Source organism: Chenopodium quinoa, unplaced genomic scaffold (genome assembly GCF_001683475.1).
Source record: "Chenopodium quinoa cultivar QQ74 unplaced genomic scaffold, ASM168347v1, whole genome shotgun sequence".
Lineage (NCBI taxonomy): Eukaryota > Viridiplantae > Streptophyta > Magnoliopsida > Caryophyllales > Amaranthaceae > Chenopodium > Chenopodium quinoa.
In genome coordinates, this window is record NW_018742556.1 from 776,963 (window position 1) to 1,062,624 (window position 285,662).

Consider the following 285,662-nt stretch of genomic DNA (forward strand, 5'->3'; position numbering starts at 1 on the left):
AATTAATGAAATTGGTGCAAGTTGTAAATAAGTAAATTGATCGTTTAAGGGCAAGTTAGATGGTTTCACGCAACCAATTGGACACATATAGGGTATTAGGAACCATGGTAAACATTTCGGAAAATTTTATTACCGTGCAAAAAGAAGTCAAAAAATTACAAAATTGAAGGCTAATATCCACACTTTTTGGAGGTTTCAGGGCCCGGTGACGAAAAGTCTTGAAATTCAAGGTGATACATCTCGGGGTCATATAATGCCGTTTGGAACTATATATGATCATTATTTGTTGTCATAAATGTTCGTGGTAGGCTTGAAAAAATGAAATCGGTGCAAGTTGTAAATCGAAAAATATTGGTCGTTTAACGTTAAATTGGATGGTTCCACTCACCCAATTGGACTCCCGACGGGTATTAGGAACCATGGTAAAAATTTCGGCAATTTTTATTTACAGGCGAAAAAAAGTAATAAAAAATCCAAAATTAAAGGCTTATCCATGCTTTTTGAGAAATTTTGAATGTTTTCGGGACACGGTGTCGAAAAGACTTAAGATTTTAGGGGATACATCTCGGAGTCATATAATGCCGTTTGGAAACATAAATGATCATTATATGTTGTCATAAATGTTTGTGGTAGGCTTGAGTTGATGAAATCGTTGTAAGTTATAAATCCCTAAATTGGTCGTTTAAAGGCAAATTGGATGGTTCCACCCACCCAATTGGACTCTCGGAGGGTATTAGGGACCATGTCAAACATTTTGGCAAATTTTATTTCCGGGAAAAAAAAAGTCAAAAATTACAAAATTGAAGGCCGATGTCAAAAAGTCTTGAAATTCTAGGTGATACATCTCGGGGTCATATAATGCCGTTTGGAACCATATATGATCATTATTCGTTGTCATAAATGTTCGTGGTAGGATTGAAAAAATGAAACCGGTGCAAGTTGTAAATCGGTATATAGGCCGTTTAAAGTCAAATTAGAAGGTTCCACCCACCCAATTGGATTCTCAGAGGGTATTAGGGACCATGGTAAAAATTTCGGCAATTTTTATTTTCGGGTGAAAAAAAGTAAAAAGAATCCAAAATTGAAAGTTAATATCCACGCTTTTTGAGAAATTTTGGAGGTTTCGGGACACGGTGTCGAAAAGACTTAAGATTTTAGAGGATACATCTCGGAGTCATATAATGCCGTTTGGAACCATATATGATCATTGTATTTTGTCATAAATGTTCGTGGTAGACTTGAATTAATGAAATTGGCCCGGTGCAAGTTGTAAATCAATAAATTGGTCGTTTAATGGCAAGTTAGATGGTTCCACCACACCAATTGGACTCCTAGAGGGTATTAGGGACCATGGTAAACATTTTGGCAATTTTATTTTCGGGCAAAAAAAGTCAAAAAATTACAAAATTGGATGCTAATATCCACACTTTTTGAGAAATTTTGGAGGTTTCGGGGCCCGACGACAAAAAGTCTTGAAATTCTAGGTGATACATCTCGGGGTCATATAATGCCGTTTGGAACCATATATGTTCATTATTTGTTGTCATAAATGTTCGTGGTAAGCTTGACAAAATGAAATCGGTGCAAGTTGTAAATTGGTATATTGGTTGTTTAAAGGCAAATTGGATGGTTCCACCCACCCAATTGGACTCCCAGAGGGTATTAGGGACCATGGTAAAAATTTCGGCAATTTTTATTTTCGGGCAAAAAAAAATCCAAAATTAAAGACTAATATCCACGCTTTTTGAGAAATTTTGGAGGTTTCGGGACACGGTGTCGAAAAGACTTAAGATTTTAGAGGATACATCTCGGAGTCATATAATGCCATTTGGAACCATATATGATCATTATATATTGTCATAAATGTTCGTGGTAGATTTGAATTAATGAAATTGGTGCAAGTTGTAAATCAGTAAATTGGCCGTTTAAAGGCAAGTTAGATGGTTCCACCCAACCAGTTGGACTCCCAGAGGGTATTAGGGACCATGGTAAACATCTCGGCAAATTTTATTTTCAGGCAAAAAATAGTCAAAAAATTACAAAATTGAAGGCTAATATCCACACTTTTTGAGAAATTTTGAAGGTTTTGGGGCCCGGTGACGAAAAGTCTTGAAATTATAGGTGATACATCTCGGAGTCATATAATGCTGTTTGGAAACATAAATGATCATTATATGTTGTCATAAATGTTTCTGGTAGGCTTGAGTTAACGAAATCATTGTAAGTTGTAAATGCGTAAATCGACCGTTTAAAGGCAAATTGGATGGTCCCACCCACCCAATTGGACTCTCAGAGGGTATTAGGGACCATGGTAAACATTTCGGAAAATTTTATTTTCGGGAAAAAAAAGTCAAAAAATTACATTCGGGTCGTGTTAGGAAAGGGTCGGGTTGAATTCAGGTCAGATTAGTAACAAGTCGGGTTAAATTCGGGTTTTGACGGGTTAAAACTGGTTTGGGTCAATTTCGATTCAAGTCGGGTTTGGTTGAGGTCAATAATTTACGGGTTACATTCGGGTCGGGACATCTTCAGGTTAGTTCATGTTCGGGTTTGGGTCTCACATACTCAGGTCAACTAGGGTCTATGGTTGGTTTCAGGTCGGGTCAAGTCGGGTTTGGGTCACCATTTTTTCAGGTTCAGATGGGTCGGTTAATAATCGGGTTTGAGTCGGTATTTCGGGTCGGCTCAACTTTTGACAGCTCTACTCGTATTGTATAGATAACTTTCATTGAATGTTTAAAAATTATTACATGAAATTTTACGATAGATTATGATTGTAGGAGTTTATAGGTACGAATTGCGAAAAACATGAATCATATTCATATAGCACCTAATCCCAAGATCATGCATAACACATAAACAATTAGAATTAATACCTTTGTAGCGTGATTCCATGTATGATCGAGCAAGAACAATAAGGAGAATAAGAACCCCACGTGTGATTCCTCTACTGAGTCCACGAGCACGGATCAAACCCCATTAATGCTAGTTGGTTATGATCGAAAACTTCAATCAATCTTTGACGGAGATGTGAGTCATGAGCACACCACGAACCTCCCAAACAACCACCACACACGCCACCCAAGAGGGGCGGGTGTACGGACAAGGAGGAGAGAGAGGGCCGAGTGGAGAGAGAGAGAATTAGGGTTTTGGGATTTTGTTGCTTGGTTCACAATTAACTGTTAATTGTTATATCATACAACCCTAGACATGAATTATATTTATAGATCACATCTCTAAATAAATCCATGTCAATCCCAAAACATTCTAAGCTCATCAAACTATCCTAGCCCAACAATCAATGTGGCATGCCATAAACTCATGAGGCCCAATAATGGGCCTCTAACTTGTTTGACCCAGTACTCTTGTGTGTGACCTTATAGAATCCATTCTATAAGGCCATGAACTATTTAACTAGCCCAAAGATCAATTGTCATATCTAGCACCAAATATTGACGTCCCTATAAAATGAACTAATTATCTCCATAATTATGATCCTTGATATATCTAGTAATTGCACTTATCGAAGATATAACACCTTCAATTATATGTATCCAATTGAAGTATTTATTTACATAACCTTATTTGAAAACACATTTACTTGTCAATAGTAATATTTGAAGTAGCTAATTAATGATGCAAGTCTTCTGAAAAACATGGTGTTGTAAATATAAAGTGATTTTTTTGGTACTAGGTTTTAGCATAATTTGATTGCTACCTCTTAAAGTCACCCATCTCTTTTAAATTTTGTTTGATTCGTCTCATTTTTTATAAATTATATTTTTAGTTATTTAGTTAACCTATGAATTTGTATGAACATAATTTGTTTGAACTTATTTGAAATTGTAATTGAAACTTTTGAAAAAAAAAAAAAAAAACTTATTTTGTCTAAACTTAATTACTCTTGTATAATATTTTGAATATATTCTTGTTTAACTTATTTTGACTGAGATAAGTTAAATAAACAAACAGGATCTGAATCAAAGTCGTTCACTCTACTATTAGCCATCAGTCTATTATGACATTTAAGTATACACTAATAATGTGACAATTAACCTTTAACATAAAACTACTACAAATGCACAATAACTAAATGCAATAATAACAACTACTTTTAGTACGCTTGCGTTTTAAAATTGATAAAAACAAATGTGGCTATTATATAATCGTCGTGTTTCTTTAAATGTCTTTTTTTAAAATAAAGTCCTGAAATATTATGCAAATACTAATTTGTCTTGTAATTATAATCCTCATCCTCACTATGAAATTGTAGCAACTCTAACAATTCAAGTGAATTAAATGAACCAAACAAATTAATTAACGTATTAAGTTAAAAATTCACCATATATATAAGTATATATAACATTGAGGTCATAAAGTTGAATTTTTACAAAATACAACATACGAGTGCTTATATGAGCTTACGTGTATCTGTAACCCTCATATAAAAGTGTTTTTTTTTTCTTTGACAAAAGAGCTATAAAAAAAAAAAAACTAAAACAACAAAACACAACTGTCAACTAAGACTAAAACTGAAAATACAATAATTGACGTCGCCGAACACAACCGTCCAACCAGTGAGCTATATGAAATTTACAGTGTAATTAAACAAGCTTTTGATAACTTGTGTAGCTTGCTAACATAGTACGTACCATGACGAGTTGGCAATGTGATTGTAAATACAACCACGTGGTGAGTGTGGTGTATTATAACATTAGCCACAAAAATCTTAATTTGCGATTAAGAAACATAATCATTGAGTTAAGGTGTAAAATGACGTTAGTTTGTAACTATTACCAAACTGATTGCATGAAATTAATAAACTCATAATGTTGTGCCTAGTGGATTTCTCCATCACCAATTAGTAAAGCTTCTATGTTACTCAATTAAAACTAGCAAACTCACCAATCTCTATCAACAATACACTTTAGTTTTCTACTAATCATACAATTCACTTTTTATAGTGAGAGTTAAAGAGCTAATTTTTTTGTTAAAAAATATCTTAATAATTTCCCACTTACTATAAAGTATAAACCCCACAATAGTTTCATTTTATCATAAATAGATGCAATGTAACATCAAAGTAAAGTAATTATGTAGTGATTTGATTAAGGATGATCTTCTCAAAAACTAGAAAAATTGACTTGAAGAAGTAGAAAAATATATTGTTAAAACGATATAAATTTTAGACCGGGTATTAAGGGTCTGTCACATTTACTGAACTGAACTAAACTAAACTGATTGGAGCTGAACCAAACTGAAGTGATTAGAGTTGAAATGAGCTGAAATGAATATTTTATGAGAGAGGAAAATTAGGAGCTGAACTAAACTGAACTAAACTAATTAGAGCTGAACTGAATTTAAATTAAGTAAATGTGAACAGGCCCTAAAAATAAAAAACTAAGTTGGTTTTTAAGCTATTTTTATCTATTTTGAACCATATTAGGTAATAATATAATTTTAAAAATTGGATGAATTATATTTATCATTTTAATGTCTAGCTCGGACCGTTAGCTATAATAATATGGCAATAGGAAATTACACTTAGGAACAAAATATAAAACCATTATATGCTTGTTACATATTTGTGTATTACTTCTCTTTCAATTCTCTTAAATCTTCAATAATCTCTTCACAAGCTAACTTTGCATGATTAGACAACTCCTGAATTTCCAGAAAAATTGCAAGTTCATCAAGTTTCTGTTCTTCATTAATCATCCCCAATATTCTGCACAAACCAAAAAAAAATAACTCTATGACAAACAATCTCATGTAATATTGAGTCACCAAACTTATCAAGAAGCATTATTACAACTTACACCAATAATAAAAAAAAAAAAGTCACCCCTTAAAATATACAGAGTACAAGTACTTTTGTAATTTCGTATTATAAAAGTCACTCCACTCTTACAACAAATTAGTTATTGTATGTCATCCTCATAACCAGCATAAGAGTTGGCTCAAGCGGTAAACCCACAACTTGATGTCGCTTAAGGGAGGTCTCGAGTTCGAGTCTCACCGAATGCCCAATACTCTTGTTGGTTGTTGGGAGACTCGTCCACCATAAACCAGGTGTGCAACTCGGGTCAGATCCGAATGTAGTTGGAGCTAATCTCTGTTGAATCGGATGTGGCAAACTCAAAAAAAGTATGTCATCCTCATACAACAAATGCATGCATGCTTTAGTTACTTAAAAGTTTAAAGGCATCAAAGCTGTAAAGATTGGATCCACAATGACATTATTACCTAAACAATAAAATGGGCTTTATATGTTTGGGCAAAGACATAAATTTGCTTTTATCATAATCCAAGGCCCTAAAATGTAATTAGATTATTAGGCCCACTATACCAAAAGATTTTGATTTTATAAAAGTAGGAAAATTATTAGAGTGTATTGATTAAGCTAATGACCAGGGGCCTGTATGGTTGAACATGGACATGACGAAGGTACATCCTGGTACATCATCGAATAATTTCTGAAATAAATCCAATTCAATCAATAATCATACAGAAATTTATTCATGTAGATTAGATTTGTGTCATTTAATAAATCTTGTAACTGCACTTTGTTAATTTATCCGTACTTAATAGTACTACTTGTATTAGAGTTCATAATTTATTGCAACTATGAAACCTATAATTTCTAGTTTTAAAAAAATATAAAATAATAAAACAAGTGATTTTAGACAACACCATCAATGATAAATGTAGAATATTACGGAGTATAAATCAATCAAAAAAGTAATTAAGTGAAATGTATTTTAATCTAATACTTAAAAAAAAAATTGATCATGTAATCAACAAATAACTTTTTTAAGAACAAGTATACTTTTGAAATTGTAAATAGCCCATAGTAGTCCTGAAATGTGTTTTTTTTTCCTTCACTCTTTTTATTATTTTAGTCGTCTTCTGATGTGATTTTTAGTCCGAAAACTAAGCCTCACAAAGATATGAATCTAACCTAATTCTATACAGAAAATTCACCAAGAATTAAGCAAGAAACTTAGATTAATTAATCAAGAATCCACCTAATTAATCAACCTAGGTGATTGTTTTAACTAAAACAAACAAAACAGCAAATTGGAATCCACCAATCAAGAATTTAAGTAATCCAACTTAAACAAAAGCAATAAGAAATATTATTATGAATGTATGATTAAACTTGTATATTATTCGAAGATTACAACCCTATATTTATAAACTCAATCAATTATCCTAATCCCACTTGAATTAGAATTCTAATCCCCTAACAAAAACCCACGGATTGCATAACTTAATCAAGTTTAGATAACTTTGATTTAGTTATTTAATCCTACTTAAACTCTAACTACTCTTAAGATAAAACTTGCCTATTTTATCCTAACTCAAGCTTGCACTCCAAGCTATTATTGACGCCTACTAGACTAAAACAATTCCTAATGCAATTAGAAATCCTAAGTGCTTAAAACAAGAAAAACCCTTTCAAGTGAAAGGTAAAAACTTGTAAGCAAAAACCTAAGAAAGCTTTTAAAGAAACCTTAAAGAACTATCAAGAAGCTTCAAGAACTCCCAAGAACGCCACCATACAAAGCGTGGCTTTGTCTTGATGCCCCCGATAGTAAGTTTGACCTATTGAAGAAGCTTCCAAGTATAGATTCATGCTTTCTTGACTTTCTTGGAATAATTCTTCAACATGCTCATCGTTCACATTGATGCACGCATCATCCTCCCCTTCTTCAAAAGAATTTGCCCTCAAATCTTCAATAGCACCATCTGGCAAATACTTCACCAAATCCCCAATATTAAATGTTGCGCTTACACCATATTCTCCCGGCAATTCAAGCTTATATGCATTCTCATTGATCTTCTCAATAATCTTGAACGGCCCCTCACTTCTTGGCATCAATTTATTCTTTCGTTTGTTAGGAAATCTCTCTTTTCTCAAGTGTAGCCACACCAAGTCGCCAACTTCAAAACTTTGTGGCTTTTTGTTCTTGTTAGCTCGTGCTTTGTAGAGTTCATTGACACGTTCAATCCTAGCTCTAACTTGTGCGTGTAGCTTTATCATGTACTTGATTTTAGTCTCGGCATCCTTATGAATCACTTCCCCTTTTGGAATTTCAATTAAATCAATGGGCATTTTTGGATTGACACCATAAACAACTTCGAATGGTGTGTGTTTTGTGGCATAAGTAGGTGATCTATTGTAAGCAAACTCGGCATGAGCAAGCTTAATATCCCAATCTTTTTGTGTTTTGCTCACTAGTCCACGTAAAAGCACACCAAGAGTTCGATTTGTTACCTCCGTTTGTCCGTCCGTTTGCGGGTGATATGATGTACTAAATAACAGCTTCGTTCCCACCAACTTCCATAGTGATTTCCAAAAGAAACTCATGAACTTTGTATCACGATCACTCACAATACTGTTCGGCAACCCATGTAGTCTCACCACTTCCTTGAAATACAATTCCGCCACTTTCATAGCATCGTCCACTTTGTGACAAGGTATGAAATGAGCCATCTTGGAAAATCGATCCACTACAACCATGATTGAGTCCTTTCCTCTTTGAGTCCTTGGCAAACCAACTACAAAATCCATAGACACGTCTTCCCAAGGTGAATCTGGCACGGGCAAGGGCGTATATAAGCCTTGATGAAACGTAGCCTTGGCTTTTTGACATGTTGCACACCTAGAAACTATTGATTGTACATCCGCTAGCATTCTAGGCCAATAAAAATGCTCTTGCAGCATAGTTAATGTTTTCGTTATGCCAAAATGTCCCGCTATCCCTCCTCCATGCACTTCTCTTACTATTAATTCTCTAATAGAACACTTAGGCACGCACAAACGATTCCCCTTGAAAAGAAAACCGTCTTGTAAAACATAGGAACCTACGGCCCCCTTGGAACACTCCTCTAGGATTGTAGAGAAATCCACGTCCCCCTTATAGTACTCCTTGATTAACGCGAAACCAAGTAGTTTACAATTCAACACTCCAAGCAACGTGTGTCTTCTAGATAGTGCATCGGCCACTACATTTGCTTTCCCCTCCTTATACTTTGAAGAAAAATTGAAAGCTTGTAGAAACTCTACCCATTTAGCATGTCTAGGGTTCAATTTTTGTTGACCATGAATGTACTTCAAAGCTTCGTGATCACTATGCAACACAAAGTGATTTGGGCGCAAATAGTGACTCCAATGGTCCAATGCTCGCACAATAGCATAGAACTCCTTGTCATAGGTAGAATAGTTCAATCTAGCACCGTTTAATTTCTCACTAAAATAGGCAATAGGGCGCTTCTTTTGAACCAAAACGGCACCAATCCCTACACCACTAGCGTCGGTCTCTACCTCAAATGGTTGTGAAAAATCCGGCAATGCAAGTACGGGTGCTTCACATAGCTTCCTTTTGACCAAATCAAATGCACGTTGGGCTTCCTTGGTCCACTCGAATTTTCCCTTGTCTTTCTTCAAGCATTCAGTCATAGGTGCAACTATCGTGGAAAAATTCTTCACAAATCTTCTATAAAACGACGCTAGACCATGAAACGATCTAACTTCACTCACATTGGTAGGTACGGGCCAAGTCTTGATAGCTTCAACCTTGGATTGATCCACGGACACACCATCTTTGGATACTACATACCCTAGAAACGTCACGCTAGGAACAAGAAAATAACATTTTTCCAATTTTGCGTACAACTTCTTCTCCCTAAGAACCTCCAAAACGCTTCTCAAATGCATTAGATGATCATTGAAATTTTCAGAATAAATTAATATGTCATCCAAGTAAACAACTACGAACCTTCCAAGAAATGGTTTCAACACCTCGTTCATCAATCTCATAAATGTACTGGGCGCATTGGTTAGACCAAAAGGCATGACCAACCACTCATACAACCCCACTTTAGTCTTGAAAGCCGTCTTCCATTCATCTCCTTCCCTCATGCGTATTTGATGATAGCCACTCATAAGATCAATCTTGGAAAATAGCTTTGAACCATGCAATTCGTCTAACAAATCATCAAGTCTAGGTATAGGAAATCTATACTTGATGGTTATGTTGTTCACACTCCTACTATCAATGCACATGCGCCAACTCCCATCTTTTTTTGGAACTAACAATGTAGGCACGGCACATGGGCTCATACTCTCTTTCACGTAGCCTCTTTGCATCAATTCCTCTATTTGACGTTGCATTTCCTTTGTTTCTTCCGGATTACTTCTATATGCTGCCTTGTTAGGTAGTGGAGCTCCCGGAATAAGATCAATTTGATGTTCAATACCACGAATTGGTGGTAATCCCGGTGGTAATTCACTAGGAAAAACATCACAATACTCTTGCAATACTACTTCTAATTCCACGGGCCTCTTTTCTTGTTTACTTTCATTCACTTGCACATTGTTAGCCACCATAATATATACTATATTGTTGTTGTTGATCTCTTTCTCCAACTCCTTTTCCCCAATTAAATATGCACCTTTTGAACTAGGGTTAATTCTATGATCAACAAGTGGTTTCAATGCATATGATTTTTCCCCCTTTCCTTTTCGAATTATATACACATTTGTCCTACCATTAAACTTGACAAATCTATCATATTGCCATGGTCTACCCAATAAGATATGACAAGCATCCATAGGGCATACATCACATAAAACTTTATCATGATATTTGCCAATTGAAAAGGTGATTAGGGCTCGTTTCGTTACCTTCACGTCACTAGCATCATTGAGCCAATGTAGCTTGTAAGGTTTTGGGTGATCGGTTGTAGGCCACTCTAATTTGTTGATCAAAGTTGTAGACACCACATTTGTGCAACTTCCCGAGTCTATTATTACGTCACACAATCGATCTTCCACCTTGCACCTTGTTAAAAAGATTTTCTCTCTTTGATTCTCTTCAACGGGCATAGGTTTAGAGTGAAGAGCTCTCCTTAGAACCAAGCTCTTTCCTTGCGTTTCACCATCAACCTCTTCGGCACTACCCTCCTCTTCTTCAAAATCACGTTCTTTCTCGACCACAACCTCCATGTCACTATTTCCCTCGCACCTAGCTTTCTCTTCTTCCCATTCTTGAGCCGTCATAGTGCGTTTTGAGTAGCAATTGCTTGCTATGTGGCCAACACTCCCACATTTGAAACATTTTCTATCTTCGGTCACCTTCTTGCTAGCTTCGTTTCTGGGTTTGTTATCTTTAGCATACGGATTAGAAGAAGTCCTATCAAAGGTAGGCTTGTCACTAGCCTTTGTGAACGTGCGTGTGAACGGTTTCACACTTGAGGTCTTCTTGGCCTTGAATTGTCTTTCAACCTTAATGGCCGCCTTGCATACTTCTTCAAACGAATAGTATTCGTGCAATTCAATCTTCTCTTGAACATTTTCGTTCAAACCTGCAATAAAACGTGCTATTTTGTGCCCTAGAATTTCTTCTAAATCACACAATAAACATAGTTTCTCAAACTCACACAAATAAGCCTCCACGGATTGATTTCCTTGCTTAAAAGTCTGCATCTTGAGATACACTTCTTGCACGTACTCATGGGGCACAAATTGACGCTTCATATATTTCTGCAATTGTGTCCAAGTAGTGATCTTGGATCGTCCCTCCTTGCGTCTCTTTTTCTTGAGATTATCATACCATAAACTCGCATAACCTGTGAGTTTTAATTCAGCAAGTTTGCACCTCTTTCGTTCATCATACTCCTTGTAATCAAAGAGTGTTTCGGCTCTTCTAACCCACTCAAAATATTTTTCGGGGTCTAGCATACTACCATTGAATTCCGGAAAATCTAACCTTATATTTCGGTCATCATCTTTGGCCTTGTTCTTCCGTCTATGCCTTCTAGGTTCATCACTCGAAGATGAATCTTTATGGCGTGATCTACTTGCTTTTCTCCTTTCATATTCGTCTTCACTTGAACTAGAAATTGCAACTGATTTGTTCTTCCTTGAAGATGAAGTTTTGTCACGTTCGTCAAGCCTAGCCAATACTTCTTGCAATTGTTGTGACAATCGCTCTATTTGACGATCCCTCCGCAAGTTATGCGCTTGATCAAGGTTCAAACCCCTTGGAATCCCTGGGATTTCTTCGTCACTCATTGCTCCTACACAAACCAGGTTTAGTTTATGCAAAATCTTGATTAAAAGATTGAATCTTGATTGATTCTTGAAGCAAATAAGAACCGTTCTCCAGATCGCAACTTTGTGTAACACTCTCAAAAGTTTGAGGTTGCACAGACTTCGTTACGCGTCCAATTGACACGAAATTTTGACACAATGTTGATCTACGTTTTCTGAATCTTGCCACAAAATTTCAGCCAAAAATTCCAAGCCTAACGTCACCAGTTTAAATTCTACCGAAACTGTGCTCTGATACCAAGATGATGTGATTTTTAGTCCGAAAACTAAGCCTCACAAAGATATGAATCTAACCTAATTCTATACAGAAAATTCACCAAGAATTAAGCAAGAAACTTAGATTAATTAATCAAGAATCCACCTAATTAATCAACCTAGGTGATTGTTTTAACTAAAACAAACAAAACAGCAAATTGGAATCCACCAATCAAGAATTTAAGTAATCCAACTTAAACAAAAGCAATAAGAAATATTATTATGAATGTATGATTAAACTTGTATATTATTCGAAGATTACAACCCTATATTTATAAACTCAATCAATTATCCTAATCCCACTTGAATTAGAATTCTAATCCCCTAACAAAAACCCACGGATTGCATAACTTAATCAAGTTTAGATAACTTTGATTTAGTTATTTAATCCTACTTAAACTCTAACTACTCTTAAGATAAAACTTGCCTATTTTATCCTAACTCAAGCTTGCACTCCAAGCTATTATTGACGCCTACTAGACTAAAACAATTCCTAATGCAATTAGAAATCCTAAGTGCTTAAAACAAGAAAAACCCTTTCAAGTGAAAGGTAAAAACTTGTAAGCAAAAACCTAAGAAAGCTTTTAAAGAAACCTTAAAGAACTATCAAGAAGCTTCAAGAACTCCCAAGAACGCCACCATACAAAGCGTGGCTTTGTCTTGATGCCCCCGATAGTAAGTTTGACCTATTGAAGAAGCTTCCAAGTATAGATTCATGCTTTCTTGACTTTCTTGGAATAATTCTTCAACATGCTCATCGTTCACATTGATGCACGCATCATCTTCAATTCAACCCATATTTATAAAATACTCACATTGACTATGTATTTTACGAAAGTATTTTTCCTAGGACTTTTAACATTCAAATGGATGCCTTGTGCCCTCTACATAATTATTCTAAATGTCTAAACACACAAGGGATAGAAAAAAAAAAAAAAAACTTTGTAATTATAAACATGAACATGAAATATTATACTCCTGTAAACTACCATCATGCTAGCATGAAATCGTTGACTTTTTATTGCCTGTCCTAATCAACATTAGCAAAGAATCAAAGATTAAACTTATATCTTAATCAACATTAGCAAAGATTAAAGTGTATAACTATAATTAAGAAAAATGAATGCTTATAAAGTTAAATTACCCATTAAGTTTGCAAGCTATATTTGACTCCACAAATTGCACTGTGCTTCTTAAGCCCAAACTTCCACAAAGTTTATAATATTTCTGCAAATAATATTTCTGGTATTGATTTTCTGCCAAAAAAAATTCACAATTTTCCCTTGACAAAATCTTTGTGACAATTTTCTTATTAAGCCTCATTTGCTTCCTAATCTTTGATTTTTGTGCTTCTTTTCTCTCTTCTTCTGTTGAGTAAAAAATTACTGATCTTTCATGGGTGCTTAACCCAAAATTCTGCATTTTTCCGATACAAATCGTTACTCCATGTACAACAGACTTAGTCACGTTAAATCACAATGTTACGTAAAAATAAAATAGAAAAAGAATAGAAGTTAATTAAATTTACAAGATAGTCCTTGTTAGTGGGATCATGAATATCCCAGAAAAGACCACAAAGTGATGAGAATGAAATGATACTGCTATCATATTCTACTTTGACAGCTTCTGTATGACCAGTTCCCCCTTCACTTACCTGTTAAATCCAAAATTAACTAAATTAAATTAAATCATGCTTTATTAAATAATCCTGATTAAAATTAGAAATTAATCAAAAAATAATTACTAATTACTTCTTCATATGATGGTTTTCTAAGGCTTCCTCCAAAATAACCAGTGGAAGTTTTGTTAACTCCATTGATGCTCCCAAATGCCGATTCGAGTACCCGAAAACTTCCTGAATTAACCCTTAATTAGAATTTAATCAATCATTCAGGATCAAAAACAGAGCAAAAAACAGAGAAGAGGATAGTATTATTGTACCTCCAGCAAAGATTGCTGTTTTCAGAAATTGAGGTGGTACTTGTTGAGATTGTAATGATGCATTTTGGAATTCTGGGTAATCACTGATTTGAGGGAGTAATTCATACATTATTATATAATTATAGTTATAGAATTATTAATTATGAGAATTTGAGCTTATATATGATAATTTAGGTATTATGAAGTAATAAAGCTAGAAGATGTGGGAAATGAGTGTGGATTTTTTGTGCATTAGCGTGTTAGATCAGTGTAGATTTAGATGTTTTTGAGTATAAATAGGGTTAGTTTGACCAAAATTTATGAAATTATGGTAATTAAATTAAGTGGAAGTGAAGCTTCCTTTGATACTCTTTAGCACACAACTTGCAGACCATTGATTCACACCTTTGAGATAGCTAATTACAAGTACATAGAATGAAATATTAAATGATATTACTTCCATATTATATTAGTTTAGTTTCTCAACCCACTAAAAAAAACATGGTTTGTATAATTTTAATGTCAAAGTGTGTTAATTTTGACTAATAAATATATTGGATTATCAACAAAGTTAATACTCGAAGTATGTAACAACCATGGCTATACAAATTGTACCACGATATCAACCCTTGGTAAAACCTTGTTTGTTTGAATTGAATTATTGACAAAAGCTAAGTAAGTAAGTAACCACTACTAATATACCAATTGCATCACAACAATCCATAGCAAAACCTTGTTTGTGTACATGAATGAAAAGATTGCACGTCTTGATGTTAGTCACAACTCACAAGAGTGGGTGGATAGAGCTTGCTTGATTTGGCCATGGGAGAATATGGAGGGAGAGTACGGAAGAGGATTATGATTTGAGAGGAAAGAAACCTATACTCGGGATATCATGTGAGAATATTTATTGTCTTTCTTATCCATTAAACAAATATACACACAAAAGTATTCTAGGTTAAACTAAGAAATACAAACTAAATTATACGGAGTATAAAAAGTACAAAAAAATTATTTACCTAAATAGATTATTTGCATTATCCATCAAATTTGGACATTAAAATTGCAATTTGTCCAGAAAGATTTAACTAGATGTTAAATTAATAATTTCCAAACTGTGAAAACTAACACTAAACAAAGAGAGTTGATTTAGACAAGATAATTAGACGATAATGGTCCAATAATCCAATAATTAGTGCTAAAATGGGGTATTTCTTAATTTTTATGGTAAACTTAAACATTTGAAGTATACATTTCCTACATCATGATAACGATAAGGCAACCTCCACCCTATAAATTTTACACTTTTTAACATTTCAAAGTTTTTTGGTCCCATAAAAAGGCCAATAATGCAGGCAAAGTTGCATGGTCGTTGGTCAAACCTCCAAGCTCCAAGGCCAATACCACATCTGCTTTTCTTGAGTTGCTACACACCTTTGAGTTTGAGTTCTCCCTAAATTCCTGATTTTTATAGGATTGAACATGTTCTAAAAGATAGAATATATATATATATATATATATAAATTAGAACATTTGATTTAATTTAGAACATACGAGTAAAAATTTAGAACATAAAGAGTGTTCTCATATAAGAAAAATTCTCATATTATGTAAATTCATCTCTTAAACTTGAGTTTTAAGAGGAAAAAAAAGTGAGTATTAATTTATTTAATACATTTTTATTTACCTCATAAATTAAACAATGCATGTTATATAGTGTTCATGTGTTCTTTCTTTTCACTTTTTTTGTTCTTCTTCTTTTTACATTTATTTGTCAAAAGCTTTTGTTTATTGTTAGTAAAAAGAAGAAACAAAAATTATCTTCCAAAAATCACTTTATATAGAACTAAAACAGCCTCAAAATAATCATCTTACAAAAGTTAAATGCAACAGGACAAAATTATTATCTGGAGATGATGATTATTGATTATAGAGAGCCCCTACTATGCATGTTACTTGCTATCTTTTTTTTATTATTATTATTATTATTATTATTATTATTATTATTATTTTTTTATTTCTTCTTCTTTTCTTTTTTTTTAAAAAATTTATTTTTTCTTTTTTTAAAATCATGCTAATTTTATTTTTTAAAAAAATACTGTAGATATCAGAGAGATATTAATTAAAGCCCATAATATGCAGACTGAAAGCCCACAACAGTACACCAAAATGTTACCACATGAAATGAGTCATGCATCAACTTCAATTCAACACTAGAGCTCTTTTGTTCATAAGTGGATCTGTGGAAAAATGATTTTCTTTGTACATATGTGATCATTTAATAAGGGACTTCATCATTAGTTAATGTATGGTGAAGATTGTGATGAATGATGATAAACATAATAATATTTTAAAGAAAATGGAGAGTGAAAATGAGGTGGTTTTAATTCCAAATATGGATAGATAAGTCCTTAACTTTGTCTAAAAACATTTTGCTAGATATTAAGAATAAGAAAGTCTCACTTCAATCATGTATATAGTATTGTTATCCAATCAAAATCACTAGGAGTTATGCAAATGTATTCTAAATAGTCGTGTTATTTTCACCTTAAAAACCTCAACCTTAATTTTTCCCCCTTATAATGGAAATAGGCATGCTAGACCATCCACACAAACATGCATAGTCTCATCCTCTTTCCCTTACCCCATCTTTCTTAGGCCTATGAGCCTATCACTAACTTCACTACCAACAAGACAACTATAAATAGCCAAGCATCATCAACAACTCCTTAATCAAATTTCGTTACAATCTGAAAACGGTTGTTAGCCTTTATCTAAAACATTATCATATAGATGCGTAATCAACTATTGATATTATCAACCATCTACAATCTTCGATTATATCAACTGAATGGCAACTAAGAACTAACGCATCAAATCAGTAAATTCAATGAAGTCAAACCAAACAACTAATAATTGATTGTCAAATAAGACCAAATCATATAATTAAAAAGAAATAAAGACGGAATAACGAATTTAAAATAGGGTAGAACGGTGAGATGGAAGAGGAATTTGATGTATTATTAAAGTTTAATGGTTTGCTACAAATATGGTGAAATTTGTTTTCACTAGCAAAGAGCCAAAGACTAAGAATTGAATTGACCAAAATGAGAAAATATCCTTAAACTGTTAGATTATATAGTAAAGTGATACAAACATCCACAAAATTTCAGACAAATCAATAAATCATCCAGTAATATTTTCACTAATCATCTCTTTTTATTAAAATAAAATAAAAACCTTAATATTCCTCTCCACCCAATAATCAAATAAAATAAAATCAATCATATCATATCAATCAAAAACACTGAATTTATTTTTGTCCCTCTGATTGAGTAAAAAAGGAACCCAAACTTTCTTTACCACATCTGTTGTAGAAAAAAAAATTACCATAAATTTAATAATTTACAGAAACCCCTCTTTTTGCAATTGGAATTCTGTAGTCCATCATTAATACAAGTATATTAGTACTCTGTTTCTTTCTAAATTATAATCAATCTTCTTTCTTTCTGATTAAATTCAATCAAAATCATACCTCCTCACCTCACCTTACCTTACATCCCCCATTGTCGCCGTCATCACAATTCACAAATACCCTCTCTCTCTCTTTCTCTCTCCTCTCAAAAGCTGACTTCCCTCCTTCAACGTTCAAAAAACCCCACATCGTTAAAGATTCCCCACCCCCACTTTTCCAGGGTTTTGATTGAACTCTAAAGGGTCATCTTTATACAAACTTTAATTTTTTCTGGGTTATCGATTTTGTGTTTAAATTTTTATTTTTTGGGTCTTCAATTTTCAGCTCAATTTTTAGTTGGGTCATCGATTTTGAGCTGAAAGTTCTGGGTAGTCGGTGAATTTATCTGGGTCATCGTATTTTAGCTCTAATTTTTCTGGGGTATCGATTTTGAGCTGGAATTTTGTATAGGTAGTCGATAATTTTTTCTGGGTCTTCATCTATTAGCTCAATTTTATCTGGGTTATCGATTTTGAGCTGGAATTTTTTTGGGTCGTCAAATTTTGAGCTTGAAATTTTTCGGAATTTTGGAGAAGAAGAGATGTCTTAGGGAAGAGGTTTATGAAACAGGAATATCTGATGAGAGAGAAGAAAAATGGGGGGAGTGACGTCATCAATTGCTGCTAAATTTGCCTTTTTTCCGCCAGCTCCTCCGTCATACACGGTGATCTCCGACGAGAATTCCGGCGATGAGAAATTGTCAATACCGGAAGTTCCGAGAAGAGATGGTGTTGATGTTTTGAAGCTCCGCAGTCGGAGAGGAAACGACGTCGTTGCTGTTTATGTAAAGCACCCTAAAGCCTCTTCTACTTTGCTTTATTCTCATGGCAATGCTGCTGATTTAGGTCAAATGTTTGAGCTTTTTGTGGAGCTTAGCAGTCGCCTTCGTGTTAATCTTATGGGGTAATTTTCTAATCTTTGATCTATTTTAGTTTCAAGGGTTATTTAGCTGTAATTTGTTTGCACCAGAAAGTATGAAGTTAATAATCTTGTATTGTACTTATTTTAGATAATAATTGACAGTTGCTATTCAAAAAAAAATAAAATTGACAGTTTCCAATTTTCTATGAATAGATATTAAACAGTGCTTAGGGTTTTGATTAGTTTGGTATATATTAGACTATTAGAGGCTCGGATAACAGATTTTTGGAAAGTCATGAAATTTACAAATATTGGTTTTTATAATACTATGTAGTGTATCTTGAATTTGGTCCTTGAAAAGAAAGTTTTTGATTGTGTTGTATAAACACAAGCTGACATGCTACAAACAGAAGTTGAAATTATCATTTAAAATGGGATGGATGAGGAGAATTGAGATGGAGCAAAATGAGGAGTAATTGAAGCTTGTTCATCTTATTAAGTCTTTATAAGGAAATAGGTTGACTGCAATTATTAGGTCTATTGTGCTTGATTTGGAGCCTTATATGTTATGTGTCAGAACAAAGATGTTTATGTGTGAGGAGCTGAGGATACAATGACGAAGTTTAGGATTTGGAGGGTGCTTAAATATTGTAAGGGGTCAAGATTTTGTTCTGATGGGTGCTATTTTTGTTAAAAATACATTCTAACTCTTTCTATTTGCAAGTTGATAGTAGGATTCGAGTTATTGGCTGTGTTAATCACTTTCTTGTTATTATGAGTGGTGTCTGTAATATCATACCTTATACAAGATGTTCTTTGATTAAATGGCTAAATAAGATGAATTATAATCATGTATATTCCAGTCATATTAGTGGCACTAACCATAATAAAGGAATATAGATCCCTTATTCCAGTGAGTCTCACTGTCTCATATAGTGCCCTCTTTTCATATTTGTAAACTTATCTTGCTGAAGTTTATCTTTTAAATTATCTTGTCAATAGAAGCTACGGATGCAAGATGAAACATGTAGTCAAATTGTGGATCTCAACAACGTGTTTGTTATGTAGTTTTTGAATTAGTCTACTTAATCTTATGTATATTATAGCTTATCAATTGACCATATGTGTGCTGGTACATGGAGCTACAAATGTGGCATCATTGCTTTTGAAACCTAGGCTACTTCATTTTATGTATGCTGACCAATTGACCATATGTGTGTTGGTCATGGACCTACAAATCTGGCGTCATTGCGGTGCTGAGTTTGTCAACATTTTAATACCATAATAAATATCCAAGAAGCTTGCTTTTCTGATCACAATATCTTTATGGGTTTTTATAGGTATGACTACTCCGGATATGGACAGTCAACGGGAAAGGTAATGACTCATCTTTGCTGCTTGCTTTGCTAGCAATACGTTGTGTGGTGTTGTACTAGTCAGCAGGATCATGTGTCTTTTTATTCTAGAATTTTCTTTAATGCATATTTTCATGTCCAATGTTTCTAACTTCCAAATTCTAAGCGGCAATTACGGAGGACTTTAGTAATTTGCATGAACCTACACCCCCTCATCCAGGGTCCAAAAAATACCCTTCTCCATGCTTGGTATTTGCTCAAATGGGCTCTGTACCTCTCTGTTTAATCTTCATTTTTTACAGGGTATAGCCCAACCTGCTCCCATACATATAATTAAAATCAAATAGCATCTGAAGACCTAGGCTGCTTGGAAGTTGATTTTCTCTGATAATATAGCCATTCGTGTGTACATATAGTATATATATTAGGTACATGTATTTCATTATTTTGTAAAATACTGTGTATTATGATGCTTGCTGTTTGTCTTTATTCAAGTCTCGAAGAAGATGCAGATTCTTGAATATGCATCATAATTAGCATCAGTGTGCTAGCTCTAATGAACTATATATGGAGGCTATGGGATGCCCTTTAGTTGCTATTAGCTCTATGAAAAATCTAAACAAAACAGATGTACTTTGTTTATGTTTTGTCTTCTGTGTTTATATCTATCACATTTGTCTATTATTTAAAAACTCGAGTGTTCATGTGGTTTTGTTCATCATGTTTTACAGATGTTTGTTGTCAACTTCATATAGTGGGTAAAGGCCTTGTTGCTTTGGTTCTTATCTTGCAAAGAAAGGGTTTATTCATTATATGATGTTTCTCATGACATACATTCGTTGTTTTTCCTTGGAACAGCCTACTGAATCTAATACATACGCCGACATTGATGCAGCATATAAATGCCTGAAGGAGAAGTATGGGGTGAAAGATGAGCAATTAATATTGTATGGTCAGTCTGTTGGCAGTGGTCCTACAGTTGATCTAGCTGCACGTACTCCTAACCTCAGAGGGGTGGTTCTGCATAGCCCAATCCTTTCTGGAGTGAGGGTTCTCTATCCTGTCAAAAGGACTTATTGGTTTGATATTTACAAGGTAACAACTTTTTTTTAGATAAATGCATGAAATGTTTTCACTTATTGGGCTTACATTTCTTCTTCAATTTGTTTCAGAACGTTGACAAAATGGCCCAGGTGAATTGTCCTGTCTTAGTGATCCATGTAAGATCAACTCTTTTCTCATTTATGTTGACTTCTGTAGGTCTAGATTTGTTAAGTTTTGTTTATTGAGTTATGATGGCCTTTGCAAACTCATTCAACACACCTTAATTGTTATATGAAATTTAGGGCAGTGGCGGAGCCAGGATTTGTAATCCGGGGGGACAATTTTTAGATGTTTAATAATCGACAATAATTAAGAAAAAAGAAATTGATCACATAAATTGTTTAATATATATTTGAAATCGCTTATGAGATATGACAATTATTCTTATATGGTGAAAGAGGAGTTGTTAAAAAATTAATTGCATATTAAGAAATTTATTAACCATTTTTTTTTTTTTATGCTGGTAAACCCCAATTTTAAGGTATGTAATCCTTAATAATCGATAAATATGATTTATCAAATGATAAGCATTTACACAAATTGATAGTAGATGTAAAGGGATTTGGGTTACATTTTAAAAAAAAAAATAATAATAAATAAATAAACTTTCTTTGACTAAAAATAAAATTGGAAACTTAGTTCCAAACAAGCTATAAAAAAAATAGAATTTAGGCACACATAATTAGAGAGATAAAAAAATACGGAGACATGTGTTCATTACAAATAGTTTAATAACACATTAGTAATCACTATCAACAAGGCGATACTTGATTAAACAGTTAAATGAGAGTAGTTAGAGGTTTGAAGACTTATAATACTTTGTATATATAAATTACATACTATATAATGAAATTTAAAAACCAGTAAAAAAAAAAATGGCAAAATCCAAAAACAAGAAAAAGAAGTTAAATAGGAGCACTTTGTATAAACTATAAAATGAAATAAAAATAAAGTCCAAAAATAGCAAAAAGAAACAAAAAAAATGATCGGGTAAAGAATCGAACCTAGGATCAAAGAGAAATACAAGCTTTACTCAAGCCCATCAACCACCAGACCAAATGTTGTCTTTGTTATATAAGGTATACATGTAAGGTATTTATTCTTATTTACAGCATTTATTTAAGCTAACATAAATTAAATTTTTTTTTGGAAAAATGGGGGGACAACCGTCCCCCCTTGTTCCTACATGGCTCCGCCCCTGATTTAGGGTGAAACTTTGTGACATCTTTTCGGAAAAATATAAAAAAGAAAGGAAAAAAAATAAAAATAAAAAAATTCTTGAGAACACTTGTGTCTTTGCAGTTTCTACTTTGTGGCTCTGTCATTAGTCAACTTTAAACTGCGTGTATACAAAAACCTTCTTTAAAAATTTGCTTTGTGGTCCAACTCTGAACCTCTTGATATCATTAAAGCTAAATAAATATTGATGAAATCTTTTCAATTCAATTTGATTGAAGAAAATTTCTTTGCTACATGGCTACATGCTCCTTCTGAATGCTCTGCTATAAGTTTGTTTCTTGTAATTTATGTGGTAGCTCCTTCTGTAGTGCTAGTCTACCATTATTGCTTCTGTTGCTGACAAAATTTGTATCCGCTGTCAATGTTGTTCTATTTAACCCATAGATTAGTTGCTAAACATTACCCCCCCCCCAACCGGGTCCTGAGATTTATTATTATGATGACTCTGATCTCCCCATTTTCAAAATGTTTACACATCATCTCATACATATACCCAAATACTTCTCATGATCCTCCCGTGAGCACTGTTGTATGTGAAAGAAGGGTGTCTCTTGTCTGAGGGCTCTAATTTTTGCGAAACAGTGATTGGAAAGGCATAGATTGACCAGCCACAGAAAAGTAAGTAAAGGGTTAGGTTTGTGAGCATTTAGTCTGTATGATCCAAAGCTCTAAGTTTAAACAATGGCCATTAGGGAGTTGGGGACTCTTAAAGTCGCTATTTATGTGTCCTGGTTTTGTGATTCTTGATGCTAGTTTTACCGTTTCACCCTCATGCATGTAGACCGATAAGTAGTCTTACCTACTAAGACTAGTGTGTAGTGTCCCTCCACACCCCCTCCCCCCCCCCCTCCCACAAAAAAATAAAAATAAAATAATAATAATAATAATAAAAAATAAATAATGATAATAACGTATACATGTTGTGCCTGGGTGTGTCCGCCGGGGGGGGGGGTGATGACAGACGACCATTTTCCGTATTACATCTACTTGATTTTTTGGGGTGACTTCCTTTATATCAGTGTTTTTTTTTTTTTTATGATGAATTGAGATTACAATGTGGCCTTTGCTTCCTTTGTTTAGTTGAATAGTGTGCACCTATAAAAATTGAAAATGGTACTAGCTGAACATTGTGATACATGGACTTTCTACCAGGGAACAGCCGATGAAGTTGTTGATTGTTCCCATGGAAAACAACTTTATGAGCTCTGCAAGGAAAAGTATGAACCCTTGTGGCTCAGTGGGGGTGGACATTGCAACCTTGAACTCTACCCTGAATACATCAGACACTTGAAGAAGTTTGTATCATATCTTAACAAATTCAAAGCAGGCTCAAACGGGACTAAAGATCCTGCCGTAGAGTCTGCATCTAATGGGTCTTCCAAAGAGTCAACAACGGTAGAATCAGACACTCAAAGCAAGGCTTCAGACAATCAAAGCAAGTCTTCAGACAATCAGGTCAAGGTTCCCACAACAACGAATCAAGACACATTTGAGTTGAATCCTGACCTCCCAGAAGTCTCTAGAAACAGCTTAGATAGCCGGCTTGAAAAATCTAAGAAGACTAGCAAGCCTGAAAAATCACGAATGAGCACTGACCAAGTTGACAGATTTAGAAGAAAAAAGGGCTTATTATGGTGATGAAGAATATGAGAATCTATACTAAGTGATACTCTTAGCTTTGCTAGAAGGCAATTTTAATTCTTACACGTGCTTCTGTAACAATATGTATTAACTCCAAAAAAAGTATAGATTATTGAGTGTGTTAATTCTTGAGTTGTTTTTTAGTCCATACCTCTTGTACTTCATGCGTGTATAATTCGGAGTTTTTATCAAGTGATTTCTTGTACTTTCAGTTGAATAGAAAGTACTTCTCGTATGCGTGTATTATTTCTTGGTGGCAGGTTGCACCAAAGTTGCATTGTATTATTTTCCAGAAAGTAAACAAGTATTAAAGCTTACAGCTCGTCTTGTGTGCGGCTGGCCACACCGTGTGACCACTTAAAGTAACTCCTATAACATTGATTCAGTAACCCCTGTAGTACCAATCAAGTAACCCCTATAACACTGACCGAGTAACTCTATAAAAATGATGAAGTAACCCCAGCCACATATAAGACTTTGTGTAAAGCTTATTTTAAAAAATATTCCTCAATGTGCATAATCAAGCACGTAAACGCCAATTGGTGATTCAGGCTCTGGTAATATTGGAAACATTATTTTGACATTCCAGATGTAGCAGTATATGGATGTTGCCATGTTGGTGACTTCAAAAACTAAAAGCAAATGTTATTTGGTTAATTAGATTATAACATGTGTATATAGAGAGCATGTACAATTATAACACAAACTTTCATTTTCTGATCATTACCTAGATCAAAGAAGAATAGTATTCCCCAGCTGTACAATAGTGTTAACTTTGTTCAGACTCTTAACAACATTGCATCACAGAAGAATAATCTATCATAAGATATTCATGTGTAACTTCGTGTGTTTTGAACAGAACTCCACAATGTAGATTAGGAATGCTTCGTCAGCTAAATTTATGCAGCAGGCACTTCATTATCTATGGAGTAATCCATGTTTGAGGCATTTTCCGAGAGCACAAGCGCTGGAGCTTTAACTCTTCAAAATCCTACACTTGATACCTCTACCTTTAATGCCTCAACTTGACCCAAGTTTCTTGATGGCTGGCGGTACAAAATTCTTCCTTTCAACCTTCAATGAAGATATAATTTCTGTGCACATACAGGTTTCAGAGTCCGATCATTTTTTGTTGTGCCTCTTCTCTAAATCAGCCTGCAATGGTTTAATTAAGTTTGTGGGCATGAGATAGAAGTAGAATAAGATTTGAAATTAAAAAATCAAGGCAAACTTACCAGTTTGAGCTTCAAATCTGCAATTTCGTATTCCCTTTGATGAGCAAAAAATTTAAGGGACTGATGAATAAGAAAACAAAACATATAAATCATTCATTCTATATACTTCACACCAAAATCAAACGAAAATGCAAGTTGATTAGGGGATTTTGCTCCCACCAATCGGAATGCGCCACGTGGGCCAATCAGGTCCTGCCAAGTGTCCCCCAGTTGGACCTCTCAGGGCTTGCCACGTGGCACACGCTTATTCGTCCACCCTGGACTTATTATGTCATGACATGTGGCATACTCCATGCCTAATGGAGAAGCCGGTCACCTAGGCCCAACTTCCGAGGGAAGCCCAATCAGCCCAAGGTTAACCTAAACCTAGATTGGAACGTTTCCCGAGGTTATAAATACCTCCCTTAATCCTCATTAAGGGAAAAAACGCAGATTACACACATTAAACACTCTCACCTAGAGAGACCCAATCACTTTAATTTCCGCATTAATTACTCCTTAATCAAGTACTAACTTGACCGTCGGAGGCGGATCTCCAATCATCCGGAGCATCCGTTTGTTTTGCAGGTACAGGCGTCCGGTTCCAGTCTCGGAATTGTAACTCTCCCGCAGGACATCAGAAAACCCCGAAACACAAGTTTTAAGTGATATACTCACTCCTAGTCTTTGAAGTTCTAGGGATCTTTTCAATGCTTTCTTTTTATCTAGGAGATTTCCACCAAAATCAATGGGACGCTTGTAGTTTTTCCCACGGTAAATAATAATGGCATGGCCTTTCTTTAGCTTTTTGATGCATACTAGTATCCCGCCACTCTCTCTTTCCAGCGTTCTAGCAGTAGAAAGGACCTGCGAGAATGTTTTCTGCATTGATATAACTTTCACAAGTTCCCGGTGCTTCCAATGCTGGTGCAGTCCTTCTATCACTCCATCAAAGACCCCTCACCTCCCTGATATTACAAGAAGATTATTAAACAAATCCTAACTAAACATTCTGCACGCCATGAGTTAAATAAATGACAAAAATTTCAAACATATAAAATTATTAGACAGAGAATTGGGCACCAATGAAATGTCATTCCTTACCCAATACTAGAAATCTGTCCATCTTCAAACCTATGTTCCTGAAACACTCTCTCTCTTCTTCAGTCATCATTTCTTGATCAAGCTCTTCTTCAGAAGGCATCCAGGCAGAATTTATCCTCCTTAGATCCTTTTCTGCTTTCTCGATTTTGATTTTGAGCTGCAGGATCAGTAAAAAATATATTCAGCTAAATGAAACCTAAGGAGAAGATAAGGAACCAAATTAAAATGGGCTCTCACAATGGCAAATTTGTGCTCTTGCTTTCTCAATTCCTTCTCTAATCTTTTTTTCTCAGCTTCAAACTCAATTTTGGCCTCTCTGTTGATGTGATGTACATTCCTGGAAATCGTTTGTATATGTTGAAATTCTGAAAAGGTACCACTGATACTTTTATCTGTTGTAGTTTCATCACTATAATTAATAACGCTAGCTGCTTTAAGTCGTGCATCTTCTTCATGGAGTTGCCACTGCTGGAGCTCAATCTCTCTCTCAATTACCGCATTTGCAACATTGCTTGGTAAGAAATCCTTGCCTCTGTAGAGAACGATGAAGAACTTGTTACGTAGTAGGAGAACTCCACCGGTAAGATGCTGCAGATAATATATATTATAATCTTTCTCACTTATATCAGAAGTATGACTCAGAATTTTATCCTTAAGGGATCGTTCTACTCTAAAGTCTGATTGGCATTATGTTCATCATATATGAAGCCTTATAATATCATTCTTAGATATTAGTTGGTCAAAGAAGCTATTTGGACTGGTTAATGAGTAAATACATACAAGGTATAACATAACTGTATCATTATGCACACTTGCACTTGTATCCGGAAAGCCATTCGAATTCACAAGGAAATAATATCTTCTCACCAATCATGTCGCAAAAGACAGCCTTTGATTTTTGTATGCTATCTTAATTTTCATGATCTAACTATCAATGTAATGAGCATTTAACAAACAAAAGACCCAATCAACAGCTTATGCATCTGAAATCATAACCGACAGTCTGACATACAAACTACAGTATCATACTTTTATGGGACATGACTTGCCTTGAGTTCAGAGGCCATGAGTTCGTTGTTGGTATTTGGAATACCCCACTTCACAGCAATTTTGGCAAATAAACTTTTCTCCAACAATTTTAAGATGGCAGCAGCTAGACCTTGAAGTTTAGAATTTCTTCCTAAAGAATTACAAAGACAATGAAAAAGTTACTTATACAATGATTAGCACACCGAACACAAATACAATAATATGCAGGGCTGGTTACAACTGCAGCACCCAGACAGGGACTTCAGCGGAAGCAGTTGCAGAGGTATAGTAAGCAGCGAAATTTTAGCAGTGAGCAAATATAGTTAACCGTATTTTCAAGTATCTCAACACTTATGAACTGCAGATTTTGTTCTACAGACATAAAGTGGAAATAATTTCAGAAAATCAAATAGTACAAGAAAACATAAATTTAAAGAGCAAAATGGAGTGGCTACTTGTTGTACCTAGCATACTTCAACAGTATTCATCAACTTATTACTCAGGTTTCTCAACAAATTAAGACACTATGATAAGCAAAGGAAAACTCCTAATTCTTTGGAAGAAAAGAGCATTGAAATCTAAGCTTAATTAAGATTGCATGATTCTATTTTCATTGGTAAAATCTATCAGAATTTTAATAGGCCATAAAAAAGCTTAGCTAATACTCCCTATAAAACACTAACATATTACTAAAATAAAACGCCCCAATAAATTTGCTAGTAATATAAATTAACATTCAAGAAGTTGAGATAAGAGTAGAGTTATCTAATCACATAAAGTCCATCAAGTGACATAACTAAGATACTAAAACGAAACATTAGCCACAGAATCACCAAGAAAATACCGAGGACAAAGTGTATTGGTAAAGGGCGAGCAAGTTTCCTCAGGTATGTCAGTTCAGCATCCGTCACTTGGGGCCAAACACGAGGTGGACAAAGCCTAAATGGAGGCTTATATCCAGGAACTACTTCTGGAAGAAGATCCCCATCAACCGGTAAAGGCTTCGGGTACCACCAGTCAACAAATCGAGGTCCCAATCCATCCAATAATCTATCACCTTCCCTCTCATACAGTGACTTATCACCTGGCTTAATCCCCAAATTCCTGTCCATCAATAACCCAGCTGATAGAGAATCCTTTTCTCCGTCCATAATCATATTGATATCCAACTTCGGTCGAACATAAGCCTTTGGAGACAATTTCCTTGAAAAGTAATTGCATCCTCTATAAGCAACAAGACTATCTTTCTTACTCCACACAACTAATCCTCCCGTTTTAATCTGAATACATAAAAGTAATTACTACATCAAATTCAGCCTACATTACATGAATTACTAAGTTTATTGTCACCGGAAACAGCACTATTGATTATGATTATTCAATAGGAGTAACCAAATATAATCAAGTTCAAATAGGTAAGATATGCTTGCAACTACAAGTCACTTGCAAGTATGGAAAAACAGCAACACCATATCATATTATCATGATCAAGTTTAATACGAACATAACTAAATATACATTATCAATCTTTTACTTAACCAATCACATATTCATACAAGATAATATTCCATGGCATAAAATTTGGCAACAAAATTCATTATATGCACCTTAATATAGTATATTAAGGAAACAAATGAAAACTATTATACTAAATTAGCAGCAAACCTCAACAATTTCCCGCACTCTATCCATATTTCTACACAAAGGCAAATCAAATTGAAGCATAACAAGCTCATTGTTAGCCCAAATTGAATGAATTTCATCAACTATAGCTTGAGTAACACCAATTTTCTTCACCTTAATCCACTTTCGCATCTTTGAAGCTTCTCCTCTCAATCTCTTCAACAATGTCTCATCCAAACTCAGTTCGGCCGCAGTCACCACTTTCTCTCTCTTCATCCTCCTAAAAACCAGCTTCTCTTCCTTATCCCATGGCATTTTACGCCTCAATTTTGACTCCCCACTATCACCCAACAATAACCCACCTCCAAAATCACCCCAATTTTTCTGGGTATCATCCCAATTTTTCTGGGTATCATTTTGCTGGGTATCATCCCAAATTCTCAGGGATTTATCCAAATTTTTCTGGGTATCAACCAAATCATTGCCAGGTTGAAGCCTCTCAATCTTGTAAACAATTTTCTTAACCACCTTCTTACCCTTTCTTCCACTAATTTTCTCAGTAAGTGACTTATCAGCTTTCTGGGCTTCATCAATGGAGGTTTTCTTCTTCTGCTTGGGTTTTGAGAGGTCAAGAACTTCATCAGATGGAAGAAAAAGAGGAGTTTTCATCCATGGAGCAGTGGGCATTTTAACCTTATTACCACCTGAACTTGTAGCTTCATAATCATTATAAGTATCATCATCATAATTTTCTTCACTAAATTCATCATTTTCAGTGGTATAATCTCTGTAGTTTTTGGTGCTAAAGGACCGAATTTGAAGGAAGGAAGACGAAGCATTAAAAGAGGGAGAAATTAGGGGTTTAGGGATTTTCAGGAAAAGGGGTTTAGTGGAGAAGGAAAAGGGTGAAGAAGAGAAAGAATCAAGAAATGGGGTTGAAATTAACTGGATGTTTGAAGAAGGAGATAGAAAGAATGTTGCAGTCATTGAGGTTGATGCTACTGAGAAAAATTCGGTGGCAAAAACCTGATCCACGAAAATTTGCTATCCTTCATCTTTGACTTAACCATATTCATATAGCGCTCGATCCATTTGTAGTTAAGAATTTAAGATAGAATCCGATTGAATTGATCATTGATCCAAATATCCGATCCCGTTTTTCTAGTATGGATTATTTTAGATTCCATTGCGCTTTTGTCAATTTTGAAAATTTGTACGTGTATACTAAATATAGATTTTAGTAGTTGAAGTGTGATGGTTAAAATATTTTTAATAGCAAAGATTGAAAATTAGTAAAAAATAAAAGAAAAAACAATTTAATTGGTATAGAATCCTATAGATAGAGCCACAATGTGTGTAAATGATGCAGTCCGAAAAGAGTTTTTACTCCTACCATCATCAAGATATTGTTGGTTTTTATTGTTTACAATTGTTCATAGTGAAACCTTTCTTTGTGAGAAAAGTATAATTATCCCATGGCTAACAAGAATAATCACTATTGATGCATAATCAGATCATTACTTGAGACCTGTTTTGTTCATCTTAATTTCATTTTATTTTAGTTCAGTTCCGTTCCTAATTTCCTTCTCTCATAAACAATTCATTTCAGTTCTATTCAATTCAGTTAGGTTGTTTTCAGTAAATAACATCATCCATTTTTCCTATTTTTCCTATGATAAACTTATTATGTCATCGGCACTAACAAATTGTATATTTATATTTAGCTCAAACAAGACTCAAAGAACAATCTGCATCAAAATCATTCGATAAAGCATGCAAAAACTTCATGATGATCGCAACTCATTATGCTGGTATTTTGGCTAGATACATTGTGATATAAACCTAGTAAATGATTATTACATATGAGTATACAAGTATTATAATACGGCCACTAATAAATAGTGGCAATGATCATTCATAGTCTATTAAAAATAAAATACTACTCATAGATATATGTTAGTATGACACTCATTATGAGTTAAACTGAAAGTGATTTATGGTAGAATGTAGGAGTGACAGTGTCATCATTCTTAAACAACTCGAGAGTTCGCACTTAATAAGTACTCAACCAGCTTGCATGCTTAGTTTGTGGCAGTGCAGTGGGTGATAATTATGGATGCTATTCATGCCACCATTACCAATCTTTTCCTTCGTTTTTACAATGATGAATAGATGTCTACGATACACGGTTAAGATGATCTTGACCAATAAGTCCTTAACAACACTGGTCTATTCTTATACGATTATTTTCAGTTCAGTTCAGCTCTTAATTTTCAAGGAGACAATTATTTGAATAATGCAAGATGAAAAGGATTGGAATATCTGTTTGTAACAAGTAGCCCAACAAAATTGTGATTGTATCAAGTATTAGAGGTCCAAAGAGAGCCCAACAAGAAACATGTAATCTAATTAATCTGAAGGAGGATGTTAGGATAAGAGTCCACATGTGCTAATCGAAGAAATAGAATACTATATAAGATTTTTTATTTTGACATCGAAACTAGTACGAGTACTATATAAATCTATACAAAGTTTCAAATATAGAAAATCAAATTCCTTGCATAAAACAAATTATAATTTATAAAGTTTCTCACAAGGTTATGAATAGAATTTCAAAATAAAAAAATAAAAATAAAAAAATAAAAAAAAAACTATAATCTAAACCTAATATTTCAATTTCCTAATAATTAACCCTTCCTATAGTAAATGTATAATCCTTTCAATTTCCTAATAATTAACCCTTTCTATAGTAATGTATAATCCTCAAATAAAAACATTTATCACCAACCAAAAATAATTTACACTGTTTCAACGAGGAGATGAACAAAAGTCAAGTTCCACTAAAACAAATTAAATGTATGAATACAATTTTAATATGACTACACATTAGCAAACCTTCTTTGGTATAATGGCCATAATTATGTCGATAAGTAGTGTGGTGAATAGTATGATAACCCCCATAACCGGCCATACTTTTCCATGAATACAATCATGAATATTTGTTGTCCATAAACCTTCAATAAAAATAAGGGCTATGTGAGTCGTAAGATGAACCGGAACAACAAATAGAGCACAAAAATGAGGCACGGCTTGTAAATTGCCGTCAAGGGGATGAAATGCAAGACCTACAAATAAAAAATAATACAAAGTATAAGAATAGTTCAAAAATAACATTTAAATTTTTACATCTAACTGTTGAAATTAACTTACCAGCAAAAGGAGAAAGAGTATTTTGCTTGTTGTATATGTGATGGGTTCAGTAGCGGACCTGCCTTTGTGCCTGGTGGGTCAAATGACTCACCAGGGCCCAAAAAAAAAATCTTAGTTTTTTAAAAAAAAAAAAAAACAAAAAAATCCTGGGTGCTAGATCATCATCTACCTCCAAATTGTTACTACTACAGCGAATTGTACCCTGAAATTATGCTAAAATTAAGTTAATCATATAATTTGGAGTAAAATTGAATGAAAATGTGAGAAATTGGGAATCATACAGGAAGTAGTAGAAATGGCGGGAGAAGAGAGAGAAGGGAGTGTTGAAAGGAGGGAGAGTGACACCATTATTGAAGAGGAGAGAGAAAGTGAAAGAGATAATTTTGGAGCCAAAAAAATAGTGAAAAACCAAAGAATGAAGGAGTATTATGAGGTGGGATGTGTTTTGCTGGGGTTTTTTTAATTGGATATCAATATATCATCTCTTATCCTAATCAGTCTATTCATCTGATTTCAGAAACTCTGTAGTTAGAGTTCGGCATGGTCCTATTGTGCCAAAAAAAATCTAAGTTTTTTGTTCATTTTCCATTGCACTGAAACTGGTTGATGATTTGCTTTAGAGAAAGAGGATACAAGAACAGAGGATATATGATTTCTGGGTTTTTGGATGTATTTTTTAGTACTATTATTTGGTTGTTTGATAAAAAAATTTATTTACATATTTAGTTATCAATTGTGACTCACCAGTCGAAAATTCCTGGGTCCGCCACTGGATGGGTTGCATAGAGATACTTGTAAAGCGGTTTTATATCATGTAATTCTCTATGCACCTAGTAAATCCCAAATTCCACGATTAAAAGATAAATCAGTAAATATCGGCTGACAAACCGATGTCACTGATTCGAGGAAAACATCTTGTCCACCCTTGTTCAATAATATATTCAGAAATCTTCGGAAGAAGGGTATACCAAGGCATGGCCTACATTGCCACTCCAATTTGTAATAACATAGCTCTTTTTGATGGTATGCAATCTAAAATATTAACAAATAATAAAATGGGTGATTAGTGACTTGTAATTTGATAACATAAGACTTGTAATTTGATAAGATTGATTTTTAATCCCAAAAAGTAATTCATCACCCACCAACCTGTTAAGCATACAAAAAGGCATAATAATAATAAAATTAGTGATCATGATATAAGCTAAGTGGCCAACTTTACTACAAGGCATATGGCTTTCTAAAGATCCATCTAGTGCTTTATAAAGGTAGCATTTAGACATATTATGAAGATGCCAAAGTATACCCAAAAAAATATTGGTAGTTTATAGAAATGAAGACCAAAACTATTGTCTATTGTAGTTTGTTGTTCTCAAGAAGCTTCCAACAAAAGCCTCTTTTACTCAGATAGTCCACCTCTTAGGGACTTGTACCTCACATGACACATCCCATTGTCCTTAATATCTCACATGACACATCCCACATCCCATTGTCCTTAATATCTCCGTAGTACGAAGTATGTCACATTTCTATTAGATCGTAAAAAAATTAAGATTACGTCCGATCTAGTAGTAATCTAATCAAAATGCAAGCAAACTACGCTTGTGAATTGCGACTATATTAGATACTTACCTTCAAGATAAGTATCTCACATCTATTACGAGTATAATAAGCCCCCGTTCCGTGGATTTATTAAATTAAACCACAAAAAAGAACAATGGTCTTCCCCTATTGACTTCTTCAAGACCTTAAAGATTCCGACAGTAAACAAACAGCAAACCTCTAATATTATATAGTTATATGAAGGAATCTTCGATAATCCACATAAATTAATGATGCAATTAGCAAAACATATATACCCTCGAAATGGCCAAACTCTATAACACATTCTAAAACATTTTAAAAATAAATGATTCACGTTTTCATCTACTTATCTACTATGATTAATTATAAATACAAGTATGACATACGGTGTACAGTATGTCATAAGATTGACCCTACTCTATTTTCACTCTATCATGTCTTATGGTCTACTTATGGGGTAGATTAACAGATTTAACCCATTGATTGTCGGCTAAAGATAGGATCGACTACATGAAACAAGATTTTAATCTTTTATCATATTAATTTTTAATTAACCAGAATACCGAAATACCCTTAAATTGACCATAACATTCGCTTAGCCTGAAAAACCAAAATACTAGTAAATAAAGTCCACACGAATAACGCTCGTATCAAATGAGATCAACACCTTTCACTCCTTAACTAACCACCTCTGCACCCCACCCGGGGCCCACACACGCCCACAGACCACCGCCACCAACTAAATTAATTAAGCGAATACCAACAAGTGCTCAAATCAACTAGTAAAAGAGTGTTATCCCTTGACTAAAAGGTCTCGGGTTTCTAGAATATAGCAGCGCCACCCAACTGGAGCCTGACTGGGCTTAAAACCGAATTAGTCCAAGTTTAGTAGATTATAAAATTAGCCAAATTATAAAAACAAACACATAATGTCAATAACAGCAAAACCATTGATAATGTTGGACATCACTCTCTAACTCCGTACAAATTCGAATGTCAAAAATGTCAATTCTTACTATTGACTAATATTATTGATAGTGACGATTCTATATCTATCAAACCCAATTTGGCCAATAAACCTCGTTTAAAAAAACCAAACCTCAACCACATACATACAACTCACGCCGTGAAAAATTATCTAACTAATTAGAATTATTCAACACAAAATTAACAACCAAATTTCCGACTAATCGCATTAATTTCACACTATAATTAACCAAAAAAACGTAATTTTGAAGGGCGAAAAAAATAAATAAAAGAAGTTACCTTTAGGAATAAAGAGGTTGCGCTTCCAATAATAAATAACAAAGCACCAGAGAAAACTAGAACCCAAATACAAAAAAACACCACCAATGTAGTTTCTGAGCCAAGTTTGTAAAAAATGTGGAAGAAAATCCCACATCATCGACGGCAAAGCAAATCCCAATACAATGCGGTTATAAAAGCTTGTTTCTTCCACAAACAAAGCTTTATATTCTTCTTAAATTCCCCCCATCTTTTTCAATTTCAATTCAATTTAGATAGATCGGAAAATTAAATAAAAAACAGGGAACAAGAAAAAAGTGTGTACTGTACTTTTCTGGGTTTGAATTGGGAGAGGCAGAGAGAGCAAGTGAAGGAAGTTAGGAGTTGAGAGGAGAGAGAAAAAGTTTTTATGGGTTTTTTTTTGTTGTTGTTGGGAGTGTTGAGAAAGAGGGGGGTTGAGTATTTATATAAAAGAGAAATTAATTTAATTAATTCTAAAGATTAAATCAATATTGGATTAATTTTTATCTTTTTCTCTGTATTTTTTTAATTATTGTTTTTCTTTTTTTGGATTTTTAGAAGATTTTGATTTTGTTGAAAGTTCTAATTCCGGCGAAGTTATATTTAGGTGGCGGCTTCCAGAAAGGAAAATTATAATTTTTTTTTTGAGAAAAATTATCAATTTTTATTGTGAATTATGGAGATATGATTCTTGTAGCATCACTAGTATGTGATTAGGTTGCGTATGATAAATAGTTTAAATACAGTGTTATTGCCCCCTAAAAAAAATTACAGTGTTATTCAATAACTAGATGAAACTCGTACGATGCACGATTTATTTGAATTTTTAAAAATAATTTTTTTTATACATATATTTATGTGCTAAAATTTGTTACAAAAACTTTTATATACACCCGGTTTACACTAATTTTATTGTACATCGAGCAGTATAAGGGTAACTTTTACCTAATTTTAGGGTAACTTTTTGCTTTTTTGGGGGTAACTTTTAACATAATACAATTTTTATATAAATAGTCAATAAGAAAAGTTATATAATGGTAATTTAATTACATTTAATCACAAATAATTGATTTTTAGTCATTTAAAATGTGATTCTTTACTAATAATTTTTATTTGTATTGGATTACTTTTATGCATATTAGGGTAACTTTTATTTATTTTAGGGGTAACTTTTGATCAATCTAGTCTATCTTTATAGTGGATGTACAATAATTATTGTACACCCGATTTTTTTAAAAGTTTGTAAATTTGTTATATGTTTAGAGAAAATTCCTAATATCAAAAGATAATATTTTATATTTAATTAATTTAAATTGGAAAATTTTATTCGCCAATTTTGCTTACGTGGTATTTGAATTATTTAATTATAAAATATTTTAATAATCTCCTATTTAATTAGTTACTACTAAAATTTATAATCCTACATGGCACACTAAGAAAATTAGATCTATGTGACTCTCTAAAAACTCGGGAAAAAACTCATATATATATTAGATTAAAAATCATGCGATATATATCTATAAAATGTCTATCTTGGTATCTAAACTTTCACTTCAAAAAATATAATAATTTCAGTTTAGTACTCGTAATATTTAATTTTTTGTCTAACAAAATTAATTTCAATTAAACAAATAAAACAAGGTAGAGTCAACGGGGCTTTATCTTATGTAATACTACCTCCGTTTTTATTTAGTTGACACGTTTTGACTTTAGCACTATTCACACACCTCCCTTTGACTGTGTTTTGTGCTTTATATGTAATGAAATTCGTCACGCTATATACTTTCAAAATATAAACTTTTCATATTTTTTGCTTATCGATAATTAATGATATTAATGATTGAATAAGTGCATTGGCAAACGTGACTAAAGAAACGTGTCAACTAAAAAGAAACAGAGGAAGTATTGTAATCTAGTTAAACAATATACTTCATAAGTGTTAAGTAGGGGTGAGCAAAGACCCAGGGTACCCGGTACCGGACCCGGAACCGGTTAGGACCCGCCGGGTCCGGACCCGGAACTGGTCCCACCGGTTCCGGGACCGGGTCCAAAATGTCGGACCCGGTTGTAACCGGTTCCGGGACCGGGTCCTAAAATTTCGGACCCGGTACCCACTGGGTACCCGGTTTAAACCAATTCCAGTTCCGGGTACCCGGTCCCGGATCCAGACAATCCGGGTACCCGGAACCGGTACTGATTTAGTTATAAAAAATTATTTTTTTTTAAAAAACCCAACAATCCACAGTCCAATACAACATTAGGCCCATTTCATCCAATTCATTTCTGCTAGGGTTTCTGTCAGCCACTAAACAAATGAAATATTGGGCCTTTTTTGTTATTACCAGCCCACTTACTCACAACCCATTCATCTTATAAGGAGTACTTATTATTAAAACCCTAAAACTACTCTTCACCGCCCACCAAATGCACTATCTTCACAAATTTCACCAGCCAATATCACCTTATAATTCATCAACCACCCTTTTCCATATTCTTAGATCTATATCAAATTCTTATTTTTTTTATTTTTTGTTTTTTTTTTTTGACGAAAAACATATTATGAACCTGTTCTCTCTTACAAATTCTCATTCATGGCATATGAAGAAGTCGGAACCACCACCACATCAACGAAGAACACGTCAATGTTAAGAGAATGAGAGAAGAGGTGATAGTTAAGGGCGGTGACCCGAAGAAGAAGCTCGATTATATATTAAATTATAATTTATATAGATTATTTGACTCATACTAATTTGGTAGTGTATAATTCATGTATTGGTTAGATTTTAGATCTTAATTTGTTCATCTCAATATTCTGGAAATTTTCTATGGTTTCAAGTTTTTTAATGGCTGGTCAACTATAACACCGGGTACCCGGTTCTAGAACCGGTACCCACCGTTTCCGGTTCCGGGTCTAAAATTTTGGGACCCGGTTGATACCGGTTCCGGGACCAGTTGCAAAATCTTAGACCCGGTACTAACCGGTTCCGGGACTGGGTCCTTAGTTTTTGACCGGGTACCCGGTTTTGCTCACCCCTAGTGTTAAGTGTGTTACCAAGTGTTAGGGCCTATCTTCCCCTAAAAAAAAGTGTTAGGGCCTATCTTTTTATTAAATTTAACTGAATTATTTATGAGAAATGAAAAATAGGAACTAAATTGAATTGTTTGTGAGAGAAGAAAATTAGGAACTGAACCTGAATAGATTAAAGTTGAAGAGAACATGCCCACAGTGTATTACCTAATACCAATTATGGTATACTTAAACAATATATTCTTAAAAAATAAAAAAAATTTAAAAATTTTTTTAAAAAAAAACAATATACTTCATAACTTGGTGTAATCCTCATTTGCATAAATTTTTTTTAAAAAAGTTATAAAATACTTTTTTCAAATTTTGTTCATATCCTATGAAACTCCGATTATAGAAATATATCCTAATAGCTTCTTATCTAATCTGATTTGATGTGATATGAACTTATTTGATCTGATTGAGTTTGATTTGATGGTCTGATTTGACTAAATTTTAACCTTAAATATACAATGATCTATAAGGAAAAAATGTATCAAATAAGATCCGGTTAGAATAGTGATAATGTGATTTTTATCAATATGTAAATTTTTTAAAAAAATTCATTATGAATTTAAAGATATTTAGCTATTAAAAACTGCACATAAAATGATGATCTGATCCAAATTTTTTTTTTTATCGAATCTAAACTTAAAAATAAGTTGAACTAAATAATAACAATTTAAATTAATTAATTAAAATATTTTATAGATGATAAAACCTAAATAGGGATTCTAATTGTTTATTGGGTGGTCTTGCCGTCTAATCACATGGCTATATAAGGGGAGTTCAAAATATCATATTACTAGATGAAGCCCGTGTGATGTACGGTTTGTTAGTATTTTTATAAAAAAAATATTTTTCATATTTATGTGATTAAAATTGTTATTATATTAGTTTTAAAATATTAGATAAAATTCCTAATTTCAAAAGATAATATTTTGTAATTAATTAATTTAAACTTTAAAATCTCATTCGTCAATATTGCTTACATGGTATTTGAATTATTTAATTGTAAAAGAAATTAATAATCTTTCATTTAATTGGCTACAACTTAAATTTATAATCCTACATGGTGCGCTTAGAAAATTAAATCCTATGTGGCTCTCTAAAAATTCGGGGAAAAACTCCCTTTTATATGTATATACTAGTTTTGTACCCGTGCGATACCCGAGTTGTTTATTGAATTTTAAAATAAATTTTTAATCTTTATATGATTTGCAAGATTGTGAAGTATATTATTTTAACCGATTAGTATATATTATAAGTGTATGTTTTACGCTTTGAACTACTTCCTTTGTCCAAAAAATATTATGATACAAAAAATAATTTATTTGATAATTTTTTAGCATTATAATCTAATAATTTTTTTAATAAAATTATAATTGAATTTGTACATTTGAAATATTGGTATTTTAGGTATTTTATCGAAAATAAAACTAATTTTATTCTAAAATTCTATTCAAATAGAATTCTAAATTAACTTTTTTATATTATGAGGTCTATTTAAATCTATCAACGTGACGCGACACTTGGCGTTCTAGTGTCGATGCCTCGTGACCTGACTAAAAGTTTAGCTTTATACGAAGTATATTAGTTATATGATTAGTTTAGATTGACACCAAAAGGAATACTCCATAGTCTATAGAGTTTTTTAAGATTTTCTAGTCGTACATAATTAAGATATGCATCCACCTGATTTATTTTATTTTATTTTATTAATTTTTTAAATACTTGTAATAATCAAATTGTAATTGTACACGTGTACAATTGTACTAGTCCAAAAGCAACCCAAATTTACGTTATATTTAATAATTAAAGCTATGATATTGATGTCTCAAAATAATACTTCATATTCAAACTTAAATATTTGAAGATGAAAGTAGTTCTAGTGTATTGTAGATTCTACTCATACAACATAACGAGTTTACAACTTTTATGAACTACGAGTAATTAATAAAGAAAACCGGGACCATACAGAGTATAAGAAATTGATAACCTCTTTTACTCACAAAGTCACAATTAGTAAAGATCATTTGCATTTCAACTTCACTAATTCAAATCATTAAAGTTCAAGCATGTAAAGAGTCATGATTGTACACTAGTACTTGTACGTGTAAGACACATTATCAATTAGAATAAAACACAACGATATATACATTGCGCCGTAAACGTCACACACTTGCACATATAAATTGGATGGTTCAATTCATATACGTGCGGTGTTTGATGAGAATCAAGGTTGGCTTATTGGTTGGAGACTCTCCTTTCATTAGAGGAGTTCAATTCACATCTCAATTAAGTAGGATCCCTAATTCCCTCTTACTTGCAAAGGATATATTACCTCCGTTTAAAAAAGTTCGACTCACTTACTATTCATATGGTCAAAATAAAATAACTTGACCACATTTTATAATTTATACAATCAAAATTAATTAACAATGCAAGTTTGATCTTATTAGATTCCTCTTATAATAAATTTTCCAAATATCAACTTTTTAAAAATTTTACTTACACATAGACAAAGTTATTAATAAATACTTAGTGCAATTATGATGTAAAGTAAATTAAAATTAAAATAATACAAATTGCGAGTAATTTAGAAGCTTAACACGATTTACACAACCCTTCAAAAAAGTAGAGTAAAATTAATGCCAAAAAAAATCTAATAAATATTTTAAAACAAAAGAAATATATTATTTTGTATACAAAATGAATCAATGAGATTGGAGATTGAAATTATTAACCGTATAAGATAAATATTGTTGTGAAATAAAGAGAATGAGAGAGAAATTGAGGAAAGATTCGATCAATCAATCATTCCATTGAGTGAGGAATCAGATAAATATTGTATACAAAATGAATCGATGAGATTGGAGATTGAAATTGTTTACTCCGTATAAGATAAATATCATATATTTTTTTTTTATTCACAAACTATGTAAAAAAGAAAAAAAAAAGATAAATAAAGATTTAATATTATTTTTTTTGAGCAAATTTAATATAAAACTAAGTTTTTAAGATAAGATTAAGATAATTTGCAAGTCAATATATATATATATATATTTTTTTATCAAATCCAATGTTAAGCCAAGGTTGATCATAAAATCGTGCTATCCACAAGGCCACCCTGTAATAAGTAGATAGGTTAGGTCAAGTGAAGAGAGGATAAGAATGTTTTAATGAGCTTATTATGAAATAGAGATTGTGTTTTGTGTGTATACATACTATTCTTAAAAAAAAAAAAAAAAAAAAAAGAAAAAAAAAGGGTAAACTTATTGATTCAAAAATCACATTTTTACAACTACTAGTTTTAACCCTTAAATTGATCAATATCCCAAATGATTGTTTTCTAAAATCATTGATAACCATATATATAGTATTGATCCGTACATCCCAGTATTAATTTAAATGAATTTTGTTAACCATACATAATTGTAATTGTATGATACAATCTTATGACTTGTTCTCTTCAGCTTAATTTCAATTCAGTTTCTAATTTCCTTATCTCATAAACAATTAAGTTCAGTTCAATAAATGAAGTAAGGGTCTGTTTTCATTGACTGAACTGAACTAAACTAAACTGAGCTGAACTGAACTGAATTGAACTGAGCTGAGCTGAATTGAACTGAACTGAATATTTTATAAGAGGAGGAAATTAGGAGCTGAACTGAACTGAGCTGAATTGAATTGAACTGAACTGAATTTCAACGTAAGAGAACAAGCCCTAAATGAAAACAAATACTTAGTTTAAATTATAAATTGACTGATAAAGAGAGTTAATCCACCTATAAAGCCAAGGAAGATTTAATACTTAAATCAATTTGTTTTTTTTTATGCAAAGGAGGAAAAAACCCGAGTACAAAAACGAAATTAATTAACAAACCGGGGTGAGGTTACCCCAACTATGTCCTCCCTAAGAAGATTTCTTAGCTTATTTCAATGGGAGGATCATTGAAATAAGCCACCTTCTCTTCAAGGACGATACCTAAATTAGCCAAACGATCGGCTATTTTATTACCCTCCCTAAAACAATGATTAAGAAACAACATTACTAAAATAATTAAAAAGATTATGACAATTGTTCAAGATGTGATAACACTCTCCTCCTTGATGTTGTGCTTCCTTAAGCGCTTGAATGTCCATTTGAATCACTAGCTTCTCAATACCATTTTCCACTGCCATTTGAAGACCAAGTTCTAGTGCTAGAAGCTCAGCTCTGTAGGAATCACAGACCCCAAAATAAGCAGTGAATCCTTGAATAAATCTACCAGTAGAGTCTCGAATTAGGCCCCCTCCACTAGCCTGTCCTGGGCTTCCTTTTGCTGCACCATCAGTAATTCAGTATTAAGGGAATGCCACTTAGTTGGTGGTGCTATCCAACGCACAAAAATTTCCTGCTTCTTGTTTCTGCCTAGAATATTGCCTTGAATAGGGTATGCACTCATGGCATTCCAATTTTCTTCAACACGAGACTTGATGAAGTTCCCAGTATCAGATGGAATGTCTTCACCTCTCCCAAAAATTGAGGTATTCCTCCACCTCCAAACCCACCACAAGGAGATTGCAAAGCAAGTTTGCCACTTCTCAGAATGAGCCTCATCATTGCAGTCCATATTGTTCATGAACCACTCCTCAAAATTTCCAGAAAAAAAAAAAGCAGGGGAAAGGGCAGAATTACCAACACTTTACCAGATGGCACGAGCTTTGGGGCAGTTTCTAAGCATATGTAAAATTGTTTCTTCAGCATTTTCAGAGCAATTATGAAATCTAGGGTCATCAGAGAGTTGTCTCTTGAACCTGTTCACATTGCAAAGAAGTCTATCATGAAGACAAAGCCATAGAAAGCTACGGACTCTCTGTTGCACTGGGGCTTTCCATGCCAAGTCCCATTTTGGATGCTTCACTGTATTATCCTGTACCTTCATGATTTGCAAAGCATACTTAACTGAAAATTTGCCCTTAGTTGAACCCTTCCAAAATCTTAAGTCCCCTGCTTTCGGGTTTTCAGTTAGCTTGTGTGCTGCAATTAATTGCAGACACTCATTTGGTAGCAAGTGTGCGAAGCTATCCCATTTCCACCCTAAATCATGATCCCACATCTCTTCGACCGTTGCACCATCCAGTTCAGGTTGAAGGATTGCAGTAACATCATCCCTTAGGGGAAAATCCGAAGCCCAACAGTGATCCCAAAATAGTGTAGCTCGACCATTGCCAACAGCCACTTTGGAACCCTTTTTTAGCCACTCTGCATTATCAGTAATCCCTCTCCAGACGTTCGACATATTTGAGCTTGGAGTGAACATGTCTATGTCACATCGACCATGACAATACTTGAACCTCAAGACCCTTGCCCATAATGAATTAGGCTCAGTGAGGACTCTCCACCCAAGCTTAGTCAAAAAAGCCGAGATGTATTGTCTTGCCGATCTCATACTTTAATCAATTTGTGACACGTAAGGGATGATGCTCTAATATATAAGTAATTATAAATCTTAGATGAACCAATTGGATGTTGGTGTAGTGGTGATTGAGATTACACTTGGTAAGAAGGACCTGAATTCGATCCCCCAGCAACAACAATTGGGAGGGGACTGGAACCCAACCCCGAATAACTAATCCCCGAATCCGGATTAGCCCAAAGGATGGATCGAGTGAAACAAAAATAAAAATAAAAATAAAAACCTAGATGAAATAAAGCTTTCATTGATGATTTAGCTGGAATTGAACAAAAATGGATAATTAGTGGGGGCCGTGTAGCTAAGAGCTTAAGAAGCCATTTACTTTATTAATAAATCAACTCTATTATTAATTTGATTATTACTATCATTATTAGTCCAGCTGTTCAATTACGAAACCCCAAAGCAGCAGCATCTGTACGACACTCGTGTGCATTTGCTGTCGTTTTTCTTATTTTTATTTTTTTTTAAATTAATCACAATTCGGATATAGCAAGTAATTAAACTTTGTAAGAAGTACGGGTTATTCCAATTTATTGAGAATAATTGAATTGAACTGAAATAAGTGGAGCTGAATTGAATTGAATTGAATTGAAAATTAAACTGAAATTAACAAATCCTAAGTTAACTTGTCTATGAATGCACTAATTTGGTTTTAAATAAAATAAATAACTTGACGACACCAAAAACGCTTGTTTTATTTATTTATTTATTTATTTATTTATTTTCTTTTCAATATTGTTAATTTTTTTTTGTCAAATTTGTTAATTGTACATATTGCAATTATGCAAGTGATGCAACAACAAACACTGCATTATTATTACAATTCAATGTTTTTAACAAATACTCATGTTTCATGCGGTGGATGATTGTATCATAGCCTCATAGGGTTAAGGCCTTAAGGGTTGTGTATATTGTTAATTTATTTGGGTTTAAAAAAAAAACCTAGTAATTTATTTAATGTTTAGATAACCATATAAGCAAATCATTATGGAATAAAAGATTTTACTAAATTTGTCCTTAAAAATCGTGAAAAGCTTGTTAGATACTCCCTCCGTCCCTTAATTGGATTCCTACTTCTCTATATTATGTGAGAAATAAATGCTGAAAATTAAAATCTTATAAAGGAACATAGGGGAGTAGTTACTTAACAAAATACTCAAACATCTTCTATAACTACAATCTAAATTTTGAAGTCTAATTCAAAGCACGAAACCATCACAATCGGCGGCGTCACAATAGATAATTTAAGTCAAGTATGTATTGCTTATCATCAAATCAAAATTAAAGTCCAATGTAATCTTGACGTGCAGGGTTATATGAGTATTAACCAAGGGAAATGGTTCATGTCCATGTATTATATATTGTACGTAGCTTCTAATCAATTTCTTCAAAAGAGATTGAATTTTAATGGTGTCAAATATAATTACCCTAAATTCTAAGCTTTTGTTGATAAAGATTGAGCCTTACAAGAGCTAAACTCCTAAACTATATATAAGGCTATTAATCAAACACTCTGTATGATTGGAAGATTTAAGTAGTAGTTATAAAATCGAAGTCATCTTAAGTTTTGAATTTAATTCTAAAGCATAAATCTAATATATATACATAAAGGGGAGTTTTTTCCCGAGTTTTTAGAGAGCCACGTAGGATCTAATTTTCTCAGCGCGCCATGTATGATTATAAATCTTAATAGTAGCTAATTAAATAAGAGATTATTAATTTCTTTTTAGAATTAAATAATTCAAATGCCATGTAAGCAAAATTGGCGAATGAGATTTTTAAGTTTTAAATTAATTAAATATTATATATTATCTTTTAATGTTGGGAATTTTATCTAAATTTATAACAAATTTTAGGCTCATAAATATAAAAAAAAAAACATTATTTTTAAAAAAATCAAACAAACCGTGCATCGCACGGGCTTCATCTAGTAATATATAATCACAACTATATATTGACAAAGAAATGAATTTGTTTCATAAAATCGAAATTATCTTAAGTTTGATTTTAGAGCATAAATGTTTAATGCATAATCACAACTACGTTGACAAAGAAATGAATCTGTTTTATAAAATCCTGCAAGTAATCTTAATTCTAAAGCATAAATGCATAATCACAACTATGTTGACAAATAAATGAATCCATTTTGATAGAGAAAACTCGGTCCATAATATTTTTTAATTTTCTTTTTCTCTTTTTTCTTAAAAAGGAGAAAATTCAGTTCATAATATGTAATTAGGTTCAGTGCACATATGTTATAAAATGAATAGAATATTATTATTACAAAATTTTAAGGATCAAAACCTAGAAGTTTGGGAGCAATTTGGAGCAAAGGCTTCAATGTATCCCCTACAAATTTCCTAGCAAAAAGATAACACATAGATGTTACTTCACCATTATAAGTGCAATTTGATATTTCAAGTCTAATTTTGTTAAGAAACTCCTCTGTTATGTCACGACTAATAAATCGACCAGGGTGAGGTCCGACATGTGACCAATCAACCCAAGTAATCCCTTTCTTAGCAATTAAATCCGGAAATAGTTTATTAGCTAATGTTGGAAAATAATGCTCGTCGTTGTAACAAGGTGGATGGCAATGCTCTTCAAAAATAGAGTAATACTTTATGTCTGAAACCATACGAATGGCGACTTCACGGTCAGCTTCGAACCATTGGGAACCTTTTCTCCAATCTTGAATGGTTATGTTAGGCCACATTTTGTGGTTGTAACGTCCACGACCAGGTTTTCTTGGATCATCAAAGGAAGCAATATAACTTACATTAGAATTTGTCAAGTAGTTGTAAATTGTGGTGAAATTGAATAGAGGGATGCATGATTCTGATAATAAAACGAATTTTTGATTGGAAAAATCTAAGAGGGCATTGGCTAAAAGCCGTTTTTTCTGCATCGATCATTGACATAGTTCCCCAAACAACTTCCTGAAAATTCAAACAATGAATTAATACTTAATAATAGTTTATATTTTCATATTCGACACCCAAATAATACTCCGTAAAAATAATAAATAAATAAATCTAACTAATAAAGAACTCCGTAAAATGATTTTCATGCAAAGTTGTCCAATATTTAAAATTAACACTTTTATTTGTGACTTTAATTACGTAATATGTTAAACTATTTGTGGTAGGGAGGCACATTAGTTTTAGTCGACATTATTATTAATATTTCACCAATAATTTTGGAATTTCCAGCGCAATAAATAGTCTGTCTACTCCTACAACTATACTAAAGAAAATGGAATCATGCGATTAAAGATGGTACAGTAGTATTGCATTATTAGTCATAATTCACACTATCACGTGTGTGTAAATGCGTGATAATAATAAAGCAATTGAAAAAAAGAAGTTAATATTGCTTCTAATTTTATTGTTGTATTCTCTTATGTAGTACGGAGTATCTATCGACATAAAATTTATCATTAGTTATTACTCATTGTAAGAGAAAATAGAAAATTCATGACTTGTACATTAAATAATAAATACTCCTTAGGGCTTGTTGTCTCCAGTTCAGTACAGTTCAATATATATATATATATATATATATATATATATATATATATATATATATATATATATATATATATATATATATATATATATATATATATATCATGTGTAGTTGACCACTCGACCTCATTTATAATATTATTGTACTTAATTAATTCGTATTAGTTTTGAATTTTCTTCTTTGTTTACCCCTAATCGCAATAGACTTACTTCTTTTATTTGAATTTTCATGCTTATTATATTTTGCTAAAACCATATTTATTTATTTTTAATATTTTAAAAGTATAAATCGAAACGAATATAATAATATAAGACATGACTCTATTTTTCTTTACGAAAACAGCAAATGATATATGAAGTAGTAGTCAAAGTGAGGAGTATATGAATTAATGAATAGTAAAAAGTCTAAATAAAGCTACGAAGTATTAAAAATATACAAGAAATAAAGTACGTAGTATTATTTAAAGAACTCATGTAAGATGAAATGAAAAAGGACAAAACATGAAGTATAAATTGGACGGCCTGCTTGCTAACGCAGGACGTAGACATTAAAAGCAAACCAATAGTATTCTTATTTGGTTGGACTTGGACCCTTTTATTTAGTGTGTTGCCTAAATGTCTACTCAATGACATAAAAAATAACCCATATAAAAAGCCCAAAAGAGACAAACAGCCCAAAAAAACAACTACTACTAAAATGAGACTAGAACAATACAATATTCCACAAATCTCAAAACTATTTGAGTTAGGAAACCATTTCGATACACTAAAAATTGATTTTGACATACTCATTGGGAAAGTATAGTTTTTTTACAGGTTGTTCAAATCAGTCACGGGTAAATTCAATTTTAATTTGAGACCAAGAGACACAATTTGAGTCATCTAATAAAACACGGAGTATCAAACTTTTTACGAGTAGTGTTTATATATGTCTCTTCACAATAGTTGAAAAACTAGTGAACAAATTCATCGAATTTAGGAAGAAGATACAAACACATATTAATAATACATAATTAAAGTAAAATTACCTGACTAGGGATGCGTCTACTATAAAAGACAGAATTTTGAGGCCAAGAATCATTGTAAGAAGGATGAGCATGAACATAGATTGAGTATAACCCTTCATGACCTTTAAAGAACAAGTCCCAAAGTGGGGCTAATGGCAAGGGCCCTTTTGTTAAGAACATGAAGGCCACTTTAGGCATGTATTCATAAGGGTATCCTTCCATTTGAGGGACCATTGATGCTCTCCATAACAATTCCTTGTCACTCATATTATGGATTATTACACTCTTATTGATGTTATCTTCCATGTTGTACCCCTTCCATGTTGATGAAATAGTGCTATTTGTTGTTGGTGGAGGGTACGGGGCCAAAGGCGGCGGTGGTGGTGGTGAAGATGGTGGAGGTTGAGCCGGTGGCTTTGCCGGTTGTGCCAAGTATGGCAAGGTAGTTGATAGAGATGGCCAAGAAGATATAGAGAGAGGCAAGCTTTGGAGATCAAGGAAGCCAATAGTAAGGCCAAGAGATAAGCCTAAAGCAAAGAAAAAAAATTGATCTAATTTAGCCATATTTTTTTTTTACTAGAAGAAATTAAATTTACTCATTATTCATTCATAATGAGAATTTATTAGTATAAATCTTGACTATTGAGAAATAATGAATTATGTAAGCATAAGTTTAATTTTATAGCTAGATTTATAAAGAGGTGGATTAACTTAATTAAGAGATCTAGGACGGCTTTTTGAATAAATGATGAGTCCAACGAAAGTTAGGGGGACTTGCATGTGTTCGGTGTTTGTGTACGTAATTTTTACGAGATTGACTTGATATGGTCTATGCTTTTTTATCTTATTGGACTGATTGTATGTAATACAGTAGTTCATACTCCCCCTACTATGAGAAAAGTCAATGACCAAAACATAGGATGGTAGGTCTAAGTAAATAAAGTTTCAAAAATACATTAATCCCTAAATAATGCACGCGTATCTACTTTGTCATAAATTATACTGCGTAACCTAATCTCAGTATGTGCTACCAATTTAGAAATGCAATGCCAAGGTTTTCAATACTCGTAATAGTTAGCCCTTAAATTAAATATATACGTGTGTACATTAATATTAAATTGAAACACAGTGTATAGATTTTTAGGCTATCAATTTTATTTATGAATATATATACGGAGTAGTTCGTATCATCAATCACAAACTCCATCATAATATGCATGTTCATAGACTCATATATCAGTAAGGTTTATTAGTTTTAGTAGATCCATGTAATTAGATAAACAAAGTTTGCTCACCCCTAACTCTTGGGTCAATGTCTAAACAACTAGGAAAAAGAAACAAAACATGGAACAAGTTGAATCCAAAAAAAAATACAACCATCTCAATTCTACTTGCTATAATAAATATATAAAGTAAGTTTTACACTAAGTCTAAAGTTTATACTATAATCATTTATTGGACCAAGTACGAAACACAATTTGACAAATTATTTTTTTACAAGATTGTTATCATAGAACCTTGTATTCTTATAATGTAAGTGGCGTGGCTCACGAAAAGGATGTGAACAAAGCCAAATGAACTAGCCACATGTCCATCTGCGATTTATTGCAATAAAATGAAGGGAACTTTCTAATTAGTAAAACTAAAATAATACAAATATAGTTCAAGTTTGTTAGTTCTTCAATAAATTGGAAGCGTAAAAGAACAAAAGTGATGCATGTATGTCTTTGTTTACAAGTTCATGAAAAATCTTTGCAATCTGCATGAAACCATAATACATGGACAAAGTTAAACCTTGACGAGTTGCCAAAGTCCCTTTCCTAAATAAGGGTACGAACTACGAACTACGAACTATAAATTAAAAACACGTTTACAAAAGAAATTGTTAAAGGGTAAATACACAATATTTGCAAATTTAATGAAAAATACAAGGTACAATATAGTAATTAGCTACGTATAAGTGCGTGTATTACATGTGCAACATTATGTAAACTGTAATATAGAGCTCTTTGGGCCTGTTCTTTTCAACTTAATTTCAATATAGCTCCAATCAATTTAGTTTAGTTCAGTACAACTTCAATCAATTTAGTTCAGTTCCTAATTTCCTTCTCTTATAAACAATTTTATTGAGCTCCAATCAGTTCAGTAAATCAGAATATACCCTTTGTTTGAAATTTTTGGACTTCATTAATCTAAACTATCATTTGTGCAATTCTTGCGGGCATGCCCAATAATCTTTGGCTCAAAATTTTGATGGTCATATTGTAGTGATAGACATTAATGCACTAAAGTTGATCGTATGAATCGATATAGCTGAATCGAAACAGACAACTAAGGATTCGTTTGACATCACTGTAGTTTTCTGATTTTTGGTTTTTTAGATTTCAAAGTCATATGATATATGTCATATTATAAAACAAAAATTTGACAAACTTATTAAAATCATGATAAATTTGAAAACTGACAACAGAAAAGTGGAAACACCTTTTTCTTGTTTTTTGTTTTTGGTTTTTTGTTTTCAAAAATACAGAAAACTGAAAACAAAAAACAATGCCAAACAAGCCCTAAAGAGTTGTATTTGTATTAAGCGAACTCTATTCTTTCATAAATTTCGTCATGTTTTCGAAATACTTTGTAAATTACCTTATAAGATTATCAGATCTTCGACCATAATCGTCGAATAATATTCATAAATAGTTCTGTATGCCTTTATGGAATATCAAATTTCATTTACATTATTGTCTTTCGGAGAAAGGGGGTGGCATTCAATGGGCTCCTATTGAAATAAGCACATAACATGTTCCAAAGTCCAAATTAAAACAAACTAGATCGGGCCAAAGCCAGTATTATACATTTGGCGACTAAAATCGAGAAAAAATGGAGGGAGATGGAAGAAGCAAAGCATCAATTGCGTCAAATCCCAGTTTCAAATCATCTGCAATTTCCCAAGATCGTCTCGCCAAATTTCGAGTATTTTTCTCAAACCCTGCTTTTTATTTTTTGCCCCAAGTTAAGAAATTTGATTACTTGAGATTTAATCAAAAACCCAGAAAATAATATTGATTTCAAGGGCTGATAACTTTCCACAATTTGTTAATTTTGTGTTTTGTGATGTTAGTAAAATGGGCTTTATGATATCAATACCATAGTAAATCACTAAATTGTATTAGTTGATGCTTGATTAGTGATTTCTGCTGTGTTTGATTTGTTTTTGGGGATTTCTGAAAATAGGGTTTCATTTGATTTGAGTATAGTTGTACTTCGTATATAACTACATACTTTGTTAATTGATGTTTGATTATAGTTTCTGCAATTTCAGGTTTCCCTTTAAACTTGTTAAATTTAATATGTATGTTTCTGGGGATATACTTTAGGGGTAAATTGTTTAGCTTGTCATGAATTGTTATTGTGATCATGATTTAATCTAGGGTTTGGAATTTGTCTCCTTGATTGCAAAATTAAGGAAAGTGTGATTAAATAGTGGAATTATAAGACCCAACAATCCCAATTTCATGGAGCATGGAAGAGTGAATTGTGTTGTTCTAACTTTTTAGGTTGCTTGGTTCCGTTACACCCCCCCTCTTTTGAATTCATGTGCATTTTCATTTTCGATGTTGCGATTGCTTGGTGTAAGTATATCTTGGACTGTACATCTTGTAGGAATTACAAAGAAGACGCTTGCAAATTCAAACAAAGTCTAAGAACAAAAGAAAGTGTAAAGGTCTATCATCATTCATTATGTCCTGTACCTCCTGGTTATGACTTTGAGCTATCACTTTTTTATATTAAAATTGGGATGTTTAAAGAAATTTGTGCATTACTTGTTAGATTGCAGATAAGAAAGATAAATTTGTAAGCGAGGATTTTGATACACAAGGGTCTGTGGATGACCATGTAGATGAGTATGAGGGATTGAAAGATTCAGGTGTTAAATGTAGTCCAAAAGGTGAGGATGATAACAAGGTCTTGTCATCAACTTCTCGTGGTGATGTGCATCCTGCGTTGAAGAAGAAGAAGTTGCACTGGGGGTAATGATTCACATGTTGCAGTAAATTGTTTTGCTGCTAATAGCAATTCTTTCATCTACTTTGTACTTGAGATGTAATGATATATACCATTTATAACATTGATCTTTTGGTTTGGATGACAGGTTAGACGCCAAAGAACGATGGGAAAGAAAGGCCAACATGTAGAATTTACGGAGTTACTCAAATGGATAAGAAGCATATCAATTCTGGTCTCAGCATGGCAGATTCTAAGCATTTTAATTGTTCATGTTCTACAGCTTAGTTGGGGATGATCCTGCAGTCTGCATTTGTCGATGACTACTGGGATTACTCTGGATGAATTAGGATAGAGCACTTGCAAATACTCTTTAGTCTTTGCTAGTGATTACTCACCAGTAGTCTAGAGTGGGACGGAACTGTTATGCATCAAGGGAAGGGGTTTGTTCTTTGTAGTGGCTGTGTAGCAGTGTAGGTTATGGAGAGGAGCAAAGAGCTTTTGTATATCCTAGTTAAGGATGAATAGGTTGTAGCACTGGCAAATCATTTGTAGAATCAATTTGTTATTACAACGTATTATTATTTGTTGAATCAATTTTCTCCTATTTCTGAGCTGATTCTCGTTTTAAGCTTTAAATAATCAAATACTCATTGTTCTCTTTCAAGCATCCAGCCAATCCTTATCGTTTTTTCAGGAAATTTGAAAACAGAGAATTTGTTTATACTCAGTACAATATATATCCTCCTACAATTACAGTGTACATAATACATATTACTTCTTTCTTTTAAGAGATGCAAAAAGAGGGTTTATGGAAACCAGATACGAAAGTTGGGACATTTTTTTTACTGACTTCAACATTCGATTTGCTGTAGTTACTAGTTAGATCAAATCATGCATCTAGGTAGTCTGGTAGATCATTAAGCGTTAAAGAAGAATGTAAAGTAAATAAGTATATAGAGTAATCAATTTACTTGTTAACAGAAATAGCATGACAGGATAAGTTCACAGAAATAGCTTGATGTTACAGAATAGACTACAGTGGTAGAAATGTTTAACAATCAAAGTTGTCCCACATCGGTAGCAGGAAGCAAGTATGTGTAATGAGGGGAATATAAAAGGCAAATTTCATTACCAGAATAAGCATACCTTTCTCGGCCTTTTGGCTAAGATCAAGTGTAGTATCTGTTCTTATCAGTTTAATATCTGATACGTGGGCCAATGGCCCACAACGATATTAAATTTATTTTTTAAGGGGGAAGTCCCACCATAGTAGCTTGCTACTGGGGTCTTCAAGCGTCGCCCATGCGTTGCACTACTGCACGGGCCTGGCGCACCCCACCAATTATAGTCTCAAATTTTCTTTTGGTATTATGTTTCATTTGTTACATACTACCTTTGCTTTGAGCATATGTTTATCGTTAATTATCAGTATATCGGTTGAAGTTGTATATAGGTAAATATGACTAAAGAAACGTGTTATCTAAAGAGTCGATAGGAGAACATTGCTATAGGAGTAATTATTTCCAAGAACATTGCTAACATAAATTTTTTCCTCCGTTCTTATTTACTTGACCCGTTTTGACTTTTACATAATTTGCTACTTTTCCTTTGACCGTCTTGTTCGTTTAACTTTTACATTGACAATCATGATAAAGAAACAGGTAAAGTAAAAACAACAGAGGAAATACATGTTAATACTCTCGCAACTTTGGGGTATTATTTGTGAGATATAAAATATTTCAAAGTTGCGAGTAATTTGGACCGGAGGTAGTATTTTTTTTTTATGATCTTGTTTTCATACAAATTATTTTCTTTTAAATATTTAAAATGAGTTTTTTTTTTTAAGTGAACAAGAGCTATTGCAAGCAAGAGTTAATAAACTGTGGATGCATAAGGTGAAAGAACCAGAAGCAACTAGTGATTAAATTTCCAAACTCTACTACTACAGCTGTTTATAGAACCTTTAGAGGGTTCTGAGAGTTTGGACATCAATGTACACATGAGCAAGAGAACTAACATCACACTCCTAAATCTGGGAATTATTAACTTTATTCTCTCTAGCATCTAGATCAAAAACTGATTCCTCCATATTAAACAGACGGGTTTAGAGCGAGCTCTATTTCCTCAAGTGACCGTCCTTTTGTTTCGACAACGTTACCAGCAATATACAAGACGGCTAGCAGACAAACTGACGCGAATGCCAGGTAGACTTTGCTGATCCCAAACTTGGTCACCACACTCAAGAAGTAAAGACCAATCACGAAATTTGAAGCCTGCAGATGGAGATGGAGGTTATATTGGGAAAGGAGAAAGAAATGTTAATACGTGGGTGCATAAATTAGAATCATGATGCTGAAGCATACTGCTATCTGTTGATCACTTACCCAATGCATCCCCAATGACAAAGCTACGGCTTTTGCTCGAATTCTGGATGCAAAGATCTCTGGAAGTAGAAGAGCAGGAACAGGACCAGCGCCAAGTGAAAAGGAGAGGACATATCTGTGGGAAGAAGGTATTATCTATTGTTAGTTGGGTGCAATTAATGAAGAGGAATACAGAGATTACATATTTCTACAGGTAAATAGCTCACAAAACAGTTCCCACAACAGCAAGTGTGCCCGAGTATGGTGCTAGAGCCTTCCATGTGAATGATAGTGATAGTAACAACATTGAAGCAGCCTGTAGGAAAAGAAACTCGTCAAAAGAGGGTAAAATAGTATTCCAAATGAATTTCTCGGGAAAAAAAACAGTTAACAAAACATATTTGAATGCCCTCCACAATTCATGTTCAATTGCAGGAGAGAGGTCCTTTTTTAATTTTTTTTTTTTAATAAAATAAATTCATTATCTTGATTGATATAAAAAGAGGTCCTGTCAGGCAACACTTTGTTTTGATCATTGATCAATAAGGTATAGTGATATACTCGAATGCCCTCTATTTCATATCAGTCTTAAGGTTCATTCTCTATTACTGAAGTCAAAATGGAGCCTTATTGATGATGACATATAGTACAGATTAAGCTTACCATTCCCGAGAAACTGGTCATTAGTAGGCTCTTTCTTCCTTGCCTGTCCATTAACGAAGAAGCAATAGCAGTGCCTACAAAGAGGAGCAGATGACTTGAGAAAAAAAGTTGTAAAGTATATAAAACTAATTAAGCAAAATGGTTCATCATGACATACCAAAAACATTTGCTGCTCCAACAAGGGCACTAGCAGCAACATCTGATGCAATTCCCGCACTGCGGAATACAGATGTGGAGTAATATACTACAGCATTGATTCCAGCCATTTGCTGGAATAAGAAAAGTGCAGCACCAACACTTACCACTGTACATAAAAATAAATGTCATTAATTCTTATAAATTAACTTATAGAATAAACTAATACAAGCCTGAACATAAACAATAACACACTCAAAAAAATGGTTTACGTGTCACTGTCTTAAATACCATGTAAGAAAGATGATAGATATTAGATACTAGTCTAGCATGAGTATCACCTCTTTCTCTAATTTGTTTGTTTGTTTGTTTGTTTGGGTGTAAGGGGTGTTGTTTTATTATTAGATTAGTCTACGAGAAATATCATTTATTACATTGCAGCAGCAGTGGTACACATATGTCTCCCCTTGCCCCGCTCTAGGGAGGAGCTTTTCCAGAAAATTGGATAATTATGATATTAATGTCAATTTCAGGAGAAATGGGGGCAGATGCTAGGGAGAAGGCCAACTTCCTTAATATACCTTTCCGATAGCGACTACTGAACAGATCAAACCATCCAGCTTCTGGTTCAGAAGAACCTTGCACCGATGTTCTCAAATCATTGATCACCTCCGGAACCCTTTCTTTTCCATAGAGTGCTGCTACAGCCTTTTGTGCCTCAGCAATTTTTCCTTGCTGCAAAATTAAAGTATCAGCTAAGCAACTTATGAACCCCCTAAATATGGATAAAAGTCTAAATATGGTATAGAGAAAACATATATTCTAAACAGTAAACATTAGAGCACCTGAAAAAGCCACCTAGGGCTTTCTGGACAGAAGCCCATCCCAAGAGCCAAGAGAACAGAGGGAACTGTTGCAATACCGAACATTGTCCTCCACCTGTAAAGAAAGAAAGAGACAACAAATAAAATCATCAAAATGATAGAAAAACTGAGGTGATGAACATATAAAAGTATAAAACAATAGTGATATCACATTAAAAGTGGCCAGCAAATTTAATTAATGACTTCAATTTTGATTAAAATAACGGAAGCCTGAAAAGCTTTTAAGCAAGAGCAGTTTGACAAACACAAACAACATAGGGATATCAAGGTAGTACCACAAAGGGTTTCCTGCTAAAGGCAATCCAGCAACCAAAGCAGCAAGAATCCCAATGCATATAAAAAGTTGGTTGACAGAACCAAGTGCACCCCGAATATCAGTGGGTGAGATCTGCAAAACAGAAATTATCTCTGTTCAATTTCTGTAAACCGACAAGCTAAAAATTTAGGAAGCATAGAGGTTATTACCTCAGATATGTATAATGGAACTAAGGCAGATGATATGCCAATTCCGATGCCACAAAGTAAACGGCCAATCATCATAATTTGCACACTTTGTGCTGTGGCACTATAAAAGATTCAGGAAAGAGGTGTTACAAGTGAGTTGCAGAAGGAAAAATATTTAAACCTTAAAGGATTGTGTACAAACCAGAGATAAGCTCCGATTGCAAGAGGAATTGCATCTAACTGGAAAGTCCTTGTTCTTCCAAATTGATCAGCCAAGGATCCACCAGTAAATGAACCAACAGTCGCACCTGCAAGCAATATGCTCACAACCCATCCTGCAGGAAAGCAACAACATTGTTTTAAAATTAGAACCAGCATTATGATTTCATAATGATCTGAATCGGATACAATATTATCATCATGGTATGCTAAAATGATCTTAAAGTCTTAAACATATTCCCAATAAGAATTTCTGTATACCATGCTTCACATTTATGTTCTATGACAACTTGCCTTGTAAAACAGTATTGCCGGCAATAGCCAGATCGGCAGATAGGTAGTCAAGAGCTCCATTTACCACACTGCAAGAATAACAATGTGAAAAGAAATATTAATAAGGTTTATAGAGTGTAACCCGATTCCTAAAGTATCCATGAAAGTACTTGTTTCACCAGTAATGAAGCTTAACAACAGATCATAGTAATCATACCCAAGGTGATATCCAAACAAAATAGCTCCTAAACAAGCAACACCAACATATGGCAAAACTGATGCAGAAGATTTGCCTTGATATTTGACAGGAGTAGCATCTTCAATATCTCCTACAATGTATGTACAATGTGAACTGTGAGAAAATATCCAGAAGCAAAAGCATCATAGCAAGTTTTCTCAAGTTAGAGTTAGATGAATATAGTCAATATACTAGGACGATGATGCATAGAACCCCAAAGGCTTTACCGCTTTAATCAAACACTTCATCAAGTTGGTAGATGGGTGATTAAGTCATCAAATCAATATTAGAGTGACTATGCAGCTTGAAAAGAAATAAAGTGATGACCACAAGGTCCATAACACAGCAGATACTAAACTGAATAGAAAACCTGTCTGCAACTCCAGATCTTATTTGTCAGAAGCTCTGAACAATTGATTCCGTAATCTTAAAATGAACATATTATGCTTGTCGTAAGGCAAAAATTCTGAACTGACCAAGCTTAAAGTATTTGACCTTAAGAACTTATAAGGCAAAAATGTTGGCATGACTCAGAGTATCATTCTAAGATGGGTTAGCAGATGTAAAGTTCATCCTCAAACAAGTAATTCTTGAGAGACAAAAAGACAACACAACAGAATTCCTATAAATCACAGCTCCTAGATCTAACTTTGTTTGCTACCAATTACAAGTACATTATGAGAGTGAGGGATAACTCGAGTGGTAGAGCTTCTTTCCAGAGAGATCTTGAGATCATCCTTTTGGCTCTCACCAAAAAAAAAAATATTACATGTACATTTTTATCGATTGATTACATTATTATGCTATCATTGATAATCAATTTTTAAACAGATAGGATCACACAAAAACCTGACTCTAAATTAAGGCCCCTAAATTATCTCCTATTGGTATTGGTAATTTACAATCAATGAAGCTAATTTCTCCAGGTTTTACAAATCATACAATGTAAGAGTTGTAAAATGTTGCACCCCGGGGTGGCTTATTACCATGCTATATGTAGACCTTACTGATTAACAAGCAGTTATGCTTCAGCATACTTCCGTGCCCCCATAGGTCAACAGAATAAATCATGTTCTAAAGATGTGCTACTAAGTTATAGTCACCCATGTAAAATATAGTCCTCTATCCATAGTTGGATGCAACTAACTACTAAGATATTTAGACGGTATTGTAAAGAGTCAAAGCAACAGCACAAAGGAAAATGAAATCAACTCGTTCAATGTACACTTCTGCAACTAGCATCAAATCAGCAAACCACCAAAAGTGAGGCAACAAGCTAAAACTTGCTCTTTACACTCCACAACTAGATGCTATCCATAAATGTATCCACACCAACTCAAATCATGTCACTAAAACGATAGATACAACTCCTACAAGACCATCACTAACAATGCAATTAGCAATTATCTTGCTCACAAATCGCAATCGAAGCCCGTATCCATGGAACCAACCCCAACAAAATCAATTAACATTAACCAAGATCACAATTTCATCAAATAAAAACACAATTAAATCAATCAACACTTTAATCATGAAAGTAGCACCATATAACACAAACAAAAAAATAGTTATATGAGAACAAACCAGAAGCAGCTTGAGCCTTGACTGATCTGTACTTGGCTGATGATTTCATGACATGATCAATACCCAATCTTCCAAATCCAGCACCCATTGAAAGGGACCCACAACTCAATTTACAAGGATTAAATTTATAATTATTGTCATTAATTTTCACAAAACTCTGATTATTGCAACCAATTGAACTTAACCCTTTAACCCCATTAATCTCAGCCACTCTACGATTCTGAACTCCAAACCCCAAATTGCCTTTGACCATAAAAGCTGACGCTTGCATCTTTATATCGCTTTTTTAAACCTAGAGAAAAGTCAAAAAAGGAATAGTTAATTAATAAATTAATTACATATCCAGTAAATTACACTCACTAACAGAAAACTTAATTGGGTACTTAAAACTGACGAAAACAAGATTAAATAATGATCAATGAATGAATGAAAAATAAAAAAGGATCCAACTTTATCCCACATTACAACTCCAAAAACAGGGAATTTTCAACAGATTACACAAAATTAGCAGGAAATTCATCACATTTAGAAACAAAAGAATATGAGATTGGAAGAAAAAGATATGAAATTTACCGTTTACTGAAGTTAGAATTAAGGAAATTCTTAATCTTTTTAATGATCAAACAGCGATCTGTCTCAAAGTCTCCAAAGAATCACGTATAAAAATTATGGAGATGATGAAAAAATTGAGGGGAAGAGAGAGAAAGAGGGAGAGCGTGACAGTTGAAAGGAGGAAGAGTGATCAGTTGCTGAGTTGGAGAATTTTGGAATTTCTCTTTGTTTTGATTTTGATGGTGTGAGGTAAATATTGGAGTGGATTATGAGCTTACCAAAGATAGGATTGGATTTTCAAGGGTCCATGTATTTGTCATTGAGTTGGAGTGGGGGGGTCAATGCAAATATGTATCGACATCACCATATGTTTATCTTTTTCTAATTAGGTTCTACTCCATAATTTTATATCAAAAATAACTCTAAAGAAGAAATATAATAAAGAATCAATAAAAAAAATAATTAAATTAAAAAATATATAAAGTTTAGCTTTATATATTAGTTATATGATTTCTAATAAGACATACAAAATTACAAACTCATTATAGTTTTGAAATACATTAATGGACCAGCCATGTTGTAAAATAAACAATACAAGTAGTGTGTAAAATTTGTTGTGACAGTACAAAGGATTTGAAGGAATAAAATTGCTTAAACTAATTTATAATGCATTTTTTTAAGTTGGTAAGGAGAAGGACCCTGTTAAACTAAAACCTCTCACATATGCTCTCGGTCCGATTAGCAAGCTAGACATTTTAGGAGTGTGGGAAACAGTGGCGGAGCCAGGATTTATAATTCGGGGGGACAAATTTTGGAGGTTAAAGTTTCGGCAAAAATCTCAAGAAAAAAATTGATAACCTAAATTGTTTAATATTTATTTGAAATCACATATGCCAATTATTTCTATATGGAAAAAGAGGGGTAAAAAAGTTTTATTGTATATTAAGAAAATTATCCAACAAAAATGAATAAATTTATATTTGTAAATCCTGTTATGTAATCACATAATTGATAAATAAAAAGTCAAATAATTATCGTTAAAACAAATTGATGGTAGATATGAAGGGCCAGGGTTTGAGTTACATTCGAAAAAATAAACTCAACTTTTTCAAATCAATCATATTATTAATATGTATTTCGTTAAAACACAGTTACAAACAATTAATTAATAGTAATCTATTTATTAGAAATGTTAAAAAAAATTGAGTTTAAGCACACTTAGTTAAAGCGATAATTAAAAACAAGAAGTAGGAAATAAGAAATAACATTAAAAATCCTAAAACAAGAAATAGGAAATAAAAAATCAAATTAAAAAGGTTGTTGAAAATTAGAGTATGTAATAAAAAAAACAAGAAGTAGGGAAAAAAAAAAACAAAAAAGCTGAAAAACAGTAGAGTAGGGAATCGAACCTAGGACCAAAACACAGCCTTACTAAGGACTCAACCACCAAACCATATTCAATATTGTGATATCTACTGTAAGTATATGTTATTTATAGCCTTTTACTGTATTTTCTTGATTTTTTTTTTTTTTTTAAAAAACTTTTTTTCCGAAAATGGGGGGACAACTGTCCCCCCTTGTTCTAATGTGGCTCCGCCACTGGTGGGAAAAGGGTAAGAGAATCTCCACTCCAAAACGCCTCTAATGGGGATTGAACCCCCAACTATTGTTGAATAATTTTGAGAATTGGAGACAAAATGACAAGTTAATAATTAATTTACTTAGGCAAAGGTGATGTAATTTAATTATATAAGAATATTAAAGAAAAAGAAAATAAGAACAATGGTGAAGGAAGGATGGCTTACGAAAGAAGCTTGATTTGCAGCCCTCTATGTGCCCGATCAGCCGCCCGGTATGGGTGGTGGTCGCTCGACCGAGCGCGAGAGGGTGTATCTGAAAACCTTCTCAGCCGCCCGATAGGGCGCGAGAACGGTGATGCAAATTGCTGGGTTTCTCGCCCGATCGGGCCACCACCGCCCGATAGGGCGCGAGAGCAACCCATTTTCGTCACTCCAATCCGCCCGATCGAGCGGCAGCAGCCCGATCGGGCGCGTGTGTGGGTTGGTTGTTCAATGATGGTTATTTGTTATCGTTGATGGCAGTTTCTTCAAGGCTTTTGGTTTCATTTCTGTTTTAATATAAATATGTTTATAGGAACATATGTGTCAGGATCTTTTTCAAGAGGAAAAGTTGTTTTCTTTACTTTTCTTTCTTGAGAAAATCAATTGCAATATTTTTATCATCATCATAAATCCAAAAGCTTTTATACATTGAATTGTAATCATCCTACTTGTGATTGCAATTGTTTTTCGTTGTATCTCCTAAGTAAATTTCCGTGAAACCCGGTTGTAGTATAGGGTCAGAATTATACTTTTGGGAAAGTGATCCCGTTCACGCCTCGAAGATTTTACCAGTTTATTTTATTTGCTTTCTTTGTAACCCTTGTTAAACACAAAATGCCCAACAATCCAAAAGTATAATTTCTACAAAGATGGCAAATGTGAAGGGTATGATGACGAATTTCCAGAAATTGAACAAGTTCGAGGGTGAAGATCTTGGTATGGAGATGAAAACGAAGATGGTGATATTTATTGTGGAATTACAAGGAAAAAGGTTTGATAGAAGGTTTTCTCTAGTCAGTTATATGATTAAAGTCACTCCATTCAAGTAAGAGGTTTCTTATTTGTGATTAATATATATTTATATGTTTGATTATTTATCTCTATGGTTAATTCTTGACATGTTTAATTAATCTAAGTTTATTAATTATGTATTGATTATTATTAGTGATATGTTGTTTTGTAATTATGCCATTAAAGATGATTGGTAAAAATCATGATGGTTGGTTAAAATCATGATGGTTGGTAAAAACCATGATGGTTGGTTAAAACCATGTAATTTAACATTGTTAATGGATGAACTAAGTATTATTATAGTTCATGAAATGGGTGTGAATTACTGTTTATTTTTACATTGTTAATAAGATACTTAAGATGTTTTCTGGGTATTGTTAATATATTTGCTAGAAGGTTAATTCTTGCTATAGATGAACGGTTTAATAGCCATGATTATTTGTTATACAAAGTATGTATTATTTCATCTTGTTACATGGGTGATGGGTTGTCAATTGATGGTTTGTACTTTGTATGGCCTAAGTGATATCGTTTCATTCATGGCAGTTTTTTATAGCGGTTACTCATGTATGATGAATTATGTATGGTCTAATAATGTGTTACTCCATGGTACTTATTCATGAAAGGTTGAATGACCTTGTTTTGGTTTATTTGTGATTGTAAGTTTACATGCATGAATTAAATCAAGTAGTCATTTAATTATTGACAAAGGTATATGTCACTTTGTGATGTGATGTGATGGTATTGTATATCATGGCAAGTATAGCCTTGTGATTAATATGTTATATTTATTAGGTTTATTAATGCCTTGTTGTCTTGATATAAAAGTTAATGACATATGTTAAATTGATGATTAATTTGATTCAAGTTATTATTCTATGGTATAATAGAATAATGAAACTGCAATGATAAATTATGTTGTAGTTATAGTGAATTAATCATGAATATATAATCCTTGGTTTTGAGGGTTATGAGTTATATGTCAAGAATGGTTGATCAATTAATAATAATGAATATTCTATGGTGAAATAGAATAAAGGTATGCAATGAGTGTCATGGTCTATGACATGAGGATTTTGTATTGAATTATTGTAATTGATTAAATCAATGTTTAATTTAATTATTGTTGTAATTTTATGCCTCTATGGTGATAGCAGTATAATGAAGTGTTTGTTGATATTGTTTGTGAAATTTATTCAAGTCATATGGATAATTATAATCTCTTTGTGATTATGATTTTATATTCTTGGTTACAAAAGGGTATATATGCATGTATCAGACAAAAGCTATGTAAGTGGGCGAATATCGCTTATGTGATTGGTCAATTGAATAAGCTCACTAGTAATTCTAGAATGCTATGTTGGCTAACGGTTTATTGTTTGTTGTAGTATTTGTTGAAAATCATGGATTATGGCTTGTGATTTAGTGGGTTTCCTTCGGTTATTGAAGGATATTCGGATGCAAGTTGGATCTCAAATAGAGATTGTTCATTCATAAGTGGATGGGTAATCCCATACGGGGGAGGTGTCATGTAATGGGCATCAAAGAAGCTAATTAACTTGCATTGTGCGTTCTATAAGACATTGGAGGTCATTGCATTACATTCCGCTGGTAAAGAAGCAGAATAGTTAAGGGTTTTAATGCATGATGAGATTTCTTTGTTGCAAAAGCCAATAATAGTGATGAATTATTGGGATAACAATGTAAATTTGGCTAAGTCATATAGCCAAGTGTAAAATTATAAAATGGTGAGTTAAGGTATATTGGTGTAAGGTATAGTTACATCCAAGGACTTAACAAGGATAGTATTAAAACTATTGTTTATTTTCGTACGAAGTTTAGTCTCGCCGATTGTTTAAAAAGCATGGGTTAGAGATGTTAATAAAAGGATGGCATCATTTTAGATTGGAGCCCCATTGTAATCACAATTAGGAGAATCTCAACTTAACGCCCAATAAGACGTTGGGTCTTAAGTTCAATGAGATCAATTCTCTTATTTGGTGATTGGGAACTTGTTTATTCATCCAAGGTTAAGTTCCGGTTTTACTGTGATGAAAAGAGGTTGTTTTAACTTAATAGAATTCCTGATATACTGCTCGATCACAGGAGCATGTTTGGAAGTCTACCTATATAAGTACGAAGTTTAGCCGCTTTAAGAAGCTATTGGGGCATAGCTTTGATGTACTTATGAATAGATATGGACACATGGCTTATAGTGTCAAGCTAATATGTATTTAAGTAATTAATCTTGTGTGTGTAATATCTTCAAGTTTCCAAATGTGTTGCTTTTGGTTCAAACGTTTTACGATACCAAATGGATACGGATTCTTGAATTGTATATTGCACTAAGTGGGAATTCAAGTCTATGTACACTTTCATTTATGCATAAGATTGTTTTGTGATGATGATGTTTTTGCAATGAGTCTAGTTTAATTCTCAAAATGGGGGAGGATTGTTGAATAATTTTGAGAATTGGAGACAAAATGACAAGTTAATAATTAATTTACTTAGGAAAAGGTGATGTAATTTAATTATATAAGAATATTAAAGCAAAAGAAAATAAGAACAATGGTGAAGGAAGGATGGCTTACGAAAGAAGCTTGATTTGCAGCCCTCTATGTGCCCGGTCAGCCGCCCGGTATGGGTAGTGGTCGCCCGACCGGGCGCAAAAGGGTGTATCTGAAAACCTTCTCAGCTGCCCGATCGGGCAGCCACCGCCCGATAGGGCGCGAGAACGGTGATGCAAATTGCTGGGTTTCTCGCCCGATCGGGCCACCACCGCCCGATAGGGCGCGAGAGCAACCCATTTCCGTCACTCCAATTTGCCCGATCGAGCGGCAGCAGCCCGATCGGGCGCGTGTGTGGGCTGGTTGTTCAATGACGGTTATTTGTTATCGTTGATGGCAGTTTCTTCAAGGCTTTTGGTTTCATTTCTGTTTTAATATAAATATGTTTATAGGAACATATGTGTCAGGATCTTTTTCAAGAGGAAAAGTTATTTTCTTTACTTTTCTTTCTTGAGAAAATCAATTGCAATATTTTATCATCATCATAAATCCAAAAGCTTTTATACATTGAATTGTAATCATCCTACTTGTGATTGCAATTGTTCTTCGTTGTATCTCCTAAGTAAATTTTTGAGGAACCCGGTTGTAGTATAGGGTCGGAATTATACTTTTGGGAAAGTGAACTCGTTCACGCCTCGAAGATTTTACCAGTTTATTTTATTTGCTTTCTTTGTGACCCTTGTTAAACACAAAATCCCCAACAACTATGAGGTTAGAAGGTCCCCTTTCACTAGCTTGGTAACCTAAACTTTTACTTCGTATTAGTCAACAAAATTCCAAAGTACTAATTAAAATTCATTGCCAAAAAAAAAAAAAAAAAAAAAAAAATTGCTGTTTGCTATACTGAATTGGGCCTTTTTATATCTTGGTACAATTGTGAATTGAATTGTGCTGAATAGTATTAAGGCCGAATACAGTATACTAAAACCATAAACCCATCACAATTCCTTGTTTCTTCTACTCTCAAGTCTCAATCAATTTCATCTTTCCTCCACCCTTCATCCTTCTTTCTGCGAAACCAGAAAAAAAATCATCAATGTTGAGTGCAATTTCAGCTCCAAATAATCTAATACCATTTCCAAAAACAACCCATTTGAGAGCAAAGCAGTTTGCTCCGAATAGTTTTCGGGTTTCAGCGGTTAGTTCTTCTTCCGACCCAAAAGAAACCAGCTTGGAGTACACCCCTTGGCTTATTGTTGGTCTTGGTAACCCTGGAAATAAATACCATGGAACTCGCCATAATGTAATTTCTCTATCTTTTACTCCTGAATTTTGGACTTTTGATTTTTTTTGGTTTAGTTTGTAGCTTGAATTTGATTTCATAGATGATTATCTCACTATTTTTATGTGGGTTTGTTCAATTTTGATATATTTAGCTTGATGAGTAGATATTTTGTGCCAATATTCCATCTATGTTTAGTATCATGTTTTTGATAGATATATGTAGGTAGTTTGATTAATTTTGTAGGATTGAATATAGCACATTTAATAAATTGTTGAATTGGAATTCACATTTTTGCTGTTTTGTATGTGTTGATAATTTGATATGTATGTCAATTTGGCAACTCAATGGTTCTCCTCAAGCTGTCTATATGATTTTTTGATTTTCTGAGGTATATTTTGAATGGATAATTTGATATATAGAATCATAATCATGCATTTTCCAACTCAAAGCTGAAATTCTTCTGCCATATGCCTTCTTGATGACCCTAATATAAAGGTGTTCGACCCAAACTCAACTTGACTAACCTAATTGACAAGTGAATTGACGATGAGTCTTTTACCGGCTGCTACGTTTATGATATGGAGTATATAGGAAGCATGATTTCATAAGCTATAACGCGCCTTTGTTATTTTCTAACCAGGTGGGATTTGAGATGATTGACAAGATCTCACAGACGGAGGGCATTGTGTTGAACACCATACAGTCAAAAGCCTTGATAGGAATAGGTGCTTTCATATTTTCAGTTTTGTGTTTTTTGGCTATATTTTGCTGCCTTGAATGAATCCTGGTTTTTTTTGGTAAGGTTACTTTGGTTCTCAATTTTTCATCATATGGCGTGATCAGTGCAGGTTCAATTGGGGAAGTACCTATTGTCTTGGCCAAACCTCAAGCATATATGAATTTCAGTGGGGAATCGGTATGCTCCTTAATCACTCTTTAATCTTTTAGCTGCTTGGTTGTGTTCCAGAGCTTGTTTTGACTATGTATGATTATTCTGTCTGCACTTTTGTGTGTAAATGAATCATTATTATTCTTCGATGTAATTGATACTTTGAACATGGGATTTCAAAAAGTTGAATATCTTAAAAATAAAAACATCACCTGATAAAATTTGAATAGAAAAGAATGGTTGTTGTACATCCCTGGACCCTGGACAAATCACCTAATTCACCATGCCTGGTGAAGTTGTCTATGTAATATCATAATTGTGTATGTAATTTCGAAGTTTGATTCTCAACAGTAAGGAAGACTTTATGTTTCTAGGAATGCTTTTGAGTGATTTTTTGTGATATAAATTTTGATGTTTGTGAAGACATGAAAGCAATATAGTTTCCAGTTCACTTCATAGAGATTTGATCAAGTTCACTTCGTAAGGGCTTGATCAAAGCTTTGTTAGAAGACTTAGAATGTGAAGATCCCTAGAAGTGAACACAAACACCATATATATTATCTATTCATGAACTTTTCTTCATCCTGTCAAATATGTGTGCATCCTGGAATGTGTGTGCAAAGCCTGTAGCTTATTACTACGTATTACATGATTAAATTGGTTTTTCTTCCTGTTTCCCCCCATTAATTCCATGTCTGACTTGGAAATTCCTTTTATTTGAGGTTGGACCGCTGGCTGCATATTACAAAGTTCCTTTGCGCCACATCTTATTGGTATGTATACCTTACCTACTGAATTCAAAGTATCGAAAGTCAGTCTTCATTCTGCTTATGTGGTACTCTGAACTGCTATCTTAGGCTTATGATGAAATGAGCTTGCCTAATGGCGTCTTAAGGCTTCAGCCAAAAGGAGGACATGGACATCACAATGGGTAAGAGGCCTAATTGGACTCACAAAGATAGTGATCAGTAGTCAACAGAGATCTTTTCATCCTTTTGAACCTCTTAAAACCAATGAAGATTTCATTCTTAAAAAAATCATGGACATGATGGTATAACTGAACTTTTGTGTGCTCTGCATATATCTGTGTTCTTTACTTCTCCCCCTTTTCCTCAACTGTTGTTCTGAATCTTGCCCACTTCTGAAATTGACTCTTGTACACCTCCTAAAGAGATTAATTCAGTTGAACAAACTCACTACAATATGGTCATTGGTGCTTTAGTATCCTGTGCAAGATTCTAAAACATTAGAATCTGTGAATCTTGGAAAGATAATTTGCCATGTTTCAGAACATTATGGAGTACATACCAAGTTCTGAAAGCATTTGTCAGTCCATGTTGTCCATAACCTCGATCCTTTCTCCCAGTCAGTCTTACAAATGTTTTTTTGACAATAGTCTTACGAATGTTGGATCCTTATTATAGGGTGATACTGCTGACTCTGAATCAGTTATAAGTCTCATGATTTTGTAATGTTGCTATTGCAGAGTTAAGAATGTGATGGGACACTTAGATGGGCGGAAGGACTTCCCTCGGCTAAGCATAGGTTGGTTTTCAGAACATCATATCTTCCCTGTCTATAGAGAAGCCTCATTTAGTCAGTAATCAGATTTCAGCCCTTTAATTAAAAATTCAATCTTTGTAGGTATCGGGAATCCTCCGGGAAATATGGATATGAAAGCTTTTCTTCTACAAAAGTTCAGTCCTATAGAAAGAAGACAGGTAAGCAATCCTTCAAAAGGTGTTATTCTCGCATGTAAATTTGAGAACTTGGAAGTTGGATATGTCAACAGCATGAAACTCAGCTTGTATGTTCAAGTGTTGGTTTTCTAGTGCAAAAAAGTCATCACAAAGTCAATGATACATGTTTTATTGTGTTTACTTCAAACTGAAGAGAGGGAGACCCTTAATGTAAAAAATATGTCTTCAGACCAACAAAGAATTATCACTGATTAATCATCTGTTATGAACCGACTTCCGGTCACCGGAGATTAGTAATTAATTGTAATAAATAAATAGTAGGAAGGCTTGATTCTTGTTGATTAATTAAAGTGAACGATTACAAAGGGGTAACGGAAGTAACTTGAGGTTACCAATCTCCGGCAACTTGAGGTTGCTACTCTCTAGTGTTTCCTTACAATTTTCTGGATGCCTTCACTAATCATACTACTACATTACTTATACTTCTACTTAGGAGTCACATGTGACTTAATTACTACTTTAAGAAAAACCATACATAACATAATTGAAGCTGCTTGTTCTTCTTTCCTTCTTCTACTCTTAATTACTCTTGTCTTTAGCTCTTTGTTGTGTTTGACCCCTTGCTCATCCCTCCCCTGTTTCTGCTTCCTTGCTCTTCTCGGTATTCTCTCCTTGACCACGGTTGTCAACCTTACCCCTACGATGGTAGACCCGAATAGGTGGAGCTATATTTGGGTTCATCACATCATCATGCAGTTTTAAGTGTCAACTGTGTCAGTTACTAACAAACTAATTGTTTTGAGTGTATCTAAATTAAATGGACAGATTGATGCTGCTTTGGAACAAGGTGTTGAGGCTGTAAGAACCTTAGTGCTTAGTGGATTTACGGGAAGTATTACGAGATTTAATCTTGGGCAGAAGTACAAGTATCACAAAGTCTGAAGGAAGAAGTGTAAATCCAACAAATTATCCATGTAGGTACAAATTGTGTCACTCTCGAGTCTTAATGGCCAAGGCGACATATATGGGTTCTTCTAGTCCTGTTCAAAGGATTTAAGAGTTCCTTGCATTGAAATTAGTAATTGACTGCTCCGCTCTGCATCGAGTTTTCTGGGTAAAGCTTGAGTTGTGTTGGCAACCAGCGTACATATGGTCTTCAGTAGAGCACAGATTGAATCTTACTTGTTTTGGCCTCCCTCACGTAAGATTTGTAGAGATGTTAAGTCCTGGCACTCACTTTTATAACACTATTAGTTGAAATGATTTGTTTAGCTTCATCACTAGAATACCAAATTTCTGTTTATAAATGTCCTAAATAATGCAACCAATGAACCAAATTTGACTTGTCTAAAATTATTTAAACTTGTAGTTGTGATTTTGTGAATTTAACTTCTTGTAATTAATACAGTTGTTGTGAATTAAACTTGTTGAAATTAGTAGTTGTAGTTGTGATTTTTTTTTTTTTTTTTTGTTGACAGCACATTATTAATTTTAAGTGCATAATAATAGAAAACTCGGAAGGAGTATATACTTACAACAGTATTTTTTTTTTTTATTTTTTTTTTTATAGTTCTTAGAATCAGACTATACATAATGTGCAATCATCCATTCTAATATAATAGAAGACGTCTCCCAACTTCTCCAAAGTTGATAGTTTGGTTTACAATAGCTCAATAACAAGAGGAGTTTTCATCGATTATAGTGGAGTACTTGTTAAAGCATCTACGTTCAACCTCAGCAACACAAAATATTCATAGTAGAAGCAACAACTCTATCATAAAGGAGTTTAATTATCTCTCCATTTCTCCAATGTGGCGTTCAGAATATTTAAATTGAAGGTGATAACCTTTTAGATATCAACTCAATAAAAAGTATTTGAGTAGGTGAATCGAGCATATTATCAAGCACACTCGTTCTTAGATAACTCAATTTCACATCTATTGAGAAGCAAATTAATTTTAACCTATTTCCTATTCTTTCCTTTGATACATAAAAAAATTTCCGAGTAGAGTCTTTTAATGATTATTTTTCTTACCTTATATAAAAAACGTACCGTCATATATAATATATCATACGAGTATTAATTTCCAATATATTGGTGTATAAAATACCGTATTTTTTTTACAACAAAATTCTCTTACCAAATTGTATGACAGGAAAGACGTAAAAAAGCCCTAAAAAGTAACCACGTGGCAGAAACCATCATCTAATTCCTCACCATGCCAGAATCCAATTTCACAATAAAATCACAACCTTTGATCAACAAAACGGCTCTTAGACTTCCTCCAAATCCAACGGCTGAAATTGCACCGATCATTCATGTACTCTTTTTTGACCCTAAATCAAGGTCCCAATCACAAAATCATAACGTTAGAATAACCAAATCTCTATTGATTAAACAAACAATCTTTTTCCCCAAACACATCATTACCCCCAAAAAAACTCAACTTTCTCTCTCCTCTCTTTTCTCTCTCTTCGTCAAAATTCGACCGTTGGAAAGGAAAAAAAAATCACATTTTTACAAACCCAGAAAAAACAGAGCAAATTTACTCAAACAATTAGATCGATCAATGGCTGAAACATTAACCCTTGATCCAAAAACCCTACTTCTTTCTCATTATTCTGATCCAAGCAATAACTCTTTTCAATTAATTACTGATCCTTACTTCATGGAACGTGGGCCTAGATACAACGCCTACGCTCAACTCAGAGAATCAAATCTCCGATCAAAAAGACTCAAATTTGAGGAAGATCAGCAGTTTTTGGAGATACCCAGATTAGATTCTTCACCAGAAAAGAAAAATGAAGTCAGGTTTCAGGGGAATTTACTGGGTAATTGTACAAAAATTGAGGAAGATGAACAATTTCTGGAAATACCCAGGTCAGAATTCTCACCAGCAAAGAAGAAAAATGTCATATTTCAGGGGAATTTGTTGGGTAACTGTAAAAAAATTGAGGAAGATGAACAATTTCTGGAGATGATACCCAGGTCAGAATTTTCACCAGCGAAGAAAAATGTAAGTTTTCAGGGGAATTTACTGGGTAAAAGTAAGAGAATCAAGGAAGAAGAACAGATTTTAGAGATACCCAGATCAGAATTTTCACCAGCAAAGAAGAATTTAAGGTTTCAGGGGAATTTACAGAGTAACAGTAAAAAACAGGGGTACTCTGTTTTGGCTCAATCAGTGCCTGATTTTTCTTCTGCATTAAGGAAAGAGAATCGGAAACCGTCTGAGAATCGGATTCCGAGGTTTGAGAAGAGCGCAACACCTCCGCCATCGATGTCGAAAAGGGAGAAAATGATGGGAAGTGGGAGTAAATTAGGGGGTATTGGAAGTAAATCTGTGAATTCAGGGGAAAAACAGAGCAGTGGGAAGTTGATGAGTATGGGAAGAAAGAGTTATGCTAGTATTGATGAATTGAAGGGTTTGTCAATTGCTGCTGCTAATGCTATTAATGGTGAAAATAAGGTTGCAAAGAAGAGTGGTAATAGTAGTGTTTTGAGGAAGAGCACTGTTTTTAGTACTAGATATTATTGATTTTATGATTTCATTTTTTTTTCTCATTATATTCTTTGATTGATATTGTTGTGTTTAGGTTAATTTTTGCCATTATCAGTTCTTTTTTCTTGTGTTATATACTTCATATAGTTTGAATGTTGAGTTTGGGAAATGATATGTATTCATGTATGTATATGTGTGTGAATTTCAATTTCATTGGTATTTCATTAAAAAAAAATACTACAATAAATCATGATTATGGTTGTTGGTTTCTCAATGGATATGTAAGCAATCTAAGCATGTTTTGGAATAATCTATGAACTCTGAAATTCATCCATGAATTGCTGATTTATTCTTGAATGTAATGGAAATTTCAGTTCGGTTTGATCAACTTAATTAATAATCATGGAATTTACTTATGTTATGAAAAAGCTTTATTCTGAGAGTGAAATTTTGAAACAAACTTCATGTGTTGATGCACCTCAACAATATGTCAGTTAAGAAAATCCATCATCGTATACTTAATGTGCCACGAGTTTTACGATTTCAAGCCAACTAAAAGTTCTTTAGGTAGCTCATTTGGTTAGCCTAACGGCCCGTTCTCATACGTTTATTTTCAGTTTAGTTCAGTTCCTAATTTCCTTCTCTTATGCTCCGTAAAATATTCAGTTCAGCTCTAATAAATTCAGTTCAAGTGAGTTCAGTCAATGAGAACATGCCCTAAGTTTTACGAGCAGATAAAGGTATATTTTGTATCTCGTTCTCTAACATTTATTTTATTAGAGAAATAAATTTTCTTATGCTCACAGTGTTGAACTTATGCATACTACTATGACACGAGTTTTACAATTTTAAGCCGACTTACCTATAAGTCTGTGTGTCTCTGGGGGTAGCTTTACATTATCATTGCCTACATAATTAATCAAAGTTCTTACGTGAGATGTCCATTTGATAAAATAGGATGCAAACTTACGACTAGAGAAAACGGATATCATCGAAGGCCTTATTTCGTTGCTGCCGGTGTTAAAGGCATTTCTGTTGCAGTTGTTGTTACACTTGTTCTGTAATTGGCTGCAAGTTTGGCTCTTGTATTGGCGTTGCATGTGGAATGGCAATTGCAACGCGACACCATTGATGCTTGTATAGCAAAGGGTAGCATAGAAGTGAATGAGTTATTTTAGCATCCAATTTGCAAAGTTTTAGACATAGCTTAACATTTTATTAACAAAATCCTATCTGTGAAAGAATCAAAGAATCATTGCTTAATTTTTTTCGTTTGTTTTCAAGTACCAATATCTAAAACAATACAATAAGGAGTACTTATTAAGATAGATATATTATAAGATAATCATAATCTATTATTCTATTGCCTCTTGCACTCTTCACTAACTACTAAAATAAGGTTTATTAACTCTTACATGCCTTTAATTAATTTAGTTTATTAACTTCCATGTTACATAAAGTATTACAAGCTAAGAATGCACATCTCTTCAAATTTGAAAACTTTCAAAGTCAACCAATTTCATTTTGTTTCTCTATCTCAAAATAATCCCACATCGATCATGAGCTCTATTGAAACAGATTTCATGATTCCACCACAACAATCAAATCCCAAAAATATTTCACATCACCAAAACAAAAAATCAGCCTCATCTCTTGTTATGTGTTATTGAGAAGAAAAGTAAGCACAAATTGCTATATATGAAAATCAGAGAAGAAGAAATCCATTGATCGCCATTAATGGAGTTCAAGGTTTACAGTAAGAAAAATAGAGAGAGAAAATGAAGAGAGAGAAGTTTGTTATTAAGGGAATTGAATTAATGAAGAAAAGCTTATGACAATAGCTTATAAATGCTCTGTCCATTACAAAATATCAGTAACAGAATTAAATGGTTGTAACTAACTTTCTGCTGAGCTGGCACTTGTGCTGGCGTGGCAGTGGGTATTATTTCACATCCCCCCTCAAACTTGGGGTGTATCAAACATGCCAAGCTTGGACTTCAGAAGGTTGAACTGAGGAGAAGGCAGAATCTTTGTCATAATGTCAGCCAACTGTGAAGAAGTAGGAAGATATGTGAGCTGAATAAGACCCTCCAGTACCTTGTCTCTAGTAAAATGGCAATCAATATCAATGTGTTTGGTCCTCTCATGGAAGACTGGATTCTTTGCAATATGCAAGGCAGACTGATTGTCACAGTGCAAAGTAATAGGCTTCAGATTGGTAACACCAAAATCACCCAGCAATCTGACTAACCAAGCAACTTCAGAAGATGCAGCTGCCATTGCCCTGTATTCAGCTTCTGAGGATGACTTAGAAGTGGTAGGCTGCTTCTTAGATTTCCAGCTGATTGGAGAAGATTCCAGCATCATAACATATCCTGTAATCGACCTCCTTGTATCAGCACAAGCCCCCCAATCAGAATCTGAAAAGGCCTGCAATCTTAGATCCATACCACCTTTGAAAATAATACCTTGACCAGCAGTTGAGGCAACATAATTCAATGTATGTGTCAAAGCTTGTAGGTGAGAAGATCTTGGCATTTGCATGAACTGACTCAAGCATTGAACTGTGAAGGCCAAATCAGGTCGTGTATGAGTCAGAAAATTCAATTTTCCTACAATACACCTATAGTAGTGAGGATCTTGTAGAAGATCACCATCATCAGTACTGAGTTTTAAGTGTAGAGGCAAAGGAGTTGTTGCAGGTTTGAAAGGCTTAAGACCACTCTCGGCAAGAAGCTCCCTAGTAAATTTTGCTTGAGAAAGAATAACAGCACTGCCAGTGTAACCAAACTCCATGCCCAAGAAGTAATTTAAAACACCCAAGTCTTTGATGCTGAAAGTAACATGCAGATGTTGCTTTAAAGCACTAATCTGATAAACATCTGTGCCCGTGATGATAATATCATCCACATAGACAGCCACAAGAGTAGAATGCTGGCCAGAACACTTGACAAAGAGAGAATAGTCATTCTTTGACTGAACAAATCCCAGATAAATCAACTCAACTGTTAACTTTTCAAACCATTGTCTACTAGCCTGTTTAAGTCCATATAGAGACTTTCTGAGTTTGCACACCTTATTTCCAGGATTAGGAACCCCATCTGGCACCTTCATATACACCTCTTCAATCAAATCACCATGTAAGAAGGCATTATTAACATCTAGTTGAAAGATAGTCCAACCTCTATGAACAGCCAAGGCAATCAAACCCCTAACAGTTGCCATTTTAACAACTGGGGAAAAAGTTTCCTCGAAGTCAACACCATATTTCTGGTTAAAGCCTTTAGCCACCAACCTAGCTTTGAACCTTTCAATAGTTCCATCTTTCTTCAGTTTAATCTTGAAAACCCACTTAGAGCCAATAGGTTTCTTCCCAGAAGGTAAATCCACCAAATCCCATGTTTTATTATCAAGAAGGGATTTAATCTCCTTTTTCATTGCTGCCTCCCAATTTGGATCACCTGCAGCCTCTTTGTAAGAAGATGGCTCCTTAATATAAATGGACTGAGAAATAAAAACCTGGTGGTCAGAAGAAAAAGAAGAGTGGGAAACTAAGTTACACCAATGATCTGTGAACACAATGGCATTCCCACAGAAATAATCACCCATCCATTTTGGTGGTTTTCTTTGCCTAACAGTCTGGGAAGGAGGTTGTAAAACAGAAAGATCATGGGATAAATCAACAACAGTTGAAGGAGAATAAGAAGAAGAAATATGTGAATCAGAATTGGAAGAAAACTGGTCAGAAAAAGGAGAAATAGGGCTATTGGGAACAGGACTGTGTGGAATTTGAAGTGGAGAAGAGTTATTTGGGATATGGAAAATGTCTGGAACTTCAGTAGCAAGAAAAGGATTTGGGATAGGTGTGTGAGTAGGTAAAAAGAAAGGGGTAGGTTTAGATTGTGGGTTGACAGAAATATGGAAAGGGAAATGTTTTTCATGGAAATCAACATCCCTGGAAACTGAAATCTTTCTGTTGGATAAATGAAGCACCTTATAACCTTTCTGAGTAGGAGAATAGCCCACAAATACACAAGGCTCAGCTCTAGGCTCAAATTTGCTTTTGTGCTGTCTGGTTGTGCTAACATAGCACAAACAACCAAATACTCTGAGATGTTCAGGATTTGGTGGCCTGTGATATAACTTTTCATATGGTGACAGATTACCCAAGACTTGAGAAGGTATCCTGTTGATCAGATAAGCTGCACACTGAACACATTCTCCCCAAAAAGACACGGGAAGATTGGATTGAAAATAAAGTGCTCTCCCAACTTCAAGAAGATGCTTGTGTTTTCTCTCCACAACTCCTTTTTGTTAAGGAGTGTCACTACAGCTAGTTTGATGTAAAATTCCTTTCCCATTATACAAAAGTAAAACCCTTCCTTCACAAAGCTCTTTTGCATTATCAGTCCTAATAATTTTGACTGAAACTTCAAACTGCTTTTCAACAAAAGTGACAAAATTGACTAAAATATCAACAGATTCAGTCTTGAACTTCATCAAATGTACCCAAACACTTCTTGTGTAATCATCAACAATAGTGAGAAAAAGATTACAATTATCATGGGTTTTATTTTGATAAGGTCCCCACACATCAACATGTAACATCTCAAAAGGATATGTAGTTTTGATAGAACTACTGGGAAATGATTTCCTATGTTGTTTTGCTGCAGGACAAATACTACATATGATCTCATTCCCCAACTTCTTACAATCTATATTATTCTGAATCATGTTCATATTAGTGAAAGGAACATGTCCTGTCCTAAGATGCAGCAATTTAACTTGTTCTAAAGAAGACTGACATACAGTATGAGAAGAAACAGAACCTGGATTTGATGCAGAAGCAGCAACCCTATTAGGACCTTCTGTGAAATAGAGACCATTTCCAACTTTACCAAGAACAAGTGGATGTGTCAAAGACTTCTGATCCTGGACAATGCATTGATCAGTAGTAAATTGAATTGTATAACCTCCATCTTGACATAACTTGTGCACAGAAATCAGATTGAACTGAAAACTTGGAACATATAAAACATTCTTCAAAGTAATATTGTTGCTTAGAACAGTTGTTCTTATATGGGTCACTTTAACTCTTGTACCATCAGGTATTGTTATGTAACAATTCTGATCATGTACTACTTCATATGAATCAAACATATCCAACCTATGACACATATGATCACTTGCACCACTGTCCACAATCCAGCCACTACTATAAGCAGAGGACAAGAGGCAATAATTACCTGCAAACATAGCATTGCCATCTTGATTTTCTGAAGTCTGATTTATCTTCTGTCTATCAAAGAACGACCTCAACTGTGACAACTCATCCAAAGAGAAACTAGCAGCCAAATTCGTTGCACTTGTTTGATCTGGACCACTGTCATCAGGACCTGAACTACCATCAGCACAATTTGCAAACCTCTTAGGAGCAGTGTGACCCATATTCTTGGAAATATTCTGATTCATATTGTATCCAGGTGGGTACCCTTTTAGCTTGAAACATCTCTCCATACTATGACCAGGCATTTTGCAATGATCACAGTAGTAGTTAATAGTTCTCCTTCCCCTAGAAAATTTGTTAAAGTTATTCTGAACAAAACCTCTTCCATAACCAGAATTCCTAAAATTTTGACTACTTCTATCATCAAACTTCCTTCTGTCTGCAGCAAAAGCTATGGGCTCAGAAACTTTCTCAGGTACAACACTCAAGGCTTTGTGTCTCTTTTCTTGAAGAACCATTCTGTATGCCTGGGCTAAAGTAGGCAAGCTAGGCATCATAAGAATATTAGACCTCACATTTGCATATTTGTTTGTGAGTTTCATCAAAAACACCATTAATCTCTGATCTTGCTGTAACTTGATGTATTTATGAGTCAAAGAGCAAGTACAATTGTTACAAGCACAGGTAGGTAAGGGGCAAAGATTATCCAATTCATCCCATAACTTCTTGAGATTATTGTAATACTCAGAAATAGACATAGTATCTTGTTCTGCACCAGAAATTTCTTGTTGTAAGGCATATAATTGTGCTGATGATGCATGTCCAAACCTCTCTTCAAGATCTAACCATATCTCTCTTGCAGTCTCAACAAACAAAATACTACCAGCAATTTGTGGATCGAGTACAGCAATAATCCATCCAATTACCATACTATTACACCTATTCTAAGCCTTCAAAACTAGAGCATCATTTGGTTTAGGCAAAGAACCATCTATAAAACCCATCTTATTCTTTGCTGTTAAACCTATTATCATGGACCTCTTCCAATTTCCATACCCATTTCCATCAAACACATTGGATACAAGTTTCATACCAGTGAAATCAGAAGGATGTAAGTAATAGGGGGAAGCAGGATCTTAATTAAGATCTAAAGTTCTTTCTCCATTAGCAGCCATTTCAACAATTGCAATCAACTATTTCAAGAAATTTCGCACAAAACAAGCAAATCCCCAAATATTCACAACAAATCAATCAAATAGCTCGAAAATCACAAAATCAACAGATCTCAATAGCAATTAACAAGTTTAACCAGAGAAACGCTCGAAGAAATAGCTCGAATAAAAACTGAACAAAAGAATCAAAGATTACCAGACATCCGCCGTTAAAATCGCTCAAAGAAAAACCTCCAAGATCGCCCAAATTAATTGCTGCTCTGATACCATGTTATTGAGAAGAAAAGTAAGCACAAATTGCTATATATGAAAATCAGAGAAGAAGAAATCCATTGATCGCCATTAATGGAGTTCAAGGTTTACAGTAAGAAAAATAGAGAGAGAAGTTTGTTATTAAGGGAATTGAATTAATGAAGAAAAGCTTATGACAGTAGCTTATAAATGCTCTGTCCATTACAAAATATCAGTAACAGAATTAAATGGTTGTAACTAACTTTCTGCTGAGCTGGCACTTGTGCTGGCGTGGCAGTGGGTATTATTTCACATTATGCAACCCCTTGAATGGCTCAAAATGATGTCTTCCATTTCCCATCCCACCCTCATCATTGGCATCATCGTCTACGGCCTCAACCTCGGCTTCATCGAGTCGTATTTTCGTGTCGTGACTGACTACTACTGGAAAGACGTCCAAAGGATCAACCCTTCCTCGGCTCAACTCTATGCCGGTCTTTACTTCATTCCATGGATGTTAAGACCCCTTTGGGGCCTCTTGAGTGATGTTTTCCCTATAAGGGGATATCACCGGCGGCCTTATTTCATTGCCGCCGGTGTCATTGGAGCTTTGTCCACAGTACTCGTGACAATGATCTCCACATTGCCTGTTAGCTTGGCTCTTGTTTGTTTCATTGGAGTCGTTTGTGGGATGGCCGTCGCAACAGCAACGATTGATGCTTGTATTGCTAAGCATAGCATCCAAGTCAAAGAGTTAGCCCCGGAATCACAATCTCTTCGTGGGGTTTGTCTCTCTTTTGGAGACTTGTTTGGGTTTTTTATTAGTGGATTCATCATTCATTTGCTTGGACCTCGGGTTTCTTTTCTTCTTTTCACTCCACTTATCGGATGGTTATTTATTATGATTCATGTTAGCCGACCCCAAATCATTCTGTGACTAATTTAAGGCTTTGTTGTTGTGGTGGTTGTTCAGAATTTGATTTTTTTATTTTCTTGCACAAATAAGATTATAGGTGTTTTGATTTCTTCATTTGTAGGATGCAGTCGGACTTCTAACTATAGCACCAGCTTCATTTCTAGTTTTAGGATTCCTTGTTTATGAATTAAGATCAGTTTCCAACCCTACTCATGCTTCTAATAAGGTAAGGTATATTTCAAATTTCATACATATATATCATTTTTCTAGGCCTTTTTGTACATTATTAATATCTTTTAATGCCTAGTTCAATTATTGTTATATATCTATAATCTTTAATTTGTGCATATAAATTGGTTTTAATCATGTAAATGTACACAAACACAGGTTGCAGAAAGAGTAGGAAGTGCAATGGAGAATATGTATAAAACAATGAAGTTCCCACAAGTTTGGAAACCATCATTCTTCATGTTTCTGTCTTTGGCCCTTAGTTATAGCACTCATGAAGGCCATTTTTACTGGTATACTGATCCTAAACTCGGTCTCGGGTTCTCCAAGGTATGTCCTTAATTTGCTGTCATCTACTTAATTGAATACTAAATTCATGAATTCATCACATGAAGTAGCTTTATTATCTAAACAATGTGCTTATGACTCGAATTAATTTAACCTCAAGTACTCTGCATCTACATGTACTAACTAGACCTGTCAATTCTGGTCAACAGGTTGGGTTCAGGTTAAATTTCAAGTTATTTGGGTGAATTGGGTCATTTGGTACCAATGATTTAGATTGTTTGGATCATTACAAATTATGATAAATGGGTCAAATCGGGTCAATTTCAAGTCATTTGGGTCGTATCAAGTTTTCTCTCATTAAAATAAGTTTAGAATCGGGTCGGGTTGGATCGGGTTAGAAATTGACAGGTCTAATATTACTAACCCATTTGAAACATCTAATTGTTATTTTGAACAATATGTCAATATATATTGGTTTACAGTTTTATTGTTTGTAGGAATTTATTAGAATGGTGTATGCAATCGGAGCCGTGGGATCAATAGTAGGTGTATTTATCTACCACAAGTTCTTGAAAGATTTCCCTCTAAGAACACTCCTGTTCTATGCTCAACTCCTCTACGCCGCATCTGGAATGTTGGATCTTATGTTCATCCTAAGATGGAATTTACCACTTGGGAATTGGGATCCCTGATTCAATATTTATTATAATGGAGGAAACTGTTTTGCATATAATAGCGCGTATTCGATGGATGCCAATGGTAGTCTTGAGTACAAGGCTATGCCCTTTAGGCATTGAGGGAACGTTTTTTGCACTTCTAATGTGCATAGATAGCTTAGGCTCCCTCTCTTCTAAGATGATTGGAGGAGTGGTACTTCATCTCTTCAATATTTCAAGAAGTAATTTTAGTAATTTGTGGTTGGCAGTTCTTGTAAGAAATTGCTTGAGATTTGGTACACTTGCTTTAATCTTTCTTGTACCAAATGTAACACAACATGATGTTTTGGTACCTTCCAATAACAAATATAATAATTCTAGGGTAGAGGAAGCAACGTTGGAACTTGTACCTTTGGCTAAAAATTAGAAATTTGATTACACCATAATATTTGGATTGTAAGTTAGTGTAAGCATAATAGTGGATGTTTTAATATTTTTATACATACGAGGAAGTATAATGTATAAATCTTTGTCTAAACAAGTGCAAGTTACGGAGTACATTGCTACAAAGAGTTTCTAATCAAGTAAAAATGGGAGATCATTTAATTTCTTCTACACTGTGTTATTCATAGTTATTGGTTTATAGGGTTTTATTTCCGCAAAAATGCTCCCTTGGTCCTAATTATAAGTGATACGTACGGATATTTTGAATAAAATTGGGACAAAGGCCGTAATTAATCAAACTCCTTATAAGATATTCGTTTGATCAAAAAGATGTACAGTTTATAACTTAGAGAAAAAGGTGAATTTGTATTTCGTAAAGTTAGTTTCTTGGAGTTGAAATTGATGAAGAAAAGGATAGAAATTTGGGAGTATGCATGATGAATTGATGAGCGATGATGTACCTTTGGTCATGGGTTTGTTGTTGATTTTGAGTTTCCTGGGCCTTAGAATTCAAGACTGCGACGGATGGCTTGGCCCAAGGCCCAAGGGCCCAAACCTATAGATACAAATCCAAATGCAATAGAATAGATCAATAGAGATAGAAAAGCTAATAGCCAAGAATTTTAAAGTTAAAAATAAAGCTCAATTGCTAATGCAACAAAATATCCAAAACAAATTAATGGCTTTATCCAAACAACATACATGCTACAACATATCTCTTAGGGACCAATGATTTAAGGAAAAGTAAACAGACAAACTAATTAACAAAATGAAAGTGTTAGCTAGTTTGTTTTGTTTTTATTTATTTATTTATTTAGTATTTTTTTTTTAAAATAGAATACATGAAAAAAAGCTTAGTTATATACAGAGTATTAATGAACTAGAGCTTGTTATTGGGTAGGGTAACTCAATGATAATAGGGTCAGGGTCAAGCTTAAAGGGTTTTTAATGGACATAGTCTTCAACAGGTAAGGCCCTTATTGGGTAGGGTCAGTATATGGTCAAAATATTTTTTTTTCAATTTAATAGACAAACAAAATATATAATGTAAAAATAATTACATAGATACATTTATATTCATATATATATGTTTAATAATGACTTTGTTCAATATTCATTTTTAATTGATATTTTGTTGGTCCGCCCATTATCGACTCGCTATTACCTGTATTGGCCCGATCCACTATTGACCCTATAAAATGTGATCCTTTTTTACCCAACCCGCATCGATCCTGACCCGACCCACCCAATAACTAGGTCTATACTAACTAGTACAACTATATATAAAGTCACAACTCAAGAGAGAGATAAAGCTAATACAGTCTCTACGATTCACTAATATATATGAATCATAAATATATTAGTGATGAAATCAAAGACATTTATATAATATAAAGTGTTTTATTTCAAATAGGTTGTGCATCATAACAATCGTAACCATCTAATCATATATTTTATAACTGTAAAATAATAAAGATATAATAACTCTAGGATTATTGTCTACTATTCCCAATCAATAATTAGTTTATTTTACACAAATCTCTTATTACTTGCTAGCTACTTGCTACCTTGCAAAATATTTATAAGAACTAAATTGTCCCTACTATTACATAACTAGTTAGATCACATCACCCACAATATATGTAATCTAATATTATCAAAGACCATTTGATTTTCCTAAATAAATAGATTGAGCCTTTATAAAATTAAACCTAGGTCATCCTCAAATCCTCTAGTCTAGCTTACTATAAACAATCTTCTTATAATTTTTATTTTTAATTTATACTTATACCTTGTGTCTTTCGTTGCCATCGAGAAGACATTCATCACGTTAGTTAGCGTGTATATTTTCTGTGAGGCGTGAAGCGTGATGCTGCATGACCCACCTCGTGTCAATATATTAAAAATAAATTACAACAATTAAAAAAATAAATAAATTATTAGGTGCGGAGAATCTTCTTAGGCTCGGACCGAGCCTAAAGATCTTCCGAACCTTCATTCGAAAGCATGTGTCATGCACTTATTGGAGATAATAATATAAACCAAAACTTTATTATATGATGAAAATAATATATATTCTCATTCACGTCCAAAACTAAGATCCGCCAACTAATTAACTAGGTTAATGTAGCATGGACCATCCCTAATTTGGTGTGCATTATTATTAATATATAATTAACTCTTTAAATCATGCTTTTTAATTCTTATAATTAAGAAGAAAAAAACACCATAAAATGTCAAGCCAACCTTAAACTAGTAAGTTAACTTAATGGAAGAAAGTTGATTCCATTTATAGTGGTAGTAGGAATAATTGTGATGAGAGTTTCTTATAAAAGAAATATTAATTAATCTTATCCACCGTCCTTAAACTCGCGTTAATTAATATCTTTCTTGTAATTGTGCAATTTGGTAACCACAGCTAGATATTCACATCACTTAAGTACAGTGTCTAGTTGTTAATTAGTCTATTAATCTAAATTTGTCGCCCCTAAACGGACCATAGATTAGAATCATCTTTTTTAAGTAATTATGTACATATCAACTCAACGTGGTATACTGCTGTTTGATAAGCAATAGTAGTAATATTTGTTGATGATAATTAAAGTTTTGGATATCTTTGGAAATTATTGATAGTTTAAGTGCTTCTATGTGTTTATCTCAGATCAAGATCATACACTTTCTGGATAAAGTCGTAACATCAGTAACATGGGAGTCCAAATCTATTTAGCTAATTTGGTAATTGGAAGTTTTATGCTATATTTATTTCCGACATTAATAAAAAGTTTGGATAAGATAAATTCATGTAAAATGATTTCAAATAATGATGAATAAGAATAATTCAAGTTCAATTGACTATTAAAGTAGATATAACTAATTTCAATAAGTTCAAATAAATATAAGATAAATCGAGTAGATAGATCACATCCTAATAACTAATTTAAAATAATATAGTGTTCATTTTTAATGATTATAATGTTGATTATTTACGGATACAAATGTGTTCATAAGTTTTCATCTTTTACATGAGTGTACACTAGTCACAGTATATAGTTTCAAGAGAGTAAGGAATAGCTCAATCCGGTTTCAGAGATTGATTCTCATCATCCGTCCTCGTGACTCTCTAAAACACCAAATAAAAAAAATAAATAAAAACAATAATATATATATATATGATTTTACTTTTCGAATCATGGTCATGAGTTTCAACCTACGCAAAAACCGTGGGGGAAAGGTATCCTTTAGGCAATCAGGCTCCTCAACTTGGTGGGCTTGTGGGTTTGAGACATATCTTTCTAAGACAAGTTTTTTTAAAAAACAAAGAAAAAAAAATGTAATAAACTAAAGTTCCGCTATGTTGTTTGAGATAGTTATTTTTTATATTATTTATTAATTTTTATATTTTAATTTTTTTACATTAACAATTGAAATTAAATTACTCATCATCATTGTCATCAATTTTTAATAATTAAAATTTATTTTCATAAAAATAAAAATAAATAAGTTGTTGATTAGGGCTTTATGCATTAAGGGTGTGTTTTATTCACCTGATTTTATATGAACTTATTAACCCTTATTAAATTAAAACTTTTTTAGTTATAAATTAAACTTGGTAGCTCTGATTAACCCTTATCACAACTTATCTGAACTTATTTTTCCTGAACTTATCTTATATGAACATATTAACCCTTATCTGAACTTATTAACCCTGAAATAAGTAGAAATAAGGTGCATATCCGGCCTATTACATATGTAGTATGTTAAATTAAATAATTCCATTACTATGCAATTATAATCCATGTTTATAAAAATCAAAATCAATAATTTTTCCTAAGAGGATTTGGTTTATTTTGAGTAAAATTTATTCAAAAAAATCTAAAATAGTGTTGTTTTCTTTTATCAATTTATGGATTGTTTAAACGGATAAGATAAGGATGCATGATATTTTAGGCATACGTATTTTCTCGAGACTAAATCCAAATTAATTAATCAAAGGCAAAGGATAATGTCTCCTTTTGCTTTATTTTGGGATTTTCTTTACCTATTATAACATGATCATAACTTACTATTCCCCTTGTTTTTGAAACTTTGAGTGATTCCAATCAGTGGCGGACCCAGGAATTTCCGACTGGTGAGTCACAATCGATAATCAAATATGTAAAATAAAATTTCACAATGACATGTAAGGAGACATTTACTTCCTAAACTTGAAAATAAACAACACGATTGGAGACCAAATTAACTACAACGGATGTAGCCTAAATACATATCAGTCCGCAACATGTTTTACAGGATGATCAATAATTTTGAAGCAATGCCTCAAGGCGTAAAAGCAATCCTTTTTTGGCACTTCAATATGATTCAAGCATATGATCAGGAATAAACACGAATAACAATTGATTCACAATACAAGTATACAATATTCCCAGCATGAAATAGACTCAAGAATTACAGAAATTGCCCAAATTAAAACCAAAATTACAGAGACTCACCCATATCCAGGCAAATTAACAATATACCAACTCTTGTTGATTAGAAAATGATTGATAAGCTGAGTCTTCCCTGCATATAAATTCAACAACCTAATCAAACACAAAGTTAACAAAACAAATGAAATCACAAGTATGAATCATATGCAAATAACCCCAACAGCGAATTACCCCTATTCATAATTGGTTGGACGGTTCATATTCAACTAAATCAAGCAATATTCAACTAAATCAAGCAATATTTCCCAGAAAAATTATTTACAAAGATCATCCAAATCAGTTATTGCGACACATACATGATAAATGCAGAATGAATGATAATAAATTCAATAATTAATATCAATGAAACAGAAAATCAGAAATAATAATCAATATCAATTAAACAAAAATTATAGGGCTCAACTACTCAACTCAAATAGTCAAATATCCGGTCACAACTTCAGTTTCTAGAGGAAAAATTCCCAAATCGGCTAATTAAAACCAATCTTCAGTTTCTAATCGGCTAATCATATTAAAATAAATCATTTGGGACTTAAAAATTATAATGAAGACAATTAGACAAAACTATAACTAAACACAGTCAAAAGACTCAAAACCAATCTTCAATTTCTACTTTTTTAGACGAAATTGTTTAGTTTAAGCAAACAAAATGATTATACAGATAGCAAGTACTTTATTTGAGCACAAATTCCACATAAATTAAGCTAATTAAACTTCCAAACAATCCTTATTCACACAAAAATCAGCTAATCCTGACTACCCATTAGTAGATAACAAAACCCCTTCAACTTTCCGAGCAAAAACTGGCACAAAACACAAATTTAAACAAAAATGACATAATTAAATCAAATACAGAAAACCTACATCAAAAATCCCCAAATCGTAAATTAAATTAGGCAATTAGCAAATGAAAAACACACATGAAGCCAAACACATTCAAAATTCTAGCTACTTTGCATATCTATAAGCACAAATCGAACCTCACCATCGCTGCTCTCCACCACCACCAACAGTTACAAATCGAAACCCTAGAAATCGAAAAAAAATCAAAGATTTGAACTAGTAATTATGCAAAGAAACCTTAAATTTGAAATTTAAAGGGGAAAGTTTAAAGAAGCTCATACCATGAACACCAAAAAAAATCCTAGAAATCAAACCACACAGTCGTTATCTCTCATGACCACCATGAGTCATTAGTGAATGAGGAGGGAGAATGAAAGGGGAACGCGAAATGTGGTTGCAGCTGCGGCGAGGAGAAGGTGAAAGGGGAACAGGCTGAAGTTAGAATTTTAGTGAATGAGGAGGGAGAATGAAAGGGGAACGCGAAATGTGGTTGCAAACTTGCAGCTGCGGCGAGGAGAAGGTGAAAGGGGAACAGGCTGAAGTTAGAATTTTTTATTTTTTTTTTATTTTTTTTTTTTAAAAAAAAGAAAACTTAGAATTTTTTTTGGGCCCTGGTGAGTCACTTGACCCACCAGGCACAAGCCCAGGTCCGCCACTGATTCCAATACAAGTGGAATTTTGGGCATTAATACCTTCTTTATGCTTCAAATTATACTTAGGTGAAATTTTATTAGATATGTCTCTATTTTTAATTTTCAAATATATATATATATATATATATATATATATATATATATATAAAATTTATTATTTAGCTTGAGATGTTTTAATTACAACATTGCATTTAAAAATGTGGTATTTAAAGTTAGTGATCTCCAACATTTGAGAATAATAGGGTGGCTAATGTGCGCGATGCGTATCATAGACAACTTTTTTAGTTGACAATTTAATGAGGGAAAATATGTTAAATAAATAAAATAAAATAAAATATTTTGAGGGTATAATTATCCAAATACTAAAGTTAGAGTTTAGAATATGTATGATTGTTCAAATACTATTCGTAAGACATAAATCATTAAATCATTTAAGGAAAAACTTAGAGGCAATTAATATCATATCAATTAAAGCATATGAGTAAACAAGCATTTTTAGTATATAATAGCCATCACACTATTTATAAGTGTTTTCTCGTACTTTTAAAATAAACTAGGGCAGCTAACGCGCGCCATATCGAGCCATATTCGGAAGTTCTTTTAGTTTGACCTTAAATCATGAATTTAGTTGTTGATATGTAACAACTATGTGTAGGGGTTTAATTGTCCAAAGCAACTTTTTGAGGGATAAATTTGGCACCACACTATTCATAAGAGTAGTTTTATACTTTTTATAAGGTATGGATATATAAATGCCCACATTGCAACTCTCTCGACCCACAAATATCTAAATCTCATTGATTACTCAATGTCCACTGTAACTACGTAACTCTTCCTATCGATTAATTACCCTTGCCCACAGATATCCAACTTTAGAGATTAAATCCCGTCAACATCAATGCCCACTGTAACTCTGTAATCTCCCAATCCACAGATTATTTTGCCACACAAATACCCAATACAAGAGATGATCAAATCCTGCTAACATCAATGCCCACTGTAACACTGTAACTATCCATATTCGGTATTAAAGATCAAATCCCATCAACATCAATATCCTCTGTAATTAACCTACCCACATATAACAAAAATAAAATTGTTTTTATTGATGTCAGCAAAGTTATGGGAATGTAATCTCTGTTTTCTGGAGTATTTTTAAATAAAAATAATTTTAAATGTTTTTGGCAGCATGCGTTTAATACTAAAAGGGGTGTCGTTTTAAGGAGAGAGAATAGTGCTCATATTACATGTGCTTGTAGGATCTAACAATTGGGCTGAAGCTCTAACACATAAAAAAACACAAGCCAAACCAGAAACAGCCAAAGGGCGTCCTTCCTCCTCCTCCTTCTTTCCTCACTAATTTCCCCCAATTTTTGAGGAATTTCAAGATCAATTTCACAGCAATTCAAGATCATTACTTTCATATTCAATCTTTTTTCCCAGAAATCAAACTCAATCATTCACCAGGTAAATTAATAAAATTCTACTTATATTCTTTCTTTTCTTTAACTTTTCTTTCCATTTGTTAATTATTTTATTTAAAACTTTTTAAATCGGTAAGCTTAAGTAATTTTCAGATTTGAATACGCCACTTTTTTAATCTAATCTTTAATTAAATTTTCTGGGGTTTGTTCCTTTTAATCACTTCTAAATTACTCTTTGTTGGGTACCTCTTAATTTCTGTTGTTTCACTCTAATTTTTGAGTTTGAGTCCAATTCAGAGTATCTTCTTTCTGGGCATTTTTTTCTTCTTCTAATTTTTTGAAATTCAAAATTTTAGAATTTAATTACTGGTTGCTTAATTATGTAATTCAATGATATGTACAGTATTACTTCATATGAATGAATTCAGAATTATAGGTTAATTTGAATTATTTAATTTTAATAATTGTAGTTTGGGAATTGTGTGCAAATTTCGTACAAGAAAATTATAATGAGGGGATTTGATAGAGAGAGATTCTTCTTTGAAACTGTGAAAACTTTAGGTGGGTATTTCAGAGTACATTTGAAAAAGGTTCCCTTTTATGGAAAATGGGATCTGCTTTTCACATCTCATTATACCCAAAAAGAATTTATAATTATTATCGTTTTCCCACAACAGTTAAAATTTTCACCAATAATCCAAATTTACCTGAAATCAGATAAATTAAATAATTATGATGGTAGGGGACAATTCAATTTGTGGAGGTCATGATTTCATCTTTAGTACAAATTGTCTCTTTGGTACAAAAAAAATTGGTGTGTAATCAATTATTTGCCGTTTTTATGATTTCGACCTCTGATTATGAAGATGATATGATTAAGGTTTGTTGTTAAGATTGTAATTTAATGTCATAATTATGGATTAAACTTCTCTGACTACGAAATGGTATGAGTAAAATTTGTTGATTTTATGTCTTAGTTATGTATTTGGAGTTTTGGACCTCTCTAACTACAAGAATGGTAGTAAGATTTGTTGTTAAGATTGTGATTTTCCTCGTATGTTGTAATTATGGATTTGAAGCTATCTATGATGATGGTATATTGGTATGAGTTAGATTTGTTGTTAAGATTGTGATTTTAGTATTTTACTCGTATGTCATTATCATGGATTCGAAACTCTGACTACGAGGATGATATGAGTAATTTTGTTGTGTAGATTGTGATTTCATGTCATAATTGTCGATTCAAAACTCTGACTTCGAGGATGATATGAGTGAGAATTGATAAAGATTGTTGTAGGATTCCAACCCATCTTGTTTAGATTGTGAATTTATGTTGTTTCTGTTTTCGACTTTGATTCAACACACTACTCGTATTCAATGATCCTAATGAAGTTATAATTTTTCGAAATTGTTTGGCAGTTGGGAGGAAGGACCAGTGAATTTGTTGCTGTGGATTGGGAAAGTGTTGGATTCTAAAAATGGAAGGAGACACATTTTCAGGACTAGGAAATGGTACACAGGTAGACAGTAAGGTATTACAGACATTTCAGAAGAGTTTTGTGCAAGTTCAGAGCATATTGGATCAGAACAGATTGCTAATCAATGAGATCAACCAAAATCATGAATCAAGGATTCCTGATAACCTTTCCAGGAATGTGGGCCTAATAAGGGAGCTTAACAATAATATAAGGAGGGTGGTTGACCTTTATTCTGATCTTTCTCATTCCCTAACTCGATCCATGGAAGCTTCATCAGAAGGTGATTCCAGCGGTGTTCTAAAATCCGATGCCAAAGCTACTCACAAGAGAAATCGACCTGGTTAGCTAGCTCCTCGTATCAACTCGACTTTGTCATTATTAGATGTTTTTAATTCTTTATCTTTGGTGGGCATTGAGCTAAATGCATACATCTATATAGTATGTATGTGCATTGAGGTAGAGGAAAATGATTTAGAGTTTTCTGTAACTCTTCTTGTATTCGGATACTTCTTTCTGAAAGTTACCTTCCCCCTTTTTTCTGATGAACAAAAAATGATTAAAAAAAAAATCTCATAAATAATTCTTCATAGTCTCAATGGATATGTAACTTCTTTGTTACTCTGAATCCAGTTGAAAATCAATCATGCTTCTTTAATTTCAGCCCTGAAGATAATTTTTCCTGTTTTTGGTCAAAGTTGATTTGTTTGATACTTTATATCTTTCTTTATTGCTCTATCATTATGTTTGTGTAAGTCAATGAATTAGTCTAAAGAGTAATCACAAGGCTAATGGTATAATGTCCCCTTTTGTTTGTTGTTATCAACTAAACCTATAATTAAGATTCACTGTTATAATGTAATTTGAACTAATACTGTAACACCTAAACTCAAATATGTGTATTATTGCTAAAAATTTGATGAAGACTATTCATTACACCTCTTTTGATCAATTTGATCAAAGTTTCTTTGATCAATTTCTTTAGAATGCCAAAATTCCCCTTTTTTCCTTCTGTTATTGAGCATGAGGCTTTGCTCAGAACTGAAGCAATAGAAAAGTGGCAGAAACTGTTTTGAGGTCTTTCATTTGAAAATCAAAATCCCTTTTTAATACTACAACAACTTCTACTGTTTTTTTTTTTTTTGGTGTTTGTGTTTGTAGAATTCATGAAATCATGCAAATACTCTGCCAAGATGCTCTGAAAAAATTGGAGGAAAAAAAAAACAGCTTTTAACATTTTTTTTAAAAAAGATCTTTTTTTCTTTGGGGGGGGTTTACAAATCACACAGACACACACCACCACAAGAACAGAATCTAAGATAAGGGGGGGTATATGATTAACTTATTTGACCAATTTAAATTTTTTTTGTTTATGTTGTTGTTTTTGATTTGATGTGATTTGTAATTTACCTTTTATATCCTATCACCAATAGCATTAATTTCATGGATATTATAATATAGAAAATGAAAATATAAAAAGGTGGGACTGTATAACATAGGTAGATCAAAAGCTATACTATAGTTGGTATAATTAAATAGACAGATATACAAAACAGTAAACCCCAACAGTATGACAAAGGGGCCCAAATTACTTCTTTTTTAATGGGGAATTGAAACAATCTTCCCATGCTTATCCATCCTTTTTCTCTACTTGAGATTTTTTTCTCTCTTTTTTTTCTTTTTTTTTTTCCTCCTTTTCCAAATTTCTTGTTTAATTTTTTTTGTTTTTTTAGGATAAACTGAGAATAATTAAAGTGAACTGAACTGATTGGGGGTTAAACTGAACTGACTAGAGCTGAAGTGAATTGTTTATGAAAGAAGGAAAATTAAAAACAAAATTGAACTGAAGTGAACTGAAAGTAAGTTGAACAAAACAAGCCCTTACTCGGTTACTCCCTCAATTCAACCGTTTCTATATAGACATAGATGTGCAGTGCATTGCACAACTTTAACCGTTAATACAATATAGTTTAGATATGAAGGCAGTAGTAGAATTTCTTTTGATATCTTCAATTCTACCAGCGCAGTAGACAGTAGTGCTACTCTTATACTGTTGTTTAATGCAAGTAGATGTCCTTTTGTATTTAAATTCAACTGATTGGATGCACAGTTGTTCTCTTTCTATAAAACAAAGGAATCTAGGAGTTGTGTTGGTAGACCCTCATTAATAAGTGTTGATCAACTTGGGCATGTAGCCTGTACTTCTGGGGTGTAGTGTAGCCCTTTGAATTGCAAAAAAAAAAAAAAAAAAAAAAAAAAAAAAAAAAAAAAAAAAAAAAAAAGCCTACCTTTCTAGTACAACAAGCTTAGTGCATCCACTTTTCAGGTTCATCTATGCTACCCTTAGGTTAATTTTCACTAATCTTGTTGTGCCTTATCTTCATTTGACTTGTTTCACAAAATTACATATCGTCTTGCGAGTGTGTTATGCTAATCTTGTCTCGACCTTTCTTCTGTGTCACTTTCTGTCAAAAAAAAAAAAAAAAAAAAAAAAAAAAAACGTAGTATATCTCTTATCTTTCTTTCTAAGATTTTAAATAATTTACATTACAATTTTATACCATTATTAAAAGTGTTATGTTAGAATTTCAACAAATTAGCCAAAAGAGCTCAACAAATATTCCCCAAAGTGAATCACCAAATTTCAACACCTTGTATTCCATTAACAAATACTCACCTTGTTCCAAATAAATTTGGACATGTTTATCGATAAGATCTGTTTTAATATGTAAATAGTATCAAAGTCCAAACACAACAACATTTATAAACTAATACAAGTAGTAGTAAAGGATTATTTTACTATTATGCGAATCAAAGTGTACGTGTAAATTTAATAGAGACGTAAGTAAGATTAAAAGCGATTGAGACAATGTTACAAGTGTAAAATGATTTGCTTGGAATAAACGAATAAATGATGAATAAGAGGAAGAAGAGATCAAATGGGACCCAAATGTAAACTAGGCAAAGACAAAGTAATCATAGTTGAGACTTTGAAACATAACATGTGAAGGTGGGAATCTCACTTTACTCTCTTGTTCTCGGCCTTCTGTTCCTTGTGTTTCCAGCATTTGGTGTTGTTTTAACACAAGTTTTGGTCTTTGTTTTTCTTGCCTTTTTTGCCCTTTTTCTTTGATTCCCATCATTGCCTGCTTCCTAGTTTCAATTGTAATCATGCTTTTTCTTGCCCTAATAAATTAACTAATTATGATTTTATGGATTAACTAGGATCTCAATTATGATTACTATACTTGAACAACTTTGGTGGAATTGAAAGAATGACTTGAAAGTCTCTTGATGTCAATCAATATTACTGTTGGTTCACATTATTTTTGGTGGTTAAGCATATTACAATTTATGATTTTTTCACAACCACAAGTACTTGCGATACTGTTCACTGATTTATAAAAGTTAAATAAATGCTAATTTAAAAGCATCAAAACAATATTCTTGACACGCTGCTATTATACTATAATTTGTTTTGATCTTTCAATCTACGGTATCATTAAAGAGAGGGCCATAAATGACGACAATGTAGACAGAATTTGATACCAAATTCAAGGTATCACTCACAAAAGTTCAACCAACTAGCTAGTTAGCATTCACAAAATAGTCTTTTGCTACTCCAAAATAATAATAATAATAATAATAATAATAATAATAATAATAATAATAATAATAATAATAATAATAATAATAATAATAATAATAATAATAATAATAATAATAATAATAATAATAATAATAATAATAATAATAATAATAATAATAATAATAATAATAATAATAATAATAATAATAATAATAATAATAATAATAATAATAATAATAATAATAATAATAATAATAATAATAATAATAATAATAATAATAATAATAATAATAAATAAAGAAATAACTGAGCCGGTAACATAATATTGGTTTATACATGTGCTAAAAATCTAATGATTTTTCCTTCAAAAAACTAATGATTTATTTCAGAACAATACGGAGTACTTGTTTAGAGTTTTTGACATATTTTCTAGAACTCGTTCACTTGGGCTTTAAGACTATAATTTGAACTGGGCTTCAGCCTTGCATATGGACTGTATCATCAAACATCAAAATCTGAGTTTGCACTTTGCAGTTTTGCAACATGTTACTAATGTGCATAATAGATGTATGGACTGTAACTTGCATTCATGTTAAACTAGTATTTGACTTCGGGCGATGGACGAGTTCTAACATGATCACAACTATCAACTATGCCCTTAAGCATGTAAATATTCGAGTACGATACATTGATATAGGTTAATACTGAACTGGAAAACATGTAACTCGAACATATGATACATTGATATAGCTTAATACTCATAACAGTAAGTGTTTAGTGTTGAAAGCTTGAAACATGAGACTGAAGGTTTGGAGGGAGAGCGTCATATGGCTGATAAACTTGCTTTGATCTAATAGTTGAATGGTGAAAACCGAGCATGATTTCGGAAAATTAAGAAGCTAAGGTTTATTTAGCTCTTGAATTTTTAATATTCGAGTATGGTACTGATCAAGAGGAGTTACAAGCTTACAACCTTCCAAGTACATTAATTACTAAACCTTCCAAAAAAAAAATAACATCTACTACTTCAGGATTAACATTATAATACCTATGTGAGAATTAAGTTACCCAATAACCCTCCAATGTACCACTTTCATTTGTACAAAAATTTTAAACAGGGGGGACTGGTAATTATCAGTTACAGATTATTACATAACCGGCGAAAGTTCTGCATTAGGAGTAAAATCAGTAAACGCGTAAGTTGGACCTGCAAAGGTCTGTCACAATTTCATCAACCAAGATCTGAACAATATCTTGACTGATCTCGGCACCCATTTCATATGCTTCGATATCAAAATCTGTCCATTTACCCAATGAAGTACTCATTTCCCTCTCTATTATCCCGTCTGTTGTGTTCCCGGAAAAGCTAATCCACTTCCTAACTTCTTCATCGAAAGTTTTAATCAAAACTTCTGCATCGATGCTCTTTGGTAGCCTACTCCATGTCCTGAACCCAGAATCAGAATACCGGGTGTACTTTACATCGAGGCACTCTACAAGACAGTCAAACAGAAATCTCCGTAACGGGTTATCCTCTTTTCTCACCTCAATACCGAGAATGATGCTGTCTTTCCATGCTGCAACAACAAGGGATTCTAGCTCATCTAGAAATGGGCCTATGAGAAAATCTAGAATTCTTGATGAACTAGGTGCAGCAGCATTGCCAAATAAGAGTTCAGCATTTAAAACAATCTCCTGAATGTAGTCAAGCTTGGTTGTGGTTAATTTAGAATGAATGCGATTGACATTCTGTAGTACTGATGAGGCATGATTTACAAGATCAGTCACCACCATAACACCACAGCAGCGAGGCTTGTTCGTTGATGATGCAGAATCCAACAGATCAGTGTCAGAACAGACCATCGGTTTAACTGTATGCCAAAGTAAGTCTGTTAAGTCAAAGTACAGATATGTAGAAGACACAAAAATCGCTTCAGAAACGGGTTTATTATATAAAATATAAACAGCATAGCTAAAAATCAAACACCTATGATGTAAATGCTATTTAAGACAGGGCTCACAATATCCTCAGAAATCATTTACCTGAGTTATCATCAATGCTGCTTGAAATGCAGCTATCATTTGAAAATGAGGCATCAAGAACACATCCTGGGCTAAAATGGTCAACTTCACGAGAAAATCCGTCCGAAGATCTTTTGTTCCTCAACTTGGCCTCACAGGCCTGTGAAAAGAAAAAAAAATAAAAAATTGAGGACCAGTTGTCAGATAATGGAAATGCATCAATTAGACAATTACTTCCTACAACACCCACTTTCAAAAATACAGTCAAGGGACCACTTGTTAGCTGAAAATGCCAAGATCACAGGATTGCAATCAAGCGACATGAACGATGTGATATATAGCCTAGTCTTTTCTTGCAGATGTATGATTCTACCTGGAACAAATTTTAACCTGGACAGAAGTCACAGAACAGCTAACGGGCTTATACTCAAAGGAAGACAGACGAGAAACATGTCATGGAGACAAAGACAAAGATGATCAAATTGCTTAAATAATGATCGCAAAGATGATGGTTCAGCCAAAGGTTATGATGTGGCAGACTGCATATACACGTTCACGCCCGTTTCTTTTGTTTAGAATAATACAATTAACATAAATATACTGTCCTTGGTCTATGAGTCTCTTCATGGAACTATAACTCTATAAGGTATGTACACAGTATATCATATTTCATACCAGTCTAACGACCATATATTAAACACATAAGCCATGAGCATTTGTACATGTGAGAAACAAATCTGCTAAAGGTCAAGAAATCCTAAGTTTTGTGACACTGAGAGACTGAAGAAGAATGCAGATTTCAAAGGCATTTGCAAAGTATCTCAACCTTCCAACATAATTGAATCACACATGACTTCAGTGAATTTTTTTATGAGCTTTAAAAATGCAAAAAGCTAACTAAAGATCAAATAACTAACTTTAGACAATGAAAATTAACCAGAGTCCAAAGAACAAGCAATTTAAGCAGCAACTGACCTGAGAAGCACTATCTGTAACTTCGCTATAACACTGTGAATCTTTTGAATCAGTTCCAAGGGATTCATCCTCACATGAAACTGGCCTCTCAGCTGTCAAAGCAGATATTAGTTCCTGAAGAATTGAAGCAGTGGTTCTTGCAGACGGCATGAATCCTGTTGCTGCTTCATTTTCTACTTGGTTAGAAAGTTCCTTCAACTTTTGCTCCAATAAAGCACCTAGAGCATCTCCATTCATTTGCAAATAGTTTTGGGATGGTTTTCTCACACTGGTTTCTTCCGTTGTCAATTTATGCTGTAGATTCTCGTTAGTGGAAGAGTGAATCAGATCCCTTCTTTTGGCACCCATTTCATCAGAAGTTGTCCCTGTAGCTGACTTTACTGGGGAGTTGAAGGTGAAAGAAACAATATCAGTATTTTTATTACCTCTTTGGCCAGAAGGCCTGCCTCTGAGACCAATTTGATTTGCAGGTGGAGAATGGATTCTTGTCCCATTTCGAGCTACAATATTGACCTTATTACTTCTTTGTTTATCGAGTATGGAACTTGCAGCATGTGCATTGTCAGCTGGCCGATTAACATTTATAGTCCTCCTTTTCCTAACTGGACTGCTTTCTGTTGCTAGAGATTCATTCTTCCCTGTACAAAATCTTCTTTCTGTCTCGATACTGCTATCAGGTTTGCTGGGAGCTCTTAGACGGCTCCTGCTCACATTTCTGTTGAGGGCAATAAAATCCTTTGTTCCATTAACCGGATTGACAGCTGATGGAACTCTTCTTCCCTGTGTGTTTGCTATTTTAGACTTTGGTGGAACTCTATCTCCATGCAACAACTGTCCATGCCTCTGAGCCCTATGCTTCGTGTTAATAGAAGGAGATGCATCCTTCTGGGAGGTAAACATCCTGCTTGCTGGTATCTGCTCATGACACTGTGACTGATGCACCTCATTCCTGAACGTTTCGTTTTGAAAGGGTGATCTATTATCCACTGGCTGGGCGGTCACACTTTCAGACTGGTACCTGGTTTTCAACAGAACCACATCGTTTTCATTTTCCAAATATACAGCCGGTCTTGGCCGACTTTCTTCCAATCCATCAAAGAAAACCTCCCTAAAATGAGACCCTTGCAAATCAACATCCCTATATTTGTCTTCGTCATTATATCTCAAATTCACCTCCTGCTCCAACATGTTCCCACAACTTTGACAAGCAGCTTGTGCATTCAACATGTCATTTTCCAAATCAACCTCCCTTCTCACCTCATTCATGGCCCCCTCCTTCCACGGCTGCTGCACTCCTGAGTTAGAATAAGTAAGACTACACCTAGCACGGTTCGTTGCTTGTATCCCAGGTTCCAAAATCCTAGCAGCAACATCGATCAACCTAGACGAATTCCTCCCCATTTTGGGACTCTTCACCGGGGAAGCAAGCTTCGGGTGGTGGTGATGATGATGTTGATTCTTCCTAGACCTTGACAAAACATTCCTAATTTGCAAAGCCTCAGCCCCAAACCTAGTAACCGGCTTCCTATCAGAACCCCCCGTCTTCTGAATCTTTTGAGGTCTCACATTCCCCTTCTCCGGACTTAAACTCAACTCCTCCTTAACCAACCCACTACCAAATTTCTCTCCTTTACCCTTATCACATTCACTCTTCGTCAAATCCTTGCTATACTTATCATGCTCTACAACCGGACGAGGCATTGTTTCCAATCCCATTAACCTAGCAACCAACCCAGGAGCTTTCATTTCATGCTTTTTACTCTCTAAACCCCCATTTTTCTTCGATTTACTCGAAAACCCACCAGCATTGCTCTCATCAGCCATCTACAATTTTGTTACATACAAACACAATTCAGTAATTTTTTGCACTAGAAATGTACCTAATCAAGTAATTATTAAGCCAGCTTCAACTCGATACAATTCAAATTACACTATCAACGTGACTATTAATTCGCGGAACAAAAAAAAAAAACCACTAGGGTAAAAAGACAGTACTCCTTATCCAAAAATCAAACATTTATATCATTCAACACATCAAACTCAAATCAAGCAGTAAAATTCAGAGTGTAGTAAGAAAATAACAGCATACCAATAAATGCTTATGCTTAGTCACTGGCAATTTCTCCTCCGCATTGAATTTCTTCGAAACTTTCGTACGAACTGACAATATAAACACCATCAAATTCAGTAAAATTAACCCCATTAATTTCCCCCAAAAAATAAATACGGAGTATTTAATTTCTAAAATTATTAAAAATAAATAATAACCTGGAGGAAGAAGCTTCTTGGGGAAGAATTTGTTCTTGGAAAACCTCCGATTCCAATCAAAAAGCTGGAAAAAAATCCCAACACAACCACCAGCCCTTTGAATTTGCGGCTTTTTCTCAGTAATTGCTAAAGCTGATGAAGTTCTTGCTGATAAATCACTCATTTTTACTATTTTTTCACATAAATTCTTCAGAAAAATAGAATTAATCAGCTAAAATAGAAATGGGAAGAATTAATTAGAAACCCAGATTTGAGAAGGCATATTATAAGAACATCAATCTTCATAATTTTGGAGTAAAAATGCAAACTTTAGATTAAAAATAAAAAAGGGGAGATTCGAAAAAAAAAAGAGTAATAATGAGTGAATAATAACAAGTAAGATAAAAACGAGAATCTCTGATTATAAAAGCGTGAAAAGGCAGAGATTTAAGCATACATCGCAATCACATTGAAAAGGGAATCTTAAAATAATAGTAATAATTAGAAAATAAAAGAAAGTTATGATCTTTGATCTGGGTTTACAATGCAAATGACAAAAACCCTAAAAAAAGAAGGAATTGAAGGAGAATAGAGAAACTGTTATGCTTCTGAAAAAACAGGGGAATCTTTAGTAAAATGGATGAATTTTCTCTCTCTAAAAAATGAGATATCTCTATCTTAGTTGGTTTGGGTTTGTGGGGAGGAGAGAGAAAGAGTGAGTTCACAGGTGAGAGTGAAGAGAAGTGGTCACACACTCACTGAGTGAGTAGAGTAGAGTGGAGGAGTGAGAGTATGAGTACAAAATCACAGAGATGGGGGAAGGTTGAAAGGAGCGTGTAATTAATTAGTGGGACATTTTTTGACCTAATTATAAATCTAATCTTATGTAATTACACTTTTTTGGGATGTCTTTTGTTAGTCATTGTCAAATAGTGGTGTCTTTATGTCTAATTTGGAGCTAATAGTCTTTTGTTGTTGGCTTCTTTGATTAATGCAACTCATCTACCCAAAATGTGTAGTCTACTACTTTATGCCTCTATTGATACAATATGACTTGCCTTTTGGGTTTAATGTTTTAATAATATATAGTATTGGTAAGAAAAAATGTCCATAAAATTAAAACTTTGTATAGGTTAATAGTGTCCGGGTACGCAGACAAGTTCCCTTAGTAGTTAGTACAAACCTTATTACTTTAACTTTAAGTTTCTGATATACAAACCTTATTGATTTGGGTATTTTTACTCGGCCAGGTGGCCCAATCAGAAACTGTCATGTGTCATTAGTAAAGGTGTTATTTGGACCTATGAGATGATGACACGTGGTGGGCGAACATCCTTCTGTCCTAAAAAGATTGATGATCCAGCATGGACCATTCAGAGGGCGACGCGTGTCACCCTAAAAGATGCCCAAAAGCCTTTTGGGCTCAGTGACACGTGTCACTCAGACATTGCCTCTGGAATGGCGGCCTTCAAGGGCCCAAACCTTGAGGCGCCGTTTTGCGGCATGACCTAATCCCTAGGTCATCAGATCCTAGGGAGGGCACACTTTCCAAAAGGACCCTATAAATAGGGACAGTTCCTACATTTATGAAAAGAAAAACAGACAAACGTAATACGAGACAACACGTCACTTTCACATTTACTACCGTCACTTTCAAGGAACAGACAACACTTTAACTTGGCTTGGAATCCGAGCAGATAACTTTATTTCCGCACGTTTTACTACTGAATACTTACTAACTTAATCTTCAGAGGCGGACCACCGACCATCCGGCGGTCCGTTTGATTTGCAGGTACAGGCGTCCTTTGCTGAATCCAGTCTCAGTGTTGTAACTCCCCAAGGGACAAAAACACCCGAAACATTTGGCGTCGTCTGTGGGGAGAGTACCTCTGAAATGGCTTCACAAGTCCCTGTACCGAATCCTGAGGCCAATCGGCCTCCAGAAGATATATTGGTCCAGACGGACCATGACTCAGGGGACGACGCTGATGTCGAAACCTATGTGGATCCTAACGGGTCCCTCATCTCAAAACGCATCCGTAGTAGGGAAAAGTGGGAGCGTCACACTGATCAGGCAGGGCCAAGCAAAACTGCTGGTCAGCCAAAAATGACCTCGGTGGCAGGATCGACTCCCGTCACTCGCGATGAACTCATGAAAATCCTGGGCAGTCTTAGGGGTGAAATCAAACAACTCGCCTCAAAGAAGTCACCTACTCCTAGAAAGGAGCAGTCGGCCAAGAAACCAGCCCAGGCTAACAAACAGAAGTCGATCAAGGACCGTCAGCCGACTCCTCATCCTGCCCCTACGGAGAAGGCTCGGCCCCAATTTGACCTTACCAGGCTCCGTTTCCCCGAAACGAGCACAAGAAAAGCCATCCGGCACATACAGCCGGATGGTAGCAAGAAAACATTCTCTGATGCTCGACAATACATTGAGCAGAAGAAGACCCAGCTATCAGAGTCGGCCTCAACATCGACCTACCATGATAGCTTTCGGAATACCTCTGTGAGGTATTCCCAGTCTGTACAGGAGACTCTAGCAAGCAGCCCACGGGTTCAGTTTGGCCCTCATATGATCCAGTCGGCCCAGTACATGGCTCAGCCATTGTACCAGTCGCCTGCTTTTCCTTACATGCAGCCTGCCCTCTTTGGAGGACAGGCGGCAAACGGCTATCTGCCGATGGATTGGCAGCTCAGGCTGCAACACCTTGGAGATCAACCCTCTGCCTTCTCCAAGGAAATAACCAAAGCCGAACAGCCGGCCAAGGTTAAAAATGTTCTGGTTGGAACCTATGACGGGACCTCCAACCCAGAAGACCACCTGCTAGCATACACCCACCTCATGTATTTACAAGGGTTGGATGATGCCGCATGGTGTCGTTGCTTTCCAGCCACCCTGAAAGGCATAGCCCAACAGTGGTTCGGCAATATACCGGCTGGTTGCATTAATAGCTTCAAGACACTTGCGTTCTTGTTCGCTTCAAACTTCTCTATGAACATCCCTGCCAAAAAGACAAGCCTTAATTTGGGAAATGTACAACAGGGAGATAGAGAAGGCTTGCGTTCCTATATCAGGCGGTTCAATCTGGTACGAATCAAGATTCATGGGTTATCTGATGAGGTCGCCTTCACAAACTACTTTAAGGGTTTGAAGGACGGGTCTACTTTTAAGTATGAACTCGTCCGCAAACAAATCTTTACTCTGCAAGGAGCCTTGCGGGAGGCACAAGTCTACATACAGGCGACCGAACTCTGCTCCTCCAATAAGCAGTCGAACCATAAGAAGTCCGACCGACAGAAGGAGAGTCGGCCTGCTCAACCGGATCCTAAGCCAGAGGAGAGAAAAAAGAAAAAACAAGTTTGGGCCATTGATAACTCTGATCAACCGGCCTAGAAGAAGAAAAAAGAGTGGAAACCGTACGTTCCAAGGTACGAGTTCCACAAGGACTGCTGCTCCATCCTATTGGAAATTAAGGATCGGCTGACTCTTGAGAAGCCGACTCCTATGAAAGGTTCTGATGAAAATCGGAACAAGAACAAGCATTGTCATTTCCATGAGGATGTCGGCCATGACACGAACGACTGCTTCAGTCTCAAGCGGGAGCTCGACCGTCTAGCCGACAAAGGATAGCTGAAGTCCTATGTGAAGTCCAAAGTGACTTCAAAGGCAAATCCGGGGCAGCCCAAGAAAAAGACTCCCCAGCTGGCTGTGAGTGCCGAAACTGATGAAGATCCGGTATACACCATAATAGGCGGATTTGTCGGTGATGGCCCGACCATCCGGGGCACCAAGGACCATCTGAGGAAGATGGTCAACTCTGTTGAGGAAGGAGAGGCGGCAGGCACGTCCACCTTCCCTAAAGTTGTCATCACCGAGCAGGACAGAGGCAAAGTCCGTCGGCCCCATGATGACCCTGTGGTCATTGAATGCAAGGTGGCCAACCAGCTGGTTGGTCGAATTCTGATTGACACAGGAAGCTCCTCAGACCTCATCAGCCTCAAATGCTTGTCAAATATCAAGTACAAACCGGATAGCATGATGGAGGTCTTCCACGCCCTTGTTGGGTTTGGGGGAGGGCTTGTGCACCCAGTCGGACGCATTGATTTACTTGTCCGCTTGGGAAGCAGGGGAGACGGTCAGAACATGACCATCCGTTTCCTAGTGGTTGAAGAGCTCACATTTTACAACCTCATCTTTGGCCACCCCACTCTAAATGAGTGTAAGGCCGTCATCATCCCTGCTCTCATGCTGCTCAAGTATGAGAAGGATGATGGAACAGTCGATTCCCTTAATGGGGACCAAAAGACGACTCGAGAGTGTTATCTCTCGGACGTCAAGCCTGCGGCCGCAGCATCCGGCCGGGGCAAGCAAATGATCGACCTCGACGATGTCGAGGAAGAACAGTCAGCCCCACCAGCCGGAAAGAAAAGAAAGACTGATCAGCTGGTGGTGGTCAAAAAAGAAAAACAATAGCAATCATTGACCGGGGAACGGTCAGATGATCTCCGTCCCCAGCCTACTGGCGAACATATTGATATCCCTCTGGACGACAGCCGCCAGAGCGGACGGTCAAGGTGGGGACGATTGCTTTTTCAAAGCTGGGTAAGAGCTTGCACCAGCTATTGAGAGAATTCAAAGACATCTTTGCCTTTGAAGTGGAACAGATGCCAGACATCAGCCCGGATCTCGCTGTCCACAAACTCGCTGTGGATCCTAAAAAGAAGCCCATCCGGCAAAAGAAAAGAAACCATGGCGAGGAAAGAAGTCAGGCGGCAGCCGCCGAAGTTAAAAAGCTGCTTGACGCCAAGTTCATTCGGCCATGCAATTTCCCTGAATGGGTAGCTAACGTTGTGTTAGTAAAAAAGCCGAATGGAACTTGGCGCATGTGTGTTGATTACAGACACCTCAACAAGGCATGTCCAAAGGATAGCTATCCACTGCCTAAGATCGAAAGTCTGGTCGATTCAACAGCTGGACATGCCCTGATGAGTTTTATGGACGCCTACTCAGGTTTCCATCAGATCCCCCTGTGGAAAAAAGATCAAGAAAAGACGACATTTGTCACTGGTCAGGGGTTGTTCTGTTATACGGTGATGCAGTTTGGTTTGAAGAATGCGCCTGCTACTTTCCAACGAATGATTAATACTGTCTTCATTAATCAAATCGAAAGAAATGTAGAGGCGTACATTGATGACATGATAGTCAAATCCAAACAACAGGCGGATCATCTTGCTGATCTCCGAGAAACATTCGCCACACTCAGGCGGCACAAGGTCATGCTAAACCCAAAAAAGTATGTCTTTGGCGTTGAGTCTGGGAAGTTTCTCGGATTTTTGATTGACCTAAGGGGAATAGAGGCCAACCCTGAGAAAATACAGGCGGTAATCAACATGCAGTCGCCCCGTACTGTAAAGGAAGTGCAAAAGTTAACAGGTAGCCTGGCGGCCTTGGGGAGATTCCTCAGTCGGTCAGGCGACAAGTGTCTCTACTTCTTCAAGGCAATCAAAAAGAAGACCAACTTTGAATGGGGGGATGATGCAGAGGCGGCCTTTCAAAAGCTGAAAACTCATCTGCATTCTTTGCCGAGGCTTGTTAGCCCTTTGCCCAAAGAGAAGATCTTCATGTATTTAGCCTCTCTGATCATGCCCTCAGTGCCGTTCTCTTAGCTGAAAGAGACGACATCCTGCTCCCGGTGTATTTCATTAGCCATGTTATGAGGAACGCAGAGCTTCGGTACCCCATGGTTGAAAAATTTGACCTTGCTCTTTACATGGCCATCAAGAAGCTAAAACCCTACTTCTTGGCGCATGCGGTAGAGGTTTATACTGACCAGTCGATCAAGCGACCACTCACAACCTTGGAGTCTTCTGGACGAACGCTTAAATGGGCGATTGAAATGCAAGGATTAGAAATCACTTACGAACCAAGGAAGGCAATAAAGGGGCAAGCATTCGCCGAATTTATTGTTGAAATGACAAGGCCGGTTGCACCGGACAATACTGACCAGGTTTGGAAAGTGTATGTGGATGGGAGCTCCACTGTGAACGGCTGTGGTGCAAGGATTATCTGTCAATCTCCTGAGGGACATAAGTACGAATATGCGCTACGGTTCAAGTTCCAGGTCTCTAACAATGAGGCCGAGTATGAGGCCCTGCTAGCCGGCATTCGGTATTGCAAGGCGGCAGGGGAAAAGAAGATTGACGCCTGTTCTGATTCTCAACTAGTCGTACACCAGGTCAATGGAACGTACGAGGCCACTCATCCGGCCATGATAAAATATTTGCAGGAGGTCAAAAGTGAAGTTGGGACACTTGAGGAGTTCCATCTAACTCAGGTTCCCAGATCTTCAAACAATCAGGCGGATGCTCTGTCAAAACTAGCATCATCCGCCTCCTGTGAAACACCTCGGTCGGTTTTCTGGTAGGTCATGGAAAAGAGAAGTATATCTAATAAAGACCTCATTGGAATTCTCGACCGAAGCTCTACCTGGATGGACAACATCCGGACTTATCTTGCAGATGCCACACTCCCTGATTCACCTCAGGAGGTGGCTGTTCTGAAGAAGAAAGCATCAAACTTCGAGCTGAGGCAAGGAGAACTCTTCAAAACTGGTTTCTTGAAACCCCTGTTGAAGTGTGTTACCCCAGAGAAGGGTAAAGAGGTCCTCGAAGATTTGCATGCGGGTTTCTGCGCCTCCCATATAGGCGGCAAGTCTCTAGCTGCCAAGGCTAGGATATCATGGAAATGGTCAAAAAATGTGACAAGTGCCAAAAGTTTGGCAAACTCATCCATCGTCCGGCCACAGACCTGACGGCCATCCACCGCCCAATACCCTTTGCCAATGGGGCATGGACATCCTTGGGCCTTACACAACGGCACCAGGAGGCAAGTGTTACATATTGGTAGCTGTGGATTACTTTACCAAGTGGGTAGAGGCGGAGGCGGTCAAAAACATCAAGACAAAAGATGTCATTTCCTTCATTTGGAGGAATATTATCACTCGTTTCGGGGTGCCCATGTCTATGGTTTTTGACAATGGTCCTCAATTTGAGACACCTCAACTCAAGACTTGGCTGGGAGAACGAGGGGTCTCAAGCTTCTTTGCATCAGTCGGCCGACCTCAAGCAAACGTCCAGGTCGAAGCCTTCAACAAGCTAATCTCAGACGGGATTAAAAAGAAAATTGAACGGGATGGTGGTCTTTGGGCGGATGAATTACCACACGTCCTCTGGTCCATCAGAACGACTGCTAAAGGGGAAATTGGAGAAACCCCGTTCCTCATGGTGTATGGTGCAGAAGCTATCCTGCCCATTGAACACTATAAGTCGACTCTTCGAGTCATGTTATATGACGAAGAAGTTAACTGGGAGGCCATGCGGCTGGCCTTGAACTCCCTTCCAGAGCGCAAGGGCAATGCTGCCTTGCGCCACGAGATTTACCTTCTGAGAATAACTCGGGCTTACAACAAAAGAGTACACAAGTGTCCTCTCAAAGTGGGGGACTTTGTGCTACGAAAAATGGAGGCAGTCGGTAGGGCGAATGAGTAGGGAAAGCTGACCCCAAATTGGGAAGGCCCCTACCGAATATATGAGGAAGTAAGAGACGGAACCTACCGCTTGGAAGAACCAGACGGCAGGAAGCTGCCTAGAACTTGGAATGTAGACAACTTGAAAAAGTACTATTTCTAAGTACGAATGTAAATACCTCAAATTTTGCTAATAAGAATATGCCTTCATTTCCCAACTTGTCTTTTTTAGTGTTGCCTGTACAAAATACAGGCGACCAATATATTTAGTAAGCGTCTGTCCCAACAGCAGACTCCCCAATCTCTCTGAAGGAGCCGACTGCTTTAAAGCAGTCGTTCTTACGAAATTCTTTAAGTTTATGCTAACACTTAGCAAATATATGCTTAAATCTTTAAAAGGCCTAAGGCCAGGTAAAATCATTTTGAGGCCAATGGCCGGATAATAAAAAACAAATAGAGGCCGAATGGTCACAGTCTGCTCCAACATGAGTATGACCGTGTGCTCCAACATGAGTCAGATAACCGGCGATGTCCATTCGGGCGAATTCTTCGAGGAGAAGCATCTCCCATTTGGGTGGCACATTGCTCTACAAATATATCAAGCGGCCCTACCGAATGCTAAGGCAGCATTCGCAATTGCTTGATTTAATCGAAAATGAAATCTAATAGGCCAAAATTTTCTAACTATTATAGCACAGTTGGAAAAGGGTTACTGTTTCATAAGTAGAGGCTATTGAGACATTAAGCCGGATGCGCCTGTTTTTGCTCTGGGGCAAGACAAGCGGAAAATTTTTACAAGTTAAGTTAACTTATGAGGCTTTTGGCCAGATACGCCTGTCTCTGCCCAAATGTAGGATAAATGGACTATTATTTTTTGAGCTAAAATACTTAGCAGATTGAAAAAGAGACATGTGGGTCGGATGTGCCTGTTCTTTGCTCTTGGGGCAAGACATGCGGATTATTCTTCTTAAGTAAAACTAAGACTAAGTTAAAACCTAGCATCATATATCGACGAGGCCTATGGTCGGATGCGCCTGCTTTTAGCTCTTGTGGCAAAACAGGCGAAGGTTTTCTTCTTTAGCAAATTTGCTAAGTCAAGAATTTTGTATTTTGTTTGTGCCAATGGCCGAATAAAAACAATCATTCATTAGCTCCGGATGGTCGTATGTCCGTGGTTTGGGGCAATCACCATAGTGATTGATTGACTTAGAAACCATGCATACTCTTCTAGGTATCAATAATTTCTAAGTCAATCAATTCACTCAACCGAAACCACTCGACATCCGCCCAGGGGCAAGAACATTCGCATGGTATACAGGTTACAATACTTAGCCAAAAAACATGCAATTAATTTTTTATTTTTTTTTAAAAATGAATAACTTCAGCCAAACGGCCGAATGATTTCAAATTAAAAAGCCCAATCGCCACCAGACGACTGGGTAAGATTGTATGCTGGCAAAGCCAGAGAAATTGTTAATTTACCCGACCCCTCGGTCGGTAAAGATACACAAATACTCGGCACGCAGGCCGGAAGATGAAATAAATGGCCATTCGGCCGTAGAAAGAGCTTATAAAAAGCTTAAGGGGCAGGGGAGTTATCATTATTGGCAGCCGCATCTTCACCTGCCGGCTGCTCCGCATTTTCCTCGTCCCCCTCCTCGTCCCCAGAAGAGCTTGATGAGGAGTCGGCCTCTTCGTCATCAGCATCAGCCTTGTTCGCCTCCTCTTCAGCCTGACGAAGGAGTTCAACATTGAAATCCTCGTTTGCTTGATCAAACTTGGATTTCCAGATGCCAAAATCAGCACCCGGCTATACCGCCTCCCATTCCATATTTATGATGGCCTCATAGTCTTCCATCATTTTTTTGACAAGGGCCTCTTTCTCCTCCTCAGCTCGGGACTGGAACTTGGTCTTCAGCTGCTGCTCCTGGTTCGCCAGGCGCCCCTCCAGGCGGCCAACCCGCTCCTTGGCCTTCTCGGCCTCTTTCTTGGCCTCTTGAAGAGGCTCAAGCTTTTCCTTAAGGCCTTTAATTTCGACCTTAAGGTCATTGATTTTGGAGCGAGCCGAATCCAAGTCTTTCTTCACCTGCTGGTTGGCGTCCGCCTGGGAATACATCATATCAAGGGTCAAAAGCTCATTCTGAGCAATTTCAAATTGAGCTCGGTCTAAGGCGGACTTAGCTCGAGCTTTAGCGGCTGTTACCTCTTTAGACTTCTCCTGGATTGGCCTTCTTAGCCCCTGGATGCGCAGCATAGCCTGAAAATGAGAAAAGAGCCGAATGGTCAAGACTAGTCAGATATATGCTTAAATACTAAGAAAATTAAGCTAACTTTTTACCTCACAGAGGTTCCCCAAGATGGCATCCAAGTTGAGGGTGCCGACTCCTTTTACGGACGCCTTGTCCTCCGGGTCAAGCGCCCTCAGCATTTCCTTGGCCATCTGGACGACAGTCGGCCTTTGCACAGGAGCTGCAAAATTAAAAGTTAGTCAGAGAAGTTCTATGTAACTATCTTGACATAGAAATTCAGTAAAGACGCGGTTAATACCGTCCGGCTGAACCTCCTCCTCCTTCCCATGACGCCTCTTCTCTCCTGCTGAGCCGACAACAGTGCTGGGTTGCTTAAAGCCACCCTTCGATGCCTGAGTAGTTTCCGGTTTACCGACCTCCCTGTCAGTTTCGAGAGTAGAGCCGTCCCCTCTCTTGGGCTTGTGAGCAATATGCTTCCAGTTCTTGCCTGATGCACTCACATCACCAGCCCCAGTTTTTTGAATCTTGGGTTGGGATTGCTTGGAGGGAGAGGGCCTGGTGGAACCACTCTGCATGAGCAAAAAGAAAGGCTTCAGAAAAACAGGCGGGAAAAATTTAACCTTTGTTGCAAAATATACCAAGTGTCATAAATAGCTACCTTAGGAGTCCCGGTTATTTTCTGCTCGTCATTCCCCCGATTAAGGACGATTGAGCGATATTTTGCTGCAAAAACGGCAGCTGGCTTCCTTGTTGCCGAGAGCTTTTCCATAGCTTTGTCTGCACCAAAAGCAGGAGTTAGACTTTATAAACATACATTTAAAAACAACTTAAAGGTTGCAAAGAATCAGACGGCCGACTACCTCTCGGCATCTCAGAGCTTAGCCCACAAGCGGCCAAGAACACCCATCTTCCAGACACTTGTAAAGGGGAATGTAGCTCTGGGGGACGACTATTTTCTCCCCCTGCTCATTTGTCCGAATGGACACTTTGAACAAATCCCGGTCAAAAATTTCCTCCTGGGCCCGCCTAGGGAGAGGGGGCAAGGCGCTCTTGCCGGCCAGGAGGGGTGGATCTTTGTTCCACCTATTGTATTCAGTCGGCTGTCAGAGGAATGGACTATGTAGAACTTTGTTCTCCAGTCCTTCCACTTTCCTTGTCGACTGCCATCATGTACCCCTTGCAGGTGGACAAGGTGTACCAGCCTTTGCCGCCCTTGGCAGGCGCTCGACTGAGATAATGCATACCCAGTTGGTATCCGTCCAGTATTCTCTCCACGGCCGGATGGAGAGGGAAGCGTAGACCAGCCTGAAAGACCGCCTCGTAGGAGCCGAAGGCTTGGTCCTTATAACTGGCCAGGGTCGTCCAGGTTATCGTGTCATCCTTGTTGGGAACGAACAAGGAAAAGCCAAGACCCATTACGGTCTTGCGCTTGAAATTAGCAAGACCGGATGTCATGGAGGTCCGCTTGCTTTGCGGAACATGGTGATGGTAGGGGGCACGTTCCAAGCACCTATAAGCACTTGGCTCCACCCAGCCTTCCCCCTTTTCCACTAACAAGGATTCCCTTGCAGTGCTTATTTTTGCTCGGGCCTCCTCTGAGGTAACGGAGGCATTATCAGAAGATGACGAGGCCGAATCGTCATCAGAACTCTCCCCAGAGCTAGGGGACTGCCGGCTAGGGCCAGTAGGGTCCTCCTCTAGACTCTCCTCCGACGCCTGTTCTGAAGGCTCGGCCTGGTATTGACTGTCGGCTTCCCGCAGTATAGTATCACTAGGGGTGCCTCTTGAAGAAGGCGAAGAGTAATAAGTTGGAGTTAGGGGAAGGTCAGAAGAAGGGTTTGGAGGGTGCTCAGAAATTTCGCTAGCAGGCACCCTAATGGAGCCGTCAGAGTTGGGAGTCTCACTGTCCGAATGGTAAAAGGAACCATCCGGCCTATATCTCCTTGTTGTTTGCTTTGTTTGAGCCATCGTGTCCTGCAGATGCACAGACACTGTCGGATTTGGATATGTACTTAAAGGAAAGTTCTCGAACGAGCATTCCGCACTCCTAGTTCTAGATTCAGCCGTCCCCGGTGACCGGCTGATCACTAACCTAGGCCGTGTCGTGTACGTTTGGGAAACCATTTGATAAATGAAAAATGCAAGAAAGAATAAAAGAAAAGAGCAAGCGGTTACCTTAGAAGAAGGTATTATGAGACGCCTGGTTGGCTGAAGCAGACGGACGGAAAGCCGAGTGTCGGATGCTTGGCAAAGTTTAGGTCTTTGAGAGTCTTTGAAAGTCAAAAGTCCAGAGATTCTCCAAGATTCGCAAAGGTGTGAAAACAAAAATGGAGTCAAACCCTCTTATTTATAGAAAGGGGAAAACCTAATTTTTCCCCCCAAAATGCAATTTGAAAATCCGTCCAGTCGGATGATGACACCTGTCATAGGTACCATGTGCAATGCACGTGACCCCTGTGAGGGGAAAATGATTTGGGTATTTTTACCCGGCCAGGTGGCCCAATTAAAAACTGTCATGTGTTATTAGTAAAGGTGCCATTTGGACCTATGAGATGATGACAAAAGATTGATGATCCAGCATGGACCATTCAGAGGGCGACGCGTGTCACCCTAAAAGATGCCCAAAAGCCTTTTGGGCTCAGTGACACGTGTCACTCAGACATTGCCTTTGGAATGGCGGCCTTCAAGGGCCCAAACCTTGAGGCGCCGTTTTGCGGCGTGACCTAATCCCTAGGTCACTAGATCCTAGGGAGGGCACACTTTCCAAAAGGACCCTATAAATAGGGAAAATTCCTACATTTATGAAAAGAAAAACAGACACACATAATACGAGACAACACGTCACTTTCACATTTATTACAGAGCTGTCGTTTTCAAGGAACAGACAACACTTTACCTAAGCTTGGAATCCGAGCAGATAACTTTATTTCCGCCCGTTTTACTACCGAATACTTACTAACTTAATCTTCGGAGGCGGACCACCGACCATCCGGCGGTCCGTTTGCTTTGCAGGTACAGACGACCTTTGTTGAATCCAGTCTCAGTGTTGCAACTCTCCCAAGGGACAAAAACACCCGAAACACTTATCATTAAACCAAGTACTCCTTCCATCCTTTTATTAGAGTCTCATTTCTTTTTATTATGTAAATAATAAATGTTAGAAATGGGACTTTAATAATATAAAAAAAAATAATATAAAAAAAAACAGAGTACTATTTAGTCGTGCCATCATTCTACACTAAGGGTCTGTTCACTTCAGCTTAATTTAAGTTCAGTTTAGCTCCAATCAGTTCGTTCAATTCAGTTCAGTTCGATTAGTTCAGCTCCTAATTTCCTTCCCTCATAAAATATTCATTTCAGTTCAACTCAGCTCCAATCAGTTCAGTTCAATTCAGTTCAGCTCGATTCAGTAAATGTGAACAGACCCTAGATGGAGAATTCTCATAAAGTTAAGAGTATAGATAATTATTCTTTGTGAAAAATAGTGGTGATTACCTATGAATAGTGAGGATGACAATGACTATTTTGTAGTACTCCATAAACTTTTTGTTTGCAAAAAATCAAAATTGAGTAAGTTTAGTTTTAAATTTTACAAGTTATTCTTTTAAAAATAACTTTGAATTAGACCTATAAAGTAATATGTGGTTCTAGCTCTTTTTTATAATAATAATAATAATAATAATAATAATAATAATAATAATAATAATAATAATAATAATAATAATAATAATAATAATAATAATAATAATAATAATAATAATAATAATAATAATAACCATTTAGGGTCTGTTCTCATTGACTGAACTCAGCTGAACTGAATTGAGCTAAACTGAACTGAACTGAAATGAAATGAATATTTTATAAGGGAAGGAAATTAGGAGTTGAACTGAACTGAACTGAATTTCAACGTAAGAGAACAAACCCTAATAATTTGTGAATTTTAAATACCTCTATTAAATACATGTTAAGTTCAATTTTTTAAAAATATAACTAAAAATTAGACCTACAAAGTAAGTACTTTGTATTTTAGAAGTTAAAAAATTTGATTATGAAGTGGAGAGTTATAATATTAAAGAACATGTAATTCTACCCTATAGTTTTTAGGAAAAATAATGAATTAACTTGAAATTTTTGTAAAAAAAAAAAAAAATTATTTGAATTTTCAAATTTGAAATATTTTCAAACAAATATTAAGATATAGTCTTACCCAACATTGTAACAAGCATTTAATTGAAAAAAAAAACATCGAACACCCTATAAAACAAAAAAAAAAATAGAAAAATGAATAAAACAAAATTAATATTTAGGGCTACTAGTTAGTATAGGACCAAAAACAACGTAGGGTAGTGTAGGATAAGAGGAGAGAGAAAAAGGTTCACCACAAGCGCGCATGGAAGAATACGCTCCTACTGTGGGAACGATGACACTTTAAAAGTTTGGAAACTAATTTTGTTTTTTTATTAATATTAATCACATTTGTATTTGTTCTTTTTATACCTCACTTTTGCTAGATTACGCCACTCCTGTACAGTCTGCTGATGCCCACCTTCCGAAATTATTTTTGGGCTTTCAACCAATGGCAACGCAAGTATTTGATTACCCCTTTTTTAATTATTGCTCCATTTCTAATACTAGACGTATATATTGATGTAAATATTTGATCAGTAATATATTTATAATAATTAAAAAATAATAATCTATATATTGACATTATTTTAAATTTCAACTAATACATACAAGATTATGGCTATATGATAAACGGCTTTTTTGGTTAGTTTTTGGCTATTGGCTTTTTATGTTACCAAAAAAAGTGTTTGGTAATTGACTTTTCATTCAGCGAAAAAACTACTTTCACTGTTCTTTTTTACTTGATCTGTTTCTTTTATCACGCTTGTCAATGCAAAACTTTAACGATCAATAACTTAAATTCTCCTTGAGTAAAAATTATAAAAGTTATATATTATGATAGTACTTATTGAGACGAATCCAAAAATATCATACATTAATATATTTTTCCTTACATATTATTCACAAAAGACGGTCAAAGAAGGGGTGGTGAATAGTGTAAAAGTCAAAGCGGGTCAAGTAGTAAAGAACGGAGGAAGTAGTTTTTAAACCAAAATGAAAAAGTTGATATGAGTAGCTTTTATTGTTGGCTTTTAACATGTGGATATATGGCTACGTGTCAACCGAAGAGAAGGCGAGTGATATTTCAAAAAAAAAAAAAAAAAAAAAAAAAAGCGAGTGAGGTTACGGTAGAAGTAGGGATGTTTTGCTTAGAATGTCACGTGAGTTGGCATAAGAGCCGGCACGTTACCAACAAACCAAGGAACGATGTTTCGGTTGTCGGTTGTACTGCCTATGTCAATGAACCCAAATGCCTAACTCACTCCTAAATCCTAAGTAACATCATTATTCACTAGGCATTCATTAATGGAGTTTTATGAAAATGATCAATTTTTAATTACTTAATTAGCAATGTTATTGCACTAATGCTACCATTCTCATAACTTTCGTTAACCTATGATAGCATTGTTAGTTGTTATTATTAGCTACTCTAATTGTCTTGTTTTCGGTAAACTTAAACAAAAAAAGTAACAATCAAATAATAATACACGTTGAATATATCAATGAATAGAATTATAGAATCGTATGTTAACAAAGTTAAAGTTGAAAGTATAGTTTTTTTTTTTTAAAAATGAGGAAGCATATGTTACATAAGTAGCTTAAGTTGGTTCTATGATGATAATTAATCGTAATTTTAAAAGTTTGAATCTCACTACTCACTAAGATACCGAGTACTAAACAAAGTTAGAGTAACAAGTGTCTTTCTGATGCATGGGGAAGTAACCAAGGCTCATAATCATAATTGTATATTTGCATAATTTTAGGCTGTTGTATTAGTAGTTTAGTACCATACTGGCATACTACCATGACAATAAGGTTATCCACATGAAATTTATCAGTTTTAGATGATCAAATTTGGACTGATATTATTTATGATCAAAAACTTATAAAAAGATTACTTCTTATTTTGCAAGTTTTTTTTTCTTTACAAATAAACAACAACATTTCATGTATTCTAGTGGTAAGGATTGCACATTTCAACTGGGGTTCAAGAGTTCAATCTAATTAATATCACTTTAAGGGTGGAGATTTCTTACTTATTCCCCTGCTCAAAATATATGAGTTACAAATATCGGGTCGAAAAAAAGGCGAGGATCGAGATATGATCAAGGTGATTTAAGGACAAAAACAAAGGGACCAAAATTCCTTGATCGAGTCCAAACCCAATCCAATTGTTTTACTTCGTATATTTTGCACACCTCTACACAAAAAAAAGAAGGGTCAAGCTGCCATCCTTTGAATCTTACGGGTCATGTACCTCTTTGCGTGATTATAGAGAATATTGGGCCTGATATTGAGCTACAAGTCACGGCCCACTAATGCTTCAAATGACAGCCCTTCAAGTTTGATTGTATCCAGTCCAATTTGAGCTGAATTAGCAACTAGATGGCAAAATTAACAAGGAATACTGTGTTTAGCATCACTTTATCTTAAAATCATTCCGAATAAGGTCTGTTTTTGTACACCTATTATTCAATTATTTATGGGAAATTTTTTTCAGAAAGAAATTCTAATAGAATAAGCTTGGGAAAAAAAGAAGTTTATTAAGCATAAAGGGTAAATAAATTCAGATATATATTTATAAATTTTCATGTCCGAATTTTTTTTTTAAAAAAAAATAGGGAAATTCTCTTTGGTATACCTCTAATAATAAACATTCTTAGTGGTAAAATGTAAAAAAAGTTAATATCCTTAGTAAACTATGTTTTAAAAAGTTAAGTCAATGGTAACCTTAATCAATGTAATTAGGCATTTCTTAACCATGGTTAACCATTCTAAGTAAAAAAAGTTGTGATGCCTAAAATACCCCCATTCTAAAATTAATTAAAAAAATAAAAAATAAAAATCACCACCCTGCCACCACCTTCCCCACCATCCTGCCACCATTCCCTCTCCCCCTCCCCCTCCTCTGGTCGCAGCTCCCCTCCCCCAGGCCCTATTCCCTAACTTTCCCATTCCCGCCGGCAACCTTTATCCCCTACCCCGACACCCCAAGTACCCAACCCCGACACCCAACCCCGATTACCCAACCCCCACCCCGACACCCCGAGCACCCAACCCCTTCAGACCACCCTTCCCCATCTTCTCTCCTTTCTCGCACCTCACCACCATTGAAAACGATGAAAAAAATCGAACTAAATTTGTGAATTTCTGGTAATCGAAACCCTAATTCCTCACAATTGAATAAGAAATTATGTGAATTACAGGTAATTGAAATTAATTTGATGTTTGTTGAAGCAAAAGGTGTCGCCAGTGGGGATTTAGGGTTTGGGGTTTGTCGTTTCGGGAAAGGGTGTGGGTGGGGGCTGGTGGTGTCGAGGGTAGGGGAAAGGGGAAGGGGGATGAAGTCGGCGGTAGAGGAGGAGGCTGTGCGCCGGTTGGTAAGGGGGAAAGGGACGTCGGCGGTTTTCAGGCAGTGGGGGAGGGGGGCTGCGTGCAGGGGAGGGATAGAGGTGGTGGTGGCGGGGTGGTTCTTAACCATGGTTAACTATAGTTACGCTTAAAATGCTAATTATCTTGCTAAATGTTACCATTGAATTAACTTTTTAAAACATAGTTTACCAAGGATATTAACCTTTTTACATTTTACCACTGAGAATGTTTATTATTAGAGGTCTACCAAAGAGAATTTCCCAAAGTTCATTTTTTAAAAAAATAAATTAAGTCTGAAATTTAAATAAATTCAATTGCATGAAAATTGGGCAAACACACCTCCACTATATTAAAATTTTAATTTCTTAGCGTATTCGAACCTAATTAGAAAATGATGAATAAATCCAACTAATACAAAGTATAACTAACTACTACATAACGATTAGTTGCCAAATAAGATCATTGTGTATTCAACTAGTAAAACACGTCTTCTTAATTTACTCCGTGTCAAAACGTTTATTAGAAAAAAGAAATATTCCGATTAAATCGAATGTAACCCCTATGCCCTATCCATGGCTTCCCTTACTTGTCATATAGCACCCATAAAACAATAACTGGTCCAAGATACAGCAATTTTTTGTTGGCAATCCCACAAATCTTTACGGCCATTCCTTCTTGTCGTGGAAATCATGTTCTTATAACGTGTACTTCTTTCTTTTTTATTTATCTTTTAATTTGCATTCATTTCATATGTAATTTGTACACTACTTTTCTCCCCTTTCTTTTTTTGAAAAGATGCCATGTGACATTCAAGAAAGTTAAATCTTTTGATTTCCTTTGCTTCGAAAATACTCTCTTCATTCTCTAATACTTATAACTCCAACGTGTTAAAATCTTAAAGGAACAAATAATATGGAGCATTAGAGTATTCTTTATATTCTCTAAAGATTGTTTCGTAGACTTAAAATTGACATATATACAATTAAAACAAAATCTCAAGTGACTATTATATAGATTACAAAGATATTATAATAATGCGGACAAAAAGTTTTTATAATTTCACTTAATTAAGAAAATAAATTGGGATAATGTTTAAGATATTAAATTAAAGGAATATGTATATAATACTCAAATATTTATGCATTTTGCTTTGTCTATAAAATTGTATGGTGCATAGATTTTTATGATTGGGTTGACTTTGATTGTTCAGAGGATTGCTTTGCTTTAGAGTACAGACCAATTTTTGCACACTGTCATGTGGCAAGCTTTTACAGAAGTATATTTTTCGTACCCCCAATAATATTCTTCTACTTGTACTCGTATGTAACTAATAGTTTAGTCAACAACTCACTATAATTAATTATCGAATAATAATATAATTACATTCATTTCTATAATTGATCGAGAGGAATAATGTTAGGTGTTTTAAGGTTTACTTTATAAAAATAATTGGTTTTCTTTGCTGAAAATTAATTTTAATTTGGAGGTATAAATAAAAGTGCACTAAAATCAAATTAAAGCTAAGCTTCTTGTAAGATAAGAATAATTTCTGAAGGAATATTGCCAAGAAAGTTACAATCCCATGCTTTACTTTGAATATTTGCTTTTGTAAAAGTTTTGAAATGAAATGCATTTTTTTTTTTTTTGTAGTACACTTTACTTCTAGAAAAAATACATAGAGAAAATTGTTCCAATTTGATTCCAATATTTTTCTAGATTATTAAATTTAAAAAATTATATACTAAGGGTTTGTTCTCTTACGTTGAAATTCAGTTAAATTCAGTTCAACTCAGTTCAGTTCAGCTCAGCTCCTAATTTCCTTCTCTTATAAAATATTATTTTCAGTTCAGTTCAATTCAGTTCAGTTCAGCTCAGTTCAGTTCAGTTCAGTTCAGTTCAGCTGAGTTCAGTCAATGAGAACAGACCCTAAACCTAAATCTATAATATGTAACATATACTCGCATAGTAATCAAATATGATCCAAAATTGACTACTGATACTCCCCTTATCTTTCATACATGTTGTTTAACTATTAACTTTAGCTTATTTTATTGACTTAAACAATCTTATGATAAAAGATAGAAGTGCCAAATACTAACCGATTTGATCTAATATGAACATAACTCGATCCATATTTCAACTTAGGGCCTGTTCTCATACGTTGAAATTCAGTTCAGAATCAGCTCCTAATTTCCTTCTCTTATAAAATATTCATTTCAGCTAAGTTCGGTTCAGTTCAGTTCAGCTGAGTTCAGTCAATGAGAACAGACCCTTATATTGTTATACAGACATGATACCTTAGCACAAGTCAAATTGAAACGGAACTAAACTCGACCCGATTCAAACAAATAATAACCCAACTTTGCACATCTAAATTTATGGTTATACTTGTATTTATTTTTGTTGCATGCGTAACAAAGTAAGGTTACCAAGGAAGAAGAAAAGAGATCAAATAGCTAGTTACTTAGATTAGAATATAGTTAGATTATAGACATTTCCCAAAGGAGCACGCATTCTTTACTGTTTTGTGCATAATGTGATGTAATGAGGGACCGATCATAGTATAGGAACTTAGAAAGACCAAGTTGGAAGATAGAGACAATCAATATATGCTAATTCATTTTCCCTTAAGTCATTATCTGATAATAAAGTCGGATGAAAAGAAGTAAGAAGTGAAGATCACTATATTATGCATGCCTTTCATTTTCTATCTTTCATGATGTGTTAAACAATGCAAACTATCTAGCTAAATAAATTCCTTTGACAAAGCAAGATTGTGATCGATTATATACTCTTATGTACGTTTATGGTAAGATCGCGTCAAGTGCATCAGGGCCATAACTGTATAATTGAAGGTTTATAACATTTAATTTCCAAGACTGTTAGGTTAATTTCATGTACTTCTTCGACTAATTTAAGTTGATACTCCGCATTAGCTTATTTAAACAATAATCAGATGAGATCAAATCATGATCTTGTCTTTTTATTTGGTTTTATTTTAGTTACAAATATTTTATTTATGAAAAGTAGTATATATTAATATGAATCTAATACTCTCATATAATACTATAATTTTATTTTATGGATTAGTATTTAGTATACAAATATGGTTAAAGTTTGGTCAAATTTGAAACTCGTATCAATAAAATTCAGATCACATTGGAATACAAACTTAACATAGCCTTACACTAACTTTGAAATTGTTTATATACACCCGTAAAACATACTCGTACAGTCGTACTCAACCATTCACAATACTTCTTACACGACCAACTTAAAAACTGCAGTACAAGTGATCTCTTTACAAATACAGTAGTTGCACTTGCACAATGCACACTTGCACTTGTTAGTTGTTACTTTGTTACCTTTTAGGTCTCAGTACCACAAAAACAAGAATTGACAACAAAAAAAAAAAAAGAGAGAGAGAGAGTTAGAAACAAACCAAAAAGATAAGAAAATCAAATAATTGTATTTTCTCCGATAAATGAAGAAAAACTCCAACAATAGAAGCAAATTAGTTACCTGTCTTTTTATGCTTCATTCCATGTGGGATGTTCTTATATATCTTCACATCCCTAATCTCTATTTCTAACACCTAATCACATGCTATATAATTTAATTTTAACACCCATTTTACACCAACTAATTTTTATAAAAAAAACAAATTTAAATAAAAATCTAATTAAGAGAAATATCAAGCAACTCAGTCAATTAATCATAAAAAAAAATAATAAATAAAATTAAAAAAAAAAAAACTTGAAATTTATTTCTTCTTGCTTCTATCTTTGCCAGTAGAAAAAATAGAGCCAAACCCAAAAACCTTTCCAGTAGGAACATTAAGAACAGGACTAACATGAATAACACCAGAATTAAACGAAGACCCACCAAAATTCTTCTTCAATGGAGGTTTTTGATGATTACTGAAGCTTGAATTCTTCAAATTACTCTGTTTTTCTTCTTTCGAAATCAATGATCTTTTAGCACTTGTTGAAGACCCTGTTGATTTACTTCTTGATAAAAGAGGTAAAGGACATAATCCTCTTTTATATATACTCCCACAATTCAAACTTTTACTTCTTTTGAATGTCCAAAATGTTGATTTGCTAGAATTGTTGTTGTTGTTGTTGTTGTTGTTGCTCTGTTTTTCCTCTGTTTCCTTTTCGCTTTCGCCGCCGTTGTTCAAAACAGAGGACGGCGGCAATGGCGGCAAGAATGCTGAATACAACGATGAAGATGATGAAGAAGAAGATGGAGAGAATGATTTTGATTTTAAAATTGTGGGTATATTTTTTTTCTTGATTTGAATTGGAAGAATTATCCCATTTGCAAATAATTCATCGGCTAATGTAGGTTCTTGATCAGAGGATTTTCGAGTGACACAAAAGTCGAAATCGTAATCAAGAAGAGATGATTTTAAGGGTTCAATTGGAACAATTTCTGAGTTCTTAAGATCATGAGAGAATGAAATTCTAGGACTCATTCCTCTACTTGAAGGGCTTTCTGTATATAATTCAACCGCCATTTTTAAAATTTTTGTTTTGGTGATGAAGAAAAACAGGGGATTATGTTTGAATGAGGTTTTTTTTTTTTTTGGCTAAAAAATGGAATTTTTTGATATTTGAATTTTTTCCAAGTTTTTGAATTGTATTGGAAAATGTGTTAGTTGGGAAGGAAGAAGATTGGCTATTACCAAGAGTCTAAGGAAGACTTGGACTTTGTAAAATAAATGAAGACTTAGATTTTTTTTTATAGGAGAAGTTAATGACTAGCACGAATAAAGAGAGAAAGTGTTGAAGGAGTTGGTGAAATGAAGATGATTATTGGCTAATAATTTCATTTTTGGTATGAGTAAGGTTTGATTATAGGTGAAGCAAGTGGGGCATACTAGTTGCGGATTTGTGATATAGAGGTAATTTGTACGAGTCATATTGAAAATAATTAATACCCGTCTCCAAAAAAACGACTCATTTGGCCTAATTTTAGTCCAAAAGAATGATCCATTTGTATTAAAACACCCATTAATTTACAATAATATTTGTGCAAAATTAGCTTCCCCATATAAAAATTTGATTTTGCATGTAATTTTATTACTTTCTCTCTCTATTTTTTTTACAAACCCTATGTAAATTTATCTTTTCAATATACTTTCACTTCTTTTTATTTAAGTTTCTTAATACCCGTGCATTTGATGATTAAATGAGCAATAATCAACAAGATGAAAATAATATCATGGGTGTATGGTGCACCCGGGTATACATAATAATCTCTCGAGTCTTCTTTTTTTTTTTTTTTTGGTGTATAGTGAGCTACAAGGGCAGGATGAGAATCGATCTCAGGATCTCCTAAAATCGGGAGGTAAGCTCAAATCACTTGAGCTATCCCTCACTCTCTCTCGAGTCTTATTCTTAGCGATTTATAACTTTGGCGAAACTGAATCTGATTTTATAGAATTCTTGTTAAAGACGAGCTGATAAGTTTGATTTGTCGTACATATTAGTTTAACGAAAAATTATAAAAAATAAAAATAAAATAAAATTGTGAACCTAAAATGTTAAATGGGCTAGCCAAATATAATTATTATTAGAATGTTTGATAGAGCACTTATTTTTAATAAATGTCCATTCTATCTTTTCTTAAACTAATCTTTAGAAAATAAAAGTTGAAGCAAGTAGGGATGAATTCTTGCACAAATGGGCCATGCATAGTGATTTGCGAAAAATGAGTTTCATTAAGTACAACAACTTACAAACAATTTCAATCAAAATCTCGATCCCTTAATCCAACATATAAATACAAGTTGATTTTTCAAACTCATTTACTAATCTAGTTGAGAGGTGAGCTCCAAGACTTTTTTTTTGGCTCTTTTATGTTGTCAACAACTTGATCATTAATGCACTTTTCGTGTATTATAAGTATAATGATTTGTTTAAGCGTTGGTACACATTGACCCCTATTTTCTTCGACTTATTTAAATACAATTATACGAGTACTTGATATTCATGTTTTACATTAATCAGTAGAAATCAATAGATTTTAAAACAAATACTCCGTATAATAAATAATTACGTCGTAAAATAATTTTAGGTCATCAGATTTAAGCTAAAGGGAGAACAATGTTTACTTCTAAATTAAGCCCAAAAAAAGGAGTTCTGTAAGTTATTATGTTGTTTTTTTCTTTTTTTTTTTTTTTTTTTTTTTTTGAAGAAAGATTAGAAAATCAAATTTGAGGCAACTAATAAGAGGAGCGCATATACGTTAGTAACAATAAATGAAGACTTGAAATGAATGTGATGTCGGTGAATCTTTCATCATTTTACCGTCAAAATATAAATGTGAAGGCTTTGACTAATTTCCTGCCTTGTACGTTACTAAAGTACTAATCTGCCATATCTTCATGTATGAATTATGAACATGGAGTTGTGGAGCCATGGAGTTACTAGAAGAATCAATAAAAAGACGAAGTAGATAATTGCACCACTAAACAGTTTTTCGACAAAAGAAATCGCTTTCATTTTTAGTTTTTTGTGCGGAAAGAACCCTTAACCCAAAGACAGTGATGTAGATATGATTTGCAGATATTTGAGATATTTTAATTTTTCAAGTAAAGAAGTTTGCAATTTAACGTCGTTAATCAATTAATAAAAAATAAATAAAAAAACAATTTCTTTTAATATATTTCTATAGTTCTCTATAGAAAATATACGAGGGTCTAAAAGAGTTGTGTCTAAATTAGAGTTTATCAATAAGTTGACCCTAAACAAACCTAGTCCACAATTTCAAGCTTGAGCCGAGGATAGATTAGCTTGAATTTTTTTAGTACTTCGTATTATATATGGGACAACCAATCTAATTCAAGCCACAATCAAGTTGAGCCTTTTTTGTCGCCTATAGCTGATTTATCAATATACTTATTTCATTTTTTATAGTTGTAACACATATATTTTTTTACAGTATTTAAGAAAAGTAGGGTTCATATGATTTAACACACATTAAAATGAGGTGAGAGGCTTTTAGAAGTATAATTTAGGGCCTGTTATCTTACGTTGAAATTCAGTTCAATTCAGTTCAGTTCTGCTCCTGATTTCCTTCTCTTATAAAATATTCATTTCATTTCAGTTCAGTTCAGCTCAGCTCAATTCAGTTCAGTTCAGCTCAATTCAGTTCAGTTCAGTTTAGCTGAGTACAGTCAATGAGAACAGACCCTTAGTGGACCATGTGATTAAAATGAGAGAAATAGTAAAATTTTGCCCATAAAATAACTTTTCAAGTATTGTAAGTATTATGACATTTCCATTTTAAATAAATATTGCAAGTATTAAAAATGGATGAAGCATATACACTTCCAAATATCTTGTGACGTATTAATAGCAACAGTAATTAGGAGCTCACTATCAACATCCGGCTATGTTTAGGGCAAACTTTTTGGATGTGATATGTGGCCTAATTCACATGTTGAACATATGATTGAAGTAATGCAAATGATCAAAAAGATAATTTTCAAAGAGGACATAATCTTAGTAATTTTGCTTATTGCTACACAAATATGATCCATGTATCACGAGATAGATAAAGAATCAAAAATCGATAAATTCTAATACAAGTACTAATATAAATAAACTCACATTATATTGTCAAGTTATCATGTCGGATCAACTTCGTATACAAGTCGGACTTGAGTTTGCCTGAATTACCCTACAAAGTGTACGATACATAAAAAGAGAGGCATAACAAGTCCAAATAATCCGCTGGCAAAATTGATCGTTGTTGGTTATCTTTGTTTCACTCGTGTTAGGTTGTAATGTCAAATATAATTGTCAATCTCGACATAAAAGAGGAATCCACCAACTTTTGCAGAGTACAGCCATGAAAGTCCAAATTACTAAAAGCAAATTTTTAATTTTTTTTTATTTTTTATTTTTTGAAAAAAAAAAGGAATAAAAAGGGAAACTTTATTATCGGATTGTTACTCCCTATTTAGCTTTATATAATTGCCCGAACATGCCTCGTGATGTAGGGCCTTATTCGGATAATGGACTTTTCCTTAAGATCAATGTCCATCTGTTGGCCATTTGGCCCACTATTTTAATGGCCTATGATTTCGACAAAATGAAATAACCACATAAAGATTACTTTATCCGTTTTATAATAATTGCAACAACAGAGTTTCTACATAGTTTTAAAAAATTTATTAGTTAAGGATTCAGGGCCTATTCACATTTATCGAACTGAGCTGAGTTGAACTGAACTGAACTGAACTAATTGGAGTTGAATTGAGCTGAAATAAACATTTTATGAGAGAGGGAAATTAGGATCTGAACTGAACTGAGCTGAAATGAATATTTTATGAGAGATGGAAATTAGGAGCTGAACTGAACTGAAATTAAGTGAATGTGAATAGGCCCTAAAGGGTGAACTTTATAACACAAATTTAATGTGTTTGGACACACTATGTGGCCGGGGTTACTCGGCTAGTCAGGGATTACGGTTACTCGATCGCCCATGAGTTACTGAGTTAGTCATGGGATACTTGGACGGAGGTTACTTGGTCGACCATGGGTTACTTGGTTAGGGATTACTCTTTACATAGAACATGCGCTAGCCGATTGAGTATCCTAGAATAAATAACCCTTGACATATTGAGTAGGCTCAAAATAAAAAACCCTAAATAATTAAACCCAACAAAAACCCGCTAACCGATTGAGTAAACCCAAAATAAGTAATCCTTGACCGACTAAGGGCCCTATTCTAACTGACTGAAATGAGCTGAACTGAACTTATTAGATTAAAATGAAACGAGTATTTTATAAGAGAAGGAAATTAGGAGCGGAATTGAACTGAACTGAAATGAAATAAACTGAACTTATTAGAGCTTAACTGAACTAAACTGAACTGAAAATAATCGTATGAAAACAGGCCCTAAATAACCCTTACATAAGTAACTCCGACCACACAAAAACACCGTTTTTAAAATACGGAGTATAAAATATAATTAGTGAAAATATATTTAGTTTTTAGTTAGAGAGCTAAATAATAAAATAGTAATTCATCCATATCAATTAGAAAGAAAGTGTTGTAACAAGTTAATACTCCGTATGAAATATGAGTAGAAAATGTTTAAGTGTGTTACAAATAAAAACGAAGGTAAAAAGAATGAGGGAGCCCCATTCATCTTCATGATAAACAAAATTTACTCGAGGCTACGAGAATTGCGATAATTACAAAATTCCTTGTTTAAGTCCTACGAGGCTACGAGTTTTCCGTGGTTTTGGTGCGTTTCATTTTACACCACAAACATGTTGGCTGTTCTAAGTTCACTCGACTATTGTATAGTTACAGCTTTATCAGCATTCATTTTTCGATTTCTATCACAAATACAACATCAAAGATCAAACACATAGTTTCTGTAATTGTGCTTATTGTTTGTCAATGGCATCTTTTCTGACTTCATCTCCCACTTTTTCACTTCCAAATAAGGTAATAATACTCTAATCTAATCTCATAATATATATATATATATTTTTTTTCAGTGTTTTTTGTGTATATGTTTATTGATTTCTTGCGATTTTGAGAAGAAATGATCGATTAAATTTTGGGTTTTTAAAAGTTTCTTTTAATTTTTATCTAGTTGCTGAAAAATTTATAAGCTTGAAATTATAATTATAAACCCTAATTGATGAATCCAATTGTTCCAATAAAGTATAATTGCTTGGTTAGGGTTAGTGACTTAGTGATTGTGATGGTCTAATTTCTGGGTTTACTCATGTTTATGAATTTTGTTGCGGAATTATTTGCTATTGGGAAGGTTTTTCAGAATTTGATTAATTAAGGTTATTCAGGATTTAATTTCCAGAATCAATGGGTTTTAATCTTACCAGTGATAGTTATTCTGGAAATTATACTTAGTGAAACAAACTTTTGCCCAATACCAAACTTTAAACCTTTGCAACTTTAGGTAATTAGTAGCGCGATTATCGTTCGAGTTTGGAAAACATCAATTGATCTTAAATATTTCATAACCAAGCAAGGGAAGAGTTAAGAATGATTAAAATCAAAATGGTTTCCTGTGATTTTTTCCTACTTTTAAATGTACAAATTTTGCCCATAAAGGATTGTAAATGTTTATGAGAAAAATATTTTCACTTATGGATCTTTCTCTAGTGATGGTTCGGCTTTTCTAGGGACTTAAAACTACCTCTTGGTGTTAATTTGGTTATTGTTGATTTTCTACATATCAGATTATATATCACAGTGAGAAAATTCCACTCACTACATTATCTGTATCAACTTCAAGCCCATCTATCGTAAGGAGGGGAAGAGGCTATGGGAAATGCTCAGTATCAAGAGTTACTTCAATTGAAAATGATGTTATTCAAAAGGATGCTCATGGGGTTGATAAAAAGGATGGTATGTCTTCCTACTAGCATGCACTGATAGTTGAATATATACAATAGAGTCCTGTAGATGTTGTTAAATACAAGTATAAGCATGCTGGCACATATGGCTGGAAAAGTGTAGTTTCAAAGTTTATCAGACACTACATTCAAAATTATGTTCTTTATCCTTTTCTTTCATGATTTTATCTTGAAAATGTGTGCTTCTTACAAAGTATGTACAGAGAATAAGACCATAGGTTTGAATTTTGCGGTTACTTATTCAGTTAAGTTCATGATAGCTCTAGCCTGTTAAACCTCAATATTACGGAATTGTGCTTGATTCTTCTTTGTTATTCTTTTCCCCTTTGGGTGATAAGGAAGCGAATTGGTACTTCCCCATTATCATTTCTTTCAAAACTTTGTTTGTCTATCAGCAAATAATTTCCTTTGCTTCAAACTGTGTCATAAACTGATGAAGTGCTTTGTAAATCAAATCGAATCGCCTCTGGTTGCGTAGTTTCTTAAACAGTTTTCTTTGTTGGTGTTGCCTCATCTGTACTGAGTTTGAGCTATTGATACAGATTTTGGAGTAGTTGGCATGCACCATGTTGGCATTCTTTGTGAAAACCTTGAAAGATCACTCGATTTTTACCAGAACATACTAGGTATGTATACTTACTATGCTACCAAGGACACATTTTTTATGTCTCATTTTCTTTTCAATGCTTTAATACACCCATATCTTGGCAGGTCTGGAGATAAATGAGGCTAGGCCACATGACAAGCTCCCCTATAGGGGTGCATGGCTGTGGGTTGGCTCAGAGATGATTCATTTGATGGAGCTTCCAAATCCTGACCCATCAACTGGGAGGCCTGAACATGGTGGTCGTGATCGTCATACTTGTATTGCTATTCGGGATGTGTCTAAGCTTAAGGATATCCTCGACCGAGCAGGTAGATATATATTTTTCCTTTTGGTTCAGGAATGAACTGCTTAAGTAATGTTTTAGACTTTTAGCCTCTGCCATGATCAAGGGAAATAATTTTACTAATTGTAACTGGCACTCTGGCAGGTATACCATATACCCTCAGTCGATCTGGAAGACCTGCAATTTTTACTAGAGACCCAGACACCAACGCACTAGAATTTACGCAAGTCTAATTGTGCATTATACATAATTTTCTGTTTTGATTCCTCGATATATAGGTTGTACATAATGTTAAACGAACAGTTGTATTTAGAATACCTGGGTTTTCAAGTTTATATACTAGTATGTGCCAGATTACATGGTACGAGTAATAATCATATGACTTCTTTGGCATGAATTTGTATGTAATTTTGCAAATAAAAATTATTATTTATTTATTTTCTTGTAAAAAAATTAAGAAAGAAAGAACAGTGTAACTTTATTATCCGATTGTTATTCTCTATGTATCTAAGTATCTTTACATAGTTGCCCGAACATGTCTCATGTTGTAGGGCCCAATTAGGATAATGGACTTTTCCTTAAGATCAATGTCCACCTGTTGGCCGTTTGGCCCACTTTCTTAATGGCCCATGATTTCGACAAAATGAAGTAACCTCAAGTGTCTATATGCTCATTTGATCATCTCATCAAAACCCTCTGTCCCTAATTATTTGCCGATTGTCCATTTTCTGATATAACACCGAAAAGTGGTGAGATCTATTGTAGTAGTTTTTGTGAGAGTAAAGTTGTGGTCTTCATAAGAGAGTATGAGATTCAAGAAAAACACAAAATATTTCTACGTTTAAGCATAAATGTTTCTACGTTCAAGCACAAGTATAAAGTTGTTGTCAATGGTGATAGATCTTGCATTATAATATCATATCATTATCTTTATCCCATTATTATACAACATCAATATTATAGCTTGTTGTAATTGTTTTGTTTTATAAGCCATATAAAGATTATTGCCTTATTGGTTAGGTTCTCAAAAAAGCTTTTTTTATTTTTGGTCGTATATATAAAATGATTTTTTTTTTTTTTTTTTTGGATTCATGTATCTTGTGCAATAGTGAGAAATTGGCTAGACTTGAACTTTAGAGCATTCACATCAATGAGCATTTTTTTGCTCATGAGCATATTTGGTAGAAATGGTACTACATCAATGAGGAAAATGAAAAATGCTCATGAGCATTTTAGAATTTGCTCATAGGATGAGCAAATTTCATGATGAATAGTAATCTCGTGGGCCCCAACATTCATCCAAAATTGATGAGCAAAAATGGTATAAATGTTACTACATCAATGAGCAAAATAAAATATGCTCATGAGCAATTTAATTATTTTTTGATCACTAGTGGGATAAAATTTCCTCACCAAAAATGCTCATGAGCAAATTGGTTGGGAAGAGAGAGAAAGTAGCTAGAGAGAGAATGAGCAAAAAAAATTTTGCTCACTAATGTGAGTGCTCTTAGTACGAGTATGATAGTCATAAATCTTACAATATTTGTGCTCAATAATAGAAATATTAAATGGTTGGAGTTACACTTGATTTACAAATCGAGGACTAGAGTTGTTGCTTCATAAATCTAATGTTCTAATAACAATCATTGTCAAATTTGTTATAATCATCAATCATGATATCAATTCATATTTATGGACACTTTTTTAGTAGGTGTGACAAGACTCTTATCTTGGGGGCTTGGGGCCTCATTACCTTCATCACCATATCTTCAATTCATAACTTCAAAAGCCCCAAAGACAACTTGATTGCTTAAAAAAATCCACTTTGATCCTTACCTATCAATTTAGCTCGTTATAAACACATCTATCGTCATTTTGAATATCACTGTGAACCCTCTTTTTTATGACAGCTTAATGAACATCTTTAATTCTTTTTTTTTTTTGAAGAAATGAACATCTTTAATTCTAAAAAAAGTTTTTAGGACTATTGGATGCACCATTAATAATTACTTGATACATTGACAATAAGAATCTAAAAAAATGGTTCAATTTCATGAAATATAATTTTCCATTTAGCCTCTAACGATCATTTTGAAATCTGACAAGATTTTATCGACATGATCAAACTCAATCATGTGTTATTATTTTTTTTTAAGAAAAACCAACAAACTATGAAAGATTAAAGGGAAATCATATGAACAAGAGAAATCATGTGAATACATTAATTGAATATCATTTGAAAGAATTGACACTGAAAACTGAATGACATTTTGGAATTTAAAGCCCAAATTAATAAATTCAATGAGTTTCATACAGAAAGAGCCAACTAGGCTTACCTTTCTTGAGAAGTTGGTACCTGACGCGGTTAATAACAGGTCAAATTCAACATCTAAACAAATTCTCTAACTGCAAATTTGATTTATCCACTGTCTTTTTTTGTTTCTTCCAGATTAATTAAGTAAAATAATAAATTTCAAATTCAAAAAAAATTCTGAAACGTAATTGGCCTTTCTGGGTTTGACCTTTTCCACCAAACACAAAGCAAGAAGAAAGCAAAGTTTAAAGCTTTTTCTTCATTTTTGCTGTTTTTTTTTTTTTTTTGAAGTTTTAGAGAGAGAAAGTTATAGAGAGAGAAAAGATGAATCAACCAAATTGGGAGCTCAAGGGTTGCTGTAACCATGATCAAAGAAATTTCATGATCACCATTGGCCTCTTCACAGTTGTTATTCTTGCGGTTTGTTTCTTTTTACTGATACCCTTTAATTTTCTTGATATCTTTTCATGAAACCCAGAAAATAAAGTTTATAACTTTCCCTTTGATCTTTTTTGATTGTGCATTTTTATGCAACTTTGAATCTTGAGTTTTATCAGTAAAGTACTTTCTGGGTTTTTATAGGTTACCAAGATCCCAATTTTACTAATTATCCACTTGAATTTACTCTTAATTATTGTAGATTTGTAGAAGAACTATTTGATGTCATAGGGTAATAAAAAATTCATAGTTTGATCAAATTTTGCACTTTAAGCTTGCAGTTTAAGGGAATTACTTGATAATACATAATTGATTGAGTAAGGTTTGATTTATAGGAAATTTAAGATGTTAAGTTTGTAATTTGAGTGTTGATGATACTTAATTTAAGTATTAAACTGTTCCGAGGTACACAATTTGGAGTTTGTGTTGTTAATTATAGTGTTAGTTTATGAGAATTTTTCATAGTTTTAGTATAAGCCGTATTCACTCAAACATTGGTACCCTGCATTAGGGTTTCTTTTATTATTTCTAATTGCTGATTTGAACTCAATAGCTGATAGTGGATAGTGATGCCAGGATTGCCAACATTGCTCAAATGGCTATAAACATGAAATCGAGCACGGGCATTCTTTGCTAATGATTTTGTAATTTGTATCATTGGGGCAGTTATGTACTTAAGCTAAGGTCAACATGTTTTAGCTGAAGTGTTGAACTACCTGAAAGTTTGCTAGGATAGTTGAACAATATATATAACTGCTTGAATATTTTTAATCTTTATTGTTTAGACTTGTATGATCTTATTATACTCGACGTGTTAGTTGAATTTTATGACTTGATTAATCTGCTGAGTGACATACTTTCTCTCTTGATTGACAGCTATGGAGGACATTTTTGCTGACACCATTTAAGCTCATTACCGTCTTTCTGCATGAAGTCAGTCATGCTATAGCATGTTTACTTACATGTGGTTCGGTAAGTTATTCTCTGCTTTCTTTTTGCAATTTTATTCACCAGTTTTTGTTTTAGGTAGAGGATAGACAGGATAACCGTGACACTCAGCTAAGCCCCTGTGCCTCCTCCAAATTATTACTCAGATTAGCTAATTACTTTTGCGTTGCAAAGACCAAATTGCAGAAAGTTATGTCTGGAGCCATTTCTTATGAATTAGCCAATCATCTCATTAGGTCAAGTTCATGAAATGGATCAGGAATGTCCCTAAAAAAACAATCAGAAAACAAGGTGGAAAAAAAAGTAAATGTTGGAAACCATCTTTTTTTAGGAGGCACATCTCCCCACCCCCCCCCCCCTCCCCCCTCTCCTCCTCTCTATTCCTGAGGCATTAAAATTTTCATGAAATGAGAACGAGTCAAGTTCCATGCACTTGAATATGTCGATATCAAGTCAGAGGCATTTGTTTCAACTCTAGAGAACAAGCCAACCCAACAGTTAACTGTATTTATTGTCATAATGAACATAAAACAAGCTTAAACTGAAGTCTCTATGGCTCTAGCTTACCTACACAGATCTTAGAGAACTTCCTAGCACGAGTACTCGAGTAGATAGTGTGAAATTAAGATATGAGATTCAGCAACATGCACACAAACAGAACTCCTTAGGCAATAGCGTTTGAAATTATATTACAGATTGAACAGCATGCACTTTTAAGAAAAAATGTTAATCAACTGTAATATATGCAGTTCAATAATTGCTGCCCTATTTTGAACCATAATACTTCACCTGTGTCTTTGTGCCTAAGCAGCTTAATGCTTAGATTATAGCTTCCATCCCATGTAGTTTATAGACAGTATTCTGACTGAATTTTGAGCCAGGTTTAATAAAATTATGCTGAACTATACATTGGAATTTGTTTTAAATTTTCTATTACAATTCCATGTTACTAAGAGAATGTAAACTCGTGAAATTATCGATCAAAGGTACTGCAGGTCAATTCCTGATTAATGATTATGGTCTCTTGTTCTATGCTGATATCTAGGTGGAGGGAATCGAGGTTCATGCAAATGAGGGAGGTTTGACACGAACACGTGGCGGTGCATATTGGCTGATCTTACCTGCTGGATGTAATTTCCTGTCTAAAAGTTTTATTTAATGCCATGTATTTTTTTTTTCCTGCTTCTTGATCAATCTAACCTATATATGAGGATTCTTGCTTTTATATTATGCTTCAAGCTAACCTTTTACTTCTTGATCTGCTTAGTTAGAGCTTAATCTTATCATATCGTTTGGGCACTCACACATTTAATGCATCTTACACATTTAGATCTCGGCTCTTCATTCTGGGGAATGCTTTTGGTACTTGCCTCCACAAATCTTCTTACAGCAAGAATTGCTGCTGGCTGTCTTGGTGTAGCACTGGTCATCGTGCTCTTCATTGCACAAAATGTAAGGGATTTATGATTGATTTTACATCATGGTACCATCATTTAGCTCCATTTTTTGTCTTAGATAGATCTGACTTTTTTTAAAATTTGCTTGGTAACAAACAGTGGACACTTCGAGGACTTTGTATTGGTGAGTCTATGTACTAAATCTAATACTCGGATTTTCTTTCTAATGATTATCTGTTGTATTAATTTACATGACACTTGATGATGACAATACAGGATTTATTGTTTTTCTTGCTGTAATTTGGATCTTGCAAGAAAAAACAGATATACATATCCTTCGGTATGTCATCCTTTTTATTGGTATGTGCTTACAATCCTCTTTTTCCATTTGATTATATGTACATGTTAGCACTATCTTTAATTTCATAAAATCTCAACAGGATTTTGCATCAGTCACTAAAAAGCATGTTTCATTTTTGCAGGGGTGATGAACAGTTTATTCTCAGTTTATGGTAAACTCATTTATCCTTTTCCAGAAATCTCTACTTGCATGATTCTCGGTTAAAGTTCTGAATTTTATGCTATGATGTAGATATCTATGATGATCTAATATCTCGAAGAGTAAACTCTAGTGACGCTGAGAAATTTGCTGAGGTTTGCCCTTGCCCATGCAATGGGTTTGCATGGGGGTTCATTTGGTGAGTTTTTGGAAAGACATAAATGCAATCACACCTCTGTTTTTTCGAGTTTGACAATAATTTTTTTTCCTCCATCTTGAATATTTTCTTGCAGGGGAATTATATCCTTTGCTTGTCTCTGTGGAGCCATGTATTTGGGCCTTGTCATCCTGTCATGACCTTGAGTAACAATGCTTCTCTGAACATACTTTCCAAGGTGCATTTCATTGCCTGAACTACAGTTAAAACCGACTCTTGTTGCGAAGTGATGAATGACAATTGTAGTAACTAATAAACGAGGAAATCTCTATAATGACCGCTCTAATGCTCTATGGTAATGCAACTCTATTCCCACTTAGGTGTTCATAAAGTGGCATTGAGTGGTAAGAAAATTTACAAATAAAAACATACTTGGGGATGGATCTGCATTACTATAGACTTCTAATTTTTTAGACTTTCTGTACAAAATTACAGTGTATGGGAAATTTGCAATTACGATCAGTTATTACCACCAACTAAACAGACTGAAAAATGTTCTCATAATGTATTAGTAGTCTCCTACTTGGTGGTCACAGGATGATTTTATTGACATTTGACAGCAATGATTGGCCCTTGTTTATGCAGAATTTTGCATCATTGCGCTCTGGGATTGAATTTCTAGTTTCAGCTGACATCGTGGATGAACAGAATTTCTTCATTCTTTCGCCGTAATTTTTGCTATCTACATACCAAGGGTGGCTTGTACATTTAGACAGAAATGAACCTATTGTTGTAGACAATCTAGACATACTACTGACCATGGAAAACAATTTATTGGAGTTATTTTTTCTACTACTCAATAGCACTTTGTATATTTGAGATGTTTCTGATGCATTGGTGTTGCCAAATGACTACAACTTTTACTGATGACTACTGCTGGCATTACTGCTGTGTCAAACACATTTTATCACAGCAACAGCTTCATGCTGCTACTAACTGAAGCGAAGGTTGTATCAATGCGCTATGGGGATGGATTTCAGAGTTTATCGACTCCACTCCCTCACACACTTATACATAGTACGATCAGTAATTTTTTTTTAACAACACACGCGCACAACCCCAACCTGTCCAATTATCCTCCCTACACGGCAAACACCATTGCAAAAGGTTGTATAATCATTGCGAGCACAGATGACAGGATGATATCAACCACGATACCATTGGCGGCCTTGATCCTCAAGGAGCAAAGACCATAACTAAACCCGTGAAGGTCCTTCCGTAGTCTGTACCCATCAAAGCCCGAAGGCCATAAAAGACGGCATAAACATGAAAGCATTTCATGAAGTTGAGTGAAAACCTTTCCTGAGTTGAGTTAACTAATCAAATTCCATAATTCCCCAGAGTTCCGAATATTCTATTCACATATACCATGTTCTGAAGTACTTGTATAATTTAAGTGAAGTAAACACGAAAGTTGTTTTTCATTAGACGGATGTTCCTATAATTCCGCTCTAAACTTGAAATTTTTTTAATCAACTTATAATTTATTGTTGCTTTTACTTTCTTTAGATTTTGTGGAAAGTCAACTAATACAAGTTCTCTTATGAATAAAGGTGTATAATATATAGTTATACGGTACCATGCAAATATTCTAGAGTGCAAATTAAGTAACTTCAGAAATAAATGTTCCAAGTTATAATTTGTCAGGAGTTTTTTATTGTCTTAATATAATGCTTTCCCTTTATGACTTTTATTACAAATTTTAAATTTACAATATGAACTAAATATATGTAGTGAATGAACGTAAGATTCAATGAAGTGTCAAAAAAAATAATACGAGTACAAAAAAAAAAAAGGGAGACAAATTCGCACGATATGCTGCACGTTTAGAGAGTTTCATTCTTCAGCTGGTTTTTTCTTCCTGGTATTCTACATTTGAATTTTGACTTGGAATATTTCTTAATTTTAAATATATAATCCACATTAAATTCTAAGTAATTAAAATGGTACAATTGCTAAGATTATGAGCTAACTCTTTTTTACTGTAAAGACAAGCAAGTCATGCCAGGTTACAAAATTTAGCCTTCAGAAATTCATGCAAGGCTCAATATTTTTTACAGAACAAAGCTATATATCTAAGTCGTCATCAGGATCCTCGTCAGAGTCTGGTCTTTCATCATCTGAATCACGGAGATAGACTATCTCACCTCTTGAAGAATTTTCAGTAACTCCAGTTTTCTCAGCTTCGGTTGCCATCCCATTTTGCGATTCCATGAGAGATCGACGGCCATCATAAATTTGGTTAGCTTTATCTGTTTCTGAAGAAGTAACAACAAAAGACATCATCAAATGTCACAGATACCATAATGAACAATATGGACTTGCAATATAAAAAAAGCTCAGATAACCAAAACAGCCTCTTGCACTTGGATGCATCAGTACCTTGGTGTTCAAAAGGAAGAACTACTTTTGAACGATCAATTTGCTCTTTCTCTGACAGATCTAGATTAAATTGCACCTGCATAGATTAAAATTGAATTAGGCAAAATCTATGTTCAACCAAGAATGTTAGTCTACTCAGATTAGTCCAAATAAGGACCAATAAGTTCAATCAAGTCCTGGTGAATTAGATAATAGCGGTTTTCTGCAGTCTTTGTGACATGGAAAACGTGGAGTGTAGGAAGAAATAATTCTACTAACCTTTGGTACTAGTGTCTGTGCCATTGACTCCTCTTCGGAAGAAATTGACTTGAAAGTAATTCCTGTTTGCTCAACATGAAATTCTTCAGACTGAACAAAGTGAAATGTATCAGCAAAAGGAGATCTGGACCACTGAATCCTGTAATGATATGAGTAGCATTTATCTTAGGAAAAGAATACCATCAATCTAACTCTTCCATTTCTGCGCTTTAGGCGCACCCTCAACTTCGCTTTCCTAAGATTCTGCTCAAGCAGGCCTTGTTGTCCATTTTTTAGTTGAGTCAAGCCTTCCACACTAGCCACAATAGAAGACATATACTCAAGAGCAGCAATTGTACTTGTGTCATGAATATCTGAATGCAACAGCCAAAAGGTACTGGAAACTTGTCCTACAACATCACAGATATGGCAATAAGAAGGGTCATATAGCATACTCCACAGAAGATCATGATCTATGAACTTAGTGATTGCAATGAGATCATTGGTATAACCAGCTTAAAAGACTTGTCACTCTTCTAAACGACAGGAATTCACTCTAACAGTAGGAAAATTGGACTATAAGCTGTCCTACATCTAGAGCGGTTAACTGTGTGCTTCACTGATCTGCTCGACGCCAAATAATAGAACTAAAATGAGAGGTAAAAGAGAAAATGCCATATCCAATTAGTACAGTAGCAACTATTCATGGACAAAACATTGCTGGAGTAGAGTAAGTTCAAAGAATTACAGAAATTAGCAACAAACAAGAATGTACAAATAGATTATACATGGAAAATAAATTTCCATGGCCATAATAATAATGGAATTATGGAAAATCAAAGCATGATGGCAACACAAGATCGTGCAAAAAAATTTGATAAACCTAGCTGTTAGCTTGTACTGACCAAACTAATAACCCTAGGACCCCACAATTAACATAATGTTTCCAATCATAGCCATGAAACAACAGTGTTGGACTGAGTTATTCTGTAACGGAAGTCCTCTTCCAATATCGTAGACATGTTGTACTTTCTTTCTCTGTGCAGAGAAAATCATATCATAATGCAACCATGGAATAGTCATATTCCAAGGATAAGACTGATGACCATCTAATCATGCTTTTTAAACAAGGATTGAAGAATGAGATATAAGGATTTCAGCAATACATAAGAAACCCCAATCTTTTGAGGGTTTGAACAAGTGCAGAATCAACAAAAATACCCAAACTAGCAAAATTTGGGGTGGGAGAATATATATGTTCATAGACCCCATAGTTCCAAATGGAATCCAAGTAAGATGAAAAGTTGCTGAACATATGGCCCAATTAGCCAAAGGAGGCAGACAGACAAGTGATAGTATAATGATGAACAAGTACTGTTGCACACCTAGGTTAAGCCTGCTATTATCTAAACAATAAGCAGACATGTCTAAGGCTAGCTGCGATAAGGAAAAGGCAAAATGTAATTTCATAATACTCTCTCATTCTAAGAAAGCAATCATTGCATAACTTATTCTGTACACTGATTGACACATAGTTTAACATCTTACACATCATAAAGAAGCAAAGTATTCAATCTAGATGGAGAAACATACCATGACAGCGAATATTACTAAGAAGACTGGCAACAGATGACAATGGGACATCTCTTAGTAACTCAGTTACCTGGAAAAATATTTAATTAACTGTTAGAAAGAAGACAATATGAAGAAACTTTTCAAACACTACTGATTATAATATGATGCATTATACAAGACCGAGTCAAATTAACCCCCCCCCCCCCCCAAAAAAAAAAAAGGCAGGAAAAAACAGAAGACAAATTTTCACATAATATGTTGTATGAGTGATGAATGGGAGGCTGTTTGCATAGAGCACATCAGATATTTGGAGCCTTTTGGAAGTTATATCACTTTGACCAGTTGTGTTTCGTATTACTCAAGCATAAACTGACACTGAAACCATACATTTAGGTTGAAGCGTTAAAAAACCACAACTTTAGCTTATAGATAGATATGAATACAATCAAGAAAATAAATGCCAAGCCCTGCCAAAAAAGTTTTCACATCACAGACATAATAAATTATCAAGAAACATAGTTATATATTTACATGTGTTTGTATGAACAGTGAATATTTCAATCCAGTGCTTGCCAAAATAATTTATTGCTATAAGCAACTTAAATTCTTAAATCTAATGGGTCTGTTCTCACTCCTCCCATCATTTTGACTCAGACACCCGCCCACGACCACCCCACCACCCACTACCCCCCCCCCCCCAAAAAAAAAAAAGAAAAGAAAGAAAGAAAACCTCAAATGCATTCATCATACTTGATTCTAGTCTACAAATCTCCAACATTACAATGTGAAAATCTACTGTACCAAAAAACAAACGTGCAATTTATCTAGTTTTTTAGGGAGGGGAGGACAGAAAAAAAATATATTACCGAGTCTATTGCTATGCAAAATCGATCCTTTCCTTGTCCAACAATTCCTGTGGCATAAACATGTAGAAAGTTACGGAGCGGTCTTTCATATTCACATTAATATCACTTGCCATACCATTTTTTTTTCCTTTAACCATAAAAGATAATCATCTCAAACATCATGGGATTTTATAATTTAACCAAAATTCTGAATTTCCAATAATTATGCTCTTTTCTCCAAAGTTAATCAATACTAGTTTTGATAGAAATGAGTTGAGTTCCTCATTAAGCAAAAAATAGTTTGAGGTAAGCAAAAGTTTAGCAACACAAAAAGTTAATTTGAGCCATAATAAGTTAAGTTAAGCAAAACAAAGTGTTATTTTTTTCAGCAAAAATAACTTGGGGAGAGCAAAGCCTAAGGCATATCTCTAGCACTCACTTGTTTACGAACAATTGTCAACTACACTTAATCGATCTCAGCTTTATTAATATGAAAAATAAGAGCACAATACGAAGCTATACCTTTTCCCAACTCAAGAATCCCAGAAAGCAATTTTTCCAAATTTCTTACATCCCTGAAAACTGTCACCCCAAACGAAGAATCTGGAGAACTGCCAATCCGCCCATTTTCCTTAAGCCTATGCTTCCAACCAAGAGGATCTGTATAACAATCTAGTATCCGAACCCTACACAAGAATTTCCCAAAGTCAGAATATTCCACATCATAACCAAGATTAGACCTTGGCTTGTTAGTTTATATTTTGAACTGATTAGGTAAAACCATGAAAACAGATAATAAAACTAAGAAGACCTGGCAATTCAGAATACTACCATAATCAAAATAGGTGAATACATTGTAAAATATTCCCTGGTTGGAAATAATTGTCACATGTCACAACTCACAACTCCTCAATCACTCATAAGGATAGGCATGATATACAAGAAGAGCCTTCTATATGGTCGAACCACTCTCACGGTCTCACCACTCAACCAAGTCTTTCGCAAAATCCAATCATAAACCATCACTGTCTTAAGAAAAATTACTCCGTACAACTTTCTGATATGAACATCTGTAAGTAGTACTACTATATGCTATATTTTCAAATCAGCATATGTTTCTACTCTTCAACAAATCCAAATAATAACACAACCTGATTTCCTTAGCTTATTATCATGTAAATTTTTGAAAAAATAAAAAGATAAAACTCCGGAATATAAGATAATTCAAATCCAAAGTATTGGAATTTCTCACCTACATTGTACCAAAACAACTACACCATTTAATCATCAATATCATCACTATTTAATATTAAATAAAGAAATATTAATTTCAAAATAAAACAAAAATGGAGGAAAGTAAATACATGCCATTTATCCAAAGAAACGCCATCGATTCCACTACTCTTCATCAAATCAATATAATACGACGGGCTTCGAGCAAATGCGACGATCACCAAACCTCTGCAAACAAACAAAACACAAAATCAATGTAAATTTCAAAAGAATGGAGAAAACAGGATGATACGGCGTCGTTAGGGTTGTAACCTGGATTGTGATTTTCCCGCCAAAATGAAGGAAGAAAGCTGAGAGAGAACGTAATCGAAGACATGAAAAGCTAGAGGAGAGAGAATGGAGTCTTTGATAGTGAGCGCTGGAGCTAATTCTCCCTCTAATGCTCCGTCTCGAAGAACTCTGCAGGTTGCTTCCGCCATTGTTGACGATGATGAAGCTCACTCTAAAACCCTAGATTTTGCAATTTGGGGTTTTGAGTTTTGACCTCTTTTCGATTTTGATTTTTGGTTGACGGTTGGTTGGTTATACCCCGCTGCCCGTACGTCGTCGTTTCGTGTGTGGGCTTTTTGTTCCATCACATAATCAATTGTAAAGAATTACTCGTGACGCGGGGGAACTCACCTTATGAATTTTGAAGTCACTAAATTGAGGACATTGTTATGGGAATGGTCGGAAATGACTTTTAAGCTCAATTTTCAAGTTAAATATGTTAAGATAACTTTAATTTAAGTAAAGAATTCATAAAAACACTTAACGTTTGAAAATAAAAGAAATTATAGTATGAGTTTGAACTCATAGTGGTACATATATAAGCTATTAGACCTTTCAAATACGTTTTTGAACATCCTTGACTGATAAATGATAGAACGGAATAAGTTTTTAATACTACGTATATTTGGCATATCAAATTTTGAAATTTATGTATTTGGTGAGTGATCACACAATGAAATAGAATCACCCATTATTATATGAAGAGACGAATATTTGGTTGGCTTTGTCGCATTGACACAAATACACAATAAGTGAAAAAATTCACTTCCCACAAAATGAAAAAAGTTGTTAAGAACCTGTTTCGATTTATTGAAAACAACAGAACTGAATAAAGCTGAAATAAATTGTTTATGAGGGAAGGAATTTAGGAACTGAACTGAAGTCGATCGAACTGATTAGAGCTGAACATAATAGACTCTAAGTTGCTTACATATAATCTCCTATTAATAAAACTCTCCATGAAAATTCCATTTTCATGTTGATAAGTGATAAACAAATAATTTTACTCACTTCTGTAAAAGTAAAACCCACAGTTTTATGATTTAAATGGAAGTGTAACTTACTACATACAACCAAAAAATTAGCTATTTTAGAACTGTGGACGACAAAATACATGCATCCAATAAAACAAAAATATCATTTAAAAAAAAAGTTAGAGAATAACACGTGTCATTCTTGAATTAGTATTTGGTACTCGTATTATATTCTTGAATTAGTGTTTGGTATACGGAATTACGGAGTATAATTATCCCTAACCTTGTTAAGTAATCTCTCTTGTGCGTGGCGGCAGGCGGAGACAATCATGTGATCTCCATCAAACATGGCCAATCTTGTGAATTTGTGATGTCATGATTTGCAATTGTAATGCAAAATTGTAGGAGAAATAAAGGGGACTACCACTTTACACTATAATGCATCCATAATTTACATTTAGCAAAAAGAAATTAATTAAAGTGCACACTTGACATTACAATTCACGTGATTTTGTAAAATTTAAATTAATTATACAACTATACAAAAAGAAAAAGGTCAACTCGTGTATATGTTATGTTATTGTACAATATATAATCATAATAATTATATGATGTGATATTTTAAAATTATTAAAAAAAAAAAGAAAGAAAAAAGCAAGATCCAAATAGTGAAAATAATAGTGGTTGTGATCTCAAAATTGCGTTAGTTGTAAAGGTATAATCAAATTTCTAAGACTGTCGGTTACTATGTTACCTTCATTTTGACTAGTAACTATATTAAGAAAGGGATTATGTCAGAGATTTTAAGGTTTTGATGTTTCTAGTCCCTTAATTACTATTTGTGGTTAAATATAAAAGGAATTGATGTGTCTATTTAGTGAATGATTTATCCTTTGATTTTACAAAAGGATACAAAAATTGATAGTATACTTCTTGTGTAATGACTAATGAGCTAGCTTCTACCATAATATACACGGGCACAATATAACAATTAAGCTAAATGTTTGCTTCATACTTGTATGTCTTTTTGTGTATATCTGTAGGTTCTACTTGTTCATTATATGTTAAGATGATATATTTGTCTTTTAACGTGCACACAATTATTTCCTCGGATCGCTACTTCTTTATTTACTCTTATTAGAAAGTGTATTAAAGTGCAATCAATAAAGAATGGAAAGAATACATAGCATCCGAAACATGTTTAGATTAGGATAATTAGGATCGAATGACAAAATATAAGAATATATGGTCGTATATCAAGGGAAACAAAAACGAATGGTACCTCTTTAATTATATCAAGGCATGTTACCAACTCATCATGATGATTTAGAATATTGTGTCATTGTCCTTTTAATATTTAAGTAAGTAATTAAGTTGAGCTTTATGTGGACTATTTCATAAATTAATAAGTGGGTCAAATGAGATTATTGAAGATCAGACATCATACCAAAAATATAAAATATTACTTAATGAGTTTTAAACTCATCAAGACCTCGTTGAACTAGATATGCTAATTGTACTTTGAATGTAATTTAGGGTATCTAAACTAATTGTTTACAATATATAAAAATCATATAAAAGACCTACTAAAATCTTGTATATTAAACTTTTAAACATTCAAAGGGAAGAAGACACACTACCTTGATGTTGAAGACTAAAAGAGTGATTTATTGGAAGACATGGAATTTTGGTGTGATTTTGTTAGTAAAAAGGCAAGAGTCTCACGTGCATAGTAGTTTAAGAAAAGCATCCTTTTGTACCTTGGCAAATAAGCAAAATGTGATCACCTCTCTCTTCAATTCGATCTTTAGCCCTTTATTTTTCTTCTCTTTCTCTTTTTCTTTTTTTTTCAAGCTTAATTCCACTTTAATTTGGTCATTAGACAAGTTTATGATGTAATTTTTAAGCTTTTGTTTTAGTAACATATCTAGTTCAACTTGTGAATCAAATTAATTAGGGGTTAACTTTAGTTATTATATCATTGGTAGGGCATTCTCAATCAATACTACAAATAATGAAAATTAATAGAGAAAAGTTGATTAAATGAATATTTTTTAGACTTTGTTCTAATCGAATTACTATAATCGGTTTTAGTAAAATCAATTTTAATTAGGTCAACAAATAAATGATTTACATTCAAATTAGTTTTAATTACTAAAACCATATCGATATAACTTAGTTGCAAATAAAGAACCTAATTGTATATATGTAGATGATGATCAGTAGCATTATCTTAACTTTCGATTAATTAGCACCAAAATATCTATTAAGGCCCTAATCAATCTATTCATTATATTTTCGCTTATCTTAGGACGTAAACTAGAACTTTCACATTAAGCATAATAGTGATGAGAAAGGAATCAAAGGATAATGTAGCAATTACGTACTGATGTTATAATGACGTGTAGAGAAATTTTTTAAAAAAATTAGAAAAAAAATGAGTGAGAATTTTGAAAACAATAATTGAATAAATTCTGAGCCAGAAAAAGGGAAAAAAAAAATTTAGTAAGTGATTGGGATGTAATTGGGGGGCTAGAGTTCATTCTCCATATACTTCTGAAGAAGAAAGCCAGTAAAACCACACCCACGAATAATAGAAGTAATGTCTTTTTCATTGAAGTCAAAGTACTAATTGAATATTTATTTATTTAATTACTATTACGACTTTAATTTGTAAGTAATGGTAGATACAAATTTATATAATTTATTTTGACATATGCAAAATTATACAATTGAGACCCTTAAACTTGTACAATAAACACATAGACTCATACAAAAGAACAAATTAAACTTCGGAATACCACATTGCGTATGTAGTAGTTGATGAATCGTGAATGAAAGCCTTAACAGTGAACTTTATTTAGAGTAAAATGATACATAAAACTTTCTGTCAAAAAATGAGACATAAAACTTAAAATAAATTCAGTCGTCCATATTATTATTATTCAATTCTTAGTAACTCTTTACGCGAAAAATGTAAATAATTTTTTAATTTTTAATTTTTTAGAACGAAAGAATAACATGGTAATTAATGAGTACTTGTATTTTTTTTGGACATATGTTTATAAAATCTTAATTTAATCCGAAGTTCCTTTCCCAAAAGTAATGTTTCAAAATTAGCATAGTAACAATCAACAACTATGCATAATTGGAAAATGGAGATTGTAGTACCTTCATTTGTCAACATCTTTTCCATAACTATTTTGTTTTGATCTTCACAAACTTGTCATTCTACCCCATAACCCACGGCATACAAGATGTCGAAGTCATTATTGTATAACTTTTGCGTATCTTAATATATGTTTACTGATTTACAAACCACATAAATTCCAAGTTTTTTTCTTCATAATTTACATTGCATTATTCAGCACTTCATATAAAAAATTACGAGTAATACAATCTCGTCTATTTTGATATTTCCAATGAATCTCAAGTACGTGAGAAAAGGGGTGTCCTTGGATTATTAATGGAAGAACGATTTTTAGTATTAGGGTTAGAGAGTTATGATAACAAATTGTGAACAAAACTTCTCTTTTGATTTCATTATATAATATTTTGTGAATTAAAATCCATTAAAAAATTGAAAATCTGTGAATTAAGAACTCGGTGAAAGGTTTTTTTACAATTACAAAATTGATTTGAAATATTATGGTCGATGTTAGTTCGAATGCCTATAAGCATAGTTCCAAGAATCTTAGTAAAAGATAGTCGAGGTTTGATTTTATCGATGTTGCAAAAAATAATTTTTGGTTTACGAGTTACAACATTAAGTGTGAATAGGGATGTTCGTGATCGCTGGCCCGATAGCCAAATGGGCCAAAGATTGAGAGATCAGATCCACACGGACATAAAAATAAATCTAATACTTGACCTGGATAATTTTTTTAAGGGATTTTGGACCAAACTTGACCGATAATTGAAAAATTATTAAATTCTTAACCTATAGTCTGGACCGATTCTCTCCGATCGATTTATTCTGATCTATATTTATGGTTCGGTTGGTTTTTTGAACTCCAATCCCCTAAGTGTGAATACATAATTAATGTATAGAAACTTAATATTTGTCCCAACACATGCAAGTCTAATGCTATCTTCATACACACAAAAGCTCAGCAATTGATATATTGCCAAACTTGTAAGGGTCAACTCCTTTACTTGTTTAAGATCATTACAACTTCTACATTAAACTACCTTCAATTCACAACTCACAACAGTTACTATGCATGCCAAAGTTGCGTCATCTCCAACCTTCTTTTAGTGCTTATATGCCAACAAGTGCACAACTGCCTACACAATTTATTTATCATTTATTTTCATGGCTAGATGATATTTTCTATTGACTATATGATATTATAGCCAATATAGAATATCAAAAATCCGTTGTCAATCCAAATTGACACAATACCTTATCTTAAATTAATTGATCCTTTTAATTTGGTGATCATCGATCTCATGTAATAGTAATCTTCTAAAATAACTAAGCTAGCTGGTTAACAATTTTGATATCCTCTCATATATCTCATACTTAGGGCCTATTCTCATACGTTTATTTTCCGTTCAATCTATGAGAACAGGCTCTTAGCTAATACATTCCATATGTATGAATATATGAGTATAATAATGTAAGTTAAATAAAGATGTGGCCAGCACTCTATCTACAAATTGGCCGGTAAAAAATGCTAGCCATTTGACTATCATCAAACATTTTTATTTATTATACAAAAATTGTACACTTCTTTTGCTTCTTTAAAATTGCAACAATATAAGTATCAATGTATCATATAACGAGTAGATTATTAAATGACAAACTACTTTAAGCATTATACATTTATACACATTAAATTTATTTTTGTATAATATGGGGCATTACTTATTAAAATATTAGTAGCAATAACATGAGGTCAAAGAAAATTGATAAAATTTCATACATGTAGACAACGCGGGACCAATAAAAAAATATGAAGCATAATCTTATAGTATAATAATAATATTCGTTCAAGAAGTAAAATTTAGATGCATTTATGTGGAGTATAATTTCTAAAAATATCATAAAAATTTTGTTACTTCGTAGATTCTTTATAGTCGCAAATTGTTTTGCGATACAAGAAGTATCCACGTCCTCAAAGTGCAAATATGATAGTTACACAACTACTAAGGACAAATATATCCACATTAGAAAAATACTGTCCACGAGCAATACATAACGAAACTCGACCATTGACGGTCCAATTTTGCAGGAAGTTGGTTATTTTAGGATTTTAGCATAATGTGAAAAATTGTATTCCGTAAAAGAAAAAAAAAATACTTCGTATAATACTCGTACTACAAGGTCTACAACTCCACGAGTAATTTGTGATGTAACTTCGGGGAAAGAATAATAGAATATAGCCGTATAGGAAGTTGTAGACCTTCTTGTAGTTATTTGGTTAATAATTTGTTTGTTATCCATGAGTAATTTATTTGTTGTAGACTACAAGTAATTGTAGACTTCTAGTTATTTGGTGTGAAATTATTATCTAGGTCAATATCATGTTTTAGCTTAAGTGAAATTTGACCATACTTTGACTGTTTTTTATGGAAAAGAAAAACAAATTGTGGGATCTTGTAAAATTTTCAATCTGCACTGTCCAGATAAATAATTTCCACAATTAGTGATTTTCCTCTCTAACCCCTCTCCAGTCACCACACCAAAAAAAAAAAAAAAAAAAAAAAAAATGATCGCCCCCTAAATCAAAAACTAAATTTCATGATTGTTCACTCTAAATTAACGGGTTATTTTTTCTCTTGATTTTTTTTACTTACAGAGTATATAAACTTGCATATCATCCTATTAGACTTTATTATAATTTATATCTCATTTATTGGCAAATATATTAGACTTTATTATAATTTATATCCCATATAATGACAAATATTATTACTCAATATAATGTACTTAAAGTTTTTAAAAACGCATTGACTGTATAAATATACCTTCCTTTATAAGTTGTACTCCATTTTAATCAACAAAATTAGGAGTACTCCATACTTTCTTTATAAGTTTGTAAAAACATGTTGACTACTCCTAAAAGCTCATTTTAATGGTAAATATTATGGAAAACTGTACATTATAAGTTCTTGAAAACGCGTTGACTACATAAATACTCCGTATACTTCCCTAAAGTGTACATTTTAATCCACAAAAGTACATGTATCAGTACAATATTATAAGTTCTTGAAATCGCATTGACTACATAAATATACTTTCCTTAACTGATACACAAAATTACAGGTACAATGTTTTTAATTTATAAGTTCCTCACTACGCGTTTGACTACATGAATATACTTTCCTTAAAACATTTTATATTTTTATTCCATAAAATTACTCTCTTCTCATCCAAAAACAAAATTACTCGTATTTTCCCATTCATCATTCTTATCCAAATAATAAGTACACCGTATACGGCACATCATCAATCTATCTCCTTCCCAAAAGCCAGGATTAAAAAAAAAAATCATTTTTTTTACCATAAAAAATATTAAATCTGTTAAAAAATCATTTTTTTACCTTAAAAAGAAAAAATTACTGCAAAATATCTTTCGTCATCCCTTTTCAACGACTCAACTGCCTATTTCCCCCCTTTTTTCACCCCACCGACCCTCTTCATTCAACTCCATCTTCTTCTTCTTCTTCTTCTTCTTCTTCCTCCTAATTCTCTCTCTTCAATCTAAATTTTCTGACTATTTTTACAGAATTTAATTCTTTCTTTTTCAATACAAAACAAATTTAATTAAACCCTTAATTTTGTTTGATTTTATACCTTTCAAATTACTCTTCTCTTTCTCTCTCCTACGATACCACACAAACAAACACATCCTCTGGATCTCAATCTTCCTATTCTTCTTTCTTTCTACATCAATTTCTCACTTTTTTTCCTTTTCTATATAAAACCCAAACATTTGTTTTAACAATGACACACAATTTCCATTGTTTTCAATACACCTCCTTCTTCTTCTCTTACCATCTATCATCAATCAATCCCTAATTTCACTTCAGTACATCATCTACATTTGTGGGTATCAATCAATTTTGGGAATTCTTTATCAAAATTCATTCTTTTTTAATTTTGATTTCTGGGTTTTGTTTGAATTTTGGTGGGGTTTTCTTTCAATTTTTTAAATTCCTTCTCAATGACTGTCGAGTTTGCGGATGATGTTTCATACTTAACTTTTCTACCAATTTCATTGATTTTTGTTGTGATTTGTTTGGTTTCATTGTTGAAGAAGAAGAGTAAAGGGGTAATGGCGTTCGATGATGGTGTTTTCTGGAATGAGCATAGGCTTCAGAGGTTGAAATGTTCTGTAAAAAATTATGATTGGGGTAAAATTGGGAGTGATTCTGAGGTTTATAGATTGTTTAGTGCCAATTCTGAGGGTAATAAGTTGGATCCAAACAAACCCTATGCTGAATTTTGGATGGGTACTCATGAATCTGGTCCATCTCATGTGCTCAAAAATGGGAATATTTTTGCAAATGGATTTGGTGCTAAGAATAGCAAATTTGGGGATTTTGAGGGTGACACTCTCAAGTCTTGGATTGAGAAGAACCCTAATGTGCTTGGTCATAAGGTTGTTGACAAGTGGGGTTATGATCTACCCTTTTTGTTTAAGGTAAAATTCTATTGATTTTGGGTTTTTAATTTTATTTTAATTTGTTGATCTTGCTGAATTGCATGTTTATTAGATTGCTTGATTGGAAATTCAATGTTTGTTTGAGTTTTGGAGAAATTTGAATGGTGAATTTTGTATACTGTTTACATTTTTATGGACTAATTACTTATGGTTTTGTGGAAGTTTATGTTGTGAATTATGTTTACCTTTACATATTTATGGACTCATGAGATTGTATTTGGTTAATCTGTGATTAAAAGGATGAATTTGATTGTAATGTTGCTATTTTGAACATTGTAGGCGTTGTCGGTCGCAAAGACACTGTCAATACAAGCTCACCCATGCAAGGAGTTGGCTAAGAAATTGCACATTAGGGACCCACTTGTTTACAAGGATGGCAATCATAAGCCAGAAATGGCTCTTGCATTAACAAAGTTTGAGATCCTTTGCGGATTTGTCAGTATCGAGGTATGAAGCTTGCCCGAGTTTCCTTTTCATTAATCTCTATTGCTGATTATCTGATTTTTCAGGAGTTATTTTTCTATTGAAATCAAGTGTTTGAAATTAATTCTGTGGACTGTAGTTAACTAGAAGTCTTGGCTGTTTAGACTTGTCATAAAGAGTTTTTATATGGAGCTCATATGTTGCTGTTTATTTGATTTAGTAGTGTGTATCATTTAATACAGTTTATAAACTCAGACATAATTGATAAACTTTTGTCTTCTTGGCTTATACATCTTTTGTTTTTTGGACCATTTGTTGTGTCTTTTTCTTTATGATGTTGTAAAATTTTCTTAAGTTATCTCTTAGAAGTGCAATCTCCACCTCCCTTGATTTTAAGAAATTGATGAGTAACTTGTAAGATAAAATCGTTTTGGCTAATGCATTAGTTTCCTCTTGTACTTTAGGAACTCCAAAGGATTCTTAAAGGTGTTCCAGAAATATCACAATTGGTTGGTGCTGCAGTTGTGGATCAGCTGCTGAACATTACCCCAGAAGATGGGGAAGATACAGTTAAAATTGCCTTGAAACAGCTGTTTACTCAAATTATGTCAGCAAGTGAGCATGTGATTGCTGAGGTGCTGTCTCAGTTGATTCCTCGTCTGAGGAAGAAGGAGGAGGTATGTTATTTTTCTTATTGGTCTTGTGTTTTACTTCATTTCATGTTGCTCTTAGTTTTTTAAATATGAATGGCAGATTTTGAAAATTTTTGGCAAATCTTATTGCTCTAATTTGTATGGTAGTATGTAAGAAACTGGGTCCTGATTCAATTATCAATGTAGAAAAGGGCCATTGTGCAATTTGTGAGCTTGATGTCTGACACTCTGACGCATATTGGTTTTGTTTTAATGTAAATTTTTTTTTTTTTAAACACAGTAACAACTGGTTTTTCATTATATCATGGGTGCAGTGTTTGTTAATTTTCTTTTTTTGAGTTGGTTGACGAATTTAGCATGGTTCTCTTGAGAATGCTTTACTGAAATTACCTGTGTCCTGTTTTATTTGTTGCCAATGAAGGCTTGCCCAGTCTTGAAAATGTTTAGACCTATGCCTCTTTTAGTTGATGCAGATTTGGCTTAACCCTGTATATTTTAAAATCTCCTGTTTGTGATGGAATCCCTTAGATGTGTTTAACACATGTGCTTTATGATTGTTCTATTCATCAAGATACAATTATTTTCTCACTTATGTGGGTCCTTGTGAAGCTATTGATCTAATGACATTTTATCTTATATCAATCAGTTAACATCAGAGGAGAAGCTGGTCCTACGGCTTGAAAAGGAGTATCCGGGTGATGTGGGTGTGCTGGCAGCTTTCCTTATGAACTATGTAACGCTAAACCCTGGTGAAGCATTATGCTTGGGGGCAAATGAACTACATGCATATGTATCTGGTGATTGCATTGAGTGTATGGCAACTTCAGATAATGTTGTTCGGGCTGGTTTAACTCCCAAAAAGAGGGATGTTAAAACATTATGTGATATGCTCACATACAAACTGGTAAGCTCTTGGTATACTTGCTTGAATGTTTGAATCCTGCTTTACTACGGAGTATTTAGTTTTAGTTTGCATTGTTCTTGGTGCAATCCCTGAGTGATGTGTTGGTACTTAGGTGGGGAATATCAGTGCTTTAAAGTTTAAAGTGACTTCTATCTTTTTCTGATCACTTCCTTTAGATAATGGTTTCACACCGCACGTCAGTTTTTTTGGTGCATGAATTTTAGTTTTATTTAACAGTTTTATACTATTGTCATTTTATGTAGGTTACAGCAGTAGTTAGGACAGGTTGAGGCTGGCAAAGTTTTCTGTGTTGTTCTTGGCCAAATTTTGTTTTCCTCATTTCATTTTTAATTTGAATCGTATTGATGAAACTCGGTTTTTGGTAGGAAGTTGTACACAAGCAATTATGGGCTGTGATAAGACATTAGTTTTGTATATCATCAAAGAAGTATATCTAACTGTACTCATCTGATTTTCAGGGCCGACCCGATATACTTAGGGGCTTCAACGTAGAGGGTACTAATGGAGTCACAAAAAGGTACCGTCCTCCATTTGAAGAGTTTGAGGTTGATCATTGTGATCTTCCTGAAGGAAAATCGACAAAGTTTCCGTCAATGGCTGGTCCATCGTTATTTTTGGTCACTGAAGGGACTGGAATAATCAAAACAGCCTTTTCTGCGGAGATGGTAAGAGTAGGTGATGTGTTATTTGCACCAGCGAATACAAAGATAACCATAGAATCTTCTGGTAGAAGGTTGCAACTGTACCGAGCTGGAGTGAACAGTAAATTCTTGTGATCTGAAGGCTAAGTTGCATAATTTTTCAGATTTTTTTGGGCAGCCCCTAATGCATCATAATTTCACTATTTTGAGATTAATGTATCTATGTATTTGTTGATTTTAAGCAAAAGGGCTTCTGTTGTACACATGCTACACAAAAAAATTATATAGTAAAAAGTAGTAAGAGAAATTTCTTACATCTCCTTCCTCTTTTGTGTTGTATTTAGTTTGCTTCCCATCTGCACAAATATATTTGCTCTGAGCAAACTTAAAGTGAAAAAAACTTGCCAGAATTAAGCTAATGAATGGTGGAATACTATTTTGAAAGCACGAAGTATATAAATTGTGTGATTAGAGAAATTATCGCGTGTTTTTGAACTTTACCTTTCACGGTCCAACAAGATTACCACATTCTACAATACTTTTGACTATTGATGATTGAAGATATTGTTAACTCATCACTGCAAACTCATTTCATGATCAAGATACTGATACTGAAGATAGAAGGGCAAATTGGCTTGAAAAAACAAGTACGAAGTGTGGTTTGTCATTTTTTTATCCAAACGAAGATTTGCCTTCAGAAGTCGAATACCCATTATACGAGTTATGCAAGTACATGAGTGAACCATTTAGGGCTATTGCCATCAGAAGTGGTGACGAAATTTTGCAGTGCACAATTGATGTTTCAGTTCGTAATACTAATTCAACTATTATACAAGTAGCAATTAGTGCCGCTTTCATCGTGGTTGGAAAACTAATATAATGTTAAAAGAAAAACCTATCAATTAGTGCCGCTTTCATCGTGGCCTGCTTTTTATGATTGCCACATCTAAGAACAGTGACTTCAACAAGTTCAAACAACCAGATACAATTACTCCATAAAACTATATTATTCAAACTAAATTAAAATACAGATCCAATGATTATCTCAATCACAATAACAGATTCAACCAGTTTCCCAGTTGGGCTATATCACAGCAAAAGGATGTGCCAGTACCCAGTTTGCTTAGCCTTTTGAGGCAGAAGATTTCAAGGATCAGTAAACATTGTTTTCTAACCTTCAAAGCAAACCACAATTCCTTTCACAGACAACATAACAGCATTTCGTCGTATAAATACCATACACCCAATTATGCTTTTAACACCCAAACTACACTCCTTAAGTTCATGTGCGTAATAAAACCAAATAGCGATGTGCAAATATGCAGTCCAGGAATAAGGTTGTTTAGGACACAATCATCAAGAAATCATAGCAGGCTAGCAGTTTTAGCTCCAAAAAAGATAGATGTTCTACAAACACTTTCAAAAGCTCAATCTTTGGCAGAAGAGAAAATCTCATAATTGTACTTCTGTTCCTAATTAACAATGCAATTCAAGGTGGATCAAAACTTAATAAGTAGTACTAAAAATAGACAAGATTTGCAATTGGTAGCACAAAACTCTGATGACATCCTGATTGCAAGCTTAAGCCTCTGGGTATTCAAATACTACATCCTTTCCGCAAAGCTTCCTGTAGACGGCAGAAAATGTCTCTAGCTTGTACTCCGTATCGTTCTTGGCTTTGGGGTCCAAGAATACCTGCCCATCAACAAGCAGTTTTACATCAAAATATGTAACCAAAATTTCAAAACCTGAGCTCCAACTGAACACAGTGCAGTTAAATATACATGCAAGTCTTATAATACCTTCATGATCTTGGATCCATCTAGACGGTATCTGCAACGCTTCCCAACAATCTCAGCAGGCTGCACAAGATCCTCAAGGATGTTCTCGTGCACTGAAGTGAGAGTACGGGATCTGGGACGCTTGGCTGCAGAACCCTTCTTTGGGGGCCTCACAATCCTTCTGGTGGCAATGAAGACAACATCCTGGAGAAATAGCAGAATAAGAATGGATAAAAGGTAAGAAAAACAAATCAAACATAACTCAATATTAACACTGTAATATTTGATCACATCACTCTACCCAATAAATGTCAAACTAGAAATGTTTCGTATGGATACATCAGAGATCACAAAGCGAAGGCCACACAACATATTTGCCAGCTAAGCTAGCCAGCAACAACAGCTGATAAAATAGGAACAATAACACTAGCAATTCTACAAGATGTCCAAAGTAGATATCCATAAAAATCACCAGCCTTGGTGTGATCAAGCAGCACAATAATAGTTCCCAGTTAGAAGAAAATAAAGCCCAATAATAATATGATGCTTACAAACAGTCTATACAGCTTAATCTTACATAGCCTAATTGGAAATGACTACATGCTGTTATCACAATGGAAGGGACAATATATATGGAAGAATTCAATCCATTGACTAAACATGATAAGCGATCAAGTAAAGTAAGTCGAAAATACCTTGCCACTGAACTTCTTCTCAAGCTCTCTCACCAACCGGCTGTGAATTTTGCGGAAAGATTTTCTCAATCTGTAAGGGACATGGATAACAACAGCCTTTTTGTTGTTGGAAATGTCAACTTGGCTGCACATTGATAATGGAACATTATTAAACCTCAAGTCACACAAAGACCTCTCAAGTCATGAGCATACAGATCAAGCAGCACTTACGCAGCAGAGTTGATAAACAGATCCTTCAAATCAAGTCCGAGTTCCTTGTTGGTGGTCTCAAGGTCAAAAATAGCCTATAAAAATAATAATTTCTCAATTATAGCTTGTTTCTCAGTGAATTCAATCACAACTAGCCACATAACAATAAAGCAGCTTAATGCAAGCAAACGCTACCTGAGCAACAGTCTCCTCGAATTCAGTTGGGTCTACACCCTTATCTTTCTGAATCTTCCTCAAAGAAGTAAACATTTTGACAAAGCTGAAACACAAAAACAAAGCACAATACAAATCAGCTTAAGTCACACAGTACTTGACTGGCAAATGCCATCTTAAAATCAAGTAGCATTTGATCATTCGACCCTGATTCCCCTAACAATCAAACCATTGCCACTGGTATAATGCACATCAAATGGTTATAATTTTTAATGGTCCACAATCATTCGAGGTTAACAGGTGATCAGGACCTACTGATTGGTATTATACAAAAACAAGGTCTAACATTTTAATGAAAAGGTAATCATTTTCATATATTTAGTCCAATACAAATCTATCAAACTATTATCTTCCAAATTATTCAATTTGATAAAAACTCAATTAACACATTTATTCCAAATACTTCTCTTAGATAATGAATGCTAATTCTAAGTTTTTAACGGTACTACCAAATAATTCCAGCAAAAACTCATATCATAATATCTCCCAAATAGCAATATATTACCATGAAATCAAAATCAATACAATTCTAATAATCGAAGCCGAAAACAATAAAAAGAACAATTTCATTAAATCTAACATCATAATATTAAAACGCAGTAAAATTAAACCCAGATAATCAAAGATGCAAAATTTCCAACTTCTAAACCCTAGAATCAAAATTTATAAAAACTCGAGCATAGAATACAAATCCAATTCTACATTTTACTAAACCCAAACACAAAAAACCAAAAACGAAATGCATTGAACAAACCCAGAATCTGCAAACCCAGAAATTGAATGCAACCCAATTGAAGAACAGGAATAGCCAGAAAGTAAGAATACGTACCAGAAGTCGGGGATCTCAGGGAGGAGAGAGAAAAACCCTAGCAGGGGAGGAAGAGAAGCTGCTGCAAATAGAGCGAAAGAGAACAGAGAAGGGTTGAAGGCTGAAATGTAGGGTTTATATGAGAAGCCTCTTTTTTAGATGGAGACTTATTTACCCTAGAGATCGACGGCTACGATTCATGCCTTTTCTCTCTCCTGGGCTTGGCCCATTTTTACTTCTTTGGGTTTTCGGGTTTTATCAACTTATTTTTATAAGAAGGCCAAAGTTTACGATAATTTTGTTTAAAAAATTGTTCTCGTTTGACCGGTACACTTGTCAATGTGAAACTTTAACTAATACTCCGTACGAAATAATATTTTTGTTTTTAAATGAGAACTACTAGTACGGAGTATAAGAGCATCTCCAATGGTAAGCTACAAAGGCTTGTAGCTTGCTTTGTCATGTTAATTTTTAAGGCTACAACCTATTTAAGCTACAAAGTACTCCAATGGCAAGCTACAAGAAGTTGTTGCTTGATTTGCCACATCATTATTTCAAGCTACAAAGTATTCCAATGGTTAGCTATATAATTTTGTAGCTTGCATGTAATACTTTATTTACTACACTATATGAGCTGAAAATTTCATTGCTATTTTACTTACTTTTACCAAAAAAATTCTAATTTATAATATAATTTTATAAGTTGTGCCTGCTATCAATATTAAAATTTATATGCAATAATTTATATAATTTCATATAAGTTGTTTTGTACTCGTATTATAAGACGACTTGCTTGCGATTTAATTATTTGAGCTTGTACGAAGTATTTAATATTTTCATCAAGAGAATTGATAACCTTTTTCATTTTAATAAAAAATAAAAAATTATTGATAACTTTTCTCCCTAAATTTATTTGCATATTTTATTATCAACATTTGACAATACAACTAAATAAAACTAATTAACAAAACAACATTCCTTAAACAAACAAAAAAACAACTTAGCAACTTAAGATCAATTCAAGTTATAGCTACCAAAACGTGACCAAATATGCTCAACTAAATCAGCCTTTAGCTGGTGATGCATTTGTTTATCTCGGATTGTTGCATCTCTTTCAAGATATGAGTCAAAATTCTCTTCATGTCCTTGATGCACATCATCAACAACACTTGGTGAAAATTCATTCTTAGGAAAGTTTTTGTTATAAGTGTGACGCTCGTCTTCAACAATCATATTATGTAATATAATACACGCATCCATAATACCGTGGATATTGCGTTTATGCCAACAACGTGCAGGCCCACGAACTATAGCAAAACGAGATTGGAGTACCCCAAATGCCCTCTCAACATCTTTCCTTGCACTCTCTTGCTTTTCCTTAAACAAAAGCCTCTTCGGGTCCCGAGGATGGTAGCTTGACATGTTGTCTTGCAAATTAGGCATTGTAGTATTGGGATAATAGTAGCTAGGGTGGTAGTGTGTTTGAGGGTAGGAATTTTCAGAGGTGAAATTTCCACTATTTGATGAATTTCCCAAACCAAAATGTTTACTAAATGGATTATCCGTATCATCCATCCAAATTTTTTACGAGGAATTAATCGTAGATATGAAAGTATTTGTAGATTATGTTTTTTTGAAACAATATACTGGTTGTATTCTTAAGGTTAAAAAACTTATTTATAGATGTATTAGCTAATAATTCAAAGTTAAATATGGTTACCAAATATTGTACATTGGCTAAAATTTTGGCAAAATCTTTTATTGACAAAGTCTAATTTGTTATCATATATAACGTAATCAAAAAATTTAAATTTTAAAATACCTATAATCTTGTACAAGTGATCTTACGAATATAATGAATGTTACTAAATTTTTTAACAAAAAGAATAAAACAAAGTATACCTATAACCTATAAGCTAGGAAGCACATTAGTCAACATTAGCTAGAGCATGTCAGTTACACCTTCTGATAAAGATGAAAAATTGATTTTAAAATGTTTTTTTTTAGAAAAAGATAAAAAAAAAAAAAAATAAATTGTTGCATTATCTTTTGAGCAATTGTAGATCACGTAGAGCATTTCCATTAGCCGTGCATACCACTCTCCAATTTTTAAAAATAATATATAAATCTTGAAAATTTCCAAGCAGTGTTGCTCAAGTGAGCAGTGCTGCTCTTCCAAGCAGGTATGTCAATTTTGTTCCAATGGTCAAGCTACAATTTTAATATTTTTAAATATTGCAAGCAAGACCCTAAAACTAACCATTGGAGATGCTCTAAGAAGTTGACATGTGGAAAATTATATGTTGAAGTGGTTTAGCAAGTATTCACATAAATATGTTTGATCTTATGTATAAAGCATCAACATCAATTCATGTGATGTGTTTGAATATTGCAAAAATCAAACTAAAAATTTATATTAAAACGGACAAAGTATTATTTTTATTAGGTAAGAATCCGATCATTCGGTTTGAGTAATGTAAGGGCCTAATTACATTTACTGAACTAAGATGAACTAAACTGGTTGGAGTTGAACTGAACTAATAGAGCTGGAATGAATATTTTATGAGTGAGGGAGGAAATTAGAAGTTGAACTGAACTGGACTGAATAGAGCTGAAATAAATACTTTATTAGAGAAGAAAATTAGGAGCTGAACTAAACTAAATAGGGATGAAATGAATATTTTATGAGAGAGGGAAATTAGGAGCTCAACTAAACTGAACTAAACTGAAATGAATAGAGCTGAAATGAATATTTTATGAGCGAAGGAAATTAGGAGCTGAATTGAACTGACTGTAGCTAAATTGGAGTGAAATTAAGCTGAAGTGAACAAGTCCTAGGAGTGGAAAGTCATGGTTGGGTGTTTTCTTATTTGACAGTTAATACAAGTAGCTTTATTATGGAGTACTAGCCGTTTTCAGTTTTTGATATAATTTTATTCTATCCGAGTATTTAGATTTAAGTACCGTTTAGATATGGTTCGAATGAGTTTAATCAAGTCAACATGAATAGATTACAACGCGTTTTAAGACTCGGCGATGCTTTGTTCATTTTATATTTACTTATTAATATTCTAAATTAAGTGAATAACATCAAATACTACATGCTTTGATGGTTAAAATATTAAGAAATAAAACTAAGCCAACTAGCCAATTTCAGGTGTGGGAAATTTAAAACATTATGTAGTATTTGTTTTGAGGCTACTTTCACGTTAACAAACCATCTTGTAACAAATTATTTCCATCAATTAGTTTTATAACATATAATTGAATTTAAGTATTTTAAAAGTGACAACTTTCCCCAATGTTCTACTCTATAATATACTCTCTCTGTCCCTTAAGGCCTTAACTACATGTCTATTTCTCTCTATTATGTGAATAATAAATGATAGAAATAGGCACGTAATTAAGGGACGGAGAGAGTATCAATTTTTTTCTAGCGAGCAAGTAATATATTAATAAATGGCAAACCATTAAGGCAATAACTACTCTGTTATTCCAAATTAATGCCACAAGGGTATTTTTATGCTTGTTTTTTCATTTGGAGAATTCTGAAGAGGCAAAGAAAAGCTCCATTGGACATATGCTGAAGAATAGATCGATGATTGTAACAATGGAGCTTTTCTTTGCCATCCTGATGTTACTATGCTCTATTGTTGCTTACTTGCTTGATGCAGTGATTATGATAAAGAAAACACACAATCAATTACTCGTCTGATAAAGTCACAAGTCTATTACAATAAGTATTCGAATCGTTTATAGACTATGATTCTTGCATCTATCAATGATATACACATAGTTCTTGGCTATAGTTAGAAGCTTAGAACCACTTGACAGATGATAGAAGGTTACCAACAATAAAATTCCAGAACAAAAAGTTAATAATGCAATGTTTGACTAATTACAACTCACTGAGCTTCTAAGAAGCCACTGAACTAAAATAAACATTCACAAAAAAAATCCCTTGTCTCAGGAGTCAATAGTCCTTAACCAGGAAAGAATAACATTGGCACCTTTCTCCCAAGAACAATCCAGCATCATATCGTGTGCAACTCCATCCACGCAGATGGGAGAGACACCATAGAATTTACCCGTTTCATCAAGCCCTTTGGCATCCTACAAGGATATTAATTATTAATCATCCCACATTCTTAATGACAAATAAAATCATAGAACAAGAAACAAAACCAGCAAAAGCAGAGGACCTAGGTGCAGATCATCTAGTGCAGAATGTGGATTATAAGGGATGACGTGAAAATTAAGGAGCATCTAGAAAACAATTATACCACTATAAAGTCATCTCTTGCACCCACAACGAGAACTTTAACAGAAGACTCAGGCACTGAAGGAACAGGAAGAGAAGCGTTTAGCTTCCTCAAATCAAACAAAGGCAGCCTTGAGCTCTCTTTCATCAACATTTGATACCTGGAGTATCACTCAAAGTCGAAGTCTTAAAAACACAATGTAAAGCTAAGTTGGATATCACATGGAGTGTGCATAACAAGCATGTACAATAAGGCAAACTATCCAGCTAACCTTTGGACCAGGTTGTCGTCCATCTGCGTGGAGAAAAATGTTTCTTTGCAAAGTGACAAATCGGTCTGAAAAGCTTTTGCTGCTAAGCTGCGAGTAACCTACCAAAAGTAGAAAGTAATTAAGATTTCTCATCGTTATACAGCATCATATTGGGGTTTGAAAGGAGAGCGGCATTGGCAGAATGGTCACCCAACTAAATTTAACAAGTGTTTTTTCTGTTATTTCAAATTAGGTGGACCAAATATCAGTAGTTCAGTACAGGTCAATTAAAATTGGTGATTGAGATAGGGCTAGCAATGACCAGTAAAATTGTAGTAAGGAACTTCGTAGTTGACAAACACCAAGTACATCTTTTCCTGACAAAGGTACTAGTAGTTTTGGCATAGATAGGCAATATAGTCAGATTACAGGGAGGAAGAGTGATGAGTGATGGACATAGGAGGTGGCATCTGGCATGCAGACACCAATGAAGCATTGGACAATCCCAACCCCATTAATCATTTGTACTATGTAGCAGCACTCTGCAGATTTGAAATTAGAATTGGTTGTCCAAGGGTGGAGGATCAAGGTTTTTTTATTAATTTTTTATTTCATATATATATTTTTTATTACGCCATAATTTTGCTCAATAAGTTGATGCACAAGTTCAGAAGAACTTTTGAGCTATGAAATTCCCCTCAACTACAGCATCAGTTCAGAGTCGCTCCAAACTAGGAAGGTAAGATACTGCCATCTTAGACAAAAACTTGATCCTTGCATCCTTTCAGTAAGAATTTTGAGGCAATTACTTTTCTAGCTCACTGTAATAGCTGGTTTGACCCATGGTTTGTATTTTGTAATAGAAAGTCTCATTGCAAAATTTTCAAAATGTTAAACTGAAATTTTGAAATTTTTAAGAGCAAGAGTTTCCACTAGTCAATAACTTTTTCTGTAAGGTTCAGCGATACATATTACACGAATTATGGAGTACAAAGTAAATTATGAGTATTGTAGATTTTCTAACAGGTGCTTCTGATACTAAAAATATTTTGTGAAACACCATTATGCAAAGGTACAGAACTACAGACAGTCAGACATTCGTCAAAAAAAAAAAAAAAAAAAAAAAAAAAAAAAAAAAAAAAAAGAAAAAGAAAAAGAAAAAGGCACAGACATCAACTCGGGAAGGGGTTTTAGAGATCCTAAGAGGAAAGGGGAAAAAAAAAACCTTAAGCATGCATGACCATGATTTATGAGGTTTTTTATATATATATATAATCATCTATTATAATGCTGGTTTCTGACAACCATTTAACAGCGTATAATGATTAAATTAAATCAATAAATAAACCTAAGAAGCAGGCAAAGACCAGTATAACAAATACTAAGAGAAGGCAATACCTTGAAAGCAGCAATTGGTTTGGAAAAGAGATATCTCCACACTAAGCCACTACACAACAGAAGTCACAAGATACTATTAGAATATTTAGAAAAGATAGCTTATAAAGAATACAATCGAGAGGGGAAGGAAAAATCATCACCTATTACCCGACGGTGGCACAGAGCAAACAAGTACAGCTCCCGCAAGATCTGGGTGTTGATTGCTCATATCTGGCAACAAAGGCTGTAAGTATTAGAATCATTGATCATATTCCAAAATGGAACATGCAATTACTACCTTGCAAGTGAATAAAATTCTGTTGGAAAAAAAAGCTTGTTGAATTTTCCAGCTAGACGATTTCATGCACGTTGATTCTTTGTAAGGATACGACTCTTTCTTCAGCTAACTACTAATATATGCTCTCAAATATAAGGAACATTATTATCAAAGCAACATCATCACAACATCTCAGAGAAGAGACAGCTAGGTTTCATCTCTCAAAGTTTAATAAACAAGACACTATCACAATATCTTCAAGATTTCATACATTATGCGAAACAACAGACGGTAGTACGGTACTAAAGGAAGGAACATGAAACCACCTAACATCTGCTTGTTTCCTAGGCTTGATAAGTAATATTGAACGATAAGACCTCCAAATGAATGTCCAACCAAAACAGCAGGAGGTGTAAGTTCTTTCTTGATAAAGTGTGCAACATCAGCTGCATGTGTCTACTGAGCAATACAGATTCCAGAATAGTAAGATGACCTCATTAAGATGTACAAAATAAGCTTTCATATATCAGACAGTTGCAGTTGGAAAACTTTTGATGTTCAGAAGAGGGGATAGAGAGGAGGAAGGTACCGCGAATGCATTACCTGAAGAGTGCCAGCAACTTTATCAGCAGGAGCATCACTCTCACCCTGGCCAAAAGCAGAAATCACATAAGCAAAGACTCACTTCAGCAACCAATCAAGCTTAGTGATGGAAGAGAGAATCCCTTACTTTTCTAATCCAATAACTAGGGGTGGTAAGAGCCTAGTTGAGCTCAGGTCGAAAATACTAAAAAAGAAAACTAAGCTCAACTTAACAGGCTAGAGTTTCTTTAAATATGTAATATTTTGTATATAGTACTATACATTTGACTTGGCTTTACACAATACTTTTGAGGTCTTTAAGTGTGCATAAACTTATTATTAGCAATCTTATAACCTCAATATATTAATGTATTATACTTCGTATTTTTCTTATTGCTATTCTCAAATTTGAGTTTAAAATTATATTGAAACTTTTCCTGAGCTATTCATTCTAGGCTCAAGCTGAGATATAACTCGTGAAGATGTAAGTGTTAGAAGCAAAGCTACCTACCCTGACTCCCTGACCTTGAGCTCAGCTTGACCTGTTATCATCCAACAACATACTTGATACTTCTATACTAATCTAGCATCCTATTCTACAGTGTCTCATTGATATGCAATCATCAGCTTTCAATAAGCTAAAATTTAACACAATCCCAGTGATCAAATGCAGTATTTTACTTTCGTGCCACGAATTTGATGACTTTGATAGGGCATACATACATTTTAGAATTATGATAAATCACTTGCATAAGTGCAAATGCACCATATGCAACATACTCAAACCCAATACATACAAAAAATACAACCCAATTTTATTCAAGAGAGGCAAAAGAAACAGTACATTAGTACAACAAGTCACAAATGCTATCATAAACAATTTTATCAAACTAATGGCAATAAACAATACAATCATCACCAAAAACCACAAGAATCAAGATGTCAATATAATGGCCAAAACTTCCAAAATTTCTCAAAAAGCGTGGATATTAACCTTCAGTTTTGGAATTTTCTGACTTTTTTTTACTCGGAAATAAAAATTTCCGAAATGTTTACCATGGTCCCTAAAACCCTCCGAGAGTCCAATTGCCTAAGTGGAACCATCCAATTTGCCTTTAAACGACTAATTTACCGGTTTACTACTGATTTCATTAACTCAAGCTTACCACGAAAATTTTGACGACATATGATGATCATATATGGATCCAAACGGCATTATATGACCCCGAGATGTATTCCCTAAAATCTCATTTTATTTTGACACCATCGCCGAAACATTTGAAATTTCTCAAAAAACGTGGATATTAGCCTTCACTTTTGGAATTTTCTGACTTTTTTTTACACGGAAATAAAAATTGCCGAAATGTTCACCATGGTCCCAAATACCGTCTGGAAGTCCAATTGGGTGGGTGGAACCATCCCATTTGCCTTTAAACGACCAATTTACCGGTTTACAACTTACACCGATTTCAATAATTCAAGCCTACCACGAACATTTATGACAACAAATAATGATCATATTTGGTTCCAAACGACATTATATGACCCTGAGATGTATTCCCTAGAATTTAAAGACTTTTCGATACCAGGCCCGAAGACTCCTAAAATTCTTAAAAAGCGTGGATATCCTTCAATTTTTTAATTTTTTGACTTTTTTTTCGTCCGGAAATAAAAGTTGCCGAAATGTTTACCTTGGTCTCTAACACTCTTCGGGAGTCCAATTGGGTGGGTGGAACCATCCAATTTGCCTTTAGACGATTAATTTACAACTTGCGTCGATTTCATTAACTCAAGCCTACCACAAACATTTTTGACAACATATAATAATCATATATGGTTCCAAATAGCATTATATGACCCCGAGATGTATCCCTTAAAATCTAGGCTTTTCGACAACGGGCCGTGAAACCTCCAACATTTCTCAAAAAGCGTGGATATTAGCCTTAAATTTTGGAATTTTTTTACTTTTCTTCGCTTGAAAATAAAAATTGCCGAAATGTTAACCATGGTCCCTAATACCCTCCGGGAGTCCAATAGGGTGGAAGGAACCATCCTATTTGCCTTTATACGGTCAATTTACCGGTTTACAACTTGCACCGATTGAATTAATTCAAGCCTACAACGAACATTTATGACAACATATAATGATCATATATGGTTCCAAACGGCATTATATGACCCCGAAATGGATCCCCTTAAATCTCAAAACTTTTCGACACCGGGCCTTGAACCATCCCAAATTTCTCAAAAAGGGTGGATTTTAATTTTGGAATTTTATGACTTTTTTCGCTCGGAAATAAAAATTGTCGAAGTGTTTACCATGGTCCCAACTACCATCCGGGAGTTCAATTGGGTGGGTAAAACCAACCAAATTGCCTTTAAACGGCCAATTTACCGGTTTACAACTTGCACCGATTTAATTAACTCAAGCCTACCACGAACACTTATGACAACATATAATGATCATATATGGTTCCAAATGGCAATATATAAATCTCAAAACTTTTCGTACCGGGCCTCGAACCATCCCAAATTTCTCAAAAAGCGTTAATTTCAATTTTGGAATTTTTTGACTTTTTTTCGCCAATTGCTGAAATGTTTATCATGGTCCCAAATACCCTCCGGGAGTCCAATTGGGTGAGTGGAAGTAACCAATTTGCCTTTAAATGGCCAATTTACTAGTTTACAACTTGCACCGATTTCATTAACTCAAGCCTACCAAGAACATTTATGACAACATATAATGATCATATATTGTTCCAAACGGCAATATATGACCTCGAGATGTATCCCTTGAAATCTATAGAATTTTCGACACTGGCCCGGAAACCTCCAAAATTTCTCAAAAAGCGTGGATATAAGCCTTTAATTTTGAATTTTTTTACTTTTTTTCGCCGGAAATAAAAATTGCCGAAATTTCTACCATTGTCCCTAATACCCGCCAGGAGTCCATTTGGGTGGGTGGAACCATCCGATTTGTCTTTAAACGACCAATTTACCGGTTTACGACTTGCACCGATTTCATTAATTCAAGTCTACCACGAACATTTATGACAACATATAATGATCATATATGGGTTCCAAACGGCATTATATGACCCCGAGATGTATCCCCTAAAATCTTAAAACTTTTCGACACCAAGTTTCGAAACATCCCAAATTTATCAAAAAGCGTGGATTTCAATTTTGGATTTTTTTTTTTAACTTTTTTATCCCCGGAAATAAAAATTGTCGAAATGTTTATCATAATCCCTAATACCCGCCGGGAGTCCAATTGGGTGGGTGGAACCATCCAATTTGGTTTTAAACACCAATTTACCGGTGTACAACTTGCACCAATTTCATTAATTCAAGCCTACCAAAAACATTTATAACAACAAATAATGATCATATATGGTTCCAAACGGCATTATATTACCTCGAGATATATCCCCAAAAATTTCAAGACTTTTCGACACCATGCCCTCAAATCTCCAAAATTTCTCAAAAGTGTGGATATTAAGCCTTTAATTTTGAAATGTTTTTGACTTTTTTTTTTCCCAGAAATAAAAATTGCCGAAATGTTTACTATAGTCCCTCATATCCTCTAGGAGTCCAATTGGTTGGGTGAAACCATCCAATTTGCCTTTAAACAGCCAATTTACCGATTTACAACTTGCATTGATTTCATTAATTCAAGCCTACCACGAACATTTATGACAACATATAATGATCATATATTTCTAAACGGCATTATATGACTCCGAGATGTATCCCCTAAAATCTTAAGCCTTTTCAACATCAGGCCCCGAAACCTCCAAAATTTCTCAAAAAAACGTGGATATTAGCCTTCAATTTTTTAATTTTTTGACTTTTTTTCGTCCGCAAATAAAAATTGCCGAAATGTTTACCATGGTCCCTAATACCCTTTGGTAGTACAATTAGGTGGGTGGAACGATCCAATTTGCCTTTAAACGACCAATTTACTGGTTTACAACTTAAACCGATTTCATTAAGTCAAACCTACCACGAACATTTATGACAACAAATAATGATCTTATATGGTTCCAAACAGCATTATATAACCCCTATATGTATCCCCAAAAATTTCAAGACTTTTCTACACTGGGCCGCGAAACCTCCGAAATTTCTCAAAAAGCTTGGATATTAGTTTTCAATTTTTTTAATTTTTTTTTTCGCCCGAAAATAAAAATTGCCAAAATGTTTTTCATGGTCCCTAATACCCTCCAGGAGTTCAATTGGGATGGTGGAACCATCCAATTTGCCTTTAAACGGCCAATTTAATTACCGGTTTACAATTTGCACGGATTTCATTAACTCAAGCCTACTACGAACATTTATGACAACATATAATGATCATATATGGTTCCAAACGGCATTATATGATCCCGAGATGTATCACCTAAAATATTGGCCGTTTAATTTTTGAAATTTTTGAGAAAAGCGTTGATATTAGCCTTTAATTTTGAAATTTTTTGATTTTTTTCGCCCGGAAATAAAAATTATCGAAATGTTTACCATGGTTCCTAATACCCTCCATGAGTCCAATTGGGTGGGTGGAACCATCCAATTTGCCTTTAAACGACCAAATTACCGGTTTACAACTCGCAGCGATTTCATTAATTCAAGCCTACCATGAACATTTATGACAACAAGTAATGATCATATAAGGTTCCAAACGGCACTATATGACCCCGAGATGTATCCCATAGAATTTCAAGACTTTTCAACATCGGGCCCTGAAACCTCCAAAATTTCTCAAAAAACGTGGAAATTAGACTTCAATTTTGGAATTTTTTGACTTTTTTTTCGCTCGAAAATATAAATTGCCGAAATGTATACCATGGTACCTAATACCCTCCAGGAGTTCAATTGGGTGTGTGGAACCATTCAATTTGCTTTTAAACGGCCAATTTACCGGTTTACAACTTGCACCGGTTTACCGGTTTACAACAGCCAATTTAATTAACTTGCACCGAACCCGACTTGAACCGTAATTTACCCAAACCCGTTCCAAACCGTCAAAACCCGACTTGTTACGAACCTGGCCTGAATTCAACCCGACCCGTTCCTAACCCGACCCGAATTTAACCCAACCTGTTACAAACCCGACCCGAAATCAACCCGACTTGTTATTGACCCAAGCCGAATTTTACCATACCTATTACTTACCCAATCCAAAAATTCAACCCGATGTGTTACTAACCTGACTCGATAACACGACTTGTTATCACCTTAAATTTAATTTAAACCACCTATTATTGTTGATCAAAGCATTTGTCTTGGGAGACCAAGTCGGTGAGGCCAACAAAAGAAAGGAGCATCATCCTCAAGTTTAAGGGTTAAATATAGTATATATTTGTTGTATGGTCAAAGGAGATAATTATCTTCCTAAATTATAGACTATAATTCCCTAATATATTGTCATATATATTATTGTCAAAGGAAATAATTATCTATTTATACTTAGTTGAAACCAAATATGACATGACTTGGAAATGACCCGATCTGATTATAACCTGCAAATTATTGACTTGAACATAACCTGACTTGAATCTGAGAATAATCCGCAAATTATTGACTTGAACAGAACTCGACTCAAACCCGAGAATGACCCGACCTGATTCTAACCCGCAAATTATTGACTTAACCGAACCCGACTCGAATCCGAGAAATACCCTAACCCGTTTTAACCCGTAAAAACCCGAATTAAACCCGACCTATTGTTCACCCGAATATAACCCGACCCGTTTACCCGAATTAAAAGCTCTATATAAGCTAAAAAATAAGTATACTTATACTATACAATTACCCTTTTCAATTTTCATGATATTAAGCCGTGAACAAAGCCAAAAACTCATCTCAAAATAAAGAAAAATTTGCAAATTGCAGCCATTTAAAGTTCATATTTTGCAAATTGCGGCTATTTAAATTTTTTTTTGCAAATTGCAGCCCAAAAGTTCGAATAAATTGTAAATTGCAGCCCGATTCAATTTTTTCATCGGTTTACATGTTGAAAAATCTTCGGTTAAGGCTTTAGAAGTCATTTTAGCCCTTAAAGGCCCGAATTGAGCTCGGAATTAGAAAAAAAATAACATAAAACCTTCGGTTAAGGCTTTAGGAGTCATTTTAGCCCTTAGGGACCCGAATTGCATTATTTTTTTTTGCTGATTCCGAGCTCAATTCGGATCCTTAAGGGGTAAAATGGTCCCTAAAACCTTAATCGAAGATTTTTCAACTTGTAAAATGATGAAAAATTTGAATCGGGATGCAATTTACGATTTACACGAACTTTTTGGCTGCAATTTGCAAAAAAAAAAAATTAAAAAAATTTAAATGACTGTAATTTGCAAAATACGAATTTTAAATGGCTGCACTTCACAAATTTTCCCAAAATAAAATTACGAAAAATTGAGAAGACAACTGACCTGAGCAAGCAAGCTGAGGGCAAAACAGTCAAAGCCATGATGAGAAAAGAAAGGCAACCAATGTTCAGCCCAACACCAAGCACCATGGAAACTACCATGGACAAATACAAGCGGCGGACTTTCTCTCTCTTCTTCATCTTCTTTCCTTCTCTGTTTCTTCATGGAAATTACCTCCATTTTTAACCCAGATGAGAGCTCGTGAAACTGACGATTCTGCCCTTGTTTTAGCTCATATTGCACTCCCATTTTGTACCCAGTTGGGCTGAGAATTGCCAGGGGTTTTACTGAAATTTTAGAGGATGGTGGGAAGGTTTTGGAAAGAGGAAATGAAGGGAGACAGATTGTAGCTGCCATTGTTATGTCGGAACTAAGCTAATTGTGATATGTGACTAATGTGAGTTTGTGACGAAATTGGAGTTGGAATGGAACTTTGAATTCTTGGAATGGAGTTGCTATTTACCCACAAAACAATTACTAGAGGTAGCCATCAAGCCGGCCTAAGCTAGATTGGGTTGGGTTGGGTTAAATTGGAAAACTAGACATGGAATCGCATCTACTACTAATTAGTTTGTGAGTTTATTATACGGGTTAGTTTAGGCACCTAATTTGTTGTAAATTATGATGGCCTATGAAAGTTTTATGAGTCGACAAGTGGATTTAAATGTTTAAGTTTGTTAATAATATTACAAATTTTTATACTCTGTATGTGTCTGGTTATAATGTGTGTCCGGAATTACTTATGTTGGTGTTACTCACTTAATCACCCCTGAATTAGTAACCTTTAACCGAGTGAGACTTCTGAATAAGTAGTCTCGACCACACAGAATAAGCACCGTAATATTTTAAATATTCAAACTTAGCCGATTTCATTGGCTTCATTTTCAATTTGGGCACAACTCGCAATTGGAGTCAAGTTGAGTTGGTTTGACATTGGGTCAAAGCTAAATGGCCCATTTAATTGGGACGATCTGGGTGGATCATGATAATTCCCTAACTAGTGCCCCATGACCATTTCAACCACAAACACTCACCTAGTCGTCACCCTTACCACCTGCCCAACTAGCTTTCACTTCATATATTTCGTGAATGAAACTATCACTCGTTAATTTATATTCCTTGTTTAATTGACATATTGCAAGTATTCACGCATTTGATAATTTCAATTTTTAGATTACTCTAATTTCATTTAATTCTGTTGTCTTAACTCGACGGAATAAAAAGTCGGGTTCTCGATGTAGGAAAATCACAAACATGATAAAAAGAAACGAGCAAATTGTCCAAAATGCCATTGATGAGAAACGAAAAGTAATACTAATACGCATTATAAGAGTGTATTCCCGATATATATATCCATCACGATCCAAATAATTTAATCGAACAAAAAAAAAAAACAATTACTCCGTATCTATCTATCATCTCATCTATAATTATTCAAGTTAATCACATGATTCGTACCCTATCATCTCGAAATTCTCTATCATTCTCGTATATCAAACACCCCATTAACGCAATAGCCCAAGCCAATATAACAAAGAATTCTAGCCCACATGCCAAAGACCAACCACAAACTTTATGAAATGGTCCAACGACTTAACTCCTAAGTTCGTGTTTCAATCTTCAAAGACTTAAACTTGGGCGAAAACTATTACTCGTACCCAGATACCTGAGAAACAAATTAAAGCAACCATTCATTCATGGCTTTGAAGATGCAAAATAGGAGATTTGTTTCACTTAAATTTTGTTAAATTTCACATTTTATTTTACAATTCCAATTGTTTGAATTTTCTGGGGTTTAACAAGATGATGTCTCCCAAGCCAACTTCTGAGGATCGTCACTCAGTTTATTCCAGGTATAATTTAATTTCAGTCCCTTTTATTACTTTTGCATTGGATTCAGAACTCTAATTTCCGACGATTATTATTAGTTTTAGTATTTGGATTCTTGTGATTTTGTTTAATTTTTGCTCAATTAATGTTATTAGACTGATTAATATACTTGGGTATGTTGAACCTCAATACCCTAGATCATTTATTATTATTATTATTATTATTTTTATTTTTATTTTTTTTATTTTTATTTTTTTTATTTTTTTGTTGGATGTTTTTTAATAATGAGTGATAAAATTGAAAATGGAGGGTATAGTATATTGTGATACAAAAATCTTCAATTGGGAGTTTGAGCTTATCTGGGGTGTTGAGCATTGAGTTTGTCTTACTCTGGAAGTTAGTATTGATTGGAACTTGTAAGTAGTTGTACCCAACTACCTAATTAAGGTGGAATGAATTGAGTTTATTAGCCGAATGGTCTGAACGAGGCCGTTTATTTGAGATGATTTGCTTACAATTGTGTTTTTGCTTCCATTAGTGAAAATAAAGAATGGATTGTTTGATTGGATTTTCCTGGTTAGATAAACATTTTTTGTATTTTTCCTACAGTATATGCTTTTTATTCGGGGTTTTGTTGCCTGGGTCAAATCAGTCTATAATGACTTTAGTGGAAGGAGTTCCCTGGGGTGTACAATCTACTAGGATAATTTTCCGAGGCTCAAAGTTTTATACCACGAGCTACAGACAAGAGATTGAGTCATGGAGGTTTAAAATTAAGAAATAGAAGTAAATTGATTGGTTAGGCTTTAAACTTGAAGGTGTATAGAAGGTGATGTATACATCGTATATTACATTGGGTGGTGACATACAGTACAAGGTGTTGTCTGCAACGGAATGCGTATATAAACAAGGTAATTAGAGGAAAGGTTATATCCTTGATTGATATAAGCTAAAAGCTTGCGTGAGGCGTCAATGGCTTTAGGCCATTACTCTCCAAGTTTGCCAATACACTTTTCTCAATGCCTACTTCTTTAGAGACAGCTACTATTTATACTACTACTACCATACAAAAGTTGGCAAGAGCCTTAATTACAATTTACTTTACTATTTGTCCTCTTTTGGATTTACCACAGTGAATAGCTAATAAGCCAAACGTCTGCCCTGTCTGCCTCCTTGTTTGCTGTAGCTGTTAGTGAGCCGTTGGTAGCTTGTTGTTGGTGTTTTGCTGCTGCCTTGGTCTCCTGCTATAAGTCAGAGTAATTGGTGGCCTTGGGTGTATTGCAATACCGCCCCCCAAGAGTGCCACCTTGTCCTCAAGGTGGAAAGTTGGGAACTGAGCTTGAATGACCGCGGCATCCTCCCATGTGGCCTCAAAGACCTTGCCACTTAATGAGCACTGCATAACCTTGATCACGGCCGGCCTTCAGTTTCACCTCTAACACTGCCTCAGGCTCCACGATTAACTCCACCTCAGGGGTGATTTGCTCCGGTATGGTTGGTGAATTTGGTATGTCTCCAAGGGCCTTTTTCAATTGCGAGACATGGAACACGGGGTGGATGCGGCAGTGTTCTGGCAATGCCAACTTGTAGGCCACCATTCCCACCTTCTGAACTACCTCAAACGGCCCGTAATACCTGGAAGCAAGCTTCTCAAAGGGTCGCCTCGCAAGGGACTTTTGACGATATGGTTGGAGCTTGAGGAAAACGTAGTCTCCCACCTGAAATACCACATCCCTGCGCTTACTATCCTCATTTCGCCTCATAATTTGTTGTGTCCTGATCAAATTCAATTTTAACTCGTCAAGCATTAAGTCTATCTCCCTTAGTACTTCCTCCACCGATCCCACCCTGCCCCCACCCGTATCAGTTTAGGGGGTTCTCTCCCGTAGAGGGCTTGAAAAGGGGTAGTTTGAGTAGCTGAATGGGGGGTCGTATTATAGGAATATTCAGCCCAGGCGAGTCACTTGGCCCAAACTCGCGGCTGTCCTCCAGCAAAACAGCGCAAGTAAGTCTCGAGTCTTTTGTTTACCACTTCGGATTGACCATCCGTTTGTGGGTGATAGGAAGTACTCTTCTTCAGCCCGGTCCCTTGGAGCCTAAATAGCTCTCTCCAAAATGCACTCACAAAGACCCGATCACGATCCGAGACAATGCTGTTGGGAATGCCGTGTAGTCGCACCACCTCCCGAGTAAAAACCTCAGCCACACTAAACGCTGTAAAGGGGTGCTTAAGCCCAATAAAATGAGCATACTTAGTGAGACGATCCACGACCACCAAGATAGTATCAATACCTTTGGAGCGAGGGAGGCCCTCGATAAAATTCATGCTTATGTCCTCCCATACCCGCTCCGGAATCGGGAGAGGTTGCAAAAGGCCACCCGGGGATTGTTGAGAGTGTTTGTTCCGTTGACACACTCCACAATTTCGAACGTACTCAGCCACATCTCTCCTCATCCCCGCCCAAAACCATTCCGCCCCCATCCGCAAATAGGTCTTCGTTTCTCCGGTATGCCCCCCTTCCGGTGAGTCATGGTATGCTTGTAATAAGACTTTCTTCACGGTGGACTGGCGTGGGATAACCACCCTACCCTTAAATAGCAGGCGGAAGTTCTCAATTGAGTATCCGACCACGCCTTCTCCCTTCTCCACTTCCCCCTTTAATTTCTGCAACACCCTCAATTTCCCTCTCTAGCTCTGCCCAATTCACGGATTGTGTTGTGACAAGGGCCTTAAATTCACACTCTCTTTCGCCCTCACCCCTCTTGGAAAGGGCGTCCGCCACCAGGTTGGATACCCCTGGTTTGTACTGAAGGTCAAAGTCGAAGCCTATGAGTTTCCGTACCCATTTCTGGTACTCGGACCCGATCTCTCTCTGCTGCGCAATGAACTTGAGGCTCTACTGGACACTTCTAACTATGAACCTCCGTCCCAATAGATAATGTTTCCATTTTTGGACGGCTAAACACATCGCCATCAACTCCTTCTCGTAGATCGACTTCCCCCGACCTACCGGCCCCAACACCTTACTAAAAAAAGCAACTGGCCGTCCTTCTTGTATCAACACGGCGCCCAAACCAAATCCAGACGCGTCTGTCTCAATCACAAAGACCTTCTCTGGCATGGTGAGGACAGGTGCGGTGGTCATTGCCCTCTTTAATCTCTTGAAAGCTTCTTCTGCCGTGGAATTCCACCCGAAATTATCCCTCTTGAGTTGCTCAGTCAGCGGCTGGGCTATGTGAGCATACTTGCTGATGAATTTCCTATAATATCCCGTCAAGCCCAAGAAGCCCCTTAATTCCTTCAATGACTTGGGCGTGGGCCACTCCACCATGGACTGAATTTTCTCGTGGTCCACTGCCACGCCCTCTTTAGATATAATATGGCCCAGATACGCTACTTTCTCCTTGCCCATTTCACACTTCTTTTTGTTAGCATACAGAGTGTGCTTCTTGAGAGTTGCTAACACGACTTGCAAATGTGTTACATGTTCGGCATGGCTGCCACTATACATAAGGATATCGTCAAAAAACACGAGAATAAATTTACGTAAGAAGGGACGGAATACCTCATTCATCAACGATTGGAATGTGGCCGGAGCGTTGGTTAGCCCGAACGGCATCACTAGAAACTCGTAATGCCCTTCGTGAGTCCGGAACGCGGTTTTATGGGTGTCCTCCGGCTTCACAAGGATTTGATGATAACCGGCCTTAAGGTCTAATTTCGAGAACACGTGAGCCCCATGTAATTCATCCAAGAGTTCGTCAATGACCAGTATAGGGTACTTATCCGGCACCGTCTCCTTGTTGAGGGCTCGATAATCCACACAAAATCGCCACGAGCCATCCTTCTTCTTCACTAAGAGCACTGGACTCGAGAATGGGCTCGTTGATGGCTTTATTATTCTCACCATCAACATTTCCTTGATGAGTCGCTCTATCTCGTCCTTTTGGAATTGCGGGTAACGATACGGGCGGACGCTAACCGGATCGCTTCCCTCCTTGAGGACAATGGCGTGCTCGTGGCCACGGCTAGGAGGTAGCCCCATAGGTTCTTTGAATACCGTCCCGAACTCTTCTATGGTGGCCTGTAAAAATTCAGGGATATCCCCCACTTTCGGCTCCTCTCCTCCACCCTCTAAACTGCTCAACTCCACTAATAATCCCCCATTGCCTTTCTTCAAGGTTCGTAACATGGCCTTGAGAGTGACGCCTGTTCTAGCCAAACTCGGGTCACCCATAAGAGTCACCGTTTCTCCCCCCGAGGAGAAACTCATCCGCTGCAATTTCCAGTTAGTCACCACCTCCCCTAATTTCTCCAGCCACCGGATGCCTAATATGACATCGAAGTTGCCCAATTGGAGGGGTAAAAAATCCTCCACCACCACCAATTGGTCGTTTAGCTTCAGGTGTACCCCACAACAAAGCCCTCGGCCCTTAATTGCCTCTCCGTTTCCCAGAGATACTCCAAAGGAGGTCGTGCCAAAAATAGGAATTTTCAACTTCTCCACCGCCCCGGTCGATATAAAATTATGGGTGGCACCGGGGTCCACCATGACCACCATCGGTGTTCCCTGTATCTCCTCGGCCAATTTAAGGGTCTTTGGACTCGTTAAGCCCACAATAGAGTTCATGGACACGACGGTTGGAATTTCCTCCTCCACCTCCGGCGTCTCCAACGCTCCAAACTCTCCCGTCTCTTCGATGTCCTCCTCCTCCACGAGCAACACGCTCAACCCCTTCGCCGTGCACACATGGGTGGGCCCGGTCCATCGCCCATCGCATTTAAAACAGAGGCCTTTAGCCCTCTTCTCCTGTAGTTCCCGTTCCGTTAGGCGTCTGACTTCGCCACTAAATTTAGATGAGTTGGGATAGGTTCGGTTTGGGTAGGATTGTGTTTGGGTTGGGTTGTTGGCTGAGGCTATAGAAGATTGTGGGGCTGAGTTGATTAATGGACTGGGGGGAGTTGGGTTTGAGTTTGAGTGGCTAGTGTTTGGGCTGGGAGTGTGTATTGGGCTGGTCTGGGTGTGGTGAGATTGAGCTGGCCCAACCCCTAGGAGAGTAGTGGCTGGGCTTCGATTGAAGTATGAATATGGCCCAGGTTTAGAGTAAACCCCGCCCGTTTTCCTGAGCCCGCTAACCCGATTGCGTTCTTCGACCCGTATAGCCAGATCCATGGCCTTCTCCAGTGTCAATGGGTTCAACATCCTAATCTCAGCCTTGATGTCTTCCTTAAGCCCATTGATGAACTGACCTTTCATAAGGCTCTCCGGGATGTCAGGAAGAGGAGACGCCTTCTCGATGAACGCGCGACGGTACTCCACCACCGTTGTTGTCTGCGCAGCGGCGAGCCACTGCTCGTGTAAGGTTCCAGCATTCACGGGTCGAAATTGGGTCAGTACTCGCAACTTAAGATCCTCCCAATTGATCACCGGCCTGCGGCGGGACTCCCACTGGTACCACCGAAGGGCGTCGCCGTCCATGGCGACCACGGCTGCCTGTAATTTCTCGACTTCGGCTAACCGATAAAACTGAAAGTATTGTTCCCCTCTCAGAATCCACCCATCAGGATCCGACCCATCAAATACGGGTAAATCCAGTTTGCGGTATTTCCAACTGCCCCGGCCGTCGTTGAAGGTGTCGTGCTGGTGGCGGAATCCCCCTCCTATTCCGGGATCCCAGTTCCCGAACTGAATTCCGTTGAACCCACCCTCGTTCCCTGGTGGTTCGTCATAACCGCCCGCGTTGAGAGGCTGTTCTACCTCATCTTCTACTGTAATAGGTTGTTTCCCAAGAGCCTTGATAGCTTTCTGAATCTCCTCCATAAATTTCTCTTGTTTGCTCGCGGCTAGGGCGTTTTGTTGATTCTGGTCACTTCGGAAACGGTCAGTGCGGCCCTCGAGTCCTTGCCGGACCTTGTCAATCCCCTCTTCTTGACTCCTCAACAGGGTCTGCTGAAGAGAGCCCTCCCCGTCTCCCAGCTTCTCGAGGATCCCTTCTACTTTCTCCTCAAGAGCGGCCACTCTCTCCGGCGTCGGAGGCATGTCGGCTCTGATACCACTTGCAACGGAATGCGTATATAAACAAGGTAATTAGAGGAAAGGTTATATCCTTGATTGATATAAGCTAAAAGCTTGCGTGAGGCGTCAATGGCTTTAGGCCATTACTCTCCAAGTTTGCCAATACACTTTTCTCAATGCCTACTTCTTTAGAGACAGCTACTATTTATACTACTACTACCATACAAAAGTTGGCAAGAGCCTTAATTACAATTTACTTTACTATTTGTCCTCTTTTGAATTTACCACAGTGAATAGCTAATAAGCCAAACGTCTGCCCTATCTGCCTCCTTATTTGCTGTAGCTGTTAGTGAGCCGTTGGTAGCTTGTTGTTGGTGTTTTGCTGCTGCCTTGGTCTCCTGCTATAAGTCAGAGTAATTGGTGGCCTTGGGTGTATTGCATTGTCTTATTTCCCAGAGGGGCAATGTTTTGATCCACGTAAAACACAAGTCCACTGAAAAACTAATACCTCAGAATGAAAGTGAAGCTGGATTGGTAATCGCAATTTAGCTGGTCAAAAGAAAGCTTAGTAGATGGCATGAAATACCAGGGCTTCCCCCATGGAATTTAGTCCTCGTTTCATTAGTCAAGTCTCTGTGTAATTCAACATAGTACATATTTGCTTAGTTGTTGGTGTGTGTTTGTTGGGGTTGGGGAGATGAGGTGCGTTGGGGTTCTGGTCAGGCAAGCATGAATCTTTCTGTATGTATGCCAAGTTGCCAACGGGATCCAACTGACATGGGAAGCATGGGGAACATCTTTATTTAAAGATACGGAGTGCTGCATCAGTAATGTCTGATGTCTGAGGACAGAATTTTCTATTCATGAGTAGTTGTGATTTATGTGATCTTTAATAGATAGTGAGCTATGTTACTCAGACTCTTCATTTCACCATAAGTACCCTTGTCAGATCCCCAGCACAAGGATATCAAGTATCGACACTTCACACTTCATTTTAATCTTTAAATTTTGGATATTCTTGATTCTTTACACAGTATTCAAGTCAGAAACTCGGTGAAGTACTCGTGTTTGACACACTTACCCCGAGTGAGTACCGTAGGTCGTAAGATGTGAGTCAAAATTCTGCTGGTATTGCTGCTAACATAAAAGAACTCAAACTGCTTTTGAGATCTAACATTCTAACCATTTTTGAAGTACTTTCATCTTTCATTTAGCATCATTAAGGTCAAAAGGTTGCAACTTTATTTTACTTACTCATGTTGTGTTTTTACCAATATTTATCCCTTTTGCTGCTGCTTCCTTTGTATAAACTAATTCCCAAATCCCAATGATATGCTTTCTCACAGGCAAACTCCTCTTAGAATCATTCATTTCACTGGGAACTTTATGCGAATATGGTCAATCTATTCCATGTACCATTATTTGTCTCAGTCAGAGTCTTCGGTTGTGCTATACATCTTCAGTTGCTTGGTTCCATCATCCATCGTCTTTCTAGTTTTGCAAAAACCTTGGAGAGGAAGGCCACTTTCCAACACACAGGTTAGGCAACAAGGAAACAGACGTATAATCTTTGTTTCCTAATACCATTTAATCTAAAATTTGGATTTTCTTACGTCTTCCAGATTGTTCCTTCTTTGATAAATGGAGCCATAACAGCTCTGTATTTCATCCTTTGGGTGAAAGGAGTCAAAGCATGTGGCCCTCTTCGGTATGATTTCTTATTGTCTACTTATGATGACTTCATTGGCAAAGATTGAAATGTGAAAAAGCCCCCCCCCCCCCGGAGTTTTTAATGTGCTTAATGTTCCCAGCTGTCATTTTTATGTAGCGCTCTCCTGTTTATTCTTCAATATTGTTTCTATATATGTTGCTTGTGACCTTTTTCCGCACATGGTATCACTATGAGACAAAGTTAATTAACAATTGCAGTTGTTCAACGCAGAGCAATTCTTGCAGAATACTCAGGTGCTGTACTTGGAGTATTATCTGCAGTTCTATATGGGCGTAGGGGTCATATCTGGAAGAAGGTAGCTTCAAGCTTCTAATTGTCTCTCATCTTATTTCCATATTTTTTTTCTTCTTCATTAAGGCAGCTTGAATTGGTAATATCATATTCTTTGATCTATCTATTGCCACAGATATTTAAGGGGTGAAAAAAAAAAAAAACTGGTCACTTTGAAGCTTGATTTAATGAATGTGATATAAAAATTGCATTTTCTTGTTGCACATTGTCTTGGGTAATATAAATTCTGTATATTTTTGTCAGGTTGGTGGACTGGTAGCAATGCTAGCTTCCCTCTACTTCTTATCTCAAGGATGGGCCATGGCCTCTTATTCTCCTTTTTATATCCTTTGGTTACATAGGCTCCTATTTCTCCCATGGGGAGGGAGAGAATATTTCCCTGGGTTTGTTTTTGATATTATCCTAGTAGTATTAAAATAAATACAAATTTGAGCTGTGAACTTAACCATAGATTACCGTCAGGAGAGAATCTGGATTCTGATGCTCAGAAGGAAAAGGTTTTGGGAATGAGAGAAATGGCTGTTCCTATGTTGGCAGGAATATTATCAGCTTTCAGAAGAGTGATTGCACGGCGTATTTCAATTAAGGTTTCTATCTACTTCAATACATATGCAGTTTAATTTGCTCAACCTGCTATTAATAAAAAAAAAAAAAAAAACTTGTCTTAATTTTCTATCTATGAATTTCAGAATCAGCTTAAGAGGCGCCTTCATGCCATTACCATTGCTTCTGCTACATGCTTCATGTTTCCTGTTGCCATGTGGGACGTGATACTGGTATTCTGAACTCAGTCTACTTTCATCATGTTCTTTTGTTTAATTTCTAGAAGTGGGAGAGTGGGAATGTTTGCTATTTGACCTTTTGGGTATAACTTATGTGCTCAATTGGATTTTAATGTATGGTATTGTTTTGTGCTTCAGGGGACAGCTCCTGATAGCAATAAGGATCTTCCCTTTTCCACGTGGCCTTACATAAGCACCATCCTTTTTGGAGTGATATTGATATCCTATGTTGAGAATATTGCAGAAGAGAGGTACCTAGCCAGCTATTCTATTATTCTCCTTATAGATATCTGCTGTTGGTGTTTGTTGTGCATAATATGTAATTAGATCTATCATATATTTAAAGTTGTGCATCCTTGAAGATGTAGACTTATATAGTGTTGGGTCTCTCAAGGTCACAACAGTTAATTGTATTTACCTTGCCGCTGTAACTTTTAGCTGAGAATCATCATTGTTCTATAGTGTCGTTGACATTATTTCTTATCTTATTGATGTGTTGGCTACAGTGTTGTGTAAAGCTCTAAATTAGTTTTTTTTTTTTTTTTTTTTTTTTTTTTTGTGTGTGTGTGTGTTTGGGTCTGTACCTACCCAAAAGAAGGCCTGATGTTTAAGGAGCTTCCTTTGATGTGATGATTAAAAGTCAAGTCACAGTTTGGAAGGATGAAAGGAATAGATTTTTGCATTATGTCATGATCTTGATATGAAATACAGCATAGTGTTCATAAAAATCTCCCTTACTTTCCTTTCTGATAATTACTCAACTTTTCATCAAGGAGCTTTAATTTGACCTAAATTTAAGTTTTGCTGAATACCATGTTTTGATAGCTGAAAAGTGAAAAAAAAAATTGCACTTTGAAGCTGTCCTGTTTGTTTGCTTTCACTTCTCCAATAACTTACCATTGTATTTTTCAAGAAAATGATCTCTCTCTTGAATAGTGGCATGTTTCTGTAAAAGTTTCTTGTTCTTAACTAGAGTGTTTTTGAATCCTTGCTCTAATCTCTGTGTACTGGTGGAGCTATAAATATGAATGATGAAATCCTTGTGTCTGTGTAGGTTGCACATGGTGTTTTCATCTCCTAAACACCTTATGGTAGCTGGAGGATGTATCATTGTATTGGAGATTTTGTACAAAATGGATTTCTCTCTGGCAGGATTCATTATTTGCTGCGCACTTCTGGGTTTTGGTATGTGTTATAACTTTTTATTAAATGTTCAAGTTTTAGTAGTAAAGGATGTTGCAGGAACTCTAATAATGATATCTAGAAGTCAAATCGCTTTGATTAGGAGATCTTGAGCTTTGAAGTTATAGAAAGGTCTTTATTTATTGGATATCACCAATTTGGTTGACTTATAGGCAGTTTTGTATTTCCTCTTAGTAACAAGCATATCTCGATTCTCATGTCTTGCTAATTGCTATCAATAAAACTTGCTATCAGTAAACATGGTTTTTGTTCTTGCTTATACCAGCTTTCTTAAAATATATTATGTTATAATGAGTTGATGTCTGGCTTGTTTAGAGGATGAATTCAGTAGACAGTAGGTGAATCTTTGCTTCTGCTCAAGATCGATGCTGTTTTTCTTCCTTGGAAAATTGTATGGCTGCATTCCCAACTATGCATCCCCTATTTTTAAACAGTCCCAACTATGGCCCCTCATTTTTAAACATTCCAGTCCCAATTATTGATTAACTAAAGGCACTCTTAACGATTAATTAACTATTTAGCCTAGAATAGTCCCAACTTTAGAAGTGTTTTCTGATTTCTAAAACTAGCCTTTTGCAAGCTTATTTATTACATCTCTATGCTATGCGTCAGTTTAGGGAGTTTCCTTTTTACCTTTCAATAAAATATAGATAAATAAAAGAATAAATTAGGCTTTACAATAAAAATATTCTTCAATATCAGACATGGTAGAGACAAATCAATTTATTTCATAATAATTATAAGTAATAAAGGGGAAAACTAGAAAAAATAATTTATCATTATACATCAACAATCCATGATTAATCAAGTAATTAAGTATATCTTAAATAAATCTTTGGTAAAATTTGATGTTACTTATGGTTTTGATATAGAAAAACGTGCTCCGAGTCAAACCATTCCCATTCCAATTGTTAAAAAAATCAGGACAACTTTGTAAATTAATGGTCATTATCTTTCTATATTTGTTACTACTTTGTACATCTGTTCAGATTTACTCAACCTATGCATGACTTCTTCTAGTTAAAATTAAAACCTACATACTCTAAGTTGTTGTACATGCTTTTTAATTCCATATTTCCATGCATATAGAACTAGTGCGAAACACTTAATAGGTTAATAAAGGGAGAGAGAAATTGAGATTGAATAATTCTTAAAAGAAAAGAGGGGAGAGGGGGGGGGGGTTGACTTGTTCTACTAGGGATGGCAACGGGTCCAGGTTCAGATCCTGTTGGGCCCTACCCTGACATGCGGGTATGGGTCCAATTTTGTTAGACCCTGTGGGTTCGGGTAGGGTATGGGTCTAGGTGGTATCAGGTAGGGAATTCAGACCCTACCAGACCTTACCTGTCATCCCGTCATACCCAAACCTGTTCAATATATTAATTAATAAATAAAACTCAATGTAAGAAACTCACAGGCGCCCACTTTCATAGTTGAAAGATTTGTCAAATTAATTCTAATGTTTTCACGTATTAGTGTTTTTTTTTTCCCCCGTGCTATATGCAATCGTACACTAAAAAATGGCGATTAAAAATTACAAGGGAAAAAAAAGGTAGAGGACCCTGCTAGACCCATAGGGTTCGGGTAAGGGTCTAAACATTTTATACCCTAAGGTCCGGGTAGGGTGTGGATAAATATTTACGGGTACGGGTATTACTATACCCTGCCCAGACCCTACCCATTGCCATCCCTAGTTTCCACAGATTATGAGGCATGTGAGGTTGTCTTTGGAAAACACTCCAAATGTTCCCCACACTCTTAGCAAACAAGGTAGGTATTGCTAATTCCAGCAATTTTCTCCAGGCACTAGGCCTTGATATCTTGCTCGTGTTTCATGTGCTTAAGAAAATTTGTTATATATTAGTTTTTGGTGTGTGAGGGGGAGAGGGGGGGGGGTGGAGGGAAGCTTTGCTCCATCTTTTATTTCTGGTTATCTATATAGTTTGAGGATTAAAAGGGTTTTATTCCTAGTTTTGAGTCTGACAAGTTCATTGATTGTTGTGCACATAGAGAGACAAGAGTTTTGTGCTTTTAATTGTCTCTTTATCTTTAAACTATTACTTACTGTCTACACTCTACAGGGATATATGAAGCAACTTCTTTGGAACGTCCAAGGCAAGATCATCAAACTCTAGAACCTTCAGAGAATTTATTTGAGGAGGATCAGATTCAGATGTCATCACTGCCAACTTAAAGTATGATCGCGTTGGAAGTTCACTAGTCAGCTAAGATGTGGTTATATATTTTAATTGGTTTATTTTGGTGAATTGGTTTTTTGACTTGATCATATTGGAGAATGGAGTTTAAAGTGAGGGAAAGGGAAGAGAGTGTGTGTGAAGTGGGAAGTGATGCTAGGCCTTGGGTATGGACCCTGAGACTAAATGTAGGCTATGTAGGTAGTTGTTGTAATACAATTTAGTTTGAATTATAGCACAATACTGAAAAAGTATGTGCAGTGATCTCTAAATGTAAATAATACATTACAGCTGATCATTGTAGATATTATCTAGTGGCTAGCTTTGCTAACTAGTCATTTCTACTTGTGCATCCGAGATTGTATTTATTTTCTTACATTTAGTGGCTAGCTTTGCTAACTAGTCATTTCTACTTGTGCAGCCGAGAGTGTAGATACCTAATTTAAACCAGAAGAATTTAGCTGGGACTGAGAGCTTGATGTTGTAACTCAGATGGTGAATTTTCAGGAAAATGTCAGTGTTTTTTAATCTTATAAGCAAAGCTTGGAGGCTCGAAGATTGACTTGTGAGATCAAACAAGGTAAATTGATGTTGGATTGTTGGTCTGTCAATGTTGGGACTTGGGAGCTACTTGTTGGAAAGAGATTTTAGTAGTTGGGGAATATGCAGCGTATGAAGAATACAAAACTTGGCTGTGAAGCAGCATATACTCAAGTAACTCAACTGGAAAACATAATTGTAGTTAATTTTTTTTTTTTTTCCTCGAGACAATAAGGAAAAGGGAAAGTGATTTTATTTTTGCATCTCTTTCCCGTTTCTTGTATTGCAAATGTGTAGTTTAGTGATACAATCAATTCATGACAGATAACTTGTTATATTCAGTCTAATGTTATTCTTACGCGTCTCTTATGGCTAATTCTTGTCTAAAGTGCGTTATGGAGTACAGAATATTTTCTTTTTGGTTCATCGTCCTTTACCATCATCTTATATACGCACACCTCTGATGCTGATCCTACTACGTTTATCTTCATTACAGTAACAATTTCGTTGATCTGTATTGCAAAGGAGATCTTGGTATGTTGGCATGATGTATGAATGAGAAACTAAAACTTGACAGCAACTTCCTTTGCACATTTAACTACGGAGTAATACAGTAGTTCACGAAAGCCTGAAAATACAGTTCTGAAGAATTAGATAATAGTATCTGTATGTCTAGTTTTCTCAGCAGGTTTGGTCAGTGACGACGTGATCAAATGGCTTAGGATTCCAACTGGACAGAAAAGCAAACACATTGAGACTGAATGCCGGGTTTCGATTTCTTTCTGTAGACCATCATGGTAAACTTGCCTGTTCACAAAATAGGAGCGTGTGAGCTTTTAATTCAATGCCTGATTATAATAGGAACACCATAATCTAGAGTAAGCAGGGGAGAGGGAAGAAGAGACCTAGCAGCATAGAGGTCCACTACCAACAGATGAATCCATGCTGATGCTAATGTCATCTCACTGGAAAACATTTTCGCTATACCTTGCAGCTACATATCATCCATATAATGCAAAATTGTGAATATAAATTTGTTTTGTATTTGAATATGTTAATGCCAAACAAACTAACCTCGGGTAACCAGTATTTACTGGCAAACATCAAGCGTATAGTTTCAGGAGTCCACGACAGGTACAGAAGATAAGCGTACAGAAGGCCAAACACAACATATGGTATGCTACTTTTCATGGTCTTTTTTGTCTGCAGTATATTCAGTAATCATACTGTCATACACATAATAGAAGAGCACAAAATAAACACTTTCCTTGGTGTAACATTCATTTAGACTATTTAACGATGACTGTTACACCAAGAAAAAATTTCATACATAGTTCAGTTAGTTCAGAGAAGTTACAAGTTCAGCTTTCGGAGCAACAACCATAAGAGTGTAAAACGGGAGGACAGCTGCTGTCCCTATGGTAAATGCACTGGTAGCAATTTGAGGATCCGGCAACCCTGAGATAACAAGCAAAGTATGCTGCATTGGGTTAAAGGTCGAACCTGAGATTATAAACTCGAAAAGGATAAAAACTGATAATCACATGTTACAGGCTTTGAGCAAACCATCATTTTCAGGATTAAGAAGAGAAATCTTACAAGAATAGCATACTCCAGAATTCTTCCGCGAAAACACAAATTTGTTTACTTTCGGTCTAACATCAATTCTAAGCCCTCCAAGGAAACACCAATCATGCTTTACATCAGGTCTTAGCTTAGACACTTGCTGGCTATAAATTTCAGTGCTTACACCCTGATGAGAAAGAGCTAAACTTGGACTTAATCCTGCCTTATGATGGATTTTATGTACTAAAACTCGGCAATCAATCTACATCAAACAACCTTAAATCATAAAATTGGACGATATTAAAGAATTTGAGGGAGATTTCACTGTAATCATTCAGTATATATTGTTGTTCTGACACTTAAACACTGGAACATTAACAATGCATCATTTTTGCCACTGATTTATAGAGGATTAGAGGCAGTTAAATCTTTGTTATTTTTCAGCTTTCAACCAACTTTTCAACTACTTTGCATGCAAACCAAGCATATATAGCATAATCAAATAAATCAATTGGGTGAATGTTCTGTTTTTAATCACCAAAAAATGCTCATGAATTATTCAGAAACCAAAAATACATACTAAAAGGAGTTAATTTGATCAACACCCAGATGAAATTCAGCAAAATTATCAACAAATGATGATGCAAACAGCAAAAAAAATCAAAACTTTGAGCACAACATCAGAAACAATTGAATTCAAAGTTTGATAATTGGGATATAAAATTGAAGTCAATTAAAAAGCTTAAAACTCAAAAAAAGAAAGTGGGTACCTTGGAAGAAGAGATCTGGGGATGAAAGGCAAAGCAGGAAGAAAAAGCCATACCCAAAAAAATAAAAACAGCACTAATTCCAAAAGACCCAGAAAGTATAATGAATTGTGAAGTTAGCAAAAATGAAGAAAATTAGAACCCACTTATACATTTATGATAAAATTATAGCTTAAATATAGAAAACTGTGAATTAATATTGACATAATCATGATTCATGAAAAAAAGGAAATGGGTGATGAAAGTAGATAAACTTCCTCCCATTAGAGGAAAAAAGAAGGGTAGGCTGGCAATGGCATGTTGTTAGGCCCTGGTAAGGTAAGTGCTCCACTGACTAAAATTGTCATGACTTCATCTAAATTGTTGATTTTATGACTCATACTACTGCTCATTCAGTCATTCCCATGTGGGCTCCTTTTTGTTTGCTTGTCTCTTCTTTTTTTTGTGCTCATTTTTGGGATTTTTAAGTTGCTTGCTTATCATATTGATACTCCCCATGATTTTTTAAAAGTGAATTATTGCTTCCTGGTGCATATCCTAATGTTAAACTTTGACCAATAATTTAATGATAAATAAAAATTATAACAATTGAATGTTAGTAATAGATTATTCATTAAAACGTTTTTAATAAGTATTCACTGTTATATTTGTTTCTTATGTATAAATCACTAATATTAGCCAACGTAATTTAGTTGAATAGTGCAAAATGTCGAAACATTTTATTCTAAAATTAGAGTGAGTAATTGTTTAGTACCTAGGTAAATATGGGGATATACTAAGCAATAATAATGCCTTTTCTTAACATATTATGTTTGTATTCGTACTAAGTAACAAATTGGTTGTTTGACATGGTATCAACAATGGTATGGTAAGAATAAATGAATGGGATTTGGTTTAGGTTTTTTATGTATTGATGAAGAATTTTCAACACCATAATACGATCCCGAGATGCTACGTTGGTGATCATCTCTTGCGGCTATTGATTATCAATGCAATTGAATTTGAACTACACTCAATTTCATGACTTTATAGACCAATTGGTTGACATTTTATTGTTTCAAATCAATTTATATGACCTCGAGAAACATTCCTTGCATTCACTTAAATTTGGAAAAAAATAATCTTGAAATTGGTCAAAAATCGTGGATTATAGCCTTTAGTTTTGGATGATTTTCGACTTTTCCAAACTCAAACAGAAAAGAGGTTGGGGAGCTTTCCATCAACCCCACGGGACCTCAAGGGGTCATTTGGGTGATTGAAATTGTTCACTTTGCCTTAAAAATGTCATATTTTCCTTTTTTGTGACCAACTTACCAAGCTTCATTAATTCAGGCCATCACGAGCCTTTGGGTGACTGACTAATTGATCTGATTTCATGTATCTTAGCCTTTAAATTTGGTTTCCACACAAACAAATGAACCTGATAAGATTAAGCATCGAGGTGCTCCCTAAGATTCCCCAGTCCACTTGGTGTTTGAAACCCTCTCTTCGCTTGATGTTGGGCCAACCTGTGTAAGGGTCGTCCAACAACCCAACTTATGCAAAGAAAATTCCTAAACTATTAAAGGTCATGAGGTTCCTATGCTGCCGCATTTCACGATATAGCTAGTTTGTTTGTTTCGAAAAAGGAAATTTTTCATTCAATCATATTACAAACATATAAATCCAAGAATTTCTGGGGCACCCGGTATTTAGGCTAAAAAAATAAATAAATAATCAGGTATGCAACATAGTACTGCATATTCTAAATACCGCCTAGGCGCCTATTACTTGACATTATTCTATTTATATTTTTTTTTTGCTCCTCCCCTCCGCTTCATTAACCCTCTACGCACGTTCTCTACCACCACCGCAACCATTCAGGGCTCACCGCCACTTAAAAAGACATGAAGCAACTTAATTTGATTTTAAAACAACACATTATATTTGTTCTTTTGGCATTGTAAGAATGGTAACAATCACAATGGACTTAATTGTGGATGGTCAAGGTAAGGACTTGGACTAAGAAGCTAGATTAGTATATTTCATCACATATGTCAAAGACTACACCCACCCCCCCCCTCCCTTTGGAAAAGTAAAAAATACATTAATTCACACTACAACACTGGAAATTGATTTTGGCACAATGTGAAAAGAGCATAGAAAACTGTGTTCTCATAAAGGTGTGCCAAAACCAATTTAGGTGTGCCAAAATCATTTCCCTAGTAGACTAGAGTTAAGCCAAGAAAATATCCAACAAAACATTTTACTGCTTCAAATATTTATTGCATATTCACCTGAAAATTTCAATAGATAACAATGCTTCTAGCACCAAAACTTTTCAAAGCCTGTGATTTTTCTTTTGTACAGAACAAATACTGCTTATAAAAAATATTTGTTTTCCTTTATTTTCTTCATCAGCTCTGATTAACGTCGTTCTTGCTGTGGTCATCTAACCAGGAGATGATATCATCAAATACGCGAAAAATAACATCATCTGGCTCCCCTTCAAGAAGTGAATGGTAAGCATCCTTGTAAAGAATAAGATTTTTGTCTTTGCTGCTTGCCTTCTCATACAATGCCTTGCTAACTGATGGATCAGTTACTACATCAGCCTCTCCATGTAAGATCAACAACGGCAATGAGACCTATTCAATTATCAACAAGAGAACCAATCTGTCAGATTACAAAATATACTCAATGGCCTACTCTTTTTGTAAGCATAATACTAGCTGGAGGACTGGAATCTCATGGAAGTTGCAAAGTGATATGTACATCAGTGTTTGTACAAAAATCAATAGGATCCATCAAAATTTGCACGCAGTAAATGTCATTTTATTTCTCCTAAAAAAGCACACCAGTTTATTTTATAAAATATATAAGATTACAAGACAACAGAAATCACTTACTTCTTCCAGTCGACGAGCTATCTCATCTGTTGTGTGAAGCAGCTCAACAGCTGTCTTCAGACGTGGTTTATCCTTGTAAGCAACGACATTATAGCCTGCCTGAACTCAAGAATGCGACAAAAATATATTTAGTGTTCTGTACTAGTGCCAAGAGTTAGGAAAATGGGATGCAATAACAATTTGGAACAACCGAGGGGGAAAAGAGTTGGGAGAGGGGTGGGAGGTTACCGTTTCTTTCTTCTCACGGAATGCCAAATCAGCTAAATCTTTTTGTGGAACCATTTTCGATTTGGGAAGAAACTTTGCTATGGTAAGTAAAATTTGGACCACAATAAATGGGGGGTACATGTCATCTGCAATCTACACAAGAGGAGAAGAAAAAAAAAAAGGCAGCAATTGTCAATAATGCACACAGGTTTAATAGCACTATGTATATGTTGATGCTTGTAAGAATTTCATGAAAGAAAAGTACTTTGCACATGGGTGCCAATAGAACAGCACCATTCCAAGCATTGGGTTGCTTAAAGTGCACCTTTAGAGCCACAGCCCCGCCCATTGATTGTCCAAACAAAAAGCTTGGACGGCCACGAAACTCTGGTCTTTCTGCTACAGAAAAATAAGTGGTCAGCAGCTTATATATAGGCAATACAGCTAGAAATTTGTGAAGGAAATCAGATGGTTCCAGTCAGTGATTATCCATTAAAGAATCGCATTGAATTAGTTATCCATATAGACCCCATGAATAGACGAAGCAAGAAAATGATATCAACATAACATTGTATTAATTATCACAAGATAAGGAACATTGTCATAAACATTATCCTGACTTGACAAGGGGACCGTTGTAATATTGTATTGATTATTCATATAGAATAACAAGAAAGAGATTCTGAAAAAAAAAAAATGAGATAATTGTAAATTATTGCAGAAAAATGTGCTTTTGATTGAACTCATAGGAATCTCTGATGAGAAAAGATAATTTCACAACCAAAACTTCAAACACGTTTCATAGGAATTTTGACTCTGTAACTAAAAAGTTGCAGACGATAAAGATGAGAATGTTCTGTTTTCTACTTCGCCAATATGATATCCAAGAAAAGAAAGAAAAAGAAGGCTGAAAGGGAAGAATCAGAAAAATGAGTAAATTAACAAAATTACGAGTGACAATGAAGATCAGAATGTTTTCGCTTTTTCTCCACCAAAATGATAATCAGTTAATGAAAGACATGTCACGAGGGTGAAAAAGAATCAACGAGCAGAATGATTTATTCTCTTTCCATTGAACTCATCAGAAAGGCCTAAATGTACAAGTGTCATCCTGTATTGCTTAATGCTTATAGCATATTATGATGGAATCTCTTTTGGCCAGGTCACCTTCGACCTTTCAATACACTAAGTTAGTAAGGCAAGAACTGATTATGGGATGCAAACATCAACATGAAGCACCAAAAATTTGTCAAAACCAGCCAAAAGATCCAGGCAATACATTAAGGAAAAAAAATCCTTTGAAGAGTGCCATATTAGTGTCCATAATTACCTTTAACTTTGGAATAATACTCGACCACATCATCAACGAGCTGATCAAAGCTTTCAATATAGCAATGAAGACCATCTGAAAGGCCAAAACCTGGATAATCCATTGCACAAACCCCATATCCAGCTGATGCCAGCTTTCTAGCAATTCCTGCAAACTAACAAAGTAGAAAGATTGAACTTTTACCATCAAGATAATTTTCTATTTTAATTATGAAAATTTGTGATGAATAACCCAAATATTAACCCAACGGGAAGGTACATGCCTTCGAAGAAAAATGAGCAAGTGTCTCCATAGCCATGACAATAACAAATTAATGCTTTTGGAGGAGACGACTCTGGCAGCCAAGTTTTGGTGAAAATTTCCAAACCTCTTGAATTCTTTTCATACTTCTGTTCAATGAAAAAAAAAAAACAAATTAACTTCACTTACATAGAACATTGCACACAGAAAAAGGGAGTATTACATCAAAAAGATTATACAGCCAGAGGAGGGGATGTCATTTTTTGGATTCTATTTTACAAGTACTTTCCACCAGTGTAAACTGACATAGTGACATGAGGGTACAATGACTGCGATCAATCAGCCTACCACTTACAGCTTGCTACCCCTTTGCTCAGGCCCTAAAAATTCTAGTGTGTGTAGCTTACATGTTCTTAGTTAGATTAAAGCAGCAGCAGCGAAACACTCATGTTGGATTTTTTGTCCGCAAGATCAGATTTCATATAGGCTGGCTCACCATTAAATTAACCAAGACTATCAAATCAAAACGTTTTTTGCAAAAAGACACAAAATTGTTTAAGTTATAACTATTACACAAGTGCGAAAGCTTGCTGTAAAATTAGTAGTTAAACTTAAACATATACTATTATACTAAACAATAATCAAGACGCTCAACTTGGATTGATAATTATATATTAGCAGGCTGTTCCTCCCTTGTTTCTTTTACTACTTTTTTTCTAGCTAGGGGGGTAGAAGGAGGAGCTTTGGACTCGTTGAAAGATTCAAGAGCTTTTAACAAATAGTGATAGATAACAGTCATTACCTCTTCCATCTTCAAACCCTGAGTTGGAATCTGTAGCATGTAAAAAAGAATGAAAAAATAAACATCAAAATAAAAGAAGTCTCATACACCAATATTGATTAATGATTGAAAGAAAATTCAAAATACTGAAATCAATAAGCAACATATTTTTTAACCCATCATAAATCCTCAAAATTACATATTGGCAATGGATTACTATTTACAGTATCAGCACTAGAACAAGCACAACCACAACATCAATAAAATTGAATATCAAAACTCAAAAGTAATGTGAAACTTCCAATAGTCAGGTAAAACCTTAGCTTCAACCATATGAATGATGAGGTACAGTCCCAAATAAAGCAGTAACTTACTGTAACCTAGAATGTATACTCATGTAATATGTAATTAGTAAAAACCCAAATGACAAAAACAAGTAAACTATCCATGTTTGTGTTTTACTCCATTCAGTAATCAACCAACCATCATGTGCCAATTCCATAAACAATATAATATTAGATGACACACTATTGATTTTGAGTGACACTTTAATATAGGCTCGAGCACCGTGAATCCGTGATCATAGTGAAAGTCCAAATGCCTAAAACAACCAAGTCATTGATGTATGTACCTTACTCCTAAATTCAAAGATTCAAACAAAGATAAACCGCCACAAGCCCACAAGGCACTACTTTTACATATAAATCTAATACTCCGTCCATCTCACTAAGATTGCCCCATTTGATAGGGTAATGGACTAATGGTAATGGACCGAAGGAAGTAGTTCGCATTACTTGGTGACAGTGTGACACAGTGTTGACTTAGTGGTACACAAGTACACAATATCAACTACTTTTGGTCTCATTAAAAAAACAATCAACATGGTGCTTATAATGTCATTTAAAATTACACCCCCTACAACTATAAATGCAACAAACTCCAGCCTTTTTGACCAAGTTGTTATATACACTGATACACTACTCTATTGTTATATATAACCCACACCTTTATTTATAGTTCTCTGTTCTCTGACATAATAATTACATGCATTTCAAACTTCCAAGAAGAGCCCAATATCAACCAATACAAAGATGGTAAATTTCTCAAAGTGAAGCTAAATAAAAATACCCCTAAACACAACACATTGATAGCCTTTACCTATAATTTAAACTAGTAACGTGACAACCAAATCCGACCCGAATTACTACATAACCGTCATAATTCACCCTCAAAATTACTAAAGTTCCCATCTTTCACCACTACCGTACAAAAACACCCATTAAAATCAATCAAAATACCCAAAAAATAAAAACTTTGAATTAAAAAAAAATCAACAAAACTTAACGAATTAAATAAAATTGCGAAGAAAAATTGAAACCTTGAATAAGCAATGGTCGATTGAGAGTTGAACATCCTTAAAAGCGTCACGAGCACGGCGACGAGCAGGAGCTTGATCCATATTAGCATCGAGAATCTTCTTAAGATCGTCGGAAATGCCATTAAATTTCGACGATAATTGAGAAGCCGCCATTGCTGACACTTCTCTGTTTTTCTTCTTCTTCTTCTTGTTCTGTTTTCTCTCTCCTCCACCCACAACAAAACTGCAGCAATTTATCCCAATTCTTCGCTTTTTACCTACAAAAACCCCAATTTTTTATTTTTCTAGAAATTTCTAAAAATAAAATTTGAGATAAAAAAAATTAAATAGAATAAAATTGGGTAATTTTATTTTATTTGAAATACCATCGTCAAGAGGAGATTGGTCGTTGTTGGTGGAGTATGACTTAGCCAAATTCAACGCCATGTTGGAAAAAGGGGAATTACAATAATTAGAAAATTAAATTAAGAATTTGTATTAAAAAAAAAAAAAGGAAATTTGGGAAAGTTTGTGAATGGAATGATGGTGGAGATAAAGAGAGTGGAAGTAGGAAAAGGAAAAAGATGGGATAAAGGGGTTGAGCTATGTTTGCATGAATAAAAAAAGCAAATTGGGTTAAGTTGTGGAATTATCAAATTCATCAACAATCATATTTATACCCTAATAGATTTGGAGATTGGATGATTTTTTTTATTTTATTTTTTGCCATTGAAGTGTTTTTTGAGAATTTTTTATTGTTTTTTAGGGAAAAAAATCTAATAAAATTTAAGGGTGAGGATATATTGTATGAATTAGTTGGTGCCATTGGTGGTGTAAGAGTTCTCTGTAGTTATTAGTTGGATTTGCTACATCAATATTTCCTTCAACCATGCATCAATACTTCCCATCAACCATTCAACATTAATGTTTTTTGATGCAAATTTGATATTGGATAGAATTTTGAATTTCTATAGCAATTTCCATGAGAATCGCTTGTTTATTTTTTATATATATACATTTTCCATTTATAAATAATCTTCATGTTATATTTAGACACGCATATTAAGGAATTTAGTAGGGTAGGTGAAAATGTGAGATAAAGAAAGTAAATGGAGGAATCTGTATCACCTGAATTGTATAAGTAATACTCGTTAGGAAATAATTTGTGAATGACCTTAAAAGAAATAAATAAATAATTGTGGACAAAGGGGATAGTTGAGTGCAATTATTTATAACTTGGTGTATCTCATTGGAAAATTTCACGATACAAGCACAGAGGGAAAAAACAAATAAAGTTATCCTAAAAGTTATCAACATCATACTAACAATATAATTCTAAGTTTCACTTATGTCATATTATTATTTATGAAAAAAATAATTATTATGTTATGCTGTTATAAACCCTATTTCATGCACATGGTGAAAAAAAATACACAAAATAACAATAATATTGTCTAGTTGTAACTTGTACGAGGTATTATTCAAGGTTGCAACTTCTCTTATCCTTTTTCAGCCCTCCCACAAAAGTCCAAGTAATGCAAACAATTGGGGATAAAGAAAGAACTTAAAAGGGTTGTTTGGTTCAACTAAGAGAAAGGGAATGAGCTCAACAAAGGGAAACAAGGTGAATGGAGGAAAACCCTTAGATTTATTATGTTATTTGTTTTTTATAATTTTATAAAGGAAGGGAAACATGCCGCCATACTACCACCACACAACAACCATACAAGATACAACCACCTATTTCCTTCAATTTTCTACCTTCTCCAGCCACCACCCCAACCTCCATCGTCACACCTCCCCCCAACCTCATTGCCCCCTCCAAAAAGCTTCCCCCATTCGTGCACAAAACCCTGAAAAACCCTTCCCCCACTATGTAAAACCACAAGTTGCTCCTCCCCTACACTCAACACCCTAGCGGGGGAGGGGAGACAATGGGCTGGGTGGTGGATGGGTGGTAAGGGTGGGGTGGGGGTGGAAAATCAGTTTGGAAGATTTTTTAGGAAAGTAATGAGAATGAAAAAATGTCCAACAAACAAAATCAAGGAGAATAAGGGTAGTTGATTACTTTTCCATTTGTTGAATACCCCCAACCAAACGGTCTCTCGGTATAAAGTAGATGTGGCAATCTGGACCCGACGCAAAATGAATGACTTGACCTGCAACCTAAAAATTGCCTCGAAAATTACTTGAATCCGAACTAACCCAACCCGACCAGCATCTGACCCGAAGTAGAGTTGACTAGACCCAAAATTGACCCAATACCCAAAGTTGACCCTACCCGAAGTGAACCAATCCGATTTTAACCTGAACTTGAACAGACCCGAGCTCAACCTTAAGTATTGATCCGAAACTCAAATTGACCCAACCTGGCCCATACCCAATAAGAATATAAATCAACCCGACCCAAACGACCCGTTTACCAAGTTTACTCAAATGACCCAAACGACCCGTTTACCAAGTTTACCCAAATGACCCAAACGACCCATTTACCAAGTTTACTGTAAAATGGTAATGTAGTCATAAGGGATATGTATAAAAAAAAACTAAGAAATAAAATATGAAAGATAAATTAACATTAATTACACCGACTGACGAGTAATTTAATCATAAATTTTCAACTTAATTTCATTTTAAAAAACATATTTAATACTTATATTTATCATTGTTTCAAAAAAAAAAAATTACTTATATTTATCATTACCCTAAATTTAAAGATCCGACATAAAAAAATAGTCATAAATAAGTAGATATCGGACATGTGATCCAAAATCTTTGCAAAGTAGAGCCCAAATTTATATGGAATTGGACCCATAGTACCAAACTAGCATAATTGAAGCAAAAGTGGAGCCCAATTACAAAAAAAGTTGGTACTAGCATAATAGTGGGCCCACTAGCATGAAGGAAGGAAAGTAGGGAAGGACAACAAAAAAAAAAAAAAAAAGGATTTTAGAAGTAAATTTGCTTAGTCATAGACAGCAAGGATGAGATCAAGGAGTCAGATCACGCGCCGAATCCATGCTTTTGACTTTTACACTTCTAACATGGGTCCCACTACATGTTCCCTCTCTGTCACCTTCAGCGCGTGTGAGTTATTATCCAGTACATACAGTTGCATGGAGATCTACACTTTGGAGTATCTTTATGACGTGGCATGTTTTCATTTGTTGGTATTTGAGGAGATATACGGTGTATCTTGGAATAGTTTGACTGTCTAACACTAAACCCTCTCTTGCTTATTTTGCGCTCGTACTCCTTTCCTATGTCCTTCCGAAGGTTATTTTAACGGCAGAAGCTAACGAACGTCTCTTAAACGTTGGATAAACTAGTTAAAAGAATTTATCAACATTGGCCCGGTCCGATCTGGCCCGAAAATAGAGTAGGTTTGGGCAAGCATAAAAACACATTTTTAGTTAAAAGCCCGAACCCGGCCCGAAAAGCCCATTTTGACCCGACAAGCCCGCTACAATTTTACGGGTTTGGGCATGAGAAATTGTGTTAAGGCCCGGCCCGATTTTTTATCACCTCTATTAAAATTAGAAAGATTAACTTAAAATGAACTTTAATTACAATCGATGTGTAATTTTATCATGCTTTCCCAAACTAATACCATTTTAGACAATATTTTAAATGTTTATTTAACGTCTCGGGGGCATTCGTTAGCAAGATCTTATTTTAATTTATGTGTATGTAATATAGTATGTATATTTCAGTGTATAATATAATGTTCAAGTACAATTATTTATATGCCTTTACTTTTGTTTAGTGTTGTTTAATCAATCTTATTAAGGAATAATATTCGGATCTAATGCATTGATGAGAGAAGAGTGTGGTGGTGGTTTGGGAGTTGTATTATCATATTTTTGGGTCAAGTGTGGAATACATTCGTGCGGTGCATCATAAAAGGTAAGCTATGAAATAAATTTAAAGCTTATGTTATAAATCTTGTTACTCCGTAACAAGATCAAACTTAATGTGATTGAGTTATCGTCCTCAATTGAATGAGAGTGACTAGAAACGTATTTATAGTTCTTTGAATACACAAAAGGAAATTAACAAGCTCCCTAGTCATGAAATTTCCTCAACAAGGTATTAAGGTGGCTCTAAAACTTGCATTTATAGTCCATTGTAAAATGTACGGCGTAGCAATCAATGCTATGGATCGGAATGAGTTTTCTTATTCTCCACAATGATGATTTGCTTTGATACTTGCTTGCTTATGGTTAGCTCTTTAATCAACTAAATACGGAATAATTAGGTTATGTGCTTGTATGATGTATCTAGGATCAATTCTATCGACGAGTATTTACAAGTATATATGAGAAACAGATAAAACGATATTACACTTCCTTTAAATATGCTTTTTTTGGGTAATGAAAATAACATTAGAAACTCCTCCTCGCGAGGGAAATTCCCTAATGTACCTTTAAACATGCAATTGCTATAGAGAGTTGCTTCATAAAACAGGGGTATAGATTGACCATAAAAAAGTTCAAATTTCTAAGGAAACTCTTACTCACCGACGGAAATACAACTTCCTCATTGGAGATAATTATAATTGAATCTTTATATATGAATCTTACCTAGCTCTTATGCTAATGTCAATCAAACAACACCTTAAATTGATCTTTTACTTGTATTTCTACGATTTTATACATTCCCATGTATATAGTTATAAGCGGACAACCAATCCACTATATATACAAAACTCTACTATCTCTATCAACTTCATATGTTAGTTGTCTCCCTTATAAAGTTTGACGAGGGTTAAATGGTTAATTGCTAGTACATATGCCATGGATTAGGGGTGAGCAGAAATTAAAGGTACCCTGATCTCTAATCAGAACCTCCCGAGTAATAAAAATGGGAAGTTGTTGCAACAGGTTCCGGTTTCGGGTAATAAATTTTGGACCTGGAACCTACATTGTACCCTGTTAATATAGGTTTCCTATATGGTATATGAAATTGAAACCTACAATTTAAGCCTAATTAAGTATAAAAGTTGTGTCACTTAACTATCTCCCTCCTCTTATTCATCTTACTCTCAAAGGTTTAATTAATGGTATTAATATAAGTATTTGTAATAATTTTGTATTAAATATTTTAGACAATGAAGTAAACATTAAGCTTACTTTGAAAGATAGGGTACCATGTTGCGGAACCGGAACCTAAACCTGTAAGTTCCGGTTCCCAATTTTTAGGAACATGTTGAACAGGTTCCGATTACGATTCCTATTTTTAGAAACCTATTACAATAGGCTCCGGTGATTTTTACAGTGTACCCTGCTACACTCACCCCACCATAGATGAAGGATAAATATATTAAACCTATCAATTCAATTTACACATTGTATAAGATTGTCGCAAGATGGCAAAAACTTAGTACAAGAACATGTCAACCCATTTTAGGCAACATTTAGGCTATATTGAGTTCACATGCATTACGCAAGGACCTTATTACTTACTTCGTATTAATTATTTTTTTATAATTTAAAAAAAAAAAAAATTAATAAGAAAAATTAAGTTCAATCTACCTTATCTTTTTATAAACGCTTTTTCATACTAAACATATTTAATCCGTGCTGAAAAAAACTTGTGAAAATTACATAGATATAGCCTATTTAATATGCTATCTCTTATGAATTAACTTACTTATAAGTTCAAACCTTAGTTAAACCAAACAATCAAATCATATCATAAAATATTAGTTCGGATCAAATTAGAAAAACACAAGTTCAAATTAAATCAAACAATTAAGGGTTTGTTTGGCATCGTTTTTTTGTTTTATGTTTTTCTCAAAACAAAAAACCAAAAACAGGAAACAAGAAAAATGTGTTTCCATTTTTCGCTTGTCAGTTTTCAAAATTATCATGGTTTTAATAAATTTAACTATTTTTTGATTCATTATATGACATGCACCATATGATTTTGAAAAACAAGAAACCAAAGAACAGAAAACCACAATGATGCCAAACGAACCCTAAGCAAACATAAAATGAACTACATATAGCCTTAGAAGGCTATCCTTATTCCTTGTACAACATAGACTGCCATACCTAAAATACCGCTACTCTGATTTTAGGCACGTTGTAAATTTCATCGAGGTTGACTTGGAAATATTTGCCCTTTGGGCCAATTGGACCTTGTAGTAAACACAAAATTTCCATTTTTTGTTAGTGTTAGTAGCTATTATTAGCTATATCCCTTTGTTAAACTCAAAGTAGAAAAAACAAGTGTTCCACACATTGAAAGAATATGAAACTTTACTCTTGTTTATGATTTTATGATGTCAATTTCCTTGTACTTTTTGATCAAAGGAACTAACGGTATGCCCCTAGTACGCACACAAGAGTTTTTATATCTTGCTGTTGTATGTTCTTGACCATTGCGAAAATTACTTTATGTTGTAATCTATATTTGCTTTGTATGTTATACCACTGACTGAGTAACCTTAAAATGTTGCATGTTCTTGACTGTTGCGAAAATTACTTTATGTTATAATCTATATTTGCTTCCATAATTAGTCCAGACGTTTTCTCTTGATTGTCTAGTTTTTTTATTTTTTTATTTTTTTTATTTTTTTTTTTAAAAAAAAAATCTTATCATGGTCATATATGTTGTTATTAGTCGATTACATTGATATAATTAAAAACTAAGCCTCTCCCTTTAATCAGCACATACAAGATTTCCTCTTCTCAGCTTCACAAAATGTTAAATTTGACAATGAGTGTTTTTTTAGGCAATGATAAAATGATTAGACAAGATTTGTGGGAAAGGATGACGCCTTGGTCAGACCTCAATTCTCATAGTTCTACTTCAACCCTCACAGTTTTAGATCCAGTATTTACCATATGAGTCAATACTTTGTAGATACCCATTTCGGGAATATTAAATTGTTTATGTGTTTGGTCTATACAAAATTGGTACAGTATAATAGTTTTATACCCACACATAAATTATCACCCTTTCCTTGTCAACCACAAATAAACGTGATAGCAAGTTGGCAACAAACCAAAGTCGCACGCTCTTTCTTCCCCGACAATCATACGACGCCGTACTACCTTAATTTCACTCTAATACGTCGTCGTTTCATCATTTTCAAGTAGGTCACCTGCTTCCTTTTATCCTCCTATAAATCTTTCTTTTCCTCCTCAGTCTCTCTTTCGCCCTTTCTTCTTCCATTTCATCATTTTCTCTCTCCTCGGAGATTTTTCCAGGTATTTTTTTCTTCAATTTCCCCAATTTAATTCCTCAATTTTCATATCTAATTTTAGCTCAGATCTAGCTCATCTATAATTAACCATAAAAAACCCTATTTTTATAATTTCGAAATTTTGTTAGATCTAACTGGAATTTTTCTAAATTAACCAGTGATTATTCTGGGTTAGATCTAGCTGGAATTTTCAAAATTAACCAATGAAAAATCTGGAATTAATTCTATCTATGAGCTGGGTTGATGATCTTTAAGACTAATTTGCTGAATTGAATTTCTTTTTTTCAGGCGTTAATTTTTGTCATATAATAATTCCAAAAAAAAAAAGAAAAAAAAATGAATCGATGGGAGCTTCAACAGAACGCCATGGTGGTGGGTTGTGAAGAATTCCGGGGCCCAAGTGGAGTATCGTTGTCGGATCGTAAAGGTCCTGTTCTTGTTTGCCCGAAACCCAGGCGAATCGAGTTTTTAGCAACGAATCTTACCATGTCTTTGAGATGGCAGAGAAGGTAATTATTAATTTTACTCTTAATTTTGATTTGTTAGTTGATTTTGATTTTTAGGTTTTTTTTTTTTGGATTTTTTTGCTGAATTTTGGTTGGTTTGATTTTGATTATAGCCAACAAAACGATGTTTGTGATTCAAAAGCTGGTGCTGATCTTCTTGACATGATTCTTCGCAAGGTAAATTCATGTTTAATTTTCATTTTATTGATTTTTTATAATTAAATACGGAATAGTTTCTAATTTTGGTGCTGTATATGGTTTGATTTATCTTCTGTGATGAGATTTACATAGTTTTGTATGAAGAAATGGTTGATTTTAGCTGATTATGTTAAATCTTAAAGGTTGATCTGTTTAAGTGATTGGAAAGTTGTGTATTTGAGACTATTGTTTAATTTTTTCTTTGATTTTGATGAAATATGACCCTGTTTGTGTGTGTTTTAATGGATGGTTTTGATTCAAAGATTTATTGTTTGATTGTATATTTGTATGGTTAAAATATAGCCTTTATGCCTAATTACATGTGTGGAACATCGTAGCCGGCCTCGGTTTTTCTAGATGTGGTTGTGGTAAAGATCAAGTGTTCGATTTTTGGTTTTAGATGATTATATCATACGTCGAATATGTTATGTTGTAGGTTTTTTTGGATGTGGTGGTTGTAAAGATCTGGTGTTCGATTTTGTGGTTTTAGATGATTATTTAAGTAGATTCAACTATTGTGTAAAGATCTTGTGTTTAAGTTGTATTTAAACAAGATGTTGCTTATTGAGTATGTTTGATGAGTTTAATTATACTCTTGTTTCCGAAAGGAAATCAGTTGTTTACGACTGATAACTTCTTCGTGTGTTTTGTCGGTTTTTCAAAGAACAGAATTTGCTAATCTGCTTGTGTTGTTGTTCCTGCAGGAAAGTCATGGCGACGGAAGATCTTCAGCTAGAGAGATTGCATCATCACCCCCATTTTTTTGTGGATCACCACCTAGTAGAGTTTCTAACCCAATAGTTCAGGATGCGCAGTTTGGGGATGAAAATTTATCCCCTTTGTCAACTTTACAACTCGCGTCTCCTTCCACATCCGCATCATCTTCACCATCACCATCGTCTATGAAGTCTGGTGGTGTGAGGATGAAGTTTGGTCTCAAATCCCCCACTGTTAGAGTAGAAGGTTTTGATTGCCTCAACAGGGATCGCCAGAATTCAGGCATCACTGCTGTGGCGTAAAGAAAGGAAAATTCAATTGGTTAACTGTATATATACAAATGATCGAAGTGAAGCTGCCATTGCATAAGCAACTGCATCAAACTTCTTGTCAAGGAATTCCGGATTTTGACGAAAAAGATATGTTTTTGGTTTTGTAGAAAAAATTGCTGGAGAGAAAATTGTCTTGCCATTGTATATAGGATGATGTTCTACTAGAAAGAACACCAAGGGAGACAACCCAGAGGTGTGGTCTCTTTTCTTTTTGTACTATATGAGAGGAAGAAGATTGTAAGAGAAATTTGTATAGAGAGCCATTGAGAGTGGTCTGACCTTGTAACTTATGGTGTAAATATACGCTCATTTGCTACTATTATATCGACTCCATTGTTCTTTAACTCGTGCCTCAATTCCCAAAGATCCTCGAGCAATCCCATGGATTAGGTGCAATTTCCACAATCAGGGTCTTTATGATGCATGTTGAGAAGATTCGATTCAACTCAAACTTGCTAACCCAAGTTTGAGCTCGAATGCTAACGATCTGTGTTGAGAAGGCTCGATTCAACTCAAACTTGCAAGCCCATTTTTGAGCTCGAATGCACCTTCCATTGACTAGTATTATCAAAAGCTCGTGTTTTGAATAGATTTGACTAATACGTCGATAGCTATACAAACTATATTCAATTAAAATTTTCGAGGAGTATATCGATTAGTCCAAATCTCGGTATGTATTTAGTCTTCCGTAATTGTTGATAATCCAGGACTTTAATTTAATAGACTTGGTAAGAAGACAACAAAGTGAAGAAATGGACATATATGGAGGCTGCTTTGAAGAATTCAACCACATACTTATTTTAAGAATCAAGTTAAGATCAAGTCTTTTGGCTAAGTGCTAAAAACTTTGGCATTGGTATTATGTCAATATCATGATTTAATGGGTTAAATAATACGTCAATACCATACTTTATCACTCTTATTTTCTTCGTGTTTGTTTTTTATTCGTAGTTTTTGGGTGATGAGTTTTTGTTGCTTAGTCAAAATATAGATTAATTATAAATTAATCATATAGTACGACGACAATTAAGTAACAGCTAAGATGTTAGGTAGTAATTTGCAAGATTAATGCTTTGCATGTTCTTATAAGATTTGAACCTTACTTTTTCATAATTGTTGTTGGTTAGAAAAAGACATTCTTTACTTTTTTAATAATTTGATTGAAATAGTTATACTTTAACTCCTTTTCTTTTGACAATTTCGAATTCATAGTAGGATTATTATTATTAATATTATATCATTTATAGGGAACAAGCTTATTAAAAATCTTTTTGCAAGATTTTTAGGTCTCTTGCTCTGTTATTAAGTTCTCTAGATGTACTGCATTATTTTTATCAGAGTACTCATTACATATTATTACTATAATAAATTAGATTAGGCCCAAAAAAAAAATCAAATTGGGCTACAAAATATTTAAAAAGAATTCTCTTAAATAAAGTAAAGAAAAAAAAAAAACTCTTTTTCATCCTCAAATAATCTTCTTGCTAAATTTAGACATACAGTAACAATTTAACGAAGGCAAATTTGTTAGAAAAAAACTTTTAAAAGCACCATTTTGCGAAAAAAAACCTTTTAAAAGCTTTTTGGTTAAAAAAAAAAACCATCATATTCATTTTTTTTTGCGAAAGGAAACCCATATCCCTAATTATCCTCTAACTAACTTAATTCAACTCTAATTTTTTCTTATTTCTTCTAAGTAACCTCTAACCCACCAAATTATTAAAAGGTTTTCACGTTGATGAAATAGATCTCAAACTCATCAGCACCATCAGAATTAGTAACATGTAATGACAAAAATAAACTAAAGGAAACCTCAACAGTCAACACAAGAGTAATCAATGAGAATTAGCAGAAACATCAACAGCTTTAGGGCCTAAATTGTTTATGTAGTCATCACATTTCAAGTTTGTGATACCTTTATGATTAGTTGACAACCAAATCAAACTAAAAAAAAATCCTCCAATCTACCTTATAACTATCCTATAAAAGAGTGAACATTCAACATAAAAAACGACGAGATTAAAAAATTCACTAATGGTCACAAAATGATTATGCAAGATGTTGGGCCATTGTAAGAATCTTGAGATGCTTTTTCTTCCTAAGCTCATGTGGGACAGGGCCAAACACTCGGGTCCCAACAGGCTCACCTTGCTTATTAAGAATCACCACAGCGTTGTCATCGAATTTGACCTCACTTCCATCACAGCGACCTCGCTGCATGGCAGCTCGCACAACAACAGCCCGTACAACATCTCCTTTCTTCACCTTCCCCCCAGGACGAGCTTCTTTCACTGAAGCTACTATAGTATCTCCCAATCTTGCTCCTTTCCTTCCCTTTAGAGCTTGTATGCACATTACCTGTTTAGCTCCAGAGTTATCAACAACTGTAAGCTTTGTCCTCATCTGAATGAAAGTCCTTAGCTGCTGCAACACCTGAAGACGTTCATATAATGTGCCAATTATATTTTCCACTTCCTCATTGAGCAACAATTCAGCATTATTTGGATGTTTGGGTTTTGTGGTGAATAGCATATGAAATCTGCAAGGAAGGTAAAGTAAAGCAGAGAGGGTAGCATACCTGGGGATGGGGGTGGTTGCTTGTGTTCTCACACGTAGATCTCAGTAAACTAGAACCACTACCATTGGTTAGACCACCCAGCAATGATCGCCCCCCTACAACACATATTGCAAGAAACAAACCAAGTCAACCTCAGAACAAGAATTAGAACATATAAGATCTTCCATTTTAAGTACAACCGCAAAAATTTAGAATTGAATTAGCTTCTGTTAGCACTTCCAGGGAGTCAGGGACCGATAGGCTAGCAAAGTGAGTGTGGGTACTCTGGGTAGGCCACAAATTCATTTTTTTTTTACTGCAAATGAATCAGAAACTCGTATAGTTGCGGCTTTAAATGGGATGGTCAATACTCAATACACACAAACTAGCACAACCACTTTCCTGGTTAACGTAAAGAGTCTTACTCTGAACACAGGTAAACCAACAATAATGTCCCCCTCTCCCTCCCCTCCCCCCATAAAGTAGCCAGTGAAAAGTCACTGTCCAAGAAACTAGCAGTCTAGCACACTACAAGTACTTTTTTTGAGAAGTAATAACTAATTTGGAAGAGCTTCCAAGTCCTCGTTTGATTGTAATAATGATAAACACAGCTGAATAACAAATAGTCACAGAATCACAGCACATACCACCTTAGTTTGAATAAGTGAAAGGTGCACTGAGCATCAAGTCCTCAACTCCGAGGTGCAAAGTGAGAGACAGAGGTACACAGACCATCGTTAGGAAGCACAAAGTTCAACAAGAAGGTTCATAAATTCTTTGGATATTTTAGCTACTAAGAAAAATATTGAAGGTTCCATTGACAAATTTACTTGAATTTTAACATTACCATGAGGCATAGAGGTTAATACCTTCAGAATAAAAATTGCAAAGGTTCCCCGAACATTTTAGAAGTCAAAACTAAGTGTGCTATCTAAAGTTTTATAGGCACGTACAAGAAAGAATACCACTTATGGGATTAAGGCTTTGATTGGTTGATTGAGCTGGTACAAGAAAGCATCCCATAAGATCAAAACAAAACCTTTTTTTGCTAAGAAAACATCCACTATGAATTTGGTAGTTTAGCCTGATTCACAAGGGTGACAAGGGCAAGACATCCTATGAATAGATTTGAAAATAGTCTGTGCACACAATATGTATAAAAATACTTATCTACTTTATGGATTCTAAGCAACAATAATAATTTCTAGATGGAGCAAATATAGTGCCTATAATTTCTAGACACATGATCAAGTACAATTATAATGTTTTGATATATCATAAGCATAATACTCTTACTCCCTTGATCCAAGCACAAGAGTATGTACTTTGTACACTGCACTATTATATGTTTCTCCCCAGAGTAACTTAACTACTCCCCTTGTTTATATTTCATTTTTTCTTTTCCATGTTAGGGGGAGGGGAATTGGTGATGACATGTTAGAAATTTTTTGCAAAGGGTCCAGTACGACAGCATAAATAAAGGAAAAATCTAAGATCAAATGATCAGTCCAATAAGAAGAACGAAAGATAATCAGAATCTAAAATGCTGATCATGGTTTTTCACTACTTATTTTGTTAATCATTTAAAAAGCACTTGATAGACAAATAAATATGGAAATCAAAATATAAAGTAATATGAAAAATATTATGAGCATATACCACGAGATAACTTCAAAGCCAGAGAAGATGACATCTTTTACTTTGATATGCCTGTCCAATGACGAGAAACAAAGACACAGATATGAGAAAATGCATATAATGCCTAAGGTAATCTGCATAAGTAGAAATGTGATGAAAATAAAGACAGTCTAATGAGTACAAAAAAGTCAGTAGCCAAGAAGAAAGGGGCAGGGGGCAATCCTCTCCCTCAGTGGCGATTCCAGGATTTGCTCGTTATGGGTTCGGACTCTCCAAACAAATTCAGGGATATCAAATATCTCAATTCAAAATAAAATTTGAGTGTGCACAATACATGTCAATTACAACAAGTTTGAAAGATTTATGTTTTTGGATTTCAACAAGCATCATATATAGAAAGTTGGCTAAGATCGTTAGCTTCTCGAAACCTATCATCCCTTCGCATTTCTTTAACAAAGTAGTCTAGCTCAAATCGAAGCCTTACCAAATCATTACTTGAGAACTGAATTGGATAATATTCAGCAAGTCTAAGCAACTTTTGTGTATTAAAGAAGCAAAGTAATTAACCGGAATAAACAAGTATCACATGGCCTACCTATGCCTAGCTCTTGGTTTAATCCTTGCCCACTCTAAAGTTCACCTAAATTTAATGCTTCTGCCACTTTTTGAGCTTGAATATCTCGTAGCCATTCTTTTCTCTTCGTAGAAATTCCAATAATTCAACAAAAACCCAAGTTCTTCAAATACCCAAATACAATCATCATTATCTCATGTTCAATTAACAATTAACAATTTAACATTCTACATTTTACATTACATTCACAGAATCACATATTCACATACAAATGTATGAAATCACAATTTCAATTAACAATTTACAAAAAAAAATAGATTAATTAAAAACTAAACCTGAAGACTGAAGTTTTGATTTGTCGAAGAGAGAGAACTCGGAGAAGGCTGAAGGCAAGCAGGCGAACGCCGGTCGGCCGTCGGCGGAGTGCGGCCAACGTCGATCTGAAAGCGGCGTCGGTCTTTGAATGAGAGTGAGGGGAGAGGAAGTCAGGGAGAAGTTAGGGTTCTTCGATGTTTTCTTTCTGTAAAATTAAAAAGGTGTTGGGTATCGAAACCCTGACCTTTGTAAGACATAAAACCCTTTACGATTTTGCCCCTCCTTTGTACTTTCAGAATCTATGACTACTAATTCAAGGCTTAAAGCCGTAAATCAGAGCAATTGAGCAAGGTATTAAACTTTAAATTATTAATAAATTTGTTATTTACTATTTATTTTTATTATTTATTATATTAGTCATTTGCGTTATTGAATTGAACTTTTGTTGATGCAATTTGGTTGTTCATCGTTGCGTTTGGAAGTGTTGGTTATTGTTTGATACTTTGATTTGTTTCAGATTTAATTGCTATTTGATTGTGTTAATTTCTTCTATTGAATTGCTGAATTTCTATGAACGTGTTCAATTGATGATTTTTTTTGCTAATTCTTAGCTTAATCTTTTCAATTTTTTCCTACTAAAATTTCCAGTAATCTTCTTAAATTAGTATTTTTGTTATGATAAAAAAGATAAGAGTCCATCTTGACAAAGCTAGTTAGCTTTGATGAATGACAATGACTAATTTTGAATGCTAATGGACTTATCTTTAACAATTTTTTTAACTGGAAATGATGATAAACCATCGTATATAATTTTTTCATCTTAAATTACTACGAAAATCCTGTATCCGCCACTGCACTTATACTACGTGGAACTACTTAGCCACCGTATCACCCTAAAAGCTGCAATGTTGACAACAGTCACGGTCGATGTTGACAATATAAACATCCTAAGTTTATCAAATATATAAATGGGGCCATGGGGGTGCCCTCTTTTCTCTCTCCTGTAAAACAGAACAAAATCCAGAAGGAACTGAAGATTTCGACAGATTTAATTTTGGAGGTATGAAATTGTTTTGATTTTTTAAAACATATTGGCTCGAATTTGTGTGCTTGTACATTTCATTTGGGGATTTTGCTTGCTTATTTGTTAAATTTATGTGGATACAAGAAGAACCCAAGATAAAAGATTGGAACTTGATGATAAAATTATTACTGAATTTGGAGGATTTTGAAATGGGTATTTTTATTTTGTAAATTTGATTGTTGAACTCTAAACTTTTGTGTTTGGGAGGTTTATTAGACATGAATGACTGGAATTTTAGTTTAGATAATTGTATTTATTTATTTAATTACATGTATTTGTTTATGTTTATCTGTATTAGTGGAGACTATGAGGTTTTGATAGAATGTGCTAGCTGATGATCCAATTTTACTGGATTTACTAGGGTTTATGAATTTGGATATAGCACAATAATGACAAAAAATCCAGTGGAGGCTTTCCACCTCTTGGACCAATTACAGTGTATTTTGGATCGCGATCCTCTTATGTAAGTTTCTGTATTTGCAATTTGCTGTTCTACAGTTCTTTTAATTGTGTTTGAACCTTTTGATTTATTGAATTATGTTCTTTTGGACGCTTGGCATACATCATCTTAATTTGGTGAGTAATTAACTTTGCTATTGCTTGTGAATTATTAAAGATGACAGTCTTAGTTGGATCTCGCTAAAATAACATTAACCTGAGAATGTAACCCTATGAGATTGCTTGATCATTGCTAGAATAAATTGCTGATAGTTTTGAGCAATGTCGAATGCATTCCCCGGTTCAGGTGATGATATTCATCATGAGGGCTTTTCCCTTAGGACATATACTCAGTAGGAATCTAGGATACCGATATTTCTTGTTCCACAAACCACAAGGTTCTCACAAATCACCATCAAGGGTAGCCCCCTTCCATCTAATCATAAGGCTTAACTAACTTTCTCATCATCCATGTACTTGGATTTTTGTTCATTTTACCCAGATCATGAATTAAATAAAGTTATTGATATTACTCGTACCTCCAAAATAGTGATTGTTTATGTCATGTGTGTATCATATATAAAACTGGAGGATTAAATACTTATTCATAAATTAAAAAACCTAGAGGAATTAATGGTGCCCAAAAGCGTGCGTCAACTGCAATTGGATTGAATTGCACTTCAGCTAATTGCCTTGCCCCAGAGCCATTAAGTCAATCTTGTGCACCTCGAGCCTCAGTGCCTTTAAGTGTAACTTTTCTTGTATTGCTGTACATAGTGATTGTTATGAGGATGTCTCTCCCTATTAAAAATAATTGGTTTCATCCACTATTATCTCTCTCTGCTATATACTACAATCATATTTTCCCACTGTTTGTTCCCTATTATCATTCCCTTTTAAATGAGCTTGGTTCATTTACAGCGATGAGTTGGGATTTATTCATCCATCCCAGCTAATGATGCTCAATGAAGGGGAAGATGAAGCCATTCTTACTTCTAAGGATTACAAAGGAGATGCAAAACTGGGTTCTGAACCTTTAGATGCTAGTGAAGTGGAGGGAAAAAATGATTTCTTCTGGAGTAGAGAGCACAAGTTGGGAATATCCACTGAGCATCTTCTTCCGTTGTATAAAGCAGCAAAGCAGAGGTTCATGGATGCACATGCAAATTATAAAAAGCATTCCAGTTGTTCTTTGAAGAATGAGGATGTGCCTAGTAGTTGCATCTTATCTGAGATTGAGGATGCAGTCATGAAGCACAGCAAGGTTCTTTTGTTGTTGAGTAGTGACTTTGGGACTGCATGGAATGCAAGGTTAAGTTTGCTTGTCTTTTGCTGGATGCAATTTGCTGATATAATTATTATATTTGGTATTTAACCTAAACTGAAGGTTTAATACTTTTAATGAAACAGCTTCCATGTCTAAATCTACTCTAGATTCTTTTCTAGGGATTATTTGCATTGTTGTCTGGCCTTCACGCTGGCAAGTTATTGTGTATTTTTTATTTAAATTTTTTTTTTAAAAGCTCCAATAACTTCTTTTTTTTTTTTACTGGTTTAATTTGTTAAAAGTATATGTTGTTAGTTTTAAAATGCAAATGCTATTTATTTGGACTAAAAGTTACTGGCTCATCAATACAGGAAGCTCATTATATCAAAGACAGAAGAATTCTCAATATCAGACGAACTTCTCGTATCCTCTTTGGTTCTTTCTCTTGCTCCTAAATCTGAAAGTGCTTGGAACTATAGGTATTATGCTTCTCATCGATGTCCTAGTTTCTCTTTCTAATATGTCATATCATCTCAGTTGAGACGAGTACAATAATTTACATTACTGGGTGTCTGATTGTCTCCATGTGAGAACCTTCTATACTCTGAGCCTTTGAGGGATTATGTTTTACGAAAATTAATACTAAAATCCTAGGCTTTGTTCTCCAGCTAAAAATGGAGTTATATTGAATACTTAGATCTAAGGGGGTGTTTGGTTCAAGCATGTAAGGTATGAGGTATGGATTTAGAATGAGTGAAACCCATACCTATTGTTTGTTTTTATAAAATTCAATTTTGAAACCCATACCTCAAACCCCCAAGGTATGGGGTTTTGAAACACAAGGGGGGAGGTGGGTATGAGCCATACCCATACCTTTAGCTTCAAATTAAAAGAAAAACATATCATTCCCAACTCAAAACTAAACAAATGGAATCAAGTATCAATTTCCAAACCCATACCACCCTAGTTTCATTCCTAATTCCAAACCCATACCATTATTTGAATCAAACGCACCCTAAGTGTGATGGCTCAAATATTATCCTTGTCTTCCTTTTCTCCCTTCTTAGAGCCTTTCCTCCTGCAAACTTTAAGCTATGAAGGCTCCTTATCAGGCAACCTGCAATTGTTGGACATTTGACATGCTCACATGCAATAAGTGGTGGCCTTTTCACTAGGGATGGCAATTCTAAATGGATATCCGCAAATCCGATCCACTCGAAAAAAATAAATGGACGAAAATCCGCATTAAATGGATGAAGGGCGGGTGACGGATCGGGTCGGATTCGGGTGGGGCTCCGTTTCATCCGTCACCCGATCCGTCATCCGTTTATCACCCGATCCGCGGTCCATCCGTATATATATAAAAAAAATTTCCAATTGTCTTATATACTAGTATACTACACTATGTATGTACTTTATATTTCCAAAAAAATAAATCTTTCTAAAAATTCTTTAATTTTATTTTAAAAAATATAAAACCTCCCTCAATTCCCAATTATGTAGTACCGAAATAAGTTCATGATTCCGTTCCAAAAAAAAAAGTAAGTTCATGATTATTATTTTATTATTATTATTATTGCTATAGTTTGGAATAAAAATTTAATCAATGGTTTACTTTTTAAGTTTAAAATTGGCTAACATTTTTTTTTTTTTAATAATAACGTATTAGATTTTATAATTAGAGTAGGATTATAATTATCACCCGCTAAGCATCCGATCCACCCGTTTCATCCGCGGATGACGGATGGATCGGATGCGGGTGATGGGTTTTGTGGGTGACGGGTGGATCGGGTGGAGCGGATGTTTAATTCAGGTGGAGCTTCATTCGACCCGAATCCGATCCGTTGCCATTCTTACTTTTCACACCGCTCCCTCTTTTTTCCCTTTTTGTATCTTGCATGTTATCTTACTTTAAGCTATCAATTCGGGTAAACAGGTCGGGTAAGAGTGGGTCGGGTGAACTCGGGTCGGGTCAATTCGGATTAATTCCATAACCTATGCGGGTCGGGTTTGGGATGGGTCATGCTTTAGTTGGGTCACGTCAGGTCATACTTCTTATCGGGTTTGGGTCGGGTTAATAACACGTCGGGTTACATTCGGGTTCGGTGAACAATAGGTCGGGTTTAATTTGGGTTTTCACGGGTTAGGGACCATGGTAAACATTTCGGTTATTGAAGGCTAATATCCACGCTTTTTGAGAAATTTTAGAGAGTTCGGGGCCGGTGTCTAAAGGTCTAGAAATTCTAGGGAATACATCTCGTGCTCATATTATGTCGTTTGGACCCATATATGATCATTATTTCTTGTTATAAATATTCGTGGTGGGCTTGAGTTAATGAAATCGGTGCAAGTTGTAAACCAGTAAATTGGTGGTTTAAAGGAAAATTTGGATGGTTCGACCCACCCAATTGGACTCCCGGGGGGAGTATTAGGGACCATAGTAAACATTTCCTTGTTTTTTTTTTTTTTTGACCTTTTGAACCCGTTCAGATTAGATTTAGATACTAATATGGTAGTAAAATAAGTAATTTGACCCTTGAATAGTGATTTTTTGCACAAGGGTGCATGTTGAGCTGTTCAATGACTTCGATCTGGGGCTTACATTTTGGATTCAAGTGCTGGGACGATAAAAATTTATCTAACAGGAAGAGAGGGGATGCTGTGACACCTCTCTATGTCAACTTTTGTCAGGGAGGCTTTTATGCTTTTACTGAAATTTGGTGTTTGTGGCCCTCTCTTATCACCATTTTTTTGTGTGGATTTGGTGTTTTCTGACGTCCTTGACTGTGCTTCTTGATAGGAGATGGGTCATCAAGAGAATTGCTGGAAGATGTCCAAATCTGGAGCTGATTTTGGCAAAAGAATCTGAGCTTGTTGAGAAAATAGCAGAGGTTTAATTTCAGTTGCAGAACTGGGTATTGTTAAAGGTTTATTTGCTATTCATTGTTTGTGTGGCTTCATAGCTAAGTGCTGGTTTTTGTTCATGTTCATCTTCTTTTCTTACTTTCGGGTGTGGGAGTTTTTTACCAACTGTATTTAATCGTTCTCCAAATTCTCATTTAAATGAAATGATCCTGTACTTACAATGTGATTGCACTTTGTATTTTTTAGCTGAAGACCGAATGAGATAAGTAATCAATTAACTTTTTTTCTCTAGAAAAAGATACTAATTCTGGACTGTCTTTGCAGAAGTAAAAAATGAACTACCGTGCTTGGAATCACAGATGTTGGTTAATATCTTATATGACTAGTGAACAGGTGAGTTCTGAACTAGAATGGCATGTTATGCATATTTCCATTCTTTGTTTATTAGACTTTTTCCCTACTATTCATGGTGGAAGTTATGCAAGATAGGAGAACTTACAGTATCTGTTAGAGCTGATTTTGGAAATGTTTCCTAATGGGTCAGCTGAGTATCTACCTTTTATGACAAGGTTTTAATATCCATATAAATTATGACATGAGATTCAGGGGAAGGGATCAGAGTTATTTTTAAAGGATTTGCAATCTTATGGCCCAACAAAAAGTTGGAAGATCCTGAAGGAACTTCTAATTGACAGATCATTATAACTTTGTTTGTAAAACGCCTCTTAGTGGAAATTGGAAAATAACTATGAAAATGCTTACTACAGGGACCAATTTATATGGTCCTGAAACTTATAGCTCACTCTCACTTGATATCTATGTCAGGACTCAGGAAGCATTATTTTAGTGACAGAAAGCAAGGTCATGTGGTAAAAGTGCACTTTCAGATGTTTCTGTTGTTTTGATGTTTAGGCCTAGTTTGGAAAGTTCTTTAAGCATACTATCTCCAGGAGAAAGGTTTCTGTATGCTTATATAGTTTCAAAACATGCGTGACACCAATAATTATAATGAATTGCTACTACACATTCTCCTACTTGTGCGTGTTAGACCACCCGGGAAAAAAAAAAAAAAAAAAAAAAAAAAGAAAATAAAGGGGGAACAGGGTTTTTTTTAAAAGCTTTTTCCTCCATACTTTGTATTTCTCTGATTGAATATGACTTCCATGTTACAGACTCTTTTTGAATTGAACACCAACAGAAAATGGGCTGCTCTGAATGTTGCTGATAATAGCTGCTTTCATTATCGACGGGTAAATATTCCTTGCTAATATTTCCAGTTTTCACTTAGGTTGCAAGGTGAAGCATTATGCCTCCTTTTGCTGTTTATACAAATACACCAGATTCCACCCCCCCCCCCTCTGTTTTCTTTATTTTATTTTAACTTAAATTATTTTAATGATTCTGAAATAACCTACTTGCGTTCTACTTCCCCAATTCTGGCAGACCTGCTGAGGTTAAGTTAAAAGTTAAAAAAAAAATATCAATTATACTTAGTGCTGGTATGGTGCATCATTGACATTAATATTCGACCGATATGACATATGTTCCAAAATCCAAACAAATATTGGAGGTTTCTGCTGTTACCGAAATTGCTTCCTCAGCTCGTGCAATAGCTATAGACGTATCAGAAGCGTGGAATGAATCTGAAATGGCTGAACTGTAGAAACAATATGTTAGAATACTTTCTCAGGCTTATATTAGAATTATGATGCTACTTGTATAAATGTGATTGAGGCATTGAGCTACTAGATAGCTTGGCAAATTCTTTAGTGGTAAAAATATTCAGCCACATATCTCAAAAACAGATTGCGCCAGCCCCATTTCCATGAATGCTATCAGTTAGTAGTTCCCTGATGCCAAAGGGGGATGTAACTCATGTAAGGACATAAAATTTATTTACTTGATCATTAAGATGCATTAGGTTAAAAAAAGATGTGGTCATTGAGAATGCCGAGGAGTACATTCTTGTATGAAGTTACATATAAGAGTTTTTGGATGATTTGGCATTTTATAGATGTCTATAATATTTTTGACATTTCTGATTGACAGAAGCTAATGCTGCGGATGTTTGGGGATGTTAGCCATGGGATAGCTGTTGATTCATGCATTGCACAGGAATCACTTAAACAACTATGGAAGGTAATGTCTTGGATTCTGACCATTCAGTAATTTGTTTTGAGTGAAATGTATTTTTATTTTTATCACTACACAGTATGGTTATACCTTTTAGTAATGAGTGTGGTTGGTTTAGCATATTTCTGGTTTTAGTTACTATCCACCAGTGCAGCATGGCTTGTGTTTGTTTTTACACTCTTTATCTCACAAGTTCCATGTAGAATTACTCCAAAATCTGTGAACTAAAGTTTTTGCACTGACATAGTAACTTTTGGCTTCAAAGGAATTGGCAGGGTCTCATTGTAGTAGTTCAGACTTCAGAGACCCCAGATCCTGAAGCTAAAAGCTATAACAGTTGTGCTTGAGGGGCTTGGAACTCCTTGATTGTGAGGTTATGTCTTTTTCTTATCTGGGCGTCTAAATTATTTTTGGATGGTGGCAGGATGAACTGGATTGGAACGAAGTGCTAATCAGACGTTATATTGGGCGAGAGGTACACCTATTTGATTGCTTGATAAAAAAAATATATATGTTTGTTTCTGTATTGTACTTGCATCCTTGGTATTCCCTGGTAGTAGAAGTCATTTCCTCTTTTGCTTGAAAACAGTACAGTTGATTGACTGATTCAGTACTGATGTTAAATGATAAAATAAGGCTTGAAAGGTTGATGCTGTATCACATGAGAATTGGTTACATTCGGTCTTTAAAATTGGTATTTCAACATTTGGCAGGCTTTGTGGCTTCATCGCCGGTTTTTATCTGTATATTGGGTGAAACATTTTGGAACTGATCGACCTGACATCTCACGGCCCCCCAACGAGAAGAGCATTGAAAATGACTATGTATCTGTCTTTATCGACAATGAAGTCGGTCTTCTGCGAGATTGCTTGAATCTCCCAGAGAGCATGTTTGAGGATGTTCAATCACAAATCATTCATTCTGCTTTCTACATTTTGTGGCTAAACAGGGTAATTTGCACAACTTTTCCACCTTTTTAAATCTTCTTACAATATCTGTTATTCTGCTTTGCTAATCTTTTCTTGTTACTCTATATGGCTCAGGAACTTCTCTGTCCTACGACTATTAATCTCAACCAGAAGCTTGAAACTGGTGATTTGAGGACATTGTTAAACAAGTTGTGCCCTGAAAAGATTACTGTTTGGGATTGTTTGTTGCGCGAACATTCTTTGCCGGACCCTACATCTTTGTGAGAGGATTCCCTCCCTTTACTGACTTGAAAGAAATGAAGAATTTGGAATTATAGTTGTGTTTTAGGCAACTTTATTAGAAATTTAAAAGTGTCATAAATCATATTAATAATAACCAGCCAATAAACAAGTTATTTTTTGTTACAGGAACACAATAGTCATTTGCAATTATTGTTAAAAATTCTTCATCTTGTAACTAGGTTGCTTGTTAAACTCTTGATTCTTGATCTATACTAGTATATGAATTATCGAATATGGTTAGGAGAGGAATTCTTAGTTTACCATCTGGTTCTTCCAAAAAAAAAAAAATTCACCAGGTTGAATTAAGTTGTTTTTCAACAATTTAGATTGAGGACATTTCTTCTTTAAAATTAAAAGTAGGTGATTTATGTTTTGTTTTATCCGACTTTATCTAAAGTATCTTAAATTATTACTCATATATGTAGTAATCTATCTGTAACAGGGCGTCCATTATTCAGATTAAAAGCGAATCCAATCCACACTCAATGCTTTTAAATTGAATCGGAATTATTAAAAAACCAATTTTATTTTAATAATCCTATTTTTATTTTAAAATTGCATTTAGTCCCTAAAAATTGCAAACTTAATTAAATCAGTTTTTTTTTTTTTAATCCAAATAACTGAATTTTAATTCAAATTGGTTTTGTTGAAATATTCGCATTGAGTTGGATTGAAAAATTGAATTTCATTTCACATTGGATATTGTTATCCATGCCTAAGAATGTGAGTTTAATGGGTTATTACAAAATATGAGGAATCACAAGAATTTTTAAGTTTTGAATTAAAAATATATGAATAAGAATATAAGAATTCACTTATGAAGAAACGAAGTAGACGTGAAAAATGAGTTGGAATAAATTAACTTTGTCCGAAACTCCAAATTCATATCAACTTTATTTGAATTTATTTGAAATTGTAGGGATTAAAATAAGTAAAATGTAATAGAGTTGTACCTCCATTTCGTATCATCTAACTACTAATTTTAATTTTAAAATTTCACAACTTATGTCAACCTTCAATTCATGTGAATATCTTTTTAAAACAGTAATATAAAATTGGATAGAAAGACTTCCTAACTGGCACATAAACACGTTTATCATACTGGCAAATAAACGCGTTTTACCATACTGACACATAAACGCGTTTATCATACTGAACATAAATGCGTTTATCATATGACTATCTTTTTAGTTCAATGTAATTATGAAATATGCCTCACACTATTTTGCATTTATGCTAATGTTGGATACCATGGTAACATTCACTTGTGGCCATGAAAGTTTTTTTTTTTTTTTTTTTTTTTTTTTTTTTTTTTTTTTTATCCCACGTGATTTGAATGGTTGGCCACAAATATTAGTCCAAGTGGGATCATCTTTTTTTGGGAAATTAAGATTAGTTCAAACATTGACTTTTTATAAAATTGTTAGCAAATCATTTCAGCTCTTATTCAAGCAAAAATTTCCTTTAGTAGAGGATATTTTCACCATTTTTTACCATATAAAAGTCCCATAATAAGCCTAAATTCAATTAAAACTCATTTATTAAATAAAAAAGGACAAAAACTAATTATATTAAAGGCCAAATTAAATTAATTAATTTAAATCACAAACTCTATCCATCTACAACCCTCTATAAAAACTTTGAGCTCATCAAATTATAGAGTTTCATCTTTGTTTTCTTTAAATTTTCTCTCATATTTATTTATTTATTTATTTTTATCAATTTTTACATCATCAAAAAATGAGTTATTTTGAAGAAGGCAGTAATTATCAGTCACATCTAACAAGTTGGGAGAAAATGAAGTTGGATCAATATATGTGGGGTTATGATGAATTGGAAGCTTGCTGGTATCCTTATTACAAATATGCATTTGAAGATTATGAGAGGATTATAAAAGAAGATGCTGAGGAGATTGTTTGGCAACATGATGTTTGGAATTTGATGGACATTCAACAAACTCCAGATTCTAAAAAGAAAGGGGATCAATTGATCCCAAAAGAAAAAGAAGAAAAAAAAACATTAAACTAAACTAATAAGACATTGTAATTTCCGATGATGTCCGATAGGCAAAACATGCGGCAGATTAAAGAGTTATGGTAGCGCATTTAGTTTTCTCACATTTTGTTATGTGAAAAAAATGTGTTTTTATGTAACATTTGACCCTTAAATTATTATAAAAGATTTGTGATTCCTGCATTTTTATTTTTAATTAAGAAGGGCATAACCTGCTAACATATATGTCTAATATAAGATGGATCTATATATTTAACTAAGAAAATTTCATCCATAAAAGTTTATATCGTTTTATTTATTTATTCGTTACCATCTGTGATGCACAGAAACTTTCTTTGGAGTCTACATTTTCGTTTTCGAAACTCTGGAATTTTCTCTGAAACTTTAAATAAAATTAACCCTTAGAGATATGAATTTTAAATTGCAAAAACATCTAACTACATAAAAATTTGATCTTTTCTAACACTTAGTGCCTGTTTAGATATACTGAAAACAACTGAACTGAACTGAACTAATTGGAGCTGAGCTGAAGTGAGCTGAATTGAACTGAATTGTTTATGAGAGAAGGAAATTGGAAATTGAACTGAACTGAACTATTTATGAGAGAAGGAATTTAAGAATTGTACTGAACTGATTGAAGCTGAACTGAAATTAAGCCGAAAAGAACAAGCCCTTAATCTCCTAAATATAGCCTAATGTATTGCATTTTTGCTTTCTTTCTTTATTTTCTCTTTTCATTAAGAGAATATGTCAATAACATTACCTTTTGAAGGTGATATTTTATACGAAGTATTATTTTTCCATGTCTCAATTATTTTAAACTTTTCGTTTTCTCTATTTCCCGTTTTCTCGTTTCCATGAAATTAAATGAGAGAGTTATAATTGAAAAGTGGGTCCATCAGAGCATGTTTTTCATGACTCTCTCTACCGAAAAATAAACGTACTTTGCCCCTTTCTAATGTCATACTACCTCTAATCCTCTATTGTAAATTCTTAATTGTTACCATTTAAAAAAAAGAAAAAAAAATCTTAATTGTTATGTTTTTATTGCACTATTTGTTTGTTTTAATTATTTTTTATGATTTATACTTCTAGAGAAAATATATTCATGTGTGATATTGTTATGTGAATTTATCTAATTAATATAAAATCCCTTTAATTTTTGTTATTAATAATTTAAGATATTAATAGTTAAAGTTTTGCATAAAGTTGTCCACATAATATATTTGGATAAAATTGAGTGCAACCGTACCCCTCCAAAACTTGCAATTCATGTTAATATATTATAAAAATTGGATTATCAATTTAATTTTTGTAAATACAAAACCAATGCTTTTCAGTTCAGATTGTATTGAGAGAGTTTGAATCTGATCTCACTTAATCAACAGAAATTGGATTTATGAAAGGCGTGGAATTATTTTACTAAAATCTCAATTGAGAATATGAGATTGTACAATATTTTCAATGCATTTTAATAAAAAATAATAATTCTTAATAATTCGAATTCTGAACTGTATTCAAATCACTAAACTCTAATTCAGATTGGATCGATCCGATTGAAATTAACTTGGTAGGAGATTCGGATCAAATTCAATAATTCAAAAACGATATTATTTCAAATTGAATTGGATTAGGACTTGCACTAGTATGACTAAAGACACGCAAGACGTAACGTTTGGAAAAAAAAAAAGGAAATAAGTAAAAACAAGCTAAGGAAACAATTTGGCAAAAAATATGAAAAATTTATAGTTGATGACTGGCAAAAAGGGGAGATTTCATTTATAATCAGGAAATAAATCAACTATAAAAGTAATGATCACATCCCTCTATATGAAATTATGAACACATGATACATGTTCTATTTGAATCCGGGACAAATGGAATTAATAATAAAAAAAAAAAAAAAAAATCAAACTAGTAGCCTTCTGGCTTGTAGGCAATGAAACTGATGCATTGCACTTGACGGAAGCTGTCGAATCCAATGATACGGATGAAGGCGTTGGGGTACGCCTTCTTGGCCTCCTCGAGCTCGTTAACAACCTGGGTTGGGTCAGTGCAACCAAACATAGGCAACTTCCACATTGTCCAGTATCGTCCATCATAGTATCCTGGTGACCTGTGGTTCTCACGGTACACAAATCCGTGCTACAATAAATAATAACTCAAAATGTGTTAGCTATGTACACACGTAAATATATAATATGTTATTAACCAATAAAAAAATATTGTAATTAATGTGAAACTTACCTCGGTCTCGAATTCTAAGCAAGGAACCCATCCCTTGTTAAGAAGGTATTGGACTTCACTAAGCAAAGACTCAGTGGTTAGAGGTGGAAGGTAAGACAAGGTCTCGAACTTCTTCTTGCCAACTGGTGGCCATACTTGCATGCATTGTACTCTACCACCATTGCTAGCAAGAGAAGTAACATCAATGTTGCTCTTCTTAGTAATTGGGAAAGCTGAAGTGGACTTCAACCCATTGAATGGTGCCACCATGCTAGCCTGAGCAGTGCTAGCCGAGGCTACCGCCGCAGCGGCGTTGGACATCATGCTGGCTGCCATTTTTTTATTCTCTTGTTTATGTTATGTAGTGTTTCTCTTTTGTTATTCACTACTTTGGTTGAGGCTTATGTTATGTAGAACCAATGCTATTTATACTAGGAAATTGGTTAAGTTGCCTAATAAAATTTATGGTCATTATTTGAATGAAGAGATGAATGAGATATGGTTGTGATTTTATTATGAATAATTTTGGCCATTATAATCAAGTGGGTATGCAACACCTTAGCTTGTAGTATAATCACCACACATGACTCAATCTTGGAGATGTTATGAATATTTTCCACCTCAACATTTTTTGACTTTTCTTTGATAATATTGTTTTTTTCAATAGCTAGTGCTTATAATTTCTGAACAATTTTTTGATATTGTATAGTATGATCAAAATTACAATTTCTCTTAAGAATTTAATTGGTAAATAGTCCGGTAATTTAATTGACCATGCTTCTGTGATTGGCTCATAGTTGTTATGTTTTTTTTAAAAAAAAAAAATTAAATTTTTTTTTTTATTTTTAATCCATGCCCTTATGTTTTGTGTCCAAAGAGGTATATAAAAGAAATGATTTAAACATGATTAGCATCTTGACTTAATCACGTCAATTTTGAACTTTACCTCATAAATTGACATTTATATTGTTATTTTTCAATACAAGATCTTTTTTATTTAGGTGATCAACTTCCATTTAGATTCGTGTAATGTTATTATATCCGCATTTAGGTATTGAGCTATACGATTGGTCTCAAAACCTGTTCACATTTACTGAACTGAGTTGAACTGAATTGATTGGAGTTGAGCTAAACTGAAGTGAATAGAGCTGAAATGAATATTTTATGAGAGAAGGAAATAAAGAGCTGAACTAAACTAAACCGATTGGAGCTGAAGTGAACTGAAATTAAGTTGAAGTGAACAGACCCTTAGTATAGCTATACTATTGGTCATAGACGTCAATATAATCAGAGGCTCCAGATAATTACCGTGATAAACAAATGTCGTTTATCACAGAATAAAACAGCTACCTCAAGTAGTGGTTTTAAGGCAAATCGCTATCTCAAGCAGCTGTTTTACCCATTCTCACCGCAAAAATTACACTTTTGTCCACGTGATAAACAAGTTTTGTTTATCATGGAGAGAAACTTGTATTTTCTCAAATAATCTTATACACAAATGGTATTCAAAGTTACAACTAAATCTAGTACACCATGTATTCACATTACTCAATTAGATTTTTTTGATACAGAGTAGTATGGAATAGAATGAATTGGGCTCAAATGTAAGGCAAGGAGAAGTGTAAAGTGTAAAAAGGAATTCAGGAATTGAGAGTTGGGAATTTGGGATCGATATGCATGACCAATGTATATACTTGGAATCGATATTTCTGTACCATCGGCTACCTAGTAAGTTTTGTTTACATACAAAAGGTTGATAGTCTTATAGAGCTTATGAGTCACATAAATTTTTATTATGCATATACGAATTATTCCTAAATTTTTGTGACATTATTTATCTTTTTGCTTTTTTTTTGTTAAATACCCGTATATTCATACCTTCACTAAATCCATATTTGAGTTATCTTTTTTTTATAATAAAATGACATTTTTTACTAGATTTTTATGCTATTAGATGTCAATTTAAGAATATCACTCCCTCCACTACTCTTAATTCCCGTGAGTAATAGAAACAAATTATAAATAAAGCGACGGAAAAAGTAGCAAATAGCGAGTAGCAATAAGTGCCAATACATCCAAATTACAATTAAGTAATGACAAATTCAATAACACATTTGAGAATAAGAGAGGTTCCATTACTTGATATGACCCTTAGGCCTCCTTTTACATCAAGTCATTTAATTTACAAGTTCACTTCTCTCTATATATGGACCCACTCAATAACCCCAAACAACAAAAATAAAAACCAAACAAACATACTTTTTCAATGGAAAAAAACTTCAATTCAAACAAAGATCATCAGTCATACATAATGCTTAGATACACGATTTATATGTGTAAAACAAAACAAATAAATCACAAATTAGGCCAAGCACTTAGATCTTGCAACGTCACTCATTGATCACTCGTAGTTCTCTGGCTTGTAGGCAATGAAACTGATGCATTGCACTTGACGGAAGCTGTCGAATCCAATGATACGGATGAAGGCGTTGGGGTACGCCTTCTTGGCTTCCTCGAGCTCATTAACAACCTGGGTTGGGTCAGTGCAACCGAACATAGGCAACTTCCACATGGTCCAGTAACGGCCATCATAGTATCCTGGTGAGCTGTTGTGCTCACGGTACACAAATCCGTGCTACAATAGTATAAAAAAAATACAAATAATGAGTTCGTTATCTAGATGTAAACATTTATTATATCATGCATATAAAAAAAACCCTACTAAACCAGCACCTCTTATATGTCAATCAGCTTTTAATCCAGCCACATATAAAGTTTACTCGTGAACTAAGAGGGGGGGGGGGAGGAGGGTTTATTAAAAAAAAATCCCTACTGAACCAGCACCTTTCATAGGTCAACAATCGTTATTCCAACAACATATAGGGGTTAACTCATGAAATAAGAGGGGGGGAGGGAGGGTTTATTAAAAAAAAAATCTCTACTGAACCAGCACCTTTCATAGGTCAATCATCCGTTAATCCAACAACATACAGGGTTAACTCATGAAATAAGAGGGGGGGTTTATAGGGCTTACCTCAAGCTCGAATTCTAAGCAGGGAACCCAACCCTTGTTAAGAAGGTATTGGACTTCACTAAGCAAAGATTCAGTGGTTAGAGGTGGAAGGTAAGACAAAGTCTCAAACTTCTTCTTGCCAACAGGTGGCCATACTTGCATGCATTGTACTCTGCCTCCATTGCTAGCAAGAGAGGTAAACTCAACGTTACTCTTCCTAGTAACAGGGAAAGCTGAAGTGGACTTCAAACCGTTGAATGGTGCAACCATGTTAGCCTTAGCAGTGCTGGCAGTGGCCACGGAGGCGGCGGCGTTCATCAAGCTAGAAGCCATGGCTTTATGTAGATTGTTACTCACTCTCTAGCTCTTTTCCTTTAAGATTACTTGTTTGTTGAATGAGTAATATTGATGTATGTACGGTCCAATTTATAATAGTATGAAATAACTCAAGCTAATCTTCTAAGATGTATCTTGTATGGTCATTGCATAGCTTGCAAATAAAGAGGATTTTTAGCCATTGGAATGGAGTGGGGGTGATAGTGTGGGGCCTTACACATCAACTTAGCCTCACAAGCTAAGAGATTTTTATTCATTCCTTTTTTGGTAGTCGGCACCCATTTGGCCATACTCAACAACTTTACAATTTTAAACGGAAAAATTGTCAAACTAAGCGTTTTTGGGAAACAATTTCCCAAACAAGACGCGTGGCAAAACTATTTACCAAACTAAGCTTTCAAAGTAAAACGCCAACCAGGATGGCGTTTTACCCTGGGCATTTATTTTTTTTTAATTTTTAGTCAAGGATAAAACGCCATCAAGGGTGGCGTTTTACTGCTGGGCAAATTTTTTTAAAAAAACACATTTACACAAAAACGCTAACGCCGTTGGCGTTTTATCCTGAGTGATTTTTTTGAAAAATAATTTACCCCCCTAAAGCGCCACCATGGTTGGCGTTTTATCTCTGCACACAAACACAGCTACACAGCAACAGCAGCAACAACCACAAGAGCTGCAACAACAACAGCAACAACCACAGGAGCTGCAACAACAACAGCAGCAACAACCACAACAACTACAACAACAGCAACAACGACAACCCCAACACTCTAAAATGCCAACGACGTTAGCGCTTTTGTGTTAAAAGTAAAACGCCAACGGCGTTAGCGTTTTTGTGTAAATGTTTTTTTAAAAAAAATTTGCCCAGCAGTAAAACGCCACCCTTGATGGCGTTTTACCTTTGACTAAAAATTAAAAAAAAAAAATGCCCAGGTTAAAACGCCACCCTGGTTGGCGTTTTACCCTGAAAGCTTAGTTTGGTAAATAGTTTTGCCACGCGTCTTGTTTGGGAAATTGTTTTCCAAAAACGCTCAGTTTGGCAATTTTTCCATTTTAAACAATATATATGGACCATGAGTAATAATTTTTTACTTTTCGCTAAAATAAAAGGGATTTTACTGAAACAAACTGGTACGTACATTTACAATAGTTACAAATTAATTAATCAATTTAACTATATAGGTCTAACACTTGAGAGTAAAAAGGTAAAGAAATTTCTTACTCCCAAACATATATATGTCGTAAATAGTGAGACTAACAAACTTGTACGTGACTTCAAAATTACAAAGTGAGTTTTCCAATATCTCTTCCAAGCAAACTTGAATTTTTACATGTGTGTGTTGGAAGGTGAGTGTAAAATTTCTTATGCCTAAACAAAATTGAGAATAAGTGCATAATTTCGTACAAAAATATCAATTATGTTTATGTACAAAACATGTGACTGGTTTAAGAAATTTTAAAAGGATGCGCTTAGGTAAGTACATTTAATTGTATAATATATATAATGTTTAGAAGGACAATTCATGGTGATTATTAGATGTAATGATAGGTGGTCAATTGATTAAGGGAAAAGGAACAATTTAATTATAAACGTCTGATTATAATTAAGTGGTAAAATTATATAAATTTAAGTACTCTTATACAAAGTGAATCTCCATATCATAAAATATCTAACCAATCAACATTATTTCTTGTCAATCATCAATCACCTTCACAATTACACTACCATTCAAATTTTAACCGAGTAACGCAACAAGTCTTAAGCAACGGTCATATACGATTGTAATATACTCTTTTGTAACAATGCGAGTTGTTTGATGGGCTCATTTGTGACTACAAATTGAGATAAGAGCATCTGCCTAAGCTCTGTGGAAAATTATGGGTCATGAATTTTATGTATATTGTATATTTGAATGAGAATTCCTTCAAGAAAAGCCAACCACAAAAATTGAACTTAATCTAAAAGATAAAGACCTCCAACCTATCAACACTCTTAGACAAATATTGAGAAAGTTGAAACAGTGTTTATTGGACAATATTTATTTTCTATATTGCAACGAGTTACTCGATATGATTGTCCCACTAAATTGTCTTTTCACTTATTATTAGTTGCTCCACTAGTCATTTAGACGAGATAGAGAAATTAAGTTTATTTACATTATTGGTTTTATTCTCTTGTTCTTTTCATTTCGAAATTTCTAAATTTGTAATGTAATTTTATTAAATTGACTGTACGTAGCAAAGTAGGACCTCACAAGTAATATTGAGTTTTGCTTACTTGAATTATGACAAAATTTCGATTTAGTTACTTATACAGTCATACTTTTAGGCATGTGAGATAATTTTAATACTATAATTATAAATGGGTTTTTTTTTTTTCACTTAAAGGTGAATGTGCATGACAATTAAATTATGAGAAAAACATTAGTGCTTTTGCAAAATGTAAAGATATGTAGTTTATTGGAGTAGAATTTTGTTTGGTAGACAATTCATTTATTGCTGAAATGAACTGTATAAAGGCTAAAGTACATAAATGCCGTGTGTCATCAACGACCATGGCTGGTTTCACCGAATTAGATAGAAGTATGTATTTATCATTTTTTATTTTTTTTTTATGGTGGTGGTATTACCTTCAATTTAAGGAACACTTTTAGTATCTTAAGAAAATTATTATGTGTTTTAAATAAAATAAAGTAAAAATAAAAAGGTCTATGAATTAGAATAGCATGTTAAGCATGAGTAAAAAGCATAATCTCTTATATCGTAGTTAATAAGTATTGTCTAAACATAAAGAATATAACTCAATTTGACTAGACACGAAAACTTTGGTTTTAATTGTATTAAATTGGACCCCTGGTCCTAAATCAATAAAAATTTCTGATTATGGGACTATATTACTCCGTATTGCCCAATCTAACCTAGGCTAATTGATTTTGCTCGGTCTGATTTCCAATGCATATTGAAATGTGATCATTTGACCCCTCATGATTGCTCTTTCAATAAACTGATTTCCACAAGCCAAAAATGGAATTGATGATACAAAAATATTTTTATTTTTACAACGACAAAAATACGATACTTATGGCAGAGTATAATACTTTTGATTGAGACTTATAATTTTGTAAGTTTTACCTCGTTTTGTGGCATCAGAGTTAACCTATACATACCAAACAGTATGAGGCAATATGATATTACTAAGCATAAAAGGCAACCTATATATGAGTATTTAGGAAGTACATATAAATGTGTTAGCCTTAGTGGTAAAGATACATATACATAGTTGCTTTGGGTTTTGTAGGCAATGATGAAGCAAGTGCATTTTGGGCCTTTGGGGGCGAATAAGGGACCTTTCTTGCAAATTTGGTTGGATTGACCTGTGTGAGGTTCCAATGCAACCCATTAGGATGCCTTATTCTCACCTATAAAAAAAAATGAAACAAGTGCACTTGACTTGGTGTTTGTTGTCAAATCCAAGTTATCCAGCATTTCACATGAATGAATTGGGGTAAGCACTTTTGCCCTCCGCAAGCTTGTTTGGAATTGTAGCACTTAAGATTGGGCATACTACGGGCTAACACGAAAATGGCATGGCCTTAGCTTGCACGAAACTATCACAGGCTCCACATGACATGTGGCATGTCGGTGGACTCGTAACACGAGCAATGCACGGGCATCTTTATCAAATTTTGGCACAAGCTCAACACAAATACACAATACAAGTACATTAAATCAACCCGCTCAATATTGATCAATTTCCAAAAAAAAAAAAGTGTATTGTATTCTATTCGGAGTAAAAACTATCCATGTTGGAACGCCGTACTCTCACACTTTCACCTACTCGACATATATGCATGGACTCTACTTATGAAATATCACGGTAAACCCAACCCAAAATAACTATTGATTCACCGTAATATTATAAACACTAGGTTAGGTCCCGTGCCATGCACGTTAATTTTCAATAACTATATTTAAAATTAACATTATATACTTTCGTATGTTACATACATTAATATCAATTGAATCCTAAAAAACAACAAAAATGGCAAGAAAAAATACACTACTAATCAGCGACATGTGTCATCTTTAGCAAGTATTATTGAAGTTTTCATGGAGTGCTAATTGATTGAAATTATAATCATAAATTATTCAAGGAAATAACAAAAGTATCATTTGTTGGTTTGATATTCGCATTTCATTGTTTAAGCTTGTAGCTTCTATTACATAATTAATAAAAAATTATATAATCTTGTTGTAATAAACGTATGTTGTACATAATTTATACAGTAATCTTTCTTAACAATATAGTCCATAACAAATGATGTTAAGAATATTATTTTCCATATTTTTTGCTTAAGTTTATAGTTGTCAATATATTTATTTTGGAAAGATACATTAAATCTTCAATTATACTTTCTATGTAATTATTACCTTATAAATATATGTAAAAAGAATTATTTTTGAAATTGAATTTTTTTCAAAAAAGTAAAATAAAATAAACTAAGGACATATCGGAGATGACACGTGTCGTTGCTAGTGTGTTTTTTAGTATATAGTTATTGATTGATGATTGATTGATAAACCGCTTGAACACGAGGCACACTTACATGGGCTTGCACGGTTTAACCCGACTTGTGCCCATAACACCAGGAAACCGGTAGCACGTGACATAACACTAACCGGTCTAACCCCGTCAAAACTCAACCCAACTCAAAGAACAAGAACCGTATTCTGTGCTCTTTACTGTAATAGATAAAACAATCGTACACTTTTGCAAGGTACTTTGATTTTAGGGTTGCAGAGATTGATTTACTTCCGAACACTTAATTCGATTTCGGAATGTCCAATCTCTGTTAAATCTTCATCTGATTGTCTGATTTTTTTTTTCAGCGTAACTTCAATCTAGTAATTTACTTTAGCACTGTCAACTCTTTCTCCCATTGCTTCTCGAGCGATTTCTCAAATTTCTCAAGGTTAGTTTTTTCTCCAGTTTTTGGGTTTAACTTCTAAATTTGACATGAACCCATCTTATATTACATAGTTTTGAATTAGTTTTTATCTTTGTTCAATTTGCTATTGTTATTTGTTGTTTCAATTTGATGATTCGATCATGATGGGGTTGTTGGTTTGATTTTGGAGTATATGGGATCGAAAGTTGAAGAATTTCGGTTAATTTGGATTGTATTTATCGAATTTTATGGATTAGGGTTTTAAATTTTTTGTTGTTGATGTAACAATGCAATCCCAGTATTTGATTTTCCTCAGGGCGTCTTCTAGATGTTAGATAGATTAGCTTGATGGGGTTTAAAGATTCAGTCTTTAGAATGATTTTTGCATAATGTCTTGTTTAAATGTTAATTTTGTGTAATGTATTTTTCCCACATGCAGTGGATTGAGAATTTGACTTGGATTTCTATCGAGATGCCGAAATTTTGTATTGGAGGGAAAGTAGTTGATGGAATTGACTTGTTGAAGAAGAAGCAAAAGCTATGGCGACTCGACGTTTGGCCGTTTGCCATTCTTTATGCTCTTTGGTTGGCGTTGATTGTTCCTAGCTTAGATTTAACCGATGCCTTGATAGTTCTTGGCGGTCTTATCACCTTTCACATCTTGATCCTGCTGTTCACAGCTTGGTCTGTGGATTTCAAATGCCTTGTACAATATAACAAGGTATGTGGCATAATTATGATTTTTTTTTTCTTTTGGAATTTCTGTATGATATCTGTTCCCATTGACACCCCTAACTAACTTAACCAAAGTTTACTAAATCAGTCAAAAAGTGGCATGGTGTGTTCTGAAGTCTTAACTGCACCCAATAACAGCTTTTGTTCAAGATATGTTTTTGAAAGGTCATTAATTTGAATAAGGAGATGTTTACTGTGGAGTAGGGGATAATATATGAGCAGTAAAAGTTCCCCAATACGTGAGGCCTTTGTTGACAATTGTAAGGGCTTAACGTTCCTATTGTAGATGCAGTGGGGTGTATAGGTTTATACTACACCTGTAAACCGAAAGCATAACGATCGATATGGGAGTGGAGCTGGTAAATAACATGTGGTAATTAATGGTGCATACATTAGAATTCTATATGAGGGGCTATTTTGTAGATCCTGCTGGCATTTTCGCTCCAAGCAGTCATTTACTTGAAAGCTATTGAGGCGTGGCAGTGGGATCATCTATCAATGAAACAGTTGTCATTTTATGTTCTGCAGGTTGACGATATCCACCAAGCAGATTCTTGCAAAATTACTCCCGCGAAGTTCTGTGGCTCTAAAGAAATTGTCCCGCTTGAGTTCCGTAAACAAGTAAGATCCATTTTTTCCAGGATTTGGTAGGTTTATAGATTTATTAATTGATAAAATTTCTGGTATTTCTGTTCATGAGATGCCTTATTATATCAGGTTTTTGGAGCTTTGTATGCATTAATTAGTGTTGCTTACTCCTATTTAATCTGAGGGTATCAAAACTAAAGATACTGAAATTTAGGTGAGATCATGGGTGATTCTGTATATTTGTAGGTTAGTGAAGGTGCGATGAAAATCTAAGATTTTGAACCCACTCTTTTAATATTTGAGGACACTATACTTTTGGAGCAGTAGATGTTCCTAAACATTTTTATGAGTTTTCCTGCTCTTATTTTTACTGTGGCGGAGGATATTGATTATTGTTTACTTATACATCAATAAGTGGGGATGAAAAAATAATATGATCCATGGAAATCTTCATTGAGATCTTTAGTTCTACTTTTAATTTGATGTTTGCTGATCATACATTCTTACCATCCTTCATTTGTCCTATGATGTTCATAGATATAGGTTTGAGCGTGTAGAGTTTGGGAATTTTTCCAAAGTTGTCTTGATGCTTAAGGGTTAAGCTGGGAAATTATTCTGTGCAAGTTAGATTATTGTTAAGAATAGTGCAATTGTGGGGATATCATCTTTGATGGGAATGCAAACCTCCTTAAGCTACTTGCTTACACAGAGACTAGGGCTTTGCTGGTAGTATTTCAAGAAGCTAGCCTATACAGGTTGTGCTCTGGCTAGGGTCAGCATATGGCTAGATGGTGAAGAAGTGTTTTATCCTTTACGCCATTGCTTTTATCTAGTCCTGTTTTGTTTGATAAACTTCTGTTTAGTGTTCTTAGAAGGTTGGCATGAGATGGATAAGACAATACAATTATTTATTTGATAGATATATAGCCCTCCTATTGTACATGGGCGACCTACTGACCACCGACAGTCTTGGTGGCATATTAATCTATTATTACCTTGTATAATGTTGTTTTCACTGGACTAAATGGATTGCTTTGATGTATATGAAAATTTTTATGCTCCTCTTTTGGATTTTCACTTTGGAGGTTAGTTTCCCTGCGCATGTACAAAGTTAGAACTAAGGTTTAAAGTCGTGCATTTCTGAGTTTTTTTTGTGGGCAACCTTTTCTCTCCTCTGTCACATATGTCTTTGCTTCTCTGGTTTTGTTGATCGGGAAGGACATTAATTCTCTAAGAACTTATAAGAATAAATATTATTATTATTATTAAGGGTCAGTAGGGCACTTCATATGTTGTGGTGTGTGTGTGTGTGTGTGTGTGTGTGTGTGTGTGTGTGTCTGTGTGAGGGGGATTTTAAGACCTTTTAGTCTAGTACGTTAAGTCTTATAACCAGATCCAGATAGGTCTAATTTCATAGTATATCAGACTCCTGGGTAGTATGTTTCTATTTTCTGTGCAATAATGATGATTAATAACAAAGATTTTCTGTGCAATAATGATGATTAATAACAAATAACTTGGTTCACCCTTTGCAGGCAGGTTCCACTGAAGATGAAGAAATTTTCTTTGATTTCAGAAAGCAAAGGTTTATCTATTCAAAGGAAAAGGAGACATTTTACAAGCTTCCTTTCCCAACTAAAGAAACATTTGGATACTATCTCAAAAATACTGGACATGGATCCGAAGCTAAAGTGGTTGCTGCTACAGAAAAATGGGGTCGCAATGTGTAAGTTTTTCTCGCGCAATATGTCTCAAATCTGAATGATTGTATCATCGAATAATTTTATTTTTTTGCAACACGACCACTGTCATCATTATCACCATGACTAGCATGAATAATGTGTGTGGCTCTTGCTGCTACTTGCTAGTAAGAATACTTTTTGCCGTTTTTGGTATCTTTTTACTTTTAAAATTGTAATATATGTTGATCTCATTGTATATTAATTATTCTCAGCTTCCCCAATGATTTTACCAAGTACTTCCAACTATTTTGCTTTCCTGTAGAGTGTACCTTTATGCTCTTTAGACTTAAGCTATGAGCTGGAATTTCTGATGTTAGGGTTTTCTAAATTCATGCTTTTCATCATTTTCTTGCTCTTTTATTTCAATGTAATGGCTTTGCTGGGGATTCTTTTAGATTGATCTCCTTATATCTCTGGAGAGGTAAGACTGCTTCTGTATTTCAGCAGATCGAGTGTAAGTAGAAGCACCCTTTTTTTGCTGTAAGCTCATACTGATTAGGCTAAATGACTGGTGTGTAGATCACATCAAAATTTGATATACAATTTTTTTCTAATGCTGTTTCATATTGCAAAAACATGGATGATATACATATATTTTTTTTCCTGATTCCTTTTACTCCACTTTGTAAATGTTGCTGCAGATTTGAGTACCCCCAACCAACTTTTCAGAAACTAATGAAAGAGCACTGCATGGAGCCCTTTTTTGTTTTCCAGGTTTGCTTCTTCTGGTGTACTTTTTTTGTGTGTGTTGATTTGTTTCTGCTTGTAGAACTTCCCTGCTCCTGTTTGTCATTTACTTAAAATTTCAGATAATTTTTTACCTTGTATATGATTTTGAGTTGATTTTTTCTGTGTTTAGGTCTTCTGTGTAGGTCTCTGGTGTTTAGATGAATATTGGTATTACAGTCTGTTCACCTTGTTCATGCTGTTCATGTTTGAGTCAACTATGGCAAAAACCCGCTTAAAAACTTTGACGGAGCTTAGACGTGTACGAGTTGATAGCCAGACACTAATGGTGCATCGTTGTGGCAAGTATGTGATTATTTATGCTGTATCAGTTTGTTTATTGGATTTAGAATTCAGTTTCTGATGGTGAATTGGTGATGCATTGCAGGTGGGTGAAACTTTCTGGAACAGACCTTCTTCCCGGAGATGTTATTTCTATTGGACGTGCATCTGGTCAAAATGGCGAAGATAAGTCTGTCCCAGCAGATATGTTATTATTAGCTGGAAGTGCTATTGTCAACGAGGCCATTCTCACAGGCGAGTCTACTCCTCAGTGGAAGGTGCTTCTTCTCCCTTTGCATTTCATTTCAAGTTTGTCTTGGTGTAGTGGCTTCTGCTGAGTTTTGTTGCATTCAGTGATAATGGAATCTTACTCAGACATGTTAATGTTGGTTGATAATTTTTTAATCTTAAATTCTTTTAAATGTTGTCTTATTTGAAAAAACAGGCAAGTCAGAACCCACCACTGAGGGCTGGGCAGGGTTGAGGGGAATTCCTGAGTTGAGCCCCTTGAGTATTAAACCCCTGTCAATGGGGTTGATGTTGAAAGGGCTCATGACTCTCCTCCTCCTCCTGAGTTTAGCTTGTCTCTATGTTTTATATTACCTGAAATTGCTGATCAAGGGATCATACTAAATTTTTCTATATGTAACTGAAATAGAAAACTTAACATAATACTATTATTAGAAGCTCAGTTGTAGCATTGGCATTGATACACCAAGTCAGTTAGATGTATTTGTTTGAGAACTAAAGTGCTGGATTGTGATATAGTGAGTTTTGAAACTCGGAAATTTGTAGGTATCCACCACAGCCAGATCTGCTGAGGAGAAGCTTTCAATTAAAAAAGATAAAAGCCATATGCTTTTTGGTGGTACAAAAATATTGCAGCACACTCCAGATAAGGTAGTTTTTTTTTTTATTTTTTTTTTTTTTATTTTTTTTTTTTTTTATTTTCCATCTTACTGTTATATTAGTATAATATTATGCTCAAACTTTTCTTCACTGATATGCTGTGATGTATCAGTCTTTTCCTCTGAAAACCCCTGATGGTGGCTGTGTAGCTGTTGTCTTACGAACTGGTTTCGAGACAAGTCAAGGGAAATTGATGCGCACGATATTATTTTCTACTGAGAGAGTATGTAATCTTCTTGTCTGTCACTATTTCCCTGTTGGTACACTTGATGTAATCTTCTCACAACATAACATGCCATTTTGTATCAGGTTACGGCAAACAGTTGGGAAAGTGGATTATTCATCTTATTCTTGGTTGTATTTGCAGTTATAGCTGCTGGTTATGTATTGATGAAGGCAAGTACATGTTTGCATAGTTTAATACTATTTAATTTGTGTGCATTTCAACTCTTTAAAGCTAGTATGACTATGCTTCTGATAAGCAAAGTGTCTTTTGTAGGGATTGGAGGACCCTACCAGGAGCAGATACAAACTTATCCTGAGTTGTTCGCTGATTATCACTTCTGTTATACCCCCTGAACTTCCTATGGAGTTATCGATAGCTGTCAATACTTCCCTTATTGCTTTAGCTAGACGTGGAATATTTTGCACAGAACCATTCCGAATTCCATTTGCTGGGAAGGTGAGTGACTTTTTCCATAAAAGCCTCCAAAATTATTTCTACCTGAATTTTCATCATTTTGAAGATTTGAAATTTGTGTTGTAAATTTCTCTTAGAGGAGAGGTATGGTTATGTGCTGGACTGATTTACAGAACTTGCTTAAGACTTTGTGATACCCCCGAGCTCAGAGATCCTGATAGTAAACCCCATACACTTCTTTATTTTGGTTTTTGATTTCAATAATATTTTGGTTTTAGTTTCTCCAAAACACAAACAATATCTGGAATTATATTCCAATGGGTTCACCAAGCTCTAAGTTATGTCTAATAGCTTAAGGCAGTTTGGTCCATTGTTCCATGTGTTGCGGTACCTGTCTGAATTTATTGATCTTGAACATTATGGTTAGCTTTTTGATGCGCTGGGTTATATATGATGGGACTTGCAACATTGACATTAACCTATGACAAAATAAGCATCGACGTCTCTTCTTTGCTAGAATTCTGAGCTTTTTATTCACTCTATTATTTGCAGGTTGATATATGTTGCTTTGACAAGACAGGAACCCTGACTTCAGATGATATGGTGTGCCTTATATTCGCTTTGTTAAATGAGTCTACTTGAGCCCAAGATTCTTTCAACTCCTTATATAATATTTTTGTTGTTGCCCTTAGGAATTCTCAGGTGTGGTTGGATCCACAGAAAGTCTGGAATTAGAGACAGACATGAAAAAAGTACCAGGTCGAACACTGGAGATTCTTGCTTCTTGTCACGCCTTAGTATTTGTTGACAACAAGCTGGTATGCTTTACTATTCAGTTAGTCGTCAAAATTATTTGCTGCGTACAACTTCTAATATCTTCAGAGTTTTTTTTTTTTGTTTTTTTTTAAATCCAGGTTGGTGATCCTCTTGAGAAGGCTGCTTTGAAAGGAATTGACTGGTCCTACAAATCTGACGAGAAGGCGATGCCTAAAAAGTAAGAGATGGCATTAGTGTCAAGTATTATTTTATCTACACACTTTAATACCCTTTATCAGTTCTATGGCTTTCTTACTCCATGTTTTAGGATGTCATAATTCCAGCAATCATTTGCACCAAAGACATTTCACCAAAACTCCCCCCATCCCTTTACTTCAGTGCTTTTGTACTCACATGGAGTATTAAGGACTGTCTTATTTATAAATGTCCATGTACCTCATACATTCTTTTGCCTGCTGTTTTTGTTGGTTGGAACTTGATCTGTTCTTATGGTTTTGGGCCCTTTTGGCCATGTATATATACAACTCAGTTATGTTAATGACCACCACCACAACCTGTAGCCTGTAGGGGCGTAGATTGTAGTATAAATCAGCTTATTAAGGGAATATTTGGGAAGATTCAGATATATGTCATGTCAGGCTTATAATCACTAAAGAGGCTTTTTTTGTTCTACCAACTTTTTTGGTTAGGTTATGTATCAATGCTAGTATGAAAAGCTTTGCCATAATTAGTACCTCATACATTCAAACATCCAGACAGCATCTACTTTGTTGCCTTCTCTGTTATTGTTTGTTGTATTATAAAGTATTGAAGCCTGTGAGGCTATGTGCCTCCAACCCTCATACTTAACTGACACACATCAGTTATCAAACTACACCACAACAGAAAAAGATTACATCAGACCACACCAGATATCCTCGCTCTAATACAATTCTTTGTTTTTTCTGCGAGAACTGCATGTTTTGCAACTTGCATGATAGGATCGCAAATGCTATGCAAATTTTGAGTACTTGTGAACTGATGTGTTTGTTTGATCTATCATTTTTGTAGGGGTAATGGAAATCCTGTGCAAATCGTTCAACGGCATCACTTTGCATCTCACTTAAAACGAATGGCAGTGGTTGTACGTGTTGATGAGAATTTTTTATCATTTGTGAAGGTTTGTCTCTGCACCTCTCTCCTGATTTTTCATTGGTAAATCATGAGCTAGTATGTATGTAATTAGCTGTGAATAAGAAAATACAGATGCTGGATCTGCATCAATTAAGATGGAATTCGTGAAACCATAAAAACTAAAAAATAACTATTGCAAATGCTGGAGTCCAGGCATTTTATGCTACAATTTCATTACCTCTGTGTGTCTGCGCTTGCGCATGTGTTATTTTCTTTGTATAATTTCAAATAGTCCTGATGTCAATTTATTGTTTCTTTGTCGATATGGAAGTCTGTATAATACGTGAATAATAAGCATGTTTAGAACAATCCTGTTCTTTCTCTGCAGAACTATACGTTTAATGTGTATGTTCTCTGTTGATTTGTTTCTCATACAATGAATCTTGGCTGTTGAGTAGTTGATTATTGTGCAATTATGTAAAATCATGTGTGGCTTAGACTCCATGTGTATCACTTTTTATGATCCAGGGTGCACCTGAAACTATTCAAGATAGACTTATAGACTTGCCATCCTCATATGTCGAAACGTACAAAAAATATACACGTCAAGGATCTAGGGTTTTGGCCCTGGCATACAAACCCCTTCCAGAGATGACAGTAAGCTTTCTTCCATTTTATTTCATCAGTTCTGATTTATGAAATGCAAAGTTTGTTACCCACTTTATGTTCACCGTGCTGTATGGATTGGTTTATTTGCCTTAATTATTGTTTGATTTGTTTGGCTACCTGAAGGTCAGTGAAGCCAGAAGCCTGGATCGAGATGTGGTGGAAAGGGACCTAACTTTTGCTGGTTTTGCGGTAGGCTGTACTATTGTGCATTTTTGTCTTACTGTATCATTTTTGTCTCCTGGTATCCTTAAATTTTCTTCTAATTTCAGGTTTTTAATTGCCCTATCCGCCATGACTCAGCCTCTGTATTGGCTGAACTAAAAGGGTCCTCGCATGATCTGGTAAGGAAGTCAATGTCTTAGTTCACTTGAGATAATTCCTGCCTTATGTCATTTTTTTATAGCCCATTAAAATTTGCTGTTGATTAATTGTTGACTTCAGTAATAATTGCGTAACTTGTTTGGTATAGTGTAAAGTGGGAATGACTTCTGCCATAATAGGGAATTTTTTTTGAAATGTATTCTATATCCTTTCAGGTAATACTTTGTTCAATTATCATGTAATGAGAAAGAGTGAATGAAGCATAGCAGCTATTAATTTCTTCCAGTTGATCTTTTGCTTCTTCCATCCATTATATAGATCTTTGGCACTTCTAAAGTTATATTTTATTGAAGCAATTTGATAAATGTGTAAGCCATTCTTGAAATATAAAACCAACATATAAAAGCGGATTGTGTGTATTTGGCTGGAAAACTATCATATGAGTAATTCATATGATCCTGCTGCATCTTTATGTAATTACTAATTGTAACTTAACTTTGAATTTCTATTTCCACTTGTGCGTTCACTATATCTCTTCCAACTCTTGATCAATGACTGATGTTGCCTTTTACACTTTGGGGAATCCTTGCAGGTGATGATCACTGGTGATCAAGCACTAACTGCTTGCCATGTTGCTGGTCAAGTGCATATCATTTCCAGACCAGCACTAATTCTATCTGCAGTAAAGGGTAGTGACAGATATGACTGGGTTTCACCAGATGAAACTGAGACCTTACCTTTCAAGTAAGCCCGACTAATTCTCCTCACACCCTTACCTATTTATGGCTACTTATGCATTTATATGATATACAAGCATTTAAACATTGAAAAATTGAAAATGTTGCCTATTTCCTCATGCTACTTTTCCATCTACTTTTCTTTTATTTGTTTTGATGAACTAGACTTTTTTTTCCAGTGCAAATGAGGTTGAGGCTTTGGCTGACTCACATGATCTTTGTATTGGTGGTGATTGCTTTGAGATGCTGCAGCGAACATCGGCTGTTCTGCTAGTTGTGCCTTTTGTTAAGGTTTGCGAATTCCAATGTTTGAGTGTTGAAGTTTGGAGAAGAATTTTAATTCATTTTAACTTATTTCTGTCTATAAATCAGGTTTTTGCTAGGGTTGCTCCTGAACAGAAAGAGCTTATTTTGACCACACTAAAAACTGTGGGAAGGATGACACTAATGTGTGGTGATGGTACAAATGATGTTGGAGCTCTCAAGCAGGTAATGTTTGGTAAAATAAATGTCTGATCTTCATTTCTGCTGCCTATGATCTTTTATTTTGCTGCTTCTTTAGAATATTTCATGTATTTTGGGGCATTTGTGAGTTATTTTGTGGAATATTCTTTTTTTACTTTTGGTATATTCAGCCATTATGCGACATTCTAGTTGGCAACTTTTTGGGGTTCTGTATCTTCTTCCCTTTTTATTTCAAAAAGATCATTTCGAAGGGTCCAAGTGGGAACTCATATAATCCAATCATTTTTTTGTTAGACCTGCATTTTGGATAGACAATGACCTAAGACCTATGCGTCTTTTCATAAAGTAAACTTGATCTAGTTTTTAATTTCTGTAAGCTAGTTTCATTTGGTTTCATACTCAACAGGATGTTCAATTTTTGTGTTAAATTTATATATCCTTATCTGTAGCTGTGATTGAACTTGGATAATACTTTTTGGCTCTAAATTTAACTCATCTGAACTCATTAGCCCTTTTTTTGAATTTTATGGCCTTGATTTTATCTGAAATTAACTAGAGTTATCTGAACCTAGTTTTGCATCTATAGCTCCAAGCTTCCCACATGAAGTGTGCTTTAATACTCTTAATTTATTGTTATGTTATTAGGCACATGTTGGGGTGGCTTTGCTAAATGCTGTGCCCGGAGATTCCTCCATAACTGCAAAAAATGAAACTAGTGCATCCAAGTCCAAGAAGCCAAAGGTTGCTTCTGAGGATAAGAAAGCTGTCAATGTTAGTGGTGAAGGCTCTTCAAAAAAGAAATCTGCTTCAAAATCTGAATCCTCTACCCAAGCAGCTGGCAATAAGCATCTGACTGCAGTTGAGTTGCAGAAGCAGAAGCTAGAGAAAATGTTAGAAGAGATGAATGACGATGGTGATGGTCGTTCAGCACCCATTGTGAAGCTTGGGGATGCCTCGATGGCCTCACCTTTCACTGCAAAGCATGCATCAGTGGCCCCAACTACAGATATTATTCGCCAGGGTAGGAGTACTCTTGTTACCACACTTCAGATGTTCAAGATCCTTGGTCTTAACTGCCTTGCAACTGCCTATGTGCTCAGTGTCATGAACTTGGATGGTGTCAAACTTGGTGATGTCCAAGCAACTATTAGTGGGGTTTTCACTGCTTCTTTTTTCCTATTCATCTCCCATGCTCGCCCGCTTCAAACACTCTCGGCTGATCGACCCCACCCTAATATATTCTGCTGCTACGTTTTTCTCTCTCTACTTGGACAGTTTTCTGTCCATCTGTTCTACTTGATTAGTTCCGTGAAGGAGGCTGAGAAATACATGCCTGATGAGTGTATTGAACCAGACTCTGATTTCCATCCAAATCTGGTAAATACAGTTTCATACATGGTTGGAATGATGTTGCAGGTTGCCACTTTTGCAGTGAATTATATGGGGCATCCTTTCAACCAGAGCATTACAGAAAACAAGCCCTTCCTATACGCTCTTGTGTCAGCAGTCGGATTTTTCGTTGTCATCACATCTGATCTGTTCAGGGACCTCAATGACTGGCTAAAATTGGTGCCCATGCCAAAACCTTTGAGAAATAAGCTGTTGATTTGGGCTTTGTCTATGTTCTTGATTTGCTATTTCTGGGAAAAGTTTTTGAGATGGGTATTCCCTGGAAAAATGCCCGCATGGAGGAAACGCCAACAACAAGCTGTGGCTAACTTGGAGAAGAAGAAAAATGAGTAAATTTCAGACGGTTACAGATGAAATTTTCTCTTCAATGCTCGAGCCTCACTTGCCTGCTGCTGCTGCCATACATCGATGGAGCAAAAAGGAGCCAGCTTACATGCAGCCACATAACATGTTTAAAATGTATTTCATGCTGGCTGTTGTTGGGCATTTTTGTTAGGACATGCTTCCCCATTCTTTGTAATGATTAGAGATGTTTGTTATGATAATTATGGTCCTTCGCAGCCATAGTGATAGCGGTTCTTACATTTAACGTACGCCTGGAAAGGTTATTTATGTTCTCTCTAGTTGAATACCTATTTACAATCTCATAAGATTATATGAAGTTATACCACTATTTTTTCATTCAGTTGCATTCAGATTTTTTTTGCTGGTGTTTAGTTATAAATTTAAAGGCTGTAATGTCCTATAATCTGGTCCCAAGTTCATTACATGGCCAGCATTGAGGCAGAGAATTGGCAACGCTTGGGTCTGATCTTTTTTGGTCCTTACCTCTCGTCACGAGTAGCAGTCTGATGTTTAAATCTTCAGGGCACTGCTTCTGTCCTGATATGCACCGCGTCTAGAAATTTCTTAGTTGTAATACAGCAGTCTGATGTTCTATTCTACAGGCACTGCTACTATCCTGATATGCACCGCATCTAGAATTTTCTCAGTTGTAATATCAACTCGTAATGTGACAAGTAAAGGCAGACAGATCTAAAGGCTAGTATTATCTTGCTTGGATTGTACTGTATATTCTCATATAAGTTCATAACCTTGAAAATGAAATAATTCTGTTAATTGAACTTAATTACACATCAAAATGTCAGTTTCATTATTGTCAGCTGTTTATGCTATGAAGATCAAAGATTCAACTCATATACTCGAGTTGTACTTGTTCTAATTTCGACGTAAATCTCTCTAATATCCTTATATTTGCAATCATATTTAGGTACATTGTGGAAAGAAGGTAATTTTGCAAGAAAGTAGTGCATTTGACAAAGTAAGAATTGGAAGAAGTTGTAAATATATAATTGTTAGGGACAAAAGCTATTATTATAGAGTACAATGCTCAACATTCCCATTCCATTAAAACATCCGAAAAGACATCAACTTAAGAAGGGAAAATAAAAAACAAAAAGTGTTTTGAACAAGAAATAAAACATCGAGTACTAACTACACTTGTTCAACAAAATAATGCACAAAAACATTGTTGATTTTAAATTTAGTAGCCTTCTGGCTTGTAGGCAATGAAACTGATGCATTGCACTTGACGGAAGCTGTCGAATCCAATGATACGGATGAAGGCGTTGGGGTACGCCTTCTTGGCCTCCTCGAGCTCGTTAACAACCTGGGTTGGGTCAGTGCAACCAAACATAGGCAACTTCCACATTGTCCAGTATCGTCCATCATAGTATCCTGGTGACCTGTGGTTCTCACGGTACACAAATCCGTGCTACAATAAATAATAACTCAAAATGTGTTAGCTATGTACACACGTAAATATATAATATGTTATTAACCAATAAAAAAATATTGTAATTAATGTGGAACTTACCTCGGTCTCGAATTCTAAGCAAGGAACCCATCCCTTGTTAAGAAGGTATTGGACTTCACTAAGCAAAGACTCAGTGGTTAGAGGTGGAAGGTAAGACAAGGTCTCGAACTTCTTCTTGCCAACTGGTGGCCATACCTGCAATTTAATCAACAATTCTAATTAGGGTATATTCACTCCAACTTAATTTCAGTTCACTTCAGTTTAGCTCCAATTACTTTAGTTTAGTTTAGTTCAGTTCCTAATTTTCTTCTTTAATAAAATATTCATTTCAACTTTGTTCAATTCAGCTCCGCTTCAATTAATTTAGTTCAGTAAATGTGAACAGTTCCTTAATTATATGAATTTTTTAATTTCTTATTACTTTTATAATTAAATTTTTTGTAAATGAAAAAAATGAAGGTATAAATATCATAAATTATTTACAAAGTCTAGACTTTTGTTAAGTTTTAAGTTATAGATCCCAAAAAAAAATTAACTAATTTTATGCTCTGTAGTTTGTACTCTATATCAAATAAACATAACTCCAATAGAAAATATACACTATAATCCTGGGTTAGCGAGTTTATCCTAAAATTGTCAATCTATATATCCAAATCAACTAATTTTCGAAATATCTTTTTCATTTCATGATGTATGATGTATGAATTAACGTATGACAATTAAAATACCAATACATTGTCCGTGACTTATAACTTAAAATAAAAAGTCAATATAATATTTCTAACTACTCCGTAATTTTAAAACCCTAATAAAATAACAAACAATTTCTTAATTTAAACTTCATATTAGTAGTAGTAGTAGTAGTATACCTGCATGCATTGGACTCTTCCACCGTTGCTAGCAAGGGAGGTAATGTCATCATTCTTCTTGGTGACGGGGAAGGCGACGGTCGACTTCAAGCCGTTGAAAGGAGCCACCATGCTGGCTTGAGCCGGGGCACGGACGGCGGCAACTGCGGTGGATGAGATAACGGAGGAAGCCATTTTGTAACACTAGTTCACTACTCTTTTACTTACTACTATTACAAATTTTATTTCTTGTTACAACTTTCTATGTTACAACCTTACTATATATAAAGACCTTATACTTCCTCTATGTGTTATTTTTAACAAGTGGATATGATTTTAGGATTATTTAATCTTGACCGTTGATTCCTGTTAGGTGTTGATATTACACTTTAGCTACCACATACATGGGAGTAATTTCTATTTTTATTTTTATTTTTTTATTTAATTTTTTGAATTTTTTTTTGAATTACTTGGTTACTAAGCACCATGGATTGATGCCACGTGGCAAAACCCAAATCTTATCTCTTCTTTACAAAAATAGATGATAAGAAAAAAAAATGTGTGATGGTTGTGAATTCATGAGATCCTAACTCTATCTTTAATTTGTTGAGATGTGGTATGATATAATATATGGTTTATTTCAACCCATTTTAGCAAGGGATTTTAGACCATACCTTTCTTCAGAAAATTTATTGGATTTTTCTTATGTGTAAACATCACCTTTTCCAATTGATGTTTATGATGACTTTTGAAGGATTAATATGATTGGTTATATATGCCTAATGTAGGACATTATTGATCATTATCAATGCTTATTATTTGACGATTACGCAATGTTATTTTCTCACTTATCTTAGAAAAATATATTTTAAAAAGAAAAATACTTCAGACTTAAAAAACTTTAGAAGCATTAAAGACTAGCTTAGTTACAACCAAAATAAATTATAATAAGTTCATATTAGTAAAATTAGGTAAATAAGCGCATTGTTATCATATATCATGTAATGCAAAGTGTTTATCATACAAAGAAACGTAGCATTTGTGTCCAAGTAACATCGCGATCTTAATTTTGAGATTAACCAAAGTTTTCTAGCTAAGACATTGTAATTATCAAGATATAACAATGTGTAGTAGCAAAAAGAAGGGGAAGTAGAAGAGAAGAGTGAGCAAGTACTATACTGACTAGTCTGACTATACATTAACAGTAAAGATACAAGCTTTATGAATCTCAATTATGCTAACAATCATTGGTTTGTCAGGAAAAAAATAAAATAAAAAATACTGTATGAATTTGTTCCATGGTACGGAAAGAATTTCTTGAATCCAGACCATTAATTAGCTTAATTTAGATAATTTGTAAATAAATTTAGGTCATTTTCTATGTTTTCACCTTTTGCTTATATCGTTAATTAAAATGTCCTAGAGTAGGAGCAAGAAGGCCTCGTTGCTCAAGTAGTCTAACCTCTAAAGCGAACTAGAGAAATGAGATGCATCGAATGCCCTTATTGCCCTGTTAGTAAGAAAAGAAGCTAATGTCAATTTGCTTACTTGTTAGAGTAAGCTTGCAAATTACATGTTGTACTATGGACTACTTGTTCCTTGTACGTACTTGTATTAATTGTTAATTTGTTTCATGATTTTTGTGTTTTTTGTAAGTTGTATTTCATCAAAATTGTCGTATTTTTAATAGATGTCATGATCACTAATTAGAAAAGATATATAGCATTTCCTTTTAAATTACTTTTCTAGGTCCAATCAGCATAAAAACCTAAAATTATTTTAATAAAGTATGTAAATTTTAAATTTTATTACTTTATCAAATTTACATATTGACAAAAAATTCGAGGCTAGAAAATTGCTACAAAAGAAACAATTAAAGCAAAATCTTTGAATTTCTCCTCATTCACCCAAAAATAAAATATCTGTAATTCTTTATGCAATAATAATTGACAAAACAAGAACAACGGTCCAATGAAAAATCAAACAAATGAATAAATACAAGTCATTTTCTCCAACACCAACAAGAGTAAATTGGTGGTCTTACAAGTTACAATTAAAGAAAAGATGTGACTAGTATGTTTCAACGTTATACTAAGGGGTCACATGCAACTAGAATTAAGAAGGAAGTTTCTTAAAAAATCATTTGGGCTCATCAAGCCCAAAGGCCTAATTTATTGGATCTTGTCTATTTCAAGAAAACCTTTGTAGGTTGATTGGTGCTACTTTAGAATTTATATTTTGGTGGGCTTATATCTTAGTTTTGCACTTACCATCTACCATTAACTTAAGTCACACACATTTGAGAAATGAATAGGAACATAATACGGGTAAATGAAGTATTCTCTTTGTAGTCGACAATGAGGGATAATCTCGATCAAGTTGTAAATGACTTGTGATTGGTTGTGAGTCCCGCGTCTCATTTATAGTGGTGAAGTTCAAACGTAAGACCTTCAAGTCACCAATAAGTGAAACTCACACGGTCACACCACTAGACTAACTGATCAAGTCTTTCTTAGTTTTCTAATACGTAGTTTATTCCTATTATGAAAGTATACTCTTTAAAAGATTATACTTCGTATTACTTTACATTAGAACTAAATGTGTATACTGATAGATTATTGATCAAAGTTTAGTATATTGTACCTTTCATCTCAAAATATCAACACTGTAATTTCAATAGCTAGTGGTAGAAAACTCCCTTAAAATTATAATTACTCTAAAAATTATAAAAAATTAATTCAAATCAATTATTATATGGAACTTCCAATGCTTATATATAACTTGCACCTTGTAACGGCCAATGAAAGTTTTTGTTAACATAAATTCTATTTATCTAAGGAAAATTGAATTCAATTTACATAATTAGATATTTATTTAATTAGTTCAAGATCAAAAACATGGTGATATTGAGTATAAATGGTGATTTTTGATATATTTCAAGTGTACCTATTATTATTATATGATCTTCCCTATCACCATACACTTCATGACTAATTCAAGACTACCCTACTATATTCCATGATAATTTAATCAACTTAGCTAATGTTTGTTGTAATTAAATTTATAATCCATGTGAAATAAAAATATAGAAGGAATTGATTGATCAAGTTACCAACTTTTGTGGAACTACATACTATATTCTATCGTCATGGAGTATTTAATTTACTACAGTAGGATTATAGGATAGATTATACACGCACGCGCCATGCAAGCGCGTGAATATAGTATATGGTATATGCGGCTGCTGAGAATTTGGAGAGACAACGAATTAGGTCTTTCCACTCAACCAGGAAGAGCCATTTTTTCATTTGCTCCTTTTAATTTTTCTTCCCTAATTTATTTATACCAGCCAAAAAATTAAAAATTGATGATAACCTTTCAATCTTTGATCCCTTTTCAAACTTTAATAATGGGTGATCTTTAATTATTACAATAACATATTTATAAAGATAAAAGTAAAGCCATATTAAACAATCATCGAAATAATGAAAATAACTCACTCAAATCTATACTCATCTATTAAAAAGCGTTCCTAAAAACATTTATGTGCCACATGGCACCCTCACCATGTCATCTTTCAATTATGAGAATATTCTTATTAAAGTGTCTATCATGAGATTCGAAAGATGTCTTACCATCTCATCTATATATTAATCATGTTTTAAAACTCGACTCATAAATATATAAGTATATGGATTGGATGGAGATCTGAACATTTAATAACTGCAATTCTTTAAAAAGAAAAATTGATCCTATTATTTGCTAATTATGATCATCTAGATAATACATACAAGCAAGAAAAATTAACTATTGTTATAAATTTTAGTTATTTAATTATTTTGATAATAATTATGTCTTTATTTTATTTCATTATATTATAAATTTCATACAAAAGGATATGTCTACATAATGTTTTTTACAAGAACATGTTTATATAATTAGTCAATAGTTGTTCCATAAATAATTTATTCAAAGGTTTAATGAGAAACTATTACAAATTATAAACAAATAATGAATAAATAAATAATAAATAATGAACCTATATATTCAATTACGGCCATGTTCTTTTGAGCTTCTGGGCAGAGCAGAGCAGAGCAAGGTAGATTTCAGCAGAGCAGAACAGAGCAAAGCAGATTTCAGCAGAGCAGAGCAAAGCAGATTTCAGCAGAGCAGAGCAGATTGAAGCAGCTATTTTTAAGTACTATGTTTAAGCAGAGCAGAGTGAAGCAGAGCAGAACAGAACAGAGCAGATTTCAGCAGATCAAAGCAGCTCTAAAGAACGGGGCCGTAAGTGTTAAAAAAAATAACCCGACACACTAATTAGAATTAAAAAAAAAAACCCTACTACAAAGTACAACACGTCAACTGTTTGTTATTCATTCCAATTCCAAGTTATAATAACGAGCTTATATATATTGCACTCCTACAATATGTTATAATATGGTGTGAAGTTATTTGAGTTGGTAATTAATAACTACTCCTTCCGTCATAAAATATTTTTGTTCCCTTTATCAAACGTGTATTCTCTTACAATTTTGTTACATGCAAGACAATTTTCTTTAAAATTTTCCTATCAATAATTACCATATTTCTAAATTTAAACAATTATAACAATGGAAACTACGACTTTCTTGTATGCTCTTTCTATTTGTTTGCTTGATTTAATTTTTCTATTTCATATATTTTTACGTTATCACGCGACGTGGCTCAAATTGTCCATTCTCGCCTTAATTACTTCTCTAATCCCTTTACTAATTGTTCGTTCAACTCATTTGTCTAGAAGAGTGCAAATTCACAATAGATAAAAATGACAGAAGTAAACGTAATTACCTTTGTACAATTGTACATATCTGCTAGTAAGAGTAGTAACCCCAGTGGCGGAGCCACACTGTCCTAAGTGGGGTCAAAGGACCCCACTTGAATTTGCTAAATTAAAAAAATTCAAGTGTAAAATTTCAGAATTTGACATATTGTCTATCAAAATTTGATCATTTAATCTAAATAGAAATTAAACAAATGTATTTTGACCCCACTTGATAATAATATTTCTTGATTCGCCACTGACTAATCCATGGTGTACTTTTACATTTTTGGCCGAAGTTATACAAGTTCTTGCCCTCATAATACCAATTATCATTGTCACAAGACCCGGCCAGGCCATTAGTATATATATAAATATGTAATTATGTATGGGCTTAAAGTTTTAGTATGGTATGTTCTAATACAGGATAGTTCGATGTAATTCAGTCATTCAAGTCAAAAACTACGAGTTTTAAACAACCTAACTGCATGTCGATTATGCATAGTAGCCAACAAAGTATACTCAGCACAACAACCTCAATCTGTGGGTTTCATGCATATAATATAATTAGTCGTTTATTCATGTTTATATAATGTTTTGCACCAACAAAGTAGATTACTTTACAATATATTTATTTATTAATTTATATATTTGGTGGAAAAAAGTGAATGGTCCTACACTCTTACAACTCCTATTGAGCCGGAAATAATACACGTAAAAGATAATAAATTGTGCACTAGACATTTTCTCAAGTTTATGTGTGATACATTTGTATCCAAGATTTGTTCTACAAGACACCGAATAAAAAGCGATACAAAACTATCCACCATATACATATGCAAATCAACAATCGAGATTAGTCTTCATCTACGATTTTACTCCTTCTACCTCCGTCACTGATTATGTGCAACGATTTAATATAAAGCAGAAAGAGAAAATGTCTAATCATTGCACATAATCTGTAACGGGGTACTAATTATACAATGTTTAGTGGTAACCACTTGGACACTCAAAAAATGCAGAGGGTAGGGTTGTGTAGAATAAAAAAAGTTTAAGTGATGGCAAAATCTAACATGTCAAACCGAAATCCAAGGTGATGGAACCACTATTATATTAATATTTCTTTCACAAATTAAAGTTTGGAATATTTAAATACTCCCTTTTCAAAACCAGGTATGTCTCCTTCTCAATCCAAAGTATTCAATTCATTAAATTAACTTTGAAACAATCAATTTGTTTTTATACAATAAAGTCAAGTTCATTTTATTTTATTATGGGTCCAATCTTATGGGATTATAACTCATAATCACCAAATTTAGACGACCGCCCTACTAATTAAACAGGATATAATTAATTAATTAATTAATTAAAAACCACTTGAGTCTTGGACCGACCTCTGATAATAATATCAAATTTAAATACCTCTAATTGGGCGCCCACAGTCCACACTCCTCTAAAAGAAATACCAGAAACCAGAAACCGGAAACCAGTCGCCGGTTTTGTAAGGTTTTACCAGAAATATTGGAAATTTGTTTAGTTTATAATTTAATTTTATGGTTTCCCGAAAACCAGGAGCTGGAGATGTGGAGTGGTGGGCCCTCACCAGTTTTCTCACCTTATGTGGCGATTCGACCGCACTCTGACATTTACACGTGTTCTTCACGCGCTATCTCGTGGTTATTTGGACTCACTTGCATGCCTCTCGAGTCTCGACTGCCATTTTACCAAATGGCTATTTCTTTCTTCTTTTGCTACGTGTCTTCCATGCCATTTCCACATTTTTCACTTTTTTTTTTCCTTTTGTTTTTAATAGTTTTCATTTATTTTATAAATAAATAAATATACTTCAGATAAGATATGCAGTACCGAGTAATTGAGTGATGTTAGGATTTTTTTACGAAACTGAGCCCTATTAGCAAACTATTTACGAATATAGACGCGTGGTCAAACTATTTACGGAATTGAGCTTCTGAGGTAAAACGACCTCTGTTATTATTTTTTTTTAAAATTCTTATTTAGTGAAATACAAATTTTTTTTTAAAAAAATATGGAAATACATAAAAACGCTGCCTCAGTCAGCGTTTTTGTCTCCCTTAAAACGCTGACTGAGGCAACGTTTCATTAATACTAGAAAACCGCTGCCTCAGTCAGCGATTTTGCCTGGTATATTTTTCGCGCACTCACTCTTCCTCAAAACTAAAAACTCAAACTCACTCTTCCTCACGCAATAGCCTATCTTCCTCAAAGCTCTGTCGTCGCCGCCGCCTGCTGCCTGCCGCCGTCGCCGCCGCCTATTGCCTGCTGCCGCCGCGCCTCTCCTCTTCTTTATAATCACATTGTTAGTACTTCTCACTTATTTGTTTTTAAAATTTAAAAACCTAGGTTAGTTTGATAATTATATACTACATTGTTTTAATTTGATAATGTTGTTGTTTATTCTAAGTTAGTTTGATGTAAATTGACAATTATGTTGATAATTCTAAGTTGGTTTGTTGTAATTTGATAATTGTCTAGTATAAAAGCCCTAAATTGATGTTACTTTAGTAAGAAAGTTTATGATGAAATTGTGGAAATATTTGATAAAATTGTTGAAAATGTTGATGAAATTGTCTAGTATAAAAGCCCTTGATCGACTGACCGAGGATCAGGTGAAATCTTTAATTTGTTTATGAAATTGTTATTTATTATGTATACTCTTAACATATTTAATATGCACTAACCTGTTTATTATGTTACTTTTTATGTGTTATCGCAGATTACATGGGACCCGTATGAAGCTGATTTAGTTGCTGCCATGCCTCCACATCTGCTAGATCATCAGGCGAAGTGGCGTTCTAGGGTCCCCCTGATCTGTTTTGAGGTCGTCGAGGGTCACCTACCAGATCGAGTCATGCGACAGTTTGGACTACGACAGACTGTCCCCCAACAGTGTGACACTAGTGCCCGGCTGCACCGCATTGACCGTCGGGGAAAGAGCGACAGGAACTGGCGGACGGAACATCCCCAGTACATTGACTTGTGGCATCGACGGTTGGAGTTCGTCGTCACTGGTGACCCCATCCACAGCGTTATGGATCCATACGATCCATACATGGAGTGGTACATGCGGATTACACGGCGTTTCATCAACCCCAGCTACACACCGACATCCGCACATTACCATCCATCCTTTGACGTGATAAGGGGATATGTAAGTGTATTTGATTAACTTATTTTTATCAATTTTAAATTTGTATATCATTCAACTAACTCATCCTTAATTACTGCAGGCGTTGGATATGACGGCGATGGTTGACGCACTATCGGACGTCCTTCCAGGCATACCTGAGCCGCCCAGAGCACAGGTCGAGCGGGTGCGAGATATGGGCATGGCTAACTTGCAGAGATATGGTCACGCCTATCTCGTCCACCCCTGGGACGATCATGGCGGCCACTCTAGTCACTCACAGTTCGAGGCTGGCCAGAGTAGCTGTGGGGGTGATCCTTCGTCATTCACGGACGCAGAGGAGTACGACATTCGTAGTTCCGCGCCCCTACGTCATCCTGATGACCCATCTTCCAGCCAGCTGACTCCGCCAGTACGCCCGAACCCATTTACCACGGCCGAGAGTGGACATACAGGATAGAGAGCCGTTACACCAAATTGATGAGTCAGAATAGGATAGAATTATTTGATTTATTTGCTGTAATGACCTTCTCTAGTTTGTTGTACATAACACTTACATTACATTATTATTTGAATAATTATTTGAATGAATTTATGTCTTATTTGAATTTCAAATTCCTTATTTGTCCACGTTTGACTCATTTCGTTCAAAATAAATTGTGGATGTGGAGGTGGTGGATGTGGAGGAGGATGGGTGGTGGAGGTGGTGGATGTGGAGGAGGAGGGTGGTGGAGGTGGAGGAGGGTGGTGGTGGTGGTGGTGCATGTGGAGGAGGATGGTGGTGGAGGATGTGGAGGAGGAGGGTGGTGGTGTTGGTGGATGTGGAGAGGGTGGTGGATGTGGAAGGGGGCTGCACTGGCTGCTGTTGGGGGCCTGCTGTTGCTGCCTTCAGCCAGCAGATAAAACTCTGTTATGGATACAAGAAAAACGCTAACCGAGTCAGCGTTTTACTGTATTTCCAATTTTTTTTTTTTAAATTTGTATTTCACATAATACGAAATTTTATAAAAAAATAATAATAACCAAAGGTAAAACGCTGACCGAGGCAGCGTTTTATATCAGAAGCTCAGTTTCGTAAATAGTTTGGCCACGCGTCTAGATTGGTAAATTGTTTGCCAATTAAGCTTACTTTCGTAAAAAAATCCGTGATGTTATATGAAGCCTTAAGAGCACCATGACTAAAAATAAACATTCATTCCGTAATATCTTTTCTATTGTAGTACGAGTATCACTACAAGAAAATAACCTTTTCGTAGCGATTATTTTAACCTTTAGTATCGATTGTAATTGCAACAAAAAGCTTTCCCAACGAATGGTCATTCGATACAATATCCTCCGTTGCCTTAGCCTTTAGTAGTGGTTTTCAATATCGCTGGGGTTGGCCTCAATAATCGATACGAAAAACTACATCCAATCGTGGTGATTATTGTAGCGATTACAATCACTATAAATGTTCAACTCATTTTCTTAAAAAGAAAAAGAACATGTGTATGATCTTTACAAGATTCAAACATGCAACCTCAAACTCTTATATTAAATGTTTCACGAATAAGCTATGAGATATTTTATGTATTCTTTGTCAAACAATATTTATATATCTAGTGCTGAAAAGGCTTTTCGTATCGATTTTTAGGATTTAATGGCGATTGTAAATGATACAATTTCTCAAAATTATATAAATGTGTAAAAATAGTGTGGATATGTATTATTATGCTTTCCGTATCGATTTTATATGGGAAAACCATGACGATTGTAAAAATGATACGACATCCTTAATTATTTCATAAACATACTTGCATATTGTAGCGAATGAACAATCGCTACGAAATAATCGCTACAAAAAGTGATTTTTCTTGTAGTGATCAGATACTGTTTTCTTCAGCTTAATTTCAGTTTGGTTTCTAATTTTGTACATAAACAATTAAGTTTAGTTCAATTCGGTCCAGCTCAGTAAATCAAAACAGGTTCTTAGTTTAAAATTACATGACAAAATAACACGCAAATTAGTGTAACTAATATTATATTTATTTACCTGAGTTTTGATAAATATAGATACAAAGTTACGAGTGTTTATCAATTTTGATATACTCCATACAACAAAGAAAATCAAATGAATAAACCACACAGATTTCCAAAGTACACATAATTCATCATATATAAGTACTAATGATTGCAATTATGAATTGGATTTATCTCATTATGCTTTAGTGAAAGAATGACTCATTGATAATTAGCATGAACATAAATACTTTCTCCATTTTATAAATAGAAATATTTGAGATTGTCTATTGTATACACTTTTTTAACCGCTTTTGTAATTTATTTGATAAAAAAAATATAATCACATGAGATCTTGTTATCATTTTGATTTAAAATTTAACATTTTCAACTTAATTGATTATAAAGATATAAAATTTGAAATTTGTAAAGTTAAGAGTACAAAGTATGTGTTGAGATATATGGAGATATGATTCATATGAATGCATGTGGAGTATTAGCCATCAGGGTTCCAAAGTTCCAGGCCAAGTATAGCTGGATGGATTGCAATCCTTTTAAAGTTTAGTGCATTTAGTATTTAGACTATGAAGGCTGCAGAAATTGGAACTCGTACCCCTTTTTCTATTTTCTATGTACTCCCTATTTTTGTTTTTGTACTGTTTGTCAATTTAATTCGTTCAAAACTACTAGTGTAATTCGAGTATATCTGATCTATATGTGGTATATTTTTTAATTTCAAAAAGATATGTCCAAGCTCCAACTCTCCAACCCTTATCTCGTTGATGAACAAGCATAGATTGTCCAGATTATAATGTGCATGGAAGTTTTTTTGTAAGCATGTTTTGCTCATTATTTGTTAGACCCTATTATTTTGAGTTGTTCTACTAACTTTGTCCAGAAGCTTAATAGAGCAAGGCCTTAATTGTTTATTAAGGGCTGGGTACAACGATTGAGATCGATAAAACTTTCAATTAATAACAAAAAAAATTAAGATGAATAGTTGCAAAAGGAAAATTTTCATGGACATTAACGCTTGAGCTCTATCCCTCACTCTCTGTTCTCTTTAGCTCAATTTTAGTTCGGTTCCTAATTTCCTTCTGTCATATTCAATTCAGTTCAGCTTAGTTTAATTCAATTCAGTAAATCAGAACTGACCCTAATATATGACTACCGTCTACTTGTAAAAGAGTACTTTGTATCACGTAATTGTAATATATTTTCTACCAAAAAAAAAAAAAAAAAACTTAGAATACTTTTTTTGAAACCAAAAAATCTTGGAATATCATCCATATCGTACTAGTCCATAATTACGAAACGTTTTTCATTAGTATAAAAATACAGGGGTATGTACTAATCTCCTACGTATAGCACTCATTAAATTAATCAAATAGTTTTCGCCCACAGCATTGTAAGCCAACAGGCTAAAAAAAAAGACTAATTACAAACAATACACGCAAGCTAACCTTAATTAAACTCCCCAAAAGAGTTGGAATTTGGAAATTGGAAAGTATAATTCATCTCTTTCTTTGGAGAGTGACTCAATTAATATGGTACCAAATTCTATTTTATTTTAATAGTATGAAAAATATGACAAAATAGGTTCATCTCCCCTCTTCCCATTTTCTGGAAACTTTTTATTTATATAAAAATAATAATAGCCCCCAAAAAGGCAAAAGACCACACTCCCTCTGTTTACCAGTTTTTGGGAAACAGCTGCGCCTCCTGAACCCAGCAACCACTTTTATTATTTTCTCTCTCCTATTTCCTACATTTCTATTTTCCTCTTCTTCGTTCATTTATATATCTTCATACATTCTCCTCCCTTCCTTCCCCTCAAACCAACGCCTTCTTAACCTTAACCCATACTCTCTTTTAATTCTCTCTATCTGATAAGTTTCTTGAAAATGCGGATGAGTTGTAACGGATGTCGAGTGCTACGGAAAGGTTGTAGCGAGGATTGTAGCATTAGACCTTGTCTTCAGTGGATTAAGTCCCCTGAGTCTCAAGCTAATGCCACCGTTTTTCTTGCTAAGTTTTATGGTCGTGCTGGTCTCATGAACCTCATCAACGCTGGTCCTGACCACCTTCGCCCTGGTTAGTCTTTTATCTCTTTCCAAAATAAACAACACTTAGAGACGAGAACAATATATATCAATTAAACATCTATCTACCCTTTGCATGTACTAATAATTGAATAGTTTATCATGTAATTTCAAATTATTGGATTTAATTAAAATCCCTAGATTTTAGGTTTTGGTTGCCACGTTACTATTTTTGTTCAAGTGGGTCAAGTTGTTGTTGGAAACTGATTAAACTTCTTTCTCAAGTTAATACAATTATTTATCATTTAATTAATTACCTATATGCTGATTAAATGCTTTGTTTATTTCAGCAATATTCAGGTCATTGTTATACGAAGCATGTGGTAGAATGGTGAACCCGATCTATGGTTCGGTTGGGTTGCTGTGGTCAGGTCAATGGCAGCTTTGTCAAGCAGCCATTGAAGCCGTTTTAAAAGGCGCGCCGATCACGCCGATCCCTACTGAAGCCGCGTCTAACTCCCCGCCTATCCAAGGGGCTTACGACATCCGCCACGTGTCGAAAGATGAGCACGCCCACTCCAACAACAGCTCGGCTGCGGCTGGGTTGCACCGAGTCAAGCCGACTCGGACTCGGTTCAAGCGTGTCGGCTCCAAGTCCAAGCCGGCTTCTAAAGCCGAGTCGGCTGCTGCAACCGCTCTTCAGGTGTTGGCGGCGGCTGAGTCAACTCGGCCTGACTCGTCCGAGTTGAACGGGTCAAGCACGAGCCATGACTCCACCGTGAGCCACCCGGATGAACCCGGGAGCACCACGCACACGAGCTTGGTATCGACCGATGTAACGGTCGATGCTGCCGAGGTGGTGGTGGAGAGGGAGAACGGTGATGATGGTGAGGTGGAACTCGAGCTGACGCTCGGGTTCGGGTGTGACTCTGGTGTGAAGGCCGAGTCAATGAGTCGGAAGGTTAATAATAATGATGATCAAGTTGTATGTGGAATGGGATTAGGACTTGTTTAATTAAAGTTTAGATTAGTGGTTTTTAGGAAATAGTATTTTCCCTTGTTAACAGTTTTGGGTTTTGAATGTACAAAACAAAGTTGACTATATATTAAAAAAAAAAAAAAAATAGCTAGTCAGAGATGGTACGTGTTATATACAAAGTACTTTTGAAATGTAGTGTATTTTGGGGAATTTGTATCCAATGGAAGTTAGATAAACAAAATCCTTTGTTCTACAATAATGAATTAACAATTTCTTAATTTTTATCTATTCTGAATTGTGATATTTATTTAAGAATTTCACTTCATATAGAGGGGATATTTTGAAATATTTTTGTATATGCTTTGTATTAGTAGTTGATCACACAAATTTAACATACAAATTAAGTTATGTGAATAATTTATAAAGTTAATATGATTGAATAGGCCAATTGACCAGATTGGTAAATAAAAAAGACCCTTAGCGACAATTTGGTAAAAAAACTTACTCCGACGACAAATTGGTAAAAAAACTAACCTTAAGCGACAATTTGGTTAATAAAATAATCTCAAGCGACACTTAACCCAAAAAATACAAAAAATTCGATAAATTACTCGCGAATGTTAATATAGTTCGTTTTTCTTGTTATTTTACCAACCCTTTTTTTTCGGAAATAACAATTTGAAGAAAAAAAAACGTTAAGTATCAATTTTCACTTAAGTTTCATACCCCTTATTAACGAAATTTTTTAAAAAGGGGGTTGGAAATGAAAAGGGATGACATGTAAATTCAATATTTTAAATGGAAAAAATAAATTTAAGAACACAAAAACAAATTAAAATAGGATTTTTAAAGAGTTTGTCGGGAAAAAAAATAGATTTTTTGGTCAAAATGTCGCCGGAGTTTATCATTTTTACCAAATTGTCGCACATTGTTAGCTTATTTTACCAAACTGTCGCCGGAGTAAGTTTTTTTTACCAAATTATCGCTAGAGGTCTTTTTTATTTACCAATTTGGTCAATTGGCCTGATTGAATATAATCAAGTTTGAATTATAACAATCAACTTTTCATGGAACTAGTCATCTAACATGATATAATAAGCTAAAAAGTCAAGTATTGCAAATGTGTGTAACAAAGTACTCCATAAATAGAAGTACCTTGGAAGTGGTCGACAAACGTTTTGTAGGCACGAGAGGTTCACATGAATGTGCCAAAAAATGTGGTACTAGACTACTAGCCACATGATTAGATGGTTTCTTTTCACATGCAATTGAGTGGATTCGTGTGAATGCCCATCAAAACTTCTTAATTAAGTTGGTCAATCCACAGCTTTGAGCTATTATTTTCATATTTTGGTTGCTCAAGGCCTCAAGATGTAGTTACAAACTAGTTTGAGAACGAGGCAAACAAGAAGGTAAGACAATAAAAGTATGTGAACCTCACCTAGCTTATAAGCATTTGTAGTTGATGGATTCAAACTCTTGAAATTAGGTTATGTTTGATTCGCTTGATAAATTCTTGTTGGATTTTGTCAAATCTATTTTCTTTTTCGTTAATAATCGATTGTAGATGTCGGAAGCCTGTAATCCATGAAAATTATTAGCATCCTTTATTTTTTTTTTGTTTTTGTTTTTTATTTTTAAAGACAACTTTGTGTATTCCATTTCATCCAACAATCACCAATCATTTTCGACATGTTAAAATTATTAAAATGCTTATAAATATTCATATTATCTTATTCGTTGAATTCAAGATCACACACACAAATGTAATTGACTTTACTAAACCTTATATAGTCGGTGAAACGAGAATTTAATAAATAATGTGAGATAGATATACTAATTACATACAAACGACAAAAATAGAGAATGAAACGTAAGAATTTACTTGTATTAGTGGTATATTTGTTTTTACGGATTTGTCAAGATATACCACTTAGTTTTAACTTAACTCACCATATAAAATTAATTTCATTTCAGTAAAAATAAATTCAGTTCAGTAAAATTTTGTTTTCTTAAAGAAGAATTATAATAGAAAATCAGTAAATATAATTTCAGTTCAGTCAAAATAATTTAAGTTCAGCAAATATAATTTTGTTCCAGTAAAAATAATTTCAGTTCAGCAAAAACAAGGTAAAATGAAAGGGGCCATAGTCTTATTAGAACTTATATTTATGAAATAAATAAAAATAAATGGAAATACATAAGCTCGTAAAATATTAAAGTATATTCAAAGCTAATTTTTTCTAATCTGATCTGAAATGAGTTACAGATCATGAATAAAATAAACTGCGCTAAATAAGCCTCATTCACCCAAGTCACTCGTACATGAGTAATGGATGGATGTAATCCATGTTAGCTAGTGGATGGTGTCAATGCGGGTGAAACTCCATCCAATCCGAACCCAATGAAATCCCTTTTAAGTAACCAGTTCGAAGGCCATTTACCAAGCCCATACTATTGTTAGCCCTGTAGGAAATTAATTCCTTCAAAGAAAATCGTACGGAGTAATAAATAAAGAAACAAGAAAACCAAAGACAACTATGAATTGAAGAAAAAAAGTAATTGCAGAAAATTCAATTTAAAAATAGGCTGAAAAATAAAGAGAAAGAAACGAAAAAGAGAAGAACCCTAATTTTCGTAGCGAAGCGAAATTGGTTCGCATCGAATTCTTTGAAGATGAAGAGCGTTTACGAGTAACAGTTAATTTTTTTAGGGATTCATTCAATAATTTCCGCCTGATTAACACTTTCTCTCTCCTCAGCCTCTCACTCCGGTAACACTTTTTTCACCGCTTAAACCCTAATTTATTATTTGTATTTTTTTGAATTAATATTCATTTCTTTTGGGTGAATTCATGCTTTAATGTGTTTATTACAAATGTTTCTGGAAAATTGTAGCTTTATTTTTTCATGATTGTTAGCGGAAGTGCGGTAATTTGTTTAATATGATGATAGATTAGGGTTAAATCAACTAATTTGAAGTAATTTTTTGGTTTTGTTGCGGTATGTGATTGCATTGTTGCATTTGGGAGCTGGAAGAAATCAGCTTCATTTTTGATTGAGGTGGTTGTATTAGTATAAGAAATGGGAATTGTTGCATACTTGTATGAAAGAATTTGGTGTGATTTATATGGTGTGGAAATCCCGTTGGAAGTAATGTACTATGTGTGTGGTGATTAATGTGAAATTTGCAATTCTGTAGGGTTTTGTGACTAATTAGATTTCGGGATAGTCGAACTGATGGAAGAGGACAGAAAGGGTGCTCTTAAAGGACGGCAAGGCACCTCATTTAAGAAGAAAGGGGCGAATAAGAAAGGAAGATGGAATAATTCTAGGCCGGAACATATTGAGAATACTCAGGTTCCTAACCCTACTGACACTGTTTACCGGATTCTCTGCCCATCTAAAAAAATTGGGAGTGTTATTGGCAAAGGTGGCGGCATAATTAAAGTCTTGAGAGAAGAGACAAAGTCGAAAATAACTGTTTCCGACTCAATTCCCGGATCAGATGAGCGGGTGATAATGATTTATAGTCCTCCTGATAAAAGCTTAAATAAAGAGGCAGATGAGGGGAATGAGATCATGCCATCACATTGTCCTGCTCAAGAAGCTCTCATGCGAGTTCATGACAGGATTATCGAGGAAGACTTGTCAGCTGGGAAGGAAGACGTTGAAGATGAGAACTGCATGGTCACTGCTCGTCTTATTGTTCCGAATAACATGGTAGGATGCCTTATTGGCAAAGGTGGAGATGTTATTCAGAGATTGAGGAGTGAGACTGGTGCTAGCATTCGTGTGCTTCCATCTGAGCATCTTCCGTCATGTGCCCTAAGTACCGATGAACTTGTGCAGGTATTGCCTTTTATTTTATTGTTGATACACCATTCATAAAAATGGACATGAATTAACATCTTGAGTTGACATTAGAGATATTTGGGAACAATAAGGTGAAAATGGCTTAATTTTACTAGCATCTGGCTTCTTAACAGAAATTTGTTGTTGATCTAGTTTAACTTTATAGAACAGAGTGATTGCATTGGATTCACGCATTTATAATTTTTTTTAGTGTGTAATGTCTTCTGAAGAAGTGTGGGCTCTTTGTTTCTGTTATAAACAAGTTAAGGTTAAATTATTAGTATTATCATATGTTGTTGATTTAGTTTAACATTATAGAACAGAGTGATTGCATTGGATTCACACATTTATATTTATAACCTTCCAGAACGCTTATGTTTCTAAAGCTACATTGTAACTCTCTCTGTTGTCTAGGCAAGACCCTGGCTATATCTCCTCAATTTCCGTTGGTTCATCTTGTGGGATGTTGAATTATTAGATGACAACCGATCATATGAGATTTACTTTTATTTCTTGATTAATTTAGTTTAATGTCATGTCCTTGTCTAGCTAGTAATTTATGATAACTTCTTTCTTGGATTATCAACATGATTGATTTTAGAATAATGCTAATGGTTTGAAGCAATGGTTTGAAGCCACATGTAAAAGGATCCTGTAGATTCTTAAAGCCAACTAGGTACTTGAGAATTGGGTAATGTGTCCTTTATAATGAATTAGGAGTTTTGAGCTCTTTATTCATGCAAGCAGCACGAATGTTTATTATTTATCGATAGTCTCCGGGTGACACTAACCTCACTAGAGCATATGACACCAACCGCTAGAACTATTTTTAGTTGTTGTTTGATTTGATGGTTGTTTATTCTGCTGTGTTTTAGGAACTTTGAGACGATCCTTTTATTTGAAAAATTTGCTTGAAAATTTTCATAAATTTGTGTTACGTTTTATCTCTATGTTATCTTTTTGCTACTCATAAGTCATAAATATTATCTGAAGTACTTATCTGATAATACTGTATACTTGAAATGCAATTTTTTTGTGTTTTTCCGTTCTATAGTTTGGAGTTGATTAAGAAATCTGTGTAACTAAGGGAATTGAGGACAGGCAAAATTTTTTTTGCTGGATTTCCAGCTTCTCCATCTTCTTCAGTCTCCTTTAATACTCATGGTTTCAGGCCAGCACTAGATTCTAATGTGAATAGAATTTGGTTGTTAATCTTTAGTCCGGTTTCTTTTGCTTCTCCCACTTCTTCAGTCTCCCTGGTTTCTTTGTATCATACTTCCTCCTTTGGAAGGGAAGTGAGAAAAGATATAAGTTTTGTTGATACTGAGGAGAGTTTCCTTTTCAAGCATTTATCAAAAGCAAGTTGGAGGGATTAGATTAAATTGTAGATATATGGCCTTGTCTTTATATATCTTAAAAAAACAAGTAATAGATAAAGGGATACTAAGCATCACAACTAAATAGGGGTCAATGAACCTCTCAGGAATATAATTTAGAATGTGATACCAGTGATCTGTAAACTATGTTTTTTTTTCCCCTGTTTTTGTTTTTGTTTTTGTCTATGGTGTTGTATTGTTGTTATTGCACATTCATATTATGCCAGCAATAGGATTATGGGTGTAGTGGTAGATGTCTTTCTAGGTATGAATATACAATATACTTTCAGAGGTTAACACATATTTGTCAATTTATCATCAATTGTTGTTCATACTCTTAATTTATTTGTTTTTTGGCTTTAAACAGATGCAAGGAAAACCATCTGTTCTGAAGAGAGCACTCTATGATGTTTCAACGTTGTTGCATCAGAACCCACGCAAAGAGAAAGCATTAAATTATTCCCTGCCGTCCCGTGGCCCTGGTTTTCAAGCTGTGGGTCCTCCTTTAACAAATTTGCCTCCACCTCGTGGAGGTGAACCAATGTGGTCTCCACGTGATCCTGCTCGACACATGCCACCACCACCATGGATGGAGGACTTTGGGCGCCACCCTGGACACAACCATGGCGCTTTTGATGATGATTTGACCAGGCCTGGTGTTGAACCTTCAGGTGAATATTCCTTGAAAATTTTATGTTCAGGCAGCAAGATTGGAGGAGTGATTGGCAAAGGAGGCATGAATGTGCGACAGTTACAGCAGGAAACTGGTACAAGTATTCATGTTGAAGATGCGTCCACCCAGTCAGAGGAGCGTGTTATTCGTGTTTCAGCTTTTGAGGTAAATCTTTGTTCTTCTAACAGCTGCTGTTGTAAAGTATAACCTGTAGGCCACACCGTTTGCCATCTTATTATTCTTGATTTGGATGTGATCATTTCTACCATTGCAACTTCTGCTGAAAATGAAATACTAGCTGCTATTCTGTACCATTGATTACTGTATTTGTTTTGTATCAGACTTTGCGAAATCAAAGATCACAGACAATTGATGCAATTCTCATGCTTCAAAATAAAGTAAGCGATGTTTCTGAGAAGGGTATAATTACTTCAAGGCTGCTGGTTCCCTCTAATAAGGTTGGGTGCCTCCTCGGACAAGGAGGCACAGTTATAAATGAAATGAGAAGGAGAACACAGGCAGACATTCGTGTTTATTCTAAGGATGAAAAGCCTGAGTGTGCTTCAGAAGATGAAGAGCTCGTGCAGGTAATAAGATTAATGAACATGTACTGCTGTTTTTATCAATGTAGTCCATTTATTGGCGATATTTGAAATGTGTTCATGTCAATTGTAAAATAATATTTTCAGGTGTCCGGAAGTTTTGCAGTAGCCAAAGATGCTCTGGCAGAGATAGCATCAAGGCTAAGGGCTAGATGCTTGAGGGATGCTACTGCCACTGCAGAGCCAGCTCCACCTCCACCTAGACCTCTTCACGGATATGGTCCCACTGGAGGTTATCCACGAGGAGGACCCTTGGGACCTGATCCAGCAAGAATGGGATCCGCTGGTAGCTACAATGCTGTCAAGGTAAATCCTCTCCTGATAGAAAGTTGCTTGTGTTAAGATTTTCTTGGTGTTGCTTTTGTGGTCTGCATTGCAGAGGATAGCTTGTTATAGACTAAGGCTGATTTCACTCAATCATACTCATTAGTAGAAGAACGACTGATTTCATTAAGCTAAAAGATTAAAGGGATACAAGGTAGTAGCTTGAGGCTACAAATCTCCAAGCAACTTGAGGTTGCAACTCTTCAAATGTTCCTCACAATTTTCTGCCTACCTTTCCTCTAACACTACTCATTCTACTTATACTAAGCTGGTAAGATGACCTTAAGGCTTAACATGTGAAACTTAGCTAATTTAGACAAACATAAATAAACATCATAGGACTAAGGTAGCTTCTTTTCCTTCTCTTCTTCTTTATTGATTTTGTCTTCTACCTAATTGGAGTCTTGAGGCCTTGAAATGCTCCCTGCTGCTGCTGCCCTTTGCTGTTGCTCTTGTTGCTTGTTGACCGTCCTTCTATCATAGACCCGCATAGGTTGTGGCTGACCCGTATTACCAAATTGCCCCCCCCCCTAAAGCCGGTCTATTACATAGTTCTTGTTCTTTCATGGTTTGAAGTGTACAGAAAGGAAAAAAATAATGATTATGAATTTGCCTTAACCATCTACATATAAATTAAGAGGGATGTTTATTTTACATGCCTCAGCCATCTACTGTTGAATTGAATACTATAACTGGTATCCTTTCTATAATGCACTTTCGAAAGGCTACTGGTGTGTTATCTGGCATATTTGTGCCACCAAACTGCCAAAAAAATTGCAATGAGAAGTTTACGACCCTGTTTGGTTAAGAGAGGATTGGGGACAAATTAGCAGATTGGGGCAAAACTAGCGGTTTGACCACTCAAATTATTCCTTCCTACTCTTTGGTAATGAGTAGATTAAAAGAGCGGATTGGGACCAATCAGCTGATTTTGAAAACGTTGTTTCACCCAGTGTTTTGAGAATAGGATTTTGATATCCCATGAAAAAGTGACAAATACGTCCTTAATTACATTCCCAACTGGATCAATTAGAGTTACGAAGTGTGTAGTATATAAAAAATAAAAATAAATTAAAAAAAACAATGGAGAATTGGAGATGGAAAGAAAAATTTGTCAAATAGATACAAGATTTAATTTTACCAGATTACAAGAAACCAGAAAAAAAAAAGATTTTAATGCTTTGCATGTCAAATTGCATAGAACTTAGAGCTAGATTTGATAATTTCTCCATCTTCAACTTTTATCACAAGCATAAAGATAGAGGATGGAAATTGAAAATTATGGTAGATAATTTGGGTGGGATTGGCGTTGTGAGATTTTTTTTCTTTTTCGGTAAATGAGGTGAGAGGAGAAGATGATAGAGAAAGAAGGAACAATTTGGGTAGCTAGTATAGTTGTATGCTTGTTCAACTTGGTTTTAGAATAGTTCATTTGTTAAGTTATGTACTACATATTAGTTAGCATGTGTTTTTTTTTTTTTTCCTTTTATTTCTCAATTATAGAACCTTAAGAAATTGATTTTATAAATTATAAAAAAAAACTGCTTTTTTCGCAAATATATATGACAGTACGTATAGTTTGCAATGGTTGTATTATTTACAAGTAAAATAAAATGTCAATGTCCTAAATTGTTAGTTTATGTGTTCAACTAACAAAACAGGTACAACTAAATAACTAATAAGCTAATTTTTTCAAACAATTCTAGCTAATAAGCCCTTACCAATCAGCTAGTCAAAATAGCTAATGCAATCAGCTCTTACCAATCAGCTATCCGCTAATTACCAAATAGGGCCTACTCTTACATGATTACCATCTAATTAAAATTAAAAAAAAAGCAAAGGAGTTGGGCGTCAAACTATAGTGGTTGAAATTTCAGTACCTTTTATGTGATATCCTCTATCCCCTTCTTTCACCTCTGGCCTAACAGCTGAATTTACCTAAAAACAGACTACCATTGAGCTTAGATTAGTTAACCAATGGCATGTTACTCTGGCTATCTGTAGTCGCATCAACATTTGAGGTATCTTTTTTGCTTCTTTCACTTACTCTGGCCACTATCTTTATATCCTCTGCCAATTCTACACCACAAGCAGGATTGTGACCCAGGGGTCTGTTTCCTCATTTCGTTAAACCTCCTAAATTCTTGCTAAATGTTGACTTGTTGAGGTGCTTGCTTCTGGATTCAAATCCAATTCTATTAGGATGTGGTGACAAATATTAAAATCATCTTAAATGAGAGAGAAGTCCAGTTTGCGATGAAACTCGGATATTTGAATCCCATCAAATTTGCATTGTGCTGGAAATAGGCATGTAATTACTTATTGGTTGCTGATTTGGGAATGTTGCCTGATAAGTAAACCAGTGTATGCATTGATGATGATGATGATGAAGGTGGTCCGGATGGGTGCAGCTGGATAGGGAGGAGAGAGAGAGAGAGAGAGAGAGAGAGAGAGAGATGATGAAGGTGGTCCGGATGGGTGCAGCTGGATAGGGAGGAGAGAGAGAGAGAGAGAGATGATGATGACGAAGGTGGTCCGGATGGGTGCAGCTGGATAGGGAGGAGAGAGAGAGAGATGATGATGAAGGTGGTCCGGATTGGTGCAGCTGGATAGGGAGGAGAGAGAGAGAGAGAGAGATGATGATGACGAAGGTGGTCCGGATGGGTGCAGAGAGAGAGAGAGAGAGAGAGAGAGAGAGAGAGAGAGGATGACGACGAAGGTGGTCCGGATGGGTGCAGCTGGATAGGGAGAGAGAGAGAGAGAGAGAGAGAAAGAGATGATGATGACGAAGGTGATCCGGATGGGTGCAGCTGGATAGGGAGGAGGGAGAGAGAGAGAGAGAGAGAGAGAGATGATGATGACGAAGGTGGTCCGGATGGGTGCAGCTGGAGAGAGAGAGAGAGAGAGAGAGAGAGAGAGAGAGATGATGATGACGAAGGTGGTCCGGATGGGTGCAGCTGGAGAGAGAGAGAGAGAGAGAGAGAGAGAGAATTGTGAGTTTTGTTTAGATTCAGAGGCATGAACCAGGATGACACTTTCGCAATTTTTATGGCTTATCTTATAATTTGTGATTTTTATTGTTATCAGTCAAATTGTCAAGATGACACTTTCGCAATTCGCATTGTGAGTTTTGTTTAATGGAGAATAGGGCCAACTGTCCAAGCTTATTTTTTCAGATCAAATTTCCAACTGTCCAATTTTTTGACATGTATACATGGTGCCTTACACCCTTAATATTGTGGTGTTTTTATTTTTTTATGGCTTATCTTATAATTTGTGATTTTTATTGTTATCAGTCACATTGTCAAGATGACACTTTTGCATTTCGCATTGTGAGTTTTGTTTAATGGAGAATAGGTCCAACTGTCCAAGCTTGTTTTTTCAGATCACATTTTCACTTTTGTTTCATACATCATAATAGGCCTCCCTGCTTTTTTCTTTTTCAGCTGTTTTGCTAATCTATGATCCAGTGCTCAACTGAGTTTTTATTTTTTTATTTTATTATTATAATTATTATTTAGCAAATAATTTTTGAATGCCCCCTGAGTAATAGTTTTGTTTTTTTTCCCCTGTCAGGTGCGTTGCTTTCATAATGAGATCTAACCCTTTTATTTGCTTTTCCTTAGGGTGGAATGCATGACTTTGAGCCTGCTAGTTACCCAGCCCCGCCAAGTGCATCTAGGTACTGATAATTAGGACTTATCCTTTATTCTCATTTGCTTTCAAGCTGTTTTTAAAATTTTTAAATATTTGCAAAATCTTATTGTTATAATTTTTGAAATATTTTGTTGCTTCTATAGGTATCCAAATCCAAACAGTTCCATGGAGTCTCATAGGTACTCGAATCCTAACAGTTCCATGGAGTCTCATAGGTACTCGAATCCTAACAGTTCCATGGAGTCTCACAGGTACTCGAATCCTAACAGTTCCATGGAGTCTCACAGGTACTCAAATCCTAACAGTTCTATGGAGTCTCACTACCTAAGTAGTGGGATTAGTTCTGCTCCCGGAGCAGGAGGAAGCTTCTATGCCAAAACTCCTGAGGTACGTTCCCGCTGTACCCCTTGTTACTTTATCTTCCTGCACTGTCAAAATCGCTATTTTCATCAACAATACATGAACAGATGCAATGCCTGAGATTTCTGGTTTCTTCTTAAAAATTTGGAAGTTATGGCTCCCTGTAAAATTTAAAAATGTTTTGAATATTAATCTACGTATGGGTATGTGAGGATTGTGAGCCTTACTTGATAGTCCATATCTAAGATTGAATGGGGGAATTTAGAGTAAGGCTTTGTGTGTGTGGAGATTTTGATTTTAGGACATGGGTGCAGCAGCTGGAAATGAAGTGTGTATTATCCCTCTTGTATTTATCTGAGGAGATCTGAATATACAAATGTGTTATTATTAGTCAGTATTGTGTTACACTTGCTAGTATGCAATAAACAACAATTACAACGTCCTAGTATGGATTTTGGCATCCCATTGTAGGTGGGGTTGAGTGAGGCACAAGCTAATCTCTTCCTGAGAAGGGCTGGGTGATTCCTCTTGTGAGATTTTTGAATAAATTTACTAAGTAATTAATAATGTGTAAAAGTGCTAACAAGCATAGTGGAGATAAAAGGGTCTGTATTGCCTGGCACATAGGTACATTACTGGGTTCTAAGGAGACAGAAAATCAATTACTGAGTTCTTTGTATACAACCGTCTACCATACAGCCATACTGTATGAATTGGGCTAACCTCATGTAATAAGCAGTGGTTTACTTTTGGGGTCAGGAGTAATAAATCTGGATTGGGTAGGGCCATAGGGGTACATTTTGGTTAGTTTGCACTCTGAGCCTTCTATGAATAAAGTAGAAATCTGAAACCAACTGGGTTTAGTGAAGCTCTGGCTTCTAATGACTGGAATGCTTTGTTAGTGTCTCTTTAGTTTCAGTCGTTACTCTCAGTTGATATGATGCAGCTCAGTGGAAATGTGGACTGTAATTTGACAGTAGGATATGCAGTGTTATCCAATTGTGTTAAGTGGCTGCATTGCATTTTGGCACTGCCAAGGGTTACCCTTGATTTGAAACCAAACAATCACTTGCTTTTACATGGTCTTTGTATGTGGCTTTATCAGAGACGTGAAAAGAAAACTGGGTATGCTGTGTATAATGCTGTTCTATTTATCTCATCCAGGCTCCTGGAATGAGAATGAAGCTTCATGATCCTTACCTTGGTGGCTCAGATCCTGTGGCTGACATTCGTGGTGCTTCTGATTGTTATCCTCCTGCACCGGCTAATTACACCAATTATAGTGGGCCCAATAATACTCATCAGGGCTCTTATCCAGATCCGAAAGGACAAAGCTCTTATCACAGCATGGCTCCACAACAAACTGCTTATCAGAGTACTTATCAGAACCACCATCAAATTCCTTATCAACAGAACAATGCACAACAGAGCCCCTATAGAAACATGAATTCCCAGCATAGTGCTTATCAGAGTGTCCCAGCGCACGGTTCCTACCAATACTAACTTCCATTTCTGAGCATTTTTGTACCATATAGCTAAAATTAATTAGTTTATACTATCAATGGCAAGTTCAAAATGCAACCATGGTGGTTTAGAGTTCATTTTTTGAATTTTTTTACCTTTTCTCTGTAATGTTTTTGTGTATTGATTATCATGATCGTGCCGGTTCTGCCGAGGGAAGCTGTAAGCATATTGTAATATTAGGAGCCCAAAATGAATGATCTGCATTCATAGCTTAATTATTGACACATCATTGGAGGTTTTGTTAGCACTGAGGCGAAAAGATGTTGAGATCGGCTTAGGTTCGGATTAATCATATCAATAGTACTCGAAATCCTTGATTAACTATGATAGATGGCTTTTTATTTTTTTATTTTTTTTCCCGTTCGTTGATGATGAATCCTACATTAAGGCCTGAATGATGTGGTTATCTTATTTTGAATTAGAACTAGAATATTATACGGCTTTAAGATACTGCAAATTTACCTTACAGTTAGGTTGATTCCCTTGAATGACTTTAAGATTCTCCTCCATTGGACCTGTAACATTTCTAGTAGAAAATTTACAGTAAGACATAAAAAGAGATATGAAGTTCATCTTTATTAGGTTTTAAAAACTTGTCATATATTCTTGTTCAAATCGTTACTAGCCAAAACCACAAAAAATACAAATCGTACGCTCACATGAGTGGTGCTTTTCTAACTATAATGATGCATTTATAGTTAATACACGACAAATTGAAAAGTCTCGTTACTAACAACAAAAACATAAATTGTACCACCAATACGACTTTTCCAACACTAATGATGCATTTATAGTTAACACACGACACATTGAAAAGTGTCGTTGCTTGCAACAAAAACATAAATCATACCATCAATACGACTTTTCCATCATTAATGACGCATTAATAGTTAACACACGACACATTGAAAAGTGTCGTTATAGCAACAAACATATAAATCGTACGATCAATATGACTTTTCCATCTAATGATGCATTTATAGTTAACACACGACACATTGAAAAGTGTCGTTACTAGCAACAAAAACATAAATCGTGCGATTAATACGACTTTTCCAACACTAATGATGTATTTATAGTTAACATATGCAACATTGAATCGTCTGTTACTAGCAACAAAAACATAAATCATACCACCATACGTGTAGTGCTTTTCCAACTACAATGACACATTTATATAATTAACATATGAAACATTGAAACGTCTACTAACAACAAAAAAGTTCATGCTATTTGGATTATGAACCTTTCACTCTTTGTGGCTGTCTTTCTTCGATTCGATCGATGTACGTACCATTTGTAGAAGATGTTGTCGAGCTTTGATTTGAGTCTCTGCATATTCAAACACACATAATTTTATCAATCAAGACCACGTAAAAAAAAAAAAAATGGAAGAAGATAACTTTCAAAAAATCAAATTGAGTGGCACACCTGAATATTAACAGTAAAAATATGATTGAGATACATACTTTTGCCAATAATATTTGGACTTTGGAGTCAAGGTTAGTACTACACTACAACTGTACAAAATCAAGTACTATTACTGTACTACTGTTTGCTTCTAATCTGTCCTTTTGAGTACGGAATAGCTGTTTTTTCACTTTGTATGTCATTTTGTGGCTAGGGATTGTTTTTTATGAGTTTCATCAGAAAGTAAGAAAGATTAATTTTAAGTTGATCTCTATTTTTGTTCTACAAGTACTTGTAGTTTCTATCAACAGTCTAGTCCATCTCTTTCACATATAAGTATCACTATCATACACCAAGATATAACATTGAGCTCCTTCTATGGGATTCGTCTTAGAGTGTGTTGATTCGAATTGATATTACGTTTGAGATTATAGATTTACACGAAAAAAGTTGAGAGGAAAGATGTATCAAAAGTAGTATAAACATGTTAAGGTGATTCTTGTCAACTTAAGGGGACTGATGAAGTAATGGATACAAGTAGCCTATAGTGAACTTGCCAAAAGTTAAAGCTATTTTATATGTAGTTAAAGCTAACTCACATGTGACCGCAACAAGCAGAGTTGAAATGATGTGAGCTGAGGCACATCACCCGTTTGAATTATATTAATAAATTTTTATTTATTGTGTTGGTTTTTGTGTTTCATATGAGTAAAAACGAGGTAAAATTTTCAAATTAAGAAAAGTAAAAGACTAATTTTTCTTCAATTAAAGCAATAAAGCCTTAAGGAGTTAAGGGTACCAAGATGGACATATCATTTCTTTCCCTTAAATTATGTCACATCTTATCATTGATTTTAAATCATTATACAAATGATATAAGAAAATGTGAGATGGTACATCACCAAAGTCCAAAGACACCAAAATATGTACTATTGGTCTTTGCATAGTACTATTTCAAGAGTAATAATGGTGAATCCACAAACAATAACTCAATTTGCATAGCTATAAAGAACAAGAACTAAAATCAGCGGGGCAAATCAATGAGATTGAGCTTTGAACTTGACAATTGACACAATGCGCACTACTACCACTAGTGTCTAGTGAACATGACAACCCTAGCTTAGTAGTCCTAGACTCTTATTAGATCAAGCTACCTTCTAGCGCTACATGAACAAAAGCATTTGGATATAATTTGGTATTTCAGATATAGAAAAAAAAAAAAAAAGGGTTAGGATCTTGGTTCTTATCTTCTTGGCAATTAAAGTTAGCATCTTGGATTGTCTTAGGATCAAAGTAAGACATGCACGATAAGGCAAGACAAGAGAAGGCATCTTAGGACATGATGATAAAGGTTGTTATATTAAGCATGCATGATTGCATGAATGAGATGGCTTTGGATACTAAATATGCCTCCCGTGCGTTCTTAAGAAACACCTCGATGCATAATTAAAATTAAAAATGTTTTTCGGAAGCCAAATATGAAGGGAATTGTAATACACAAAATCGAACAAATTTAGGAGGCTTTGGGATCTGATCTCAAAAATTCAGAAAATCGTCAGAAATACATCTCAAAATCATATAATATTGTTTCGAACCATACCTGACTATTTGTTGGTCATATATAATTAAGTTTTACAAAGACTACAAACTATGAATCACTCATTTTTTATGGCTACCAAATATTTTAGTCAACTTGAAAGTGAGGGATAGCTCAAGTGGCTAGAGCTTTCTTCCCGATTCCAGGAGATCATGGGATCGATTCTCACCCTAACTTTTCATTACCCTAATTTATGCTACAAGCTCAACTATTACAATTGTATCTACATTTTATCACCTTATTGTCATCCTAGCAGACGCAAGACCATGAAATACAGCTAGAAACTCAACATGAGGAGATGATAATAAATTGGCGGTTGTGCATAATGTAGTATTGATGTGATTAATGTAATATTGCTTAGTAACTGGTAGTAATGGTAGCACGAGTAACAGCAATTAGATATGCAATCTTTTTATTAAAAGATTACAAATATAATGCAATCAAAATTTATGGGACAATCCATTATTATAAGCATTATAATTGTCAAGCGCATGAATCGCTCATTGGAGTGGGTCCAGGAGACATTGTTTGTAGATCTAGTAAACTAGCATGTATTCAATTTAGTTACTCGAATAATACATGAAATAAGGGCATAATAATGTTCTCATTGACTGGACTGAATTGAACTGAACTGAAATGAAATGAATATTTTAATTTATAAGAGAAGGAAATTAGGAGCTGAACTGAACTGAATTTATTAGAGCTAGAGCTGTCAAAAGTTGACCCGACCCGAAATGCCGACTCATACCCAATTATTAACCCACCCATCTGAACTCGAAAAAATGGTGACCCAAACCCGCCCTGAAACAAACCCGGCCTAGACCTGAGTTGACTTGAGTATGTGAAACCCGAATCCGAACATGAACTACCTTGGATATGACACGACCCAAATGTAAACCGTAAATTATTGACCAGAACCGAACCTGACTTGAACCGAAATTGACCCTAACCCGTACGTTTTAACTCGTCAAAACCCGAATTTAACCTGACTTGTTATTAACCTGACTTGAATTTAACCCGACTTGTTCCTAACCCGACCCGAATTTAACCCAACCTGTTACAACCCGACCCGAAATCAACCCAACTTGTTATTGACCTAACCAAATTCAACCCGACTTGTTATTAACCAGACCCGAATTTTACCAGACCTATTACTAACCCAACCAAAAAATCCAGCCCGATCTGTTATCAACCCGACTCGAAATCAAAACGACTTATTATTTACTCGACCTAAATTCAACCCAAATTGTTCCTGGCCCGATTTCAAATCACCTTAAATTCAATTTAGACCACCTTATTATTGTTGATCAAAGCCATTTTGTCTAGGGAGACCAAGTCGGTCCAGGCCAGCAAAAGAAAAGAGCATCATCCTCAAATTAAAGAGTTAAATATAGTATATAATTGTTATATGGTCAAAGGAGATAATTATCTTCCTAAATTATAGACTATAGTTCCCTAGTATATTGACATATATATTATAGTCAAAGGAAATAATTAGCTTGATAAAAATGATAATTATCTATTTATAGTTAGTTGAACCCGAATATGACCTCACTTGAAAATGACCCGACCTGATTGTAACCTGCAAATTATTGACTTGAACATAACCCGACTTGAATCCGAGAATGAACCGACTTGAAAATGACCCAACCTGATTATAACCTGCAAATTATTGACTGGAATTGAACTCAACTTGAACCCGAAAATGACTCGACTTGAAAATGGCCCGACCTGATTATAACCCACAAATTATTGACTTGAACCAAACCCGAGTCAAACCCGAGAATAAACCGACCTGACTATAACCCGCAAATTATTGACTTGAAAAAAACCCGACTTGAACCCGAGAATTACTCTAACCCGTGAAAACCCGAATTAAACCCGTCCTATTGTTCACTCGACCCGAATGTAACCCGACCCAAACCCGATCAAAAGTATGACCTGACTAAAGCATGACAACCCAAACCCGACCCGCATAAGTTATGGAATTAATCTGAATTGACCTGACCCAAGTTGACCCGACCCACTCTTACCGACTTCAATTTTGGAATTTTTTGACTTTTTTTCACCCGGAAATAAAAATTGCCGAAATTTTTACCATGGTCCCTAATACCCTCCAGGAGTCCAATAGGGAAGGTGGAACCATCCAATTTGCCTTTAAACGACCACTTTACCGGTTTACAACTTGCACCGATTTCATTACTTCAAGCCTACCACGAACAGTTATTACAACAAATAATGATCATATATGGTTCCAAACGACATTATATGACCCCGAGATGTATTCTCAAGACTTTTAAGACTTTTCGACACCATACTTTGAAACATTCTAAATTTCTCAAAAAGCAAGGATATTAGTTTTCAATTTTGGAATTTTTTGACTTTTTTCCGCCCGGATATAAAATTTTTCGAAATGTTTACCATGGTCCCTAATACCCTCCGGAAGTCCAATTGGCTGGGTGGAACCATCCAATTTGCCTTTAAACGACCAATATACTGGTTTACAATTTGCGCTGCTTTCATTAACCCAAGTCTACCATAAACATTTATGAGAACATATAATGATCATATATGGTTCCAAACGGCATTATATGACCCCGAGATGTATCCCTTATAATATAAATGCTTTTTGATACCGGGCCTCGAAACTTCCAAAATTCCTCAAAAGCATGGATATTTAGCCTTCAATTTTGGAAAATTTTGACTTTTTTTTTTCGCCCGAATATAAAAATAGCCGAAATGTTTACCATGGTCCCTAATATCCTCCAGGAGTCCAATTGGGTTGGTGGAACCATCCAATTTGCCTTTAAGTGACCAATCTACCGGTTTACAACTTGCAGCGATTTCATTACTTCAAACCTACCACGAACATTTATTACAACAAATAATGTTCACATATGTTTCCAAACGTCATTATATGACGCCGAGATGTATTACCAACAATTTCAAGACTTTTCGACACCGGACCCCGAATATTCTAAAAATTATCAAAAAAACGTGTATATAACATTCAATTTTTTAATTTTTTTGACTTTTTTTAGCCCAGAAATAAAAATTTCCGAAAATGTTTATCATGGTCTCTAATACCCTCCGGAAGTCCAATTTGTTAGGTGGAACAATCCAATTTGCCTTTAAACAACTAATTTACCGGTTTACAACTTGCGTTGCTTTCATTAACTCAAGTCTACCATAATGATCATATATGGTTCCAAACGACATTATATGACCCCGAGATGTATCCCTTATAATCTACAGACTTTTCGTCACCGGACCCCGAAACCTCCATAATTTCTCAAAAAGCGTAGATATTAGCCTTCAATTTTGGAATTTTTTTACTTTTTTTCGCCCGAAATTAAAAATTGTCGAAATGTTTACCTTGGTCCCTAATATTATCCGGGAGTCCAATTGGGCGGGTGGAGCCATCCAATTTGTCTTTAAACGACCAATTTACCGGTTTACAACTTGCACCGATTTCATTAATTCAATTCTACATGAATATTTATTGCAACTAAATAATGATCATATATGGTTCCAAACGACATTATAAGACCCCGATATGTATTCCCAAGAATTTCTAGACTTTTCGACACTGGGTCCCGAAGACTCCAAAATTTCTCAAAAAGCGTGGATAGCCTTCAATTTATGATTTTTTTTTTGTCTTTTTTTAGCCCTGAAATAAAAATTTCCGAAATGTTTACCATGGTTTCTAATATCCTCCGGGAGTCTAATTGGTTGGGTGGAACCATCCAATTTGCCTTTAAACTGCCAATTTATTGGTTTACAACTTGCGCTGATTTCATTAGCCTTCAATTTTGGAATTTTTTTTACTTTGTTTCGCCCGAAAATAAAAATTGTCGAAATGTTTACCATGGTCCCCAATACCCTCCGGGAGTCCAATTGGGTGGGTGGAACCATCCTATTTGCCTTTTAACGGCCAATTTACCGATTTACAACTTGCACCGATTTCATTAGATCAAGTCTACCACAAACATTTATGACAACATATAATGATCATATATGGTTCCAAATGTCATTTTATGACCCCGAGATGTATTCCCTAAAATCTCAAGGCTTTTTGACACCATGACCCGAAACCTCCAAAATTTAAAAAGCGTGGATATAAGCCTTCAATTTTTGATTTTTTTTTACTTTTTTTTCCCTCACAAATAAAAATTGCCGAAATTTTTACCAAGGTTCCTAATACCCTTCAGGAGTCCAATTGGGTGGGTTGAATTAACCAATTTGCCTTTATATGGCCAATTTAATGGTTTACAACTTGCACCGATTTCATTAAATCAAGCCTACCATGAACATATATGAAATTATGACAACATATAATGATCATAAATGGTTCGAAACGGTATTATATGACCCTGAGATGTATCCCCTTAAATTTAAAGGCTTTTCGACATCGGGCCTCAAAACTTGCAAAATTTATCAAAAACGTGGATCTTAGCCTTCAATTTTGGAATTTTTTGACCTTTTTTTTTTTGAAAACAAAAATTCCCGAAATGTTACTGTAGGGAATATTTCTAGCATCTCACACTTGAGCCCCACTGTGATCATACACTCAAGCATGGTGGCGTCGAAAGGGAAGGAAACTAGAGTAAAAGAATCGCCAACAAATTTTAGGAACTTGTAAACCGTTCATAGGGGGAAGGTTACACTCCTTCATAATCCATGAGATCGCTAACTCCATAGTGGTTCGGAATCATGACTAGATAATCGCGGATGAAGGTACAAATCCAACCTAAAAGAGATTGAACCTGCCCTGAAAATAGACCTCTTTTTTATTCTTCTCATATTCATGTGCGCTTTCTGACTAACGTACAATCAACAGATTAACCCTAAACTTGTTTATCTATATTGATTGAATATTAATGCACAAACAAATTTATTATTGGCGATCACTTGAATTATAATCATATTAGCCTAAACAAGATCTTTAATTATCTTATTAAGCGTGATTACAAGTACAAATTCCCTTTAATCATGCATAAAAGGCGTGATCAAGCAATAACAATAATATATATCAAGCAACGTAACAACAATAATCATCATCATAATCTCAATAAAGCACAATAATATTAGTAAGATCCTAGGCATGATACTAACTAGATTAATAACAAATCCTAGCATGTCACTAAACAATAAAGATCAAATCTTTAGCCCTAACATAATACTAACATGATATAAGAAAAAGAATAGGAGGCATTATAGAAACATACATGATATTAGAAAGCAATACAAGATATTAGAAATATTAATTAATACCCTAAATATGATACTAGGAATCATAAAGAGAACCTAACATGATACTAGGAATTAATATAATTAAAGCATGATTTCTAATTAAAGTAATTAAATTACTTGGATGCCTCGTATCTTTTTCTTATAACAAAATACACGCTTTAGTAACTTCAATGAAAATAATAAATCAAACAATTAAATTAAATAATTGAAATAGGGATTGGGACCAAACCTTCAGAAATTATCAACCTTTCACGTCTAGGGCGAAGGCAATTTCGAGCATGGCTAGGTGTGTCTAAAACTAATGTATGCGGAATTTTGTAAGAGGGAAGGTTAAGAAAAAGAATAGAGAGAGAATAAGTATCTAGCTTTTAGAGAGAGAATAAAGATGATGATTGTGAATGAATAATAACGGGGAGATACGACCCCAATTTATAGAAAAAAAAAGTTCGCAAACCGATCGAAAACAAAGCAAGTCCTATTTGGACTAAAAGACCTCCTGTCGTGAACGACAGGAGTTAGCGCAGGCAACAACTATTAGCACCAGGCGATAGGCTTGTCGTCTTGCACTGAGTCAAAAATAAAACGCGCTTTGCACGCGAAATCCTCTTTTTAATATGATTAAGCAGAAAATTCTGCGTTTATCAAATTAAAATCGTGTTTATAATAACACACTTATTTTATTCCAAATAAAACTCTTTAAAATATAATTATCAATCCTAATTCTATTAGAATTTAAAAGAACCTTCTAGATATTCTAGAAGATTAAAATAAATCCTAATAACTTTAGGAATAACAATTAATAGGCCCTCCTCTAGATCATTAGGCCGGATATAAAATTCATTTCGGGCCAAATTTAGTATTTTGGCCATAATTTCCTCATTATTCATCGGAATTGGACTTATACTATATCGTTAGAAAGCTCTTTTTGAGCCCGACCCAACTACACTATTATTGCCTAATAGGACCTTTATCATGGACCAAACTAAATTGGACTGGCTATTTCCATAAATAGAGTATAAACAGAAATATTTTCAAAAACAGAAAGAGAGATATCTTAATAAAAACAACCGCATCACTAGACTTTTCACATTTTTTCTTCGTTCGATAATCAAATGACAAGAAAGGTATTTATCACTGGGTTTGGCTTTGGGGAGAAATATTTGGGAGTCTACATTTACCATGGTCCCTAATACCCTCCGAGAGTCCAATTGGGTGGGTATAACCATCCAATTTGACTTTAAACGACCAATTTACAGGTTTACAACTTGCACTGATTTCATTAAGTTAAGCCGACCACGAACATTTATGACAATATATAATGATCATATATGGTTCCAAACGAAATTACATGACCCCAAAATGTATCCCCTAAAATCTCAATGATTTTCGACACTGGGCCTCGAAACATTCAAAATTTCTCAAAAAGCGTGGATATTAGCCTTTAATTTTAGAATTTTTTGACTTTTTTCGCTTGGATATAAAAATTGCCGAAATGTTTACCATGGTACCTAATACCCTCCAGGAGTCCAATTGGGTGGGTGGAACCATACAATTTGCCTTTAAACGACCAATTTACTGGTTTACAACTTACACCGATTTCATTAATTTAAGCCTACCACGAACATCTATGACAACATATAATGATCATATTTGGTTCCAAACGACATTATATGACCCCCATATGTATTCCCCAAAATCTCAAGACTTTTCGACAGCGGGCCCTGAAACCTGAAAAATTTCTCAAAAAACGTGGACATTAACCTTCAATTTTGGAAATTTTTTGACTTTTATTCGCCCGAAAATAAATATTGCCGAAATATTTACCATGGTCCTTAATACCCTCTGGTGGTCCGATTGGGTGGGTGGAACCATCCAATTTGCCTTTAAACGACCAATTTACCGGTTTACAACTTGCACTGATTTCATTAACTCAAGCCTACCACGAACATTTATGACAATAAATAATGATCATATATGGTTCCAAACGACATTATATGACCCTGAGATGTATTCCCTAGAATCTCAAGGCTTTTCGATACCGGGCCCCGAAACCTCCAAAATATCTCAAAAAGCGTGGATATTAGCCTTTATTTTTGGAATTTTTAGACTTTATTTGCCCGGAAATAATAATTGCCTAAATGTTTACCATGGTCCCTAATACCCTCTGGGAGTCTAATTGGGTGGGTGCAACCATCCAATTTGTCTTTAAACGGTCTATTTTCGGTTTATATAACTTGCACCGATTTCAATGAATAAAGCCTACCACGAACATTTATGACAACATATAGTGATCATATATGGTTCCAAACTTCATTAAATGACCGCGAGATGTATTCCTTAAAATCTCAAGGCTTTTCGACACCGTGCCCCTAAACCGCCAACTTTTCTCAAAAACCATGAATATAAGCCTTCAATTTTGGATTTTTTTTATTACTTTGTGCCCGGAATAAAAATTGCCGAAATTTTTACCATGATCCCTAATAACCTCCGGGAGTCCAATTGGGTGGGTTTAATTATCCAATTTGGCTTTAAACAACTAATTTAACGGTTTACAACTTGCACCGATTTCATTAAATAAAGCCTACCACGAACATTTATGACAACATATAATGATCATAAATGGCTCCAAAAGGCATTATATGACCCCGATATGTATTCCCTAGAATTTCAAGACTTTTCGACCCCGAGCCCTGAATCCTCCAAAATTTATTAAAAAGCGTGGATATTACCCTTCAATTTTTTAATTTTTGACTTTTTGACTTTTTTCGCCCGAAAATAAAAATTGCCGAAATGTTAACCATTATCCCTAATACCGTCCGGGGGACCCATTAGGTGGGTGGAACCATCTAATTTGCCTTTAAATGACGAATTTACCGGTTTACAACTTGCATTGATTTCATTAACTCAAGCCTACCACGAATATTTATGACAACAAATAATGATCATATATGGTTCCAAACCGCATTATATGACCCCGAGATGTATCTCCTTAAATTTCAAGACTTTTCGACATCGGGCCCCAAAACGTTCAAAATTTCTCAAAAAACGTGGATATTAGTCTTTAATTTTTGAATATTTTGACTTTTTTTCGCCTGAAAATAAAAATTGCCGAAATGTTTACCATGGTCCCTAATATCCTCCGAGAGTCCAATTGGGTTGGTGGAACCATCCAATTTGCGTTTAAACGACCAACTTACCGGTTTATAACTTGCACAGATTTCATCAACTCAAGCATACTACGAACATTTATGACAACATATAATGATCATATATGGTTCCAAACGGCATTATATGACCTCGAGATGTATCTCCTAAAATATCAATACTTTTCTACACTGGCCCCCGAAACCTCCAAAATATTTCAAAAAACGTGGATATTTAGCCTTCAATTTTGAAAGTTTTTGACTTTTTCGTCCGGAAATAAAAATTTCCGAAATGTTTACCATGGTCCCTAATACATTCCGGAAGTCCAATTGGGTGGGTGCAACCATCCAATTTGCCTTTAAACGACCTTTTTACCGGTTTATAACTTGCACCGATTTCATTAAATCAAACCTACCACGAACATTTATGACAACATATAATGATCATATATGGTTCCAAACGTTATTATATGACCACGATATGTATTCCCTTAAATCTCAAGACTTTTCGACACCAGGCCCCGAAACCTCCAAAATTTCTCAAAAAGCGTGGATATTAGCCTTCAATTTTGGAATTTTTTGACTTTTTATTTGCCCGGAAAAAAAAATTGCCAAAATTTTTACCATGGTCCTTAATATCCTATGGGAGTCCAATTGGGTGTGTAGAACCATACAATTTAATGTGAAATGACCAATTTACCGGTTTACAACTTGCACCGATTTACCGGTTTACAACGACCAATTTAATTAACATGCACAGAACCCGACTTGAATCGAAATATACCTTAACTCGTTTTAACCCGTCAAAACCCGAATGTAACCTGACTTGTTACTAACCTGACCTGAATTCAACCAGACTCGTTCCTAACCCGACCCGAATTTAACCCAACCTGTTACAAACCCGACCCGAAATCAACCAGACTTGTTATTGAGCTGACCTAAATTCAACCCGACTTGTTATTGATCCGACTGGAATTTCACCAGACCTATTACTTTCCCGACCAAAAAATTCAACCGGATCTATTACTAACCCGACTCGAAATTAACATGACTTGTTATTTACCCGACCTAAATTCAACCCAAATTGTTCCGTACCCGATTTCAAATCACCTTAAATAATGCAATTTAGACCACCTTATTACTGTTGATCAAAGCCATTTTGTCTAGGGAGATCAAGTCGGTCAGGCCAGCAAAAGAAAGGAGCATCATCCTCAAATTAAAGAGTTAAATATACTATATATTTGTTGTATGGTCAAAGGAGTTAATTATCTTCCTAAATTATAGACTATAGTTTTATAGTCAAAGGAAATAATTAGCTTAATAAAAATGATAATTATCTATTTGTAGTTAGTTGAACTTGAATATGACCTGACTTACAAATGATCAGACCTGACTGTAACCCGCAAATTATTGACTTGAACATAACCCGACTTGAATCCGAGAATGACCCAATTTGGAAATGACCCAACCTGATTATAACCCGCAAATTATTGACTTGAATCGAACCCGACTTGAACCCGAGAATGACCCAACTTGGAAATGACCCGACCTGATTATAATCCGCAAATTATTGACTTGAGTCGAATCCGACTCAAACCCGAGAATAACCCGACCTGATTCTAACCTGTAAATTATTGACTTGAACCGAACCCGACTCGAACCTGAGAATTACCTTAACATGTTTTAACCCGTGAAAACCTGAATTAAACTCGACCTATTGTTCGCCCGACCCGAATGTAACCCGACCTAAACCAGACCTATTGTTCGCCCGACCCGAATGTAACCCGACCTGTTATTAACCCAACCTAAACCCGACCCAAACCCGATAAGAATTATGACCCGACGTGTCCCGACTAAAGCATGACCCGACCCAAACCCGACCCGCATAGGTTATGTAATTAATCCGAATTGACCTGACCCGAGTTGACCTGACCAACTCTAACCCGACCCAAACCCGACCAGTTTACCCGAATTGTCAGAGCTCTAATTAGAGTTGAACTGAACTGAACTGAACTTATTAGAACTGAGCTGAACCTGAACTGAAAATAATTGTATGAGAACAATTCCTAAGTTATTGAAAAAATTATATATACTGAAGTCAATTCAATTTGAACTAAGCAAACTACTTCGTACTAAAGAGTGATGATTTAAGTCACAAAAACATTAAATTAGGGGTGGAAATTTGGATCAAAAAATTTGGTTCGGATCAGATTTTGAGTTAGGCTTAAAAACTATAAAAAATAGTGTAAGACTTAATATTATTACAAAATATGAAACTTAAGTCAAATCGGGTTGAGATCGAGTTGTTCGGGTTCAGTTCGGGTCAGGTTAAGGTTTCTCTTAGTAGTTTCAGGTCGGGTTATCGGGTTGATTTAGGGATTGCAGCCCTACATTATATTTTCAAATAAAAATCTAAATAATAGAAGTTTAATAGTAACTTCTAAATCAGTTGCGGTTTTATTGACCTCTTTTTACGTGTAGCTTAAAAAATTACGCATTTTGAAATGAATAAGAAGAAGGGCATGTTCTGTTCAGCATAATTTCAGTTCATTTCCTAATTTCCTTCTCTCATAATATAAACAATTCATTTAAACTCTATTCAGTTCAGTTTAGTTCCAATCACTTCAATTTAGTCCAATAAATCGGAAAGTCACCCTTCATAAACTAGGGGTTGTTTGTCTAGTAGCAGCCGACGAACAGGGATTTCCAATTAAGGAAGGCATTAAGAGGATAATGCGGAGATATTGACCTTGAATTGACTCATGTGACTTATCTTACTTTGATGACAAAATACAAGGAAATTTGATTGAGTGACAATTAGTGTAAACATGTAAATGATTATCTCTCATTCTCTTGTACATAAACCGACGAAGGAATAGTAAAATCTCAATTACACAAGCCTAGTGATTTAAAGTTTTACTTGTAGTACTTAATGATATCGACTTTAATCCCCTTTCTTCATGATTAAGTATGAATACCATTATTGTTAAATATGCCTTTAATCGATTTGCCTTCTATGAACAACAATCTTCAAAAGTGATAATATCTGTTATACTAGGCTACGACTCTACGAGTTTCCACTTAAGTCTAGTTCTAGGGCCTATTTTGTTTATGTGCGTTTTGCATTAGAGCAAAATACAAACTCTTTATATTCTAAAGGATTACCCTAATTCCGAAATTCGTATTGTTTTTACCTCTCTTTTTTCTTTCGGTTTTTTAAAATCATTCTAGCATCCGTCACAACAGTTATGAGACCTCAATTTTATTATTTTTTTAAATAAAAAAAATCTACAATTAGTGAGTAAAAAACTCGAAAATAAATGTGATGTTCTTTACTCTTTAGGCAGCGAATCAAACCTGTTTGGCACTGAATAAAATCCGCAGACATGAACACTAAATTGGAGGCTTACATGCAGCACAGTACTACACTTGTGTTGATTGGAACATTGGTCCCCTAGATTAGCATTAGCCCTAACATATCATATAATATATAAAAATAAATATAATATCATATAATTTCTTCTTTCCAACATTGTGGCTTACTATAGATATCATACTAAACTATAATATTCTACTTCATTTCATTTTGATAATCTACTTTGCATATTAAAAGTCTTGTCACTTTGAATGCCTTTTTATAGATATAATCTTTCATGCTTATCAGCTGTAGTTGTTGTCCCTTTCAATCTTTTTATTTACTACTTGTATAGTTGTATAAAACTATTTTTTTAAAATAAATATATAAATAAAATTCATCTATAGATAGCCACAACATGTAATATTGAATATTATTTTGTTGTTGTGGGTACGTATCGGTATCACCATTTAAAGTTTTACCCACTAAACTAAGTGGCATATATGTTACCGCTTAAATAGCTAATATGTTAGCGCTATATATAGTGATTATTTTTGTAACTTTATTTTAGGTAAGGAAGAAGACTCTAGCGAGCCTGGTTGGTATCTTGTAGAGATCAACAAAACTAGGAGGATCGAGTTTTTCTCCTAATATGTGGTGTATTATGCAGATGCTCACGAACGTTATTAATATGTAATTTTTGAAAGTTGGCCAAACCACTATTAAAAACAATTATACTATTAAATTTACGTAATTAAAAAATTGTCAATTAATAAATCGACAAGAGTTAAACAATTTTCGACAGCTAACAACTATTACAACAACTACTTATCTTGGAGATCGGATCCATACATATGCTTTAGCTTGAGTGCCGCCTGTCATTTTGGGCACTAAAGATTGGAGTTAGATCAGATAAATGCTTTGTAATTAATTAGTGAAGACACCTTATTACTACTACTATTTTTTTTTTTACGAATTATTATTACTCCCTCCTTTTCATAATGTTAGTCCCATATGGAATCAATCACATAAAATAAGAAAAGAAATATATTTGGAATCTAACATTAAACTATAACATAATTCATAATTAGTTTACCTTATTTAACTTTTTTGATTTTTTATTAGGAAAGCATAAGTTATAATTGCATAATTTAAGGTAAATATTTCCTTACCTAGAGTCATGTCATCAATCCACAACCAATTAATTTCATAAAAAATCAAGTTAGAAATGAAATATATTCAATATGAGTACATCTTTTTGAAACGCCCAAAATAGTATATGGGACTAATATTATGAAAGGGAGGGAGTACTTAAAAATCTAAAATTATTACTAAAAATTAAAAAAAGCCGCAACCTCTCGTAACATCAGTCGACAAGTGTCTCAAGGACAATAGGTAGAGACGTTGTTTATTTTAATCATCATTACAAAACAATTGCACGAGGCTTTCTTAAAACACACTTTGACTAATATGCGCAGCACTCCTTAAGTAATAATAATCCTTAATTACTTAATTATTTCAAACTAAAACTTAATTATTGTGCGGGCCATCATACTATGATTGTTTTAGGGCTACTTTTCAATTAAAACTCGAAAGATTCACCCAATATTATGATGCATGAAAATTATACGTATTTCCTAATCAAAACTTCTTCTCTTGAGTAAAAACAGAAAACAATTTTTCAAATAATTTCTTCTTCTATTGTCCATATATATATATATATATATATATATATATATATATATATATATATATATATATATATATATATGAACAAGCCCTAAGCCAATATGTCAATGTTTGTAATGTGATTTTTTTAATATGTAGTAAGTATATATTTTTAATCATCTTGATATAGGATAATATAAAGTTGTTACAACTATATAGAAATTCACTTATATAGAGCATTTATGGGAATCTAAGGGTGTAATAAACATTTTTTTTTTGGCATATATGGATGGTAGTGCGATGAGTTTATATTTGGTATCTAAAAATAACCTATATCAGATTTGAGACTATTATATTACCCAATACTTCAGATTTTGAATAGAATTTCAGATTCTAAAATAGTTTTCTATATAGGTGTTTTAGGTTATTTAAATTTAATATTAAAATAGATCTTAGAATATTCATATTAGATCGAACACACCACTACTTTTATTTTTCTCCATTGTGGATTGTTTTGTAATGATGAATGTTATAATAAAACAAAAAGTATGGTGTTCTAATCAAGTTTGGGGAAGAGATTATGATGGTTAAGAATGGTGGTGGGGAGCTTGTGATCATAGTAATTAGTGGCACATAGTTAGTTCCCAACATTTAGAGTTGGGGGATTTTAGTTTTAAGTCTTATTAATGCAATCAAGAAGCAATAATAAATCATTAGTTAGTGGAAGATGTTTAATTATACTATAATGGTCTATAAGTTTGACCCAAAATCTGTTTTTTTTTTCATGTAAAGAGGGACCCACCTTGGCCGTAGCAGAAGCCAAGGGTCTTGAAATTGATATTATGCGGCACAAATTATAAGGTTGATTATGTAGCTAGATTACTTTTCACCCACTTAAAATTAAAAACCACTCGTGCAACCGAAGGAAAAAGGATTAATAGGAGGGAATGAATTAGCCATTATCATGCTTAGGTTGTTTATAATTAGTTTACTTTCTGTAAGATCTTAGGATAATGTTTTCATTTGAGTGGAGGACTCTCCAAAAAGTACCATATCATGTGCAAGACAATTACTTGGTATATGCTCAATTTATCTTTGATTATAGGGTAATTATGTAACTATGTAAGGCTATGTTCACTTCAGTTTATTTCAATAAATTTTAGCAAACATGAATAAGCAAATAAGCTAAAACCGGGGGGGGGGGGGGGGACTCGATCTTAATGTGATTTTGACAAATTGTACTTAAAATTTCTTCCTCGATTCATAATTTATACTGATTTTCCGCTTTCCTCCCTTTTATACTAGACTCTTTTTTTCTTTCATCATTAAACACCACTCACGACTTGCCCAATAAGGCCACCCCCTTGTTTGGAAAATAAGTATTATTTATATACTATTATTGACAATATGCTAACATACAAAAACTAATTTTATTTATCATGTAAATAAAATTTTGATAGATGGGTCTTTCCCAATGGTAAACCTTAAGAATTACAATAACACTTCAAAGCATAAGAGTAGCAAAATTGCACACTAATTCTCAATTAGAAGCTAGTTTGGTCGATGCTAGCAATTGCTATAATTAATAGCATGTGAAACCCTGACATATCTACCTAAAATATGATCGAAACCATTATTTAACCGATTATTGCAAATTCAGTGTGCTAATTGCCTAATTGTACCATTAAGAACCTAACTACTAAACTACCTACCTGTCCTACCTTATTGTCCTCGTTGAATCAAACATTATTCAAAGCTTTTAACTTAAATTAATCCATTAATTAAAAGGTAATGTTACTTCGCTTCATCCCCAAGGATACATATAAACATGTAATATAAGATACTTGTACATTTATGATTGATACCAACTTAATTAGAATTACATGATAGAGTATAAAACATATTTCTAGGCCTCAGCCATCAACTTAACTTTTGATTAAGTTGGTCCTCTAACATAGTATTAAAGCCAGCCTAAGTCGTTTTCTCCACATCTCTATCTACTCTAACATGGTATCGGAGCTAGCATGACACAAAGGTCACATGTTCGAATCTCATCCACCCCCACTTTCAAGTGAAATATTAAGCACTGGGTATGAGGAGGGTCCATGCTGCATCCATACTTCTAGTCCAAACGGGATTTCGTGTGAGGGGGCGTGATAGAGTATAAAACATATTTTTAGGCCTCAACCATCAGCTTAAACTTTGGTTGATTTGGTCCTCTAACGTAACACAGCAAAATCACCAATAATAAGTGTAACTAATGTTTGAAATTTAACTTAATATTTTCAATTTTCACCTTATATCTTAGGGCTGTCTTTATCATTCTCTAAACTAAATGTCATATAAAATTTTATCTAAAACAAAGAAAATGAATGCATATATATCCAATTGAATCAAATATATAGGACTTCCCTTCAATTAAATTCTGATTGATGTATATTTTTTTTGGATGCAAAAGAGCCATAAGCATGTAATTCCTAATCTTAATCACTAAACCAATACCTCATTGCTATGACTGATGTATGTAAGTATATTAAATTTGAGAAATATGAATTCAAAATGTGTCACTGTAATGAAAGAATGAACTAGTACTTGGGTGATAAAAATCCATATTTGAAAAAAATAAAAATAAAAAAATCCAACAACAAATAAAGTGGCAAGCAGCTAATTAAGTAAAAAGGAACTGCAGCAATCAATAAGCTAAGTACACCATTATGAAACATGACCCTACGCATTTGTGGACTTGGTGACTTTTCAAATTGAAAGATAGAGAGCA

At 34.7% G+C, this 285,662-nt stretch overlaps 28 protein-coding genes, 2 long non-coding RNA genes and 3 pseudogenes across 36 annotated transcripts; 15 read left to right on the forward strand and 18 right to left on the reverse strand.

Moving 5' to 3' along the window:
* Positions 1–5,553: 5,553 nt before the first annotated feature.
* Positions 5,554–14,541, reverse strand: LOC110720376 (peptide methionine sulfoxide reductase-like). The gene is made up of 5 exons (XM_021899399.1): positions 14,318–14,541; positions 14,128–14,231; positions 13,905–14,030; positions 13,521–13,792; positions 5,554–5,728 (listed from the first exon to the last, which is right to left on the reverse strand). The coding sequence occupies exons 1-5, from the start codon at positions 14,424–14,426 to the stop codon at positions 5,593–5,595; spliced, it is 747 nt and encodes a 248-aa protein (XP_021755091.1). The 5' UTR covers positions 14,427–14,541; the 3' UTR covers positions 5,554–5,592.
* A 3,139-nt stretch (positions 14,542–17,680) lies between these two features.
* On the forward strand, positions 17,681–24,311 carry LOC110720378 (protein ABHD17B-like). Its single transcript, XM_021899401.1, has 5 exons — positions 17,681–18,713; positions 20,012–20,048; positions 20,885–21,121; positions 21,199–21,246; positions 23,522–24,311. Exons 1-5 carry the CDS (start codon positions 18,406–18,408, stop codon positions 24,005–24,007), a joined length of 1,116 nt encoding a protein of 371 aa, XP_021755093.1. The 5' UTR covers positions 17,681–18,405; the 3' UTR covers positions 24,008–24,311.
* A 332-nt stretch (positions 24,312–24,643) lies between these two features.
* Positions 24,644–30,176, reverse strand: LOC110720377 (chloroplastic group IIA intron splicing facilitator CRS1, chloroplastic-like). Its single transcript, XM_021899400.1, has 8 exons — positions 29,023–30,176; positions 28,202–28,637; positions 27,378–27,508; positions 26,566–26,916; positions 26,329–26,485; positions 25,903–26,192; positions 25,246–25,305; positions 24,644–25,165 (listed from the first exon to the last, which is right to left on the reverse strand). Exons 1-6 carry the CDS (start codon positions 29,965–29,967, stop codon positions 26,185–26,187), a joined length of 2,028 nt encoding a protein of 675 aa, XP_021755092.1. The 5' UTR covers positions 29,968–30,176; the 3' UTR covers positions 24,644–25,165; positions 25,246–25,305; positions 25,903–26,184.
* A 1,527-nt stretch (positions 30,177–31,703) lies between these two features.
* LOC110720379 lies at positions 31,704–35,552 on the reverse strand. Its single transcript, XR_002511325.1, has 3 exons — positions 35,041–35,552; positions 32,191–33,222; positions 31,704–32,105 (listed from the first exon to the last, which is right to left on the reverse strand). It is a non-coding gene; the product is annotated as an uncharacterized LOC110720379 (long non-coding RNA).
* Positions 35,553–45,731: 10,179 nt separating this feature from the next.
* Positions 45,732–48,753, reverse strand: LOC110720283 (annotated as a pseudogene).
* Positions 48,754–50,896: 2,143 nt separating this feature from the next.
* On the forward strand, positions 50,897–52,721 carry LOC110720380. 3 transcript variants are annotated; one of them, XM_021899403.1, is made up of 4 exons: positions 50,897–51,070; positions 51,761–51,821; positions 51,929–52,128; positions 52,251–52,721. In XM_021899403.1, exons 1-4 carry the CDS (start codon positions 50,988–50,990, stop codon positions 52,291–52,293), a joined length of 387 nt encoding a protein of 128 aa, XP_021755095.1. In that variant the 5' UTR covers positions 50,897–50,987; the 3' UTR covers positions 52,294–52,721. The 3 variants fall into 3 exon arrangements, with proteins under 3 accessions (XP_021755095.1, XP_021755094.1, XP_021755096.1); XM_021899402.1 differs by having other exon boundaries at positions 50,898–51,070; positions 51,936–52,128; XM_021899404.1 differs by lacking the exon at positions 51,761–51,821 and having other exon boundaries at positions 50,898–51,070.
* A 1,280-nt stretch (positions 52,722–54,001) lies between these two features.
* LOC110720382 (plastidic glucose transporter 4-like) lies at positions 54,002–59,780 on the reverse strand. The gene is made up of 14 exons (XM_021899405.1): positions 59,482–59,780; positions 58,909–59,200; positions 57,304–57,415; positions 57,108–57,175; positions 56,797–56,929; positions 56,616–56,715; positions 56,426–56,538; positions 56,112–56,205; positions 55,848–56,001; positions 55,289–55,435; positions 55,132–55,205; positions 54,696–54,784; positions 54,490–54,604; positions 54,002–54,378 (listed from the first exon to the last, which is right to left on the reverse strand). Exons 2-14 carry the CDS (start codon positions 59,177–59,179, stop codon positions 54,196–54,198), a joined length of 1,653 nt encoding a protein of 550 aa, XP_021755097.1. The 5' UTR covers positions 59,180–59,200; positions 59,482–59,780; the 3' UTR covers positions 54,002–54,195.
* Positions 59,781–65,488: 5,708 nt separating this feature from the next.
* On the forward strand, positions 65,489–69,910 carry LOC110720383 (chloroplastic group IIB intron splicing facilitator CRS2-B, chloroplastic-like). The gene is made up of 8 exons (XM_021899407.1): positions 65,489–65,903; positions 66,526–66,610; positions 66,734–66,801; positions 67,497–67,547; positions 67,632–67,705; positions 68,261–68,319; positions 68,419–68,495; positions 69,300–69,910. Exons 1-8 carry the CDS (start codon positions 65,697–65,699, stop codon positions 69,414–69,416), a joined length of 738 nt encoding a protein of 245 aa, XP_021755099.1. The 5' UTR covers positions 65,489–65,696; the 3' UTR covers positions 69,417–69,910.
* A 670-nt stretch (positions 69,911–70,580) lies between these two features.
* LOC110720384 lies at positions 70,581–72,136 on the forward strand. The gene has a single exon (XM_021899408.1). The coding sequence runs from the start codon at positions 70,694–70,696 to the stop codon at positions 72,011–72,013; it is 1,320 nt and encodes a 439-aa protein (XP_021755100.1). The 5' UTR covers positions 70,581–70,693; the 3' UTR covers positions 72,014–72,136.
* Positions 72,137–78,923: 6,787 nt separating this feature from the next.
* On the forward strand, positions 78,924–81,122 carry LOC110720308 (annotated as a pseudogene).
* Positions 81,123–85,315: 4,193 nt separating this feature from the next.
* Positions 85,316–86,910, reverse strand: LOC110720385. The gene is made up of 2 exons (XR_002511326.1): positions 86,612–86,910; positions 85,316–85,699 (listed from the first exon to the last, which is right to left on the reverse strand). It is a non-coding gene; the product is annotated as an uncharacterized LOC110720385 (long non-coding RNA).
* A 1,444-nt stretch (positions 86,911–88,354) lies between these two features.
* LOC110720386 (protein ELF4-LIKE 4-like) lies at positions 88,355–90,577 on the forward strand. The gene is made up of 2 exons (XM_021899409.1): positions 88,355–88,589; positions 89,966–90,577. The coding sequence occupies exon 2, from the start codon at positions 90,025–90,027 to the stop codon at positions 90,367–90,369; it is 345 nt and encodes a 114-aa protein (XP_021755101.1). The 5' UTR covers positions 88,355–88,589; positions 89,966–90,024; the 3' UTR covers positions 90,370–90,577.
* A 3,914-nt stretch (positions 90,578–94,491) lies between these two features.
* LOC110720387 lies at positions 94,492–99,660 on the reverse strand. The gene is made up of 5 exons (XM_021899410.1): positions 98,876–99,660; positions 98,697–98,767; positions 96,608–98,431; positions 95,654–95,792; positions 94,492–95,481 (listed from the first exon to the last, which is right to left on the reverse strand). Exons 1-5 carry the CDS (start codon positions 99,036–99,038, stop codon positions 94,796–94,798), a joined length of 2,883 nt encoding a protein of 960 aa, XP_021755102.1. The 5' UTR covers positions 99,039–99,660; the 3' UTR covers positions 94,492–94,795.
* A 19,536-nt stretch (positions 99,661–119,196) lies between these two features.
* On the reverse strand, positions 119,197–121,091 carry LOC110720388 (rho GTPase-activating protein gacU-like). The gene has a single exon (XM_021899411.1). The coding sequence runs from the start codon at positions 120,649–120,651 to the stop codon at positions 119,893–119,895; it is 759 nt and encodes a 252-aa protein (XP_021755103.1). The 5' UTR covers positions 120,652–121,091; the 3' UTR covers positions 119,197–119,892.
* Positions 121,092–125,250: 4,159 nt separating this feature from the next.
* Positions 125,251–127,915, forward strand: LOC110720389. Its single transcript, XM_021899412.1, has 5 exons — positions 125,251–125,603; positions 126,365–126,533; positions 127,084–127,167; positions 127,253–127,456; positions 127,576–127,915. The coding sequence occupies exons 1-5, from the start codon at positions 125,556–125,558 to the stop codon at positions 127,662–127,664; spliced, it is 594 nt and encodes a 197-aa protein (XP_021755104.1). The 5' UTR covers positions 125,251–125,555; the 3' UTR covers positions 127,665–127,915.
* Positions 127,916–129,813: 1,898 nt separating this feature from the next.
* Positions 129,814–134,069, forward strand: LOC110720390. Its single transcript, XM_021899413.1, has 10 exons — positions 129,814–130,165; positions 131,060–131,155; positions 132,177–132,261; positions 132,462–132,583; positions 132,688–132,712; positions 132,805–132,888; positions 133,011–133,040; positions 133,121–133,226; positions 133,321–133,422; positions 133,830–134,069. Exons 1-9 carry the CDS (start codon positions 130,070–130,072, stop codon positions 133,382–133,384), a joined length of 708 nt encoding a protein of 235 aa, XP_021755105.1. The 5' UTR covers positions 129,814–130,069; the 3' UTR covers positions 133,385–133,422; positions 133,830–134,069.
* Positions 134,070–135,058: 989 nt separating this feature from the next.
* LOC110720392 (elongator complex protein 5-like) lies at positions 135,059–140,082 on the reverse strand. The gene is made up of 9 exons (XM_021899414.1): positions 139,829–140,082; positions 139,652–139,744; positions 138,806–138,969; positions 138,305–138,351; positions 137,457–137,526; positions 136,065–136,273; positions 135,885–135,974; positions 135,627–135,702; positions 135,059–135,502 (listed from the first exon to the last, which is right to left on the reverse strand). Exons 1-9 carry the CDS (start codon positions 139,993–139,995, stop codon positions 135,312–135,314), a joined length of 1,107 nt encoding a protein of 368 aa, XP_021755106.1. The 5' UTR covers positions 139,996–140,082; the 3' UTR covers positions 135,059–135,311.
* Positions 140,083–147,319: 7,237 nt separating this feature from the next.
* LOC110720393 (mannose-6-phosphate isomerase 2-like) lies at positions 147,320–151,455 on the forward strand. Its single transcript, XM_021899415.1, has 5 exons — positions 147,320–148,472; positions 148,773–148,940; positions 149,381–149,593; positions 150,216–150,473; positions 150,953–151,455. Exons 1-5 carry the CDS (start codon positions 147,993–147,995, stop codon positions 151,268–151,270), a joined length of 1,437 nt encoding a protein of 478 aa, XP_021755107.1. The 5' UTR covers positions 147,320–147,992; the 3' UTR covers positions 151,271–151,455.
* Positions 151,456–152,457: 1,002 nt separating this feature from the next.
* On the reverse strand, positions 152,458–155,001 carry LOC110720394 (40S ribosomal protein S7-like). Its single transcript, XM_021899416.1, has 6 exons — positions 154,864–155,001; positions 153,996–154,080; positions 153,822–153,895; positions 153,612–153,735; positions 152,938–153,120; positions 152,458–152,830 (listed from the first exon to the last, which is right to left on the reverse strand). Exons 2-6 carry the CDS (start codon positions 154,068–154,070, stop codon positions 152,717–152,719), a joined length of 570 nt encoding a protein of 189 aa, XP_021755108.1. The 5' UTR covers positions 154,071–154,080; positions 154,864–155,001; the 3' UTR covers positions 152,458–152,716.
* An 855-nt stretch (positions 155,002–155,856) lies between these two features.
* Positions 155,857–156,285, reverse strand: LOC110720309. The gene has a single exon (XM_021899311.1). It carries the CDS (start codon positions 156,283–156,285, stop codon positions 155,857–155,859), a length of 429 nt encoding a protein of 142 aa, XP_021755003.1.
* A 2,269-nt stretch (positions 156,286–158,554) lies between these two features.
* Positions 158,555–168,627, reverse strand: LOC110720395. The gene is made up of 8 exons (XM_021899418.1): positions 168,019–168,627; positions 161,612–161,656; positions 161,335–161,464; positions 160,893–160,962; positions 160,753–160,801; positions 159,376–159,473; positions 159,126–159,264; positions 158,555–158,955 (listed from the first exon to the last, which is right to left on the reverse strand). The coding sequence occupies exons 1-8, from the start codon at positions 168,370–168,372 to the stop codon at positions 158,809–158,811; spliced, it is 1,032 nt and encodes a 343-aa protein (XP_021755110.1). The 5' UTR covers positions 168,373–168,627; the 3' UTR covers positions 158,555–158,808.
* A 647-nt stretch (positions 168,628–169,274) lies between these two features.
* LOC110720396 (zinc transporter 5-like) lies at positions 169,275–182,981 on the forward strand. 2 transcript variants are annotated; one of them, XM_021899419.1, is made up of 11 exons: positions 169,276–169,868; positions 177,209–177,401; positions 177,485–177,570; positions 177,805–177,889; positions 178,129–178,207; positions 178,342–178,472; positions 178,575–178,661; positions 178,806–178,918; positions 179,722–179,852; positions 181,952–182,065; positions 182,487–182,981. In XM_021899419.1, exons 1-10 carry the CDS (start codon positions 169,819–169,821, stop codon positions 182,062–182,064), a joined length of 1,068 nt encoding a protein of 355 aa, XP_021755111.1. In that variant the 5' UTR covers positions 169,276–169,818; the 3' UTR covers position 182,065; positions 182,487–182,981. The 2 variants fall into 2 exon arrangements, with proteins under 2 accessions (XP_021755112.1, XP_021755111.1); XM_021899420.1 differs by lacking the exon at positions 182,487–182,981 and having other exon boundaries at positions 169,275–169,868; positions 181,952–182,419.
* Positions 182,982–183,161: 180 nt separating this feature from the next.
* On the reverse strand, positions 183,162–185,283 carry LOC110720397 (protein ABA DEFICIENT 4, chloroplastic-like). 2 transcript variants are annotated; one of them, XM_021899422.1, is made up of 6 exons: positions 184,942–185,283; positions 184,205–184,358; positions 183,963–184,063; positions 183,680–183,808; positions 183,511–183,599; positions 183,162–183,412 (listed from the first exon to the last, which is right to left on the reverse strand). In XM_021899422.1, the coding sequence occupies exons 1-6, from the start codon at positions 184,990–184,992 to the stop codon at positions 183,256–183,258; spliced, it is 681 nt and encodes a 226-aa protein (XP_021755114.1). In that variant the 5' UTR covers positions 184,993–185,283; the 3' UTR covers positions 183,162–183,255. The 2 variants fall into 2 exon arrangements, with proteins under 2 accessions (XP_021755114.1, XP_021755113.1); XM_021899421.1 differs by having other exon boundaries at positions 184,205–184,433; positions 184,942–185,282.
* A 1,884-nt stretch (positions 185,284–187,167) lies between these two features.
* On the reverse strand, positions 187,168–192,675 carry LOC110720398 (caffeoylshikimate esterase-like). Its single transcript, XM_021899423.1, has 9 exons — positions 192,128–192,675; positions 191,763–192,019; positions 190,406–190,435; positions 189,626–189,752; positions 189,364–189,510; positions 188,299–188,429; positions 188,055–188,186; positions 187,827–187,925; positions 187,168–187,565 (listed from the first exon to the last, which is right to left on the reverse strand). Exons 1-9 carry the CDS (start codon positions 192,186–192,188, stop codon positions 187,335–187,337), a joined length of 1,215 nt encoding a protein of 404 aa, XP_021755115.1. The 5' UTR covers positions 192,189–192,675; the 3' UTR covers positions 187,168–187,334.
* Positions 192,676–198,827: 6,152 nt separating this feature from the next.
* LOC110720399 lies at positions 198,828–201,051 on the forward strand. The gene is made up of 4 exons (XM_021899424.1): positions 198,828–198,958; positions 199,243–199,463; positions 199,574–199,637; positions 200,363–201,051. Exons 2-4 carry the CDS (start codon positions 199,291–199,293, stop codon positions 200,675–200,677), a joined length of 552 nt encoding a protein of 183 aa, XP_021755116.1. The 5' UTR covers positions 198,828–198,958; positions 199,243–199,290; the 3' UTR covers positions 200,678–201,051.
* A 1,458-nt stretch (positions 201,052–202,509) lies between these two features.
* Positions 202,510–206,050, reverse strand: LOC110720401 (50S ribosomal protein HLP, mitochondrial-like). The gene is made up of 4 exons (XM_021899426.1): positions 205,812–206,050; positions 204,924–204,974; positions 203,286–203,380; positions 202,510–203,140 (listed from the first exon to the last, which is right to left on the reverse strand). The coding sequence occupies exons 2-4, from the start codon at positions 204,955–204,957 to the stop codon at positions 202,757–202,759; spliced, it is 513 nt and encodes a 170-aa protein (XP_021755118.1). The 5' UTR covers positions 204,958–204,974; positions 205,812–206,050; the 3' UTR covers positions 202,510–202,756.
* A 212-nt stretch (positions 206,051–206,262) lies between these two features.
* LOC110720400 lies at positions 206,263–214,914 on the forward strand (annotated as a pseudogene).
* Positions 214,915–218,551: 3,637 nt separating this feature from the next.
* LOC110720402 (ribulose bisphosphate carboxylase small chain 3, chloroplastic-like) lies at positions 218,552–219,421 on the reverse strand. Its single transcript, XM_021899427.1, has 2 exons — positions 219,050–219,421; positions 218,552–218,947 (listed from the first exon to the last, which is right to left on the reverse strand). The coding sequence occupies exons 1-2, from the start codon at positions 219,362–219,364 to the stop codon at positions 218,717–218,719; spliced, it is 546 nt and encodes a 181-aa protein (XP_021755119.1). The 5' UTR covers positions 219,365–219,421; the 3' UTR covers positions 218,552–218,716.
* Positions 219,422–221,134: 1,713 nt separating this feature from the next.
* On the reverse strand, positions 221,135–222,476 carry LOC110720403 (ribulose bisphosphate carboxylase small chain 3, chloroplastic-like). Its single transcript, XM_021899428.1, has 2 exons — positions 222,063–222,476; positions 221,135–221,663 (listed from the first exon to the last, which is right to left on the reverse strand). The coding sequence occupies exons 1-2, from the start codon at positions 222,372–222,374 to the stop codon at positions 221,430–221,432; spliced, it is 546 nt and encodes a 181-aa protein (XP_021755120.1). The 5' UTR covers positions 222,375–222,476; the 3' UTR covers positions 221,135–221,429.
* Positions 222,477–227,057: 4,581 nt separating this feature from the next.
* Positions 227,058–239,121, forward strand: LOC110720404 (probable manganese-transporting ATPase PDR2). Of its 2 annotated transcripts, XM_021899430.1 has the most exons (23): positions 227,058–227,155; positions 227,268–227,350; positions 227,766–228,047; positions 228,590–228,682; positions 230,185–230,375; positions 231,033–231,105; positions 231,251–231,423; positions 231,506–231,677; positions 232,195–232,299; positions 232,421–232,531; positions 232,618–232,704; positions 232,808–232,990; positions 233,501–233,551; positions 233,641–233,766; positions 233,863–233,942; positions 234,776–234,884; positions 235,367–235,495; positions 235,631–235,696; positions 235,777–235,848; positions 236,421–236,572; positions 236,745–236,856; positions 236,938–237,054; positions 237,676–239,121. In XM_021899430.1, the coding sequence occupies exons 3-23, from the start codon at positions 227,799–227,801 to the stop codon at positions 238,771–238,773; spliced, it is 3,549 nt and encodes a 1,182-aa protein (XP_021755122.1). In that variant the 5' UTR covers positions 227,058–227,155; positions 227,268–227,350; positions 227,766–227,798; the 3' UTR covers positions 238,774–239,121. The 2 variants fall into 2 exon arrangements, with proteins under 2 accessions (XP_021755122.1, XP_021755121.1); XM_021899429.1 differs by having other exon boundaries at positions 227,149–227,350.
* A 647-nt stretch (positions 239,122–239,768) lies between these two features.
* Positions 239,769–241,368, reverse strand: LOC110720405 (ribulose bisphosphate carboxylase small chain 1, chloroplastic-like). Its single transcript, XM_021899431.1, has 3 exons — positions 241,126–241,368; positions 240,317–240,451; positions 239,769–240,214 (listed from the first exon to the last, which is right to left on the reverse strand). Exons 1-3 carry the CDS (start codon positions 241,297–241,299, stop codon positions 239,984–239,986), a joined length of 540 nt encoding a protein of 179 aa, XP_021755123.1. The 5' UTR covers positions 241,300–241,368; the 3' UTR covers positions 239,769–239,983.
* Positions 241,369–252,560: 11,192 nt separating this feature from the next.
* On the forward strand, positions 252,561–254,374 carry LOC110720406 (LOB domain-containing protein 40-like). Its single transcript, XM_021899433.1, has 2 exons — positions 252,561–253,163; positions 253,462–254,374. The coding sequence occupies exons 1-2, from the start codon at positions 252,974–252,976 to the stop codon at positions 254,124–254,126; spliced, it is 855 nt and encodes a 284-aa protein (XP_021755125.1). The 5' UTR covers positions 252,561–252,973; the 3' UTR covers positions 254,127–254,374.
* Positions 254,375–256,614: 2,240 nt separating this feature from the next.
* Positions 256,615–266,809, forward strand: LOC110720407 (RNA-binding KH domain-containing protein RCF3-like). Of its 2 annotated transcripts, XM_021899435.1 has the most exons (9): positions 256,615–256,863; positions 257,292–257,941; positions 259,688–260,158; positions 260,335–260,580; positions 260,683–260,901; positions 264,546–264,601; positions 264,720–264,827; positions 264,864–264,963; positions 266,101–266,809. In XM_021899435.1, the coding sequence occupies exons 2-9, from the start codon at positions 257,330–257,332 to the stop codon at positions 266,437–266,439; spliced, it is 2,151 nt and encodes a 716-aa protein (XP_021755127.1). In that variant the 5' UTR covers positions 256,615–256,863; positions 257,292–257,329; the 3' UTR covers positions 266,440–266,809. The 2 variants fall into 2 exon arrangements, with proteins under 2 accessions (XP_021755127.1, XP_021755126.1); XM_021899434.1 differs by having other exon boundaries at positions 256,617–256,863; positions 264,720–264,963.
* Positions 266,810–285,662: the final 18,853 nt, after the last annotated feature.

Excerpts from the sequence above, each read along its gene's own strand:
- LOC110720406 (XM_021899433.1), top strand. The coding sequence starts at position 252,974 with ATGCGGATGAGTTGTAACGGATGTCGAGTGCTACGGAAAGGTTGTAGC. Across the intron at positions 253,164-253,461 it reads TCCTGACCACCTTCGCCCTG|CAATATTCAGGTCATTGTTA; the intron begins GTTAGTCTTTTA and ends TGTTTATTTCAG.
- LOC110720395 (XM_021899418.1), bottom strand. The coding sequence starts at position 168,372 with ATGGCAGCTACAATCTGTCTCCCTTCATTTCCTCTTTCCAAAACCTTC. Across the intron at positions 159,474-160,752 it reads AACCAATTGCTGCTTTCAAG|GTTACTCGCAGCTTAGCAGC; the intron begins GTATTGCCTTCT and ends TACTTTTGGTAG. Across the intron at positions 159,265-159,375 it reads GACGACAACCTGGTCCAAAG|GTATCAAATGTTGATGAAAG; the intron begins GTTAGCTGGATA and ends GTGATACTCCAG.
- LOC110720404 (XM_021899430.1), top strand. The coding sequence starts at position 227,799 with ATGCCGAAATTTTGTATTGGAGGGAAAGTAGTTGATGGAATTGACTTG. Across the intron at positions 233,767-233,862 it reads TATTTGTTGACAACAAGCTG|GTTGGTGATCCTCTTGAGAA; the intron begins GTATGCTTTACT and ends TTTTAAATCCAG. Across the intron at positions 235,496-235,630 it reads AACCCCTTCCAGAGATGACA|GTCAGTGAAGCCAGAAGCCT; the intron begins GTAAGCTTTCTT and ends GGCTACCTGAAG.
- LOC110720384 (XM_021899408.1), top strand. The coding sequence starts at position 70,694 with ATGCCAGAATCCAATTTCACAATAAAATCACAACCTTTGATCAACAAA.
- LOC110720402 (XM_021899427.1), bottom strand. The coding sequence starts at position 219,364 with ATGGCAGCCAGCATGATGTCCAACGCCGCTGCGGCGGTAGCCTCGGCT. Across the intron at positions 218,948-219,049 it reads GCTTAGAATTCGAGACCGAG|CACGGATTTGTGTACCGTGA; the intron begins GTAAGTTTCACA and ends TATTTATTGTAG.
- LOC110720393 (XM_021899415.1), top strand. The coding sequence starts at position 147,993 with ATGACTGTCGAGTTTGCGGATGATGTTTCATACTTAACTTTTCTACCA. Across the intron at positions 148,473-148,772 it reads ATCTACCCTTTTTGTTTAAG|GCGTTGTCGGTCGCAAAGAC; the intron begins GTAAAATTCTAT and ends TGAACATTGTAG. Across the intron at positions 149,594-150,215 it reads GTCTGAGGAAGAAGGAGGAG|TTAACATCAGAGGAGAAGCT; the intron begins GTATGTTATTTT and ends TATATCAATCAG.
- LOC110720394 (XM_021899416.1), bottom strand. The coding sequence starts at position 154,070 with ATGTTTACTTCTTTGAGGAAGATTCAGAAAGATAAGGGTGTAGACCCA. Across the intron at positions 153,896-153,995 it reads TCGAGGAGACTGTTGCTCAG|GCTATTTTTGACCTTGAGAC; the intron begins GTAGCGTTTGCT and ends TTATTTTTATAG. Across the intron at positions 153,121-153,611 it reads AGAAGAAGTTCAGTGGCAAG|GATGTTGTCTTCATTGCCAC; the intron begins GTATTTTCGACT and ends CTATTTCTCCAG.
- LOC110720378 (XM_021899401.1), top strand. The coding sequence starts at position 18,406 with ATGGGGGGAGTGACGTCATCAATTGCTGCTAAATTTGCCTTTTTTCCG. Across the intron at positions 18,714-20,011 it reads CTTCGTGTTAATCTTATGGG|GTATGACTACTCCGGATATG; the intron begins GTAATTTTCTAA and ends GGGTTTTTATAG. Across the intron at positions 20,049-20,884 it reads ATGGACAGTCAACGGGAAAG|CCTACTGAATCTAATACATA; the intron begins GTAATGACTCAT and ends TCCTTGGAACAG.
- LOC110720309 (XM_021899311.1), bottom strand. The coding sequence starts at position 156,285 with ATGCCTAATTTGCAAGACAACATGTCAAGCTACCATCCTCGGGACCCG.
- LOC110720396 (XM_021899420.1), top strand. The coding sequence starts at position 169,819 with ATGATGTCTCCCAAGCCAACTTCTGAGGATCGTCACTCAGTTTATTCC. Across the intron at positions 169,869-177,208 it reads CGTCACTCAGTTTATTCCAG|GCAAACTCCTCTTAGAATCA; the intron begins GTATAATTTAAT and ends GCTTTCTCACAG. Across the intron at positions 179,853-181,951 it reads CTGCGCACTTCTGGGTTTTG|GGATATATGAAGCAACTTCT; the intron begins GTATGTGTTATA and ends TACACTCTACAG.
- LOC110720387 (XM_021899410.1), bottom strand. The coding sequence starts at position 99,038 with ATGAGTGATTTATCAGCAAGAACTTCATCAGCTTTAGCAATTACTGAG. Across the intron at positions 98,768-98,875 it reads CAAGAAGCTTCTTCCTCCAG|TTCGTACGAAAGTTTCGAAG; the intron begins GTTATTATTTAT and ends TTATATTGTCAG. Across the intron at positions 98,432-98,696 it reads CTAAGCATAAGCATTTATTG|ATGGCTGATGAGAGCAATGC; the intron begins GTATGCTGTTAT and ends ACAAAATTGTAG.
- LOC110720401 (XM_021899426.1), bottom strand. The coding sequence starts at position 204,957 with ATGTCATCTTCTCTGGCTTTGAAGTTATCTCGTG. Across the intron at positions 203,381-204,923 it reads GGCTTTGAAGTTATCTCGTG|GGGGGCGATCATTGCTGGGT; the intron begins GTATATGCTCAT and ends TATGTGTTGTAG. Across the intron at positions 203,141-203,285 it reads GCAACCACCCCCATCCCCAG|GTGTTGCAGCAGCTAAGGAC; the intron begins GTATGCTACCCT and ends GAACGTCTTCAG.
- LOC110720399 (XM_021899424.1), top strand. The coding sequence starts at position 199,291 with ATGAATCGATGGGAGCTTCAACAGAACGCCATGGTGGTGGGTTGTGAA. Across the intron at positions 199,464-199,573 it reads TCTTTGAGATGGCAGAGAAG|CCAACAAAACGATGTTTGTG; the intron begins GTAATTATTAAT and ends TTTTGATTATAG. Across the intron at positions 199,638-200,362 it reads TTGACATGATTCTTCGCAAG|GAAAGTCATGGCGACGGAAG; the intron begins GTAAATTCATGT and ends TTGTTCCTGCAG.
- LOC110720377 (XM_021899400.1), bottom strand. The coding sequence starts at position 29,967 with ATGACTGCAACATTCTTTCTATCTCCTTCTTCAAACATCCAGTTAATT. Across the intron at positions 28,638-29,022 it reads GAGTGCGGGAAATTGTTGAG|ATTAAAACGGGAGGATTAGT; the intron begins GTTTGCTGCTAA and ends TTATGTATTCAG. Across the intron at positions 26,486-26,565 it reads AAGAGCACAAATTTGCCATT|CTCAAAATCAAAATCGAGAA; the intron begins GTGAGAGCCCAT and ends CTGATCCTGCAG.
- LOC110720389 (XM_021899412.1), top strand. The coding sequence starts at position 125,556 with ATGGCATCTTTTCTGACTTCATCTCCCACTTTTTCACTTCCAAATAAG. Across the intron at positions 126,534-127,083 it reads TGGGGTTGATAAAAAGGATG|ATTTTGGAGTAGTTGGCATG; the intron begins GTATGTCTTCCT and ends CTATTGATACAG. Across the intron at positions 127,168-127,252 it reads TTTTTACCAGAACATACTAG|GTCTGGAGATAAATGAGGCT; the intron begins GTATGTATACTT and ends ATATCTTGGCAG.
- LOC110720392 (XM_021899414.1), bottom strand. The coding sequence starts at position 139,995 with ATGGCGGAAGCAACCTGCAGAGTTCTTCGAGACGGAGCATTAGAGGGA. Across the intron at positions 139,745-139,828 it reads GCGGGAAAATCACAATCCAG|AGGTTTGGTGATCGTCGCAT; the intron begins GTTACAACCCTA and ends GTTTGTTTGCAG. Across the intron at positions 135,703-135,884 it reads CACAGACACTAGTACCAAAG|GTGCAATTTAATCTAGATCT; the intron begins GTTAGTAGAATT and ends TAATCTATGCAG.
- LOC110720397 (XM_021899421.1), bottom strand. The coding sequence starts at position 184,992 with ATGGCTTTTTCTTCCTGCTTTGCCTTTCATCCCCAGATCTCTTCTTCC. Across the intron at positions 184,434-184,941 it reads CCCAGATCTCTTCTTCCAAG|ATTGATTGCCGAGTTTTAGT; the intron begins GTACCCACTTTC and ends TGTTTGATGTAG. Across the intron at positions 183,413-183,510 it reads GTGGACCTCTATGCTGCTAG|GCAAGTTTACCATGATGGTC; the intron begins GTCTCTTCTTCC and ends TTTTGTGAACAG.
- LOC110720390 (XM_021899413.1), top strand. The coding sequence starts at position 130,070 with ATGAATCAACCAAATTGGGAGCTCAAGGGTTGCTGTAACCATGATCAA. Across the intron at positions 130,166-131,059 it reads TCACAGTTGTTATTCTTGCG|CTATGGAGGACATTTTTGCT; the intron begins GTTTGTTTCTTT and ends CTTGATTGACAG. Across the intron at positions 132,889-133,010 it reads GTATGTCATCCTTTTTATTG|GGGTGATGAACAGTTTATTC; the intron begins GTATGTGCTTAC and ends TCATTTTTGCAG.
- LOC110720386 (XM_021899409.1), top strand. The coding sequence starts at position 90,025 with ATGGAAGGAGACACATTTTCAGGACTAGGAAATGGTACACAGGTAGAC.
- LOC110720398 (XM_021899423.1), bottom strand. The coding sequence starts at position 192,188 with ATGGCGTTGAATTTGGCTAAGTCATACTCCACCAACAACGACCAATCT. Across the intron at positions 189,753-190,405 it reads AGGGTTTGAAGATGGAAGAG|AAGTATGAAAAGAATTCAAG; the intron begins GTAATGACTGTT and ends TTCATTGAACAG. Across the intron at positions 188,430-189,363 it reads GTATTATTCCAAAGTTAAAG|AAAGACCAGAGTTTCGTGGC; the intron begins GTAATTATGGAC and ends TTTCTGTAGCAG.
- LOC110720376 (XM_021899399.1), bottom strand. The coding sequence starts at position 14,426 with ATGTATGAATTACTCCCTCAAATCAGTGATTACCCAGAATTCCAAAAT. Across the intron at positions 14,031-14,127 it reads GAAAACCATCATATGAAGAA|GTAAGTGAAGGGGGAACTGG; the intron begins GTAATTAGTAAT and ends TGGATTTAACAG. Across the intron at positions 5,729-13,520 it reads ATAGCTTGCAAACTTAATGG|AATATTGGGGATGATTAATG; the intron begins GTAATTTAACTT and ends TGGTTTGTGCAG.
- LOC110720388 (XM_021899411.1), bottom strand. The coding sequence starts at position 120,651 with ATGGCGGTTGAATTATATACAGAAAGCCCTTCAAGTAGAGGAATGAGT.
- LOC110720380 (XM_021899402.1), top strand. The coding sequence starts at position 50,978 with ATGGAGGGAGATGGAAGAAGCAAAGCATCAATTGCGTCAAATCCCAGT. Across the intron at positions 51,071-51,760 it reads ATCGTCTCGCCAAATTTCGA|GAATTACAAAGAAGACGCTT; the intron begins GTATTTTTCTCA and ends TACATCTTGTAG. Across the intron at positions 52,129-52,250 it reads AAGAAGAAGTTGCACTGGGG|GTTAGACGCCAAAGAACGAT; the intron begins GTAATGATTCAC and ends TTTGGATGACAG.
- LOC110720403 (XM_021899428.1), bottom strand. The coding sequence starts at position 222,374 with ATGGCTTCTAGCTTGATGAACGCCGCCGCCTCCGTGGCCACTGCCAGC. Across the intron at positions 221,664-222,062 it reads GCTTAGAATTCGAGCTTGAG|CACGGATTTGTGTACCGTGA; the intron begins GTAAGCCCTATA and ends ATACTATTGTAG.
- LOC110720407 (XM_021899434.1), top strand. The coding sequence starts at position 257,330 with ATGGAAGAGGACAGAAAGGGTGCTCTTAAAGGACGGCAAGGCACCTCA. Across the intron at positions 264,602-264,719 it reads GCCCCGCCAAGTGCATCTAG|GTATCCAAATCCAAACAGTT; the intron begins GTACTGATAATT and ends TTGCTTCTATAG. Across the intron at positions 264,964-266,100 it reads TCTATGCCAAAACTCCTGAG|GCTCCTGGAATGAGAATGAA; the intron begins GTACGTTCCCGC and ends TATCTCATCCAG.
- LOC110720405 (XM_021899431.1), bottom strand. The coding sequence starts at position 241,299 with ATGGCTTCCTCCGTTATCTCATCCACCGCAGTTGCCGCCGTCCGTGCC. Across the intron at positions 240,452-241,125 it reads GAAGAGTCCAATGCATGCAG|GTATGGCCACCAGTTGGCAA; the intron begins GTATACTACTAC and ends ATTAAATTGCAG. Across the intron at positions 240,215-240,316 it reads GCTTAGAATTCGAGACCGAG|CACGGATTTGTGTACCGTGA; the intron begins GTAAGTTCCACA and ends TATTTATTGTAG.
- LOC110720383 (XM_021899407.1), top strand. The coding sequence starts at position 65,697 with ATGTTGAGTGCAATTTCAGCTCCAAATAATCTAATACCATTTCCAAAA. Across the intron at positions 67,548-67,631 it reads CTTTGCGCCACATCTTATTG|GCTTATGATGAAATGAGCTT; the intron begins GTATGTATACCT and ends CTGCTATCTTAG. Across the intron at positions 68,496-69,299 it reads GTCCTATAGAAAGAAGACAG|ATTGATGCTGCTTTGGAACA; the intron begins GTAAGCAATCCT and ends TTAAATGGACAG.
- LOC110720382 (XM_021899405.1), bottom strand. The coding sequence starts at position 59,179 with ATGCAAGCGTCAGCTTTTATGGTCAAAGGCAATTTGGGGTTTGGAGTT. Across the intron at positions 56,930-57,107 it reads CGGCAATACTGTTTTACAAG|GATGGGTTGTGAGCATATTG; the intron begins GCAAGTTGTCAT and ends GCTTTCCTGCAG. Across the intron at positions 56,716-56,796 it reads GCAATCGGAGCTTATCTCTG|TGCCACAGCACAAAGTGTGC; the intron begins GTTTGTACACAA and ends AATCTTTTATAG.